The sequence below is a fragment of the Sylvia atricapilla genome, chromosome 11 (assembly GCF_009819655.1).
Source record: "Sylvia atricapilla isolate bSylAtr1 chromosome 11, bSylAtr1.pri, whole genome shotgun sequence".
Lineage (NCBI taxonomy): Eukaryota > Metazoa > Chordata > Aves > Passeriformes > Sylviidae > Sylvia > Sylvia atricapilla.
In genome coordinates this window covers 11350304-11586226 of record NC_089150.1, presented here as the reverse complement: position 1 = coordinate 11586226, position 235923 = coordinate 11350304, and the positions used below count along the sequence as shown (strand labels likewise).

Genomic DNA, 235923 nt, shown 5'->3' with positions numbered 1-235923 from the left:
TGAAATCCTGTATTTTGCCCCCAGCTGTGACTGTGAATCAGGCTGGGGAGTGGCTTTGATGCTCTCAGCTCCCAGGCAGTGCCCAGATGCTGTAAGAGCTCCTGGTCCATCCAGAGCTGGGGTTGGTGCTGTCAGTGCCTCACACTGCAGAAATGTCCCCCCTGCCCAGAGAGTGGGGCTGGGCCAAAGAGCAGCCACAAGGTCCTCTCCTGCTCTCCTCTCCATGCACATTTCAGGACAAGTCACTTGTTTGTAAGGGCTCCCCAGCCACTCACACTCCAAAACACATGACAACTGCTGCAGCAGGGGACAGACAGGACAGGATGCTCTTATGCCAGCCTCCTGGCCAGAGTCATTAGCAGCACCAGACCCAACCTGCAACCTTCATCAACTCATTTCATCTTCTTTATGCCTCAAGTTACTAAATCAAGAGAATATTTTCCTTCTGCAGCCCTGTGAAGGCTCTGTGTCTGATCACACCCCAGCTCACCAGGTCAGAAGCTCTGGCCAAGGGCTTTGATGCCTGTCAACACAGACAGCAGAGCTGGGGCTTTTCACCAAGCCAGCAGACACACCATGCCATTAAGGAACATCATTAGTAACAACATTTGCTTTAATGCTGGCAAATCCACAGCAGTTTCTTCTGCTATTTTGGTGGTTTATTAAGCTCATCACAGTTTTGAGGGTCACTGGAGGGTGCACCATGGTGCTGGGACAGGGATTGAGCACAGGAGGGAAGGGACAGTCCTTCACAAGGCTGGGAGCTGCACCAGCACAAAGGAGCTCTTTTGGAAATGCACTTCTCCCAGTGTCACCACCTGATGGCTGGTGAGCTGTCACAGCCACAGGTGGCCTTCCTGCTTCCTGTTTTTTAGCATGTGTTTCTACTCTGATCCTGCAAGTCTGCAGGAACCCTGAAGCTTTTGCCTTTTTCTCTTCCCTCAGCCTGTGCTGAGTCTTGTGTTATCCAAGGCTGGCTCTGGGGGTAGCTACAAGGGGGGGATCAGCCAAATAATGGTAAAGCAGGAGCCAGAGCAGTGTCAGGGTGAGGAGGAGAGCTCCTTAGGAGTCCTTTGCAGTCACCCTGGCAAGGACAGACAGCCTGCATCACCACGGGGACAGAAGAGAAGAGGTGTCACAGTCACAGTGCAGCAGGGACCTACGCCTCTGTGAGACTTCTGGCACCAGAGCCCAGCACCCAGGCCAGGCTCAGGCACCGAGAGCCGGCAAAGGCTGCAGCTCCTGTGAGTGGCAAAGAATTTTAATTCAGATCTGCTCAGTTCGTAACCCACAGTGCTTCACTTCCATTTGCTGCTGGTTAAGCATCAGAGGAGGGAGAAGAGGGGCTGCAACCCACTGCAGGGCTGCTGTGGAACGAGCAGGGACTTGCACCTCTCCACCTGCCACTGTCCCTGCTCAGCTTGAGGCAGAATTTCATCACAGGGAAAGGGAGATGGAGCTGAAGGGTTGTGCAGGGGCTGCCACACCACCAGAGACCCCCAGTGCCACACAGATGCTGCAGCCTGACTGCCTGCCAACACCACTCCTGCTCACCCAGCCTCTCAGAAGGGAGGGGTTATCAGTCATCTGCTCTTTTCTCCATAAATGAGCACAGGTCTCCTTTGCACACAGAAACAGGGTCATTCTCTCCCAGCTTATCTGCCTGGGATGCCCTCTTTCTCCCTCTGATGGGGAAGCTGCTGATGTGGAGCAGCCACTCACCTTCCTGCTGCTCTCCAAATAGCTGCCTTATTAAGCAAAACTGCCACAACCCATGAGCAAACACTGCAGAACCCACATCTCCCAACAGGCATAAGCCAAACAACCAGCCTTCCCATGGCCACCACTCCTCAGGAGGTAGTGACACACTATTAATTTCCCTTCCCTCTGGAGGAAACTCTTCAGTGTATGGAAACATTCCAGGAATTCAGACGAAAAACAATTCCTAAGAGATCAATTAAGAGTTTAGATAGATTGCACGATATGTGCTATCCAAAGGAAACTTGGCAAAGAAAGCTACTTGGCCTGGGGGGTGCTGATGGGAGGGCAAGATGTCAAGCACGGAGAACACTTGTCTTCTAAGAAAACACACAGAGACAAAAATGGCAGAGGAAAAGGAATGGCAGCTCAGCGGCAAAGGACAAGTGCTACCTTAGGAAGGTTCATGACCAAAGGCAAGCAAAAGGTTCATGGCAAAGGCACGACAGAGCACAATAAACCCTGGCATGAGACAGAGCCCCAGGAAAAGGTGGGCTTTCCAGCCCTCCCAAAGTCAGTAGGCCTTGTTGTCAGCATTTTGTCTTCATTTACATAGAAAAACATGCAGTGGCAACACCACCAAAGCTCTCTGCAGGCTGACACAGTGAACCCTGGACAGATTTTTTTAGCAAATAAACAACTCAGGCTCCCCATACAGAGGAAAACAAAAAAATCAGCTTTTCCCTCTGGCTGGATTGCAGGGTCAGCCTCATGCTGAAATGACAGCAGTGAGCCATTCTCCCTGTGGGCTGCACAGGGCAGCCCTTGTCTTTGTCACATCAAAAACCTACAGGCTTCACCCCGTGCACTTTTAACACCAAGTCCCCTCCTCGCTTGCTGAGCTTATATAAACCCCATGCTGAGGTTGGTCTGTGCCAAAACCCAGCCGTGAGGCACCGGTGAGTCCTGGATCCCCAGTAAAGGACTTTGCACACAAGCCTGATGTGCCCCCTCACTGCTGTACCGTGAGCATTGTGGTCAGCAGAGCAAACAGTGCTGGCCCTTTGTGTGCTTTCAGGCTGGGAAGACTGATGTTTAATTGCATGCCTGTTCCAAAAAGGTCACAAAATCAGGAAACAAGAAATACCATCTCCCCTGCCCCCAGCAAGAGAAGGAACAGTCACCCCAGCAGCAGCATGGCCAGAGCCAGCACCTTGAACAGCTTTGAAGATGCTGTGCCTGATTGGCACTCAGACCAGAGAAGCAGCACAGCAGGAAACAACTCACCTGAAGCATTTTCAGCTTCTCAAGAAGAGCCTTTGGAAAAGGGAAGGAGATTGAACTTGCCATCAGCAAACTTCTTTGGAAACTCCTGGGTTTTTAGTTTTAGATCCATGGCAAAAGGGGATAGAAGGAGCTCTAAAGAACAGATTGCTGGCTCCTGTTACAGAAGAAAGCTTAACAAAATTAATAGAAATATTAGTAGCTCTGCTATGCTGTGCCAAGAATGTGTTAGAATAAATCCTTATGAGCAGAAAGGAGACATACAATGTCAACCCCTTGTCTTGATAGGCAAGATCAGCCTTCATTGCTGAAAGCACGTCCCAAGGAGTAGTAACTAACTCACCAGCTTGCCTGCCCTCAGAGCAGGTCTCTGCACAGCCTGCATCATACAGTTCATCACTGCCACAGTACAAATAGTACTGGGATGAGCCTGGCTCACACAGAAGTTATCAAAGAATAAAGAGGGATGCATTTTTCCTTACTGGAGTTTTAATGACATCACAGTGCAAGACAGACCAGCTTGGTTTCCTCCATGGGAAAACTACATCAAGTTATTTTGGACCAAATCTACCCTTCTCTGAGCCCATGAACAGAAGCATCTGGCCACAACACAGCACTCCCTTCACCTCCTTTTCCTAACCCAAAATACCAAAGCAACAGCCTTGCCTTCTGCCATACCAGTAAACACAGCAGGCAGACTGCTGCTGTCATGAGCGAGCAAATCTCACTTTCTAATCCTGCTCTCTTTCCCCTTGAGCTTGCTCTGCTGGTAACAGGAGGAGGGAGAGGAAAGCTCTCACACTCATTTTCAGAGCTTATTTTGGGAACTGGCAGCCAGACCCTTGGGACCAGAGCTAGTTGTTTGCATGGTACTGATTCCCTTCCAAGGTTTTCTTTAATGCCCTTCAAAGCTCACCCTGCACTTTTATGCTTACAAAGTTAACCACAACCAGAAAAGCAAAGGGCATGTGAATGCTCATCCCCTTCTCCCCAGATGCTGACCACATATAACCTTGAAGTTAATAGCTTGACATTGGCTTAAGGGTCAGCATGCCCATAGCTGCACCCAAACGTGGCTGCTGTTCCCTAATTAACCACCCCTCTGCAGCCCTTGCCTTGGTTATTGCCAATAACCCACCTCCAATTCCCAACCTAAAACCCTTGAAACCATTTGCAGCCTACAAAAGGGTTCTCTGTCCTTCTCTCAGCACTTCCTCAAGGCAGGCAGCAACACCAGCAGAGCCAGCAACTTTGTTCAAAACAGGCTCTGACTGTAATAAATGGTTTGCTCATTTGACCTCTCAATAAATTTGTTTTGTCAAATCTATTTTAGCTTAGAAGGTAAAACAAAAACCTGCTCCTCAGCACACCCATCCCCTGTGAGCAGAGAACAAAGCCAAGCCATGATTTCCCATGGTCAGCTCCAGGTGGGATCACTCATCCCTGAGAGCTGAGCACTGACCCATTCCAGCTCCCAAACCTGTGATGGGCTTTGCCACACTGCCCACAGCAGAGGAAAACAGTGTAACCCTGAGCAGACGAATCTGTCAATGCAAACCGACTGCAAACTGCTACATGAGAAGTGCCATCTCCAGTTTGACCATGACTGTACAACATAAAGAGCTTAAGTCTCTTGCAGATGCTCATCCTTTACTCTCACAGCACAATGCTGCTCCTTGTGTGCACTGTTTGTTGAGTCCCCAAAACCTGGTTAAGCCTTGAACTTTTCCAAGCCCTCCCTTCAACAGCATTAGTCATTCAGATGTTATTAGTATTTCCTCTCCAAAAATTGCATGTTCCTACACAGAACAATAGGGACAAGGTGGATGCTTATTCCCTGAATGCCAGTCATGCTCTGAAGTCAGCAGGGCCTGCACAGATAGCTCAGCTATTGCCTACAAAAAACTGTAGCCCCGCAGGCATACAAGAAAGCAGACAAGAAAGCAGGTGCCTGTGTGGTCAGAGGGGAAGAACTGCCCAGACACTTCAGCAGTCATGGTTTTGGAGAAAACACGGGCCTCTGACTCCAGGAGTGCACATGAACAAGTCAGAATAGTTAAGCACAAAGGCTGAAAAATCTCCATCCCTGGATATAACAGACAGTCACCAATGACAGTGGCACAAGAAGAAAGGGAGACAACTTACCCACAAGCAACCGCCCACAGCAATTTTCTGAGACAAACATCACCTCCCTGACAAACAACCATGGCAGTGACCAAGCCTGTGCCATGGTGCTGCTAAAGAAAGGGAATAATCCTTGGAGAAAGGAGACAGTAAAAACGATTTAGTGCTTTACTCACCCGTTGCATCAGGACTATACACACTGCTTGGAAGCCACACATTGCAGAGCCAGTCCTTGGCCTGGGTAAGGGAAAATGAGGGAGCCCACAGAGCCCATTCAAAACTAAAGCCATGCTGATGCTGTCAGTAACAAAGAGACCAGAGCAGATATAGTGAAATAGACTATTTTATTGCTGCACACATGCTTACACATTTCTTCTTAAATATAATGTCGCTCTAGTAAATTTTACAATCTTCTTGATTCAGCAAGTGGCTAGTAGTAAATAAAAAGGACAGAGGCAACAAAACACAGAAAGGACACTGGCAACAGAAGAAAAATCAAAAGGTTTTATTTTTGTGATAAAATTATTGCAGCAAGAATGAAGTGAATTCAAATCTAAGTTTTGTCCTGGCTCATCTTAATTAGAGAGCTTGCCTGCATGCTGACCATCTGCTTATGCATGCATTTGGATAGCCCTATTTTGCCAAAAGGCATGGGGGGAGTTAAAGGATCTCAAGTAATTGGACAATCTGACAGACCTCACAGATGTGACCACTAGACAGATGAGGCATTTGCTTGGAAGCCCACGTGGACTTGCACTGCTGGGGAGCCAGATCAAAAGGCCACGCTGACCTTTTCTCCCACATGTACAACTGCAGCCTCACTTGCCCCACACTTAAGGATGCAGGAATGGAATTATTCAAGAGCAGCCATATGGAAAATGCTTCCTCACACTGCTGCTCCTCCTCTGCCTTTCTCTTGCTTTGCCCACTGCCAGTATCCATTTGCTTTAGCAGCTGAGGCATCTGCAGAGAAAAGCATTAGCACATTCCTTGGTAATCGCGCTTCTGCATCTCGCTCGGTACAAGCAGAAGGCAAGGGCCACGTCCTGTTCTCTGGTGGCTCTGTGCAAGCCTTGTGGGCTGTCACAACCACTGCTGTGGAAAGCCAACTGCTAAGATGTCAGAAGCGGAATTTCTGCTGGAGGAGGAGAAGAGATGTGATAAACTAAACATCCTGCTTATGTTCAGTGTTATCTTCAGCCATATACCAAGGAGAAACACAGAGGAACTGAACCAGCTGAGCTAAGCTGCTGGTTTCTGTAGCAGATTTTCAAGAGCCTGACATTCTACTCAGCAAGAAAGCAAGCAGTTCTCCTTTCACCCTTCTTTCTCCAAAATACATGGGACTTCATATTAAAGCCTCCTTGATAGCCCTTTACCCTCCCCAGGTTCATGCAGATACCTTCATCAGTTGTGCTGGGCTCTTTGGTGCTCCTGTCAAAGACACACGGAGCTTAGAGGTGGACATGGAGGTACATTCCACAAATCACACAAGAAATGCACAGCTCCTCTCCATGTCACTGTCCCAAACAGAAGCACACTCCTGCTGCTTCCTGCTTCCATGAAGCAACATACTTCTGTGGAGGGACACATCATCCACCCTAACCCTAACATGACTGTGGAAAACAAACCACAACAACTCCTTGTACTTCTTCATGAGGGTTTTCAAACAGAATTGAAGCACATCCTGCTTGAATAGCCCTGCCACATCATTTCCTGCCCCAGAGACTTGATCTGCAAGAGGTACCACTTAAACACAGATGACAAAGAGCACAAGCATCTGAGGTTCAATTGTATCAATGAACCTCATGCCTGCTCCCCCCAACCCCAGCTCTATTCCCAGCTTCTGTTAAGTGCAACTCAATCCTGACAAATGATTTTGCCAAAGTCTGGCTTTCCCCAAGCACAGTGGCTAAACCCAGAGTCCCCTCCTCACAAAGTGCAGTCTGCTTAGTGCAAGTGGTGCCCAGAGCCTGCCCATGCACCTGCCAACAGCTTCAGTGCAGGAGAGGTACAGGCAGTGAGGCTGCAGCTCTCATGTGCTGTGGGGTATCAGCCTCTCACCTGGTGAGATCAGCAAAGAAAAACCCATCCTCCCAATATATCCACACCTGAAGCAAGTCCCTGCCAAACCCCAGATCTCCAAACCCTTTAGCAATGAGAGGCACCACCACCACTACAGAAAACAACATCCTGAAGCTGCAGGGGATCCTTGCCCAGTTCCCACATCACATAATAAAAGCACACCTGGCACAGTATATTTCAAGCTCTTGCCTCAGGAAGTGACCACAATGATTGTAAAAGGTGGTCATGGCAGCCCAGTACCTGTGCAGGATCACCATGTGCTTCACTCAATGCCTCTCCTCTCTCCCAGAGCACAGCATGGGAAAGTATACCCAGCCTGCACCCTGGAGACCTGAGACTCCCCCAGCACACCATTCCAGAGAGGGACAGCTCCAAGGGCAGCCCATCTGGCAAGGAAAGCTTTATGCAGGGTTATCACTCGCTGATTAGTGCCAAGGAGAAGAACACTATTACCCTCATTAAGAATCCAGGCAGACATGAGATAACATGACTTACTGCAGAACACAGATTCAAAAACATTCATTATTACAAACAGTGAATTTCTTGGAGAACAATGAAGCTACAAGGCTCAAGGCTGAGCAGACAGAAGGTCATAGAGTGGGACAGCAGCCCTGTGGGAGACCCAAAAGGCCCCATTCCTTTTAGAAAAGATTTCCAGTGTCCCCTCTTCCCAGACCCACCAGCAAGTCAGCCTTGCCCTACCACAATGGATAAAAATAAAGGGAAAAGTGCTGTTTCCAAGAAGAAGGTGTTTAAGAACCTCTCAAAAAGGGCTGCTCTCCCTTCTTTTGTGCATTGAAAGCTGCCACTTTCTAAGAATGCAACGATTCTGGTCTCTACTATATTCCCAAAGATGCTTGTTCAGAAAGCAAAGCTTTTAAATTCTGAGCACTTCGAAGCAACGAAAAGCTAGGGAAGACCTGGAAATCACTTTTTCTATTTTTTTCCAATCTAAGTACTAAAATAGCAGGTGAAGACGGTGCCTTCCACATAGCCAAGTACCTCTCTGTCCCTGTTAGGGAAGCACTGCCCAGTTCTGCCAGTCTTATAAAGTTGACAGGGACAGTGCTGGCCTCCTTTCCCATATACTTATTAAGATTTTAATCCAGTTTTCTTCCTCTGTTGGTGGTAATTTATCAAAAACTGGCATAAGCCAGTTTAGGAAGTGTGTTACTGAACCAAAGAGCAGGATGGGTTCTAATCCCGGGCAGTAGGAAGTCCCCAGAACAGCTCCCTCACCATTCCCAACAGCTCAGAGTCTCCTCTCTGCAGTGTATTGTATAAAGGAGTAGCTACTGACTAAGGCTGAGCTTAGGGAGCTACTTCTGAAAGGAGAAACAAAGAAAACAAAGGAAAACCAAACACAAATCAGAAATGCAAATGTCCAGACACAAATAAATTAAAAGGAAACCATGTCTGAAGGTGGATGGGAAGGAGGACAAAGAACGGGAAGCATGACATTCAGACTCAGATGTTCTTGCACTCCAAGCCAACACAGTGAGGGCTGTGCAGGCTGCATATGACAGGCAGGGGTTGCACACATCAGCACTCGAGCCCTATACTGGCCAGGAGGTTTTCTAGAGCTTCAAGTTTCTGGTTGGCCTCCTCAATGGCACTGTAAGTCTGCACGTTGCTGGTGATGTGGAAGCGGATGTCATCAACCAGAGGGATGGAGTCAGTCTCCTGCCGCTCCTCCACAGCCTCCGCATTCTCCTTCACAGCGGCCGCAAACTCCTCCAACTCCACCAGCTGCACCAGCACAACGAGAGAACCATGAGGAAGACAACAAGACAGGTGAGGAGACACAAAGGGTCGGGATAATGGTCTTGGACACTGTTAAAGGATCCCACAGAAAAGAAAGGAAAGCTAGGGTACATAGGGACCCAAATCCTCCAACAAACCTTACCCAGTAACATCCTCTAACTAAGCATCCCTGGTTCTGGTATTGGGGCACGTGCACATACGCAATATTCCCTCCAAAAAGGCTCCCCAGCAGGAACCAGGAGATGTTGCCAGACACTTTTGGGCAATGTGTTCTAGCAGAGAAGCCTGTGGGTGCTTGTGCCTGTTTCAGAACTGGGAGCCACAAATTACCATCCTCCCTTGACTCAGCCCCACCACCATCAGCAAGGCATCTGGTCTGCTCTGCACTTAACCTGACAGAATTGGGTCACCCCTGAATGATTCTGCATCAGGTTCCCCAGGAACGTGTGGTGAGCTGAAGGGTGAGAGGCAGTTTCCATCTGTCTCTGTTACTGAGCTGTGCCTGGGCACAGCAGGTTGCTGAGCTCTGCTACCACACTGCCAAAATCTCTCCTTGCTGCCATCAGTGCATCTCCACTGGATGCTGGCAATCACTGATGTCTGAACACCAGCTGGGGTGGCTCTGTCTGTGCCAACACCCTTAAGAAGACACACTGCCAATGCTGGGTTCAAGGACTCCCACTCAAGCTAGAGAATGGGGAACACACAAGCAAAGCCCTGTCCTGATCACTACTTGGGATATTCAGCATCTTTTAAATAGTTCTTCAGAACCCAGAATCTGGGTTCATGCTGATGTGTCTGTCATTCCCAAGCTATGCACTGAACTAAGTATCAACCCCAAAACCATTTCCTTCATTGTTTTCTTATGCCAAAAACAATTTCACACCTTTCAAGCTGCAGGTGAAAATGTTACATTCCCATGTGAACTGCTCAAGTGGTTATAAAGATCTCAGCATAAAAATCCTTCATAGGTTCTAGTTTATCCTTCCTTATGGCAACTTTCTCCAAGAGTCCTGAGACTAAGCTATAATCACTCAATATAACACTTAAATTGAGCCCCATAAGGAAAACTTCAGTGTTAAATTCATTACTTCTTGCTGTTTGACAGCAAATTATCCACTGAGCAAATCCGTACTATTTGATTTGTCATCCTGAAGGAGACTAGAGGTCACATTGATTTCTTCTATCTAGAGCATTATGCCAGGAAGAATTTCCCCCAGAAAACACAGAAATGCACTTCTTGCACAGGGCTCCCCCCTACACACCCCTTTGGCTTCCCCAGGCTGCAGCTGTGTATTCAGGCAACGTGGCTACTTGGGCACAGTGGCTGAAAGTTCAGTGGAAATCACCTGCCCCTGGTACTTGCAAAGCTTTTTGGGAAACTTTTTCACCCTGACATTCCACAGGGATGTGCTAGCCAGGGACCAAACTCTGTCTTATTGTGATGACATTAGGTACTGCCACACTCCTCCTCCTCTGTCCTAACTCACCATGTGCTTTTCTACTTAACTGCTGCTCATTTTCTAATGAGAAGAGAAAATCCAGAGGACAACCATTAACTACAGACCAAAGTACAACCATTCAATCTGTTGTCTCTACGGCTCAGATATGGGGGCATATGTGGTCACTGCCACGGGGAGTGTTTTGGTACCTTCTCGATGATCTTGGCCATGTACTCTGTGCACTGGTCCTCCAGTCGGGTCAGCTGGAACAGCTTTGCAATCCTCCAGATGCTGATGATGTTGTCCTCATCGAGGATCTGCGCCAGGGTCCTGCCACAGAGGCGCTTGAGCCCAGGCAGCAGGTACATGTCTGCCACACACAGCACGTCATAGGCGTTCTCTGGAGACAGCTGGCAGTGCAGAGGGGAGTTACTGCCCAGTCATGAGCATGCTGCTTGTCACTGGCAAACTACTGTGCCATTTGGCCCCTTACTGGACAAGTGCTGACTATGGAGAGACAGCAGCTCTGTCTTTCAGGCTGTGTCTCCCGTTCAGTTACCACAGAGGAATTTAATGTGCAACAGGGGGTTTCTCATGCTGCAGGTAACTCCTCTAGCTAAGCACAGGGCAGAGCTGAAACACCCAAATGCACCTGGCTGCTAAAAAATGTTCAGTGTGACAGTGGCAGGTCGCTTTTACCAGACATACTTCCAAAAGACAACCAGAAGAGGCTGGCAGGACAGAGAACCTTGTCCCCACATTTTTCTCCCATTTTATACTGCTGGATTTACCCTCTGTGAAAAATATGCAAAATTCTCTTAAGTGCCAGCATAACCTCCCTGGCATGGGGGGTACACTCAAGGACAGAAAACTGAACACAAAATAAACTGTAGGTGAGGCCCAACTAGGTAAGAATGTATTTTTCAAATCAAATACTAGTGGAACGCCAACATGTGTTCAGAATGGACTAAATTAAGGGACCAGATGCTCATAGTGTTGTGAATGGCCTTTAACATTTTGAGGCTCTTGAGCAAGAGAACCATGTTCCCATTTACCTCTTGGGTACTTGCAAGTGATCTGAGGATAAAAAAACCCCCTGTATATAAAGTTGGAGACACCACCTCCAGCTTCACTCAGCCTCTTCCCCTTGGCCGGGCAAATCTTATTTTTGTCAGCCATCTGTGTCACTACCTGGAACTAGAGTCCCTCTGTTCCTGCTAATGCCAACTGCAAAGAGCTCAGTTATTCGTTGGAACAGTGGATTTGCAGGAGGAGGCTGTGGAGGAGGCAAGGGCCCTTGCATTTAGAGACAAAGTAGCTGATCTGGATGGAAAAATGGTAACTGGTGCAGCCTAGCCCACTCTCCTGATAACTAGTGAGCAGCAAACACACTGCTGGGCACATGTATATGTGTGGTTGCTCACTCTGACAACTGCAAACAGCTGAGTTTTTTCTTCCTCCACAGCTGTCTGCACCTGTGTTTGGAGAGAAGTTCCCAGCAAGAGACCCAGCTGTGTAACACCCAGCAGCAGCTGGGCAGAAGAATGCGAGATGTAGGAGAGCCATGCCACGAGGGCTATGTATGCATATGCGGTAACAAAGCTCTTGGGGTTATTAATCAAGTGCTGCTTTGTCCCTTCATAAGCTGTGAAAAACTCAGGAGTTGGAGGTGTTTGAGCCAGCAGTATTGATGGCTGCAAGCTCCCAACTGCTTTATCAAGAACAAACTGGCAAATGTTCCTCCAAGAACTGCCCTCGAGCCTACACAAGTATTCTGTCATTGTGCCTGGAACCCTTTATGTCCTCCACAGACACTCTTCCCTCTAATTGCAAACACTGTCACTACTGCATGGCAGAGACACCATAAATCCTTTGCAAAGAAAAACATGGAATTGAGAGTGCTGATAGTTGGCTGGAGAAACACAGGACAAGGAGAACACTCCACGTGTAAATGTGGAACCTGAACTATATGCCTGTCTTCCCAACCATTTTTTCTGGTAGTTTCTCATGACAGGTGAACTCTCTGCAGAAGCTCACATCTTGCCTGCTCGGTTTGAAACCCAAGCTATGCACTATTCTGTACATGAAACGTATGAGTAAGATCCTTTTAACTCCTACACATTGTTGTAGGTCTGTCCTCCTGACCCAAGCCCAGACAGAGCAGCTGAGGCATCCCTTGGAAAGAAATAGCTGCCTGGGAAACATCCTTCCTGTGAGTCATCATGAGGAGGGCAGATAGACTGGAGAAGTGCAAGGGAACAGGGTCAGCCTGCAGTGCAAGGGAACAAGGTCAGGAGGATCTTCAAGCAGCTTCTTTCCCTCACGGCCTGCCCTTTCAGCAAGTGGCTGAGGAAAAGTGCAGGCAAGTGAAGGATCAGCTCTCTGATATACCAGTAGCAATCCTGCCCTTGCTGCCTGCCAAACACATTTCTCCTCACTGCTACCTGGAGGTGAACAGATCAGCAGAAACAAGGTCATAGCTGTGTGCACTCTGTCTGTGGCACCTAACCCAGAGCACAAACACCACTTGGGGGAAGTGACGCTGTCAGGTGCAGCAGCATCTCCACCAGTCACCACCCTGATGCCAACACGTGTTCTGGGATCTTGCAGTGAGACCTGCTGAAAGCATTTGCCACAAAACCAAAGCAGGAAGCTAATTAAACACTGGGATTTGCTGCATCTTCCATTAGGCTGAAAACTAAAACTGGGTTAGGGCTATTTTGTTACTGCTTGTGATACTGAGCATAGCAAGACACTGGTCTCCCAGTGGAACCTTTGCCCACTCCAGTAATAAATAACAGTGGAAATAATGACTTGCTACAAATGGAAAAGTAGGCCATGATGCCAAGAGTAAATAAGCAGAATCTCTCAACCTGTCCAGATCTCCAAATGTGTTCAATCTGCCATCTACTGGCAGATGCTTCCCTTTTCTTTCCACAGAGCCCAAGAGGGAAAGCTACAAAAGCCACATATTTATCATGTCAACAAACAGCATGCAACCTGATTCCCAGATTTTTATTGTGGAATAAAAAATTACGGATTTTCTTCCTGAATATCATGCACACACATGAACTACAACCCTGCCTGGCTAACAGGACATCCCAGTATGTGGATAACTGAGACAAAAGTGAAGTAGCAGAGCAGGTCAGTGAAATTTACGCATATACACACACACACACACTCTGCTCCAGATTTAGAAAAATACTGCTGAAAACACCTCAGAGCTCAACAGCACTGAAGGAAGGACCAGCGGCTGGGCTCACCTCTGTATCATCACTGTAGATGTAGTAGAGGATCCGGATGAAGATGTCTTCTGAGATGTTGTGCAGAGTCACCACAGGGATGCTGGGCTGTGTCTGTAGCTCCTCACTCTCACTGAAATGATCTTCAAGAAGGGCTTTGAAATAATCACTGCGACCACAGAAAAATGCCTGGAGAGGAATGAAAAACCTAAACACTGACATCTTGGCTCGCTGCACCAAACCAAAGATCACTACCAACCAGCTGTCAGAGCAGCTCAAAGATATTTCAGAAGTTCAGACTCTGTAACTTTGATTTTCCCTACATTTTGAAGCTGTATCTCCAATATTTTTCTAGACTTTACTCTATCTCTGCCTACCTTCAGAACCACAAATGGTAAATGCAAGAGATTCAAAATTAGCATGGCACTAAGGCAGGACCTTGAGTCGAGGCTGGATGTCAAAATTCATCCTTACTGCTGTTCATCTGCAAATCAAACATTCCTCTCTCCAGACACTGAACTCATAAGCAGCAGATTTTGCAGCTGTGAATGCTGTAACTGAATTCATAAATTTATCTCCACACTTCTGCAAGAAAGGCAGGCTTTGCTGCTTTGGTAAATGCTTTAAAAGCAGTTTTGCAGCTTAGTCAATGCTGCTTCTGCAGAGTGTATACAGCATAGGAGGAATGGGGTACACAAGTAGACTATATCCATGGCAAAAAGGGAGGAGGAGGAAGTACAGCACAAGCAGATACCTTATGGCACAAGAAGTTGTAATCTTGCACCCGGAAACACACGTCAGGACAGCTGTTGAAGTTGTCGGTGCTGTCAAACGGCAACTCCCCAAAACCAACCTGAGAAGAGAAAACATACAACCCTTCCTTTAACATCCCTACTTTAAACATGCACAGGGTCCCAAGTTCAGACTCCTCTGTTTTCCCAGAAAATGCCATCCCTCTATTCCCTCAGCACAGTGCAGAGCACCAGAGATGCTCTGAACAGATTCCAATGTCAGGAAATGAAGAACTGGCACTTCTGATAAGAGATATTCCTGGTACAGCTGCCTCCTTTATCCACAGTAATTTCCTGACTCTCCATACACCACTGGAAAGCGTTTCTCTGCCATCTGACAAGGCAGATAACCAGGCAGAAGTGAAATTTACTTCATGCAGTAGGTATCACAAGCATACTGGAGCTTAGGACCAGCCTTTTACTGGGTACATGTAAAAACATATAGATTACCTCCATGTACAAACCAGCCTGAAATGGTTTGGCTACAATTATTGCCTCACTTGAATAATCCAACATTGCTAGAGCACATTTTTGATTTTTGATTTGATTTGCAGCCAAAGATAGTGTTGTTGCAGTATTAATACTCAAGAGAATTATTTTAACAACACACCTCCATGCAATCCCACATGCCAACAATGACAGCATACACCAAAAAAAACCCAAACCGTTTGCCTTATGTTATTTTAAAGTAACATTTCTAAATATTTTCCCTTTCACCTTATTCTATATACAGTGTAATTATAAAAACAAAAGTTTATATTCATAGACATGTAGCCAAGACAATTTCTGGAAACAAAAGTTTCCCCTGATTTTTGCCTTCTATAAACATGCCCCTGAGGTACCTAGGATAAGCAGTTTATTCCTGCTGTCTTTCATCCAGGAAAATTACATCCCAAATTTGCACCCAGGAAAACCCTGGGCTGACAATAAAGATCAGACTTACAATAGCAGACTGCCCATTTCCAGCCCACCTGCCTCCAGCTGGACTTCCAGCTCTACTGAGGGGCCAGATTCTTCCTCCCTGCTGAGCTAAACAAAGACACAGACTGGAACAACACTAGGTGGGAGCTCTCAGCCAGGATCAGTGAGTTTCTCACAAAACATGTTCTCGGATGTGGCAAGGCACCAAGCTGGCAAAAGTTCACATCGCCACTGACCATGGCAATCTGGACCCATCTACCATGCTCTTTGTCTGTCCACAGCAACACTTGGCAGTTTCTGATTCCTAATCACAGGAGAAGCCCAGTGATGTAAATCATGCACACGACTATTGCAGTGATGCTGGTTCTCCATAGCACTCCTCTCTTGCAGTCCTGCTCCACTGGGCAACTCCTGTTCCAGAAGAGACACAGCAATTCAAGGAATGGTGCCCATCCTGATCTATCACCTGCTTTTCATATAGCTTCAACACAAAGGGCAACAGCTGCAACACAAAGGGCACCACCTTATCAAACTGAGATGAAATTGTCCCATTCGTAGATTCCCTAGGCTGCTATTTTTCTGTTATCTGTGTCTCATATTTCAAGGTTTTGGTCCATGGTCTGGGCATCCGCAGCCTCACTATGTGGCAATGTGTTACAAACACTACTATCACGATGCAACTGCCCACTCTGTTTGCCTTGCTGCTCTCCCCACTCTATGCCCACAGCTTCCATGTTCTCTCCTACAAATTCTGACATAAACCTGAAGGCTACAGATATGCAGGCACATCACAGGTAAAACAAACCTAGAAACAAACTTGGTCAAGATGCCACCCTGTGACATAAATGTGTTGAGATAAATGCCACATCTCCTATGTGCATCCCCTCTTTGCTCTCCTTTTAATGTCCAAAGTTAAATCTCTAAAATGTATCCATCTCTCTGGAATGCATATGGGAGTTTTATTCGTCTGAGTTTGTCTCCTGAATTATAAATTCCTCTGGGCTCAGTTTCCTGCTTCTAGCCTTGTCTGGTCCCCACTCTGCTGCTCAGGTTTACAAGGTTATTTTCAATTACTACTACAAAAGCAGGTTCATGTCTTTGTTTCTCCTATTCAGCATATAGTGGCTGTGCAGAATTTTCCCTTTTACTCTCCTTTCAAGTCTCTACTATTTCTACTTTCCTCCCTTGTCATGTCTGAGGAATCTAATCTCCTTTTCAGGATCTTCCTGCAGAAAATTGGCTTATTCCTCCCACTACCCCTATTCATACAAACTCCTTCATGGGCCTATGCCCAGGAAAAGCACAGCTGCCAAAGTCAAGTATTCTGCCCAGGGAGCACAACACAGTCCAGCCTACAAGCTGCAAACACATTCACAATAACTCAATCACCATATAGAAACACTCTGAATACTCTCACTCTCCACCATCACATGTGGAAGACCACATCTTTGCTGCTACAAATGTCCTATTAGAGCTTAAATAGAAATGTTGTTGGAGGCAAAAACATACTAAACAAATCAATGGCAGCAAATTACACCTTGTCCAGATTATCTCAGCAAGAAAACTGTAAATAAATTACAACACAAAATACAGGGGTTGGTGATCCAAGAGAAGATTAACACCTCACAACCAGATGCAAGTGAATTGGATAGGAAAAAAAAAAACCTAAAATGGAAACGTGCTGTAAATATTTCAGTTAATCTGCCCCTGTCAAACAGGCAAAGCAAAGCACAGGAGTCAGTGCCATGGACAAGCACAGTACACAGCTGCACAGACAAGACAGAACCCATCTACTTGTTTCAAACTGTTCTTCCTATGCATTACAAGATCTAGGTTTACCCCCAAAGTGGCAAGCGGTCTCTTTTTAGCAGCCACAGCACATGTCAATATAGATGGAAAGAACAGTACTTCATGGTAAACTTTGATCCTTTTACGTCTGACTTCATCTTGGTTTGGAATGTAAGGTCTCAGTTAAAAGGTAACTGAAAAACAGCTACAAGGAAACCATGTACCTACAGTGGAATATACCGGAAGCCCTGGAGTAACTCAGAAGTCACCTGGCAGACATGAAATGAAGAATCAGGGAGACAGTGGGAAGCCACTTTTTTATTTTTACAGTCCTGGCTTTTCATGGTATTTTACTTAAATCTGTCACTACTAGATTTTATTGAAACAAACTGAGGAAGCAGCTGTTGTAGACAGAAAAATCTTGGCCATTACTACTTTAAAACAAAACAGAGACAACAACCACACTTATAAGACAATGGGGGGAAAAAGGCTTTCAAGCACAAACAGGAAAGAGAAACAAGGTACTAGAATTATAAATGTGTTTGAGATTTCAAAAAATAGATAGTTTTCAGTCTAGAAAATAATAATGAGCTGCAATTCGATATCAAACAGTCATTATCATTTTAGTCGTGTAAGATGCCACTAACCATGAAATTGGAATGCACAAAGTTTCATACATCATCCAAGTATCAAAGACATTACATGCAAATTAATATGGCATAACATGACACGCAGCAGCTCAAAATGTTTCTTGCCAAATTCTGGAAATTCTGGCTTTTATCCAGAAGCCAAATACCTGCCTTGTTCTGCATAGGCTGGAAAAAAAGAAGTAATGCATGTTTCCCTTCAGAACACAGATGTCTATGAGTGACTACTCAGCTGTTCCTGACATTTTAGGTCACGTAGTTTGTATCCTACTCCTTGCATGGTAGCAAACCCTGCAAGAATGAGGATATGCAATGCCTGTGTCCCAGAACAAAGATGCCAAATTCACAGAATTGAACAATTTGAAAACATTAGAATAAGAGATAAATGGTAAACAAACAAAAACAAACCAACAAGAAGTACTTACAAAGAGAAAAATGGGAATCTTTAAGAACCTATCAGGGTTAAACAAAGTACCCACACTTGTGCATGGCACACAAATTCTCTAGTGAGCAGGTGTGTGTGCCCATGCCCTCTTCACTTGTACAGCTGTAATAACTCTAAATGCTGCCTTCATTCCACTCTATGAACACAACAAGAAAACACCACAGCTCACAATTCACAGCACTGTCAAATGATTACATTATTCCAAGTCTCCTCCTTTCCCTCCAGCTCCTATTCTACATGAAAGAATTAAGAAGGAAGGTGTTTCTAGCTCTAGAAGAACAACTTAACAGGAGTATGCCATCAAGTCTGGAAACAAGCAATCAAACAGGAAGTATTCTTTTTATTTCTGAAGTGACTCAATATGTATGTAAATCTCACTAGTTTGGGGATCACGATTCTTTTGTTTTTAATTCTTGGGGAGATAATCTGAAGCTTACTTATAATATCATCTCCTTTTAAAGCCTGAAAACATACAGAAAGGCATATTGAAAGCCACAAAAAATGTAGAGTTATTTGCAGGAGGCAGGTTACATAGCAAAGATTTCTGAACTGGTAGTTGTAAACTTGAAGGAGAAAAAATCTCCCTCTATAGTGAAATATATCTGAAAAAAGCCAGCACAAAACACGTTGGCTAATTAAAGTAAGAAACCTTATCCATGTACACACACACACACACACACTTGGCATCAGGCAGGTCTTTTTGGCAGGGGACAGAAAGAAAAGGCAATAAAACTTTACTATATCACTCAGTCATACAACCTCTGGGCACAGCAGCCACTTAAAATGAGTCCACATTCTTAAATACAGAGGTTGGCATCAGAAAGAGGACAAAAAAAGGACATACATAAGACCAAAACGAAACTGCTGAGATTACAGAAAACACCAGATGCAGAAAGAATGAAGACAACTAATAGTTATCCTGTTCTGCAAATGGGAGAGAAGATCCACATACGTGATCCTAGCTAATAATATAATGGTATTTTAACACAGTCATGATCAACATGGGGGCTATTTCTGAGGGACAAGACATAGTTAGGAAAAGTACATCTATTGCCAGTCAAGTTAAATTCTCTTCAGAGGGACTTATATTTCTGCTGGAAATATTTTCAGAGTTTGGAAGCATCTCTCCATTGCAGTGTGTCAGTTCCTAGCAAGCCCAGCAAGCCATCTTTCACCTATATATCCCTTTGGGTACCAATGCCTGCTGCTACAACATTTCTAATTTTCAAGAAGAATGGCGAAGAGAAGAGCTGGGGGCCCTGTCCCATTGTATTCAAAGGGGAAATCCCCATCAACCACACGGAAAGGGTTTTACTTACCAAGATCCCTGCTGGGGGCAATACCCAAGGGGAAAGACCAGCACTGATGGCCTCATTACCCAATTTTACAGCATCTCCAAGCAATAAAAGCCTTTCAGCATTTGGAGCACCAGGAAACACGCAAGCACTAAAGTCTGTATAGCAATGATGTGACTGAACACGAGTGAGCAGGTATCCCAGCCCCAGAGAGCCCACAAGGAGAAGAAGTGCTCCCTACCCGCAGTTCAGCTGGCAGGGCGCAGTCTGCCAGGAGAGCCAGATCTTCCTGCAGCCGGCAGTTACCTGTGGGCTCAATCGTCAGCACTTTCACACAGGTCCCTGGCTTGGAAGAGACTGGAACAAGCAAAAAAAAAAAAAAAAAAAAAAAAGAGCAGAGATGCCTCAATTCCTCCACAAACATTCTCTCCCATTTAGATAAAAGACACGCCAGGGAAACTAGTATTATTGCTGTTCAGCTTTTACTGCAAAACACACATAATTCTTCTATGCACACACACATTCAGCACCCCTCAGTGCAGCCAGTGAGCAGGGCTAGAAGGGGACACATATATTGTTGTCTCTCCTCACACTTCCACTTAATTCCTTAAGCAGGAATATCAACTGTGGGAATCAAAGTTGGCACAAGCATATTTCAAGCCCAATTTGCTCTTTGGAATCCATGTCATCAATTACAGTTAAGGACCATGGATCAGGCCTGCCCTGATCCCTGCAGAAGCCACTCACACACTGCTTTCCCAAACCACCCCTACAGCTGACAGGGTCACCTAAGGTAAAGCCCATGCCAGGGAGTTTTTAAAATTAATCTGCTTCCATGCCTCTCTGCTCTATCACATGCTTTCATCGGCTCCCATTTCAGCTGTGTCATCCTGATTTCACTCCAGGGAACAAAGGGATTTGTTCTTGTTTAGTCAGTAAGTTCATCAGGTATGAATTTATTCTCTACTCTCCATCTACAGATACCTAAAGCACAAAGACCCCGAAGTACCCCAACTCCCACATGTGCCTGAACCATAAAAGAGCTCAAACAGACCATTCAGGCAATTTCATTTGCCTTTTTCAGACCTAGTGTGTTGTCTTCTCTTGTCTTATCAGCCAACACAATAAAACAGCCCATTAAAGGGAAAACGAAATACACGATCATACTTTAGTGGTCTGGCTATGACCAAAGTTGTGCAGCTTTATAGAAGCCAACCCCAACTTCAAACGTGTGGCAGCCCAAAGCAGACCCACTGCCAGCACAGCCTTTCTTGTTTCTGGTCACCCTGCTCCACCACCTCAGCTCACCACCTGAAGTTTGTTCCCAGGTCAGTGTGGTTTGGGGGAAGAACTGGAGCATGTAAGACATTCAAAAGTCCCTGGCATACAAGGAAGCATGTGAAAAAAGATAAAGCACCACCGGAAAAGGCAAAGCTGTGGTAAGGAAGCCTTAGGATACTGTTGGGAGACAGAGACACAGAGTTAACTCCGAAGCATTCAGAAGAATTTGACAGGTATGATTCACCACATTAAAACCCCTCACAGGTGAATCACGCCACCTTGAGACCTCATTTCTCCTGACATTTTGCACAGCATTACATGAGCTCCATCAGATGACTCCATTGGGTCGTGGGCGAAAGAAGACCACGATGTGCCACAAAACAAGATCTCCACCCCCTCCTCCACATCACTGCTGCACTCCTCAAATATGCCACCACTGTACTTCTCCATTGGCTGCATATCCCAGAAAGATTTCTGGAAAGGGAAGGATAATGTACCAGTACAGAATAGTCAGGTACCATGATTGCTACACACGAAGCTCACCAGCAAGGACACAGGCTGCCCTATGAGCATGAAATGCTGCCCTCAGATAAATGACTTCCAGGGTAAATAAGCTAAGAGGAGCCCTGGCACCAACACAAACCAGACTGAGTGCATTTTCTCAAAAAGCCCTGATAACTTACATATCAGCATGAAAGAAGGAAATTCCCTATTTTGCAATTAGTAATTCTTCATGGCATTTGTATTTCTGTAGTACTTATTGTAACAATCACCAGGTCAGGCTCTGTAAGTGCTAATGGACTCAGCAAGTTTTAAGTAGCAGTCAAGGCAAAGAGTTCTCCTCTTGGGATCCACAGAGCATCTGTGCACTTTCCCAGTGACACAAAAGAACAGTGATTTTTCTGAGATGTGAATCTATTCAGACACTGCATCTCTCAAATCCAAGGGCACAGCATTTGGTATCACTCAAAAATCTTTCCTAACAGAGACAACAAAAATCAAAGTTGTGGAATAGGAATAAGCTGCTGGCTGCCAGCAAGCATGAAAGAGAAACACAAGAAAGATGAATGGAGGGGTTTCTGAAAAAAGGAACATAAACAGTGCAAGGTGCTGAAGGGAATAACCAAACTGTGGTTAATGTTGAGTCTGGGTTTCTTCCCAGTCTAGCACAGCTGTATAATGTTGAACATCACCTACCAATGTATCAGCTACCTTGGTTTTCCTGCTCAATACTTCTTTGTCGTCTTCTGGTTAAATTGAGCCAATGTACCACAAAACGTAAGAGCCACAAATAAACCACACTAAACTCCCAAAACCTTCAACATGATGCCACACTCAGTTGCATGTTCTTCCCAATGGCATATAACCACAGATTCTGCACATCCAGCGTCTTTGCTACAAAGGTAAGCATCTCAAACCTTGCTCTCACCCTTTTAGCCCTAAAACTTGCTGTAGTAATTGCAGAACATTTATTTTCTAAGACATGCACTTCTAAAGGAAGGATTATGGCTTAATCTGGACAAATTGAGCGCTTCCAAACACTGCAATAATTTTTTCTTGTTATAGGCATGATATACACACAGGGGAAAACAGGCAAGCATTCACACTCAAATATATCTCAGGTGCAACAGAAGGCACTGGGTCATCCTCTTCCTGTACTACTGTCTGTGCAAGCCAAGATACTAAGTGCTTTTGAAATACTGATTAACTCTGGATAATGAGATTGCAGACACCGCAATTATCCAGCGGAGCTGCAGAGGCTCGAGTTCATCTTGTTTTCTTGTTTCATCTTCCTAATACAGATACAATACTTGACCCTGCTCGGCAGACCTGAATCAGATGTCTGTTGCTAAAACACTCAAAGAAACAGACATGCTTTGTCAAGTGCCAGACACAGTGTGATCTAAGATCTTTCCACTTTTTTAACTTCTATAACTCTTACATATATGCCTTTCTGCAGAATCAAGTTTTCCTGCTTCCACATGAGATTTAAGAAACAAACTTCTAACACTTGTTCTATTTGTTTGAATCCAACCTGTCATAAATAAAAATCAAGACTAGTATTTCCATCAGTGCTTTAAACCACCCATTGACAGTCTTCTGTCAGGCCTCAAAATTGCAGAACTGTTCCCCCCCCAAACTACACAGAAGTTAAATTATTTGTCCAGTGCCATTATATTTCCAAGTAGTGTTTTTATCAAAAACTTTCAACTAACCTGAAACTTTACTTAATTATTTTCCATTTGAAAACCCACCAAGAAGTCAGCTTTTCTGCAGTTCACAGATTTAAGTACCTTCTTTTCCTTCCAATATAATATGAGATTTCAACTAAATTAATTACGGTGAAATGTCTCAGCTAGACCCTGGGAAACAAAGATAAAAAGGAAAAAAATGGATCTCTGGCATCTCACTGAATGACTCAGAGACTGAAAGATGACACAAGATAATTTTGTTATCTGATTTTTGAGTAGCTTTTATTTTATATTCATTCACCACTTGCTTTTCCACCACTTATTTAATACAATCTGATACCTTACAGTTTTTGTAGATACCAAGAAATGCATTTCTAATCTCTTCAAGTCCACGTTTACATTTTTGTTTACGTAGAAGTAAGAGCTGTGACACAGCTGCCATAAGGACTTGCACCTTGGTCTACATGGGAATAGCTGTATCATGGTAAGCTTGTACACCCCCCACCACCAAACACCTGCACATGGCAATCTCTTCCATGTGATTTGCAGATGAGAAATCTCTTGAGCAAGAAGTATTCTATAAATTATGTCCTGCAACTTCAGGAGGCTGAATAATCACAACTCATATTTAAAAGGAAAAGGTGGAACAGTTACATCCCTGCCTCTTAGATCAGGGAAGAAGATGCTACTGACTTTAAACTACAGACTGGAGGCTCATCTCAAAACAAAATTAACTTGATTAAAGTAAAGGAGTTAACTCAGAGCAAAGAATGAGAATCAGAAGCTTTCAGCCTGCAGGTTTTGTTATCTGATAATTTTTTCTGCTTCGTGACTAACACACACCACTTGTGCTGCTCTGATTGTTCCTCACATGTCCATTAGCTTGAGCTAAGGAGATGAATGATAAACTCCAACTGCTGGTCCTCATGCAATAAGCTTATGTCATGATTAGATCACAAGTTATTTGGATAACAAGAAGTCCTTAAATAAAGGATTGCTTAATTTAAGGTTTGGCACATGCATGTGTTAATAATATACACATGCTTTCAGAAATAACTTCTCTGCTTTTAAAAAGTGTTGTATCTCCCTCTGCACCCATTTTGGTCCAGTTATCAGACATTTTACTTTGGTTAGGGGTCAGATAAATGCAGAAAATTACTTCTGACTGTATATATTTTATCTTTCTGGGGATTTAAACAACTTCCCAATATATACTCCACCATGCTCAGCTGAATGTCAGGCAACCACAGCAAAGTCTTGCTACCATGGCTGCTCTACTATAAAGAAAGCATTCAATATAAATTATAGACATGCATGTGTCAGAAACTTCTACAGCTGCCCTACAGAAAGGCCATGACTGAAAACTCTCATGCAAACATGGAATTTCCACAAAAGAATAGTTCTCTGGAAGCCCCAAGGACAGCATGAAACATCCACCATCATGTCCTGTTTCTCCCTGAAAGGGTACACAGGCACAGCACAGACAACAGCAAGTCAAATGCTTACCAAATTCATAGACTTTTTTACATTTGGTCTCCAAATCATCAATGAGGTCCTGCAGCCGACACTGCTTGGCCAACCTCTTGCAATCACTGACATACTCTACATCAATATCCAGACGACCTGCCAAGAAATGCAGTCAGCTCTCTTAATCCACAGGATTTAGGTATAAAAATGGCAAAAAAAATAAGGCCTGAAGATTTGACAGCACAGAAATTTAGTAATTAGATACACTGCCTCACTTTTCAGAGGGAGAAGTTCAGTCCCAGAAGCTGAGACATGGTATTCCATCACCACCCACCACTTAAATCAGTAACAGTTTGTCATTTTATTCACATTTCCACTTTCCAGGGTTTACCCCTAATAGCTTACCCTAAGAGTCCAAAAACCAAACAGGCTATACAAAGCATGTCAAACTCCCTCAGAAAATCAAAACAGCAGCACAACGGCAGCAGGCACAACTCCCACCACTGACTATCTGGCTTTGGGTAATGATAGACTTCAGGCACAAGTTTTCTTCCCAGGATCTTTTACAATCAGTGAAAATGTGGCAAGGGACATTTCTGAATACTGTATTGGAAAAGAAGAACCTTGAAGACAATGTTAATTTCTGGCACCACCTCCTGGCCTGAGATAGTTCAGCATTTAGCATGCCTACAATACAACACTGGACATTTTCACAGAAGGTTTAGTCAAAGCATTCAGCACACAGTGCTCAGATCTGCCAAACTGAAAATGTCCTATATGGGAAACTGGCTTTTCACCACCTTAGGAGGCTGTTACACCAGATGACAGATTTTCCTTCCTTAAGAAAAAAATACAGTGTCCAAATCCACCCAATCAATCAACCTAAGCTGATTTTGGTTTCAATTGACTGCATAATTACTGGCAAAAGGTACAAACATCTTGGAAGAGCTGGTGATTGGTCACATTCTCCCTTTCTGCCAGCAGAGAGCTTTTGTTGGCAACTCAAGCACCCAAACACTGCTAAGTACAAGCCTGTGCCACTCAGTGCAGAGCTACAGTCAGTTGCCCACCAGCCATGTAAACAAACAGCAGAGGGTAAGGTCATTTACCTGTGTATAGATACTGCAGAAGAGCACCAAAGGCTGCTGGGTTAATCTAAAACGAAACAAGAGAAAGTTACATTTGGAATCACCATGAATTTAACAGTAAGTTTGAAACATGATCCTGAACAAGCAAAAAAACAAAGCCTTAAGTAAGAACTCACATACTGCACGTGATTTCCTTGCTCCTCGCATAACTAATGCTGCCACTTCACCTGGCTTACACAGCCCCTTACTGTTTCAACTGATACTAATCCATCAGGCACCTCAGGGGACGGGACATGACTAATAGAGAAACTCAAGCAACACGGTTGTAATACAGGCTCTGCAAAATCCAGGTTTTTACTGATATAAACATTTCCACATCTTCCCAATTCCTGATGAAAGATGTTCTTCTACAAAGAGAAAGGAGAGCAGTGTTCTGAGAAACTGGAATTACGTTTGTCGCAAGAGGATTTGCACTGCCAGGGTCAAGTTACAGAAATGTGTGCTGGTGGTATTGGTGGTTAATGGATGGAATGCACTTATGGCCTATTTAGTCCTTGCTGCAAAAGCAATAAAAGGGACTCAGTGCCAATTATGGAGGTGATGGCTTCACCACAGACCACCTGTCCACCAGGAATTAGACAGACTCAACTCATTCTAGAGAGGGGTTGTGACACAGCTGGCAGATGGTAGCAGCTACATGCTACTGGAATTAATTAAGATATGTTTGAGTCCACGGCAGAGGGAACAAAGGGAAGGTATGCAATCTGCAGCCTTTTGTTATCTGAAAAAGATGCAATTTTCCTGCATAAAGTGCCTCCGCAAGCCCTTCTCCTCAACTAGGGTCATTCAGGAGCTATTCACTGTGGAAGTTAACCCTCAAACTCACTTTCTTCACACAGCTGGAACAGCAAAAGAAAGGAAAGAATGGAAGCACAGCCTTGCTCACCAGTGGGTGCTTCAACACTATCATGTTTTTCCCCTTCCATTTGGTCTCAAACATCTCTGCAAAGTAGGCGCTGCGAGCGCTGAGGATGCAGCGGTGGGCACAGAAGGATTTGCCATGAACGATGAAAACCATGTCACTCTGGTAACCCTGCTCCAGCAGCCTGCAAGGAACAGAGAGAAGGGAAACTCACTGCAGGATGAAAAAGGGAAGAATGGAGTAATGCTAGTGGGGAACATGGTACAATTAGGCCTAAATGAACAAATACCTGCAGGCGTTGCAGTCTCTCCCTGCTCAGCAGGAAGGCCAGCATGGGGCTGGTACTTCACATACTGGAGTGGGATGTCTCACTCCCTTCCATAACTCAAAGAAGTTTTGTTAGTGCAACAGAGGGGATGGAGAATGAAATCTTCCTGCCTTAGATGAACACTGGGAACAGCTTTTAGAGTGGAACTAGCTGCCCCCAAGCACATCTTCAGAAGTTAATACTGCTTTTAAATCCTCAGATGTCAAAAAAACTCCCTGCAAAATTACACACTTTCAAAAAGAACTACCCTGCTACAAAATAAGATGCAACTTTCCCACTCTCTGGGCACTGTCAGTGTGCGCACTTTAACCATGTAACAAATAGGAAAGGACTTGATGTCACCCACCCTCAGAAGAAGGAAGGATGTGACAGGCATGAAATACAGGCAATTACCACATCAAAGGTGAAGCCTTGTTTATGCCTGCATGCCCATACCTTCAGTCTTCAAAAGGAAAAAAACCCAAAACTGCTACTTCTAGAATTACAGCAACCATCAGCAGTGTTTTCTAATGCCCATCACTCCTTGCACATATATCCTCACAAACATCCTCAAGAGGTCAAATCAGGTGCATATCAAGCATCATACTCCTAGAGAGCTGGACTGGTGCATAGAAAGGTGTGGAGTCACACACGGAGATGTTGTCAGAGTCTGGAATGCTAATCTCAATTTCCTGCCCCTAGCACACCATTACTTCTAAGTGTCTTGCCCCAAACCAAACAGAAGCATTAGGTTTTCACATTTTGCCTCCCAACTGTTGCCCTTTGTTTCAACTTTAACACAAGGTCTTCTTGAATGAGAAGCAGAAACCAGCTAAAACCAATTTTAGCTTTCATGTATGATCACCATCTGAGCCACAGTCACCAGGGCAGTAATAAATCACCCTGCAAAATTCTACTTCCCCGGAACACAGAATCTGATTTTACTTAGATAAATGAGCTTCCTTCCTCCCCTCTCCCCCTACAGCTTCAGAAAATAGGACACTGTAGTACTGGGAAGATTGTCAGACTTTTCTAGGACTCCTGTTTCAAAGATTAAAAAAAGGCACACCAAGGTTTTAACATTTGTAATTCAATCCAATGGAAAATAAAAAGGAAAAAAAAAGCCAAAACAACCAACCAGCAAGTCTGTAACAGCATCAGTTACCGAGGCAGAGAAACAGCAAAAAGAAAAGCTTGAAACTGTTCCTCTACTCCCGAGCAAGTTAGGCTGCCACTCAAGCTCTAGTACAGTGTGGGACAGACAACTTTTAAAAGTATCTTAAAAAATTTTAATAACCAAAAATGAAGAACTGGGCAATGTCACTGTTGAGTCAGTTTGAGGCTTCTTAAAGTGCTCTGTTTCACAAAAGAAACATTTTATCAGCGTTGAAAATTTCATCTTGCAAGCTACAGCCCCTTCAGTCCTGAAACTGAATTTCAGTTGACGTACTATCCTAAATTGTTGATGTGGTTTTAGTGATCTGATTTTGGTCTGATAGTCAAGGATGACGGCTTAGTGGTTCTGCATTATAAAGACCAACTTTCTGTTGACTCTGGAGTCTGTGCACAACTCACTGGAGGCTATGCACACACATACACCTAGGGATCATCCCTTAGGTCACAGAGGAACACCCCTTAGGAAGCTCTACATGCCCAGGAAGGACAGAGGGTACTGATCAGCTGCCTTTCAAAGCTGCCCTGAACAGAGAGCTCAAACATGCAGAAGAGCTCAGGAAGGATGGTGGGATGCTCTGCACATGCCTCATGTCCTTACCGTTGGAGGAAGACATCATAGTAGTCCCTCTTCATGCACTTGGCTGTGATCTGTTTGTACTCCTTCAGCAGCCGTCGGATGGCATCACTCAGAGCTCCGTACAAACAACGTTCTCCATCAAAAGTGTTTGCCTCACACTTTGCTCCTGTTAAACAACCACAGGCACAGGCCAGCAGGCAGAGTGAGATCCTTCTGTCCCCAAATGGTCACTAAACAAGTGTGGCTTCTGGCTGCTGACACGTTTCACTGTGTCCCCTCTGCTGATGAGCATATTGACAAAAACTGAGCTTCCCTCACGTGTGTACAATCCAAAGCTGCTCTCCCACAGACAAATCCCTTTCTGAGGAAGTCATGACTTGTTTAAACTGACCCGTGTAAAAAGCCTCTCAGCACGGCTCCAGCAGTGTTCTGGGAAGACAAATCTCACTGTAGAAATAGTGCCATCATTTCTCGGACTGTTAAGAATTCCTCCTAAAAAGTATTTTTGCTTTGTATAAGACAGGAGATGCCTCTTCAGGTTAGAAACTGCTAGAAATTTGGAGGGCATTTGCATTTTCCTATTTAGAATTTTATTAAGATGCTGCAAATGCAGCAGAAAACCAGACCTTTTGAGATGTGACGCTGCACTCTGGTTCCTTTGGCAAAACGCTACCAGTATCTAGGAGAATTTGGGTGCTGACAACCAAATGGGCAGGCACTTGGTCTTGCTTTGTCTGAGATTAGCAAAATCCCTGGCATTTCACATTTAAGTCCTGCTTACAAAGCCAGGCTATCAGTAGAGTATAAGAAAGTTTTACACAGACAATTCTTCCTATGAAATACAACTCTTAGATCAGCAAATTCCCAACACCATTGCACCCTCACAAAAATATCAGCTGTGATTTCAGAAAGTCATGCTGCCTTGAGCCATCACAGACAGTTTCCCTTTCTGTGCATTTTCAAGATTTCAAGCAAACAGAGAAATTGCAAGCAACTTCAAGAAGCAAATTCAAGCAGCAAACGGCCTGCAAGAGAGACCATGAAGGTGTGTGCAGGGCTCCTTCTGTAGCCTGAGATCGCTGATCAGATAGTTGGTTGTAACAGAAGAAGTTTCCACAAAGGACAGCTAGAAGGACATACAATCCCATTGACCAGAGAGAGACCCACATCAGGACACTTTTGCTCACCATTGGCTAGAAGATAACGTACAAGCTCCTCATGTCCACACAGACAGGCGTAATACCTGACAATAATGAGAGAAAGAAAATTAGAGACGCAGTAGGAAGCAAAGTTCAGTGTTTTTGCACATCACCACACACAGATCACAGTACTGAGCATCCCTGAGAAGCTTAGGAGACGACTCCTCATCGGAGGAATTGCTACCAAACAGCACAGAGGGCAGAAACAGACTAAGCAGGATCTGTTCCCAGCAATCCTAGGCACTGCAAGGAGATCTCAAGGTCCCAGTCTGGGTTCAGCATCTTCTGGTGCACTACCAGCTGCCAAAGCCATCCTCATTTTAATGGAGATCATTTCATGGGCACTCAGCAGTCCACTGAATCCTCAAAAACACTCCATGCTCCTTCTGTTGTCAATCTGGCTGCCATGCACTGTGCCAAGGAGGGAACAGCACCCACACTGCATGTACAGAAAATCCACCCCTCACTGAAGTTTTACTTCAATGAGTTTTGTTTTCTCTTTCACAGTTTAAGCCTTTCATGATTCTCTTTCATAAGGACCTCAAATTGTCTTACAAACTAGGAGAATCCTGTAACATGCATTGCAGCAGCCAAATGTTACTCTACTGTTACTTTGGGAAGTTGTTCTGTATTCTAAACATATTGCAGATGTCTAAATGTACTTTGGAAATGTGGCAAGCTCACAGCACATCCCTCAGCACCTCCAGGGGGATTCCTCATTATCTACTGCCAGACAGACCGTGATCCCACATCCTCTTGGCATTTTATCAGGCCAAGCTTTCACCCAAAAAGACATGCTAGAACACCAAAGACTTTGGTGGGGGAAAAGCCTAATAGAGCCAAGAGCAGAGTGTTTAATCCAGGTAATTTAGTCACAAAACCATGCTTCTGAGCACCACTACAGCAAGCCCAAATCAAATATAGAGACAAAGACGCATTTAGCACAGCACGCCGAGGAAGAGAAGCAGAACTATGTAGCCAAAGCTCCAAAAAAGCAGAACCTGAGACATTCTGTAACAGTGCTCATGGCTGGGAATGCAGAGAGAGTAAAGGAGCTCTGAAGGCCCTACCCCCCGCCCAGCCAGTGCTCCAGGCTGCAGCACTCACAGGGGTGTACTGTCCCACTTATCACGGACATTAATTTCCACATCACGCTGTTCAAGAAGGTATCTGGAAGAAAAGGGAGAGAGCAAAGTTATAACTTCATGCAGCTACTCACTCAGTCACATTCTCCTCTTTCAGAAGATGTAACTTCAAGTTCATAGAGTAACTTCCAAAGGTATGACAGGATCTTGCATTGGACTTGGGGAACTCTCAGCTGTGGCTGAAGGGGCATCAGCCAAACCTTCACCCAAAGAATGGTGTTCTACAGCATGGCCTAGCAGCTCCCTTCAATTTTAATTGTGCACATGGGGAAACAGGGTAATCAAACACATCTCTAACAGGGCGGCAATCTCAAAACAATCCTGAGTACTTCTGCAGTACCTTCAGATTCCCCAACAATGCTCCCAGCCTGGACGCTTACAAGTAAGCAGCCAATTTTACAAGGCCAAGGCTGGACTCCCAATCTCCTTGTGGCTTTTCCTGACAAAAGCAACAACATCAGTGTCACTTCAGAGCATTCTTAAATCCTGCCACTTCCTTGTCTTGAGTATTTAGGCTAGATCCACTGCTGCCAACGTTCCCTCTTTGACACCTCTAGAAGCTGGGCTTTGCCTTGCAGACAAATCTCCTGCACAGCCTAGCTCAAGTTTTGGTTTTTTGTTACCCACCATGTGAGTAACATAGTGTAACATGAGTAACACTCCCTCCACCTTTGTTGTTTCAAACTTCAGGTTCCTCTGACCACATTCAACACACCAAGCAACTCAGCTCCTTTCTACGCAGTCCCATGTGGTCAGTTTGTCCCCCCTGCTCCAACAGCACTCTCAGACTCTCATTTCTCCACCATTACTTCTATATGGGTCATCCTAAACCTCTGTAAGGCCATCCCCTCAGACTCCTATGTAAACCTGCAATTTACTGTTTGCAATGATTTAATCTAACACAATCACAACAGCTAACAATGTTCCCCAGACCTTACCTATCTGCACATTTCCCCTTCACTAGCAAGCACCTTGAAACAGAGGTTGCTTTGATTATCTGGCAAATCACACACCAAGAGATGGAAGAATCAAGTAGGATAAAAGGGTGAAAAACAGTTTTAGATTAAAACCATGAGTTGCAGGAAAAGAGCCTGTTGTAAACCCTGGACCTTGCATTCACCCTGCAGACAACAAGCCCATTTGCCTCACTGCAGTTAAGCCGTGCTGCTTTGAGATGAGCAAGGAAACTTAACCTGAAATTTTGGCATCCCCATATTTCTCAGAGATACTCCCACAGTCCACAGCACAAGGTGTCTTAAGCATTTCCATGACGATTGCGTCCCAGGGATCCAGCTTCTTATCAAGGCAAATATCATTTCCACCAGTAAAGAAAGAGCAGCGGGAGAAGAGCCTTGCGCAAGGACATTTGCCACAGGCAGCATCCACACCCCCGAGTATGCAGTGACCGTCTGACACTCAGACACTGCCGGAACCAGGCACACGTCACCCGAACCTAAGCAGCCCGGCAAAGACCAGGTACACACCCAGCTCCTGGGGCCGCAAACAAGCTGCATTTATGTACGAGAAACAAACTGCCCTTTCCGCACCCCGGCCGCCCTGGGGAGCCCCAAAGCTGCGAGAGCCGCCCTCGGAGGCCGGGACGAGCTCCAGGTGAACACGGGCCGGCGAGGCGCCGACAGGCCCGGCCCGCTCGCCCCGGAGACCAGGGCGGTTAAAGGGCAGAGGTGGGCGCTAGGGACCTGCTCCTGGCCCGGCCCAGCTCACCGCACGCGGCTCACGTCGCCCTTCTTGCAGCTGGTGAACAGGTCGCTGGTGTCCATGGCCGGGCCAGGCCGCGGGGCGGCGGCGCCGCATTTACGCGGAGAGCGGAGGAGCGGCCGCCGGGCCGGGCCGGGCCGAGGGGAAGCGGCGGCGGGGCGGCAGCGGCGGCGGCTGTAAACACGGCGGCGGCACCGCCCGCCCGGAGCACACCGCCCCGCCCCGCAGCGCCCCCTGCGGCCCGGAGGAACAACTGCCGGCCGCGCCGCACGGGGACACGCCGGGCCGGGCCTCGGGAAAGGGGACCTGCTCTGGAACAACCCAGGGGACTGATCCGGAACCGGGCCTCGGGAAAAGGGACCTGCTCTGGAACAACCCGGGGGACTGATCCGGAACCGGGCCTCGGGAAAGGGGACCTGCTCTGGAACAACCCGGGGGACTGATCCGGAACCGGGCCTCGGGAAAAGGGGACCTGCTCTGGAACAACCCCGGGGGACTGATCCGGAACCGGGCCTCGGGAAAAGGGACCTGCTCTGGAACAACCCGGGGGACTGATCCGGAACCGGGCCTCGGGAAAAGGGGACCTGCTCTGGAACAACCCGGGGGACTGATCCGGAACACACCTGAGGAGGGGAGCTGTCCCAGAACACGGTTGGGATGGAGCTTGGAATGTGTGGCAGGGCTCTCTCTGGACTATGTGCCGTGGCGATGAGAGGGGGTCTCATGAATCCATTCAAAGGCAGGTGCCAAGAGGATGGTGCCAGACTCTTTTTTGGTGGTGCCCAGCGACAGGACGAGGAGCAAAGGCCATAAACAAAACACAAGAAGCTCCACCTCAACATGAGGAAGAGTTTCTTTATGTTAAGGGTGGCAGAGCCCTGGAACAGCTGCCCAGGCAGGGCATGGAGTCTATAAGAAGACATTCAAGCATTATCTGGATGTGTTCTGGTCACCTGCTCTGGGTGACGCTGTCTTGGCAGGGGGCTTGGCTGGATGATCTCCAGAGGTCCCTTCCAACCCTAATAATTCTGTGATTCCGTATGGGGTCCAGGTCTGGAGCAGGTGTGGGATGGTGGAGAGCTGTGTGGGACATATGTGGCACAGGGCACACAGGCAGGGCCTCTGCTGTGGAACAGAGGCTTCTGCTAAGCCACTCTAGCAGGAAAGGTGTCCTGGACTGCTCCTGTGCATGCTGGAGGGGTGGAATATTCCTATGGGGGAAGCCTGTTTCCACAGCCTGGGCACCTGGCATGGCTCAGGGCTTCCACAGAAATCATTGATGGGAGAATTAAGGAGTGCACTGTGTGGAAGGGGGACGAGGCTGACGACCCCCATCCTGGCAGAGAAACCCTGGCCAGCACTGCGTTGTGAGATGCAGCAGACATGAAATTTAGGCAGATCTAATCAAGCAAAGCACTGCACTCAAGTCAGTGTTCAGACACCCAGGAGGTGTGTTTTATTGCAAAGAAAACAAAACCACAACCCTGTTATTTCCAGGGCCAAACACAAGTGTTCCTAAGTGTTCTCCGGCAGCGATCCCGAGCAGTGGCCAAGGCTTGCAGTTTGTGTCCAGCAGGAATGAAGGTGTTGAGAACAGCTCAAAGCCTCACTGTCAGCTTATGTGAGCGCATGAGGCTCTCATGAGCCAGCACGGATGAAGGTGCTTGTGTCTGACTGTTTGACCTTTCCCAAACCTGCTGTGAAGGATAGATGGGCTCCTGCATGGCTGCCAAGGCAGATGGGAACAGACGAGTTGCTGACGGCAGTGGCTGCAGTGGGACCCTGCTGCAATGCTCTAAGGTCATGCTGCAATAGTCCTTAGGATAATGTACCTTCATTTCATACCACATCCTCTGCCAGAGGGACCCTTAAAGTGTATCTTGAACTGTATTCTCAAGCTGCATTACATCCTTCACAGCACAATTACTAGGTCACTCCTCATTGTTTCTTTCCACACCACATACCCCAAGGCAGTGTGCAGGATGCAGAGTCCTAGAACACGTTAGACTCCATGTTACAGGCACAGTTCCAGATATCTGGGTGACACCTCGGAGTAATCTGCAGCTTGGCCATCCAAGATCACATCTGGCCACAACCCCACAGAGATGGAGAGCCGCTCTGATCTTGGCCATGCATCCAGACGATGCTATCGCCAGCGTTCCTTGAGGCACTGCGCTCACAACAGCACCTGATGCTCTCTCTGAAGAACCACCTCCATTTCAAGGCAGAGTCCCTGCATTCCAGCTGCGGTTCCAAGGAGCAGAGGGAGCAAGTGGCAGACAAAGCAGGAAGATGGAGGGATGGAGGTGAGACCCTGTGTTGCTACTCAGGGCCTCTATACTGGTGACTCCAGGGAATGTCCCATCTCATTACTTGACAGACAAGGATGTCCTCACACAAACCATTCTTGACAAGCTTGGTACAAGCCCCTCTGCTCCCAGTCGAGTCCTGCAGCCCCTCGTGAATAAAGCAGGTTATCCGAGGCAAGTCACAGGAAACAAATATCCAAAGCTAAGAGAAAAACTCTTTCCCGACCCCCCCCTTTTTTTTTTTTTTTTTTTTTTTTTTTTTTTTTAATTTTTCGTTTCCAACTCCCAACCGCCACCAGGTGTCAGTGCGACCAAACATCTGGCAGATGGAATTACGGTGATGTCCGAGTAGGTGGCAAAGTTTTCCAGGAATTGTTTTGTCTCCTGTATCTGCTCTGTCGTCTGGCACACTGCTCTGAGAAGTCCAGCTTTCACAGTTTTTATTAAAAAGAAGTTTAACTACATTAGGGTGATAGAAAAGCTTCCTGTTACAAATGCTAAGACAAAAGTTTTCTTCCTCTTTACATCCTCCCTGTGCAGAGCTGGAAATGCAAGCACTGGACAGAGTAAAGTGGGCTACCAACAGCCTCTCTACAGTGCTTCCCAGCCCGCAGGTCCCCGGACATGACCCGTCTCTGCAGGGCTGGCAGGAGAGGGACAACAGTGCAATCGACAAGATCAGCCTAGTGCAAAAAAATGATACAGAGAAAAAACAAACTGTAAAAGGATAAAAAGTATCACCAGACTAAAGTGAAATTCTATCAACCAGTAGATTTCTGAAGCTAAACTGGGATCATACAGCCAGGTGCACCCTGTCAGAGACAGTAGAAAAGTGTCATCAGCCTCACAACAGCCACCTTTAAAGTGTCTCTCAAATCACCTCGATGCTCCAGACAGAGAAGAGCATCTCTGGAAAATCCTCCAGGCCATGAGAGACCAGAAGAGCAAATTAGGAGAACTTGCTAGCTGATTATTGAGCCCCCTTTGTTTCTTTAAAGTTTGAATACTTTACACAAGATTGGGAGGTGCTGAGCCCAGCCAGGAGCATTGCTTTATCAGTGCCTTGTTGTTTCTCTGAGTTAGGGTAGTGAAGAGAAAACAGAGCAGCAAAGCAGCTCTTAGCAGGGACATGCACCAAGAAAGCAATTTGTGGGTGAAATGATTCACATCTGATTGGTGGCATTATCTTTTTAACAGCCACTGGGCATTAAAAACGTATTTGATGAGGATTATTTGACTTGGAAAGGTTTACACAGTGCAGCTGCCTAAAAAACACAGGCATGCCGGCCCCGTTATGCTAAATCCTATAAGAACTCAAATTTTAACTCCATGCTTTAATTTGCTCACCATAACAACAATTTGCATTTAATCCTGTGAGCTCCAAAGTGCCTTCAACACAGCCAGTGGCCTTGTGCAGTTTTACTGTACAAATCCCATCAAACTCAGCAGGAGCCATCAGTGAGCAGTGGTCAGAGAGGCCCATGTAGTCCACATACATGGACTGTCCCCCACCACCAACTGCTGGGGCAGGAGAAGGAACTCTGAGCATCTCTGCAACCCCACCAAGGTAAAAAAGGAGCTAATGATCACTGTCTCCGACATAACACCAGGGAAGATATGGAGGCAGGCTAAAACCACTAAAAACTAGAATCTGGATAGGAAAACCAAAGGTTATCACCTTTCTTGAATCCCTAATAAACTGGTATCAGAGCGGTCCTACATCGAGGTGATCTGTGATTCAGTTTGTATGCAAAGCACGACACAAACTGCAGCAACAGACTCTTGCACCTTGACTTGAGGCACACGGACCAGGGAGGAACATGCTAGAGGTCTCTATACACACAGTGATAGATTTACAGGCTCAGCATCAGGCTGCACATCCGGGGCCTCTGTTTACAAAGGTTCCCTTCAAGACCAAGTGTGAAGCTGCATCTCACAGGAAGAAAGCACGCAGATCACCACTAGGGAGAGAAGTACTCATCGAACACTTTGGTGCCTCTGACCAAAGAAAGTTGCTCAATCCCTCAATGACAGAAGAAACAAATATTCTGGGATTTCAGGCCTGACAGTAGTTTAGGCAGGGCTCAGGGAACAATTACACATATTCACATGCCTTCAGCACACATCTTCAGGGAGCTGGAGCCTCAAAGTTGCCTGAGGCATGCCTGAGAAACATTCATTGGGGAGCTCTTAGATCTGATTCTCATCTCATCAGAACTGGCTCTTAGATTGTTTAAGTGCAGTAATTTTAAAGATGCTACCCTGATTTATACCTGTGGGATATTAAACACTTCCACCCTTCCCTCAGGGCAGGATGCTGATACTGAAACGAAAGGATGAGAATATTACTTGTTCCCCTATTAAAAAAGTTCCACATAGTGTTTATATTTAACGCAAAATGACCAACTGAAACCAAAATATCCTGAAAAATAGAACTGGAGTGGAAAAGGCCAGCCAGTTTAAAACTTACACTCAGACAAGGGATATTTTCCTGCTGATTTCCCAGGCTATTGTGAAAGAGGCATGTAAACATAATTTTCAAGCAACGCTCCAACCTAAAGCGTGTTTCCATCTAAAATGCTGCACCATGGCACTGAATTCTCTGTAATCAGTCAAGCAAAGGTAAAGTGCTCAAACTTTGCAAGCTCAGCTTGGAGTTGTGGAGTTGAAAAAAGGAGTGGGGCTGTTCATAGTACCAGGGGTGAAATGAGATGACAGCATGGAGTGGGTGGGGGGGGGGTGTTTTCCCCAAATGTAAACAACAGCTCTCATACAATTAGTAGCTGAGTGCTAGAGCACTAGAAAACCTGTTTTCACATGGGGAATGAAAACTGTGCCCAGAACATCGATGGAATCTTGGCTCCCCTCCCTCCAGAATGCACAAGTTTTACTGCACCTGCATGGACTGAATGTGATCTCTAGGGCAGAATCTGGAAAGTGAATTTACTCCCCAAATCTGGACCCTTGGTGGCAGGCAGCCCCACCATCTGTTTCTCCATTCCAGATGCTCTCCAGCCACTACCATACAGCAACAATAAGTGCATTTAAAGGTGATGAAAGCATTGGTGCTACTGATAGGAACACACACGGAGATCTATAAACCCACCCCTCCTGCTTCCCTGTTCCATGATCCTCCTGGCTCCTAGCCTCAGATGCAGGCTCAGGACTTCCATAGGGAAAACTTGCCCAAACACCTGTTCAAAGGTTTTAAGAAGTTCCTGAGAAGCCACCCGATCCCATGGTCCATCAGTCAAGATAGGAGAGAAACAAGTGCGTTTACGAGGGTGGTTCCCTCCTTTCTTTTCCTAAAGATGCGTGTCTTCCTCAAACACATCCACATCCTCGCTCGCCTGCTTATTGATCAGGACATCCCAGCTGTCGGGCCCATTGATGGTGTTTCCACCATTCACGCTCGGCTTCTTCTCCTGCATTTCCGACTGGCTGTCACTGGCCACATCCAAGGTAGGGTTGTCATGGCAGCCATTCTCAACAAAGCGCAGCTCCTCGCCGTGTGACTGCCAGGGACGAGAGGACACAAACGGAGACAAAGGGGGACAGAAATTAATGCTGCTGAGAAGCACAATCAGACCAGGCTATGAGGGTCACCGAGAACTTTGCGGCGTCAGTGGGAAGAGGTAGATTTATTCCCAGCCCAACCCCCACAGTGGAAATGCACTGCCCTAAGCACATTTGCATCTCTTACACCTGAATGAACTCCACTGCTGCTCCAGCAGTGTATCCAGTAATGTCTCACAATTGGACAGGGGAAAACAATTGCCCTCTTAACTTTCCAATCTCCACCATCCCAAGGGCTAAGAGTCTGACCACCTTCTCCACCCATCCAGTGCTCACCATGTTCTTCATCTTGGGCAGGCGTCTCTGCCAGCAGTTGTAGATGAGCCCCAACACAATGATGATGGCACAGATGGAGCCGATGATCACCAACACCACAAAGAGCTTCCCATAATCACTGCGGGTCTGGTTAGAGTGCGAATGGCAGCTTGTGGTGGTCGAGTAGTTCTGGATACCAATCTGAAACGAAGGAAGGAATACACTAGTAGTCCTGATCTGCAGGCAGATAAAATCCTGTTCAGACTTTCCAGGGTGCAAGTACAGGACCACAAATGTGGGCAGAGGAACTAAAACCCAGGGTTGGAGACTCGGATTGTACACTGTCTTACACTACTAGAAAGCTCATAACTATACATAACACCATTTTCCATGAAAGTTGACACATCAGCAAATGACAGTAGGCACAATTTTATTTTGCTCACTTGCACAAGCATATCACACCTTTGTGTACAACAAGGAGGCTTTCATGCAGGAAACTGTCCAAGACTGAGAGTTCCCAAGACAAACTACAGACCACTGACAGGTGCTGAGACTTGGTAACTCCTTGGCAGAGAATGTAACCCTAATAAATTGGTTTCCATTAAAGTTTAGGTCCTAAGAGGACATAGTGGTCTTTACAAGTTCTTGAAAGTGGACAGCTGCCTGGCGAGCCCAAAAGCTTAGGAATAGCTGCCCTAGAAACTGGCTCCCTGTGGCTGTCAGAAAACAGCCCAGCTTTGGTTCTACTTGGCAGATTTGAAACAGGTTATGTATCAATTCAATAGTAAGTGTGACAGCTGTAAGCCAATATCCTCCCTCCTCTTTGCAATCTCATGTTTGGGCAAGGGAAGCCCTGTGAGCAGAGTTTCATTACTGACAGAGCCAGAGAGTCAGAGGCATGGGGCAAGGAAGCTCTGATAGGAGTCACATTAACATGGGGCCACAGTCACAAAGTCAAACCTTGCAACCACACAAACCTTCTTACTGAACAGTTCTAGGTGCTGATACTTCAGTCACACAATTTTTACAAGGTGGCTTTTTGCACTTTCTCTGGTGTAAGCCAATCAATACACCACCGAGCACTTAATTTGCTTTGTCTAACTGCACCAGTTTGTTAGGTCAGGGAAAAAACCCGCAAGCAGACAGCCAGCAAGGCAGTGATGCAACCCTGCTGCTAAAATCAGCAAAATCACTCCAGGGTTGGCACAAAAACTCAAGCAGAATCAGGTCTTCAGTGCCTACATACCCTGTAGGACAAAGGGGCAAAGCCAGAGATCATGGGACTGACTTGTCCTCCTCTCTATCCTCTTCCAAGCTGCCCAGGGTTAGAAGGGAATATGTGAGGCCTAGAGGCAGCTAGGAGAGAAGTCTGGCATCCATTGACCCAGGTCCTCTGCCTGCCCTTGTGGAGGCAGCTGTTTAAGGAGTGAAATGCAGACCCTGGAATTGCAGAAGGTGTGCAAACGTGTCAAGAGAAGCCAATGTATGTAACACAGCTGCAGGGCGAGCAGGGCCAAATGTGGGGCACCACCCACACTGCTTTTGACAACAGTATGGAAGGGGTGACACTGAGAATCCCAACGAAATGAATGTGTGAAAAGCAGTCTCACAACCAAGCCAGAAAAGCAGGGAGGGAATAACCCAGTTACTCTCTTAAAAAGGAGCAGACATTTGATGGCCTGGCTACTACCAGTCAGGGGAGAAGGGAGTTTGCCAAGTGTCTGACTGATGTGTTTGCCTGCTGTGGGTTCAGCACTTGGTTAGACTGAGATATGCAGTTTTCAAGTTGCTTATTTTAATTGTATAACCGGTCTTAACAAAAGGATGCAGGCAGACAGGCTCTTACCTCAGCTAAGCTCCTCTTAACATCCCCCAGTGCCATAAGAACATCTTTTGTAGGGATAACACCTGTAAAGTAGAGGAGGAGATCAGTGCTGCTCTCAGCTCAGGTGACTCAGTCATATGTATTCATCAGTCTAAAATCCCCAACAGGATGGAGGCAGGGAAACACACATTTTTGTTCATTGGTATTTTATGTCAGGAGGCTGAAAGAACACAGGATCACAGACAAGGGTACCTACAAATACTCTTTAAAGAAGTAAAAAAATCCAGGGATGAACTGATATCAGAGCAACCTAGGTACCCTCCCCACTACCACAGAAGCTCTCAGGATCTGTGTCTGCTCTGGGAGCAAGCAGCAGCGCTCATAAAGTCATGGAGACAGGTTCATGAAGGTCATAGAGGCCATAATGTCAACATTAGAAACCTCTGTCACTAAGCAGGAAAATGACCCCTGTACCAAAACAGGAATAGAGAGATGGCAAAATGTTCCAGTCCAGCCCATATTCACTGTCAGCTTTTGTTTCTTTGGGGATGAGGGTAGGCACAATGGGGACCATCCTAGTTTGGGCAGAATTGATAGGTTAGGAAGTGAACCAAGAGCAGGCTGTCATATTCTACCATGGAGGGGAGTACATAAGTATAAGGAGAAAGCTGACAGATGCTCAGGGAAAGGCAATCCAGGGAGGCAGCAAAGCTGAAGCAAAGTGCAGAAGATAGAGCTTTGTGCAAACAGTGAAGGACAACCCAGAAGGCAGATGTGAAGAAAGATATCCTCAGTCCTTCTCCATCCCTCAAGTCCAGTGAATACTGAGAACTGCTGGGATTGAAATGGATTGGAAAGCAAAAGCTCCTTCCAACAGGGCTGTGTACCTCCACTTGGGAGCCTCTTAAATACACTCCCCATCACAGGAAGGCTCCTTCTGCCAGCACTTACCCTGTTCCCCTGCCAGCGTCATTAGCAAGTGCTTGTCATTCTCATTGGGTTTGCTCAGAGAGATGAGCCAGCGGTCCTGCAGCCCCTCTGCCTGCCTGGAGAAGGCGTCCTCCACCAGTGCCAACAGCTGGGGACCCCTCTCCAACCGAAATTCCTCCTGCCACAGGAAAGGAACCTTGGTGAGTGCACGGTAGGGACAAGGCAGCTGTAGTACCACAGGGCTGGTACAGCTGAGACCTCACATGTGCCCAAAAGCCAGCAGTGCTAAACCTGATGCAACAATCTGCTTCACAGTGCCGCAGGCTGGACCCACAAACATCCCCTGATGCACCAACCTTCTTCCTCAGCTCCTGTGGCTGCCATACACCCTACACCAAGCCCAGCTCTCCTGGCACACAGGGATCCTGCAGCAACATTATGGTGTAAGGTGAGAAGGAAGCAGCCAGGCTCTTCCCCACAGCGAGCGCTGGGTCAGCAGGTGCCGCTCAGCCTGATGTAGTCCAGCCATCCCTCAGCAGGCTCCTTTGCTGCTTTCTCACTCCTGTGTTTCTATTCTCATCCCCAGTTGCCATGCCAACCTGACGGCCACACAGATGATTAATAAAATGGAGACTTCTTGTTGCCATGGCAATTTGAAGCGCTCAGGGCAGGCACAGGTCTGTGCCAAAAATGGCCTAATTGGAGAAGACATCGATGACTGGAGCCTGAATCACAAGAGCCTGGCAGTGCCTCCTCTCATCAAATTATGGGTTTTGGTATGGAGAGGCAGGAGGAGCTGTGTGAGGAAGCAGCACTGTGATGCAGCACCACAATGCTCAGCTGCAGCTCCAAATCATGGTTCCACTGCCAGTCTGAGGCTCTCTTTTGGGGGATGCAGAGGAAAGGGGAGAAGCTGAGCCAGGAGCAGGAGGACAGAAGCAAGATGTTTCTGGTGATGGGGAAAGCAGAGGTTGCAGAGCACTGATCAATTCTCCATGGTGGAGAGGAGGAAGCAGTGAAGGAGCCTGAATGCACCTGTGCCAAGGTGGAGGTCGCCTCCTGAGCATAGCCAGGTACCACTGCTGGGTCAGATCCTGCAGTTCTCACTTGGGCAAACTTTCCAGGTAAGCTGAGTGGGAGGCTTGCCCAGAGAGAGACTGAAGTGATTCCCTTGCCTGGAGAAGACAAGGGAAGATTTTCCCTTCCCACTGGGAAGACAAATGGGCTTCCAGTTTAACCCAGAAATACAGACATGGGACCCACAGGAGGTAAAAGCCTGGTGCCATGAAGTGTATTGAAGGTCAAAGTGCAACCCTCTGGAAGGAACTAAGCACCCTCCTTGTCCCTCACTTTTTCAGTGGGACTCGATACACACCAGATCATGGCAACAAAACATTGAAATACATGAGGAAATACCCATTGAAATACCCATTCACACTAATTTAAACTACAGCACTGGCGACACAGGTTCTCCCTCAAAATCCCAGAAACCCAAACACCACAGAGTTCCAATACAGAAACCAAAAAACAAAAGAGATAGGCAGACAATAGGTGAGGTGCCCAAACTGAGCAAATTACCAAGGGTAGGAAAAAAAACTGCATCAACATCAGTGGAAAGAAGAGCTTGATTCCAGCTTCACTCATGCAAAATGGTAATGAGAGGCAGGGAACGATGAGATGCTCATGTTAAATATGTATGTAGACAAATGTCCCTTTGAATAAGGGGTAGTACAGCACAAATCATTCACTAGGAAATGTGTTTTGAAACATGAAATCAAGTAGAAAAACAGTTCAGCCCTGCCTATCCCAGGGCATCATCTTCCTCTAGCAAGGCAGAACCGAGGATTCAACAGTGAAGACATAATTTGATCAAGAGACATCTGCACATCTGCTTTACAGTCCTTCTCCTTGCAGAGGTTTAAACAACACAAGTACAAGTGACCAAAGAAAGGAAATTACTACATATTACAAAATTAACTGGTATTTAAAGTCCACAAAGCTGGGAGAGAGAGAGCAATGAGGGCATGAAGGAAACAGGGCAGAAGGACTCTGGTTTTCAAGGACTCCTTTTCTGAATTACAATTGTGAACCGTAGCAGAGATACTTAAACCCCTCCATGCTGGTTTGCCTAAATTAGGAGGAAAAAGACTGACTTTTCATCTATTCTTAGAGCAGTCGGCATGCCTTACTGTGTACAGGAATTTCCCCATCTGTCCCCAAAAAAGTCACCTTTCAGAAAAAAAAAACACCAAAACAAACCAACCTAGAACTCACCTGTAGTGGCAAGACGTCAGTGCCACAGAGGAACCCTGCAGTAACAGAACCAGCTGGCTCTGCCCATAGCAGGAGCCCCACAAAGCAGGGGTGCAAATGCACAAGGCCAGAACACAATTCCTCAATGGAACATTTTGGTCTCAGGTTGTCAGGCTCAAAATAATTTCTTAGAATTATGAAAGGCACCTTGACCCCAGACTTTCCACAACTGGTTGTTAAGTGCCTGATAAAAGGGCCAGCAGAAGTGAACAAGCCCTTTTATCAGGGATCCACAACAGACTCAGGAATTAACTGCAGCTTTATGAGGATGGATGGACAGGCATTGGATTAGCAGAGCATGGCTGGTTAACAGACACAGATAACACACAATATAATAGGGTGGAGAGAAGAGACCCTTAAGGAAGATTTAGTGATACCTGCTTGATACTTATCTATGCACAGTGCAAATGGGAGCCCCTATTCCTCTGAGCCATCAGAGGATTGTTACAATATGCTGGAAGGAATGGAAGGAAAAGGAAGAGAAGGAAGGAGAACTGCATTCAGTGTTGTAAGAGGTGCAATGTTAAAAGCTCTCATGACAATCCAGGTACTGACTGGCACAGACTAGCAGCCAGAAGTTGGTAAAAAATCCAGTATGGAACTGACATGTGCTAGACTTGGGAGCATAATCATCTCTCTCCACCCACTCTTTTTCCCTTCTAGGGAACAGATATATTTCTGTCCTCCTTCCCTTCTCTTCACAGCCTCTGCAGGTTAAGATTTAGTGCTTTTAAAATGTTTTGTGGTGAAAGCAAACAGCAAGAGCTGTGCCTGCCTTCACTTTCCTAAACACCATTGCCCCAGTGCCATCAAATCTCTTTGGACTGACTTACACAGTCAATGTTATCTGACATATTCAGGATGATATAGTTCTTTCCCGCAAGGTTGCTCCAGTCTTTGCAGATCACCTGAAGAGACAAGACAAAGACAGTTGGGTTCAGGTGTGAATTTAGCTGCTGCTGAAAGCACAGGGTACACAAGCGACAGGAGCAAGGCGCTGTGCCATACTCCCAAAACACTCCTCAAAGGATGTGACTGTCCTTTAACTCTCCGTTCTAAGGAGGAATGAATCACCATTCCAGTGCTAACATAGAACAGGGACAAAGTTACTCTGCCAGCTTGCCACAGCTCAGCTTGACCTTCCACCTCTATCTAGACTCAAGGAGAACACAGGCTCTCAGTGGAAAGCTCTCTAGCCTGCAGCCTTATCAGCACTTCACACAAAACCTAACCAGAAGCCTCTGTGGTCCTTAAACAAACTGGTGAGACAAGGCAGCACTTTGCAGGCAGGATAGGATGAATAGAGGGACAAAGTTACTTGCTAAGGCTCCTGAGTAACATGGGGCGGAAAGCAAAACTAAAAGCCTTGCTTGGTACTTCCTCACCAGTCATCCCCTGCTACATATCTTCTCTTAAGCAGCTGCCTGTTTGATGGATTCAGGAACTACAGTTCACCTCTCCTCTCCCACAGGCTCTCCTAGACCCAATATCCTCACACATAACTGTACTCTGCTGTATCTGCTCCCTGCAGGCAGCAGCAGCAAAAAGAACACTTTCTTTTCACTCCCTTTCCAGAAATCCTTGGGGCCATGTTTGTCCTGACACTTCCAATAATGCAGGCTGAGGAAACAAGGAGCTTTCTCTGCTGTGCTTGCCCCAGAGGAAAGGTGTTCAGCTTCTGATAAACAGAAGCAGGATTTTGTGCAACTGGGAAGATATGAGGGGCCAGAGCTTTCATCAAGGATGATGGATACCCTTAAGAACTGCTATGAACAACTCTCCCTGAAAATTCAGTTTTGAGTGGGTAAACAGAAAAAACTACTTCCAGCAGTCAGACTTAGGTAAAACACTCCCCAGGAGCAAAGTACCCAAATATTCCCACTGCAACCTCCCACCCCTGCTCCCAGTGCAACCTGTGCTGAGTCCCAGGGCAGCTCAGTTGGCAGCATGGCCATGTGAGCATCCCCAGGCTGTGGTGACAAGCTCCTCTCTGCTGCCACAGTCTCAGTGGCTGACTCAGTGTCATTCCAAACAGGATCCAGCGCAGGCTCATCAGCTCTGTCCCACGGAGACACAGAAGGGGGATGCTGCTCACCACCAGGAAGAGTCTGGGTGCCTGGGGAGCTGCTTGCAGGAGAGGGTGTCCCCACAGGTGTTTCCACTGTCTGCTCCATTTCAGTCAACGCCGTGGGCTCCAGCATTTCCCACCCCACCGTGGGCTCTGAGACCTCCTCCCTGGCTGAATGCTCTTCCCCACCAGCCTCCACTGTGGTCTCTGCAAGCTCTGCTCCTGTTGTAGCCACAGTCAGCTCTGAATCTGTTCCCTCAACAGCCCAAGTGACTCCGGTTGTCACCTCAAAAAGTTCTTCTGAATCACTGGGAGATCTTGCAGCAACAGTAGTAGAAAAAGTAGAGGGCACAGGCTGAAGACCTGGTCCCATGCTGCTCCCAAGGTCTAAGCCTGGAGAAAAAGAGTCCTCTTCTTGCCCTCCTATGGCTGCCTCAGTCACAACACCTGGCCTGGCAGAGGCTGTGGAAAACAGAAGGGAGAAGGAGTCCTCTTGGTCCACTGGTTCAGAAGATGTAACCTCTGGTCCAGAGGTCTGAAGGCTCTCCATTCCTCCTCTCGAGTGGTCTATAGGGAGCAGCCCCTCCTCTTCCTCTAGTGTGGAGAAAGGTGTGTGTATGTCAGGCTCCACAAATTCTGCTGGTGGCTGGACAGTGGCCATTTCCCAGCTGTCTACTTGTGTCCCATTTTGTTTCAGCAATGCCTTCTGAGATGAAGCAGGAAAGGTATAATCTAAAAAGAGATTCAAAAGATTTCATGTTACATCTGAACCAAGAACTCCGAGAGGCACAGAATACCCCATTACATTTGTCCAGCCACAGGTGGGGGTCAAATGGCAAAGACCTTCTAAGAGAAGGAAGCCTGCCACAGCAAAGAACGACCCCATCCAATATGTGCACTTCTCAATCTACCCATCCCATCCCAGTGAACCCATATCCCCAAGGAATAATTTCCATGTTTGTTCTCTCCACATCTGTCTGTCCATAGGCACTTTCACAGACAATAATAAATAACAGTTTTGACACCTGGCATCTTTAAGTTGAGGTTATGAGTGTTAGGAATCAGCAGGAACCCAGAGATTCATTTCAGATGGGACTGAGAAAGATATGGGGTGGTAGCAGTCAGCTACAAGCTAAATAGGAAATACTACAGAAGAGAAGCTAAAGCACAGAAAACCAAATCCTCCTTCCTGGCACATCCAATTAATACCACCAAACTCTGAATCGACCTGGGCATATTTGAAATGCAGAATTTTAGCTTGTACAGCACTTCAGAGCAGAAAAGTCATCCCACAAATATCTGTATTCATTTTGCTTTGCTACAGCAGCTGAATCTAACTCCCCTGCCTCCAACTACAGCTCCTGCTGTTCTGTGGCTCTGACCACGTATGGAAGTGTTGTTGCTAGACAAACATAGCTGCTGAAGGAGATGCAGCTCACAAATGGAAGGTCAGAGCAGGCTGGGGTTTCTTCTGGAAGCTAACAAGGAGCTGGGGACCCAGGAAAAGGAAAGTATCTGTAAGATCAGATGTTTAGCTCAGGGTGGCAGGCACAAATCCAGCAAGCATAAATCAACTTCCATCTTTCTTGAGAAACTGCTCATACCCACAGAGTTCTGTTTCAGGAGTCTGCATCCCAATTAACTCCCTTTCTCCCCAAGCCAAGCACAGCACATTCTCACTGAGAAGGGAAGGAAGACGATCCCTTCACAGCCAGAAATGAACCCCCTGCCTTGTCTATGGTTATTAAGTAAATGACTGTCTGAAATACCCAAGGCTCCCATTCCTCTCCTGCCTGCCAGAGCAGATGCTCCACTGAGCACAGTGGGCAGCAGCTGTCTGAATGTGTTACAGAGATCTACACAAAAAAACTCCACACATCCCTGACTCCAATCCATTGCTCACTGCTGCCAGAATGGGTGCAAGCTCCCAGGCAGAGAGGGCCATGTCAGCAAACACACCCACTGCCCTGGCAATCAGGACTGCCCATGCTACTCCTGCCCAACCCTCCTGAGCAGAAAACACATTGTCCCATCTACCCCAAGCAGGAGGTGCAGATTACTCCTGTTCAGCTGGCAAGTGGATTCCCTAAAACACAGCTCATTCCCTTTACAGTGCCAGCAGCTCCTCCCAGATGTTGCCCAAAGGTGAGTGTTACCCAGCTGCTGACCTTCAGGGCCGTGGTGTGGAGACTGGCTCCCAGTTCTGTCTGCAAAGAGGCCACTGGGATTCACTGCCCAGGGCAGGCAGAAGTCATGCTGCTTTGCTGCTGCATCTCACTAGAGAGCATCCCCAACTGATACCCTACCCAAAGACCCTGAGGATTCAAAGACCTTTGCTTCCCAACAGCCAGCTGATGATGCTTCCTCATAGGCCAAGGAGGCTGGTAAGAGCAATCAGCAGCAGCACAGACCAAAGAAAATCCATCTCTCCTTCACTATCTGGCACTGGTCTTCCCAAAGGACCATACCAACAGGTAACATCCCAGTGTCTGCAGACACGGTCACTGCCTTGCTGGATGGATGGCAGGAACAGCCACAGGCCATGGGATTGAGGAGGTTTGGGCAGGACTGTCTTCAGACAGATAGTAAAGCTTAGTGCATCTCCCAGGGCCCTGCTACTCCTCCTGCTGCAGGGGTAACTCAGGGATAACTTGGTTCTTACACCAAGAACTCCCTCTGCCCTGACATGCTGTGGGGGAAAAGTGAGGGTTTCACCCCTTAAAACAAGGCCCTGTCAGATGAGATGTTATTTTCAAGGATCAGTAATCCAATCTGCCACCTCCTCTGCCTAAATACATACTAAAATATTCTCAAGTCCTTTGCACCTTCCTCTCTTTCATACTCCTCTTTCCACCTGGAGCAGAGCACGAACTGGCAGGCAGCTGGGCACAGCAAAAAAACAAACTACAAAAAAGCAGCATGAGGTTTGTCCCATGGGACCAGAAATCCTCTCAGACTGTCAGCTCTCCTTTGAAGTCACACGCCCAATCTTTCCTTAAAGTGCTCTGTCACAGATTAGTTGGCTCCTGTGGGGGAAAGCCCTGCATGGTGCAGCTGTGCTGCCTTCCCACCAACAAGATCTAAAGATCTCGGAGGAACTGATGCCTCTGCCATCTCTTCTGGGTAAAAAAAATTTAGGACCCATCCTACTCTCTCCCAGCAGAGTTGTATCTTACAAGGCAGCCAAACACTGAAACCTGAGCTGCTTCCCTATGCCAACAAATCAACAGGGTTGAAGCAGACACAGGAATCCTCACACTTGCTACTAATTGAGTTAACATTCCCACATGTCATCAGTTTCCCCATTACTCTGCATGTTAAGCTGGGAACATCCTTCTGTCTGGTTCATAAGACCTCACTGATTAGAAACTCAATTCCTCTCAAATCAGGAGAGGGCTATTACTCAGATTCAAATAGGGAACAGTGAAACTTGAGGCATAGGAGTGCTGTATTGTGCTCCTTAAAACAAGGATCTCTCCATATAACCGTTACCAAAGGTGTTCAATCCCTTCCCAGGTTCAGGAAGGATCACCAAAACATCAGGGTTGGAAGAGACCTTCAAGATCTAGTCCAACCATCCAGCAGCACTATAATCATCCCTAAACCATATCACCAAGTGCCACATCCAGATGCCAACAGTGATGAGTCAATCCTTCCTTCCAGACTCTTCAGCTAGACTGTTCCCATCTGGAATCAGCTCCTCCTGTCTCACTAACAAGAGCATCTGCCAACTTCACAAGATCAGGTGTCTTTTAAGGCACTCATATTTTCTTTTAGTTTACAACCCTCTTCTATGATTTGAAGGAATTTTTGCACCCTCTCCATCTCCCTGGTATGATCTCAGACCCTAAGCTGGTCCCAGCATATTCTTCCCAAGCCTCCATCCAGACAAGCTGTCCTGTCACTCATCTGTGCAATGCAGAGCTAACCATTTGAAGAGTCTTCTCAGCATTTCCCTTGATTCCTCTTCCCTCCAACCCTAAGGGAATTCAAAGGGCATCTCCTATTTTTAGCATCTCTTCCAGCATTCAGATAACAGTTCCCTTCTGCAAGTGATTTACAACCCCCTTGGCTCACCTGTTGTCCTCTACCTTCAGCAGACCCCATACACCCAGTTCCCATGCTCCAGGCATATGGCAGTGCACCCACAGACCTTCCCACGCCAGTGCCATCCACTTCCCTCCTCACCACTTCTGTGGGGAGAAACAGCAACCAGAGAACAGGGAGGCAGAGAGACACAGCAGCCTGTGCTCCTGCTGCAGAAATGGGACAGAGCCTTCTGCTAAAAGAGACAGGTATGGAACTGGCTGCAATGCAAGATTTGCCTGACTCGTTTATCAGCTCATCCAAGTTCAGGGAGGAAGCAGAGCTCTGCCAAGCCCAAGGATGCCCAAGGAGGGAGGAGGTAGTAACTGCACACATCATCAGCTCCTTCCCTACCAGGGTCTGCTGTCTCCCACCGAGATCAGCAGTAGGCTGGAGCACAAGAGGAGCTTGTGGCAACACACAGACATGGCATGTGCCCCTTCCCCACCACAAAGAAGAGCAGCCGAGCCACAGTGGAGCCAGTATGATCACAGTAGGGGACAGCTCAGGAGAACTAACCACTGGAACAATGAAACTGTCCCAGCACCTCTGGCAAACAGTCTAGCAGGGATGGACCAGAGGAGTGCAGCAGGCAGACAGCTCTACATCATGTACCCTCCCAGAGCTTCTCAGCCACAACATCCCCTTGGGAGTCTGGTTCACTGATATGAAATTACACACCTCTATCTCACCTCTTTGCCACCACATCCTTAGCTTCACCCCTTAATGCTTTCCATCACTGGTGATATTACACATAATGCAGCATCCAGCTGCCTCCCACAATCCCCCAGCTTTTCCCTTCCAAGCTCTCTTACAAAAACCCTCAGGCAGTATTTTTTTAAGAAATCATCTTTCACAGCCTTTCCAAGTCTTGCCCTTTGCCTCTCCCAGGAGACCCAGGTCTGGGTCACAGAGATCCATCTTCTTTGCCTGGGGAGACGATTTTCCCTGGGAGAGGTGAACATGAGCTTCAAACTTCTGCAAAAGCCCCCATTCAGGCCATGTCCTGCTTCCTCCAAAATCAATACCAAAACTTCCCTGACACCAGATGGGCCAAGACATGGCACTGTGCCAAAGCACGGTTCCTCAGCCAATCATTTAATTCATTACATTTCTGCTTCTCTGTCATTCAGAAGAGCTGGTCTCAGTTACTGCCCTACAAGGTTCCCTATCCTGTATTTGCTATTGACTGTTTAAAGCAACTGTGACAACTCAGGAAGACGGTGATCATCATTGTTTTTAAAACACATAACCTGACCATAAGGTGTTTATTGGATTAAACTGGAAGATCATGTTAACCAGTGATTGAATTACTGATAACTAGAAGGTACTGTAACAAAGACAAGACCATTCCTGGGCTCCAATCACAACACATAACATCATTCACACTAAAACATCTGCCAACTTTGGGAATCACAAGGTGCACTCTACTGAAAATGCAGCCAGGTCTGAAACGGTATCTGCCCTCTTTTTTGCAGTACAGAACAGTAAGGCTTACTGCAAAAAAGTCATACTCCAGCTGATTGAAACCACAGGGGGACTTTAAAGAGGCAAAATACCATTATTGGTGCTGTAATTGAGCCAGCTGGGGCTAATACACTAATCTTCCAGAAGAGCTAGGAGAGGTTATTATCTGCAAGTCCAAGACAAGTCCACACACACAAAAGAGACCACAGTCAAAAGAGAGACCCAAAGAAGCAAAGTGATTAGGTCTCATTGTGGTTGAATTTGCTTGAGGTACAGACCAGGCACCAAGGACTACAGCTGTTCCCAAACAGCCTCATACCTTATCCCAGCTCAGCACACAGACTGCAATAAAGGCAGAATAAGCCATCCTCATCCAACACAGCCAGTCAGGGAGAGCAGCACCAGAGTAACACCCTGCCCAGAGAAATCCTCTGCCACGGGTCAGCCTTTGGCAGCACTGTCTTGGCAGAGCTGGCTTGTCCCAAGACAGATGACCCGTGTCCCTGCACACTAAACCAGGGCATGAACGAGAGGCACCCTGGGAGCTGAGCTAGGGCAGGTGGCTGCTCAGCATAAGCTGCTTATGGAGACAGTCTTTACCAGGTGTTTCATTTCATTAATGCTTGGCTTGAAGATGGTATTAAGAACTGCAGATCTGCTGTCAGTCTGGATGAAGAGGAAGTAGATTTCAGCAAGGCTGAGAGATATCAGGATCTCTCTGGCCAGAGGCAAGTAATTCACCATGGAAGGAAGTGAATCTCACTATCAGAGAAGATGGAAGGTATTTTATTCCATTAGCTGGTCAGAAAACTTACTTTTCCTTGAATATAGTCTTTTCTCACTTGTCTGTCCCACTATCCCTCATCCTAACTCTCCTGGGAATCCCTTCTGTTAATTATTATGAATAATTAAAAGATTACAGTTTCCTCCCCCATCCCACAAAGCACCACATGCTGTCCTAGGAAATCACCAATCTATAAGACTAGGTTTGATAGCTCCCAGAACCGTCATCCCTTGGTCTTCAAGCACCTTGGAGCCAAAAGAGCAGTTCCTGACTGTAATGAAGTGAGCTTTGTGCCAGCCCACTGTAACAAAGGAAAATGGGATGATGCACTCCTTGAGTACTCAGCTGATGGGCAGGGAGGAGAGGGACTAAGTGCCCTCATGCACTAGACATTCACAAACCTTGTGCCCATTTTCAAGAGCCCACACTTCCCAGCAATTACTGATTAGGCTGCCTCAGACCCAAGCCTTCACTGGAAGAGAGGAACATGTAGGGCAGTGCATCCTGACCAAGCCAAAGGAGAACACTGAGAGCTGCAAACAGGGAGCACTTCAGGGTGGATACACCACCACATAACTCACCAAAAACAAGGGATGCAAAGAAACCAACAATCCTACTGATTCCCATCTTCTAGCCCTAAAGCTGGGTGAAATGTTTTATCTGTTGTCAAGGACAGCTGTGTAACAGCAGGAAACACTGGAGACTGGAAGCCTCCAAGCAAAATAAGAGGGAGAAATAGGAAGAAAGGAAAGGAGGATAGGAAGGGCCAGATGCAAGACCCTGCAGGTTCACTGTCTTTGGAGTTGATTTGTGGCTCAGGCCAATTTGCTACCCAAAGGTGAAACAAAGCTGCCAAACCCAAACTACAACCAGGAGTTCTGGGTTCCCTGGAAGCCTGAAGGGATGCAGAAGTGACAGGTTCACAGCTCCACCGACTTGCCTTTTGGCTGCAGTACAAATCACACACTGCATCTTTCCATAAGGATATAGCATCCAAATTCCCACCAGACCTAATCCATCTCCTCCACATGTAGCTCCACTGGGTAGCAGCAGTGCATGGGGTGACACAATGCAAGTGCACATTTCTGTGCACCCTCAGACAGAATGAGAAAAATGTCAGGGCCCTTCCAAAGGTTGGTGCTCACTGGTGTCAACATAGAATCACTGTTTCGTGGTGTAAATCAGCAAAAGCACATTATTCAGAAGAACCAGAGCCCCAGGCTGAGCTGTGCTCTGCCACTGCGGGTTTGTTCTCACTTTCTAATGGACCAACAGGTGGCCCTAGAAATGTTTTTTAGAAATATTTTTAAAGGATGTTTTTTGTGCACTTAATGAAAAAAAAAAAAAGCAGCAGCTGCAGATTGTTATTGCTTTTTAGCTCTTGCAGCCTTGAAGTCACACAAAGCCAGGGCAGTCTCCCCACACAAGAGTTCACATGGCCCTAAAAAAAGGAGAGATGGAGATAACATACAGCTTTTGAATAGCAGGAGATCTGGCCTATCTGCAAGACCCCCACCAGTTCAGACCAAGTATCTTTATACAAGACAAAAAGAAGCCAGCACAAGTCTCCTTTCAGGTAATTTTCTCTCTCTAGGAGTACAACAATCCTGTTCTGTGCCTTGATTGATGCAGTGTTTCCAGTGTGTGCCTGGGACAGAGCTACCAACTATGCTGGGCTACACTTCACTGAATGAAATCTCACATAAGGAAAACTTACACCATAAACTTTTTTTTCCTTAAACAGCAGCTGTTTAAAACTGTTTAATGGGTTTATACATTGAAAATAACCTAACAGATGTCATCACACAGTTTCAAAACGTATCACATGGCATCTGTCACACATGCAGCATGTAAGTTCCATCGGTTGGGTGCATCTCTCATACAGAAGCTATGCATGACAGGAAAAGACTGCCCAATTTAGGGATGCTATTACAATATCCTTTATTGTAAAATGACACACTGCAGGTTTCTAATTAAATTTTAAGTAGAAATGTGCTCCCAGCTCTTGAATAATTCAAACTGTTCTATTAACCAAGGTTCTGAAATGCCATTGAGACATGAGCTCTGGACACAGCAACTGTCAGGGGAAGAAACAGCACTTGGAAGCAGAGCAGTGGTTAGCCGGGCAGCGGATAGGGCAGGGCATGCATAAAGGACAGCTGAAAGAGCACATCTGCTCCTGGAGGAAAGAACTGCAGGCGAGAACGGAAGGAGAGAGCCGCGTGTTCTGCATGCAAATAGGGCGAGGCACGTGCAAGAGGCAAGGCTGGGTTCAGTCCCCAGTCATCTCGCTCTCAATGCACAAGCACATGCTGTTCTCCAAGTCACGTCCAGATCTGTGAGGACATGCAGGTGCCTGCTGGCACACCAAGAAAAGCGTCGCTGAGCGCTGGCGGCGCGTGAGAGCGGCGGAGGCCGAGCGTGTCCCGGGGATGCGCCGGCAGGAACGGCACCATCCGCCCCCGGCAGCCCTGCACGGCACAGCTGCCCCACAGCCAGAGTGCCCCAGAGCACAGCCACACAGCTTTAGCAGCACTGTCGGCGAGCAAAGGGCTCTGGAGACACAAGGTGGGACGGCCCTTGCCCAACACAGTGTGCGCTGTGCCCCAGTGGGCAGCCCAAGCCACAGCTCTGCGGCAGCTCTCAGCACTGTGTGACCACAGGTGTTTTAACGTCACAGAAACAGGAGTGGAGATAAAGCAATACTTGTGCTTTCTAATTGCAGGCCTCAGTCAGATCTGCTGAGAGCAATGCTGCATAAGGGAGGACGGATAAGGTTGAAGCCTGGCCCTTGGGTAGCGCTTAATACATGCCCCACATGACACTTAAGAGCAGGAGCGTGTGAAATAATCTCCTAAGCTACTGGAAACCCAGCAATGCACCTTCTCCTTCCTCCCATCCCTCTCCCTGAGAGCATCTGAAAGCCGGTGAGGGGCTTGGGGAGAGACTATTGAGGGGACTCAGTGGTCTCAGAAAAACAGTTCACAGAGGAAAGTGAACTCAAATGCCAATGAACCCATTTTGGTCATGACCTCTCAGGAAGTGGCAGAATGGGGTAGGCAACAGGACAGCAACCCAAGGGACAAAACCTGCTGTTTTCTCTTGGACCAGTCACAGAGTGAGGAATCCAGAATTTGATTCAAAATTCTCAGCTCTGACTCAAATGCTAAGATGGCCTTGATCTCAGCTGGCCTCTTGAGACCTTAAAGTTGTGCTTAATAGACAGCAACAGAAAAAAGCAAGAGAGAAGAGAGCATAAAGGGGAGAAGGTGAAAGGAGGGTGTGAGGCAATAGGAGACTAGATGGAGGCAATGCTTTTCCCAGCTCATAGCAGCTCAGGAATAAAAGCTCAGCTGTAACTTGGCTTCTAAAGCCTGTGCTTGCTCAGGGTTCACTGGGGACACATCAGGCACTGAGGTGAGAAAACAGAGCTGACATTTAATCTCAGGCCCTCTTAGCAAGAGTTGTGTCAAAGTAAGAAGATAGATCCCTGCATACTTCCACTTCTCCAGAGTCCCTACAGAGTGGGAGGAAGAACAGATGAAAACAACTTACCTGTTGCTGGTCCCAAGTCCAGGCTGGAGTCATTGAGCTCTCCCCCATCTTCCCAGAAGTACTGTGGGGGCTGCAAGATCTTGGACTCCTCATTCTCCTCGCTGGCAAAGCCTGACCCTGGAGCAGCATGCAGAGAGCCAGGGGCAAGATCTGGCTCTGCAGCCTCTGGACTGGTTTGCTCATTGGAATTCATGGCCTCCAGGTGGGACATCATAGCAAATTCCAGCAGGGAAGTTGATGTGAGGCCATCAGCAGTGGGGTCCTCCGAGGAGGCGAGGCAGAGGCACCAGGTCCCTGTATAATGACAGTAAACACACATCAGAGAGAGGAATGACACCCACTGGGCTTGTCTTCCCCTTGAAGCCTATTCCTGCCAAACCAACCTGCCCTGAAGATGGGCTCTGCTCTCAGCTGATGAGGAAAACTAGGGTATTCTGGGAAACATCCACAAGCATGCAGAGTAGCATTCATATCCATGAGGAGTCAGTGCCAAGCAATCATCCAGCCTGGGGCACCTCCTTCTGGGGCGATGATTCACCCTCTCTGAGGTGTTTTTGCCTCTGTTAAAGGATGAGGTGCCTTGTTAATCATCACCCAGCCCGGAGAGGAGGTGGAATGTCTTATACTTCAGCCATGAAATTCTGGCCTTTTGAAAACAACGACAGTTTCTATCACACTGTCCTGATCTACAGCTATAATACATGCAGGAAGACTGATTCAAGCCAATATTATTTACAGCCAGTATTAATCATGCTTTAAATCTGTAGAGGGAAAATCTATTTTTTGGTTTGAACTTCAATGCACTCACATTGCTGGTTTTCATAAGGAAGGACTGACCATTACAGGTAACAACTATATTGTGACAACAGCAAACATCTACCTAACACCAAGCAGGGAAGCAAGCTGTATTCTGCACTTCTCTTTCAACATTATACTCTTATTATTTCTATTTTAACTATTAGAAGGATTGAATGACACTTCTTGATTCCTAGATGAGACTTTAATTGTGATTTGTGTCAAGGTACATTCACATGCATATTGAACTTCAATCAAAATGCAAGAAAACGGCACCTGGGACTTGGCTTTATTCAGCTGCTAAATACCATTATAAATATGGAGGCATAAGGAAAAAATAAAATTACCAAAAGCTGTTTTACATTTAAAACAGTTTTGTTAAGCAAGCGAAGTAACTACTTTGGGTGAGCTGAACCATTTGCTTTGCAGCCCTCTATTATTCAGCACATCAAAACTAGAAGATCTCATCCTCTCACAGCTGAATTTTATTCATAGATTAGAAGAAAAAAGGACATGTTTTCTTGCCTTCTCAGCTCAGACTCAGTTTCTCAATTGTTAATGAACTAGTCACTGAACTGAACCAATTGAATAAGCTGAAATGAAGACTAAATTGGTTTTTTTCTTTGATAACTGATTTTCTAGACAATAGAAATGCAGCAGCTCTAATCCATCTGGACTTCAGCAAAATATCTGATACAGTGCCTCATGAAGAATTACAAGAGACACAAGAAAAGACACCTATTAGCAGGAAAACTGTAAGGCATTGGCTGTATAAAAATAATTACAGGGAGGCTACTAGTGGAATTCCTCAAGGTTTGTACTTGAATCTGCTGTTCTATCCCATTTTCCTAAGTGACCTTGGAACAAAAAGTAGAAATATGATAATGAAATTAGCCAAGGACACAAAGTAAGGAGACATCCTCGCTGCACAGGAAAACCGTAGGTATAGCTAGGTGATCTTGAGAATGGGAATAACAGAAATATTATGAAAAGAAACAGCATAAAGTGATAAACCACCCCCTTGAGAACTAGCACAAAACATTTCTAATACAAGATGGGAAAACATCCATTAGAAATGTCTTAAGAGGAGAAACTCCTGTATTAGGAACAGCTCTGAGATATCACTGGAATGCAGATGTGAAAATCCTTGCTGAGTTGTGAAGTATTAGAAACAGAGATTTTACAAAGCACTACTGAGACATCACCTGGGTGCTGCACACAGATCTGGATACACGTGGCCTGAAATGATTTAAGCAGAGCTGAACTGCCTTCAGGCAAGGGCACAGACTAGGCAACCGCCTGATGTTGCTACCCACCACTGTGCCCTACAACTCCACATCCCAGAAGCACAAATCCAAATCAGAGCAAGTGCTAAGATGAGCTATGGGCCAATGGCAGCTGAGTTGGCCCCGGTGTGTTCATTGAAAACATTGGCAAGCTGGAACAGAAAGTTTGGGAGCTGCTGCTTGCCTGACAGACTGATTACCAATCCTGTCCTGGGAATACTAGAAGCCAGAAATGCGTTTCTTAAATCTTCTGCCGGCCCTGACCCTCCTTCCACCTTCCTTCAGTATTCTCTGAACTCAGCAAAATCCAATATTGGTTACCCTTTCCCATACACACTTGGGCCAGGCTTCAGCACTTCTCAATCTTGTTTGTTTTGCCCTATTGATCCAAGGCAAGATCAGCTGAGGCCTGAGCAGCAACAAAAAGGGAACAGCAAAAGAGGCAGTGTATCAAAGGGGAAGGAAGCTACTGCAGCATCATGGAGCCAACCAGAACACCTCAGGACATCTCTAGGGATGCGCCAGCTCCTGAGCCATGCACGAACAGAAAAGTGCACAGCTGGAATCAGGAGCTCACACATCCCTTGTGCGTGAGCATGGACCTGGGAAGATCTGGCCAGGACACCTCGTGCTGACTCAGGCGTGCTCAGCAGGCTCCAATGTGAACTTCCCCAGCTGACAGACAACACCTGCATCACTGATGGAGCAGCCCACCAGAGAGAGCACTTGTCTTGAGGGGCTTACAGCTTAAGCAAACATGACAGAAAGCAGCAAGGAGAAAAGAAACATTATTCTCAAAGTTATCCAGTAAAGGAGAGCAGAAGGATAGGAAGAGACCAAGGCAGGTTCAAAGCCACCTGGAATATTTGGTTTATATGTGACTGCAACCAACTGCTTGGATTCTGAGCAAGCTCTTTATCCACCCCAATGCCTCAGTTTCCCCTGACTCCCATTAGCAGAGACATGGCTGATAAGGCACCTCAGCTTTCCAGACACACTACAAAGCACATCCTGGGGCTCCCAGCAACAAGGCAAAGCCTGAAAATGTACCTCTGTGCCAGCATCTACATTGCCTCAAACCTCTCTTCCATCAGCTACATTCTGTTTGGGCTGCCTACAGAGTTCAGCCAGAGCCCATCCCACCCCTTCCACAACACACATCTCATGGCAGGTGAACCAGGTAATCAAGGGAGCTATTTCCATCCATGTGGGAAGCTCAGATGCTGGGAGTTTGTTTACCCTCCTTTAACTCTGAAGTGTTTACCCAGTTTAAACCCCCTAAGCTGCATTATCTGGTTTACCGGGATGCTGCGCTTTCCTCAGCCCAAGATAAAACTACACCACCTCATCCCTAAGGATGAGTCATGCACAGCCTGAGCAAGACAGATGTCTCCTGGGGCGGATGTGAGCTACACCTTGGGGTCTGATCTACAGGGACAGGATGCAGAGACTGATCTGGGGGAACCCTCTGTGCCAGCACCAGCCTGAATGCCCCAGAGCTTAAAGAACCACCACACCAGGGTACAAATCAGTACCTCTCCAGACACCATCCTGACACCACTTCATTCATGCCTTCTGCACCGGCAGCAAAAACCCAAAGGCTTGGGGTGCCAAAAAACAGCCCCAAGATTTGCCATCTTCCCCCTCTCTTTCAAGCTTCTCATAAAGGAGCTCCATGCAGCTGTCAACTCCAAGGCAAAGAAAGAATCAAAGCATGAGCTGAGCTGCGAGACAGGGGAGCACAGCTGAGAGAGGAAATCTAATGCCCAAGACCTCAGTTGCAGGCCATTTTCCTCCTAGGATGGGTAACGGGGATTAAACAACTTCTACCAGCCATCAGTCTCTTGATTTTGTATTCTAAAACGCAGATCAAGTGATAGGAATAAAGAAACAAATGAATAAAGACCTGCAACTGTAGATGGGAGGGAGCAGGGAACGGAGCCAGAGCTCACCAGCTGCTTCAATGGGGCGTTTGTCTCTCATTTCTATTTTTGCGGCACCTCTGCGTAACCTGGAGGAGATGAGGCTCTGCATGCTAAAAAGGGCAGCCAGCCTTCGGGGAAACAGCAGGGCTTCGAGCACGGGAGGAAAAACCCTCCCAGAACAGACAGAGGCGGGGCAAGAAAGGAGAGAAAAGTGGGAGAGGTAGATTGAGAGGGGAGAGGGAACAAAGGCGGAGAGCACCAAAAGCAGGATGGGAGCTCCTGTGCTGGCGCTGTCCTGCTGCCAGCATCCACAAAGGTGACATGTGGAGGCACTGCAGAAGAGGTTTCACCTCTCCAAGGAGTAGAACGGGGCGATTCCAACAGCAGGGAATAATGCTGCGGCATTCCCTTTCTGAGGCCACTGAAAACAAGCCAGCCAGGAAGATACAGATGAAATGAGTTCGCTAGTGCTGATCCCACTGACCCCTCAGAAAACAGTTCTAAATCAAAGTGGGGAAGCTCACCCTGTTCAGCTCAGCAGAGGATCCAACACAAGAGCCCCAGACAAGGAGATGAGGGAGTTTTGCTCAGCAACAGAAAAAAAATCTGAAGAAAGACTATCTGCCATCTTTCTCACAAAGTACTGTGAATAAGAACAATTTCAAAATTCTAAATAATTCTAAAATAGCCCCAAAGTGTTTTCTGTATTGGCTGACCAAGAAACATTTCACCCCTTTGCCACAAAGCAAGTCACCTCTCCATGGGACAGGGCAGCTATTTAAAAGCTCCCAACTGAACTATTGAACAGGACTAGAAATGAAAGACTAAATAAGCCATTTTTGTGTCCAGCTGAAATGAGAAGAGGGATTTGGGGAGCTGAAATGGAATCTGGCTGTGACAGAGTCAAACAGCCTATAAAAATTTTTTGCTTTTTAATTAGTAACAAGCAAACCTCAATTTCTCTCCAAGGAAACACACAATCATCTCTTAATATGTCATCACATTGGCTTGATCTGTAGAGGGGCTGGAGTGCCCTTCAGTTTACCCAACAGAAGGTTGGTTTTACCTCTCCTTCCTGAGCGTTGTGGCTACACCACAGTGCCGTGGAGGCAGGATCAACGTGCTGAAGAGAACATTTGCCTGGGGCACACTCTGATTTACCTGTCACCACCACTGAGCAGAGCCTGCACACTCCACCCAAGCACAATGGGTACCAGGGAGAGAGGTCAGAGCATGGTGGTATTGCCAACGAAGCAGCTGCAAGAATGTGTTTGGTCCTGCTACTGCTGACCTCCCTCTCAAGCCCACCCCACATCCAGGAGCTACCCAACGATGTTATTTCCTAGGAGAGCTGGGTCAGGAGTGGGTCATTTACTGATAATCGGTTAGGACAGAAACACAATGAGGGGATGAGGGAAGCATCTGCCAGGGATATTCCCTCCCCCAGACCACTGCGCCTGGAAAGGCCAGGGAGCAAGGTCCAAGGGCAGAGAGGAAAGAGGCCCCAGGGCAGAACGGTCAACGGCACAAACCACTTTCAGAACACAACAAAATGCAGGGTAATTTAAATAACAAAAAAGGAACCCAGCCATGGCCAGTGGAGGAAGAGATGGAAATGTTTGACTGAGGGATGTCCAAGCTGATTCCCACACAGTCAGCTGGAGCCTCTGCACTCCAAACCCGCGACAGCTTGCACAGGGAAGCATATGGGATGCCTGTGTATCAAATCAAGTTCTTTTGGTGCTCATTGAGAGTTACAGACCATACCTGCTCTGGGACACACCACCTAAGAGAACTCTCCCAACTCCAGCTCTCACACAGCCTTATTGCTGCTCTCCCACACTGCACTAGACTACTTACACATCCAGCCATGGCCCTAATCGCAGAGATCATTTCCAATTAGGGCTTCAGAAAACACGATCAGACTGCCATCCTCCTCCAGTACTGCCAGCAAACAGGTCCCTTACTGAGTGTCCCTCTAAACCATCCACCTTCCTATGTCTCCAGCATATTTTAGAAAGCAACAAGAAAAGCAGGTGGCCTGCAGGGAGCATATACCAACCTACACCAAGAGCGACAAGGCACAACAGAAGAAGCCCTTGCAATGGGACAGCTCTTTAGAGGGATGTGCCAGCATCTTTAAGCTTTTACAGCTCCTTCCAGCAAGCATAATGAGAGCTCCAACGCCCAGCTGCAGGGAATGCGTGTCTGCATGTACTGGGTGGGCACCACCTCACAAAGAACTGCCACCATCTGCTCCCTTTGTATTTCAGCAGAGAACATCCACGGCATGCAGGCCCAGGTATATCCATGGGAAACAGCAAGGCACTGCCAGGGGATGCACCTGCTTTTGCAGATAATTTCAGATGTGCCCTTTGTCAGCACTGGGGGACAAAGGGGTGTCCAAGGGTCCTGGGCATCCTCATCCCAGCGCCAAGATGTGTCAGGTGTCCTGTCCTTAGGATCTGTAACATCTGGACTGCTCTAAATACCTCCACCCATCTGCACACAAGAGACTCCATGCAACCAGGTCAAAGACACCTCGACACGCCTGCCTGTCCTCCCCCCTGCTCAACCATTCATGCTGGGAGTCACAGTCTCACTTGGTTTCAGTCTCCCAGACTGTTTCCCTTCACTCCCTCCCCAGATTGTCTCGTAGCCTTCACACCTCCCTCCTCTCCGCCGCAACGTCTGTTCTCCTCCATGGTTCTTGCTATCAACAATGGCAGCTCCCAGCTCAGGGACAGGGGAGATGCAGCCCCAGGGAAAACAGCATCGGGTAGACAGTTCTACACAGTAGAAGTGAATTTTCTTTTCTCAGTTATCTTTCATAGGCCTCTTCAAACAGCCCACAGACCCCCAGGGGTTAACAGACCATGGGATGAAAGCCACTGATCTAAGAGGAAAACCACAGCCTGCAGACTTCTTTGCCCTCTCACAGGCCCGGAGTAATTCATCTGTCTTGCCAGGCCTGTGCTTCCTCTTCTCACTCTGCTCCAGCCTGGACTACAGACAGTTCTCACTCTGACTTCCAGCACACCAAATAAAGCCTCATGCCTGCTTCTTCTGAAAGCCTCCTGCCCAGGCAGAGCAAGGAATATGTCAGGTGCTTGAGGGACTTCCCTTGAGATGTGGTCGGCTGTCAAAATGTAACTGAAAGCTTTTACACCCAAAAAGGTCTTTAAATCCCCTGGCACAACACTGAGCACAAAATGGTTACACTCCACTCCATCCCCTGCAGCAGAGCAATGACAACCACCCTGCCTCGCACTGCACCCCCAAGAGGCTCCACTCTCCAAACAGCCTCATGTATCCTAGGCAAAAAAAAAAAGCTCATGCAAAGGATTGGTGGTCCCAGGGCACATACATGGTTCTGACTACCTTCACAACCCCAGGCAGGATGAGAAGAGCCATGGTTGCAGCTGGCATATAGAGGGAGGGCTGCAAAGCTAGTTTCCCAGTGCTAATAAATTGACCCCAACCAAGAATGTACATACAACAGGGCTTCACCAGGCACAGGAACAGTCAGGGACTGATCTGAGCCCCAACAGGGTGTACCTTCCTTGCCAGCATCCTGTTGGTCTGAACAAACCAACACGCATGTTTTCTTGGCCTCGGTGCAGGCTGTGCTCGTGTGGCTGACAAATAGCCTCTCTCCATTCTTTTGGGATTACGTGTTTCATTAGTGCCCTGGTTTCGACAAACAGCCTGCAAGAATGAGAAGCTAGCTCACCCAAGCACCAGCTACGAGCCTTGATGCATCTTCCTCCAGCCCCTCTGCCCCAGCCCTACAGCACGGCTGTCAGGGCTGCTGCTGCTCCCCCAGGTACCCACAAAATGCCACAGCTTCTTCCCATGCAGAGTGAGTGGAAAAACTTCTGTGCGCTATGATCTGCAGCTCATCACCAGCAGCTTCCCCTTGAGGGCTTAATGTGGTTATTTCTACCCCTGACGCCTGTAATTAAATGAACATTTCCTTATGGTAGTGAGGTGGCCAAGGAAAAACTGACTACAGGGAATTTTCATTCATCCTGATCTATACTCCCTCATCTCTGGGTTGTTCACACAATGCTAACAAGGCATCTTCTAAGCAGGCAGAAAGAAAAAAAAAAAGAAAAAGCTCTTAAACAGCCCACATGCAGACAGCCACCTGGGGAGACAAAAACAGGGAGGAGCCCAATTCCTTTCTTCTCCCCCCTGCATCATTTTTCTACTTGCAAAACCAAGGGGGGTCAGATACCCCTAGAGGCTGGAGAGACCTTTCCACACTCTGCCAAAAGACAGGCTCCCCAGCAGTCTGATGGGACCCTGATGAGGCACATGTCCCACTTCAGCATATCCTGCAGGTCTATGGAGGCTCCCAGCCCAGGGAAACATGTGGGGAACCATACACAGTCAATACAGCACTCTCTCAGGTATTAAATGTTCCTGTCCTGTGGGACTGGAGAAGTAAGGCCAGAGTGCACTGAATTATTTCGGACTGAAACTGATCTTGAACCACCAAGCAGAACTACTAACCAGAACAAAACTTGTTATACAAACTCCTAGCAGCTTGCATCTCCACTTCTGACCTCCCATCTAGGTAGGAGCCCAGTTGTCTGGAGACACCTGGCCAATCGAGTCCAGTCCTACAGTTTCAGTCCACCAGGATTACAAATTTCACTAGATTAGGAATTGAGCTGTCCCTGGAAAATGCTCCTCAACTCCCACCCCTATGCTTCTCCCTGCTAGGACAGCAGAGAGGATCACAGGGAAAGCCAAGGACCCAAATCCTCAGTATCACCACCAGCTGGACAACACTAGAAAGTTTCTAGCAGCCTCAGCAGAATAGGAAGCAGATCCTCCCCTCAGCACAGCAGTACCAGCGGTGGCCCTTTTGGCTGCCACATTTTAAAACCCCCATGAGGTCCATCTCCTTCCCGTGCAGAGCAAACATAGCTTTCAAGCTATGGGTCAACCCTTGCTGGCAGATTGGCAGGGTGGGATTGTGGCAGTCCCCTCTCTCACATCTTACACTCTTCTCTGGAAGAGGCAGAGGTTTGGCTAAATTTTGGGGGACGGGGGTTTTCTGCTGAGACACGGCTGAAGAGCCTTTGCCAGCTGTGCCCATGGACAACCTGCCTGGAGGAAGCTGCAGAATTGGTTCCCTTCTCAGCTCTGGAAAGACTTATTGCTTCTGTGCCAGAGAGTATTGGCACAAAACCCCAACAGGTTTTCAGATCCATTTTGCTCTTTAAGCTCACTATTGTTTGCAAACCTAAAAGGCTTTATCTCTTCTCTTTAGGGAGCCCCAGACAAGATAGACTCACAGCCCATGGACAGAGAGGCTCTACAGATGACACATTTCCCCACGAACATTTTCAGGAGGTTGGGGTAATAAGAGAGATGTGCTAGGGGACTGGATGTCATTGTATCACAGCTTGGTCGTGCTGGAAGACAGTGACTGGTTGGTAAGTCAGCCCTTCCCTCCCTGTCAGAATGACTCAAGACAAAGACTCCTCCACACTTCAAATGTCCCTGTTCAGAACTCCTGTTCCACACTAACCAGATTTCTGTACAAAGAGATGAATTAGGGAGAAGGAGGACATTCTCAGCCTCACGGGTCTTTGGGGGATCCCTTTGTTGGGAAATTTCCCCAGACTATTGAAAAACAGAAGCAGAGCCTTCGTAACTATTCCGAGTATAATTATTCCTGCACTTAATTGCCTTTCCCTGGCACCCTACCTCTCCTCCAAATTTCAAGAGAAGGCTCTTGGGGAATCGTGTAGCGATTTGCGGTGGCCCGTCCTTTGTATCAGTTTCGCGGTAGTTCGCAAAGCCACCGCGACGCGCCGGACGAAGCCAGCGATAGCCAAGCGGGCGGTGCGGGGCAGCGCTGCCGCAGCCGAGGCCGGGCCGGCCCCCCGCCCCGCTGCCGGTGCCCCGCGGGTGCCGTGCCGGGCGCCCCATCTCCGGGCAGGAGAGCCGGGAGAGCAGCACACGTGCAGGCAGCCCGCCATGCCGGGAACGCGGGGACTGTCACCCCCCGGGGGCCGGGGCAGACACCGGCTGTCCCACGGGGCTCCGATGCCAGGGCGGGGGCAGTGCCCGGCAGGCAGCGAGAGCTCCGCGGTGGGAAACCGGGAGCCGGCGCAAGTCGTGGTACCGCGGGTCCGCGGTGCCCGCGGGGAGCAGCGGGGTGATGGAGACCCGCCTGCTGCAGAGGTCCCGGCGCCCCGGGCTATCGGGCCCCTGGTGCGCCGCTGTTCCCCAGGCTGGGGTTGAGCAGACCCGCCTCCCACCCGCCGGTGCCCGCGGAGGGGATCGCCACCCACCCGCCGCCCAGCCCGCAGGGACGGCAGCCTCACTTACCGACCGCCAGAAGCAGTAGCAACGCGGGGGCCCGGTGCGAGGGCTGCATGGCGGCGGCCGCTGCCCTGCCGCACCGCCTCTTCACGGGGAGCGGGGCCGCCCCGCCGCCCGCCGGGCTCTGCCCCTCGCCACCGCGCCCGCCCGCCGCCCGGCCCCGCACCGCATCCCGGCCGCCCGGCGCCGCCTCCTCCCGCCGCCGCCGCCGCCGCTCCGGGGGCGGGGAAGCGGCAGGGGGGTCCGCACTGCCCGCCGGCTGCGCGCCCCGAGCCGCGGGGCGGGGGCGGAGCGCAGCCCTGGCTTCGCTCCTAATTTCTGGCCGCCGAGCCACCGCCCCCCCCACCCCGGGCCGGCGCCCCCCGGCCGCACGTCCCCGCACGCCGCCCCCGGTGCCCACAACGAGCGCCGGCGGCGCGGCTGCTTGCGCCGGCAGCGGGTGATCAGCCGCGGGCAGCGGGGATGCGCTGGCGGCAGGGCAGAGCCCCCGGGAGAGCGCCTCCGTGTCAGCATCAACGCCGGGGCCGGCAGCGGCGGCCCCCAAAGCAGACACCCCCCGCATCCGCCAGCTGGCCTTTCTCTAGCTGTCCACGGCTGCCGGAGCTACCGCTTCTCCCTCACCCCTCAGCTCCCGCCTCGCTTCATTACCTGGAAAAACTTCTCCCGCTGGGCAAATTCGTTTCCCCACCTCTAGAGACCATCTGGTCTACGCCCCTGCTCAGGTGGGACACCTACAGCCAGTTTCCTAGGACCAGGACCGGATGGCTTTTAAATATCCCCGAGGCTGGAGACCCCACACCTTTTCTGGGCAACCTGTGTCACTGCTCAGTCACCCTCGCCGGAAAACCCCCGTTTTCTGATGTACAGAAGGAACCTGCAGGTGTTTTGGTTGGTGCCCATTGGCTCTGGCCCTGTCACTGGGCACCACTGGAAAGAAATGCAGCCCTGGATACCATCAGCACCTTTTTGGTAAAGGCGTATCACTGGTTCACATTTTATTTGGTGTTACCACGACTTCAGGTCCTTTCCTACCAAGCCGGCTCCCAGCTGGGTGGCCCCAGCATATACTGGTGCACGACATTGTTCCTCCCCAGGTGTAGCCCTTTGAAAGCCTTGATGAACTGCAGGACATTCCTGCCAGTCCACTTCTCCAGCCTGCCTAGATCCCTCTGGATGGACTCTCTGGTTTATCAGCCAGATAAAGATATGCAGATATGCAGCCCAGTTTTGCGTTGGGATCCTGAATTCCACCATCTCGTGGTCACTGCAGCCAAGGCTGCCTTTGACCTTCACAGCCCCAATGAGCTGCCCCATTGCTGCTTAGTATGAGATCAGACAGAGCATCTCTTCTTGTTGGTTCCCTTATCACTCACTGCACCCTGAGGCTTGGAGTGTTGCATGTTTTCTGAAGCTGGGTCCATGTTGGAGCTTCTGCCATAGCAGGGACAGCTGCTTCAACACCTGTTGAGAAAACCATTCCATGGTGTGTCACCACTATATCCAAGACTGTCATATTGATACCAATTCAGCTGATATCCCCTTTTTCATGCTCTTCTGTGCAAACTGCTGTGTCTATTAAAAAAAAATAATAAAAATCTGTATTCCAGCAGTTCTTGGGTTTACACGCTGAATATCCTACCGAAAATCATTATTACAGCAACAAGATCAACTGCTCCAATTACACTAAATTTGAAATTAAACACATCTTTAGTGGCCTTAGGGCACAACATTACAGCAAATGACTCGATCAAAGGCTTTGTCAGGCAGGTGCCCAAGAAATAAGGCTCAACAGGTCCTGTAATACCACAGCAGTTGTGAGGGAACACAGGGCTGTATTCAACCCCTCTTGCCAGCTGGGTGAGCTACAGCTGTCCCACTCCCCTCCTGCAGGCCTAGAGCGTGTGGCCCCTCAGAAAAGCTGTGCAACTCCTGGTTCAAGGCCACAAATGTAATATGACTCCAAAGGAGCCAAAGACACATTGGTCCATTCTCACTGGGCACTCAGCTCATGTTTCCAAGTTTTCCTCAGCAGTGGCTAGGAACCTTTCTCTTTGGTTTCCAAACAACTTTCTCATCACGATTTCTAGAAGGACAGGAGATGCTAAAATCCAACACTGCAAGTTCCAGCTGAGGAAACAGCTGTACTGTCACAGCCTCACCAAATGTGTTCATGCCTGTAGTGCTTGTACCATGTGCCCAGTACTCTGCCTCTCCCACACAGCATGTCACTGAGACATCAGGACATAGGTCTGAAGGTGACCAGGATTTTAAATTCAAGCATTCTTATTCCTCAAGTAAGTGTTCATTAAAAACACTCCAGAGTCCTTATTTCCCTGTAATAAATTGATTTTTTTGTTGTTGTTTGAAGAGTGAATCTCCTGCAGGAAAAATTGATGTTATTATTTTTCTGGCATGAACTTGCTGTTTTTCAACAACTAGAGAAAGGTGTCAGTGCACCATAACCTGCTGAACTCTGATGAATCAGCCATCTGAATCAGCCACCTGAGGGTACTTGGTATTATTGATACCGACCTTCACAGCTCCTACCAGGCTGGCACTGGCACATGTCACCCCTTTGTGCAATTGCCAGCCTCTTTTTGCCAGCTCTTTCTTTCCATCTTCTGCTCTAGTGCTGCAACTTCCCCTGGCATAACCAGGGCAGGTAAGGGACTGGCTGCACCCTTTTCCCAGCCTGGCAAGGCAAAGCTGACAGGCTTGGACCAAAGAACTTGCTTTTGGCTTCTTTTATACCACATCCATCCAGGGCTCTGAAAGTCCTTTTTATCCCAGAATTAATGCAGCCCCTAGCCCCCACCAAGCAGGAAATGCAGCAGGAACTACTGAGCTGTCGCTTACCCATGAGATGAGATAAAAACACTTTAGTACACTCAGATTCTAGCCCAGGCATGGCATTTAATGAATGCTCTTGTCATTTTTCACTTTGTTGCTGGTAATTTGGCTGTCTTCACATGCAGGTGGCTTACTACAAGTGGGTAACTAAAAGCCTTTCAGATCTCCTGACCCTGCCACATCCAGCTCCCAAATCTCAGAAGCTCATGGCGCTCCCTGGATTTATTTTGACATTATACATCAATCTCAGACTGAGCAACAAAGGGGGAGTATGAAAGGAGAAGATACATCTTAGGCAAGAAAATGAAATAAAATTAGTGGCAACATCGATCAGCCAGGTCAGCGCTGCCAGTGGAGCAGAAAACAGCTGGCAGAGATGGGCAGCACCAGTTCTCTTTAAAAAGCAGCACCAACCTCAACCCAGCACAGCCTGTGCATCTCCATTTCACACTCCCTGGAATAGGTGCAGCTGGCTTGGCTCTCTTCTGAGGCATTGACAGCTTTATAGTCAAAGGCTTGTCATTTCTCATTTGATCTCCCTCCAGCCTCCCTACCTGGTGTATATTCTCCTACAGAGCACTGGTAAAAGAGGCTTTACAATTGCACTAAATGCTTTTTTTATAGCTGCTTCAAAGCTGTTCAGAATTTTTTCTTGGTATTACCATTATCTGTGATTTTCCGTTCTTCCCCAGAATTGTTCAATTTCACAGTTACGTCTGTTAGGCAGAATCAGAAAGCAAGTGTGTATTTTAGGCTGGCAAAACTGAAAATCCTTCTGCTGTCTCCCCCTGTGAGTTACTGTAACAGCTTTTGCCTTCAGGAAATTCAGCCAGCTTTCCCATTTCAGTGTATGGGTCACATTTTGTTCCAAGATGCCTGCAAACAAATACTACCGAGGTAGAGGAATGAGGTGATAGCTAAGGGAAAGAATTTGGTGCCTAAGACTTGTAAATTAAAAATAAACTAACCACAAAGTCTAATCTCAAGAGAAATTTAACTTATTTTGAAACTCCACTTGAAAAAAAAAAGCAGCAACTCATTAACTTGAAATATGCTGGTGAGATATTTTATTCTCTTAAATACATCAAAACTGAGTTCACCTACAAAAGTGAAAGTGATGTATTGCCTGTGCTCAGCAGAGCAAGAAAATAAATAATAAGGAAAACAAATAAACAGTCAGGAGCTAAGTTCTGGCAGTGTTAGAAAAAGCAAGATGTCACTAGTACCAGAAAAAGGATTTCACCCTTCTTTCTTTGCCTACTGACACTTGTCAGGGCAACAAAAGATGATCTGTGCCCATTCTTAGATCAGAAGGAAAAAATGGGCTGTTCCCATTACCTTGGTTGCCTGCTCTTTGGGACAGAGGCTGGGTGATACAGCAGGCTTGTGGCATACCGTGCAATTTAACACAATCACCTATCAAACTCTACATCCTTCTGGCATCTCATCCCTCCAGAAGAGGAAAATTTCCTGCCTGTCCAGCCCTTAATTAGACACAAGGAAAGATTTAACCTCTCCCTTTTTCCAGAATATGTGAATTTACTTCAGAGCCTCCGACAAGCTTTATATAAGCTCATTTGCTGACTTAGCCTTTTTAATTCTGGGACATAGTGAAACATTTTGACTGTACCAAGCAGGGATGGGTACCTGCTCTGTTCCTGCAGAGCCCAGGAATGTAGCCATTCTCTGGGCAAAATACGCAGTTCCTGCTCCCATCCAAAATCCTGCTGGGGAAGATCTATAATAAACACTTAAAGAGGAGTGACCTGGAGTAACTAATGCCTTCCAGGACAGACTGTAATTAGAAGGGAAGAGATTCTGCTCTGTTTAGACCCCCAGCAAGATTTTCTATATCAGTTTGAGCCTTTCTTCATCTCTGCATCAGCTTGTTCCCCTTAAGGGACAGCACACTGCCCACCTGGGACACAGTGCTGCTACCAGCCCTGCTTCTTTCTCATCCCCTGTTGTGAAGTGCAGGGGAAGAACAAGCACAGCTTGTGCTTTTCTTTCCCTGTTTCCACATGCCCCTGCTGCCTCCCATCCCTAAAGGTGTGTGTTTCTTTCCTCACCAAAGTGGAGCTGATTGAGCATTAATAGCCACTCTGACAGTGAACCTCAGAGGATTCCTAGAGGGCAGAGCAAAACAGAGCTGTATTGAATTTGATTTAGGGGCCAGAATAACCTTTAACAGAGTCACCTAGGGCAAGGAGGCAGACAGCTCTCCAGCTGAAACCTCACACAGGTTTCTTCACAGCCCAGGGGACAGGGCTCCTCACTCGAGGGGAATGGCAATCAGGTCACATTGCTCTGTTGCAGCTGGCATAGAGAGGGATGGTCACAGCCCTCCATTTACACAAGTGGTGACTTCTGAGCCCCCAGCCAGAAAGGAGAAAAGAGTACATCAGTTAGGGGCCATTCACATCATTTAATCTGGGCCTCTGTACAGCTTAGAGAACCCCTTTATCTCTGTTGAGCTTATCAACTCAGGCACTAAGAAAATTACTTTCTGGAAGGGATGAAAAATCTGCAGAAGTGAAGATGTCATGAGGGCAGCAAGCCTCAGATCTTCTAAAATTTTTGACTGGGGCAGAAGGACAACCAAGATAAAGCCCAGTAAAGTCAAGGGGTTGATGCCAAGGCACAGGAAGTTTAGTCTTAGGTCTGCCTGTTTTAGAGATACGACCAGAGCTTGAAGAAGTTACTGTCAAATGCTCATTGTACCAGGTTTGAGGAGCACACATCAAGAAGCTGAGCACAGCAGCCAGCAGGACAGGCCCCCCAGTACCCAAGACAGAACAGCAGCTCAGAGATGACACCCAGATTCAACCAGAACTCCAGATCCTCAGAGAAGCTCACAGTGATGGAGCCAGACCAACACCAAATCAGTCAGTCCCTAGGTCAGAGTCAAGGTCTACTGATGGCAGCCGTCACCAAGGAATCACTTGGCAGTTCCAGAGTAGTAGAAGATGACCAAGATTAGGAAGGCAGTCCATGGATCACAGCCCAAAGCAATAGGTACTTTGAGCAGGCACAGGGAGACATAAACCTGTATTCCCCCCTCAAAGCTCACAGAGGCCCCAGGCTAGAGCACTGACCCGTAGGTGTGCATAGAGGCCCAGGGGAGCCTAATAAAGGCTTATTAGTACCCTCAGAGCCCAGACACCTCCCTCCTTGAACAGGGACTTAAGAAGGTGAGGGGGAGTTCCTATCTTTTGGTGTCTTCACTGGGTAGAACCCAGAGGTGGTTTATAGCTTTTCATATTAAACTGAAAAGGCTAATGTCATCTTCAGAAAAGCTCTTGCTATTTTAATAGCTGACGGAGATGGAATGTGGGTATTTATTTTCAGAGTGGAGGGATCAGCCTGTACCTGAAGAGGGCTGGTAACTCTTGACTCTGAGGAGAGCCAGTCACTGATTCATAGGCTCTATTACTACTCCTAAATATGTATTTCTTTGGGATTTGGTGGGACTGAAGCTCTTCAGCATCTTTTAGACAGGACAGTTATTGTCAGATCACCCTGAGCACTACATCACCCAGAGAAGAAACTTGGCATTTCCTCTGGGTTCCCAGAACAGCCTTACCTCTCCTTTACAGAGAAGTGACTTGCAAAATGAGCAGAAAGGAGCACAAGCCCTTCCAAGGTGCTTTTGCTGTTAAAAAACGCAGAGCTCAGCAGCCCCTTAAGGCTGCTCAAAAATGTTTAGTAGAGGCTGAGGGGCATGCTGGATGCCTGGAATCCTTGGCAGACCAGTGCTCCATGATAATGGAGACATTAAATCAGTGATGGCAGCAAGAACTGCATAATAGATGCAAAATCCAGAAGCCTGATCCAATTTTGGCTCTGTCTTGTTAAGCAGAAAAGTATTTTAGATGGAAAAATACTGGGAAGTTCAGAGTGCATCCTCACTGCAGCACAGTAGGAAATGTAGCTGTCTGCAGTGACTCACCTATATCTGTGGATACACATCTGCTGTGAACATATTCCCATACTGTCTTCACATGCTGGAATTCAGGTGAGTTGAGGTCAACAGGGCAGAGCTGTAAGCACCTGAAAAAGCCCTCCTGGCTGAACTGCAGCTGACTGGACTGCACTAGGATGAGAAGATGCCACTATCCAACACGACTGCTGCATCCTGAGCACTGTTACACTGGGGAAGTTCTTGTCAACCAGCTTCCAGACACAAGCTTTAGTAAACACAGTGGAGATGGACATAAAAGATTCCAGCCAAGGTCTAGCATGAGAGAAAGTGAAAGACTGCTGGTCCAGAAATGCTAAATATGCTATTTTTCCAAGAGACTCTGGCATTAATTTGGGGAAAAACACACATTACTGAATGTAGAACCTTACCTATTCAAGAGGCACCCGCCATTTGACAGGCAAACTCAGAAACAACCTCCAGCACACTAGATAAGCCCATGACTTGCAGTTGTAGTGTGTTGGTTCATGATCACAATAAAGGCATAAGCTAAATTCTGCTAGTACGAATGAAAAGCCCTTTCCTGAAAAGCTCTGTCTCTCCCTTTTCCCCAACTCACACAGGCTGATTGGTTAGCTGGAACCTGCCAACACTTGCTTATACACCCCAAGCAGGTGCACTGTTTGTGTGTGCTGTGTCTTTGCTCCATGCTGAGCTGAAGTCAAACAGCTTATTGAGATGCAGAGAGCCCTGCTGCTCTTTCAGGAGTTTGCACACAGCATGTTCAGATTAAACTGGGATCAGTTTGCACGCAGCATGTTCAGATTAAACTGGATCAGGATCTGGCCCATCATGGCCTTTTCAAATCCAGATGCTCTTCGAAGCCAGACTGACCCAGCCTTTGCCAACAACCACAGTCCCAAGGGGAAGATGACCACAAGAAGGGACACCACTTGTCTCCATAAAGCCCTGTCTCCTTTACAAGGAGCACCTTTATTATTTTCCACATGAGCCCAGGCATAGCCTGCTGTCAACAGACCTCTCCTCCCCCAAACTCTTGCCTTTGCCCCTGGCTGCCAGAGGAACTGTGCAGTTTGAATCACAGCAGCAAGAAGCCAAGTGCACAAGCTTGGCTAAACTCAAGGTTGTCAGGGGAGCAACTCCTCACTCCATGAGTGTGGTTTGGTTAGCCGAGCTCCAGACCTCTGCAGCAAAATCCTTGCTCTGTTCAGTGGGAACACGGCTCCTGGTAAGGCAGTCCCTGCTCAGAGCAGCATGTTTTCACCTGCCTGCCCCCCTGTCCAGACCAGACACCTGATGCTGTCAACAGCCAAAGCTTGCTGCAGGGAACCTGAAAAGCTCAGTGGCCATGAGAGGAGGAACATGCCTTCAGACTGGCATTAACACTCCAGTGAGCAGCTGATGCCAGCATTAGCGAGGCCGCAGCTGCAAGAATTCATTGCGCTGCTGGATGCTGGCAACACAATGGTGGGAGGGCACAAATGCCTTTGTGTTGAAAATTTGGGAGGCAGCAAGCAAAATGACAAGTGGCTCCAATAATGGCATCTCTTTGCTGCCACTGCTCACTTCATGTGCCAAGTGAGGTGGGACCAGAGCACAGGAGGCAGGAGAAAGCTGTAAAACTGAATGGTACCTATCAACAGCCCTGTCCAGCAGCAGGGCAAGGAGTTGGGAAAATCAAGAGTCCCGCCCCATTCCTGTGTATCTCTCGTGGTTTGGCCACCTATTTAACTGCGGGTCACTAGAGGCATAGCAGAGCCCTCACAAGGCTCCAAGGGTTTAGGAAGCATTTTCTACTTCTCCAGTATGACACAAAGCCTCTTTTCCTGAGGCAACATTCATTGACACAAACACACCAGTTTGCAAGCTCGTTTCATCCCTTGTAATTTCTGGTTTTGCTCTCTCAGGGCCAGGACCTTCCCCAGCAAGGTATGTGGGTTCCCACAGAGCTGGGCACAGTGTGCAAATGCTTGCAGTTGCTGTCCCCAGGGACAGTCTCTGCGGCCTCTGGCAGTAGGAGGTAGGGTGCTAACAGCTGTGTCCTTGAGGAACCACACTGGACCTCAGCAGGCAGTTGCAGGCACACAGCAGTTTGGCCATCCCCAACACAGACCAAGCCCACATTCAGGGACAAAGGCTTGCTCAGGCAGGGAAGGAATACCAGGAAGTGTCTGTATGGGCTGCCTGCAAAAAGTCCTGGTAGGCAGAGACCCAGTGGGAAGGGAAAAAACCAGCCAAAACAGTTAAACAAATACACAGGAGGGAGCTGGCAGACAGAGGCAACACGCAGAGCCAGCTTCAGGCTGAGAGTCATGTGCTCAGCCCCCAGCAGGGCTCAAGCGCTGCTGGCTCCAGGCTGGGAGGGCACACACGCACACACATCACCACGACAAAACCACAGTGTTGACAGCCAGGGACACCTCTGCTTGGCCAGCACACAACTGCAGCAGCCAGCTCACAAATCCTCCTGAGCTCAGGTGGGAGGCTGGAGATGCTGTAAGGTCCTGCAGCACATTCACTGCAGAGGGGTTACTGCTTCTCCCAGACTGGGATCTAAGTGGCAGCCAAGGCATGAGATCAAGGCTGTCTGACCCAAGTGTGCTTAAGGAAGGCAGGTGGGAAATACTGTGATGGGACAGTTGCAATGGGGTACAAACATAAACAGGGAAGGAACCACTGCAGGCAGGTCCTTGGTGGGAAAAGAAGCATTCATGGTATGGTGCAGAGCAACTGTGTCCTGCTATCAGTTCACAGATGTCCCAACTAGAGCTGAGAGCCAGCACTGGCTGTTCCTACTAACCTGAAGAGCAAATATGAGATGTGATTGTACCCAAACCTAACCCTACAAATCACTGGGCAGCTCATGCAGCATCCAGGATGCTCACTTAAGTTCTTACTTCCACTCTTGGAGGCAGGAGTTACCAAAAAAGGAAACGCTGAAGTATTGAAAAACAAATATATTTAAAACACACATATTAAGAAGATTGCATGTGAACACTAAGCCCATCTTGTCCTCCCTGAACACGTCCAGCTTAGGCCTCCTCCAACTACCATGCCCAAAACCAGCATCGGGTCCTTCACCCTCAACAAATGGATGTGAGAAAGGGTGTTCAGTTTAGGTGTCAAAGATGTCACTTGGATTCAGCTGTAAATTCACACCTGCTGACAGCTACACAGAGATAGCCTCTCCACTCCTGCTTTTGGAGATTCCCCAGCAGGTACTGAAGGAGTTTTCAGTGCCCATACAGATCACCTTTAAGATCAGAAAGAGTTGTTTCAGTTCTTGTCTTCCTCAGCTTCCCCCCTCCTTCCCTGCAGAAACTAAGCACAAGGTCAGTCCATGTGGGCACCTGGGGAAATGTCAAGTGTCAGGCACAAAGGCCTGGAGCAGACAGACTGGCTGGTTCATGGGGAGTTGAAAGCAGTTTCAATTATCACCCATGAGGCGTCACCAGAGATGGGAACAGAGAATCCCTGAGGGTGCTTGCAATCCAAGGGGGATGGATAATGCTTTCCAAATGCTCCCACTTGGTCCCTCCTGCAGAGGAGCCTGTAACAACTAGTGACAAACAAACAGAAAACATGCCATGTATATGGCCAGCAATTCTCTCCCTGCTGTGCTTAGCTACAAGGCAAAATAGTGAAAGAAGTTGCTAAACAGATTTGACAGGGCATTTAACTACTTAATTCTGTTCTGTTTACAAGGTCTTCAGCAGCTCAGCACTCCCTTAATCCATTAGGCACAAAGCAAGCAAGAGGATGTGCAGCCGAGCCCCTCTGGCTCAGGATCCCTGTAGCATTCCTGGAGGGCTGGAAGATGGAGGTCTCATCTCATAGAAGCATGTGGCAGACTCTGCTGCCAGCCTCAGAACTGCTGGACAATCAGCTTGCGCTTCACGTCCCGGCTGAACCTGTTCATCTTGAACACTTCACTGTCATAAAAGGCTGAGAGGTTGTGGATGTTGATCTGCCGAGCCTGGGAGGAGGAAGACGGGAGATAAATGTTTATTTAATCAAAGTAAGAATCATGTGCTTTTCCATAGCAGAGGCTGCATAAAATTTCACAGTCAGCAATCTCTGCTCTGCTCAGCAGGAGCCAGAGCTGCAGTAGCAGGGGAAGACTGCAGGTCAGGAGGAAGGAGCATTGGCAGTGCTGAGCTGAGCCAAGAGAGGATGCTGGCTCAGCATCTGTCTGTTCTCAGCTCATCCTTTTACTTCCACCAGAGCTAGAATGTAACTCCAACCCAAAAGCCCCCAAAACCTCAACCAGTGGGAGAGTTCTGCAAGGGAGACACATCTGACTGGAGGTGGTCACCCTGGCAACATCAAGCTTTGGCTCTGGAAGTAATTACTCTACACATCTGATGCAAAGAGTAGAAAAGCACTAATGCAGGACTCAAACAGTGCTTTAGTGCCAAGCAAGGTCAATATTTTGCACAGAAAGGCCAAGTCAGAAGTGCAACCTTTAGATGAGCAAGGAGAAGGCAAGTGAGCCTCAGGAGGGACTGGAAAAGTTCATACACAGATTTTTCTGCTTTTTGCTTCTTCAAATGCAGATGCCAGGGAACTTGAGTTCTCATTCACCTGCATAAGCACCATACCACAGGATTTACCATTCCAACCCTGAAGCTTTAAAGGGGGGGGGGGGGCGGGATATGAGAACAGAGATGGATGAATACAACACTTCCAAGGAAGAGAAGACAATCCTGATGTTGGGTTATATTGATTAACACCAGTGTTTTTTACAGTATCATAATGCAGGAAGAGAAGTTAGAAGTCTCAGAATGCCTCTGGTTCTGAGGCTGCAGAGAGAGCATGAATGAGTCCCAGAGGCAGCTGATTATAAGCCCATACCTTGTCCACCAGGTCCTTCTCCGGGACTTCTATGGTGTCCTGCTGGGCCCCATAGCGGTTTCTCTGGTACATCACCTGCTCTGCAACCAGCTGCTTCAGGATGAACAGCAGCAGCTCGTTGTTGTCTCGCTTGAATGACAGGTAGCGGGAGAATGTCTAGGAGGGATGAGATGAGCCATGAGGATCGAAACAGTGACACACTGCAGTGCCCAACATCAACCAACCCTCTCCTCCCACAGAGCACACAGGGAACCAAATGACACTGCTGTCACCTGTGCCCTTAGTGTATCTCAAGTGACTACGGCCTTGCCAAGCTGCCACCTGCACATGCAGTGGCAGCCCTCTGACAGCCACAAATCCTCTGCTAACTGCTTTCATTCCCATGTTGAATCTCCTTAGGGGTGCTGGTGCCTCTGGGGGGCTAGCAGTGCACTGCTGGGGGGTTGTGCTGCTCACAGGGACACAGCCATGGAGGGGCTGGCCCTGGGCAAGGAACAGAACAGTTTCTTTTAACCCAGACTGCCCTGTGCCTCCCCAGCAGACGCTCATACTTGGCTGGCTGTTTGAGGCCAAAGAGAGAGGCCACGAGTCGTCCAGACAGAGGGCAGACACTCAACAGTGGATAAATGCCAGCGTATGGTCAGCCAAGAGCTGTTTGGAGCCAGCCCCTGCTTCTCAGAGAACAGGGCAGACTGCACACTAACCCACAGTGACTGCTACCCTGTGGTTAACTGTACCCTGAGAGCCCAATAAAAACATGAAGAAATGAACTGCCTGCTTGGCTTGATCACCTGGCAGCCGCAGCAGCAGGTGCCCTGTGCCAAAATAGCAAGGAAAGTGTCAAAAAAGAATATACATAGCAGTTCTTCTGACTCAGAGGCTTGAGGTACACTCCCTTCTCAGATCCAACAAAGACATTGCCTCATCACAGACTATCAAGGGGCAGTCATTCATAGAACAGTGCCTTGTTTGGGGTCCCTTCTCTAAAGCACCCAGCTTGAGCTGTTGTTATTGCACAATGATTAAATTATTCTAAGTATCCAGATGTTTGAGACTCTGCTATGGAAAAACCTGGGGTCAAGTAGGTAAGGAAGTGAGTGTGGTGTGTGTAGCTGTGAAGTGGCCCTGGTCCCAGCTCAGGTGGTGCTAGTGTGACTGCCAGATGGCTCCTGGATGGTCAGACAAGGAACCTCTTTGACACTTCAGACCTACAGTACTCCACTTACACAGGCTCGGCGCCTGTCTCCACAGGACAGACCCCCGCAGAGCAGGAAGCCTCTTCCCACAGCCAGGGCAGTGCAAGGAGGCTGCACTGGAACCCCTGGGGCCTGGGGTGCAGCCCCAGCCCCCGGCTCAGGTGCCCACCTTGCGCATGCTCCGCATGACACTGAACTTCTGCGTGTCGATGAAGCTCTCCAGCATCACCCTGATGGCCATGTTGACATCATCCTCCACCACGTAATCACGCAGGTGCATCCGGGCGTGTGCCTCAGCCATGCGGATCATGGACTCGATGTGCCGCACCGTGATCGGGATGCTGCCTGTGGCCTGAGGGCAGGGGGCAACACCTTACTGAAGGGTACAAGACACAGGGCAAGACAGGTGCCTTCCGGCCCACGATCCAGCTCCTTTCACCCTGCAGGGAGCTCTCTGCACCTCTGAGGGTGACTCAGGCTAAGGAGGCTCTGCCACCTGCTGGCACGGCCACACAGCCTGTCACAGCTTCCCTGCGCATCTGAATTCAGTACAGTGCAAGGGGATGCTGTGGGGTCACTGTGACACTTTAGGGTCTTTCCGAGATTAACAATCCCGTTCCCTCCAGCAAATTTTAGGAGTTAAAGAAACAAAAAGCAAATCAAAAGAAGGTAGTTTTCCCAAGCTCAAAAAATCTCCCTCACACCTCAACAAATTCCTTTTTCTCGTGGAGAGTACGACATGAGCCTGAGACATCCCACAGACAAAACAGAACGGCATTTCTTACAGATAATAGCTCTCTGTAATGTACCAGGAGCACTTAGATCTGGGTGAATGCAAACATCTTCTGTGCGCCTTCCAGACTGGGTGACAACAAAAGGACTTTGCTATCACAGACACTGCACATGTGTCCAGTCCATCAGTCCACACATCATCAACAGGCAAGACTCTCCACTTAGATGAAGAATCATCTGTTCAGCAGACACTGCAGAATCTGCCAGTCTCTCACAAAACAATGGCACAGATTTTTGTGATGGGAATGGCAAGAATGTGTCAACATATGCTGGTGCAGCCTCAGACTGATTTGCAATCTACCTACAGTTCTTTTGCCCATACCTACAGTTCTTCCCTCCTTTCCTCAGCATTCTCACCATAGACTCCTTCCTGAGGTCACTGTACATCCTGGCCACCTTGTCCTGGTCCATTTGGTTGAGTTTGGGGTGGACCTTCTCTTTGGCGTAGATGATGTATTTCCTCAGGATCTCTTGAGGAATGGGGTCAACCCCATAGGTGTTGGGAAGGATGACCTCGTTAGTGTCCCCATTCACTGCCTCCTTGCTGCCTGGGTGGTGCTTGACATGGCTGCCAACAACAAACCGGGCAAGCATTTCATCCTGCAACAGAGCAGTGCACCAACAGACCCTGAGCACACTCGCTGGACAGAAAAAAACCTCAATGGGCAGCTGCAGCTGAGCATCCCAACAGCAGCACTGAAGCCCAGCACACACTCAGATTCCTGGCACAGCCCTTACCTGCACCGAGTCTACCGTGTCTCTCACCACACACAGGATATCAAATCGAGAGATGATGGGCTCTGTCAGGTCTACGTTGTCTGAGAACGTCAGCGACGGGTCATATCGCCCACCTGGGTCACAGAGAAAATCCAGATCTAACAGGCTCCAAGGCTGGAGCTCTGGAGGAAGACAGACCTCCAGTATGTCACTGAAGACTTTTCTGCTCACTTGATCTGTGCTCCAGACTTGAAGAACCAGGCAGAGGGAAGCTGTGCCACAGTTCTCATGACCATGGACTTATGCTGAGACCCTGAGATAGTCCTGTAGCCTCTCAGCACTTACCTATGGGATTGGCAGCAGCAATGATGGTGCAGCGAGCTTGCAAGGATGTGACAATGCCTGCTTTGGAGATGGAAATGCTTTGCTGTTCCATGGCTTCATGGATGCTGGTCCTATCCTGATCATTCATCTACAGAAAAGCAAGAATGATTCAGAGTGAAACTATGTTTATACCCCACTGCCAAACACACCAAAGGGAATCTGCTCCAGATGCTCTCAAAAGGCACCAAACTGCACTATGGAACAGCAAGGACCTAAGCAAACTGCAGGCACTTTGGTCATCTGGGAGATGTCACCATGAGTTACAGTGTGCCCTCAGTGGACAGAGCTTACAGCTGGTCGTTTCACAGCTAATACTTCCCGGAGAGATGAAACTGTGGGCTCACCTTGTCAAATTCATCAATCAGACAGACACCTCTGTCAGCCAGCACGAGGGCTCCTGCCTCCAAAGTCCACTCCTTGCTGACGGGGTGCCTCTGCACATAGGCTGTGAGGCCCACAGCAGAAGCACCCTGGCCAGTGGTGAAAATTGCCCTGCTTGACGCCTTCTCTACGTATTTAAGAAACTGTGATTTTGCAGTACCAGGGTCTCCACACAGAAGCACATTGATGTCACCACGGACTTTGTGTTTGCCACCTACGGAAGCAATGGGAAAACCATGAAGCAGCTGAGTGCATGGCTTGGCAGCAACCCTGCCCTGAGCACCACAAAGCTGAAGGGAAGGCAACCAGCAGGCATGGCAACCAGTTTACAGGAAAGTTGAGGGGGAAGGAAAGTCAGTTTTGGAGGCAGTCATCTTTGTAAAACAGACCTTCTAACCTTGCTGACACATCCTAACACATCCTTCTAAGAAGATGTTAACAAATCAGGGTGCCATAAGGTCAAACCCTCTGAAGGAGTATTAAACATGACCTTCTGGAGGAGGGATAAAAACTTGCCTGGGTTTGCAGCAGGAGCTGTTTTCAGTCGTAGCATTTTCTACTGTCACACCAGAGTTTTCAGTGTGATAAAACAGCCAGCTCAATCACAGATATCCCTCAGTCTGCTAAACCTTGTCTGTTACCGAGCCACAGAGACAACTCTAACTGCTCTTATTGCAATGGCACAGACAAACCCCAGGCCCTTTGCCCTCCCTTGACTGAGGCAGGACCAAAGGACACAAGTGACACTCACCTGGGTTTTTGGGCTCTCCACCAAAGAGAGCTAAAGCCAAGCCCCTTTTGATATCTTCATGTCCATAAATAGATGGAGCAATGCTGGCAAAAATCTGAAAGGGAAACCAGAGTTGTCCAGGGAATACCAGTTCCCATTCTGAACAGAATCTTGCATGAACATCAGCAAGATGCCATATCCAAAGCTACTCTGAAGATACTGCTGTCTCCAAAGAGTATTTGATTATCCAGGGTGTGAGGGCTTTTTCAGAAGTAATGACCCACCCACTGCTGCCTGAAGGAGCTTCACAAACATGGTGCTGTTGGGGCATGGCACATTATTTAGTCGGGTGCTGGAAGCTGCTGCCACTGCCATGCTGTACAGAAGGGACATCACAAACGCCTGCTATCAGCTCTTGTGAAGCTGGGGACCTTGATCAGAGGCTTACTCACTGCATATGACAGTACTTGAATGGGCTATGTCGCACATGAGTTGTCTTCATAGTCAAATATTAAGAACAACTGTCTTATTTTCTCAAGGGTATTCTGAAAATAACCTGATGCTGGAGACTAATACACTCCTGACTCAACTGAAGCTGCTGCATCCACTACAGCAACAGCACAGCCAAGCCAATGGAGTGAAGTCCCCCAGCACAGAAATTAAATCTGACCCAAGTGAGGTTGAACATGCACTAGTCCAGGAGCTTTGCTCTTCCAAATATTGGATTCAGGTCATAGCATATAGAGGAAGCAAAGATAAAATCTCTACCACAATTTAAGTTAAGCAATCATATCCCCTTTAGGGGACTAGAGATGCAGTCACTGGCCTCAGAACATTTCTGCCACTTGGCTTTTAAGACACAGGGAGAGGAAACTGATCAGATATAAGCAGTGTCTGAGTGTCTCTCACCTGTCTTCTAGTCCTGGTTGTGATGTAGAAGGCTCAGAGAAGGAATGGGAGAAACAGAAAACTTGACCTCCTGAAGTACAAGGGAGGTTTCTTATTTACTTCCCTCCTATAACTGACTCTCAGCAACAGCTGTCTGAGAGCTACAGAAGACCATTCAGAGAGAATTCGGATTTCTGAGCTCCCTTATCCACTGTTTGGCCAGCTGACCCATTTCATTACTTTCTGATCCAGCTACCAGGTGACAGCAAGCTATCAACAGGAAAAGAAGGGATATCTGAAGCTAACTCACCTTCTCCCCAATTTGCTCATCCTTGGACAGACGCACAATCACTTTCACATCTTCATCAGTCAGTTCCCCAACAGCCAGCTTGTTGTCCTTCTTGGCGATGTGGTTGGCCAGGATCACAGTTGCAAACACGGGGAACCCATTGGCAGTGTTCAAGGAGCCATCATAGTTGTTGTGGTAGATCCCTGTCAGCTCCTGGGAAGCCAGAAATGCTGTATCAGTGCCTGGACAGTACCAAACAGCCCCCTCTCCATTTTCAGGAAAGGTTCAAATACATTTGAGGACAACCCCTCCCCATATTCCCACAGATGTTCCCATGATGTCGCTGTCAGTATTCAAAAAATACCCCGTGCTCTCCTGATACTTGAACAACACAACTCACAATCTCATCTCCTGGCTTGCAGCTGTCCACCAGATCAGCGAGGAGAATGGCATCCTTGGAGCGCGGCAGCCTGCCTGCAGCCACCTTCCCAGGGCTCTCCTGGATCTTGATGCGCTGGTAGTTCTGATAGACTGTCTGCAGCAGCAAAATCAAAGTTACCCAGCAAGTCCAGCAGGCGCCAGCATGGCTTTTCACAGGCACCTCAGAGAGAAGGGCCCTTCCAAGATTTACTGTACTTCAGTCAGAAAACTATGGACATGGGAGGATGGAGATGAGGAACAATTCCAGGGTGTGATAGACAACAATGGGGACAGGAATGCACTTTGCTGCATCTCTACCAGTGTGTTTCAGCCTCCACACTGTTTGTCCACCCAAATACCAGACCAGTTCCTGGGAGAAGAATGCTCCACTTGTGATGGTTAAAGGTATCAAACCAAAGAATGAAAGTCAGAAGCTTCACATCAACGATTTTGTCCTCTAGTTTCTTAGCTGACAGATCAGGACAGACTGACCTAACCTGGGAAGGAGATCTGGACAGAGGGTGTCTGCATTTCTAAAATAAGAATAAGTAACTGTACCACAAAGATGATTGTGGCAAAAGATTCAATCCAAGCACCTACAGTGAGGCAGCAAATTACTTCTGGTTGATAAACTGAGTCATTCAGGCCAAGAGCTCAAACAGACCTATCTTCACAGCCCCCTGAATACAGCAGAAGACCCCTCTCCCCACAGGCAAGCTGTTCCAAGGCTGAGAATCAAAGCAGGGCTGTGAGGAACAGGCAGTGGAGCAGGATGAGCAGCCACTCTCATCCAGGCAAGCACACAATCTCTTACCTCCTCCATGTTGATTTCAAACGGGCCAAGAGACTGACACTCTGGACAGGAACCAGGTTTCACCTCCTGGTTCTGTGACTGGAAAAAGGGTCCTAGGATGAAGTTGCACTTGCTGCAGTTGTATTTGACCATGCTGAGCTGAGGCAGGACCCCTGTGCAACTTGTCACCACTCCACTGGTCCGGATCAACTGATTTAAGTGCAGTTGCCTGAGGAAAGACAGAGGTATGCTGGATGCCTGCAGGGCACACAAGGCAAAACACCCTCCAGAAATGCACCACTTGCACCACTCTTGCTGCAAGGCACAAGTTTACCTTAGGGATGGTGAAAGTTCATCCTTAGTGTGATTGTTTTTTTTCTTGTGCTAAGCTCAGCTATCCTGTTAAGACTTATGCAGAGGTTTAGCTCACAGGTGAGTCCTGAGCACCCCAAAGCCTAACTGAAGCCCCATAGCCACTGCTGGTAGTTCTGCTCTTACCTGAGTGACCGCAGCTCCTCCACCAGAGGGAGGTGGGAGATACGGACATGGATCTCCTGAGCAATTCGATCATACTTGGGGTACATGGCCAGCACCACTTCCTTGGCTGCTTCATCAAAGATCTTCAGCATCTCTGCTGGGGCCTCAGGCAGAAAGTAAGCAAGGACATGCTCCTGGGCTGCCAGATCCTCATAGTTCACCACCAGACTCTCTCTGTTCTCTTAAGAAAAAGATAGGGCGAATTTTAATTTCAGTCTGTTCACTCCTCAAGGAGTTTGCAAAAGATAGCCAGAACAGACAAGCCTGTATCCTGCAGGCTGCAGTTAGTAGATCTCTGCACCTTCTCTGAAGTTGAGAGGTTAACAATTTGAAAATGGGTGGAAAACCCTTTTAAATTTATTTCTCTAACAAATTCTTCATCAGTACCAAGCTTGTGATTGTTCCTCTCCAGTTCTGCACAGATATTTCCCAGGCTCAGTGTTCCTGAAATTCAAAAGCTTCAGCCCAATACACAACTCTCTCAGAGACCTCCAGGAAACAGAAGTTAATAGGAGAGACATTATGTGTGCTGAATGGCTGGCCAAAAACCTCCTATGTCCTATGTTCATGGAAATGGATGAGACAAATGCCTTTTATTTCCCAGCTCTATAAAACTGATCTTGTTCCACTGCTCAAGATTCTGCTCAATATAAAAAATACAACAAGTACAGCTACATGAGCTGTTCCTAGATGTGACAGTTTCTGCTTTTAAAACTCATCAATGACAGCCTTAATGACCATTTCTTCTGGCAGTGCCTACACAGAATACAAGGCTGCAACACTGACACAGTTTCCAAAGTCACAAGGTCTATTTGTGTCCCCTTGCTGGATAATCCAGTTTCCAGTGTGAGAAAGTAACTGGTGCAGACAGCAAGCAATTGTTGTCTCTTTCAGATCACAAACTTGCAGACTAATGTCTGCTGCCCCACACATTCTTCTGCTAGCATTTCTATGAAATGAATATTAATGAAGAGCAGACGCCAGGGGCCTTCTAATTAGTCAGCCAGAATCAAAGAAAACAGTAGACATGTTTCCATTATTCATTTATCTCCATCAGCATCAGGCTTTCTTAAAGTGCTGATTCAATGCCTGGAACAAAGAGGGCAGGCAGCAAAATATCCACCTCTGTACTGGATCACCACAAAGTACTGTAGCCCACATAAAGAAAGAGAGAGCCTCCAATGACCCAGCCCTACCTTTGCACATGTCACTGATCCTCTCCTTGAAGACATTGTGCCCATGTTCATCCACGTGGGTCTTCAGGAAGTTCTTGAAGCGGTGATAGATCTCAAGCCGGGGAGCTGCCATGGAAACCCACTCCCTCACTGAGTGCCCTTTCATGTCTTCCAGGTTCTCAATGCTCTCAATCATGTCTTCATCCTCGTCTTCCATGCCTTCAGCAGCTCGCTCTGCCAGCCGCCTCTTCCGTGCAGGACGGTCTTCGTCTTCATCGTCACTGTCTAAGGGGTGGGAGGAAAAACTGTTCAAGATCTGGGATTCCCATTCCCACTCTGTGGATTAGTCACAGTGGGACTGCATAGGCTGTGGAAGTAAAGAGGTCACAGCCTGGGATACAAACCAAGAGACATCCCAGGGCCGGCCTAAATCCAGTTCTAGACTTGTCCTATATCTTCCACAGCATAGCTAGGACTTTCAGAGTGTGAATTTGAAGATTTGTATGCAACAGCACACATTCAAATCCATTACTGCACTGGCAAAGGAACAAGCTGAAAGTGCATCGAAGGCTGTTCCATCCAGCCCACAAAGCCTGTAGAGGAGCACCAACACCAACAACTCTACAGCATACACTTGGTAGACTCCCAACCCTTTGATACAGGCCCAGGATCCTAACTTGGTTTCAGCAGTAACCAGAAGGTCACCAAATGAGCTCCTAGGAAACCCAAAGGAAAGGGATCCTGCACTGGGGAATCCAGCCAAGCCCACAGCCAATGATTTCTTTACGAGCCCAGACACAATCAAGCTCTAGAGACCCCCCTATTAACCTGAGACCAAAGAGCCCAGCTCCCCCCGAAGGGCTAGGCTGTTACCAAGCACACAGGGTGGGCACACCTGTACAGCCCATTGCACCTACCGTAGAGCAGCCCCCTCCTCATGCGGCCCATGCCCTGCTCCAGCTCGCGGTCCCGCTGCCTCATCACGCGCTCGGCGGCTTCCCGCTGGCTGGCAGTCAGCTCCTCCACGTCCTCATCATCCAGGGCCAGGCCCTCTGCTTCATACACATCCAGCTCCGGGATGGGGCGGTAGTCCCTAGCACACACACACAGAGCAGGGAATCAGGCCAGGAAAGCGATTCAGCAGCCCTTCTTCAGCTACTGCTGGGTAGACACCAGGGCAGTTATTCTGCAGCAGGACAGAATGGTGTTGAGCAGACAGGCACTTCCCAGTGGAAAATGTCCTGGAGTAAAGGGCTCCAGCAGCATGGCTAGGAATGCAAAGGGCTCCAGAACCATGGTTAGGAATGCCAGCATTCCAGCCTTTGTGTTGCCAAGTTCAGCTTGCTGGGAGGCCGTGCTGAGCAAAACAACATCAAAATTTGTGCCTACAGAATTAAAGAGCTGGGCTGAATCCACATCACACATCCAGGCAGATCCTGGTTTACTCTACCTGGACCATACTTGGCTCAGTTCTCCCAGAAGTCAAAAGACACCATACAAATGACACCATACTCTGACCTTTGTCAGCCCAGCAGTTCTTCAGGCCCCGCACCCCAGCCACCAGCACAGCAGAGGGACAGACAGATCCCACAAGGCCAGAGAGCTCCTCCCACGTCTCTGGCTGCACTGACATCCCCAGCACCCCATCGCCTGGCACAATCCCCCCCGAACGACTTTCTTACCTTTCCATCCCTTCCCCAATGAGCTCTTCCCCTTCTCCCTCCTCTTCGGGGAGCCCCTCGGTCCCCAGGAGCCCCTCGGACTCATCCTCGAAGGGAGGCAGGTCCCGACCGGGGCTGGACGTGAAGGCATCGCCGCGGCGGGAGCTGCGCGCGGGGCTGGTCACCGCTGACTGCGACTCGGAGTCCTGCAAGGACAGAAGGGAGGGTGAGGGCAGGGGGCCGCAGGGAGAGAGAGGGCTAGTGCCTCCAGTGGCCTCTGCCATGCGGGCCGCGGTCAGGAGGGGCGTATACGGATCGCCGATAAGTTATAATAATTTGCCCCCCTCCCGAATGACAATCGAAACACACGGAAGGGGGAGACACGGGTAAATCCATCCTCCGAGCGCAGCGCAGCCGGAGCGGAGGGAAAGGGTCCGACCCTGCACCGGCCCGGCGCTCTCCTTTGCGGCGCCGGACGCGCGGGAAAATTCCTTCGGCGTTTCGGGAGCACCGCCGGGCGCACCCACAACACCCTCCCCACCCCGAAATCCCCTCTGGACCCCGCAGGGCCGCAGCGCCAAGTGTCCCGCAGCGGGGAGGACCCGCGGGGGTGGCACCCCAAATGAAAGGCTCCCCCAGCCCGGCCCGGCCGCTCACCGCCATCACCGCCGCTTCCTGCCCCGCCGCGACCCGCGCGAAAACCAGCCCACGTGGTCACAAAAGCGCGCGAAACCTCATGAATAACAAACACCGAGGGCCCCGCCTCTCGTGAATATGCATGAAGGGGCGGGAGCCTGGAGCGGGCGGGACACGGGACACGGGACACGGGACACAGGAGCCAGGGCCACCCCGGCCGAGGGGCCTCGGGCGGCTGGTGGGCGGCGCTTGCAAACTTTGGCAAACATGTCCCTCTGGGCTCGAGGGGTCTCCTCCTCCCGGGAACCCGAGTCACGGCACAGATCCCGCTGCTCCCGTGCTTACGGCTGCCTCTTCGGCAGCAGAAATCAAGCCTGGGTTGACCGGGTTTGCCACTGACCCAATTAAATCATCTATCTGATTCTCGCTGAAACTACAAGAGTGGGAAGGAGGTTCTGGCATTTTGTGATTTTTTTTTTCTTGCTGTTTGGGAGGGTTTTGTGGGTTTTTTGGGGGGAAGCTTTTGTTTGGTTTTTTGTTTGTTTGTTTGGTTTGTTTGGTTTGGGTTTTTTTTTTTTTTTAATGTGAAAAAATGTATGTGCTGAAAGCATCAGGGGGCTGATCAGAGCCGTTCTGGAGAACAGACTCATCTGTTTCTCCAGCTGTTCAGTGCAGCAAGCAAACGCCATTTGTGAGAGGAACTGAAGAAGAGCACCTGTCCCATAGAGACTGGAAGAAGAATTAAGAGATACAAGCAATCAATGGGCTGATGTTTGGCAAGGAAGTGGCCTTCCAGGCCACAGGGTCTTGCATAACAGCACGTGATTTAGATTTTGGAGATCTGCATTCACTGAAGGGTTTCTGACCACTAGGTAGTATCAGGCTATTTCTGCTCTTGGCAGGACTCAGGTGTGAGACAATGACCCTAAAACATGAGACACCAGAAGCAAAAGTGACTGAAGAGGCAGCTGACAATCTGAAATGGATCTTCCAGGAGACCAGCTGGATGATTCAGGCTGGTACTAATATAGCAAAGCAGGAGCATCATGATAAAAATAGGAGAGTGGCTCAGCCTCTTCTCTGTGACACATGACAGGGAGCTGGCTGGTGCTCGGAGTGAAACAGACACAGGGACACCTACAAGATGCTCCCACTTCAAAGTTTCTAGAGACCACCGTGGGCTTGATGATCTTAGAGGCTGCAGAATCACAAAGGTTGGAACCATGGGAAGGTTCAGAACCACAAAGGTTGGAAAAGATGCTCAAGGCCATGGACTCCAACTATTAGTCCAGCCCTACCAAGTCCACTACCAAAGCATGTCTCTAAGCACCACATCACCGTGGTTTTGGAACACTTCAGAGATGGTGAATCCCCCACCTCCTCGGGAAGCCTGTTCAATTCTTGAGCACCCTTCCAATGAAGAATTCTTTCCAAATGTCCAGTCTTTTCCAGCCCAAATTATTCAATAGCTTAAGGGAAGGCAGCCCAGGACCTGGCTAAGGTGGTGCTGTCTGACAAGGCCCAGATGACACACTGTGATAAGCCAATGTCACCACAGGGTGCCACTGTCTCTCCAGGCACTGGAGAGCTGGATGGACAGACAGATTTTCTATTTGTCCTTCTTGGAAGACCACACACCATGTCCATATTTTCACTGCTAACTTTGGGTGCCACGTACAAATATTCCTATGTTTGCGCTGGGATGCTCTGTCTCTTTGACAAGAGCTGAGCTTGGACAGCTAAAACCCCCCTAAAATCAGGCTGCTGCCATGCATGGAACAGGGCTCCTACTACACCAGAGACGTGGACTGGGTATCTGAGAGGGCTGAGATGCAGATGGGGCCCAGGCTGCTTGCTGGGGTGACCTCACCTGAGCACCAAACTCCTGAATATCCAACCGTACCTCTAGGATTTTGCAGACTCGTGGCTTCTTGCTGCACAGAAAGAGCTCTAGGGACTGAATTCCCCTTGGAAAAAAAGGGCAGAGAAAGAGGACTGCAGTCCGGGTGATATCCTGTGCTGCAAATTTATGCCCAAATCTAGAAATCAGTAGGTTGGTAGAACAGTTCTGAAGCAAGACAGTCACATCTGTCCCTGCAGTTGTTCAGCACCTGATCAGCAATTTCAGATGAGAAGTAATATCCTGTTCAGTAGACTGATCTAATAAAAGCTGAGAGAGTATTTGAGAGAGACAAAATGTCCCAGAAGAGTGGAATTTGGTGATGATATGAAGGTGTAATGCTGTCCTGGACACCATGTCTGCATCTTCCACCTCTGACACCTGCAAGACAGGTGAGATTGCTACAGCCTGGCAGGTACAGCAACAAGTGCCAGGTTTCCTTGGGGCTCTCAATGTTGGATCAAGGCTGCTGAACATCACATCTTGTTCTGCTTCAGCCCAGTAACATCAAGTGACACGGCAAGAACAAAGGGAGTGAGCCCTGCCATCTTTAAGCCCTGGCTGGAGGAGATGATGCACAGAGCAGTGGTGCTCAGCTGAACTGGAAGGATGTGTGCAGTTAAGGGCATGGAGCAGTCCTTGGAAGTGGGAAGAGGAGAGATACGTTTGCACACACCATTTGGGAGCTGATAGGCAAGGCTGGTTAATTCAAAGGAACCTTAAATGTGAATGCCCCACCTCCTGTTTCACACAAGCAGCAAGGAAGGCAGGAGCTAAAGTGTCACAGTCCTCGCAGTGGCACCCAGCAGTCTCCTGACCATTAAACAGCTTTTGGATCTGGTGCCCCAAATACTGGGCTCTAGCCTCAAACTGAATCAGATGGGAAGAGCAGGTGGATTGGAAAGCAAAATCTCTCCTGACCCAGTTATGTGGGAGGTAACACATTCAACTAGTTAGAGCCTGAGGCTACAAGTGAGAAGACATGGATTTTACTTGTCTGTTACCAAGGCACTTTTTAGGCAGAAACACTCCACCTCTCTTTAAACAGAAGTGTCCCTTCTGTAACTCAGAGATCTTGGTGTCAGCCAAGCCTTTGAGCTTGGATCCATAAATGGAACGTGTCAAAATATTGCAACATATCATTAACCTGAACGACTGTGTGAAATGAGACAAGCTAAGGACTGGCTTCTCCAGATGTCATTCCAAACGCATGACACCAGGATGAAAACCTGTTTCAGCCCAGTGGAAAATCAGAGGACCAGGGCTGAGGCACACAAGTCTCCTGGTACAACCTCGGCATGAAATGTGCTGAGGTGTAGCTGGAAATTTTGACTTGAAAAGAGGATCAGGCAGATTTAAGCCGAGGCAGATCTGTGTGAGGAGGGCCTGGAACTCTCTGTGTATGGTGTTTGCTAGAGCAGAACGTCCAAACGTGACCAATGTAGGGATTTCTAAAGAGGCATACGCTCTGTACAGCAAACTTCAGCTTAGCAAAAGCCCTGCATTCCTACAAAAGCAAACCCTGCAGCCATCGGTGAACCACAGGTAGAAAACCGTGCCAGAATGTGTCCTCCAGTCCTTGCAATGACTCAGATAGCAAACATTCGCCTTGAGACTTCCCTGTCAGTCAGCTCGTACTGCCGAGAACAACGTGCTGGTGTTCAGCTGTTTATTTCCTTTGATTTCCTAAATAAATCTTGGCTCATTTGTCACACTTACTTCCTCGTTTACTATACTGAGGGTGTCTTTTGTCTGTCTGGTATTCGCTACCTCCAAATCCTGCTAATGATTGATCGTCTTTCCCTTTAGCAGCTGTTTTCCAAGCTACCCCGAGTTTCTTTAGTCAGCATTAAACTCTCCTTAAAAGCCAAAGTCACAGATTGTTAATAATTCTCCCCTGCAGGAAGTTATTACCGGATCTCCCTCAATTATTAACTGCCCTGCCCCGCATCCACAGGCTGTACAGAATTCTTGCGGAGGCGTATCCCGTTTATCCCCGGAGGTGTGTGACGGTGGGTGCAGGATGGCAGAGCGCTCCTTGTTGGGTGGGATGTTCGGCTGTGCGGGCCGGCCCGGGGGTTGGGGTCGGGCTGTGAAGGACAAACCCTGCCCTGGACGGGCAGACCCGAGACTGCCGGACCCGCCCGGCGCCAGGGTCACCTCCCTGGCCTTGCGCCCCGGCCGTGCCCCACGCCGCGCTGGCCACCCACAGGTGGGTAGGGGAACGAGGTTCCTTTAAACCGCGGCGGACCCGCCCCTTTAGTCCCGCCTCCCGGCCCTTTCTATTGGCTCGCTCGGCTGCTTTTTTTGGGCCCTTTGACAGAACCCACTCTCTGATTGGTCCAGCCGCGGACCTCTCGGGGACCGTCTCTCAATAGCGCCCTTGGAGTTGGCCGACAAGCCGTGGCTGTGGCGGCCGCGTCTCCGATTGACTGCGCGGCGCTGCGCTCTGGCCTCTCTTCAGCGACGCTCCCCGGCTGAGGGGAACGGCAGGGCCGGGGCTGGGATGGCGGGGCTGGGACCCCGGCACTGAGCGGCGGCGGCGGGAGCGGGGCCGGGTACGAGCGGGGCCCGGGGGTTCCGAGCGGAGCGGGGCCGGCGGGAGGGGGATAATGGGGAGGGAGGGAAACTGCGGCGCCTCAGAGCGGGGCGGCGGGGCCGTGCTGCGCGGGAGCCGCGGGCCTCCGAGGGCCTCCTAGTGCAGCCCGGGAGCCCACGGCCAGAGCCTGCGGGGCCCCTCTGGGCGGCTGAAGGGTGGGTTGGGACTGCCGCGGGGCTCCCGCTGTGCGGCTTCAGCAGCCTGTGAGACGGGCGGCGCGTCCTCGCCAGTCCAGAAACAAGTGACCACGTACTCCTACTTTTCTGGCGTGTTGTGCACCCGCCTTCCACAGGAATCAAAACCAAAACAGAAAAAACCCCGGGATATGCATTTCTGAACTCCACCTCTGGGCCATGGTTTTCTGTTTCTGTGGGTTGGGGCTTATTGTCGTTACTTCTGCTTTCGGTATTTTTCATCCTCTTTTTTTTTTTTTTTTTTTTTTTTTTTTTTTTTTTTTTTGGTTTGTTTGTTTTGTTTTGTTTTCCCTCGTTGCAGTTCCTTTCTTTTTAAACTTAGTTCAGAAGGAGATGTGAGAGTGAAGCTGGAAGGGAGCACCTCAATCACTGAATCACTGAGAGAAAGTCCCTGTCTTAAATTCTAGGAGTGAAATGAAAAAAATGTTACTGTTGTGACCAAAACAGAGGGTTGAAGAGACTTATAAAGGAAGAGAACAACAAAAAAAGCTCTTTTTTTCCTGTTTTTTGCCTTGGTGGGGCTTTTTTGGTTTTGTTTTGGGTTTTTGTTTGTTTGTTTTTTTTACTTTTAGTGTTATGGGGTACTTTTAAGCATTTGAGTTACTGAAGCAAGAGTTAAATGTGAGCAGGGATGTGGTCAGTGCAGTTTTTATTGCACAGAGTTTTGTAAGAATCAGTCTTAATCGTATAATGATATGTACTTAAGAGACTTTCTGATGCTATTTTGCAGAAAGACAGAAAAGTTTCAGGGTTTTTTTACAGCTACACCTTGTGCAGTGTGTAATTCACCTTTTCGTAGATGGGCTTTGAAAGAACAGAGAATTGCTAGTATGTGAACTCTGAATTTCACTGAGCTCTGATAATGTTACAGTGTCATGATTCAAAGACCAGTATGCATTGGTGAGATAATGCTTCCCTAAAGATGCAGCAGAGTCTTTCCCAGTGCTCTGTCACTGCAGCCCAGGAGTCATGCCCGTGTTCTTAGTCCAAATGCAGCTTGTCCAGGGCCTGGACTGAGGAATTGGCCCTGACCATGTCAGCCTGACTTCATCTGGAGTGTAGAAAAACATGCTATTTTGTTTGCTGGTGTACAGAGCTGCCTGCTGGATGAGAAGGGGAGATCACTACAGCAGCACTGGTTTCTTTTCATGCAGCTCTGGGGTGATTTTACTCCCCATGGGCTGGACTGGCTGAAGCAGGTAGTCCTATGGAAGGCAGGGTGTGGCAAGTGAGCTCTTGGATATGCTTAGCTGACTGGACTTATTTTTAGGACTAGACAGGGCAAGGAAGTATGCTGAAAGTAGCAGTGTTACTGAGGATGACAATCCCCACTTGGATCCTTTCCATCAGTTCCTGGTCCTGTTGCTGTGGGATTTTTGCTGTTGATTAGGACAGGAGTGGGCCAGTTCTCCACATCCTTGCTGCAGGCCTTAGCAATTAGAAAAGCATGACTGTTGTGCTGTCTGTCTGATGGCCTTGGCTGCCCTCTCTTATCACGTTGGATGTTCTGTTGCTCTGCTTTGTGTACATTTTATCTGGGGAGGAAGAATACAAGTACCAGGCTGTAGTGAGCAGCCAGACTGAGAGGTGAGCTTCATTCTGCTTTGCCCTTTGAAACCTCGTGACTGGAGTTCTGTTACGTGTGGCCAACTCCTCTCCTTATCAGCAGCTGCTATTGCATGATACTGGTGGCTTCTAGCAAAAAATAATGGAGCCTGTTTGCTCTTTTCATAAGTTGTTTTTCTATTGTAAATCTCTCACAGCTTTATACTTGAGTTCTTTTCAGTGTGATAGGCAGATGGAATTATTTATCCTAGAAGAGCTACTAGGAAGTTGTGATGGTTCACAGTTACAAACGTTATTCTGCCCATGGTGTGTGAGGTTCTTCTCCACTTTTCCCCAGCTTTTTCAAAAATCATGTAGAAGTTCTTCCGTGTAGGCAAATGTGGCCTTTCTTGGCCTCACCTCCACTGAGATGTAGTGGTGTTATGGAGGAGGAGAATGGAGCAAAATTGTTAAGAGAAAATTCTGTCTTAACAATTCTCAGAAGTGAGTAGCTGGAGGGAGGAGAGGACGCTTCCAGAGATAAGTTTGGAATGTGAAGGTTGTTTGCAGAAACCTCTACTTAGAGGTAGGATTTTTTGGCCCAGGCTTTTCTGTCTTGGTGCAAAGCTGCTCCTCACAGGTCTGTGTGATTATTTACTGTGATGCCTCTTGTGCAGCACAGCATATGGCAGTCACAAAAGAAAATCCCAGCTAAGGGACTATCTGTCAGCAAGGACGAATACTTCCCTCCTCAAAGGGAGGGTTTCTTGGCTCAGGGTAGGATGATTCCCTTGCCCCATAAAGAACCTGGGAAGAGTCTCAGCCTCTGAAGAGAAAGAAGAGCTTGTGGCAGTCTCAAGTAATTTGTGAAGAAGGTCCTGCTGAACTCTAAAAGCTCAGCAGATGACACAGGGCTGTGCTGATGCTTTCCAGTTTGTGACTCACCCAGAACCTCTAAGGGAAAATACCTTCTGTGCCCTGTCATGGGGGCTGTCAGTTTTCACCACACAAGTCAGGGCTGGAGTCAAACAGGGAGAATTTTTTTTTGAGCTAAATCCTGGATTAGCTGTAACACACAGACTGCTCAAGTGCTGTCCCTGGCAATCTTTAAGATGCTGGCTGACAGATTTATAATTTTTGCATCTGTGAGTTATCTATAATCTCTCTTTTGGGGATTGTCAGGAGGGGTGATTGGACCTTGTGTTTGTATTCAGCTTCTAGCTACTGCAGTACCTTAACAGTCAGGGTTCTACTTTAGGGTGGGAAGGGATTTGCTCAAAAATAGAATTGTTCTGGTGTCTTGCAGAGGGTTAGAAAAAGAATGCTGAATCTTGGTTTTTGCCAGTGTTGGGTTTGAAAGATAAAGACTGTACAGTCCTTTGAGGTGGGTGTATGTGAGTCTCTCCCTGCTCTCAGACTTCAGAGTTGGTAACAGCAGTGGGTTTTTGGGAGAGACCCTCATCTTTTCTTTGCAGTAGTTGAAATCAAATTATTGACTGTCATTTCTTGATCTTGGGACTTAGAGTGAGTGTCCTGGTAAAGGTAGGGTTTTTGTCTCTATTTGATGATGCCATGTATTGCTGTTGAGTCTTGATTTCTTCTAGAAATCTGCCAAAGCTCAAAGAACCACAAAATATAATCCCAAATACTACCATTTGAAGGTGCTTGTTACTCTGATATAAAAGCGTGGTTTTGTACTGACCACTCTAATGGCTGTGTGCAGACTTAAGGCAGGTGGCACTTCCTTGTGTAATACAGTCTTTGACATGATGATAATTGGCTGTACCAAGCAGGAAGCAGTTGTGCAGTGGCTTAATGTCAATGATGTGGTTTTTTAGCTGTGACTCACAACTGATTTAATACTGCTTTTTCCTCTGCTGTGGTTGTCTTGCTCTGTTTGACCTGGACCAGGAGGAAGACAGGATGTTCCAGTCCATGATGTCGGTGATGACACTCTCCGTGTCTGACAACAGCACACATTCCACTGCGCTGGTGACAGCGCTGGATAATGTGACAACTCTCTCTCCGATGACAACACACGTGATCAACGACACCAACATCACAGTGCCACACAAGTGCCTGTTGCTGCTCTATGAGGACATCGGGAAGTCCAGGTGAGTTGGAGGAAATGGTGCCACAGCCTGACCCTGGATCAGGGAAAGAGCTTTGTGTGATTCTCAGTTTAGTTCAGAAGGGACCTGGGTTGGTGCCTTCCCTTCTAAAGGCTGAAGATCAGGTAAGAACAGGGATAAAACCTGTTTTATTTACTTTTTGCAGAGTCCGCTACTGGGATCTTCTGCTCCTCGTTCCCAATGTGCTTTTCTTTATATTTCTTCTCTGGAAGCTGCCCTCTGCCAGGGCCAAAATCCGGGTCACTTCCAGCCCAATCTTCACTACATTCTACATACTAGTGAGTACCACCCTGTGCCTTTGAACTGATGAGTGTTATTTTTATTACCACTCATTAGCAATAACACTGAACTAGTGGAGATAGCCTAGACCAGCTCTTGCAGGGATAAAATCTATTTTCTGTTGAAGGTGTATTACAATAAGTAGACTTATTTTTACGGTTTGAATTCAGGTTTTAATAGGTTCTGGGGCCAGATCTGCTGAATTTTTTTCTCATGTGGTGATTTAGTTTTTTTCCTTTCCTTTTTACTTCTTTTGTTGCTTTGATGTCTTGGAATCTAGTACCTTATACTTTCTTTGCTCCTTGCAGTAAGTAGTGTGGGACTCAAGCCCAGCTTTTCACTGAGGTAGTGACAGGAGAATAATTTAGTAGTTTGTCTGAAGCTATTGAAAAGCTTGGTCATCTGCTGGAGAAAATGGTGATGTGACAGGGTTCTGGTTAGTCTGGGAATGCAGAAACCCAACCCTGTTAGTTTCTTTCACATCATGTCAAAGTGGCCCTGACTTGATGATGTTCTTGGTAGTTTTTAAGGTGGGAAGAGAATATGCAGTACAGTTACAGTTAACAGACATCTAAGATCTTGCTGTTCTCCTCTCACCAGTCCTGTGATGCCCTGTAATACTGCTTAGGGGACATAATAAATGCAGCTAAGCACATACCTGAATTTGTTTAAAAATATAATTCAGAAGCTTTTTGATATCTTGGTTTGCCTCAGTGTGTAACATAATAAAAATATTACCATCACTTTCCAGTCTGGATTTAGATCTTCATACATGTTTCCAGAATGCACGTGGTCAGTAGAGAGTTGTGCTAGAGGCTTTGATAAACCAAAGGGAGGAAAGTGAACTGACTTTATGCTCTGGGTGGCAACTGAACCCCACACTGCTGCTCTCTCACTGCCTCTCGCTAGAACAGGGGAGAGAATCAGAAGAATAAAGTGAGAAGACTTGTGGGTTGAGATAAAGACAGTTTAATAAGCCGAAGCAAAAGCTGTGCCCACAGAGAAAGCAAAGCAAGGCGTTCATTTACCACTTTCCATGGGCAGGCAGGTGTTCAGCTGTTTCCATGAAAGCAGGGTTCCATTACGTGTAATGGTTATTGGGGAAGACAGATAGCATTACTCTGAAAATCTTTTCCTTCCTGCTTCTTCCTGGCTTTATGTGCTGAGCATGATGCCATATGGGATATTCCTTGGGCCAGCTGGGGTCAACTGTCCCAAGGCAAAAAATGCCTTACATTCTGTGTAAGTGCAGTGCAGCAGTAATGAAAACATCCGTGTTATCAACAGTTTTCAGCACAAAAATCCCAAACACAGCCCCATACCAGTTACTGTGAAGGAAATTTCCTCCATCCCAGCCAAATTCAGCACAGAGTCTTAGAGGGAAAATGCTTTAACTCAGTTTCATACTTATTTCTTGAGTATGTTATTGGGAAATGAGGATGGAAGTGTGTTCTGTGAAGACTTTCTTTAAATTGGCTGTTTGTCATGTCCTAAAGGAATGCTTTCCTGTGGAGTTGGTGATTAATGTGGAGTTAAAAGATAGAGACTCTTCCCAATCTGCTTAGAGAGGAAACAAAAAGATGTGTGCTCCTCTCAAGTGAGGTGTTGCAGCTCTAGAACACCAATATATTCAGGGACCCTTCTTCTTTGTCAGTGTTTTGTTATGCAGTTTTCTACCCCAGTTGTGTTCTTCTTTTATGCCGTTGGTGTTCCTTCTGCCTCTAAGAAAGAGATACTCATCTGTGGGTCACTTACTGTCATTTCCATTCTGCAACCACCTTAGAATCAGCTTGGACTCTTGGTTCTCTGATAGGTTTAGCTGTTTCCTACCTTCATCATTAGGATCAGCCTGGCAATTAGAGAATTTTATCTGGAAAAATCCACTTTCTTAGAGTGTAACTCTGCACAGTGGAGTGTAGATACATCCAGCTGAGCTCTTAATTGCATCGTATGGCTGTGACAGCACAGAGTAACTGAGCCTTGCTGAGGTGTCATGCTTCAATGGTATATGAAGTGAGTTGGGGATCTGGGTGTTGCACTGTGCAGGAGGGTAAGATGTTTTAAATCTGGTGGCTGCAGGTGACTTATCCTCTGCATTGTTGAGCATTGTCAGCATGGGATGCGAGAACTGCAGGTTTAGTTTTGTCACAGTTGTGTAGTGTGGTAGTTGGTATTGAGTGGTTTCTGTTATCTGATGTGGTTGGTTTAGCCAGACATACCAACCATTTGGTTTTGTAATTCAGAGAAATAGGGTTTTTTTCCTCCTCCCCTGTCCCAGCATGATGAGGGGAGGAAAGACTGTAAAGACACGATTGTAAAGACTGGGTGAAGAACTCTTCAGAGCTTAATGTGACAGCTGAGGCAACTGTTCCTTCCTAAATTCTAAGGCACTGCTCCTATCCAACAAGTCTGAGGAATCTTTTTCAAGAAATTAACTCTAGTTTGCCACAGGAATTGCTTAGTACACATTATCAGGCTTGAAAGCTGACCTGAAAATGGTATTCCAAAAGTGTTTCTGGTCACTACTGCATTTTGACATGAGCTCCCTTTTGCTCTGTTTTTGCAGGTATTTGTGGTGGCTTTAGTTGGCATTGCCCGAGCTGTTGTCTCCATGACTGTGAGTGCCTCTGATGCTGCCATGGTTGCTGACAAGGTAGGTGAAGCGCTGATGTTAGAGTTAGCACACACTGGCTGTGTGTGCTTCTGGTCACAGCAATCTGCTCTGGCTTCCCTCTTACATGTGTACAAGAAGAATGTGCTTTTTCTGCAGTACTCTTATCTATGTTTACTATGGAATCCTGTTTTGATAGCTGAATCTAAATCATCACAACATCCAGGATGGCAAAACAATGGATTTCCTAAAACAGATACATGAATAGTGGCAGCAGAAGTTTCCTGTTACAGGGATGAAATGATTTTTTTTTTTTTTTGCAAGAGGTAAACATTCAGATACCTTTAGTGGATAGGCAGGACCTGGCCTTTGTTACTTTTGCAGTGTTCAAGTGGCTCTTTGAAAATGTTGAAGTTTTTATATTGAGTACAAATAAAACTAGCATCTCTTTCGAGACTGACACCTGAATGTCCTTGCAACCACTCTGAGCACAGGGTGAACCTTTAGCAAACAGGAAATATGTTTGTACATGCTGTTCCTCTGTAGTAATTTGACTTGTAGCAAAACATTACTTAAAGCAAAAAGCTCTGCAGTTCTTGAGCTCTTAGAGAAAGAGGAGCCACGTACAGAGTACAGATCTTTGGGCTTTATTATTTTGGATCAGTGTGGTTTACTTGCTTTTTTCCTTTAATGTTACCATTTAAACATTGTGATGGGCTGCTGTTGTGAGCAGCTGGATGTTTATAGCATTTTTCATTCACCTCTGTCCAACAGATGTACGTCCAGGACTTGAATAATGAAAAAGAGGTGGAAAGGTGTTTTTCTTCAGCTCTGGTGTTGCTGCTGAGTGCAGTAACTGGGAAGTAATGTAGCAAGACAGATACTCTTGATAATTTTTTTCTGTAAACATATCCTATCCTGTCTATTATGTTTCTTTTGTGTTCTTTTATATATATGCAGACACACACACTGTGTATTTGCTGCGATTAGAAGTATCTTATCCAATGCCTCTTAAAATATTACAAATCTTTAAGAGAGTACCATTCAGTGTTCAGAGGTAAAGGGTTAACAAGCCAGAATCTGGGTGCTTGTTCTAGGTTTGACACTGATTTATTGCATGACTCCCTGAAAAATTGCCTCACCTGCTTTTTATTGTTTCACCAAATAAAACATGAGATTGCAAATGATAGGCTGGAACAAAGGGGGGAGGTGCTTTTTACACGAATATGCTTTAGATTTAAGGACCAGTAACTTTGGAAGAGGGAAGAATACAGAGTTTGTTCAGGCATATCTACTGCTTTAAGAACTTGTCTTGTTTAATATTTTGCTTTTGAAGCTATCATGGCCTTGTGCTCTTTGGGAGCACAGCAGCAAGAACATATCTGAAACAAATGACAGATCGTCTACTGGGACAAACCATGGCCGCTTCCTCTCTGTAGAGCTGCTATTTGCTCGTTTCCACACAACTGTTCTATTCCACCGTCATGAACAGGGCTTTGAACAAGCATGGGATAAGTATCCCTACAAAGCATGAGAAGGGCTTGTGGAAATGACCAGCCGTTCAGAGGTTGCCATCCCCTGGAGTTTTGCTTTATTAACTTCAAACTGCTTCTTGGCTCCTCCTAATCATGTTTGTCTGGTCTCTGTTATCCCTCAGATCCTGTGGGAGATCACGAGATTCTTCCTTCTGGCAATTGAACTGAGTGTGGTGATTCTAGGCCTTGCCTTTGGTATGTGTCTGGAGGTTTTTGAGTGCTTTGAATGTTTCCTATTTCCTTTCCTTCCACAGAGGTTGCATTTGTAAGTTTAGAGTGACACTGATTCTATAAAATGAAGAGACTATGGCATAAATACAAAGGGCAAATTGTGAAGATTTAGTTAGAAGTGGCTGAGGGCCTGATCTATGGTTTGTCTGATTTAAGGAATTGTATGTGCTTGGTTTGTTCTGCACTCATATGATGGAGCGTACAGCTTAGGTAAGGTTTTTATGCCAAGATCAACAGTCTGATCTTTGCTTGAACCTCATTTTATTTAAGATGATCCCTTTTGGGGCGCTTCTGTCCCATTTATCCCATCCTTAATTGGTTTGATCCATCCTGGCTGCATTCAAATGCTTTATCTGTACCTGCAATTGTTATTCTACTTCTATCAGTTATGCAACTGAAAATGCCTCTCCCTGTGGGTCAGAGGTAGAAGAGAGGGTGGATGGCACTGTTGCACATGTCAGTGGGACATGGGAGCAGTATATTTTTTGTCTTTTGAGGGCTCATAAAAAATTTTGATTGGTCAGAGCTTCTGGAATTTGCCACTTCAGTATATTCCATTACAGATTTCACTACCCCAGCCTCCCATCAACTCTTCTCCCTGAGAAGCAGCTTTTATAACATCTCAGTGTACTTGATGCTAGAGTCATTCCTTTTTTTTTCTTTCCTGTAACCCCAGCAGAAGGACTTAGTTGCTTTCTCTTAGTGTGGACAGAAGGAAAGCAAGTTAAAATCTGTTGTTTTGTGAGCAGGGTTTTGGCCTGTGAAAGCTCAACTCTCCAGATGGGGTTCAGTGAGCTTTAATGTTCCCTTGAAGGCCTCTGGAAATACAAGTGTTTTCCCTTAATGGTTCTGAAAAGAACTGATTTTAACCAGTGCTGGGATTACATCCTGAGTCACTTCCATACCCCATAATTGCAGGTCACCTGGAGAGCAAGTCGAGTGTGAAACGTGTGCTGGCAATTACCACTGTGCTGTCTCTGGCATATTCTGTCACCCAGGTGAGTATGTTGAAGCAGAAGAATTTGCAAAAGAAGGAACTTTGCCTGAAGTTAAGCAATTAAATGTGTAATTCCTATCTGAAAGTGGCAGCTTTTCTCTTTGGATGAGGTTTTGGAGGAAGATTGAATGCTTGTGGCAGTGTAAAATCAGATAGTATCTGCTTGTTTTCTTTACTGCATAAATAGCTCAGATAAGGTGAAGAAATAAGATGAGGTTTGGATGGATTGTCTTGTCCAGTGAATCTTGGAACAAGAGTGAGGTTTTCCACACCTGAGCCACAAGTTCTGGATCTGGCCTCAAGGGCCATGAAAATCGTGTTTGCCAAGTAAGGGCACTGCAGTTCCCTTGTCTGCTGAGTCTTTCAGAGCTGAGAGCTCTTGCTTCTCTTCAGACTAGCAGCTGGCTTCCTGGCTCAGTTTATTAGGCATGTCTGCATGTCCCTGAACAATGCAATCTGTGTCTGGGTTTATTCTCCTCCTCAGCATTTCAGTGGTCTGCCCATGTTTCTTTACTCAGGGCAGTGCCAGAATAACACACAGAGCTTTGTTCTGGGACCAGGCTATTGGCTGCAGAGGCAGTGAGCTGATAATTACCCCATGATAAAGCTGGAGGAGCCTCATAAAATCAGGTGTTGGAGGTACAGCCGGGTTCAGTAGTGCTTACAAGCACTTTTTCTCCACTGTCTCTGTGGGTAACTCCTAAGCAAGACAGTGTCCTTCCCCAGCTGACTATATTCTGGATGTTTCAGCAGAAGGGTCTAATTTAAAGATTGAAAAGGAGTTCTTGGTCTAGTCATATAAATGCATGTATTCTGTGTCCACCTCAGTCTCTCTTCTGTAATGCCACTGATGCCAGTTTCCTTCAGATGCAGATTCCTGACACTCCTGTTCTCACTCTTGTCTTCAGTTTCTTCCTGTTCTGTGTGAGTGTAACTTGGTCTAAGCAGAACAGGGCTTGGTTGGGTTGTGGGGGAGCAGGCCAGCTGCTTTCTGAACTCCTTTAAGCATAGTGTCTCTTGTCCAGATATGCATTTCAGTGAGGATGCTGCTTGTAACAGAAACAAGTTGGTGCCACTTCTCTCCTAGGGTACCCTGGAAATCCTGTACCCTGATGCTCACCTCTCAGCAGAGGACTTCAATATCTATGGCCATGGAGGAAGACACTTTTGGCTTGCCAGCTCCTGTTTCTTCTTCCTAGTGAGTACTGAGAATGTGTTATGCACTCTGATAGCTTCTTTGTATTTTCTAAATGGAGCAAGGATTTGAGTACAATAATGCCCTAATCCCCCTCCTGCCTCCTACAGTGTGGCATTGATGCTTCTCATGTGGTGGAGAAGCTGGACAATAAAGGTGCAGTGGGAGTGGTATAAGCTGGGGCAGCTGTACTCCAGCTGAGCTCAGGTGTTCTTCCCTCCCGTGTGTCTCAGCTGTTTTATGCTGATGGAGGTGAGTTGTGGGGCTTTTTCACATCTGTACTGTGTTTAATGTTAAGTGTTTGTGCCTCTGCCCTGAGACATGTAGAGAGAGCTTAATACCTCACACCATCTCTGCAAAGATTGTTGAGTTCACTTGCTGAGCAGCCATGGAACTGTTAATTCTTTGTCTCAACAGGTCTATTCCTTGGTGGTGATTCTTCCAAAAACTCCTCTGAAAGACCGGATTTCTTTGCCCTGTAGGTAACTGTAGTGTTTTCCATACATAGTATAGATGAGTACAGCATCAGGATAAAGCATAGGTGGGAATAAAAGGTTCCTGTATTTGTTTGTGCTGCAGATGCTTTCCACATCTCAGAGTTTGGATAACATGACAAAGAACTGATAACTTATCCCTAGAAAAATTAGTATGTTGTGTTTTTTGGAGAGCAGAGTAAGAGCGCTGCTACTTTAGTAGCTAAACAATTAAGAAAATAAGACCTTCTGCTCAGTTAATGATACAGGTATAATGTAAATGTACAATTTTCAGAGAGCCTTAAGGAATGGCTTCTTAGTAACAGCTTCCTTTGAAATGCACACATGATGTAAGTGTGCATGCTAGTCGTGCCCTGGGAAGGCTAAGTGGGAGCTGCTCAACAGTTTTTATCTGGGCTTTTACTTTATCAAGATGCTTCTGTTTGTTTGGTTTTGGTTTTTATCTGAAGGTCTTGAATAGAGAGAAGCTGTTATTAAGGTGTTTGTACTGAGCTCTTCTCTCTCCAACTAGCTGACATCCCTGTGTGGGTATCCTGAGGGGGAGGATATGTATGTCAGGTCCTGGGCCTGATCTGCCTGGTGTCCAGCATACCCTGCTGCACCTTTCGGGGTCTCCTGAGCAATTTTTTTTATTAGTGCTGTTGGAAGAGCACAGCTTCTGGTTTGGCTAGGTTGTCTTTGTTTTTCTTGCATTCATTTATGTGACTGACACTGATTTCAGATGCTTGCAGATTTAATCTTTGCATATGTTGCTGTAACCTTGTTTTCAAAACCTATCTTGTGTGTGCATATACACATGGTTTAGTCCATTACACCACCATTAATCCTGCCAACATAGGACAGGGAGACACAGTCTCAATTATTCAGCAGTTCTTAGAGACAAGGTTGTGAGAAGTTTCTGTTGGATTTGGCATTTCCATGTGTTTGAGGTTGAGCTTCATGTGTGTCTGTGTCTTTCCCACAGCCAGGAAGAGTTTTTATATTTATGCTGGCATCCTGGCACTGCTGAACCTGTTGCAGGGCTTGGGCAGTGCCCTCCTCTGTGTGGATATCATAGAAGGACTGTGGTATGTACCCTGGGGGAGGAGGTCTGCAGCCCTGGATTTTGTGTTGTTGTATTTGAGTGTCCTTCAACACTACCTCTCCCAAGAAGAAAAACCTATGCTGTGTTCCTAAGAAGGAATAAACCTGTTGGTTCTGTTTTGTGCCAAAAGACCTCTAAGTAATCAGGAAACTCCCCAGTGGAGAAGTTGTGGAACTGTGTGTGCTGCAGTTGTCTTGAGGGGGTGAGTGAGATTAATAATGTGAATCCACTGATGTCTGGCCATTAGTGGGTAATACGAGAGGAAATAGTCTGTTTGATAGAAATATGGAGATGCCCTTATTCCTGGAATCTCATTCTGCAGGGATGTGTCACATCTCTGAGTCAAAATTGGGAGCGCCGAGAGGCTCTGCTCTTGGTCAGACCTTGGGTTTTGGTTCCCCCGAGTGTCTAGAAGCAGTGACACATGTTGATGACAATTGCTGTTACTACTTTGCATCAGTTTAAATTTGTTTAGCATGATTTTTCTTGATCTCTGGAGACTTTGGAGGGAAATATGATCATTTGGGAGAGTGTGAGTGGTGTTATCCAGCTGTATTGTGCTGAGTGCTAAATCCCTTCATGTTCCCTTTTGCTGTTGACAGCTGTGTTGATGCTACCACGTTCCTTTACTTCAGCTTCTTTGCACCTCTCATCTATGTGGCATTCCTGAAAGGTTTCTTTGGGTGAGTAGCCAGGAACAGGAGTTTAGATGGGTATATATATTGTATATATATTTATATGTTTTGCACTCAGGTTCTCTCAACCTGTACAGTAAAGACGGCAACTAGAACACTAGTTAGAGAACCATCTTAAATTCTTTCCTTGAAGAATTCCTGTGACCCGAGCTGCTCACTTGTATGCAGGGCTCCTTTGTATGCAGAGCAGAGCTGATAGCTCCATTCCTCACACATTTCAGAGGAATCACTTCTTCAGTGTCAGTGTCCTGTGTAGTACCAAGATTTTCTGCTGAAGTTGATAGCTGAGTGCTTAATGAGGAATTGAGTCCTGGGAGCTTAAACGGTCTTCTGGGTGGGTTTTGGGGTAATTTTGTAAAAAGGATGTGGGGGTTTAGTAACTCTTTGGCCGAGGACTCTACCATGGGCCCAAAAATCACGATTGAAAGCCCTGGGAAGGTTGATTCTCAGGCCGGGGTCGCCGCCGTGTGGCCACTTGCCGGAAATGCACCTTGGTGGGAAAGCGAGTGCTTTACTGTAGGCCTTAGTATTTGTAGGTCATTAGCAAGAAACAGCAGGCTTTAAAATAACTGGCTTTAAAATAACTAAGAAGATAAATGCTTTTAAAATATAAAAATGGACCTCTGCATCCCTTTGAAATTAGAAGAGAACATTGTCTGGAGTTAAAGATTAAAACTGCTGTTCCATAAGTATTTGTATTTTGGTTTTCATGATGCGCACAGGTAGAACTTGAAGTGCACTCCTGCTCTGAATCATTTTGGTGTCAGTAGCCAGGCTGCTGTGGAGTTCACTAGTGATTGGGTGCTGTTCCTCTCAGTAATTCAAACCTCCCAAAGATGAGAACTCTTTTCCCACAGTAAAGTCAGGATTCTGCCATTTGTATTTCTCTTAAGTGACTTCATCCAAAGCTTCATTTGGCATTACTTTATGGCAGTTACTCTGCCACAAAATTCTAGATTAAAAGCTCATTCAAAGAGTGTTTAGGATCTGAATGGACAATTTCTTAATGCTGATGAGTTTCAATTAAGAATAAGTGGCTGTGATACCATATTGGTTAAACATGCATTTTAAATCTTTCATCACCCCAGGTCTGAACCGAAGATCCTTTTCTCCTACAAATGTCAGGTGGATGAACCTGAGGATGTGGATGTGCACCTACCCCACCCTTACGCTGTTGCCAAGAAGGAAGGAATGGATTCTGGGTTCTACTCAAACACACAGATTGACACCACAGCCTACCTGGACGACGTGGCCTCTATGCCATACCACGTGGGCAGCATCAACAGCATAGACAGTGACCGCTGGAAATCCATCAATGCCTGAGGCAGGGCACCTGAATCACATGATGCCTCATTCCTTTCTTTCCAAACTCCGTGATACCACAGCTTTTAGGATGTCCACTGGAAATCTGCCCTTGGCTACCTGCCATGGCTTTCCTCTTATCCTTAGGATTTCCAAAACCTATCATGGAACTCAGTCAGCAGCCCAGACCCTTTTGGGAAGGACACTTTCTGTTTCTGAGAACAATATAGAGCCATTCCATTCGTAAACCTTTAAACACTGAACTTCTTGATCCTCCACGTTCCGGATGTGAATATGACCCAGAAGATAGCCCTGACTGGCACCTTTTCCTCTTCAATGACTCAAAGCACTTGTCTTCCACTTAGAAGAATGGTGTTTAGGGATGAGGGTGCTGACTTGACTGCTGTATTGTACATATATAGAAGGATTTTGGTGGTTGAAACCAAAGATGGTCTTCCTGGGGTTTTTCAAGCAGCATGGCTGCCTGCATTTTGCCATAATGCAATAGCACAGGTGGTGATAGTGTTTGATGAGGGAAACTGGTCACTGGGGCTGAGCCCTGGTTTCAGCTAACACTGCTAAAAATTGTGAAGTTGCTAGTGGTTAAAAGGAATGTTCTCAGTGTATGAGGAAAAAGAGGTATGAAGAGGAATGAACTGTTCTCTGTGCCCAGGGAATATTTGGGAAGGCTGGTAGTTCAGAAGATGGGTGTGAAGTGAGTGGACAGTAGAGAGATAGAAGGACAGACAGTTCTGCTGTCTAGCTGAGCTGAAAACTGTGAACCAGTCTTTGGAGGCTGTAGTGCTGTGTGTTTAAGCTCACAGGAAAATCTAAGTAACAACAGTGAATCGGGGCTGAGTTTCAAGAGTAAAACGTGTGAGGTAGGTGTGTTTTCCATCTGCACCCTGCTTCATGGTTTTGGCAGGGGCTTGGAAAGTGCTGCGAAAGAGGAAGGCGACTCTGCAGATGAAGGCTCCAGAGGCATTCAGGTGCTTGAGGCAGAGCAGAAGCCTATGATGAGTCTGAGCTGTCAGAATTTAGTTACTGGAAACTCAGACACCTTAGGTGTGCTAGAATGAAGCTGGCTGGTGTGCTGCAGTAGGAGAAGAGTGTATTTCTGGCTGTGTCCTTCCCTTACATTGCAGTTCAGATCCCCAGACTGCTGCTGGTCTCAGTAAGTTTTATGGCTCGATATGTTGAAAATACTTACGTGCATGTGGGGAGCGGTCCTTTTAGAGACTTTCTGGAACTTCTTATTAACCTCTTCCATGCTGGAAGAGTGACTATTGTTGTCTGAGCTGTCTGGCATGCAGTTTCTAGACATGGTGGTCTAATCCAGCGACTGTTGATATAAAGGCTGCATCAGTCTGGCTTCTGGGATATCCTGTGCTTTCCAAGGATGAAGATGCGTATTCCTCTACATTTGGGGGTGCTTTCCTACCTGAGTCCTCCAGGTAGGTGGAGATCTGCTATAAGCAGCTTTCCACTTGGGATGGTAGAAAGAGGGAATTTGTAATGTTGGGGGGCTGTGTGAATCTCTTGCTCCAGCTTACTGCTGTTCCTGAAGAATACTGAGGTAACACTTAGCAAGGGGCAGTGTGGAGGTGTTGGTTTGGATCATTAGCAGGTATTCTCACCACAGGGAAAGAAAACATGGGTAAGAACATGAAGTTCATATTGATTGCCAAAACTATGCAGGCCTTTGCTTATCTTTTTTTGTTAATGAGCAATGCAGCTTCTCTGTCTGTCTGGGGACTTTGCCCTGCAGGCCTCTGAGTAGCACTGGCACCTTGAAAACAAACAGTGCTCCTACTACCCCACTCCCCCCACCCCCCTTATTTTTATTTTATTTACTTTTTGGGGAAAAGGCTTCCATCTGTCTGTGTGCTAGAGCTGAGTAGTTTCTTGTAGGTCACAGCCTTTCACATTTCCATTTCATGCAATGACTGCAAGGGCTGGACAGGGAGCTGGCCAAGTCAGCCTTTGCCAGTTTAGAGAAATGTTCCATGCTCCTCTGTCACTGCTGTGCGTTGGCCTGAGCCATGCTGGACTGCTTGCTGTAAAAGGGATGGATGATGTGATGCCTGAATTGTTGTGCTGCTCCTCCTAGTGCTGCTTACAACACTGATCCCGACCTGCTGTTGGTTAGTAAGGGTGGGGGAACCTGCGAACCTTCCCTGGGCCTTGGACTGAGTTAAGATAGATGAAGATTTCAAAACAGTTGAGAACTAAAGGAGCAATGGCTTTTCCATCCCAAGGAGTATTTGTTAACTTTCAAAACCCTGACTGAAAGGACTTGCCTGCCTTCCTTGGTGATGTTAAGAGCCTGTTATGAATTTGCCTTTTTTACCATCTGAATTCAGTGCTAAAGGATCACCTGTGTAGGTTGTCAGCACATCCATCCTGTCCTTTGCTGGCAGGACTCCAGTATTTCTGGAATGTCCCATGTTCTGCTGCTGAGGAGCTTCTGCACTAGGTCATGGACTGACCTTCCTCCTTTTGTGTATTTATGTATATATAGTGCTTTGTTTCTTGAGCAAAGTGTGTTACGTGTGAGGGGTGGTGTAAAGAGAAAATATAGAATAAATGTATATTTTTGTTTGTAAAGTAAATAAAATTAAGTTTGGCATAAATGGTCATGCTGTATTTCACAAATGAGACATATTGGGGAGGAAAAATAACTTGAATACTTAAAAAAAAAAAAAAAAAGATTACACAAAGGCATGGGCACAGGTGTGGTGAGGTTTTGTTTGCCTTTGCCTGCTCTCCTTCCTGGATCTTTGCAGGCAATGCCTGCCACCTGGCTGGGATGTGTACACGTGGAAAAGGCCTAGGGAAGGATGACAGGAATAATCACAGTTATGGAAAGACTTCTTCTGGAGGAGTAATTATGTGTCTGAGAACTCGCCAGCCTGGAAGAGCAATGGTGCAGGCGTCTGAAACCCTTAGGACAGAAAAGGTGAATAAAGAATATCTGTTCATGGACCCTTTCAGTACAAAAATTGGGTACTGTAAAATGAGCAGGTGGCAGTAAGAAACGAGCAGGAGGCAGGTGAGTGTGTTTGGGGAGGGAGCTTCAGCCACCCCTGTGCTCTTGCCTGGCTGGGTGCAGTGTTTCTAGGTGAGACAGCTCATGGTGCAGGATCCAGTGCCCTTGAGTGCTCAAGCAATGGAGCAATTCTGCAGCATAATACAAGGTACTGCACAATCAACAAAAATATTCCCTGCTTCCAGGAATGTGCTCTAGAAGAGGCCTGGATATCCCGGGAAGGTTTGAGAGGTGCAGAGTCCCAGATACTCCCTTAATGCTGGCCCAGGCCCCACTCTGAGGTAAAGCTCTGGTTGCCACATTACCTGCAGTGAGGAATAAGCAGCATCAAACAGTAACAACTGCTGCCATGCACTACTGAGGAGTAGTGTGCTGAGTAGATAAGTAGCACATTGATACCAACTGGCCTATATTTCTGGGAATGCAGAAAGCTTATTTGAGAAAGATTGTTCAAAGCTGTTATTTCTTGGTCCATTGGCCTCTGCGTTGCATCATCTCATTGCTTTGGTCTAGGCTGTACATTAGCCATGCGTGGCAACGGGGACTGTATCAGCCATGGCCTGACCCGCGCAGGACCCACCCGTGTGTATCGGGGCAGGTGACGGCAGCGTCTGGCTGGAGCAGAGATGAATTCTGCCCTCAGCGCAGCTGCTCTATCTGACGAGAGGTTATCCTTCCTCAACTTGAGAAAACCTCGTGAGCTTGACGTCTAGCAGTGGAAGTTGCACGGGCAACTTCGATGCCGCCAACACTGCCAGGGCGCTGTGGAGGGCTCACCGGGACAGGAGTGCAACTCTCCGCTGTCCCGGAGGCGCGTTGGCGCCCTGAGCGTCTCCGGCGCCGGGCGGGCCGCCGGCTCCGGGCACTGACTACAGCCCCCAGCGTGCACCGCGCCCTGCCGCTAGCACCGCGCCGCGCTATTGGCCGCCGCCCGGCCGCCGCCAATGGTGAGCGGGTATGTTGGCAGGCGCGGCGAGGGCAGAGGCTCTGCCGGTAGCCGGTGCGAGAGAGGGGCGCGGCGAGGACGGGCGACCCCGGCCGGTATGGGCGGCAGCGAGAGCAGCCACGGCGGCAGGAAGGTGTCCTTCGGGCTGGATGAGCGGGAGCAAGTCCGGGTGCTGCAGGGCATCAGGGTGAGGCGGCACGGGAGTGTGGTGGGGCCGGGTGATGGAGGCGGGGAGGCTGCGAGGGCCGGGGGCGGAGGGAGCTGGCTTGGGGAAGGGTCTGGACGGGATGTCAGGGGAACCCAGGTACAGGGCTGGAAGGGACGAGTGGGGGAAACAACAAGGAGGAGGGGAGGGAAACGTGGAAGGCTGAAGGAATAGGGGGTCGGAGAAGCGATGGGGCGACTGGTGAGTGGTGGCGAAGAGGGCTGGGGGTCTGGGCATGGCTGTTGTCGAGTGAGGAGGCACCGGCTCTTTACTTTCACTTCCAAACCCTGTTCTCAACCCTCTTTCCCACCTCGTTGCTTAATGACCTCGTTTTGCCCCTGCCTTGTGCTTTGCGAGCAGTTTGATGCTAAGGGCGCTGCGCGGCTCTGAGGGCATCCAAGAGGAGACAGCTCTGCCCTTGTTCACGGTGCCAAGAGCCCGGGCAGAACACCGCTGTGCCAACAGCCGGGGAGATAAGAGCCTGTGGAAACAGGGAGGTGTTTCTGGGAGGGACAGTGGGAAACTGCTTCTTGACCTTCGGTCGGAAATTGGCAAGTGTGTGCTGTGGAAACGAGCCCTAGAGAGTGCTGCTAACATTAAGGAATTTTTTTCCCCCGTTAATATATTTTTTTTCTTTTTTTTTTTTTTTTTCACAGGTTAGGTGTTGGGTTTTTTATGTGATTTCCCCCTAAAATCTACCAGAAATGAACTTGCAGAGGGCGTTTTGTTGTGGCTACTTATTCTTATCCCGTTTTGACTAATTATTTGACCAAAGTTAGCTAAGATTGTGCCTATCTCTTTGTTAAAGTGTTTGATGGAGGTAAAATTGTCTTTGCCCAATTTCTCTTTACAGAATATAGACAAGGATTTGTGTCTTTAAAATCAGGAATTGGGCATGATAACAATGTAAAATAAGGGTATTGAAAATGCTGTAAAGTTGGGTAGAGGTGGTATAATTGAAAATATGTCTTCTACTGCGAGAAGTCTAGTGGGGGGAACAGCCTCATTTTGTTTTGTTCTGCAGCCTCTGACCTTGGCAGGAGAAAGGGATCAATTTTAACAGTGCTGTGAGAGGCCTTTTGGACTGAATTGCCAGAAAACTTCTGGTTAACTTTTCTTTCTTTTTCATGGGTTTGAACCCAAGTCAGGGAGTGAAAATGAAGTTGAGATTGCAAAAATGTTTGCAGCCTTATGTGAGTGGGAGGTCTGCATGGCTCTTCTGTTGTGTATCTTGCGGCATGTCTGCCATGCTGAGCTGAGTTAGCAAGCATGGACCAAGAAGAGGAAAAGATGGACTTAAAACCTGCTTAATTACTTTCCTTCAATTTCTGGTAAATTTATCAACCTATACGAAGGGTTGACTTGTTTATGGGTGCTCTCCACCTTTGTTAGTGTTTAGGAGAGATTGTCTAGTGAAGTTTTTAGGGTCAGGTAGGAGATTGGAGGTTTTGTCACTTGCTGATAGGGTTTTAAAAATGTGAAGTCAACATACAAGGGCTGACTGCCTGGATTGGAGGGACATTGACATTGCAATATAACTGGCTATACTTCTGTAGTATCATGGGAATTAACAAATGGGGAAGTTCACAGTGAAATACACAGCAGAAACTGACTTGGCTGATGTCTTCCCTGGTTCTGTGTTTCAGCTCACTGAAGATTTAGTGAACCGAATGAAAGAATCCTCTCAAAGTAAAAGGGACTACCAGAGATCTCCCCGTGCATCCAATGGCACAGCTCCATCTTCACTGGCTGCAGGGGGGAAACCCAGATCTACAGGTACTGTCAGGGTGGTGCTGCTACTGCATGTTACACAGGATGCTGGTATTTTTCAGTGCTACCTCCTTGGTTAGCCTCTATCACTCTGTGAACATTTCTAGCATTTCAGATGAATGTGCAATAAATAAAGCAGAAATATTTTGCCTTTCATTTCTGGCAGGCTGCCTTGTTGTCTGCTTTACACACGCAGGGCATATAATGTGCATGGGTGAGGGAAGTACTGCTTTTTATTCTTCAGAAAGAACCTTATAGGGAAGGGTAACATGTCTATGCACAGCTGGCTAAGTGGATGATGGAAACTTGGTTTCTGAACTTGTCTTTCTTTACAGGTCAGAAAACTACTTGATTTCTATTGGTTCTCAAATAGGTTTCTTGATACACGTCAGCAGTGTGGGTTTGTTTGAGGCATCCAGACTAAAATGAAGTTAGGGAACTAGGCCTTTATTTTGAGGGATTTTTTTTTTCTCTCAGCCTGTGTCTTTCCTGAATGTAGATTTAGCTTTATGGATGCCCTGAACTCCATCAAATAATTTCATCTTCACTTGTGGAATTCCTTGTAAGTACAAGGAGAGAAGGAGGTCAAGATGAAGATTTACTAGAATTAGAGGAAGAAAATGGAAAGTAGGTCTACATCCATGCTCATGTTTCAGTATATATAAGGGTTTGAGGAGTTAGTATCCTCATGTAGAAGTTTTCTGTAGTGTGGTTTATTCAGTGTGCCTGGTTGAAAATGATGTTGGTGTCTCTGTTTCATAAATTCCAACTCTGTCCATCAAACTTAAATTTTCTTGACTTTTTTTCTCTTCATGAATAATAATGTGAAATTCTCCTAAAATATTTTATTTCTGTGATGGTTTGAAAGCAAAACTAGTGAGACACTCCATGTCAGAAATACAATTTAATGGGGGGGGGGAGAAAGTAAAATAAAATAAATGCAATAATACAAAAGACCACTGACAGAGTCAGAAATACAACCTGACACCCTGTTGGTCAGGGTGCTGGAAACAGTCCAAAAGCAAGCCCTCTTGGAGTGGCAGATGTGGTCCTGTTGGAAGTAGAGATGGTCCTGTAGAGAAAAGGGTCCAGAGATGGGTCTAGTCTGCCTTTGGGAGTCCCGTGGGAACACTGGATGCCTGGTGACACTTGTTGCTCTTTTTTATCTAGGTAGAGATGGTTTGGGCTCCTCCTCCCTGGGTAGAGCATCTCACAATGGGATGATGTAATGTGTCATGTCATTGGTGAGCTTTAATGGCCCATTAACAGAGGATATCCCCATGGAGGTAATGGGAGGGTGAACAGAGATAAGAAACAATGCCTCACCTGGTTTTAACAGCTGGCTTGTTGTCAGAAAGGCAGTTGCACCCTCCCTCCTGGAGTTACAACAGATAAAGAAAAAACACCTCCCCAACTGGGTTTCAACAGATGGAATAGAATAAACGTTTTTTTGGTTACAAAACCCAAGACAATGACATGATGAAGGACTACCTTTGTAGTACTGTTAGTTGTCACAGGTTTCTCTTCTCCTTTCTAGGAATTCAGCCACCAAAGGCAAGTGACTCTGCTGCCGAGCATGAACTCTACCAGAGGTGAGGTGAAGCTCTTGAAAAAGATGATTGTTTAGCTCATTTGGGAATATATCTTTGTATGCATATGTCTGTGTTTTACATCAGTCTGAGCATAATGAGTGTGTTTGACAGTGGCTGAACATGAGCCCAGGTGTCCCCGGGTGGCCAAGAAGGCCAGTGGCATCCTGGCTGTATCAGCAATAGTGTGGCCAGCAGGAGCAGGGCAGTGACTGTCCCCTGTACTGGGCACTGTTGAGGCCACAGCTCAGATCCTGGGTTCAGTTTTGGGCCCCTCACTACACAAAAGACATTGAGGTGCTGGAGTGTGTCCAGGGAAGGGCAGTGGAGCTGGGGAAGGGGATGGAGCACAAGTCTCCTTGGGAATAGCTGGGGGTGTTTAGCCTGGAGAAGGGGGACGTTATGGCTCTGCATTACCTGAAAAGGAGATACAGCCAGGTGGGGGTCAGTCTCTTCTCCCAGGTTACAAGTGACAAGGAAAAGAGGAAATGGCCTCAAGTTGTACCAGAGGAGGTTTAGGTTGTGTACGAGGGAAAAATTCTTCACAGAAAGGGTGGTCAGGCATTGGAACAGACTGCCCAGGGAGGTGGTGGAATCACCCTTCCTGGAAGCATTCTGAAGGCTTGTGAGTGTGCCACCTGGGGACATGGTTTAGTGGTGAACATGGTGGTGTTAGGTTAATCGTTGGACTTGATCTTTTCCAACATTAACAATTCTGTGATTTTATTCTATGATTATGTTTTAATGCCTGAGAATCCCCTTTGAAGCCTTTTTCAGTTCAGGACAGCTTCTTTTAGTGATGTTGCTGCATGCGTTTTGTGATTTTTCTTTCTTGTGTAAAAGCCATAGAGCAGCAGTGTTAGCTAGGCTGACTTCTTCTATTGTTCTATGTCCCTTGATCTTTTCCAAAGCAGCTTCTATCTGTCTGGCTAACTGCTTCCTATTTTCACTGTTTTCAGGTGATAATTAAGTACTTAATAGAGCTAAATATAACTGAAGTATAAGCTTATGTGGTGTTATGTTTGCTGTTGTTGCCAGAGTTGTACCTCACTGGAATTGCAGGTCATATTTAAAGTTTGTAGGGCTTTTGAATCCTGCTGATAATGGAATTGTGAGCAGATTTTGTGTCAAATGGATTCTGGATTTGTGTTTTGGGTCTAAGCAAGGGTGGTCCATGACAAGCCATGACCCGCTTGCCAGAAATCTCTCTCTGCTTTTGATGCTTATACAGGTATGAGCAAGAACAGGCACTGGTCCAAGAGGAGTTGCTCCGGCTGGCCAAAAGAGAAAGGGAAGCAGCCAATGAGGCCAAGGAAAGGAGCAGCATTAATGAGGAGAGGCAGAGAGCAGCCCAGCTGGTAAGTAACAGACCCCCCCGCTATGTTTCCAACCTGGACTGGCTAAAATGGCTCTGCTTGAGGGGATTCATTTAATGTCACTTGTGTAATGAACTTAAAAACTTGGATTTAGGCTGAAACACTCCTCACCCGACATCACTTAACATTTGGCTCGCAGTGATGCTGCAAGCTTCACTTGCAGCATGTCACTGCATGCTGCCAAGGCATGAACAATGGCTGTGCTGGGGAAGCTTTACCAGTGGCAGGGAGTATGGTATGTGTGTATATGTAGCCCTTGTCTAGCTACAGAGAACTCTTTTGAGCTCTCAAGTGTGTAAAATACATGTTTCAATATATACAGGATCACATTCTGCTGCCGTAATGTATCCTGAGACTTTGCTCTGTTTTCTTCTAGGGTATAATTGTGTATGTACACAAATTAATAAAAAGTTATAATGTCTTCCTTTGTTTGAGTCTTTTATAGATCTGATAACAGAAGAACTGTTATAAAACTGTCAAGTATTGTGACCTTTTGAAGAAGGTCTAGGATTGATTTTTAGGGACCAGGAAGCATAAACTCTTTTTTGGACACATCTCTGACTCCCAAAACAATTAGTTCTTGCCCAGCAGGCAGACTTACTTTTGGGGAATTCTTGCTGCAGTTTTTACTATTAGTCAGGCACCTTGGTGTTGTCAAGACTTAGAGGCTTTGAAAGCAAGAGGCTGTATTTTCACTTTGGTGGTTAACAGTCTTTAAGGAAATTCTCTTCTGTGAATTGGTCTGTTTGTGGTTTTAGACCCAACTGTACTTTGTCTCCATGCTAAAATTTGTATATGATTGGATTGGTAGATATCTGAGATTGCTTTCCTAGATAGATATAACTTGTGAACGGCTGCTGTCACTGGAAATTTGAAATTTCCTCTTGGCAGATTGTATCCTGACCATGGAGTGTTGGATTGTTGCTGAGCTTCACAGCAGTGATGTCTGAGGCAGGTGACTTGCTCCTCTGCAAAGGAGATCTGGGTCAGAAGGGGCAGTATTAACTCTCTTTTCACTAGAAAGAGGGTATTCTCTTTATGAATGCAATTAACTGGCTTCTTTAAGAGCAAGGGGAAGGAGCTGGTGGATTTGTTTTCCAGCCTCAAGATGTAACTTTGCTCAAAGTAGAGCCCTGCCCTCCTGCAATGGCATGTGGAGTGTAATCCTGGAGAAATGTGACTAGCAGTTGTGCAATATTTGTGAAATGCAAAGGGGACACCTCTAAAATTAATTGGGACCTGACTGCTCACATAAAAAAGCTGTTCTATTATCTGAATTAGCTTTTAATCCTGTAGTGTTGCATACCCAGATATTATGTGCTTGATGCTCTGTGAAAATCTGATTCGGGTTCCCTTGTGGTAAATAGTGGCCATGGTGTGTTAGCCCATAATGTGGTGCAAGAATGAGAGACTGTTAAATTTCATTGCTCTTTAACTGTCTCTTGATCAGTCATAAATTTAGGATCCTTAAAAAATGGGATAGTCTAGTCTGTCCTTGCAAAGATGAAGGCAGAGGTATTGTTTGTCAGCTTCTAGATATCTTCCTAAACAGGAACTGTTTTGGTCAGACTTAAATTATTGGGATCCCTATCAGACTTGCTTTATCTCAGCTACAGTTTCCTTTTGGGCATGGTTACCTTATTGTTTTGACTCAGTCCTACTCAAACCATGTCTGTCCTTTGTCTTCTAGTGTTATCCTCCTTTTTTATGCATAGGGCTTGAGTATTTTTTGCTCTTTTGTTTTTTTAGCCCCAGCTAATAGGGAAAATACTGGATATGAGCAGCTCATTCATGTCTTGTGTTGATCTTCTCTTTCAGGTAGAAGATAGTTGTGGAACTCAAGGTACCTTAGTGGTAACTCAGGTGCAGAGAAATGTAATGGAAATTATCTGCTTACATTTATAAGGGAGAAATTTCAAGGGTTGTTTTTGTTGTTGTGACTTTTTAGGGAAGTGAGATTAAAGAGGTGGCGACTCCCATGAAAGAAATAACAAGTGAATCCTTAGCTTCTTAAGCAGCACTTTATTTGGTAATGATTGAAAACCATATAATTAGAAAGTTTTATTATTTTTTTTAGTATTTACATGAAGATCTTGAGCTGCCCTGTGCCCTTAACATATCAATAGCTCAGTGATTAGTAGCCCTCTCTTGTACTGTTGTCTGCAGCCGTGCTGGGACATTCTGCTGTAACCATACCTCTTGTATAATTCCAAGTACCATAGCTGTATTTCGAAGTGATTTCATTGTGATTGTGCTGAACGTTGCTTGTCATTTAATCTGTTCTTTATGGCTTTCACTCACTGACTTTTATTATTGGAAATATTGCTATAAGCACTTCAGTGTTGTTATGTAGTGCACACAAAGAGAGTGTGGACTAGAATTAACCTTTGATATGGAATTTGCTGTTGGCTTCTGGGGCCAGTTATTTGATTGTTTATGGGATAGGGTGCTGATTTAAACTTACCATTATTTTATTGTGGTTTGTATGTTTTGTTTTCCTAATTTTTTATCCTTGAAGTATACTGGTTTCAAGAGGGATTTAGATTTAAGTACCTGGGTCCTGTTCTGCTTTTTTGTCTTGATCTTTCTTTTTCCTTTAATGACTTGGAAGAAGGTACTTTAGCTTCTAGATACCTGAGGTTTTGAGTAGAACTCCTTACAGCTTTAGTTTAAGAAGCAAAACAGCTCTGTAAGTAATAGTGCAGCATTCACTTTCCTCTTTGAGTGAATATGGCTTTTTGATTAACCCTGGGGACTGGCTCAAATGGAAGTCATCTGCTAAGCTGCTGTAGAAGAACTCTCCCCAATTTGTATTAGAGATAAAATGTTTTGTTTGTTTGTGCAGCACTGCAGGATCATGGTGCTGAGTAGACTTTTTGAATAATTTACTGCTGTGGGTCCTTACAACACAACAAGGATTATATGTACAGTATTTCAGAGCAGGGCCTAGGGTGTTTAACTAATGCTGGTGCCGTGCCTTAAGTCTCATGTGAAATACCCAAGAATTAACACAGCTATCTTTAAATCCTTTTCTATTTCTAGCATGAGGAACTTGCGGAGTTGTCAGTCAAGTTATTTAATTGCTTGACTATGTTGTGAATAGTCTCACCATTCCCCAATGTGAGAAGTCACTCCTTTTTCATTTCCAGTTAATCAAAATGTCTTCTCTCAACTTCTCAATTCTTTTGGGTTTCTTTTTTTTTTTTTTTTTTTTTTTTCTCCTTCCTACCAATAAAGGAAACTTTGCAAACAAACTGCTCTTTTTTCCTCCTTTTTGCTTTGGTAATCTCTGAAGGTTGAGCAGCATGTGCAGCATATGTATTGTGAGCCTCTTGGAGCCAGTGACTCTCTGCCTGATGGTTTTCACTGAAACCTTTAAGACAAATTAATGTGAAATGGGAATGGATAAAAGCAGTAGTGGGGGAGAATAAACGCGATTAGGCAAAGACATCTCATTACTACTCTAGAAAGGGAAGATTATAACTTATAAAATAGGAGGATCTCATTTAGAGGCCATGTGCACTTATGTTATCAGGACAGAGGGAGAGCAAATAGAATAAATGAAATTAATACTTTGAAAAGAAGCATTACCCAGATTTGAGCATTGAACTAATATGATTTGTGCAAAGCCCTGAAGTTCTTATCTCCCCATTTAATACCCAAACGATAATGGCTTCGTCAGAGTTATTGACCAAAAGTCATTGTCGTCTTCCTTCTCACTTTGAAAGAATGAGTTCAGAAATGGGGTGATGGTAGGACAGACTCTGCACTAGGACAGGCTGTTTCAGGCAAGACTGACAGACACTGACTGCCGCATGAAAACAGACTGGGCAATTCATAATTGCTGGAAAGTTTATCCAGCTGTCCATGATGGATGGCTTGCTATTCCCAGTGTTTCTGATCATGCCTTCTCACTGCCTTGCTGGATGCCAGCCTTCGCTTTCTGGTGGTTCCAGCATTGGACTGTTGTGACTCAGATGGGCATGAAAGGAAATACAAGGATATGGGTTTGTTTCAGGTTGCTCCAGTAGCTGATTATAATAGGTCATAGGCTGTTGAATTCTTTCAGATGATTTCTTGCCTGGATATAATTTCTCAGTTTTTCAGAGCCTCTCATCTCTTCTTGATTCAAGAAAGATGGGATGAAGGAAGAATGCATGACTGGGAATGCCTTTGATCAAGCAGTGGGTTTTGATAATGGTATCACCTTGTGAATGGGGCATTCTGAACTCTTGGGCTTTGCTGTGGACTTTGGACATACTTTGGACACTTCCACCCTTGATTTAGTGTATATTGGGCTGCTGACATTTTAACTGATATGTTTTATTCTCCATTTCAAAGAATGTGGAGGTAAAACTGCTCAAAATTGCGGAAAACAGCATAAATAGCAATAGATTTGTACAATGGAGGAGAATTTTGGTGTTAGGGAGTGATCACATATTTTTTTTCCCTTTATAGGGGTGGAGGAATGGTCCCATCAACCCATTTGTGGAAAGTTTCCTTTGTATTTCTGGTAACTGATGAAGCTTTAAGTGAATCTTGTGGGTTTTTTTGCTGTGAATTGCCCACTGTTGCTGATCAGTGTCAGCTGTAGATGCAGCTGAGCTGGTACTGAAGATTGTTTTAGAAATTCAGCTGAACATGATTTAGTTTGTTAAAGCTTTCATTTACTTTGTGATAAGCTGGGGATCAGCTTCATCCTGGCTGATTAGCCATAGGTAAGCATTCCTAGATTAACTGAGGTTTTGTTGTGCATAATCTCCTACCGTCGAGACAAGCTGTAGTGACCGGATGAGGCCCAGCAGTGGCCTGGTGTTTGTTGGAACTGTGACAGTGTGGAGCCATCAGTGAAGTGACACTGCTGGTTTCGAGGTCAGGTCTCTATTGTCAAAACTTGTCTTTTTTTCCTTCCCTGTTTATTTGAGCTGATGTAATGAAAGGTATTGGTTGTCTCTGTGAGCTTTGCATTATGGTTTGGAAACTGCTCACCTCAGGGACAGTTTATTTAGTCCTGTTGGCTCTACAGATAAAACATAGCACACTGAGTTGAACCGTTCCCTTTCTAAAGTTGTAAATCTGTGTGTAGAAAATAGGTTGGTTCTGGGAGGCAACATGGCTAACACATGAAGTTTTTATTTTCTGTAAATACTTTTTGACTGAAGTTCTTTCTGGGTGAGGCAGAAAACATTGATTGAAATATGAAAGTATGGAGGCTTGTTTTAAATAATAGTGGAAAATGAAGAAAAAGCCCATTCAGTTTGATTTTCATTGATGTTGCAGTTAGCAACAGGTATCTATGTGTGTTTATGGAAGATACTTTTATTTTTAGATGATTTATGTTTTCTTTAGAGAATAAGTGGTGCATTTAGTTATTAGAATCTTCATTCCTACCTACAGTGTGGGTGACAACAGTTGTGGGGGCAGCACCTCCTCATGAGCATAGTTTGCTGTGGTTTGGCTCTTTGTGAAGCATTTACAGGCTGTATGTCAAACACCCAGACCTGCCCTCAGTGCCTGCAGAACCAGGTAGGGTCCTAACTAGGTTAGCAAGAGTGGCAGTGTCTTGGGCTGGAAGTTGCAATGCAGTTGTTTTTGAATGCTCTCACTAATGAAGCTAATTCTTTCACTAATTGAATAAAGCTGACTTTTAAAGATGTTGATACAAATGCAAAGATGTATTTTTAGGTTTGAGACTTAATGATTTATTACCAAATGTTGCAAACTATTGACTGGGATTTAAATAGCTTTAGTCCTTGTGCCTTATGTCACCTCTCATTCTTGCCATGTGAGCTTGAAACACTCTTCCAGACTTTTTTCTGAAGAGAATGTATGAGTATGTAGAGACTTTAAAATTAGTGATGTGTTATTCTGTAGTCTTAGGCCAGAACATCCCTCTTTTTCCCTACAATTGGGCTCCTCTTTGTCTGCTACCCTCTACTGTGAAAGTGGGTATATTTCTTCAGTGAAAGAATAACTTTGTGAAGCCATTAAAACATTAAACATTTCAGGGATCACTATAGAAAATAATCTTGAAGTGTTAAATGATGGATTTGGGAAGGTTTGCATTAAATTTAAGCTTGGCATGGCGAAGATCTATCTACATGTCTTCTACCTCCAGCAAGCTAATAACTTCTGTTCTCTGGAGCATCAGTGAGGTCTAAATTTAACTAAAGCAATTTTGGAGAACATGCACTACAATAATGGCAGAAAGTGAAAACACAGCCAACGTGAAAGAGAACTTCCTCTTGAGAGAAGGAGAAGGTGTTCCCTGGCTAAGGGTAAGATTCTGCCTATGTACTGCTTATTTTCCTGCTACTGCTGCTCTGATTAGTCAGACATAGCATTTTTTAACAACTTCCACTTTCTGCAGCTAGTCTTTTATCTCCTGACTGAAGGTTAATTTGTGTTTGGAGAGTTTTTGCAGATTTCAGTAGCTGATGGTTGTTTGAGCTTCTAATTTTTGTAGTCTCTTGAGCTGAGAGACCTTATCACAAGGTTGGCCTTTTTAAAAATCCAGCATCTGCAAAAAAATTGAAGTTTTCTGTGGTGCTGCCTACTTCCTCGATCTTGCCTTCAGTTTTCCATGCCCATATTTCACACTTTTTTTGTTTGTCTACCAAGTTTACATACTCCATAGAAACTTCTTCAAGATTCATTGACCTAGAGATATTGTAAAGTCATTTAGTCATTTAAGAAGTAAAAGATAAGTTTAGCCTTCATTTCCCCCTATGTATAACTACAAAATATTCAATTCATAAAGAAACAGGAGAATGATATGTTGGTACTTTTCTGTGACTGGTCCAGCAAAACTAGTACTGAGTCTTCTTATTCCACTGTCAAACTACTGTGGAGTAGTAGAATTCTGCTCTAATTTACATCTTGTTGATGGGGGGCAAACAGCACAAAACAGAACCAAAGGCCATTCTGTATCTTACCATGTATCTTATCCTCTTCCATGCACTGTGGTGTCCCAGTTGGAATCACTACATTCCACCCCTTCATCCACATACAGTTTTCCTTTCTCAAGCATAGGTAAGTTAGAGATTAAACTTGCAAACTGTTCAGCTAATAGGAAGGTTCCTGATGGGCTGGAATGTATCTGTGTGATAGCACCTGTCAGTGCACAGTACAACTGGCAGGGGTATTCCAGTGGGTTTGAATAAACCAGCTGCTTGTGGTAACACATGGGATGCTCAAGCTGCAAGAGCCAGGCCCAACAGAGCAGGTGTGTCCTGGTCAAGATTGTGTTTCCTCAAATACCATGTCTTCCACAAGTCCCAGTAAAAATAGCTTTGTTGGATGATACTAATAGATCAAACTGAGTCTAAGTGGTATGGTCTGAGGAATCAAAATCAACACTGATTTAACTTTTTATTTCTCACCTTAAAGAACAGTTAAAGTGAGCTGATACAAAGACTAAGTTTTGCTGAGGTATTTTCCAGTTTGTTTATTCTGTCTGCTACAGTTGGGCATCCTCAAACCTGCCCCAATTTGCTGATGTTTATTTTAATCCTTGCTTGCTTCCTTCTTTCTCTCTCTAGCTTTTTACTTTCCCAAAGCTGCAGGACGGTTTGCCCCTGCTGCCCCTCCTCATTGTTGGTGTTATCAGGCACGTGTGCAGCGGGTGAGATTGCAAACGCCGCTGTTCTCCGGGATTCTAAGCATCAGACAATGTTTTACACGGCGTCCCATTCTCTAGCTGGCTGGTTGGACATGATGTTGGTACCTTATCTTCACGCTGACACACACTGGACATTAATAGAAATACATTGCTGAGGCACATGTGTGGAATTTCAAGCAGCCTTTCTAGCTGTGCTTTAGATAGTCTATTGTGTGCTTAACCTCTTGGAAGAGGTTTTGATGAGAAATGTGTGATGTTAACTCTTGGGTGGCTGGGTGGACTCTCTGAGTTCCTTATTGTAGTCAGCATAATATTCTCCTAGTTGAATGCTGCTTATCTGTTTTGGAGTATCAGCAGGTTTAAACCTATATTTCTATGACCAATGTTCCTCCTTCCTAATGCAGATTTTTAGGGAAGAAGTAGCTGTGGTTTGCACATGAGGATGAGGTAGGAAATGTGTTGCTGCAGAGGGAACTGAGTTGCCAGCACCCTTATGCAGCTTTGTCTAAAGTCTGTCCCTGTATTATTTTTGGCTCTCTGATTGCTGTACATAACTAAAAAAAATGACTTGGATGCAGCTGCTTCTATTTGCCAGGAATTCTTTCTGCCTTTGGAGCACGTCAGAATTTTTATTGTTTCCCTTGTACTGTATCTGTATACTTTCTCTGCTTGTTTGCTCTGACCATCTGCAATTATCTATATTATTTATGAGTTCTGAGTAAAAAAAAGATGGAAGGTACCTTCTTAAAAGGGACTGTACCAAGGGAAAGGAAATGAGCTGATGACTTTGATTTTTAGACAATGAAAATAGAACACCTGCAAGCTTGTGAGGAAGGGAAGGAATTAGAGTTAACTGTATTTCTTTTTCCTGTCTGTGCATTACATAGGGGGTTTAGAACCCTTTTAGCCTTGAAGACTTTGTGATAATGGGCAAACTTGAAGGATGATACAGTAGGAATCGAGTAAAAATTGATCAAACAGATGAGCAGGACTGTGTATAATTACTGTCCAAAAGAAAAAAAAAAGCTTTAAAAAAGTATTATATTTATTTGAACATTAGACTAAGGATACATTTGTTAAATAACCTGTGCTCTTCTAATTAGGACTGAGAGCTTGCCATTTACATTCACTGCATCTTCAGCCTAGTGCTTTGCTTTTGCTATGGAAAAAGTGGTTCAGTGTCTGGTAGATGATTTCAAGCCCCTTTATTTTTTTAAAAGATACAGGTTCATATCTCTTCTTTTCTCTCCATCCTCTGAGCAGAATGGATTTGTACCTTGGTTTGTCTTGCTGTAGCTGTAATTGGCACTGTCAAGCTGAGACTCTGGCAGCTCCCCACCCCAGCTTCCAAACTTCCAATACACAAAAGATTCCTTACAAAAGCTCAGCTGAAGACCTGAGTAATCACTCGTTTTTGTATTTCATATGGTATTCTCTCCTAGTTTAACAGCTAAATGTGGAGAAAGGGAGATTGGAAATAAAGATATGTTATAAAATGCTAAACCAAAACAACGGAACCATCAAAAACAATGAACTACACAAAGCAGCACCCTGAAAAAAAAACCCCAAAATCAGAAAAATTCCCCCCAAAGCAACAACAATAACAACAATAATTATATTAGCAGAAAATAAGCTTGCATGTTTCTTAAGCGCTTTTTCCTAATTTTTCAGTACAAAAGAATTCTGTTTCAAGTACAAAACTTGAAAAAGCATGAGAACTTTAAACTGCAAAGCCAGCTACAATTTTAAAGATAATGAACATCGGTCCAGCCTATAGCTTTCTGTCATTTAAAAAGTTGTCTCCCTAGCTGCTGGGCTGTTTCCTATTCAAGACTCAGCATTTTGCAATGTAATTTTTTAAAGCTTTGGGTTACTGAAGGTTATCATAGAGTTCTGTTAAAACCCTGCTTCTCTGTGATTTCCTATTAAACAATGATCTGCAGAAAGAGGTGGTTCCATGGTCAAGTAAGATTTTGATTCTGTTCCTTTCCTGGGAACAGAAGTGGGATGCATCGATATGCTTTCCCATCTGATGGCTGTTCAGAAGCTGCCTCTCAGGTCACTGCCCTTATTCCAAATCGTGCTGAATGTCTAAATGCAACCTTGGAGCTGTTGCAAACCACTTCCATTTTCTTTTTTTTTTTTAAACTAGTTTAGAAGTAGTCCATCAAATTTCATGCACCTGGTACAAAAATAAGAGTTTTCATTGTAATTAATCTGGGTGGAATGTCAGTTTTGTGCCCGGATTAAGTGGGGACCATTACCTATGCTTATGCTTCAATGTCAACCTGCCATAGTAAGCTTTTTTTCTGAGTTTAATAAGGAATATCGTAAGGTACCTGGAAGGAGAGGAATACTAATGGTCTTAGCTGCCATTCTCCTCTGTGCGGGTGAGACTAATGTGGTTGCTAAATACTTCCCTGCCTCAGGTCTTGCAAGTGCAGGCTGCTCCCTTAGGAAATAAAGCAGCTCAAGGTTACCATGGGTGTTTTCAGGTGTAGCTGAACAGACAGAAGAGATTTTCTCCAGCATAGAGGAATTTTAATCCCACTTAATTTCAGTATTTTACTGTGAAGTATCTTGGTGAGCAGGCAGTGGTAGATAATTGGTTTTTCTGACCACATGCACATGCAAGCATAGGAAAAAATTTACCTTGTTGTTTGTGTATCTGTTTAGAAGTTACATTTCTTGTACAAAAAGCAGATGTATCTTACTGGCCATTTTAAAACTGTAGCAGTTGACGAGTTTATAAGAAGGAGTAACAAACTTTTGTGTAATCAGAGTAATTTCCTCTAGGTGCTTGTTGCCCAGCAGATGTTGCTGTTGAGCTTGGTTAGGCCTCATTGTGCAGGTGATCGAGTCATCTGCCTATTTTAAGAGCTATGATGCAGAGTGATTGGGAGCTAAGTTTCCTCCTTGAAAATTCATGTCATCTACTGCTAAGTCAATATACTGTCCAGAAGCTTAAGGTACATCTTGTGCAGGTGTGTGTGTAAATAAATAAATGATATTAGAATGTCTTTTTTGACCCATGCATTATGTTTTTCACTTCATTACTGACTCTGAATTCCTATGAAACTTTCTGCTTTCATTGCCAAAACAGTTTTGATAGCTTGGTTTTTATAATTATTTTTGAGGGAGAATGTTTTTTGGCTGTCCAAATGAGCCTTTTAGATGTGGTGATGGCAAAGATTGATAAACCATAAGCAGCATATCCTCATCAATATCCCTTTGAGTGTAGGATCTGGGAAAATCTATCACCTGCCCCATGCAGAATCTGGGAGATGAATTATGTTTTTTATTTGGGGTCAAACCCACTGCTCAGTCCAGCAGCTGCTCTGTGTATTGGTCTTGCAACAACAAGCACATCTGTGCTCCAAAGAACTTCACAGTTCTTTGGGATATGATTTGTTGTAATACCCTTATTTTGGAACTAAAATATTTTTAATGTGCCTCTCAGTTGCCTGCCAGCGATGACGCCTTTGCTGAGTTCATACAATTTTCCAGCAGTCTAGAGAGCACTTGGAAAGCAGCTGTGAGTATTTCCTGAAGGTGGCACTGAAGGGACACCCATGAAGTCTCCTTTCCAGAGGTGGAGTGGGAACTGCTGAGCCCTCAAATTGCTTGCATACCAATGAAATGTCTCTAAGTTTTTGCTTATTTCTTTTCATTCTCACTCTAGGTTCTTCAGGAGTCACCACAACATTTTTCAGGATGAGTTTACACTAAATTTTTGAAGTTCTTTGCTTCCTACAGGAATTGTAGAATCACGGAATGGTTTAGACTGGAAAGACCCTAAGGACTATCTAATTCCAACTATCCTGCCGTGGATAGAGATGTAATTCTCTAGATCAGGTTGCTCAGGGCCCCATCCAACCTGGACTTGACACTACCAAGGATGGAGCATCCATAGCTTCTCTGGACAGCCTGTTGCAGTGCTTCATCACCCTTTGAGTAATGAATTTCTCCCTGACATCTACTCTAAACCAGCCCTCTTTCAGTTTAAAAACGTCCCTTGTCTGTCATCATTTGGAGTAGTGAGGCCACTGTGTACTGACCTAATTTACAAACTGCTTCTGTCTTTTATTTTCTGACCATGCTGCCTGGGGTTCTCTTTCCTGCTTAATGTGCAGATCTAGAACTTGTGATATTGCTCCTGTTGGGGCTGCAGAGAGGAGGACAAGCTTGTTGTGGATGTGATTCGTTGTTTATGTGATTCTTTCACATAAATGGTGTGGTATGTTCTCAGCCACCTCTGATTTCTCTTTATTCTTCAGCTCTCCAGTTGGTTTCTAGCAGTGTTTCTTGGAGGGGTAGATTACAGCTGTTGAGAGCAAGTTAGGTTTTGGAAGTCGTGGTAGAGAGTGGCAGATGCTGTCCCAATGACATCTCATGTTTGCTGTCAAAACAGAGATTGCTGCCTCCATTCTTCAGATCCCCTTCAGGATTTCCTGATTTGATCTATATGCTGGCCTTGTAATGAGATACTCACCAAAGCCTGCTCTGTAAAAATTTTTCTTATTGCATCTGTGTCTCTTTGGCTCTGACTATCTGCAGTCAGGCTGTGTAGATTGAGATGACCAGTAGTGAATAAAAATGGAGTTTCTCTCAGCAGAAGTTTGAAATGTATCTGCAGTGCTTTGTAAAGGTAGTATTTCAGGTTCACTGAAATACCACACTGATATGGTAAGTTTCTGACTGATTTGAGTAATTTGTAGCTTAAAAACATAAAGATGATCTAGCTGGCCTTGGCTGAAATGAATTATTTCTTTTAGCACAGAATTTTCATTTGAGAGAGAAGCTGGTGGTTGACTGAAATTCCTGCAGATTCTTAGGCAGGAGATTTGTATCTTTTTATCTGTTTTCAAGAAGGAGAAACAAGTTATAGAAACCACTTAAAGGTTCAGTTAAGATTTATTCTGGCTGCATAACTGCCTCCCATAATAACTTTAATATGCATCATCCTGAAGCTCGTAATTGGCCCTGGTTCTGGCAGGGCTTTCAGACCAGCAGAATCTCCAGTGTTCAGCATCTTTTAGGAAGGAATGTAGCCAGGGAAGCACAAAAGATGAAATGGCTGCCTTATAAATTCTGACTGACCTTGAAAGTCCTTGTCCTGGCAAGCAGGAGGATGCTGTTGAAGCCGTCCAGATGAGACCAGTGGTGGGAGTTGTGTGTAGGTGGGCCATTGGTGAGGCAAGAGGAGAGGATGGGGAAAGGCCTTGTAGGTTTGGTGGGAGGAAGTGGTTTCACTGTGGGCCATGTACCTACTTATCCTGTTGTTTCTGTTGTTGGTTGGAGTCCTGGCTGTACTGACACTGATTAATTTTTTTTTTTTCACATTGGTGCTTGTGGGGTTGGGCTGTGGTTTGAACTAACCTATTTTGTCAGAACTGGTTTCTTTTTTCAGGAAATTACCCCAGTCAGTTGTTCCTCTCTGCTTAGTGACTGCCTGGTACCTGTGTGGGTGCTCATCAGACAGATCAGAGCCTGACTGACTGGCAAGGATGAAATTTTCTTTAGCTTCTCCTCTGCTTTCCTTTTACTTGGTGTGGAGGTAGAAGCCTGCCGGGCTGTGCTGGGGTTGTGTGGTTTCTGTGAATGATGGAGAACTGTCGTTCTTGCTCTCCTGGGCTGTCAGTTGAACACCTTTTGCAGACCCTAAATTCCCTTTAAAACAAAGCATTTGGCTTAGTTTATTTAATTCCATTAAGTAATTTCACTGCTAATGCATAATTATCTACAGCAGTGACACTCATCTATGCTTTAATTATCACAAAGCTGCACAACTTCCCCTCCCCCCTGCCTAGAAGTTGTCACTTGTGCAGGGTGGTTTTGCAGAGATAAGTGTGTAATACATGGCAGTGCTTTGGGTCTCACAATACTCAGACAGTTGCTGATTGCTAAATGTAGGCAATAGAAGAGACAAGGGTTTTGGTCTCAGTCTTCTATTAGTGGTTTTTATCCGTGTGGAGTGAGAGACGTTGGAAAGGAAAAAGCTTATCAAAACTTCATAATACTGGCTTGAAGATAAAGATGTGAGCAAGTGCTGTTTGGAGGCATTAAGCTTACAGGTGTTGCGAAGATTTGGAAGCATAAGTATTTGTTTTTCTTTTGAAGAAATGCAAGAAATGAAGCATCAGTGATCCTGGGCAGCAGCCCAAGAACCCTGGTTGTGTTTAAGGAAGATTCTTTGTATTTATATATATTTTTTTTCTCCCTGCTTTGTTACTGTCTCTTTTTGGTAAACACCCTCTCAGAGAGCAGAAGAGCCCAGTAAAAATTATTGATCCAGCTAGTCATTGTGAGGAAACAGAGATTTGGGGTATTTACTCCGGAATTTGGAGAAGATGCATACTTGAGTGAAATACCTGCTGTTTCTTAACATCACACACTTGTTTGTTAAGGAGTGATTTTGTTAAAGTAGAGGACAGGGTCAGCCTGATCTGAGTAGAGGTTATGTGGAGAGTATGGTACTTGTGTCATTGAAAGGTAAAGATCTATTTGGGCATAAAGTGGTCTACAAAAGATTTCTAAACCCTTGCAAAATGAAGGCAGAAGAAGCTGGAGGGAGCTTCTAATTGTGCTTCTCTAGTTTCACAAAGCTGAGGACTGGGTTGGAGACACTTCATTTAACTTGCAATGATGTGCCAAGGTTTGTGGATGAAGAACACCTGGAGCCTGCATCAAAAAGAGAGCAAATCTTGAGAGGGACCTGATAGAAATGAGGAGGTATAAGGAAGCAAAACCTATATGTTATCTTATAATAGATGGAAATGAGGCCATTTGTTGATGTTATCTGCTGGCAGAGATGTTTTGCCAACTACCTTTGTTTGGAACTCGGGCCAAGATGTGCAGTATGTAATTGTGTTCCAACTTCTATCCTGACTGAATTCTTAGGATTGAAATTACATTTTTTCACGTACAAAAGCACTGAATTTTTTTCCTTTGTATTGTTATGATTAAGGCAATTTTTTGTTGCTGACTGTCAGGAATGAGGAAGGGAGGACCGTACAGCTTGTGTTACAACATGCATTCTCAGTGTCTACGGCACCTGGCTGGCAGCAGTGGCACCTGTTTGAGCAAGATTCCTTTGGCTTACAAGTATGTTATATCTTTTTTTTAGCCCAGGGACACAGTGTTAAGTATGTCACTTGAAGACCTTGCAGCTTGCTAGGCTCTAAATTTTACCATCAATCTGATACTTGTTTTCTGTGGTGCTTACCATTATAGTGGTTTATGTACTTCCCAGATAAGTAGAGTGGCATAATATGGTGGTCAGTTTGGCTTTCTTCCTCTCAGGAAGAACTATACTTCCTAATGAGGTTATATACTCCCCTACAGTAATTTAGCCTTGCACCTTTCTTTCTGGGAACCTGAACATGATTGACGAATTTCCGAATGTCTCTTCTCTAAACGCAAGTTGGTTGAAATACCTTTCACATTAGGCAATGGGTGCTCACATAGAAAGAATTTAAAGTGATAGAACTGATACCCAGAACAGTTTTTGGGTTCTTGGTTTTGTTTACAAGTTGTCTGAAAACATTTCCATCAGAGCACAGAAGTAAATACTGACTTAGTGGCTTTTCTGACTCATCTGGTAAAATCCACTTGCCATGTCTGATGTTTCCATCATCTGCCTATGTTATCTGATTCTCTGGAGCTGTGCTCTCACCTTCGTAATTCACTTTCCAAGTAAGACTGGGACTGAGATGTCACTCTTAAAAAAAGAAATTTATTTTATGCAAAGATACAGAGGAAAACAGGGAGATGAGGAGTACTTCATATGGAGGTGATGGGGTTCCATTGCCTCACTCTTGGCTCCCAGGAGTGAGATGCAATGGGGAAAAAGTTTTCCTTATCCACATGGCAAGGGAGTTTAGTTAATCATTTTAAGGGGTCTGCTGCACAAAAGGGTGGGTGACTTATCCCAATGGGGCAGGCATAGGAGAAAAAATAGTAACAAACCCCATAAACCTGGGGTTGGGGTCAGAGGGAGAAGGGCACTTCCTGGCTTTGTGCACCTGTGATGCTTTTGCCTCCTGTGAGTTTGTTGGCAGGTGGAGAGAAAAGATCCCAGCCTGGCAAGTCAGCCACCAGTGTGGCTGATGATTAATTGCCCTTTTTAAATTGCAATTATGTCAGTCACAGAACCCGTGAATATTAATTCTGGATTTGCTGCTTGAAATAGTGAGTGCTGATGAGATGGGTCCATTTTACTGATGTCTCAAAAGTGGGATAAGTGCTGCAGCCAGTAGTTATTGCTGAAAAGAAAGGCTGCTATGACTTTTAGCTTTGTCTCTGTCTTGTATCTTCTTTTCCAGTGTTTCTGTTCCCTTCTTTGGAATCCTCTCAGTGCTTACACTGGATTTTCCACACTGACTGTAGAAGGTGGCAGGCTGATGCCCTGAGTTAATCACTGCAAGCAGTATGAATTACATGGGTTTGGTGGATGGCTTTGCACCATTCCTGCTGCTTTCTGAATCCCTTAGAGACTTAGAATGAAATAGGGATTGCTTTTTTTGCTGCTCCACCTCTTTGCCTTCATCTCAAATGAGCATAACCATTCATTCCATTATACTTGGATCTTTTGAGATGATTTTCTGATTGTGCCCTGTTGGAAAGATATTAACAGGCAGGCATCAATACACCATAACTGTTTTCCTTTTGGTAATCTGCTTGAATACATGCATGATGAAATTCTTGGTTTCTTCTGTGGTTTGGGTCTCTTATCAGTCCTGATCCAGTCTCGTATTTCCTGCATGAATCAAGACAAATTGTTGCATCTTGCTTGTACTTTAGTTCTCTTGGAATAGTAGTTATCTCAAAAAGTCATGTCATGTGTTGATATTCACTGAGATCTTTGAAGGTGAATAATATGGTATGTTTTTAGTAAACAAAAATAAAGCCCCTCAGAACTCTTTGGTGTTTTTTGATGCTTTTTTGTTTTTTAAAGATTTGTCTTTCATTTAAGCCTTTTCCAAGTTTTCAGTTGTAAGTGACTTTAAATACCTAGTTATTTAATTGTTTGCTTGTGGGGCTGGTATATGCCGCGTTATCAAAATGACTAATGATTTGTAAGAAACAGAATTAGATGGTGGAAGTTGCACAAGTTATCTCCCATTTGTTCTTTTAGTTCTACATTTTGTGTGGCTTGTATAAGTTGATTGTTTCCTGAAAATTTTTCAGAATAGAGGCATTAAAGATCTGAAAGTGCTTGGCATGTGAATGTCAACTAATTACTTTAGTTGATGTCTGTAGTTACTGTCCTACTGAATTAAAGGCACTATGTGATAACCCCTTCATATGCAAGGGATGTGACTTGCAGGCAACAGGAAAACTCTTGTAGTTCTGTGTCAGACTGCAGATGAAAGGCTAGAGGAGAATTAGATGCAGCAGACAACAGAAAGAAATATTTTCAATTTTTGCTTGATATGGTCCTTTCCTGGAAGGCCACTAGCAGACAGGTGAGTATATTTTGGTAAAAGCTTTTTGCTGGCCTAGGTCGGCATCAAGAGCTGTCCTAGGACAGCAGGTTCAGTGCATCCATTCTAGGTTTTTTCTCTCATTTTTCAGCTTTTATAATTGAACGGTAAATCGCTTGTTTTCCTCTGACCCTTTCATTTTGGAAGGCTCCAAGCAGTGTTGTATGGCTACTGTTGCCCTTTGAAATGAAAATGGAGCATTTTGTTTTACGAAACAATGATGTCTAATAGAGCTTTAACAACCAAGTTAGCTTTTTGTCACTAGTTCTTGTGAGCGTTATTTTTATTCTCCTTCTTGCTGTTTGTTTCCCTGGTGCACTTGTCTTTACCCTGGTGTAGTAACTGCTTTGTCTAGTGCTTAGCTGGTGGCATGTGAGCATGGTTGTCACATGACATTTTCATGACCACTCTGAAGAGGTATCGGAATTGCCAGCACCTCTGGCTTCCCAAACTCCCATTGATTGGTAGAGTCTGTGCTTAGAAAGCTGTTGACAAAATGCAGGGTTTTCAGTAATTTCTGGCTGATACAGAAGTTTCGATTGCATTGTAGGACGAGAGAAATCAAAAGCTTCAGCCTCCATTTCTGTTTGGGTAGTGTCTGTTTTCCCCAAAAATGCTTTGAAAGCTTTGTTTTGTTATCAGAAACTGAGCTTTAGTTTCACGTTGCTTGTCCTTAGGATAATATTCCCTAACTAAATGAGGGCTCTGATTTTAATTAATTGAAGTAGTTTTGAAATATGTATTTTTGTTCTTAAATTGCTTCAGTAGGATTTGTTTCTGTAGGACTGTAGCAGCACACATTGCAAACCCTCACTACAGGACGCTGCCAAGACACTCCCTGTTTTCAGGTGGCATCTGACAAGTCCATAGCCTGCTGCTCAATGATGTGAGGTGTGTACACGCCTTCTGTTGACACAAGGGGCAAATATCAACTCTTCATCAGGAAATGCCCAGGAAAAGTCGTGTTTAAAGACTATGCAGTATTAGAGATGATTTCTGTCTGTAACAACATATCTAATTGTCCCTCACAGGGGAGTGATTGATACTCCAGTGATTTATCTTGAAAAAGGGTTTAAGGGTATCGGGTCAGCAACTAGAGGTTTGCATTCAGAAAGTTGAGGTGTTTTGGAACAGAATATGCTGATCATCACCATCATGTCAGTAGTTCTGATTTTTTGGGGACTGCAAATGGAAACTAAAACTTGCAATGGCTCTTTGTCTTGTTGTAAGAAAGGAAGATTTGGCTGTAACTTGTAACGTGACTTGAGAGAACAGTCGGTGTTGTGGAAAGCTTGGAAGGAGAAGGGAGTCTGCCTTTGTGTGTTGGTACCCTATTTGGTGTGTGCATGTTTCTTCCCCACCATTATGTTAGTAGACCTTGTCCTTTTTACTTGGCAGTTTCAATGCCGGTGAGTTCAAGACAGGCTTTTCTTCCCTGGGGGCTCTGGTATGAAAAGGATCCTGCATTTACAGCTTGAGCTCTGTGACCAGTGTGAGGAGGAAGGTGGGGGTGGAGGAAGGTCACTTCATCTGTTGCCTGTCTCATTTCTGTCCGTGGAAAGAGCTTTACAGAGACAAGTAATATTTTGCAATTGAGTTTCTCTTTTAAAGACACTCTGATGCTAATGTTGATTTAATAAGGTTCTCTAGTTCTCTCTCTTTGCTTAATTTGAAACGTCTAATTTTGTGCTTCACAGTTCTGAACACAGAATTAGTGAGGGAAGAGGAGCCGGAGGCAGGAGGAGCAGAGTGCCACACCAGAAGTTGCCAGGGGAGATTGATTCAATAGAGTGAAAAGGTGCAAAAGGTTATATGTCCACAGTTCAGAACAACGTGATGATGGTACTAATGAGAAGGAGAGCTTGATCCTTTAAAATGTTTTAAGATCTCAGTGGGTGTATAACAAACATTAAATGAAAAGGAAGCATTAGAGTGTTGGTTTCTTTGAGTGGATTTTTCTTTTGATTTTATATGTATGTAATATATAATATATGACAGGAAGGATAATATTCTGAGATAAACAGACATTTTAAGGTTTTTATTTTAAAGGTTGTTTTGTTAAGTGTGACATTTATTTTCAGAAATGTTGAGAGGTTATGAGAGATTGTGAATTGGAACTGGCTAATTTATTTTAGCTGAACCTGAATGTGTGTTTTTCCTGCTAGAATTTTATGCTTGTGGAAGAAGCTATTGACATCCATGGACATTTAATTCCTTTGTCCTGAGGATAAATGTAAACTCTCCAAAACCACAGTGCCAAAAGATTATCTAAAATATTGTACAAATAATAGTGCTAGTAAAAGCTTTTTCTTTGCCTCCTGCTTTGTTAGTGTGCCTTTCCTCTTCCTCATAGGAAACCACTCCTATGCAATGGAGTTAAAGCCTAATTTGCCTCTTGCTTGAGTTGGCTGACAGTTCTTCACACAACTGAGCGGACAGTGTAAAAGGAGTACAAGATGTGTTCAGCTTAGTTTTATGATAAGATGCCAACATGTTTCTTTGAAAACCTCATTAAATCGCAATTAAATCCACAGGAAAAAAAAATGGGCCATCTCAGTGAATTCTTGATAGATGAGTTTGTGGTTTTCAGTGCTGGCCAGGGGCATGATCTGCTTCTTGCAGTTGGAGCTCAGTGAAAGCTTTGGTGAAGTCTGACCACAGAATCACCAAAAAACAGCTGCCAGCACTGGAAGCTGTGAATGATGATCCTCTGCCTGCATGTTTTTTATGCACTTGGGCAGAGAGAAGTATCTCCTTCCTGATTAAAACTATGTGTAAGACCCCCACCCCCCATTTCTTCTCAAGTTGTTTCTGGTAATAGGACCTGTGCTTTTACCAATTGCTTCTGCTGAATTTGATAGCTAACACTGGATTCTGTAGCGTTATCTCAAACATTTGGATGGGGAGTGCACTTGACCAAGCAGGCCTGCATAAGGAATGAAGCTTTAGGCCCAGCTGTTAATATAGATTCTAAAAGAAGCCTGAACCTGCCTTTGAAGGTTTCTTCTCTGCTGAATTCCATTGCCTGTAGTGTCTAGTCTCCAGGAATATTTATCAGATCACTTGCCTGTCTGGTTATTTCCAGTCTATTGCACTGGCCAACTTATTTGATCAATAAATCAATCAATCAACAGGTTCTTAAAATTACTTTCATTGACTTTGGAGGTGTAACATACAAAAGGAGTCTACAGAAAATAAATGATTGTATGTATCTCAACTATAATTATAGAGCAAACAGAGTGGAGATGTGTTTGTAACTAGTATCTACTACAATAAATATAGTAATCTGTCTTTAGGGTTCTGTGATGCTATGTGATATTGACTCTTTAAATTTGCAAACTCATGGAGTGTGAATCTTAGCTCTCTCTCAGGTCATCTGACTGCTATATTTAGAGCATACCTTATTTCAGAGCTAAATTTCAAGGTTCTTGCTTTTGATTAAAAGGTCCAGAAATAAATAAATACTTTTCTGGTTCCTTAGCATGTGACATAATTTTTGAGCTTCAGGAGCTTCAGTGACAGCAAGATGTTTTCTTTTCCCAAGGAAAGTTTCTCACACTGTGTAACTCTTCCCACTGCACCTGGTCTATGCTGCCTTCTTCTGGACCAACAGCAAGACCTGGTTTGTCATCCTTGTTGATACACTTCCAGGTACTGCTCCTTCTCTGGAAGACAAAATGCCCTCCTCCTACCCTGAGTTTTCCAAGCTGTCTGCCTTAAGCAAGTGTTGCATTGCCCAGTAAATGGTCATTGAATCAGCTTTGAATTCTTGTAGTTTTTAGAAACATTTAGAAACTTGCACAATGGGAAAGCTGCTCTGTACAAGTTGTCCTATCAAATGGAAATCAAAATTTTGCTGGCAGTGACATAGATTTATGAGTTGCTCTTGATACAATCATGCCCTGGAGATTGCAATGTAGAAATAAGAAATGCAGTTTTACAATACCCTCAAATCCTTGTTGTTGCTGGCTCTACACTCTTCTTTTTGCATATGTTATGATATACTCAGACTTCATTAAAAGATGCAACCTTGCAGCGTTTTCTCTTATTGCAGCCTTGAGAGGAGATGAGAGTGCATGTATGTCAGAGCTAGTATATTCTCTTCCTAAAACACACAGTGGGTTGCAAGTGCTTTGGAAGAAAGCATCAGAGTCTCTAGTGGACATTTTGTCTGTAGCTCAAAACCACAACTTAATTGGCAGCCTTTTCATAACACTGACTGTGGCCTAGGATGTAGGGGGAATGCTGCAGGTGAAGATGGAAGTGTCTTTTCAGAACTTGTTGTAGGGAAATTTAGTGCTGACTGCCTGTGTGTCTTAGGTGATTGGAGAAAGAAGGGAGATTGAAATCAAGTTCCTCACTTCTATGCTTTTAATTTCCTGGGTAGTCTCTGATTATTCTTTCCATGTGTTTTTACTTCATAGGTAACACCTTCCTACAAGTGTGATTATGTATGTGGACTACCCCAGACCATTTATTTTGAGTCCCCTATGCTTTATGTGGTCCTTCCATTAAGGCTTTGGATTCCACATGATTTGTATTTAATGTTAATTACTGTACGTCTTTCCCACGTGCACCTTGGCAAGTTGGTAGCTTGCAATCTGCACCCAGAATGACACTGACCCTGTAATGCTGAGTAAAGTGTGCTTTGTGTATGTCTGGGATGAAAGAGCAGGGAAAAGAGGAAAATTTACAAGGCTGTCAAAGGGGTAAAAACAAGCTGTGTTGTTTGAAAGTGCACCTGATTCTCCACCTACTGCAGAATTCATAGACAGACAGAGGATGTGTGACCACGGCTGAAGGCTTTGAAGAATTTCTTACTCAAGTATGTAATTATGACAGTCTCTCCGTATTAAAAAGCAGCCCCAAAGTCAACTGCATTTCTTTTAAACTAAGTATTTGAGATAATAACTTTTAAATTAAAAAAAGCAAACAAACAAACCCCAGAAACCAAAAACAGTTTCTATTGGTGGCAGGAAATTTGTCCTTGTTTTACTATGCTAGTCTGTAGCCATTGGCTGGTGCCTCTAAATATCTGCTTTGTTCAGGGACAGGTAAAAATTGTGTGTTAGTGTCTGAGAGCAAATGTGGAAAGGGAATTCTTGCTGAATACACAGGGTTCATAATTTTTACTGCTTGGAGCCCCATGGGTTGATTATGAATGCCATCTTGATTTTTTTCAAAACAGTGGTTGTGTGTGAGGTACTATGTTTGACTCAGAAGCTAATATATTTGGTATTTAGGAATCTGGCAAGAGAGAGCTCTGTCCCCATATGCAGGCACAGCAATGAGATTGGGATATAGGCATGCATAACTGTTATTTTCCCCCGTCTGTCCTATCCCTAGAAAGCCATATGCCACCCTTGGGCTAGTGTAATGGGAGTCTGCATTAATGATTATGAGCTAGAAATAATCCAAGAAGAGTTGAGTGGCCTTTGTTTCTAGCTTTACAAGAAATACCTCATTGACTCAGTCTGAAATACATTCTGAGATAGAAAGTCATAATACAGAATTTCACGATGCCCTTTCTTGAAGTTTTGCTTGTTGGTTAGTTTTTCTTGTTCTAAATTGGTCGGTGACTTGGAGATTCTTAACTCTAATAGGCAGAGTAGGAATTTAAGCAAGAAGGTAAAAATTTAGAGCGAGTTGTTGTCTTGCCTACTATCAGAAATAAGCATCTTGAGCATACATTTCTAGAGAACCTATGCTCTGCAAGATTTATAAAACCATTGAATGCCTTGTATGTTGGCAGCCTACAAAATGAAAACTGTATCTATGCATGTATAGAAGTTGTTGATGGGAAAAGGAGAATGTGGAAATCGGCTGGAGTATTAAAGCAAGCAGTGAAAGCAGATGGTTTACTTTGGATTTTATAAAATAGGTTTCTCTTAATTTTGTTTTAAATGAAAACCATGAATGGTCACCATTGCAAACCTATTTGTAGCTGTGCTATAAGTATTAGAGTGTAGCTGTCCCTGAATGATAAAAGGACAAAGTTTTTTTTGGCTGCTTCCCATCTTCATGTTCATAGAATTGCATATGGTCTGTATGCATTAGAGTTAAGCAGTTTCATCACAGCCTTCCCTCAAAATTGATTGCTGCTCAGTGGCTCTTCCTTCTCCCTCTCCATTGTCAGTTGGTTACGTCTCAGACTCTCATTACATTTAATATTGATACTGCTTCAGTTTTTCACTAAACTGGAAGAGTTGAAGAGTCTGGAGTGGATACTTAATGTCTAGATATTTTCTTTAAATTTTTGAATTCCTGTCATTGTGGACCATGATAAATTTAGAGCTGGATTATTGCTTTAAGAAGAAATGCCTGTTTGCTCATTCAGTGATGAAGTCTGGTCATCAAGATGTTGGAATATGTGCTGCAGAGTTCTTCAGATACTGACATAAGTGAAAAAGTTGTTGCCAACAGCTGTCTTGGGTTTTGGGGCACCTGCTGCCTCTCATTTCTCACATCTCCCACTCCGTCTTCAGCTCCTGAAGCTGGCAGTGCCCCTAAAAATACTTTTGAGTTCTTAAGTAGGAGATCTCTACCAAGCTGGTAGTCTGGATCCCCGAGTCATTGGTCACACTGCAGTGAAATCTGTTCTGTGACAGAGTTACTGACTATGACAAGGAAATGGACTTTAGGAGGAAGCTGTTTCCAGTCAGGTAATGAAGGCATTGTCCTTCCAAAGGTCACTGCCCTCTGCTGATCCTTCCTCCCTCGTCGCCAGTCACAGAACTGTGTTTTGATTGCTTGCTGCCATTTTTAATTTCCCCAGAATGTGACAGGTGAGCATGGTGTGTGAGGGTGATGTAGTGTAGTGAGGCTGGGAAAAGCTGCTGGGAATTGCCCTTATGAGTGAAATACAATTTTGGCGCTGTTTTCTTGATTCCATTGGAAGTATGTGGGAAGGCATCCCCTGCCTGAATAATCAATGTTCCAATGTGAAATCTTCAGACGCATGGATGTATTACTCGTGTAGTTCCCATATCCAGCGAGAGTCTTCCCCAAGTGTATGTATGGATCCCTAGGACAGAGGCTGCTGGTTTGGCCTGAGATCATATTTCAGTATCCTTTTGCTTCTGATACAGTTAGGAGGAATATCTTGACTGGGTTTTGACCTCAAATAATTAAGTCCAGTAGTTATTCTGGTTCCTGTGGTTGCTTTTCAGTGGGTGACCTGTGAGAGAAGAAAAACCTTTTCAGCAGAAGAGTTCAGAAGTATTGATCAAGGGTGTTGAAAGATCACTTGTACCCCAGGGCTGGAATTACAGAACTCGTAAGCTGCCATCTGAGAGCTGGAAGTGAAGCTCACTGAGGGAGCAAGGAAACCAGATACTGCTCATTTCTTAAATGGATTGCTTAAGCTTCAAAAATATTAGTGGACAGGCCGTGTCTCTTGTTATCAAAACTGGTAAATGCAGGTCTGCAAAGAGATCTTGGCACATGCTTAGAAGTTAGCAAAACTTAAGCCAGTAGCCCTCTTGAGTTTTCCTTTTTGTATTATTTTATTAGTGAATTATTTTTTTTTAGTGTATTTAATTTAATCAGGTTTCTTTTTTTTTTTTTTTTTTTTTTTTTTTTTTTTTTTTTTTTTTTTCCAAGCAGCAATATATACTACTACATGCTCTAATTTTCCTGTTTCCATTTAGTGGAGTGTATCTATTCCTATTCTTGGAGTAATAATTTTTCCCTCTCCTGAAGGTTGACAGGATTAGTAGCCTTGGCAGTACCTGCAGAAGATATGCTCTGTGATTAGTGATTAGTGTTATAGTCTCTAAAACCCTAATTCTGCTGTGCATTGTATCTTACGGGGCACATATTGGTGATAGGGCTGGTTCCTTCTCCTTGCTCTCTTCTCAGCCCCTGTCCAGTGCCACTGAGTTAGTAACTTTTGTTTATTTTGTCATGCGATCCTTTGTCCACCAGGAATGTGTCAGTTCATGGCTCAGGCACCCAGGGATGACAGATGTATATCCAGTAAAGAGTTAGTGGTGTGCATGACCTACCTGCTGAAATAATAGGAGGCACCATGAAGAGTGCTGCGTTCCTCCTCTCCATCTGCTGAGGATGGACAGACTTGCAATTCCTAAAATGTAAAAACAAAATTAAGCACATCTGTCCTGACTGTAAAAGCCATCAGGAAGAAAAATGTTATTCAAATCAGGCTTATGTCAAGATTGGTCAGTGATTACCAGTAAGCACCTGTTGTGTATTGTTTGTTTGGCCAAGGACTTGATGCTGCTATATCAAACCTGTCTGCAGAAAGGGGGAATTGGCTTCCCTCAGTTGAAATGTAGATGTTCAGTTCCAATCCTCTGTGTTGGTGCAAAGGATGATGATGGATGATACGTATATCTGGTAACACATCATTCCTCAGTTACCTGAAGCAGTCACTCTCTGCCATTAAAATGATGTCAGATCCCATAAAAATATTACCCTCCGCCGTCTGCTCCCTCTGGCAGTGAACTACGGCCAAGAGGGAAGTTCCTTGTGCCCTGTCAACTCCCCTCAAATAAATAATCATAATGAAAAAAGGCCAGCCATTCTGAAGTTTCTGCTTAGCCTATGTGCTGCTGATTGAAGGTAGTAGCCCTGAGAGGCAGGGAAGGCTTGCAGCCCTTGACAGCAAATGAGAGTTGTGTCTACCCCATAAATGCCTTGGCTTCAAAAGGAGGTGGTTATGGGCATGAAATGTTTATCATCTTGTACTTACTTTGCTGCTGCTGGGTTACTGTGTGAGTAAAAAGTAGTAACAAGTAAAGAAGGGGGAATATTGCAGCCTGCTTTATCTGCTTGTCTGCACACTTCAATAGGCTTGTGGATAAAAGAAGGAACAGGTGGAGGCAGCTTGGCTTTGACAGAGGTTTGGACTGTGCACTCAAATTGCGTATGAAGGGGAATCTGGTTTGGAACCTGATCAGTCAACTGGCTTTCTGTTAGGAATCACTCTTTGAAATTGTCCATGGAAGAGGAAGACTTGCTACGTAGGTCAGCTTGTGCATTCAAAAGTTGCCTTTAAAAGATGACTTGTTCTTGGCAAGCTGCACAGTTGTTGACCATGTCCTTGTAAAGTCTGCCCAGAGCTGCTACGTTCACTGGTGCATGTTGTGTATCAGCATCTCTAACACTGTGCAGTGCCTTGCATGGCTCCCTGGAACTAGCTGTTTCCCAACTGCCTTTGCTTAACTCCCACCCTAAATGGGGGTCCTGCAGCAGGCTGTGGAGATTTTGCTCTGGTTTTGGGTTTAGGGGTTGCATGTGCTTTTGTTTTGCTTTAACAGCACAGTTCCCAACAGGGGACAGCACTGCATTGCTTAAGATGCTTGTCATTTTGAAGGAACTTTTCTAAACTTGTCATTCTAAAAGCTATATTGCACAGCAGCCAGCAGCCTCCAAAAATCACTGATTTCTCTTTTTCTTCTTTCCCTTCCTTTCTGTCTTGTGCTCTCTTTATTCCAAGCCTGTGGATTTGGATGCCTGGGTAAGCTCTCTTTTTTGTCTGGATCTTGCTTATTCCAAGTGTCATGTTGTTACTGCGTGTGTACAGATTGTTATTGCTGAGCACAGATGCAGGATTTTATTTTCTGTCATTACATTTTAAAAGGTGTTCAGCTAGAAAATTGCATATTATTTCCTCCATAAAGATTTTCACTGTTTCCTTTTGTGTAGCTTATAGCTGCTGAAACCAAACTTGATCTGGTGATGTGTATTGTTGGCTAAGAGAGTAGCAGAAACAGGAGGAAATGAAGGTTATACCAGTACTGCTTTTTAAGGCCATGAATTGCATCTGGTTTCTAAAATAGAATCTGGTCACCTGCCTTCAACAGAATTAAAGGTAGGACAAAAAGCCAGTGATTTTGTAGGCCTTATGTCTGGAATAGTAATTGCAGACAGGTCCATGGTAATGGTGGTATTTCTGCTGATACCAGTGGAGGTTGAGTCAAGGCTCCCTCATGGCTACTTACTTGGTACAAACCTTCCTGTAAAGTTCTGCTGTTCAGTCTTGGGCATGAAGCACACAATTTGCCTCTTACTATTTCTTTGTTGCCCTTTCGGCTCTGCCATTCCTATTAGACTTGGCCAGGAATATGCCAGCTAGCTAATTTTGGAGTTAGCTCTGTTCTAACAGTGAATTGCTGTCAATTCCTTCTTCTCATCTTGGAGTCCTTAATAGCATTTGTTTTTCTATCCTGCCACCTGAACTGCTACCAGGGCTGGAAGAGACTTAGGAAAGCATGAGGTATTAGGATTTGCAGTGGTGAAGTGTGGCAAGCTGAGGTGCCCAGCCAAAACATCTCTGCTGTGCTGCTGCAGAGATGTAACTGTGTACCTTTGGGGGAAGCTGATAACTCCTCTCAGCAAAGACAGGATGATGTAGAAACTAGACATTTGATAAACTTGAGATACTTTCCTTTTTCCTTGTAGCTTATTTCCTTGGATTGCCTCTGACTGATTATCTAGGCATCATCTTGCTAGTTTGTCTGAGTGGTGGAAGTGCTTTGCCAAGAAGATAAATATTTTTGCAGTAATCTTGCCAAGTGCTGTGACTTGTCTTTTAGGAAGTACTTTATAGGCTGAGGTTTGGACCTTTCCTTCTAGCTTGGGTTGCCCTTTGCAGAGAGAGCTTTTGGGTTTTTTGTCCTCAAGTAGAGTCTTCTCCATACCCTTTTCCCAAATCCCAGAACCCAAACAGTATTGAGGAGAGAGACAGCCCGATGGTAGCTGTTAGCTGTGTGCTGTGCTAACTCTGCACTTCATTCCTGGGTGCCACATTTATTACTATCATCTGACCCTGCCAATAAGCCTTTTTTTTTTCCCCAAACAGATTTCTGCCCTAGTTTTCATGTTTAACAAGGTGATGAGGTGGGACTGTGATTAAAAATAATAAAAAATCTGGTGATATTTAGGGGGGCAACAAAGCCAAAGCTAATCTGGGAATGGTTATAGCTAGAGCTATAGATCAGCTGCACAATCTGATGTGTGGCATGTTAGTGTCAGTTCAGGACAAGGCTAAGAGTGTCTGGTTTTGTTCATAGGGAATGAACCAATAATATTTCATTACCTCAATTAGGAGCTTGTAAAATATTTCTTTTGGCCTGTCTGTCTTCTAGCAGGCCAGTGCTTGAATCCTTTAGTTGAGCCAATATATAATGTATAGCTTTAGAAATGTGCTTGCACTGTTTGTTTCTAAATGGGTTACTTGATAAAGGGAGGGAAGGAAGCAGAGAATCACATAACTCTGCCCTGGCTCTTTGTCACTGTTCAAGGCAGCACTGAGATAACCTGAAAAACCTTGGGCTGCAGGAAAAATGGGAAGATAAAGCAGAGGAAAAATTCGAAAGAACACCCAACCAGTCCATGGATCCATGCCCATGGAAGCTGTAGCATGTCAGTAGTATGCCTTCCCTGTCCTTTTGTAAAGATGTAATCCTTGTAAATTCTGACACCATCATGGGATTCTTGAAAACATCTTATACCTAGCTTTTGTACAGCGGGCAATGGCTACATGTACATGTTCTTTTATAAATACATCCCGTTTTCTAAGTTTTGGGTGCGTTCCTGTGTTCTATAGCTGAGTATGCTCTCTTCCCTGTCTCTGTTCTGTTTCTGTGTTCATACTTTTTGGACATCACACTGTCTGTGTTTTACACATCTTAGGTGTCATCTCTGGGCTTTGGTCAGCTCTTGCACAATATGTTCAAGCTCCAGTGTAGTTGTGCAGCTTGGAAGTGAAATGCAGCTTTCTGATTTTCAAATCAGTGTGTTATCATGCATGTTTTCCCTTCTCCTTCCTTTTTTTAGTTCTAAAGGCCTTTTTTTTTTTCAAAAAGTGTATTGATGCTTTGTTTGGCACTTGCAATCTCAATCCCCTGTGAAATTGTAATCATCTCCATAGCAGCCAGTTCTGTCTGGGACATCACAAGCTTCTGACTTCAGGTAGGGAATAAGCAGCAGGACTAGAGGAGCTCTTAATAAATATCCTGTATTAATTCAAAATGTCCCTAGTTGCCTAACCCAGTTTGGAACAGTGAATCTTTCAGATGACACATGCTCTGCTATACCGTTTGTACTTCAAACATCATCATAAAGTATACTAAAGTTTTTTGTAATAACAGCTGGGGATAGAGGGAAACAGCAACTTTGAAGCAGATCTGTCACAAATAGTGTTTCTCTGTGTACTTCAATGCACTGAAATAGCAGCAGCTCTTGAAAACAAGCAAGGCATTGAAAATATGTTTGTGTTGCAAGTACAAGGTTTCTCTGTAACCCCTATTTCTTCATACATTATGGGTGATAAGTGGGACAATGGAGGATACTATGGGAGAAATTACTTAGAGGGAAGAATGGGGAGTACTCTGAGGTTATAGTCTGCAGTTGGGAGATCCAGTTTTGGTTCTTTGACCACAGTTTTGCAAGACCCTGTGGAAGTAACTAACAGAATGTCTATCTGCTGCAGGGTGCATGGATGTTGGAGGCATCATCCACTGCCAGCTCCAGTGAGGTTAGCTTGGCAGTCCATGGGTCTTCATTGTGCAGAGCAGGACACCCCTAACGTACCTGCATCTCAGCACCCCACTTGAGAGATTAGGTATTCGGCTTGTGTTCTCCAGAGGGAATAAGGATAAATGTGCTGGATTTCTTGTTGAATGATGTCAGGCAAACGCACAGGTTGGAAAGTTGAGTGAGTGTGTGGGTTTGTGATCCATGTCTTGCCAGAAACGGAATAAAGCCTCTTGCACACCAGTAGTGTTATATGTATTGATTTTGTGCTTCCAGAATATCCACTATCTCAGGAGACTAGCACTGATACATAATTATTTAAATTAAACAGAAACTTCCTTGAGTTTATAAGAATTCATTATTTGACTCCCTTTTTTTTTTCTTTTTTTTTTTTCTTCCATCATGCACCTTCTATCTGAATCATGCAGAGGGGTCAGTACTGTCTTACTCTTTTTTCTTTTCCTTACTTATTTTCCCCTTAAGGAAATGCCAGTCACTTGTGGAGTAACCTTATATTATAGGTGTTATGGAGAAAACATGCAGGAGAATCAGGGTCCCTTAGTCATCCACTAGATCACCCCACTATCTTACCTCTGTTTCATTTCATTTGAAATTGCTTAGTTCTTTTCTGTGTAGAAGATTGGTTCAGAGGAACAGCTATGGTTCTCTTACCACAAAATGGTTATAGTTCTGGCACTTATGAAGTACCCATCAGTGCCCCTATTGTTGCTGTGATGTCTCTTATCAGGCTGCATGTGTGGGGCAGCTCATTCTCACCCCTCTCCCCATCCTGTTCCAGCTGGTTAGCAGGTGGGAAGTGGTATAGCAGCTATAGGTTAAAGCAAAGCCAGAGATTTTGCTTTTAATTGAGTGCCTTTGAGAGAGAGAAGATTCAGATATGAATCTTTACTGCTTGTGCTTTATCCTGGTCCTGTTTTCTGGGATAACAAACATGGAAACCAAAATATTTCTTTTTCTTTAAAAACAAACAAAGAAACCCACATCACCACCACACCCCTACAATCTTCCTATTTCATATAATCCTTTTCCTGCTTGCTTATCAGCCACCCTCACTGCCTAGATTAAAATCTCTTCTAAGCCCTATTATACCACTGTAGTTCCATCAGCAGGGGAGCAGAAAGAAGGACATGCACAGCAACTTGCTTTCAAATGTAATTTTTCTTGTTAGCAATGGCTTTTGGCTGAAAAATGACAGGTCTGAGCCCATGGGGATATTTCTGTCCCAGCTGCTTAATCATGTTGGACCAGCATTTTCTGAGGTTGTACCATCATTAGAAGTTAGGAGAATGTTGCTGGGATGCTATGGACTGGCAGGGTTTGTGTCCATTTTAAGCAGGCTAATCATTCTGGTTTTGAAAGGTCTTCTGCCTGCTGTTAACTTCTGTGGCCCCAGAGATTTTGAGGTGGGATGCGGGTTGAAGAACTGCCATCTTTTCTTGCTATTCTTGTTTGTTATTTTTAAGCTTCAAAAGTTTGATTCAGTTCCATCAATGTCATGTTTTCTTAATGCTAGTTCAGTTTAGGGGTGGGAATATAATGAGGTGGTGGTGGCTGTAAGGAGCTAGAAGGCTACAGCTGTTGCTGTGCCTACACAGGCTTTTTAATTGAGCACTGTTTAGCTGATGAATACCAGATTTAGTGTTTCGAAAGTGTCATGCTTATAATTTGGAAGATAGAAGAGAAATTCTCTGACAGCCATCTCCCCTCTGAGTCTGCAGCACCAGCCAGAGGAAGTCCAAGGGTGCTGATGGGGAATGCATCGACAGCATGTGGAGAGAGTACTTAATTATCTGGATAGTCCTGTGTATGTCTGTTGTAGGGAAGTATTTAATCCTTAGAAGCTTTTGGACCCTCCAAGGGACAAGCATTTATAAAGAGGAGGATTTGAGGGGATTTGTTTTGGCTTTTTTTAAGGTAAGGTAAAGAGCATTTGAGTGATGACTGTCGTGATTCATGGAAAAACAGACATGGATAAGATGGAGTTCTGAAAAAGGGAATGGGAAAGTGTCACCTTTCTTTGATTATGTGTTTTCATTTAATAAGAAGTGTAAAAGCAAGGGTTTGAGTTTGAGTATGATGCTAATACGAGCATTTCAAACATTGGGGGATAACCCAAAATGAGCTGCAATTCTTAAGGTTTGTAGTTCCACTGAGGGGGATCGCATACAGGAGTCCTGAGCAGTGATTTTTTTTTTTTAATTTTTTTTTTTTCCTTTTTTAAGTTCCTTCCAGTCTGCATCTCATGTGTCTTCTGTGCACTACATTGGCTTTTTTAAAATGTCTTCTACTGATGCTGTTTTGTTGTCCTTCCCAGGCAGTGGAGCTGCAAGGCAGGGAGGCAGAGTTGAAGCGACAAGAGGTCTTCTATAAAGAGCAGTTGGCCCGCATTGAGAAGAAGGTAAGGCTGAGTTGTCTTTATTTCTGGCCCCTGCAGGGGTAGGACACGGATCTGTGGGGATCCAAAAGGTGGAGAGCCAAGATGTGTTGTGCTGCAACCTGGAACTATCAGCTGACAGTATCTTTTCTGCCCCCTACCCTTTAAGTGATGAAAAAGCTGTACAAATCTTCTGAGCAATTTCTGTTTGAAATATAAAGGTTTTTTTTAACTGGATGATTTTTAAAAAAAGATTTCTGGTAGTTCAAACTCTATTTTCTTTTTCACTCTGGGATTTAAGTGGAAGCTAAATTGAAAAAAAGCACGTGCACTGTTTTTTATTCCTTTTGTTAAAAATCCTTTCCTCAATAAAAAAAAGCCAACACCACAACATAAATTTTGTTATAAATATGAATTAAAGTTGTATTATTAATTTTTCTCTTGGGAGCCAAACAGTTCAGAGAGTGGTGCTGCTGTAAACTGCCTGCTTCTTGCTGGATAAACCTTTGAAATAAACATGATTTAAAGAGGCACTGTCAAGCATCTTTTAAGCCTGAAATGACCTTTGAAAATCCATTTAGGGATTTGGATCTCTCCCCTAAATGTGGGATTTGCTTCTCTGTTTAATTGTTTACCATGATGAGTTTTTAAAAATTGATGCCATAAAAATAGGAGCAGCCATGCTGTTCCTTATGAACTAATGTGTTCTTCACTTCCTGGCAAAATGAAATAATGTTATAAGTAGTCTTTATTTTTTAATAAATATAGAGAATAATCTTCTCCCATTTGAAGCAATTAGACCTCCTGAGAGGGAGTTGCATACATTCAGCTTGTAGTTGTGTTATGTGACTAAAAAGAAGTGCAAACAATGAAAAAGGTGGGTTGTAAAGAGACAGAGAAATCAATCAGTTTTACTGCCAAGATGTAGCAGGATGGTGAATATGGAACATGGGAAAATTGTAGATTATAGAAATGGTAGGAAGCTGTTGGCATATCTATTCCTCTTTTCATTCCCTCCTACTGTATGACTGTCCATGCTGCATTTTTTTGAGCCATCAGTGGTAACACATGCCTGTGAGCAAATTCACTTGATACAATTTTGCAACACTTTAATCCGTACAATTCATTAAAAATAAACTATTAAAACTACCACTCAGTGTTGTATTTGTATTTTAAATTCTATTTCTAGATAATGGGGAGTGTTCAGTGAAATTGCAAACAATCTAGCAGCTATCGTTCTAATTATCACAGTTGTCCATATGTTCATACGCAAAGGGAATTTTTGCAATTTCTTGGTCCCATGCTGTTTGCTTCTATTATGTTCTTCTCTCCAGTTCTGGTTTCATGAAGTGGAAATTACAGGGAAAGACTGTGTGTCTGTCCTTTATGGACAGTGGAGTGGGGGGAGGTTTGTGTCCAGGCTCCATTGTCCTCTTTTTGAAATCTTTTGTTGTAGTTTGTGTTTTCAAGTCCATGTCCCTTGCTGCAGGGACACCTTTATAAACAATGTGCTGGATATTTTAGTGTGGGATCTTCTTGGGGGAGTAAGGTGGGCTGCCCATAGTGCTATTCAAACTGCAGAGCTACAGAGAAACTGTCTTCTAGTTGTTATGTGTACAAAAGCAAATGAATAAACAGAACAGGTTTTCTTTCCTCTCCTGAAAGACTGGATAGTTTCTGACCCTTAAAGACTAGCATTTTGCTGGTAATAAAATACAAGAATACCTCCAGCCGTTAGTCTGGATTGGAATGGGAGGTGGTGGGGGCTAGAAGGGAAAGGAGAGAAATGTACTTGAAACAGTGTAATAAAGCTTAATTGTATTAGTTTTGAAAAAGGTTTTTGATCTTCTCTGAGGATAATTTTATTCCTGTAATGGTTGGAAAGATGGAAAATGCAGCACAGAACAATCTTTTTTATTAGCTGTTGCTTTTATATAATTCTGCTTTTATTTGTTGAATGCACGCAGACCTTGACATTTATTTATTTATTTTCCTTCCACTGTGCTAAAGCTTTCCAACTCAGGCTTAGATATATTTTTATATATCTGTGTATGTGTGTGTCAGTATTAGAAAAAAGCTCTCAGTAAGGGGAGAGGTGGTGGGGGAGAGCTCTGAAATAGAATTTTGCTTTCTCTGTTGTTTTAAGAGGGGATGGCCACTTGAATTGTGGTCACTGGTAGTTCAGAGGTGTTTGGCTGTGAGTGAATGAATATGGTTCGGTGTGGAGTTACCAAGCTGAAATTTCTCCTTCTAAGGATCAGGCTGTCAGGAATTCCCCTCTCTCCTCCCCTGCTGTGCCCAGGTTGGTTTTGTGTCCACTTCTACGTGATAACAGAATTCAGCAGTTGGAGATTTAGGGACTTGTTTTTGAAGGATGTTTTGAACTATTGATGTTAAAAACCCAGTACCTTCCCAGTAGGATGCTAAGAGTAATTGTGTTACATACTCCTTACAACATAAGAGCTGCTCACTGAATCAAACACAGAGACTGTCCTGTTTTCCTCTGACAGTGGTCAGTTTGCAAAGGGTTTGAAGGAAGAAAAAAAAAAAATCACCAAAACAAAGCCACAAAGACAACTTTTGGAGAGCAGCTTTGAGAAGCTCTCCAAATGTTGTCATTTGGAGGCAGACACATGCCCTGCTGCGCAAGAGTTTATTTTCATTCAGTATTTTTATTCACTGAAAGTTGGATTGCTGCCATTTTTCTTCTATGCATCTCAAGGCATTTTTCCTGTAGCCCTGTTTAGCTCTGTGCCTCCAACATCATGTGACAGTGTGTGCCACAGCTTAACTTATATACTCAATAAATTCTGTTATCAATTTCAAATATTTTTGCATTTAATTTCCTTTATGTGAACGAGATAAAAGAAATTCTCCTCATTAATCATTAGCTGTAAACTTTAGTTCCCTCTTTTACCTTCCCATCAAACTAAGCACTCCTTACCTTTTCAGCCTCTGCTTGTGTGAATGATTTTTTCCAGGTTTCTCATTCTACTTGATTGTCTTTTGGCACTTTCCCCTTAGCAGCTCTGTCTTTGAGATGTATTGACCAGAATTGAACTCAGTAGCTCCCTTGAATGCAGCAGATTGTGGAATACATTATCCTTTTATTTTGTAATCTCTGAAAGAGTACTGTAATCTACTGGACAGGGCACAGAATTGGAAGGAAAAACCTGCTCATTTTCTAATAGCCGTTTCTCTTTTGGGAGTTTGAAACAATTATTTAGTCCATCTATCTCAGTTATTCCATCTATATGATGGAATAGCTTATAATGGGAGGGCAAAGTGTTGTGAAACAGTAAAGCTATAAAAATGCTAAAAAGGCTGTGCCTTTAGTTTTGCATGAGGTGAACCATGGGTGTACCTTATTTCAAACAGATCTTGAGAAACTCAGTTTCTCCACACAATCCTATTAAAATTTTCACAGGAAAAGGCATGTATGAAAAAATAATTGCAGTATTTCAGCTTTTGAGGTTTATCCTGCATCTTCTACTAAAGCACTGGAAGAAATGAGACAATGAGTGCAGCAGTTCTGTGCCACAGTAAGGACCCACGTAGTTCAGTATGCTGGTTCTGGCTGTGACAGAAAATGAATGTCCAGGGATAACTGGAAGAACTGAACTGATGGGAAAAGAGGTTGTGGAGTCTCCTTCACTGGAGACAGTCAAGGAGCATCTGGACGCAATCCTGTGCCATGTTCTCTGGGATGATCTGGCTTGGACCGGGAGGTGGGACCAGATGACCCGCTGTGGTCCCCTCCAACCTGGCCCATTCTGTGATCAGAGCAAGGTTATGGGGTACTTGCCCGAATCGCTTTGACAATCCTGGCTAGTCATTTTTGGAACTTCTCCTCACGTATTTAATCCTCGGAGGGTTGTGAACCAGGACTGTGTGCACAGTGCTCGGGATCCAGGGAACATGTGTGACAGCTGTGTCAGAATCACTGTTTGGTTCTCTGTTTCTTTGTAGTGCCTGACACTTGATTTGCACTTCTGACTTGTGTTAAGTGAATGCCACACACTGCTGCTACTGGCAGCATTCCGCTGTTTTGAGTGCAGACTTGAATATATACAGTGAGTGCACTGGGATTAAACCGATGCTGGGATTAGATGCTGGGAATAGTCTTCCCACTGCACCCTTCACTGTCAGTTTGTCGGGGCTGTGTGTGTGGGAAGGGATGGTGGGCTTTGTTCTGCCTGCAGCGTGGTGCATGCTTCTTAGATATTTTTTAATCAGATTTTATTGAACAAATTCCTTGCAGAGGATCATTACACTGGTAAAACCCTTCATCTTCCTCACTTTAACTCTGGTAGTTGTATGTTTCTGTCTCTTGGGTCACTTGTATATTTTTGTTTTGGAGTGGCTGAAATATTTTGGTAATGAGGAAAATGAGAGGGAGAAGCCCCTTTGAACTGTTTCTTATATGACTGTGTGTGATTGCAGGGTTGGAACTGGTGATGCAGACTTTCCATTCCACACCTGTGTTTCCAGTGTGACTGTCTAATCTCCAATGAGTAATCCAGTAATGAGACCTGACTAATTTGTTATAAGTGGTTAAACTTCTAACTCTGACTTGTTTCAGTAATTTTACATCTCATCCATGTAATTTGAGTTATTCCATAAAATATGTGTCTTCTCTCAACTGTTTTGAACGAGGTTTTGTGCTGTAGTGTTCCTCTGGGTAGAAAGAATGAGAGACTTTAGGGAGAACCTTAGACACACTCAACTTGAGAACCTCAAGATGATGTTTTATCATGCATTTAGTTGTTACTGAGAAGGAGGGAGGGAGATGGAGGGAGCTTGTTGTAAATAGTTCACATATATACTGCTCAGAGCTGGGATTTTTTTTAGGGATTCTGTGTATGCTTTGTCCTGCTTTCTCCAAGTAGCAGAAACGTCCTTTAAAAAGTATCATAAAAAAGAAATGGTCTTTCCTGGAACCCTTCAGATGCCAGGAGATTTCACTTAGCATATTGGCTGTATACTTTCTCCAAAGTAAATATTTGTTTGACTCCTTTGGCTGTTTGGACTCTTGCTGAGTTTAACTTGACAAAAGCTAAGGGCAGTGCTACACTACAACAAAAACACGGGCAGCGCTTTGGACTAGTGTAAAACAGCAGAGAAAGGCTGAAGGTAATCTTGGAAGATAAAGTGAAACTCCTTGCTGTAGATGATGCCGCTTCTTTGTTTGGATTTTCCTAAGCTCCGGCTCCCACGTTATCTCTTGTTAGGCGGCTGTGGACTACTGTGAGCAGTGGGTGCATTAATATGCAACGTTTTTCTGCTTGTAGTTTTTCAGAGCACTAAGTAGCACAAGAGGTATTCATAAGCTGTGGAGTACTTGTGCAAAAGGGAAAGGAATGCATTGAATACATACCTTTTTTATTAATAAGGTTGACTGCACCTTTTTCTCTGCTTGACTTCACAAATCTTGTTATTTTGTGTGTGGCATTCATCTTGTTTGGTTTGTTTAAATTAATCTCTTTTTGCCCTTGTACTTCCCATTTAATTCATGTTTGTAAAGCATTTAGGATGTGTAAAGAATGGGAGGCTAAGTTATTTTTGTTTGTTATTCTTATTGGCCTTGATCTTTCTTCTTGGAACTGTCTCCCACTTTGGTGTGCCAAGGTCACCCCTACATGCAAGTCCACTGTTATTTCTGGTTTGTGGCCATTAACTTGTCTCAATAAAAATTTCTGCAGAAAAAAAGTGATAGAAGCCTGAAAAAAAAGCCTTCCAGAACAATATGTTCATGTTGGGTCTTCATCATCAATTTAAAGCAGACTCTGTGGGGCTGCACAAAGTAATGTCACCTGGTAAAGGTGGGAAGGGATTTCTGTTGAAAGGGATGAGCAATCCATTCCTGAGTTGGGACGCCAGACTTGTCTGTATCCATGAGACCTAAGGATCACTTTCCTGTCTTTGAAAAAACAAGCTGTGTTCAGGTGTTATCTCCAGTCAAACCCTCTGCCCTCTCAGTGGGAGTCAAGGATTCAGTGCCCTTTGATAAATGAGGTGATATGTCCTGGCAGGTGTCAGTGACACCATTTGCTTTCTTCTGTAATGTCTTGGGGCTGTGTGTGAGCTATTGCCATGTGTGTAAGGCCTGCTTTGTTTGCCTTTAGTCACAGTCTTGCCAGCCACCACCTTACTGCTCTAGCCAGTGCTGTGGGTACCTGGAGGAAAAACAGCTAATATGAAATGAACTTTTGGTCTCAAAAAATCTGTTTCCCTTTCAGAAGAATTTCTGGCCCCCATCCCTATAACTGAACATTTACAATTTCATTTTCATTTCTTAGCTAATTTGTTCGGCTCTCTATTCATTCCCAGCCCTTCCTGCAGACCCTTCCTCTCACAAATGCACCAATGCCTTCTTTGAACTTACAACATCTATGATCCAAAAAAGCAGTTTACCTTTCAAGCCAGTACCCAGTTCACCAAATGGTTGATTTAATCTTCTGAACACAATAACAATCCCCAGTGTAGTTTTCTGAAGTAGGTTGACAAGATCCATGTTAATCATTCAGATCACTTCCAGTTGCCCAGGTTGCCTGTCTAGGGCAGTGTGGATGCTGCTCTCAGGTGGCAGTGGCTCTGTCAGTCTCCCAGGGCACGGCCTTTGATGTTTGGAGAATGGAAGATCCTGTCCTGTGCGTGAATTAAATTTCTGAATGGGAACAAACTGAAGAGGGAAAGAATCTGAAATCATCATTTGAACCAGTTCCAACCTTCCATCCTCTTTTCCTTTTTAGTTTTTCTCAGACATTAAGTGTCATGCTGGGGTAAGAGCATGACAGGGAGGGCCACATACCTACTTTCTCCTTTCTGTGGGCATCCATTAGGGCTGAACAGCATCTTTAGAGGAGGCTAATGCTCTTCATAGTATCTGTGTCTGCAGTGAGAGGTTCCTTCCTTGTTGCTGGTGGTGAACACACAAATGGACTTCCAGTGCCTTGTGCTCAGTTCACCCACTTAATGGCTTCTTTTGCTGAAAGCTTGTGAAGTTTGGTAGTTAATATACCTCAGTACACAGCTTTTAGAGATCAGATAAATTGATTGGTAATTTGATGAACTCGAAGAACATCTATAATAGGGTAACTAAAACGTGTTAGATGTCAGCACAGCCTCTCTGCCTTCTCTGCAATGTATATGTTCTCTCTTCAATACGTGTTGACTGCTGTACAGTACATTACATCAAATTACAAGCAGCCTCTATGCAAACAGCAGCTAAGTGTTTGCTTCCTCTTCAGCCTGCACGATTAGTACAGTGATGGGTTTGCATTCTGTGCGCTGAAGGGTGAACTGTCAGAGCCTTACGGTGATTTTGTTTCCCTGGCATTTAGAGTATATTTGCAGAGAGAGAGAATGATGCTTATGGGCTGCTTCGTCTTGGAGGAATCCATCCTCAGACTCGACTTGTGAAATAAATGTGGCAACGTGTGGTTTGAACTTAGTGTCTTAACACTGAATTTAGCAGCTGAATTTAGATAACAATCTGGTATCTGGTCTCATCAGTGTATCACTATGAAGACTTGTTAAAGGCAGAACAAAAAGACCTAGAATGTGATCTTGTCTCTTTGTTAGAACTCAACACTGGAGCATTTGTCAAGTCTAGTCCAAAAGGAGCAAAGCAAGAGGTTCTTTTGTCTTACTTGTGAGAGCTTTCCCCATTATCTAATCTTTCTGATACCCTCTATTGGCATTTTTTATTCGACCCAATTTTCCCTTAATTTCATTCATTTTCTCATTGCCTAATAGTATAAATTTCTGTTTCCCCCCTCTTTGTGCTGTTTACATGCTTATTTATAAGCAAGATTGATATTTATAAATGTGTGTTTGTATATTTGTATAGATAACACTGTTACCAGTAAAACCAGTGTTACTTTTCTAATGGAAAGCAGCACTTGCATGCACACCTTCGCCCTTTCTCCCTCCCGGGTGTGGATGCACACACACTGTCTGTCTCCCTGCTGTTGTTACTGAGGTGCAGTTGTATCTCAGCAGCAGCTACATCACCCAGCTGCAGTAAGTACCAGTGCTGCCTGTTATTTCTGTGTAATTCACCAACCAGTGTACAATTAATTTCTGGCCCAGTTATTGCACTATTGGCTATTTTATGAAGCTGTAGAGAGTTAGCACAGTGAATTGATTAAATATGTTCCAGACCTTAGGCTGGATTCTCTGTGTCTGCTGGGATTTTGATGATTGAAGCTTGTGTTTCTCTTGGGATATTCCAGATTTAGACTTAGTCTTGGAAATTGGTTCAGGTAGACAAAACTTCCCTTGCATAAGAGCCTGACTTTGGGGAATCTGAGATTTCTATTTCAGCTCACAGTGGTCCTTCCACATGTGGCAGGAAAAAGGCATTACTATTGTGACTTAAAAATAAAACCATCACTGGGATTCGCTTTGAAAAGGTCCTTAAAATTATAGCTCTGCCCATACAGAATATGCTGCCATCATGTTAATGGAAAATGTGCCTAATAATTACTCTATAAATTGACTCCCCAGAACATCTCACATTTTTGCTGAATTAAGTAGTCCTAAGATCAGACTTTAAAAAGGAACTACTCCGTATTTACAGTGGTTGTACCTTCTGAAGTGTTTAGTAGTTTACTGTGGGTGTGTTAAATACATGTTTCATGACAGCCTGGGGCCACTTCTCTGAAGGTTTTTTCCCCATCTGCCAGTCGTTTTAAAGCAAATAAAAGAGCTACTCCAATTTCTTGGAGTATATATGCACGTTCACCAGAGACCAGGGTGACTCAGAAGTAGCTTGTAAATAACATGTTCAATGTTTTTAAATAGATGTGTACCATCAGGCTTGCAGTGAGGTCTTCAGCCACAGCAAACTTGCTTTGCCTGTCGCAGAATCTCCGGATTCCATGATGATGAGGGGTGGGTTTTTGTTTGGTTGGTTTTGGGGTTAATTGGTGGTTTGCTCACACATTCTGCTGCCCCAAGGATGGTCCCAGCTCTAGTTTCCCATTAAACACCTTGGCTCAAATGAAGATTTCCTGGCTCACCTATTTACATTTTAATAAATGTAAATAAATATGAAATAATGGCTAATTTTGTTTTGTTTTAATTAAAAATTGTAAATATACATCTCATATGCAATAGAACCACCAGGGAGTTGAACCCTGACAAATGTGTAGAGGAGGTTGCCCTGGCAGGTGTTCAGCAGTGGAGTGGCCTCCAGGTAAAAGGTGTTGCCCTGCACAGGGGAAAGCAACAGTGAGGAATGGCCACAGAGCCAGGACACGCTGAGAGTCTGCTGAATCTGTGCCCATCTCCAAGGGGCCACAGAGGAGCAAGAGATGGGAGAAGAGATAAAGAATTGGGAGCTGAGATCAAGCTCTAGGCCTCTGGTTTGAGAAGATCTTTAATAACTAGGTTATTTTATGAGAAGAGCTGGTTTTTCTTTTCCTTCTCAATTACTGCATTTCTAGTCTTTTAATAGGAAAACCAACTTAATTCCTTCTCCTTTCATGTCCCTCCCCATTCTTCTGAACAGAAGCTGAATTTTTTTCTTTCAGTATTCCAAGCTGCAAGGTTACTTTGAGCTTGCATGCCTGGGTCAATTGAGGAGTGCCTGGGTTGTGGAATTATTTTTTTTTTTTCCACTAGAGATGGCTCATGATGTACTGGACACTACACAGAAATCATCTAATTTACCCTGACATGCAGCAAGCTTTGAGCTGGCTGGACTGTGCTTCTTGATCAGAGAAGGCGACTCATATGGGCGTGTAAAAATGCTGCACTGTGTGTCTGTCTGAGCACGTATATGCATTTTTTAACCTCATTTTTCATAAGAGTTAAGTATACCACAGAATTTCCTTTGGCTGTTTAGGGAATTCAATGTAGTATATGAGACCTTTCACCTTTAGGTCATTTGTTGAGATGCAGCTTCTGTTTGCAGCAGTAGAAAGCCATTACTGCCTGATGGCTAATCACTCATTCGTGTGTCACTGAGAGAGCTCTTCCTTCAGTTAGAGACAAAGGTTTGTTGCAGGAAGAACAAAACAAATGTCCCATAATAGTGTCCTGAATGTTGATGTCTGTGGTAGGCACAGGGCATCTCAGGGAGGAACACAGAATTTGTCCTTGCTGGCTGAAAAGAAAACTGTGCTGGGTTTTAAGTTTGTGTTTCATTTTTTTTTCTGTGGAGAGAGGATTTACCTCCAGGTCTGAAGTGTTCATGGTGTTTACTTCTATTCCCTCCTCTTGTACTCCAGCAAAAGCATAGTTCTGTCCCTTCTTTGTGTTCCTGTTGTCTGAGCTCAAGCTGTCTCCAGTTGAAGAGCTTGAATTTTTTGCTTGGTCTTCCAGATATAGGTGAAATACTGATAGTTTTTGGTTTTTTTTTTCACGACCCTGAAAAAAATATCCATTTATAAAAAAAACACTGTTTCCCAAGCCTCTTTTTCTTACAGAGTTTATCAGCTACAACAGCAAACTCCTGATAATTAGGATGCTTACACCAAAAAGTTTCTTCTGGAACTTTAAGTCTACCTATTAAAGTTTTCCTTTTCGTTTAAAGCCAACTTCATCATCTGTTGTTGCTTGTATGCAATAATCCTTACTGTCAAACTGTGTTTAGAGATTACATTCTGTATAGGTGTAGCTTGCATCTGTGGGCATGTGATGCACTGCACATGTGACATGCTTCTATATAGGTTCCTGAGAAGACTTGGCTACAAGATGTTGTGAGATTTTTGAGGTTTAATGTTAGTAAGTAATTATTCCTATTATTGTTTAATGGGCTAAAAGTGAGACCTGCCTTGTTGCCTTTTCTCTGCTTGGATTCTGTAATGAAAGTACCATGAACTAAGCTGGTGGTGCCCAAAAGTCATGTAAGGCCACGGGTGACATCCTGCCCCAGGGTTGTGTTCAGAGTGGTCTCTGCCAAAATACAGGGAATGAAGGAGTTGTGTGGCTGCTCCTGCTCTCTGTGGGTGTTTGATTTTCATCTGAATATTTACAGCTTAATAGTCCTGCTGTGAAAATGCCTCTCTCCTTTAATTGGAGGTCTCTGGTCCTTCTGGGCTTCTCTTTGAAGTCTTCCGTCTTTGCCAGCTGCAGAGGTGTCTCTTCAGTGCCTCTTTAGGGGAGGCAGAACAGGTGCATTAAAAAACAGGTGAAAGAGAAGATTGCTAAAAGCAGAGACAATGACACTGTCAAATGATGGAAAGGAAATTGCTTACAAATATTTTCTGGTTTCTTTCTTATCCCTTCTGCCATCCTTTCTCCCTTTCTTCCTTGTGGTTTATTTTTATCTTAGGATAAACATTGTATTTATTTTCTGTTTGATGTGTGACAAATTTCAATCTTTTGAATAGCAAAACACAAATAAAAAATACTAGTATTCCTTTCTCTGCAATAACTGATGCCTTGCGGGGCAAACTAGAGGTTATGTCACAGTGGTATTGTAAAGGCAGGCCAAAGGAATCTGTGTTAATCCATTTTCTTTTTCTTGTTATCAATGTTTTGTTTTATGTTTTATTTTCCTTTCTAAATAGTAATCAATATTTCTTTGTAGAAATAGCTTAATGACTTTTTTTTTGCCACCTGTAAAATACATTATTGCTTTATAATTTTTGTCCAGCTATCACAAATAAGGGAGAATGACATAAAGTTATCCTTTGTAATACTCTTTTTGAACTGTGGAGCTGGGAACTTTTTCCAGGTATTCATTAACTGACGTTTCTAGCTCAGTGGAAGATAAGTGAACATTGTCCCCATTTTAAAAGTGAGACCTTAATGCTTAAGGTTAGTATTTTCTATAATAGCTTTTGTCTCTTCACTTTTTGGTTATCTGGGTATGGTGTATTTCTTCAGATGTGCTGATTACCTGTAAGTTGAGCTTGAAGTTTTGAATAATGAGCTCCTGAGCATCTCCAGACAGAGCCATGAGCCAGCAGGCACTTCTGAAAGTGTGGATTTGTCTGTGTCATTAACCGTGTACAGTGACCTGTGAAGTCCTAGCGGTCTTTTTGGCTGTAATCATTAAACCAGCCTCTTCTACTGGATAAAATGGGAAGAGAGCCTGCAAGCACAGTGAGAGAACCTTGACTGAAAATACAAATATCTTCAGAAAATGCTCTGGGAGTAATAGTAATAAAGAAAAAGTACAGTGGCAAAATAAATCGCTGCTGATACAATTTTTCTTCCTCTCTCAAGTTTGCCTCTAGTATGGCAGTTTGTCTCCCTTCGATAAATAAATGCAAAGATGGGAATTGCTGCCAAAAACTGTCACATTTCTGGAACTTTCAGCCCCTGATTATTCACATTAAGCCTCTCCCCCCCCTCCCCTCAGTAGTACAGTATTCTGAATATGTACACCCACCATTCTGTCAGATCTGTGCAGTCTGTGTCTGGTTCATCTTCTGTGTCTTTGATGTGCTCCATAACGTAGGCAAAGAGAGGTCTGATAGTCTCTCTAAAAACCTGACAGTTTGTGTGACAATCTGTCCACGAATCCACAGGCTCCTTGTCAACCAAATGAGCCTTTGAATATCAGAGGTTTCAGAACAGCGCTTGCAGCATTGCATATGCACCAAGGGGAGAGTACAACAGGCTTTCTTGTAACCTGAGAGATGTCTGTATTTTCCTTAATCATTCCAGGGACATCTCATCATTGCTTGTTGGCTGGTTCTCAGCCCCACACATGTCGGGGTTATTTAGCAAAACATGATTTACTGGAAACTGCGCATGGAGAATAATTTGTAGTTGAGGGTAGAGGAAAAACCCTGGGAGGGGGTGGAACTTCCAGGCTTTGACTTACTTCTGTTTTTCAGTGGTTTTTTTGTTTGTTTCTTATAGTGACTCTCTTCCCTGCAGTTCCTTTACCCATTCAAGTGTATGAATGTGATGCATTTTCCTCAGTATTCTCCAGTTCTCTTGTGTCTTGGGTTGCCTTGGGTTCCTCTATTCTGCCTTCCTCTGGGAACCCAGTGTATTGCATTCCTTAGCTCTCTGTTGTGTAAAAGGATATGGTCATGAATTTAAGTTACCTTTTTTTTTTTTTTTAATTGGAACAGGAACTGTTAACTGGGCCAGCTACTGCAGTTATAAATGGGACTTAGGGATATTCTCAGCAGTGAAAGATGGAAGTTTTAGCTGCAGCATGACTGTCCGAGGTGGTGGGAGTTTTGTTGGAGCCTCTGTCAAATACCAGCTTTGGCATGACAGCATTAAACCTTAGTTAAAATGTTCCTTCCTTCCCAAAATAGGCTCCTGTGACAGGCCTGACAGGGGAATGTGCTTCATATCTTTTTTATTGTATGACAAGTATTTGATGGCTGCCAATTTTGTTTGATGGGTTTTTTTTCCCTCTTTATTTCCCCTTGAAAGTGCTGGTCAGCCTTTGAGTGAAACTTCCACCTGCATTTCTAAGCGTTCTCGATACTCTGGCAATTTTCTTTTTTCTTCTCTGCTTCCCTTACCATTGATTCTCTGCATTCCTGTCACTCTCTCATGGACAAAGCGCAGTTGTTTGTAGGCAGCATCGTTGTGATCTCGGAGTTCATCCTGACTTGTGTAGTGGGTCTGCTGGTAGGACCCAAGTACCCCTGCAGGATGAGTGGTGCAGCTGCCCAGCACAGTTGCTGGGATTTGGCAGGTGGTGCTGTGCCCTTAATGCCATGGGCACCACGTTATCTGTGCAGGTCAGCCATGTGCAGGACTTCTCTGAAGCAGATGCTGAAAACTCTTGATGTTTAATCAATGCCTGGGAAGCCTGTTTACCTGCACTTGTCAGGTGTAATTGATTCAGGCATTTACTGTGAATTTCTCACCTTAGCTAAACTTCCAGCTGGGAGGAGAGCAGGGTGATACTCCCCTACAGCAGTACTGGCATTAATCTGGGCCTTTCACGATGCTGTCACTGTCCTCGTCAGAAAGCCTGAGTTACCTTCTGGAATTTTATGGCCTTTCTCTTTGAAGCTGCTTTTACTTTCCAGAGTTTGTTTAAAGAATTGGCAATGCTTTGTTTTAGTCTTTCAGAAGGGTGTGCTTTAAAGCAACTTCTCATAAATGCAGTGTTTCTTTCTCTTTTTTCCTTCTTCCCCTTTGAATTGCCTCTGTAGTAATAATTTCTTTTTTGCTGGTTGCCTTTCTGACTTGAAGATAACATTAGGCTTTTCTGCATGTTTCCAGTGAGGCACTTGAAGCTTTTGGAAGTACCTAATACCATTCTGCTGTGGGGTCCCTGTTTTTAATTAGGGTCTTCCCAGGGTACCTTCACAGACAGTGTGATTCTGGTGTGGGATTGCAGCCTGGGCCTGTAAACCGATTTTCACTCGGATGGAGGATCTCGGTGTGGGACCCTGGTTCTGGGAAGTCCTGGATGTGTATTTTTATTTGGGTCACCATGTGCTTTAGGGACTGCGGCTTAACCTTTTTGTACCTACTTTGTTATCCGCAGGATAAACCAAATCATGTTCCTTCTCCCCAGCTCTGCTTCCCTCAAGCTTTGTGGAGATAGGTATTCTTTGGGATTTTATCTTTGAGAAGCTTTCTAGATATGCTACAGAATTAATATTTTGCTTTCAACTCAGGATAATATTGCAGACATGAGAAAATCTGTTCAAAGAGGAATGTACTTCTGCTCCTGACTAGTTTAACTTGCCTCTGTTCTTACTGTGGACACTACTCTCTTTATGCTTTCTCTGAATCTTAATCCAAAATTTATGATCTCACAGTTTATTGCCGAAGGAAAGAATAGAATGACACAAATTCAATGCTCTCATTTCATTATTGGCCTCAGCGGGAGGAGTGGATGAACCCACACATGAACAGCAAACAACAGAGCTGTGTTCAGAAGTTGGCTTTGGCTGAAAAAAACCCTTTTTTTCCCTATCAGCAAGCTGTTTGTAGTTCCTTGCATCTTTTCTCTGTTACCTTTTAAGAAAAAAGAGCATATGAATTTTCAAAAAAGCCATTTAACCCTTAACTTCTGTGCTCTAGTGATATGCTCTATAGGCATGTTTCTCTTCCTTGTTAATTGTCTTTTATATTTATGCGCACTTGATGGGAAGGAGGAAATGTGAATGATCTCTTTGAGCTAACTGCTTGCTGATACCAGCAAATGGGCTGAGCAGAAACGCCAGAAGAGTGAGCTCAGGAGGTGAAGAGATTGTTTCTTGCAGCATATTTTGAAATTCCCAAACTCCCTGTTTTGGACCAAAGCTGATAGCAGTGATTGATTGTGTGGGTTGATTTTAACGCATCCATCGGGTCATCCAGTGAACAGATTGGTTCGGCTCATCTACCTCTGTACCTGTGGGAGGGATGCAGGTATATGGGGTAATTTTTCAAATCTGCTAGGAGCTGCTTGTGTGAGGCTTCTGAGTGGTGAGAATGAGCAGCCTGATCTACAGTGTGTGTGAACCAGCGACCCACTGAGGTGTGGAGAACCTGGGTGTACCTTGGCTTCCCTGAGGCACTGCTGGGAGCAGAGGTGGCTCCTGAAGCTGGCACTGACCGATGTTTCTTTGTAGCATCCCAGAGCTGCTCATGGCAGCAGCTGCATCCAGGGCACGTGTGTGTTGCCTGTCCTCGGGAATGTGCAGGCAGGCCACAGTTGTGCTGCTTCTCAGGATGCTGTGAGGTCTTATTTCTGGCTTCAGAAGCAGCTGGAAGCAGGAGTTTGAATGTCTTCCAGCTTACATTTGATATGAAAGGAGTAATCTTAGCTTTCCTTACCTGTTTCTCTCAGAAATTTGAGGCACCCTTGCGGGGCACACTGCATATTGCCCCGCTCACAGCACTGCCTCTTGTGCTCTTTCGGGTTTGAAAGAGGCTTGTAAAGGGCATTTTGCTGCAAGCTGGTGAGCGCGGATGTGAGAAGAAGGGATCGAAGCAACATGTCTGTCAGGTATGAGGCAGATTGTACCATCTAATCTCCCGACTGTCATCTGCAGCATTTGTCAAGGCCTCCACTGCCCTGCTCTGTTTCATCAGAGCTATCACTGGCATTCATCTAGGCTGGCAGCATTTCAACAGCTGTTAATCCGCTTTGTATCTCTAAACACTGTGACCACTGACAAGCTTCTGTACTCTGAGGTGTCAAAATACCTCAGGATACCTGTGGTGATGGTGGTCGGGTTTGTTGGTTTTAAATCAAGACACTTTCCAATCCATTGACCCAGACTGAACCTGATGGAGAAATCTTTGTCCCAATGTCAAGTTTTTAATGCTGCTGCTTGATGTTCACAAATAACTTCACCTAAAATCTGATGAATTTAAATTTCCTCATGCTTGTTTTGCTCAGTTTTCTGTTTTACATGTTACTGCAAGTAGCACATGTTTCACTGAAGTTGTAAGGAATGTGGTTTAATGTCAGTGTGAGAATGAGCTGGCAGGGTTTTCTCTTTATGTTTCAATTACTTTCCCTCCTGAAATAACCCTGAGAACTCAGTCTTCTGCTAAAATGTTTTCTTGCTTTCTTTGCTCAATGTTCTGGAAGGGGCCTGGGCAGTGTGGTGAGGTGTAGTAGTCAGTGCTGGAGTTTCTTTGCATGCTTGCAGCCAAGGAGAAATGCTGAATTAAAATTACTCCAAATTTAGCTCTAGGTTTTAAAATTGATTCCCTTTGGAAGGGAATTTTTAGCACAAGGGTGTTTTGGAAGAGTGGAGAGCAAGGGTATAGCAGCAAATCTGTTGTAGAAAAACAGCAGGGTAAAGGAAAATGGTTCTGTTGCACTTTAGGCTCTGGTTATGTATTTTTACTACTTCTTGGTGTTTTTATTATTTGCTACAAACCATCATTTAATAGCAGGGAAAAATCTTTCAAACTAACATTTCTTTGCTTAGTTTGTTTGTCCTCTCTGGAGAGCTCTCTCCCCATATGACAAAGCTCAAATGTTCTGAAGTTGACTCCCCTAAGGCTCAGCTTTATTGAGAGAAGTGAAACATTTTAGGTGGTTCATTCATTCTTTCTGTGTCTTTTGTTATTTGAGCCTTTACGGTGTCCTTTGGTCATGTTTTTAAACTTATTTCTGCAACTAAGACTGCCAGGAGCTTTATTTAATAATAGTTGAGGTCTCATGTTCAACTTTTTCTTTGTGAGCTGCCATTTTATCTCAAGCATCAAATACTGTGAAAGTAAATTAAAAGCAGTGTTCGTGTCTTGTAATTTCGTGTGGAATGTTCTCTCTTTTACTGTACCACTGAATATAGTTTTATGAAGATAAAGGACTTCACTAAGACTACAGGAAGCTCAGACTTTGTTTCAAGTGTAAATACCACACCTTGATCCTGCTGAGTAGCCCTTGTGTGGAGGTGACCCTGCTGAAGTTGGGGGAAGTGCTCAGGTGGTTCCTGGTTTAGCTCCTCATTTGCTAAGCTCCATTATAAAGTCCTCTAGGGGTTCTAGGTCCTCTAGGTTTAGGAAAGTTCTACGTCATTGGAATGTTCTCTCCTGCCATAGCGTGGTGGGTAAACTGCTGAAAATGAAACAGACCTTGTGTCTGAAGTAGAATAGATGAGAATCTTTGGAAAATTATTTTGTTAGTAGAAGACCCAGATCACAGAACCTGCTGTGCCTGTGCCCATGCTGAAAGGCCCTTCTCTTGCCCATTTAGCCCATTTGATGCTCAATTAATGTTCAGGACAAAAGGGAATGTGACTTTCCCATGGTTGGAAAGGGTCTAAAGGTCAAGGAAAATGTATTTAAAAAGTCTACTTGTTGAACAAACTCCAGCTTAAGTGGTAGTCCCCCGCTTTTATTACTTGGGGAAGCATTTAAAGGTGCTGATTCATAGTTTAGAAATACTGTTTTATTGGGGTTTAGAGTATTTGAAGGGGAGAGGTATGAACCAACAGCAAGAGGGCCCAGTTGGATCACGTGGAAAGATGTTTTCTTTTAATTTTTAGAACTCAGCAGCTTTATCTGTGGGTTGAAGGTGTTCTATGCCCCTCCTCAATCTTTGCATGATGCCTCGTGGCTGCTTTGAGACCAAGTATTTCCTCCTTTCCCTCACTGAGATTCTTGCCTCTCTGTTCAGGCTCTCATTTGCCTACTTTTAGCAGCTTCAGAATTCAGGACTAAAGCCTGTGTTCTTTTCCCAGCTATTTTTGTCCATGTCTGTAGTTGATGTTGAAGATGAGCCTGACCAAAGCACTGGGCAGTTGAACTCTCTCTAATAAACTAGGTGAGGCTGTGCTGCAACCACTTTAATCGACAGTACATCCAGCAAATTATTCTGTTGGCTATCATTATTTTCCTTTGGTGGGTTAAATGGGACCTCATGCTGGGTCTCACATACAACATATTTGTTCCTGTTTTCCTCTCCCACTGCTGTTTCACTGCTGAGTGGTGCAGGCTAATAGTATCTGATGGGACTACTTCCTATTGCCTGAAAAATGTTTAAACTTGCTACCATTGCTTTCTCTTTTTCCCCGTTTCTCTCATTCTGATCTCTCAGATCCAGTCCCTTTGAGAAATCAGACAGTATGAAATATGAAAATTGCTTGGGTAGTAATTGGAGAAACTATGAGACCTTTGAAGCCCAATGGAGATAACGCTTACATCTACTTATTCACATTATTTAATTTTTAATGGCAAATTTAATTAATGAAGCACAGGTCTTGTGGTTTCATGTGTGAATAAGTAACAGCAGGGAGCTGTAAGTCATGAGGTCTGTTTACAGGCCAAAGGAAAAGGCACCATTAGAAGCTGAACTTTCCAATATAGGAAGGAGAAAAATGGATTTAATAGCATTGAAGTTTGACTACTCTGTAACAAGTAAGTAAACAAAAATATTAATGATAATTTGCCAGTGAAATGCATTTTGAAATAGTTAGCTATCCATGATTTCTCAGTTTAAATCTGTCTCCTAGGTCAAAGTTTGAAAAAGCAAATTCTCTTCTGTTTCTTTTGGTATGTAACATAAATCCAGGAACCAGACATAAAATGCTTAAATATAGCACCTTCAAGCCCAGGCTCTGAAAACCTTTACAAACCTTCCAATTAGGTGAGCTTCACACAACTTCAGAGATACAGGCAGCTGTTATCCCTCACTTGCAGATGGAAAATGGTGACTTGCCCAAGATTGCACAAGTGGCAGAACCACTAATAGAACTTGAGTTATATCTGTCCTTTCCTTTTTCCAACCACTGAACAGAATGTGTCAGCTCATCATGTGCAGGACCACAGCTGCATTTATGGGAAAATAAATGAAGAAGAGCAAGAATAGTCTTCTATATAAAATGACCAAATTTGGGGAGAGACGAGATAGCAGCTCGAACTAGCCCTAAATGAATAGCTGTCCTTGCTTTCAATACCATTTTGTCCCTTTTTTTGATTGATTATTGCATATTTTCTGCTTGTGCCTTTTCAGAGTAAGAACCTTGCAGATGAGCTTTGAGCGAGGCAGTTGCCAGTGGAGTCCAGCAGCTTTTCCTAAAGCAGCTTTTTCAGCGGTTTAGTGACATGACACCTTGTAGTGCAGTCACTGGGGGAGTGCAGCCATTGCCTCCTGCTGATTGTGCTGGGAGGCTCCTCACTGCAGCCCAGAGGAGGAATTCATCCTCCACATTTAGTGACTGAGCAGTTGTGAACTAAAACTCTTTCTGTGCAAGTTCAGGAGAATTTAATGCAAACCTCTTAAGCCCTGCAGCAAGACACTCCAGACTCTGTTTGGCAGTGCCTTAACTGAGACCTGATACGCCTCCCTATGTTGTTAAAAGGGAAACAGGCTGCATAATTTTCTTTTAAAGAATAAGTAACATAAGTAGAAGTACTGAAATGTAAAATGGATTTTTCCAGTGCTAGCAGCCAATTTTGATACTTGCGTGTTAGTAACTTACAAGAGCCTTCACAGCAATTAATGAAAGAAGAGAACAGAACATGACCAAACTCAAAATAACTCTGTGCTGGAAACACCTTGTTTTTTGTGGTTATGTGGAATAACCAAAGCTCATGTTTGGTTGGTAGCAGCCTTTCTCCCTCTTTCCCTTCACAAAGGTGAACCTTGGGATGAAGGCTGTGTTGTGGCCTCGATGGATTTTGCGGAAAAGAAAATCAACTCTTAAGTATTTCTGGTGTTCTTTTAACTGCATCTTGTGTTTGTTGTTGGAAATTGTTGTTAATTATAGAAGATGACTTTGTGACAAATAAGATCTGTAATGCCTTTAATTTTTAGAGCTGAGCATTCTATTCTTTGTTTCAGAATGCAGAGATCTACAAGCTGACATCCGAGCAGTATCAGGAGGCAGCCACCAAGGCAGAGGAGCGGATAAAGTGAGGAGCCATGTTTGTTCTTTTCAGCAGTTCCACTTGCAGTTCATAACATTTTGTGTGTAGCTTCTGGATGTTCCTGTAAACAGACTGTGAAGTTACCTCCTGTCAGGTACTGAGGGGGCTGAGGAGGTGTAAGCTGGCATGCTCTCTTTCTGTGCCAAGCTTGAGAGAGATTAGTGTAAAGTTGATAGATCTTGCAAGGAAGGATGAGGGAGATGAGAGGGACTTTAAAAATTAATATTAAATAGGAACATTTACTAGGGTTTTCAAAATAGGAATGGAACATGTTTAATCTATTCCAACTTTGACCCATTGTATTTAACCTACACACTGCAGCATGGGGGTAAGGAAGAATGGCACTGCTTCTGAAGTTTTCATTGTCCAGGCAAAAAGGAGGTAAATAGTCTAAATCTCATCCCTGTTAGTTTCAAATTAGAGTTGTAATTTTCATGAATGCTTTCTTAGAATGGGTACAGTGATTTTTCTGGTCTTTTTTATTTGCCTTAGCACAATAAGTGGACCTTTAATGTTGCCTTTTTAGCATAAGCATATATAGTGTTAAAATTATATTTGTATTTGCCAGTAGTGTTATATTCCTTATTGTTCCACATGCACTAACAGCTGCCCAAGAAAAAATATTTTCTATAATTCTTTAATATTAATGAGGCTACAGCAATTATGCTGTCAAGAGCAGCACTCGAATCTCAGTTGGGTAAACAGTTGGCCAACATGCAATAAACTGGAGTAGCAGCATATGTAGTCCGGTTGGGTCCAATCCAGACTCTACAATATTTAATTGCATAAATAGATAATATAGTAGTGATGAATATGTTAGTGGGGTGTGCAGTATATTGTGCTGTCTTTATTTTAAATTAAGTTTGATTGCCAAAGCATCATATAACCTGTGGTAATTTCACGTTTTTGTTTGGACAGTCAAGCAATAAGTTGCTAAAGAAGCCAAAACAAGGCAGCTAACACATTTCTTGCATTTCCATCCTGTTTTCCGTAGCAGAATTCTAAATTCTCTTTTAAAATAAAATTTTAAAAATTCATGGGACATAATGTTCTTATAGTCTTTGATCAATTGAATCTTTTCTTGGATTTCCTTCTGCAAATGTGTGATCAATTGTCGTGAAATTGTGTAGTTGTGATTTATCCTTGTGACTTGGTAAAGGAAGCAACAGGGACCTGGGATTATGTTCTTCACTTACTATTACAGACTGTAACTACCTTAGTTTTTATAAGTAGTCTGGAGGTTGGTTCCTGATGTTTCCGTTTCCTGTTCTGTTTCTTGTGGAAATGAAGACTAGTAATGTAGGAAACTCAGGAATACAACCATTTCTTACAAAGGTTAGTGGTAGAGACCAACACAAATGCTAATGAATTCTTTCTTTCAAGATTCAGAGTGTGTGTTTGTGATCTGTGAAGGATTTCTTCCCCTTTTCTTTGAGCCTTTGTCATCTAACAGTCCCTGGACTCTGGCCTTGTTGTCTAGTGCTCTACTATTTGATGGCAATATGAACTTGAGCTATTATAAAGGGACAGATTCCTTGGGCTGTCTTCTATGCAGCAAAAAGAGACACCTGCCATAATGTGAATTTTGTCTGGGGCTGTCTTGAAAAGGGACAAGACGAGTGGCATGAGTGAAACTGAGGGTGAAGTTGAATATCATGCAATCTAGTTCTTTACAGTAGAAATTGCCAGCAGTAACCAGGATTGTACTGAGCTGAGCACTGGAGTTCATGATCTGGGACTGATAATGCCCTTTGATAATTGGACATGCAGAAAGAATCATTGCTTTTCGCCCATCAGCCTGCAGTGTGTTACTTCCATCAGCATGCAGTGACCTTTTTCAGATTGCTGCTTTGTGTACAGCACACTGTACAAACACTCCTAAAGTGTTCTTGTGCCTCACACCTGGGTCATGATACAGCTGAGACAGGGCCAGGGAAAGGTTCATTCCTACACTGGCATCCATTCTCAATTGGTAGGACTTGAAGTCTGTGTGTTCTGAGGTTCTCTTGTTAGGGCATCCTACATTCAAGTCTTTCTACAGCCTGTTTATGGTAATAACCTACAAGATCCTGTGGCTTCAGTGGAAAGAATAGTTTGCTCATCCTGTTTTCCTCTTTCATATTGGACATACAAGCACAGTAGGTGCTAAGATAGGTTAGACTGATTTATGCAGGTCTAGTTCTTTGGTTCGCAGGAATAAACTGGCACTCCTACAAAATTATGTGAAATGGAATATTAGCTGAAGTATGAATGAAGTATAGGTCTGCCTGTTTCCAGTGCTGGACTATGATATCTCCTTAAGGAAAGAAAACCATGAGTGGTACTTTCTCCATCTGCAGAGATCCATGTCCTTCACCATAGTGTCTCTTCCCGAGCTTCTGTTATCCCTGTCACGCTGTGAAGACCTGTCCCTGGCACTTGTTCGTTGTGAGAGCAAGTGTTTGTTCTCCTCTGCCACTGTGTACCAGCAGAACTGATGGAGGAAAAGGGAAATAAGGCTTGGGGCTCTTTCCACAGTGAGTACCCTGTTTTTCAGAGTTGGTGTTGAAGCAAAGAGAAAAAATATCTGAAACAAAACCCCAGTGTTGTCTTGGCATTTAATGACTTTTGTAATTCTTTTATCAACACTTACAGCTCTGCACAAGTGTTCAAGTGTTCCACAGACTGTTTCCACTCCTTAGTGATTGTCAAGTGTTGCAGGATTTAGGAATATTGTGCACTTTTCCACCAGTGACCCTTCACAGCATGCCTGTGAGGTAGGCAAGTAAACCTTCCCATCTCTTTTTGTATAAAAACAGAAGTGAAGTACTTAGTGCTGAGCTTCATATTAAATCACTGACACAGTCATTAGCTCTTGGTTTCCACTTCAAGGCTTGATGTCTGCATGGCCTGAATTGTGCAATAGAATTTGTTCCTCACCTCTTCACCTAAAGCCAGCCTGCTCTCATCTCCACATACCCTATCAGAGTTCCTGCTTCTCTTTTGTTCTAGGCTCTGTCCAACCTGTTATATTTCCTCCCAGAAAAAAGATCCTAGCAACAAGATACCATTGAGCACAGCTTTCTGCACCTTAAGCAACTTGCTGCTTGCATACTGTGGTGAATTGGACAGTTGCCATGGACATATTGTCTCAACTATGTTGTTATAATTGGTGCATTATTATTTTTCTCTTTTGTTAAGCAACAGAATTAAAGTCAGGGGACCTAGAACTTCCCCCTGCCTTCTTTCCCTGTTTAGCAAACTGCGCACATCAGTAACCACCCACAAAGGAAGCAGTGTGTAAATAAAAAGCCAATGCTCCCCACCCTTCCCTTCGTTCCACATCCTTTTCTCAGTGTTCATAGAGCCATGACTCAGACTGGGTTTAGAGAAGACAACTTGCTAATCCCCTCCCTGCTACAGAGAATAAAATGACATTTCATTCCAAGCTCTATTAATGCACTCGCTCTAGGGATAAAGCAGCACTCCCAAAATGCAGTGGCCAAATTTTCTTTCTGTTGCATTGTCTTTGTCTTCTTTTGAGTGTTACATTTACATTAGCTTCTGAGGATTAAATGTTATTACAGTCCCTGGATCTGTTAAGAGGAAGGAAAAAAACATCAGTAAAGAGGTGATAGCTTAGTGCAGCACTCTGGATTTATCCTCAAAATGCTGGTGTGGTGGTGGTGGTGGTTTGTTTTGTTTTGTTTTTGTTTTGGAGGGTGGGTTTTTTTGTTTTTTTTTTTGTTTTTTTTTGTTTTTTTTTTTTTTTTTTACTTTTTTCTTTTGTGAAGGTTGTCTTATCACTTTTTTTAAAAATTATTTAGTTTTGTAGTTGTTACTTTTGGATGCAAGAATTGGCCTGGGTGGGGGTGTGACTCTAAAAGGTAAAGCTGCAGGAGTCGTGTGAGGGGATTAGGAAGCTGTTAAAAGATAAAATTGTTCTGAAGCTGAATTTCTGTCTGAGATCTCCCTATAGGTTTCAGAACAGTTTCCAAAGCTGCTTAGTGATGACTCTGTTGCTTTGCATGTTGTCCTGAGAGGACTGCATGTGATTTGTGCTGTTATCAAAGAGTGCATAAAGAATGTCAGTATCTTATCCTGGTGGAGATCAGCTGTGAATCCAAGGCAGCTTTCCAGTGGAGAAACTACCAAAGATATTTACTCCATATAGGACTTACCGTGTAAGAGTTTCATTTAATGGTCCTAAGATATTTAAAGTTAATGGAAATGAGTATTTAAGGGGATTATGTTAGAGAAGCCAGCAAGTAGTAAATATCCTCCAGGCTGAACATGAAATAGGAAACCACATTGACTCACTGAGGGTTGAAGAAAAAAGTTTGTAGATGAATTGTCTGCTGGCAACAGGGAATATATGGCTTGCTTTTGGTACTCATGGAAATGAAGGTTTGATTAAATTGCACAAGATTTTATGAGGCTGATGGCCCCTTAGTTTCTCTAGGTGCAGTCAATCTAGTCATTCTAACTAACTTTTTTGTTTCTTTATGTAGATCTGTTTATAAAGTTTATAAAATTGTTATGTAGTGATAGTTGAGTTTGTTAATCTTGAAGTCTAGTTATGAGGCCTTGGGTATTTCTACAGAGGACTCTGTCCAGGAGACAAGGTCTGAAACAGTTATTATATGGACAGTTGTGAAGCCAAAGGAGAAGGGTAAAGACATCACAGTTTTCAAACAAAATTGCTCTGGGATTTCTCCTATCATTAGATTAGATAAATGATTAATTTAGTGTTGAAATTAAGAGCCTCCCCAACAGGGATTTAAAAGATTTCAGGAATAAGAGATTGATTATTGCTGGAAGCTCATCCATAGTCTTACCTCAACAAAGTGCTTTTGTGCCCTGCAATGATGATACCTTCACCAAAATTATTTGACTTCATCCCAGTCCTGTTCTTCCCTTGGTGCTTGGTTTGTGCTAGTTGTTTCTTCTTCTGTCTGCAAAGAGTCTGTTTCATAATCTTTAAATAAAGAGATGGGTTATTAGTTAAAGCTTTTCTGTTTCTTACTTTTATAAAGTTCCTCTTAGTAGGAAATTAAAATATTCTCTAAGAGATTATGATGCATGAGTTTCCTCGAAGTTATTTCAGGAGATGGTAAAAGTATATGGGTGAATTTTGAGTTTGTGTCATTTTACATGGTGTGCATTTTACTGAAAGAAAGTTTTGATCATTTTCAGTTGTGCTTCACAAAGTTTTTCAATCATTACCTTACCACGTTAACATTTTCCTTATGAATTCTGGAAGACCTATTATTAAGCAACTACTTTTACCAGTGCATTGATTTCACAGAATCACAAGGTTGGAAGAGATCTCCAAGATCATCGAGTCCAAGCCAGCCCTAACACCTCAACTAAACCATGGCCCCCTAGTGCCACATCCAGTTTTTCTTTAAATACATCCAGGGATGCTGATTCCATCACCTCCCCAGGCAGACCATTCCAGTACTGTATCATCCTTTCTGTAAAAAATCTCTTTCCTAGCAACGTATATTCTCCTACTGCTTTAGGAATATGGCATGTGGAAATAGAAGTTGAATATGTGCTGTGGATTTGCATAAATTTGCTAATTGGGCCAGATTATTCTTTTTTTTGAACCAAATTTTAAATCTTGAAAATTTATTAGACTGTGAACTTTATCCAAGCTGTTGAATCTCCTTTCTGAAGTTCAGTTCTTGGGGATTACTAAGATGCTGTTTCTAAATAAGATTTTTGTTCTGCCCAGTTAGTAAAATGAGTAACATTCAATCTAATGTTCACAGTATTGTGTTTCCTCTCATGCATGAGGAGAGATGAGTCCAATGAACTGAGATTGCAATTCTGTTAGCGCTGAAAAACTGGTATCTCTTCAAAATTGCAGGAGCATTTCTTCACCGCTACCTTGGTAGAACTTGGGCATTTAAAAAATAAGATCTGAATGGCAAGGACTTGAATAGCAAAGGCAGAGGTGCCAAAAACTCCATGTAGTCTGTTAGAGATGTTTCTGTTGCTATCGATTTTTACATGAAAAGCACTTGTTTTCTGTAGTAATGTTGCCTTTGTAAAGCCCTTAGATCAGTTTGTTGGCAGGCCAAATCCAGATTGTTTTCAAAAGCGTGGATATTTGTGCAGCTGTTAAAACAAACCCCAGTCATACTTTGTGCATCAGAGGACATGAAATATTTCAGTTCGCAGCTCTTTATTGTGGAGAATACATTGAAAATAAAAGCAGATCTCTGCCCTCACATTGGGAATTGCATATTCCAACATGTACCGTGGTGAAAGCAAAGTTTCTCCAGGTTTCATAATATCTTATTGTGTATTTACAAATAATGGCAGAACCACACCAAAATCTAGAACTTTTTGTGCCTTTGGCCTTCCCCTCCCCTTGGCTTGAGTTGGGAATGGCATCATGAATATTAATTAATGACCCAGCTTAGCCTATTCCTGCTGTGTTTTTCTCCCTTTGTCTTCAGTGTGTGTGTGGTGTGGTGTGCTGGTGGTAATGGTGTGGGGCCGATCTGTAAAGGACTGAGGTTAAAGTTGTCTGGGGAAGCTCTCCAGGAAGAGTGGTGAATTAAAGATGTCAGAAGCAATAATGCCTGAGAAACCACTTGTTACCAGCAAATTAATGACTTGTTTGCTAATTAGCAGCCTGAGGCAAAGTTGAGGTAACACTCTAACAATCTGGTCATTAATTCAGTTGCAACTGTTTTCAAGGGCAATGTTGCTATTTTGAACAGTAATTGTATTCCTGATTCTGGATTACACACGCTGTGTCCTTACTGTTGAGTCAGTCTCCTCCTGATGTCTTTGGAGGGATGGTAGAAGACACCAAAGGCAAGTACCAGCAGGGGAAATTTGAGGAAATAGTTTGTCATGTAGGTCAGAGCTTCTATAGTTTTGTCTTCTGTGAAAAAAGGACTGTGACAGGACTGCAGTGGGCACCTTGCATCATGGTGATTCATCTTCACATAGGAAGTTGGTGATGTTTAATGCTGAGCTGATGAGAGATTGAAGTCCTTTGCTCCCTTATAGAAGAGAAAAATCATCTCTGCCATCAAATGAGACTTCAATAACTTCAATTTATTTTTAATTTATTTGTGTGATTTTGATCATTCATGAAGTTAATCTGATAAAATGGGTTTCTAGGCTATGGGATACTCAGCCTATTGTGAGAGAATCCTCCTGGGTTTGGTTCTCTCTATACTTGTATTTTTCTTGTTAGTCCTGGCAATGTCTCTTGCTTGCATGTCTGGGCCATATACATACCATACCAACTACAGTTCAAACTAATTTGACCCAAAAACCTGCCATTTGGAAGGAAAGAACACATGTTCAGGGATGAATTTTCTCTCTGTCCTTGGAGAGAGCTGGTCAGTGTTGTGCTGACTGCAAGGGCCACCAGCAGCACACTGGAGCAGCATCAGGAGGCAAGGCTCACTTCACTGAGACACTTCATGTGCTGTTCTCCAGACTCAGAACCATCTTACCCAAATTGTTTTCTTTTAGTTTTTTTCTGGTTTTTGAGTACTTCTTGAGCTTACAATATTTACTTAAAAACAAAAACAAACAAACATCCCCCAACCATTTTTGGGAGGCCAAAAATGGACTTTTAAGACTTTTTGTGTGTGCTTGCTTTGGAAGTACTATTATTGATGTTCTCTGAGGGATGAGTAGCTGCTTAATGGGGATCTTTGCTGAGTCAGTGTTCAGAATTGCATAGCTTGGTAAAAGGGGGCACTGTGGTTTTGAAGATTAGAGAATGTGGGCAGAAGCAAGGGGATTTTTTTAATAAGGTGAATGTTTAGCTTCAGATCCGACCTGAACTTTAGCACCATCAGTTTCAATCTCCTCTTAAGATTTGCTTTGGCATCTTTAGCAGGATATGCTACTCTGTCAGTGCAGAATATACTCATGGACTCACATTTTTGTCCATCCTTTTGTGTAACATGAAGTAAACTGTAGGAACCTAGTGCGGTGCTCAGTGGCATTTTGGAAAAGTAACGGCTGTTCAAATGGGTAGTCAGGTTTTTTCTTTTAAAAAAAGAACATTTCATTTGCAGTGCGACATTATTATAAGATGATCTCACACGGAAGTTTACTGATCCTGCTGTCTCTTATGTCTTGTGGTTATATGAAATCAGCATATCCTATCTTCAGTTACTTTATTTAGAAAACTTTCTGGGAAGGTATTTAATAGACCAACAGTTCCCCTACTAATTCCCAGACATTATAGCACTGTCACAACCCATATATTCTTAGGGCTTGTGCTACGTATCTTCTACAGACTTCATGCCTTCCCTTCCTGACCTGAGATCTTAACCAGTTTCTAGATGGTGTTTTTTATCTGAAGAAAGAAAATCCCTATTCGGATCACTTGTTGGGCTCTGTGTTGTTTTCAGATTCAGTTATTGCTTGCTATATTGCTTTTCTGCCTTGTGGGAGCTGAGCCAGCTTCCTTTCTGATTCAGAGAACTCCTTCCAGCAACAAGATTCTGACTCATTCCTGCTTGGCTTCCAGAGACTGTTTTGCTGCTAACTTTAGGCTCTTCATCTTTGCTAGTCAACTTTTAGTAGCTTGGCATCTTTAGGAAAAAATGGTGCATGGCTTTGTGGGCAGGAGATCCAGTTTTGTTAACTTCTGTATCTCTTGGCAAGTGAAGGAAGAGGCAGTAGTTTTCATCTTCTGAACTGGCAGTTTCTCATAGCTCAGTATTCTAACTTCAGAATCAGTAAAAATTTTACATCCAAATGTACATTGGAATTTTCCACTTGTGGGAAAAAGTCACCCATTATTCTAAACCACTTTCCATCTGCCGTGCAGAATGCTAATAGGGGTGATTAGTTATTGCATTTGCAGGTTCAGTAGGATAAGGAGAATTTTATTTTATGTGGTTTAGTACAGTTTTTTGCTTATTGCTACCCTTCTGCACCCCCAGAGACCCACAGCCCACCACCACAACCCTAGTGCCTGCAGCTTATGAGGTCTAAGGAAGCCAGTTAAATTTGATTGAAACTTTACTTGGCAAAACACAATGAAGTATAAGTCAAAGTCTTTCAGGATGACCCATTGATCAAATGGGAAATGACCACTTGTGTGTGAGGATAAACCATGTAGGAAGACAGGGGAGTTTGTGATACACTGGAGGAAGTCCAGATGGAGAGCTGGAACCAGCATTACATGGGTCATGCAATCTCTGCATCAATTTCATGACTGAAATGAAGAAGTTGTTGATTTCTGAAATTAGAGGTTGTTACAGAAAACTGCTAGATTTTAGTCACTTTTGACATCAATCTGTGTGTTTTAGCGTGTTTGTTTTGGTTTGATTTGTTTGGTTGTTGTTTGTTTGTTGGTTGGTTTTTGGATTTGTTTGGGGTTTTTTTTGGTGAATGAAATGTAGTTGGGGCAGGCTGTTTCTGCTAAATGCAGTACAGTGACACAGTAAGTGGCTGACACTTGAGACTTGGACTTTTGTGGTAACTTCTGTTCTCAGTGATAAAATCTAATTACTTACACACAAGATTTCAGAACAGCTTCTGCATATCTGTGATCAGAAGGAAAGGAGATGTCTGTCCTGGGAAGAGCAAGGGTGCAGTGAGTGTATGAACTCCAGTGGGGAATTGGGTGGCAGTTTCAAACAAGCTGTCAAAACAGGAATTGAGATTGGGAAGTACTTGAGTGACAAATTTTGTAGGATCACAGAGTCACCCAGAAACTCACAGTACTTTAAAATATTCATTCATTAGGCACTCCATGAACAATGTATAGAAAAATAGAGTTGGATGACCTGTTATTGAAATGCAGCTGTCAAGAAAGAGGAGAAATCCTGCAGGTGTGCCGGAGTGTGCTGCTGACAGTGTGACAAGGCATGTGAGAAGGCTTCAGCTGAAATTTGGAGGTAGCACTCCTGTTCTTGTGAAAGTTGTCATGAGGTTTCAGCTTTTCTTTTAGTCTGTCCCCTCTTGCTCTAAACAGTATGTTACTTCTGCAAACTTTTTATTCCACCTGGATCAGTGGCAAAGCCCGATGAGCAACGTTTTGAATACTTGAGGCTGATCAGAAATACTTCCTTCCTGATGACATTAGTTTAGCCTCACAAGACATGCAGTTTGTTTACACTGTGCTAGGTAATGTAGCTTAAACATTACTGATTTTTTACTAGATATTTGGATAATCTATTAAGATCCTTCCATCTCTTATTTCCCTTGCCATGCAGCTGCAACACAGCTCCTACCTCTTCCATTCAAACCACGTTATGAAGCTGCTGTGCAGGATCAGGGAATCCCATAGCTTGTAGTGAAGGCACGGTGTTTATTTTGTGATAGTGCAACGTCCTGCAGCCTGTGCTGAAAGTTAGCTTGCCTGGCTGTTTGTTCTGTGCTGATGAGTTTGTTATATGTGAATGAAATGCTTCAATTGTGTTTAATTTTCTGCTGTAAATGTCAAGGATGCAATAATGAGAGAGAATGAAACCTTTCTATGTGCTGTGTATTGCATCTGTCTGGAGTCATTTTTCTGACATGTTAGAGGAGCCATCAGAGCCAACTGCTACCCAAGGGAGGATGCAGTTTTACAGGTCAGTTAACCACCTATTGGGTTTTATATATATGTGCAGTGCAGCCTGGCAGCACGCCACGTTTATGTGACCAAAGCATCACTGAGCTTAGTCTGAAATGTGTGTAATGGACCCTGGATATATAAACATACTAAACAGCTATATGGCATGTCTGATTCCTTCCCAACATGCAGAAGCTGCTGCTGTATGCCCTGGGATTTGCTGGCAGTGCTGCCCATGCATCTCATTGCTGGTGTCTCGGGCTGTCTGTGCTGTAGTGACAGTGATGACTAATGTGGTTTGCTCAGGTTGGTTCAGACACCGGTCTTAGTCAAATAATGCAGCAGAAAGCAGCTCATCCAGTCATTGGATTTTGTAGCCCAGAAGAAATTCCAGGTTGCTGGCCCATATAGGTTGTGTGCTGGAGTCACCTACTTTTATGAGGGACCCTGCATGTCTCTGTTTATCAGTTTCTGAGCAGAGGTATCAAAGTGTCTGAGTTTAGAAACCACCAGCCTCTGTCTTGAGCTTTTTGTTCAGCTTGAATGGTTTCCCAGAGTAAAATGTAAAAAGAAGATCTTGCTCTTAACTCCATCTGGAATTGCTGTTCTTCCCAGTAAAACCAAGTGATGGTGTGTTAGTCACTGTGGAGTTACTGATTTTGCGCTAGGCTAAAGAGCTGCCAATTCCTAAAGCACTTAGGTTGTATATCTGCTTGGCAAGTGTGATCTTCAGCTTAATGGAAGGACGAGCAAATACACAGACCTCTTCCAGCTTTCCCTTGCTTTCCAATATTGAGTCTACAATTCTTTCAAAAAGGGAACCTGTCAGCAGCACCTAAATAGTAGCCATACTGCGGTTTTTGAAGCTGTCTGTCTTCGGGTCTCTATCCTGATGATACAGCCTTAATTGCTTTCTGCAGTGGGTTTGGGTGTTTGTCTTTGGAAACTGTTGCTTCTTGATCAATTGATGGACATTTAGACTGGCAGTTTTCCTGCTAGTGTAGTGCTTATGATAGAAATTCTTGAAGAACCTTGCTTTAAGTTCCCAGACACTTTGTACTTCTTCATGGGGTTTATATCCATGTAGGAATGGATTTGCCAAGACAGATGAATGCAGTCATTGACTGAAGCAGCTGTTACCTGCTGCTATTGAACAGTTAGGAGAGGGTTAAGGAGAAAACCTCTTCTGAGCCACTAGATTGGCCCTGACTAAGATGAATGTCTAATTCACTCCCAGTGTCCTTACTGCTGCCAGTAATAAAAAGCTTGCTTCACATATTCACCCCACTGCAGACGTTTCTCTTAAATTAAATATCAAGAGGACATATAATAGCATGATTCCACGCCAAGCCAATATTATCAGATTGATGTCAGCAGTGATAATAGAAGAAGGATAAGTTGATGAGATTTCATTTATTAAATAAAGTAATGGGAATATGCAGTGATAGAAAGGATTTGGTAACTCTCGGTGTCAAAATGCAGCAAGATTGTGCTCATTCTGTCTTAACTCAAGGGATAGTAGAGAGAAGGATGCCCTTTGTTTCATTTTAAGAAAACCTCTCTCTACTTTTCCAGGCAGAGAACTGATTTAAAGCTCTCCATGGGAGGTAGAGAGGAAGTTCTGGAATCATGGATTTCATGTGTATGTAGCTTTCCTGCCCAGTGTACAGTGGCAAGGCAAAGGTTTCTTTCCTCTCTGTGATGGGGAGGCACAGCTATTGAATTTTATTTGTGAATCCATCTTTTCCTTTTTCCAACCTGTCATCCTTTCGCCTTTCCTCCTCCTTTAAACAGATGAGAGCTATTGATTTAATCTTTGATATTCTGCATGTTCCGCGTGTGTTTATTTCCAAGGTGTTGTCAGAGCTTGTCTTCAATGCTTCCATCTGCAGATATTGTGCTATCACTTCCCAGCCCAGCCTTTCTCTCCTGCCTTTTTCCTAGCTGCTCTAAATGAGCTTCTTACACCTGTTTGGATAATAGTTGTAGCAGTTGCAACATATTTTGTTTTAGACAGAGGCCAACTGTCTACTTCATTTGGTGGTGACTTATGCTTAAAACTTTGACCTACTTAAGAAGAAAGGTCAAAGCATACAAGTCTTCTGCTAGTTGTATATGCAAACCTCATCCCTTTCCCACAATTTTCCTTGTCTCTCGTTTGAGAAATAATAGTAAAAACCCTCAGTGACATATCAGGAGCACTGTGGTCACATGTCCAGAAGATGAATTTTTTTAAAGATTAGCTATTGCTAACAGCCTTGAGCTAGGCTGAGGGTGAAGGGAGATAGTTGATGAAAGTCCACATCCTTTGGAACTCAACCCACAATGTTATTGCATTCTACAGATATGCTTGTCGTTGAATGCTGCTGGTTTAATTCCTTTTTGTCTCAGATTTGTATGAGGAGACCCAGACACCTGTAAGGTGCAGCTGTTGTATGTGTATAGGGCTGCAGTTCTCCCTGTGTGGAAATGTTGCAACCTGAAGCTGAGACTTAATATGAGCAGGAGAATGGCATCCCCTTGATTCAGACTGGACAGGCATTGTGATTGCTGTGCAGGGAGGAAAGCATCTCAGGCAACTGTTCACCAGTCCACTTCAAGTACCTCTTTCCAGTCCAGATGGGTACCAGAACTAATCTGCTGGACGTGGATAACTTGTGTACTCCCAAATTCTGCACTAACTTGTATTGATAATTATCTAAACCAACTTGGCTCTTTGTTGATTAGCGTCTCTAAATCTGTTTTGAGGAGCTGGTGCAATTGATGCATAACCACAGGTTGAGAATTTATTTTGAAGACATAAAGGAGAATAATCTCGTTATGATTTTGGATACATGGTGCCAAATAAATCCTCCCTGTGTTGTGGTAAGTGGTGTGTAGGAATGCTGGTTTAAATACTTGCTGGGCAATGCATACTGGTCTGTGCTGATTGATCCCCTGCCTCTGATAGGCTTTAGGCAACAATACTCTTTTTTGTGGCTTCTTGCTCACCTCTGTGTGGCTTTTAAATAGCCCTGTGGGCTGACCACCAAGGGGTCTGTTAAAGACCAGGGCAACAGACTTTTCAGCACTGTCCGAGCTCACAGATGGGTCCTAACTTTATATTTATTCTAGGCAGTGAAAACTGATACCATAGGAAGGACAATGATCTAAAGCAAAACACAATTCCTGTAGCTCTCCCTGCTGACAATGACAACCCCTAAATATTTCTGAGATGTTTGTGCAATGTTGTTCAGTTTAGATGAATACAAACTGGTTTGTGGTATGCTGTACCTTTTAGCTCTTCCAGGTTTCTATATGAAAATTACAAAATGCCCTTCAGTTTAACATCACTGAGTTTAAAAAAACTAATTTTAAAAGTCTTAACTTTTTCAATGAATTGAGGGATTTGGTGGTATTTCCTGACCTGGTACTGTTTGGTATCATTTCCACAGTCTCACTGATTTGATTAGAGTGATATTAAAGTTAGTGACAAAGCAAAATGCCAACATTATGAGTTTCTGAAGCTCTCTCTGGGTTCTTTTCTATCCCAAAATTTGAAGATATTTTTTTTAGAATATGAATTTTCAAGGTTTTAAAGGTGATTTGCTATATAACATAGAAATTAGAAATGAACACTAGCCCTTAGGGACTCTGCATGGAATAAGTTTCTTCTAAAAGCCGTAAGATTAGTGAGGAGGTAGAAAAAGAAGTCTGTGTAGTATCTTTGTTGGTTTCTGATCCAAATCTGTGTTGCAGAGTGTGGCTGTCATAATTTCCTACTCTGTTCAAGTATGTTGGCAGTAAGACTGAGGACTGAAGAAGTACCAGTTAGACTATATCTCAACCAAATTATTGTGAGAGTGCACCCAGGTTACTGATATGGAAAAGACAAAATTGTTCTTCTTTTGGCCCTTCCACTTCTTTCCTGAGCACCTTACACAGATGTGCATGATTTGGAAACTTGTATCTGAGCTCTCCAAAAGCTTTTATAAGATCTTGGTTTAAGATTTCCTATTTCTTAGAAATCTGTTCCACCTGAGGGACTGTGACATGCCCAGGGATAGGTCATATTTTCCCTCTCTCTGCCTTACTGTGAAGCCCTTTTGCTGAATTCTTGTTGTTACTGTGGAAATTAATACATCATAGCATGGCATTAATACCTGCCGGTAGCATCAGGTGCTTTGGAAGGAAGAGGAGTGTTTGATATTTGGGCACAAATCTCTAAACATATTGGGGTGGGAAATGCAAGGAATTAAATGGATTTATGGTTTAGGAGATGACATCTGAGGATTGCTACACCTAAGCATATGCTCTCTTATTCTGAGGTAAAATATACCGGGGCCATGGTGCTGCGAATGCCTGCAATTTGTGTCTGCCTGTCTGTGCAGCTGATGTCACTGTCATTACTGTGTTTGTGCCATTGTTGCTGGGATTGTTTTACAACGACCTTCCCCTTTATTGATACTGTTACTGATGATGTTCCATATGTACACATGCACATTAGAGTAAAAGAACATAATCCTTAATTGTTCTTGGGTAGCTGTCAATGCCATTTACAGAGTATGAGTACTGATTTCTGCAGAAATACAAAGAAACAGTTATCTGGTCTTGCTATTATTCTGTTTTTTTTCTAGTCACTAGGAAAATTACAGTGCTTCCAACCATGCTTGATTTCTTGTATTGTTTAAATAGATGAGAATTCAATAGATTGAGGTGGCTTATTCAACAAGTCTGTTGAATTCCTTGTCAGACTGTTACAGATCTAGTGCACACTCAGCCAGGATTCTTGAGTTCTGCCAAAGATTTCCAGTGTGAGTTGAGAAAATCATCGAAATTCTTGGACTTGGGGATTTTTTTTCCTCCTGACTGCAGAGGAGAGATGATGTTTTATCTAAGGGTGAAACAGCCTTCTACACCAGCTAGGAAAGATCATGTTCCTTTTTCTGTTAAGGAACAGATTTTTCAGCTGAAAGACACTGTTGGTCATTTGACCCACTTTGGTGATTGCTGCTCCCACCAGCTTCTCTATTAGGACTACATGACTCCAGCATAAAATTAGTATGTGTATTGCTGGGAAAGTGGTAGTAAGTACTTGAAAACTCCTCTTCACACATCATTTTGTGCTTGTTTTCCCTGCAGGAGGAGGAATGCTGATCCTGTCTGTGCAAACCTGCAGTCTGAAATTCTGAAGTGCTACCGAGAAAACAAACGTCAAGTGCTCAATTGCTCGGAGCTGGCGAAGGAGTATCAGCGCTGTGTTAGTGCAGCTCAGAAGGTAACAAAAGCTTCTATGTTGTACTGACTGGCTTTGTTGTCTTGTTTTGTATGGTGCTTTCTTCTGAAGAATGTTTTTGAGAGCTGTGGTATCTGTTAGTTAAATTGCAAACTTCACAGGAGACAAATCTTGGGATCTATTTTCCCACATTCATTCCATGTTTCCCAGTCAAACTATGTTATGTCCCAGTCTCATTCCTGTCAGTGGGTCCTGCTGTACTGAGCTGCCACCAAAACAGTAGAACCAATGCTCCCAGGTTTCCAAGTCAATCAGTGATTTTCCCTAGTCTTACCTTCTTGGATGTTGTATACTGCAAACAGTAAGTAAATCCATTTTGGGGATGTCTGCAATGTTTTCAACAGGCTCTAAACATCTCCTGTTATGGGACTTTGCAGTTGGAGGTCTTGCTTCATTTCATTGCTGCATGGGGAAAGGTTCTGTACTGGGCAAAGGTGCTGTCTGTTAAGAAAATTCCACACTCCTAAAAACTCTTTATCTTGTGTGGGAGGCCAGGAAGCCTTATGGCTCTTCCTTCTGAGATGCAGAGTCCCAGCAGATTCTGTTGATGCCTTAGGACAGTGGCTGCTCAGTACCTTGGAAGAATTTCTGGCTATTGAAACTAGTGAAGGGGAAAAGAAAATGAAGTATTTGGACATTACAACTAGGGTATGGTCCTGGACCATGTGAGAATTCAGTGGGTCAGGTGTCCCTCAAGGGCAAAATTTTCCTTTTTGTTTTTTGGGATTTTTTTTTTTTTTGACAGTGGAAAATTCTACAAGAGGTGCTGAGAATATAGTAAAGTGGATGTAGGGAAAAGGATGGTAATAGAAAATTGAGACTTCTCTCATGGGGTTAGTAAAGCAAAGGGTGGGGGAGACGTGGGTATTTCATGGAAGCAGTCTTTCTCTGCATTAGCATAGTGAGGGGAAGCTGTATGCCTGATTTAAGTATAACATGAAACAAGCTGCCAGCCAGCTCCCAGAAGAAGCCCGACAGAAGGAGATGGGAAAATTGTCAGGATATATTAGACCAAATGTTGTTGCTAGTCCTAGTGGAATTTTTTTCCTTCCTGTTTACAGAGAAGGTCTTTGTATGTCTGCAAATCAGCAAGGTTAAAGCTGCCAGGGAAAGGGCTTTTCTCTGATATCTCTAAAGTCCCCAGCTCCCAAAACATGTGGTTTCTTTTTCTTTCTCAGCTTTAAAGTAAAGTGGTGCCTGTGCTGCTGCTGCACAATCCGTGCCCCTGGTTACTGTGTGCAGAGCATTGGTGCATCTCTTGCCAGCCTCTGTTATCCTCCTTGCCTCCTCTAAATCAGGCTTGTAGATTTTTCAGTGGTGTATATCTTTAGCAAATGCATTTACCAATACATCTTTATTGCATGCGGTGCAGGTGGAATGTGATTACCAAAGAAGACAGATTGCATTAAACTTCAGCATATTTGCAAGCTGTGGCTCCAACCTGCCTGAAAAAGGGGCTGGGATGCTGCCAGCCCCGAGCCCCAGCCCAACATTATTAAAGAGTAAATTGGAAGCTAAATGACTGGTAACAGCAGAGGGCAGTGAAAGATCCCGGATCTTTTTTGGATTTGGTGGTGGTTTTGGTAGGTTTTCTTTATAAACCAAAAACTGGGGGTTGTCTGGTTGTCTTTTTTCCCAGAGTCTTCAATAAACTTCAGATTTTTTCCCCCCACTATTATTTGAAACTACCGGGAAGGAGAAGTACATAGGACATTAATTTGTTAAGAATGATGACAGTTTGACAGAAAATATTGCTATGTTTTAAGAAGGGGCTTGAGAGACTAAGGAATAGGTAACTTAACACCTTGCAGCTAGAGATAGTCACCAGAGGATTCTGCAAGTACAAATTCAAATGCAACTTTTGTAAGGTAATATGTCTTTCGTAGTTTTGTTTTGTCCCAGGACAGCTCAAGCCCTGTCAATTTGCCTCACTGCTCTTACTGACTCCTCTGGCTCCTGAGATACACGTAGCAATCTCAAGCTATTGTTTTATCACATAGGATTAAAACTCCCTCCTCCCTTCCCCTTTCTAAGCTGTTTTTTTTTTCTTTAAGTTTAAATTAGCATCTTATACCAAATGGCTTTGTCTCACACATTCCTCTTTCAGGAAATTCAGGTTGGAGGAATGTGGGAAAGAAAGGCCCAAAATCTCTTAATTTCTGGGGTACTTTTTATATTATCTTTTTTAAACACAATTTGTTTTCCAGTGCAGGAGGAAATGTAATCAAAGTTGGATGTGTGACTTCAGCTCACTTGCAAGCTGGTGATTTGTTCTTCTGCTTTTTACTAAAGATTTTATAAGGCTTGCTGAATATTCTTTAATGAAGCATCTGGTTCTCTGCAAGTTTCTTTTGATGGCTGGTAAAAATGACTCCAGGGCATGGTATACATTAGACACAGAAGAAACCAAGCTCTAGATTTCTAGACTGAAAATTACAGCAGATGAGAATAATTCTTTGCCTCTTCCCCCTTACTGTGTTTGTTTGAGACCGTTCCTTTGGACACCCATTTCGCTTTGCCTGTTGTTGTGCACATTTCTGAGCCAGGAGCTGAGATACACCCTCAGTTATTTCTTCCCCATGAGCAAGTATATCAGTATATCATTCAATGAGTTTTAAAATTTATTTTCTACTGGTTTCCTGTACAACCCCTCTTCCTGAAACAGGTTACTTTATTGTGGTGCATGATAGGGATATGGCTATCGTTAGGTGTTTTGTATATTTTCTGTCTATTGCGCCATCTCTTGTAGTCAACAGAGAGAAATGCGCCTATGTGGAGTATGATGTGTCTGATTCTAAAAAGGCATCTGAAACAGGGAGCTGAATTGCCAGCCAGGGATGAGTATTTCCCTCTGCTTCTTGGTAGGCACATAGACTGCAAAGTTGGTGCCTGTTCTGAGATGCTCATGGTTATGGGAGCAGGATCCTGCTCTAGTTGTCTGCCTTTGTAGGCCATGTGCTTTCAACTTACCTTGCCTAACCTGCTCATGAGCTTTTCCATTTGTACCATCCTGAATGTTGAGTTTTGGTCCTGTCACCATTGAATCAGTGCAGCAGCATCAGCCCCTTTAGGTACTGGGTTCCTTGCTGCGTCCCATGCTTTGCTTATGTGGAAGTTCTCTGACTTTTAGAGGGTGTTACTGTGATAGCTCCTATTTAATTTTGGAGTGTTTTATCTTTTCTGGTGGTGTGTTTCCATGGCTCTGCAGAACTTGAGCTACAGCATAAAAATCGCTGGCTTTAAATCTAATAAAAGCTGGGATAATGGGACAGCTGTAGGAGGGGCAGTTCCCATTGTGTCTTTCAAAATTGCCTGTAGTTTATTGACTGCAAGTTTCACCAAGAACTACTGCTGCTGTTAGATAATGAGAATTGAAAATTGCTGCTGCTGTTTCCCCAAGGTTTTACCTCGTGCCAGTGAGAAGGGGGGGTGGAAGGAAAAAGAGAGTGGACAATGGTAATTTCTTAGTTTGGATCTAGATGGAAGGGGAAAAGAAATTATTTTGTTTTAAAGTCTGAGTCGTGTTAGTGAATTGCTTCCCTCCTCCATGCAAGCATGTACTCGCGAGCTTTTCAGAGTGTTTGTGACCCATTCTGCTGCCCTTGAGTTCTGTTCACACCAATAGGCAAATCTGAATTGAAGGCGAGTTTTAGTTGGTTACTTTGTTACATAATTGGTGATTATACCAGGGAATCTCCAAGGAGCTGCCACTTGGAAAATGAGGCCTCCGGTGACCATATATTCATGTGATTTGAGATTTCAAACAGAACCTGCTTCCTGCAACTGTGTGCAGAAAAATAACTGTCAGTGAAGAGCATGGATTCCTTCTTTTCAGGGGTTTCCTTACTGTCTCTAGGTGTCTGTCTTTCACAGAAGGACCAAGGTAAAATTTTTGTGCACCAACTCCTGGCCAAAGCAAGCTGTCAGTAGCTGTGTGCTCAGACGTGTATTCCCTTGTCTATAGGAGCTGTATACATTGAGCTAGGAGCCATTCATAATCCTGCACTCTTCCTCCCTGTTCTGTGTCCAGCTTCTCACAAATCTACTATTCATAACAGACAAAGGTAAACCTACTTCCCTCAGGGCTTTAGGGCTTGTCTGTGTAAGGAAATGATGATGCAATAAACCAGTGAGTTTCTCTGTATATGAACATTCAGGGTTTGTAATGAAAGTGCAGGGAAAATTCACACGCATTTGCTGTGAGTCACTCTGCTGTGTGCAAATAAGCCCTTGCTAAATACTGATTGACTGAATTCCAGTGAAGGGAGACTTTTAACATAACCTTGAGTCGTCTGTATTCTGCTTTGCCCTTGACTATAATAAAAAGGAATGTGGTCAATTTATTGCGTTTACATATCCAAGTGATCTCTGTGAAAGCCCGGTTCCCTTTTGGCGCACAAAGCAAAGCATTACAACTCTGCTAGAGGTTTGTCTCTAATCTGTGGGCAGCAATTTAGATTGCTGAGAGGATGCTGCAGGTGTTTCTACCCTGTCCCACCCTGATGGAGCAGTTTTGCTCAAGCACTCTTGATCCTGCTGCAGCGTGGCCTGATTTGAGCTTTCATTTCTGCAATTTGGATCTCTCTCTTCTTAAGAGAAACAGAGTTGGATGTCATGGGCTGCACTGCAGGTATCTGATCATTCTGGATCATCGGGCTTTTGCTAAAGTGTTGTTTCCATTCTGGTGGATTTCAGAGGGCTTTATGGAATGGTTGTGTACTTACTGGGATAGAGAGGAGCAGTCATTGTGTGTGACTGGAGAAAGAAAGTGTAGAACAGGTATAGCAAGGTCTGTATCTGTACTCAAGAAATGCCAAGATTTCTTCTCCTTCTGGGATTCTGCAGAGGTAGATCTTGGCTGTTGAAGCCTCCTTGAGGAGATCTAACACATGGTGTGCTGCTTGAAATACGATATATCTAACTTGAAAGGCTTTAGGGCTGTTTGAGCTTTCTGGAATTCAGGTTTGTAGTTTCAGATAAATCTGTGTTTCCTGTCTGAAGGATGCTGTGCCCAGCCATGCTCAGCCAGGTAGATAGACAGCTGTCCTGCCGACCTGTCAGTCGGTCCTTGCTCAAAGCAAACATATCTGTAAAGGGGTTTATCTTGCCTTCTCTATAAAGGAAATTCTATTTTTAAAAAAATCTTTCTCTCTTTCAACCTTTATTTGTGCAAATGCTGTGGTGGTAACGCTATCAGAGGAGTTTATTACTCAATAAATGTCGCCCACAAGGGAGTTGGGGGAGACCTGGAAGCTGCAGGCAGCTGCTGTTTGTTTAATCATAAACAAAGAGGAGCAGTGGATTAACTGTACCCAGGCATACCCTGACCTGGTATTTGCAAAGGTGAAGAGGATCCATATTTTGCTTCCAATTATGAAGGCTGGAAACAGTTATTGTTTTGATTTTCAAGGCAGCATTGGTAGGTTCTGGCGAGTCTTTGGTCTATACATAACACTTCATAACCTCAAGAGTTCACTGGTGGATAAACTAAAAATATAGAGCTTCCTGAAAGGACATAAACCACCATCTTAATATATGAGGCATGCTCCAGAGTAAATGCTGGCCTACTTAAAATGGAAATGTCTGTGCCTGTACCTTTTTATTATTTTTTATTTATTTATTTTATTTTATTTTATTTTATTTTATTTATTTATTTATTTATTTATTTATTTATTTTTTTATTTTATTTATTTATTTATTATTTTTTATTTATTTATTTATTTTATTTATTTTATTATTTTTATTTATGAAACTGGAGGCATAGTTCTTTATTTACTCTGTGTCTCAGCACTTCATGAAGCTCCGATGTTCTCCACAGCCTGGTGTGTTGTAAGCACTTATTAACCCACACAAAAAAATTCTTCTCTCTGTCTGCTCCTTGTAGTCCCTGAAAAGCCCAAATCTCCTCAAGTTCTTTCTTCTGAAGAAAATGAGCAGAAATAAGTTTAAAACTCGCATGGCTGTGCTTCAGGGGCCCTCTTTCAGTGATACTTAGTCCATATTCTGCATCATCTTTACCTCTGAAGTTCTTGTACTCGTTGCCTGATCTGGAAGGAGGACTTCTGACTGCATTTCTCTTCTCATAAACAGTCTGTTTTCCGACAGTTCAACACCCTGTGCATTTACTTTTTGTTTCCTACTTTTTGTTTGTTTGGGGGTTTTGACATTGTTACAGTGAGGTATAATTGCTTTTGAGTCCAATGTCTTGCTTGATGGTTCTGATTTCAGATATATTTACAGGTAAAGTTAATCTAAATATGTATGTTTTACAGATGATTTTGAAAGCAACTTCTGTAAAAGTGGGAAAGAAGTCAGTATGACATTACAATTTCTGAAGTTGAATTATTTGTCATTTTGTTACTTCTAAAATGTGGTCTTGCTACAGTTTTAGGATTTTTTTAATCTTGTTTACCTGAAAGTGTTTAAAAACAGTCTCAAATTTTTTTGCAATAAAATACTATAAGAGTGAGCTGGTCAGAAATGAGATCTTAGCTGACCTGATGCTCTAATGAGGTCTTTGAGTGGGTGTATCTGAAAAGTCTCATTAGACTTTGGTATCAAAATTTCACTCTTGGTACTCTCTCTTTTTTTTCAAAAATTATTTCTCTTTAGGCTTAAATTAGTGGGACTGCATGGATCAAATGTTTTCTTAGCTTTGTGCTCTCTATATGGTGTGTTAGGCAGCATTTCCCTGAGAACTGTAGCCTGTATTCAGTCAGGCTTATCTAGTATGGAAAATAGTTGCTTGGGGGTGAGAGACTATTGTAATACATCTGGCTGTTTTAATGCCAGATTCTTTCACAAAAGATTTGTAGCACTCTTGGCAAGTGGGAAGTCGAAATTCTTACTCAGATTAATTCCAGGAGACTGATGACCAAGCAGTCTTGGACAGAGAGAAGTTTATTTCCAATTTTTAAACTATGTGTTTTGCTGCTGAAGTTAGATTGAAACAGATCCACAAAAATTGCTGTCGATAGCAACTGCTGGTTAGAAGCTTAAGGTCAGTGGTCAAGTGCTTTCAGGCTCCCAGGAAGTTCCAAAGTAGCCCTGACTTCCATAACTTCTGTACTTATGTTAGATCCATTCTCTGATGACTTGTCTATAACTTGGGAGATTTTATTGGTGGTGCCAAAGCCTTCATGACAAACTGGGGAAACCAAAGATTTGTTATGCTCTTTGTTGATCATAGTCTGCACAGGATGGTTTCCTGCTGTGTGCAGTTTGCAGTCTCCACACACCATCTATCAGGTATTTTTGTCGCAGGTTTTGGGGCTGAATACTGTGAGGACTAGTGGGATTTAAAGCCTTCACCACTCAGCTGAATGTATCTGTGTGGACAGCGTGCAGGGTAGTGGTTATTGTGGTAGCAGTGGTCCCATTCCACTGGAAGAGTTGCTCCCAAGCAAGCAAGACTGCTCCAAGCAGCCCTTCTTTGGAAGGTAGTGAATGATGGATGAGCCCTCCTATTAGTGGGAAGCCAGTCCTTTTCTCTTCAGAACTGGCACACTGGAGAAGGAGATTTGCAGAAGTTGCCCTGCTGCTGCTTGCTAGTGTTTGTTCTCTCCACAGAGCCTCCTTATCCAAGGCTGTGAAGCGTTCATCTGTTACAAAATCCAAACTTCGAGGGAAAGTTTCTTTCTGTATCATGCCTGCAGTAATTGTTTGTGATTTTCACCCCTCTGTGACACTGTCTGTCTGCCCAACAGGCTTGCTTGTCTGGAGATATTTCCTGACATACTTGTGATACTTCCAAAACAATTTAAAGCTTTCAGTCCTAGGTAAACCTTTGCAAGCCAAGTGAAAAAACCTTTCTGGACACCAGTGCATCAAATACAGGAATAAGACATGTTGAAGATGGTGTGTTACAGTGTCTGAATGCAGTGTTAGAGTTAGCTCTGCTGCTCTTACTTCCATCTCTGGGAAGAAACATTCTTCCGGTTATAACACCTTTTTTGGTTAGAGGCCTTTAAACATTGGTGAAAGGCTCTTAAAGACCTCACAGAAGCTGTTCAGAAAGACAACAATTGTTATAATTAAAGTTTGTTACCTTTGTAATGCAAGGGAAGCAACAAGAGAAGCCTTGAGTTAGGATGGTGCTGCAGTGTCTGTTGTGCCTTGTTTCTGAAGCTGGAGATGTGCTGCTCTACTGTGTTGAGCCTGAGTGTGCATGCAGAAATGCAGACAAAATTATTTTGACAATGTGTTCACTCCTTGTCCCTGCTGAATGCCTGTTTGTCCTGTATAAGTGGATTTCAGGATCAGCCAACCTCCAGCTCTGAATTAGTCTAATAAGGCATGTTACGTAGGGTTTAAAGGTCATTTTGCAAGCAGCTGGCTTCCTGCATATATTAAGGGGAATGATTTTTTAAATAATAGTATTGAAAAGCTGTTGATTTAACATTTAAAATTCCTGTATGCTATAAAATTTCAACTCCTCTACCTCTGTCCTTCAGGCATTCTTTTGCCCTCTTCCTGCTCATCTTTCTGTCATTTCTGATTACCTCTGCCCATCTGCCTCCACATTCTCTCCCCTTAGGTTTATCAGTCCATGTTTGCTGCCCACAAGGACTTGGCTTCTATTTCTGAGGAGCTCATCTGTTGGGTTACTTCTCTGAGCTGTGGAACAGAAAGCTCAGGGTTCCTTGGTTTGGACTGTTAATAAAGCACTATTACACTGTTCTTTTATTGGGGGACTGGGAGCTCTCAACAATCACCACTACACTGGCAGCATTTTTGTCCCCCAGAAGGTATGTAGTTCCCTCCTTAGGATTAAACGTTGGTGAAAGAAGATAATAATTTATTTCTTTTTAGCTCCTGAACTGGTTGAATCGTGCACATCGATTATTCCAGCTTCTCTGTGGAGTGTGTATTTCAACCCCAACCTCATCCAAGTGTTTAATATGAAAATGGAGGATGCTTTTATTCATTTGCTTGTCCCCTGGATTCCTATTTGAGTTGGCTGATGAGGGTGATTTTAAATGTTCTCATGACTTGTAAAGTATGCACACTGTCTTAAAAACTGAAGGGAACATCCAGGTCATGTAAGCCTTTGTCAGGTGGCAGTGTCCTTCTGCCAGGTGTGAGATGGTACCTTCCCATTACAGTTACTTGTACGTGTACAGACTCCTGGACCTTCAAATGTTCTTTCTACTTGTTTGAAGTTTTGTTCACAATATATATATCCTCAGGAAATCAGATAATTGGACAAAAAGCAAGCTTAAAATTTAGGGAGACGATAGCAGCTGCAACATTTTTTTTTCTTCTTGCATTCAGATCAAACTGCTGTGAAACTTTTACATTTGTCTTATTTTCTGAAGGATGTTTCCTACTTATGACTTGCAGTTGTTCTGAGTTTATTTTCTTTTTAGTACCATGCAGTGCCCTGACACAGCTACTGAAGCAATTCAGTTTTTGTCTAGGACACACCTTTAGATGTTATAATAAAAGCGCCTCCTTTCTGTTCTTGAAGTTTTTCCTCTGTAGCACTCTCCTGACTGTTGTGGAAATAGGAGAGTAATCCAGGACTGAACTGATTTGTGGGTTTTCTCTGGCTGCCTGTAAGGGCTCAGACAAAAAAATGCCCAGGTATGTGATGGGTCCCTGCTCACTGCAGTTTAAAAAATACTCTTACATTGGAGTCCTTTTACTGATAGAACTAAGTCTTGCAATTTAGAATAGTATATTGGCATAAGATTTAAAAACATCCCCAAGTTTCTAAATATCAAAAAATTGAAGTTTTTGTTTTCTATGTGAGACAGTAGGGCAAGTTACATACTTGATAGCTTTATAAAATTAGTTCTTTGACAGAACAGGAGAGTTTCTGGTTACAGATATGATATAGAGACTTGTTGATCTCGCCAAAGGACTTGAAAAGGACGCTGAATTACTGTTTGTTTGTTTATCCCATCTCAATGCCATCTTAATTCCATGTTTGAGAATTTCTGCTGAATCCTTTTCATGGGTGGAAGAAGGGAGGAAATGTATCTTTCTTTTGAGACACTGCCTGCAGCTGAACATAGTGTGCTGAGAAGTTATATGGATACTTCTAATGATCCTCTGGGCTCTCTCACACTGTCTCTTCATGGATTCAGGTGTATACCAGTTGGTGACTTTGAACACAAGAGTTTCCCTTAGGCCATATCAGCAGGAACTATTGAAAACTTTTGTCTTCAGTAGTGCTAAATGCGGCCTACTTAGGATTACCATCATTTAACAAGCTCTGTAGTATTTCTGGGCCCTTGGGGTGTTGTCAGTATTCTTTAACTTCCTGTGGCACATCAAGGTTGTATTTTATCTTTTGGTACCAAGCCTAAGTGCATTTAGGAGTATTCTGAGGATCAGGAAATCTTCTCAAATCTTGTAAAAGTCGACAGCCTCTGAAAAATGTATTGGATACTGTGTTCCAGGTAGGAGTGTTCCTTGCTGTGTGTGCCTTGAGCTGACATGATGAAGGCACTGTGATAGAGTTGCAGTGCAGTAGAGAAATTTTTGTAGAGAGCTTGTACGGCACCAGTGATCACTGTATTGTTCTGCAAAAGCCAACCTTGAAGCTCTAAAGCTTGTATAGACTCCAGATTGACCTCTGGAGCCAGAAGCAGGTTCATTGCTGAAGGTAGACTTGGGTGTAATGTTCTAATGCATTTCCCTTTTTGCAGTCTTTATCAAATGTCTTGAGGCACATGAGCTGCCGCTTGGTTCAAAAACAACAAGTGTTTTTTAAGCCATTACAAATGAAAGTCATACTTTGTTCTTGCAGCTGCTGATGGGTGGCTTGTGTGCGCACAAAGTTATGTTGTGAACTTGAGACAACAGAATACTCTCAAGTTCCTTATTTAATCCAGTATCAGATGAGTTCTGGTTGGGAAAGAGCCCAGGCTGTGTGAGACACTTCTTAACACCTTCTTATTTTGCCGAGCCTTGACATTTGCTATAATAGAACCCCCTAAAATGCAGGAAAGTCTCTCAAATCAGGTGAGTGTATTAGCAGGCTTCTTGCACTTGATGGATTAGAGCCAGGCTGTGTTCGGTAAATGTGGCTAAATAATAAAAGGTGAGATTGTGTGCAGTGATCCCAGGCCTCCTTTCTCCCTCTGCTGCCTCCTGTCTCTTTGCTGGGAACCTTTGCACAGGCAAATGGTTTTGCTTGAGAGAACAGGCTATGCACTATTTTCTGACACAGCCAAAGGTGACTGACACAAAGCCAAAGGAGAGTTTCTCTCTGAGGGATTGAAATGTCAACAAAGATGTTGTACTGCCTTGCAGAGCCCTGGTTTGCATTGTATAAAAACTGAACAGATGTTGGTAGGTCAGGAGCTTTGCCATATACAGAGCAGAATCTGGAGACCAGGGCAGAGCCTGCTCAGGTGACGTGAGTGACACTGTCCTAGATTCAGTGGGCCAGCACTCCCCTTGAATGTGGGGCTCCCCCAAAGTCATGTCTGGAGCTTAAGGAAGTGGGACTCGCATAACCATTTTGTGCATCCATGAGCCTGGTTTATGTCCCACTCTCTGCAACTCACTCTGCTGGTGAGTTGCAGTGATGTTCCTCAGAAGCACAAAGGCTCTGAAGTAATAAGTTCCTGTATACCTTGTGAAAACAGGCAGTTAGGTGGGGGGAAGGGACCCCAGTGGTGCCTGTGCAGGGGGGAAGGATATTGACTCATTCTTTATTAGATGTAGGTTTGGTCACAGAAAAACTTAACTTTGAGACATGAATCTGGAGGAATCCAAATGGCTGCTGATGAATAACCTATTTCCACTTGAAGAGTGTGGCTTGCCTGAATGTTTGAGGGGCTGACTTCTGCCTACCATTGTGATCACCTTCATTGGAGAGACTCAACAAGGATGGCGCTGCAGCAACTAAGGTGATTGTCCTTTGGAATATGCCTTCTCTGTCTTAGTACTGATTTCCTTCTTTGCTTTTAAGAAATAGAAACAAACTCCCTGTTGCAAGAGAGGGCTTTCGCTTTCAAAAGTTTATAGCTTGATCCTCTAAGGCCTGTTGTTTTATTTTAGGGTGAGATAAAAGAGAGTATTAAGTGTGAGCAGCCTGGAAAAAGAAATGCTCCTGCACCTCTTTTGTGTTGTTCAGGCAAATGCTTCATGCTTGGAAAATTTGAGCTCTGGGGATCAGAGCAACTGCAGATCCTTGCTGGCCTCAGCACTTCCTGTGCTGCTGAGCAGGCGGTTGTCAACTCCTCAGTAGCTTGCTTTTGCTGCTGTGTGTTGAGGCAGGACAGCAACTGAGATGAGGGAAGAGGAAACTTTGCAGTGTTGTGGTCTGATGTCCAAGGACCCATGTGACAGACAACCATGTGTGAATGAAACAGCCTAAGGTCTGCCGGCTCACTGATGGGTGCTCAGTGTGGTTGGTTGTTGTGGTGTAGCTGTCACAAGCTTGTTCAGAGGTTGGTCACTGAGTCAGTGACCAGTCAGTCAGTCCCCAGTGGTCATCCTTGTCCGTGTGTTATTAAGCCCACTTTGGCATGGCTGGCAAGAGTTTATTCCAAAGCCTGATGGAAGCGAGGTGTAGTAGTTGTGCGGCGTGGCCATTGAGGACTTGGTTGTGTCAGCGGATCTGCAGATGCGCTTTGGACAGGATTGCAGGGGTTCGTATTTATAAAGTTTTCATAGGCCCCTTGAGTACAGTGATAGGCTTTGAAGCATGGTTTCCTCTGAGCTCTGCTTCCCCAAAAAATCTTTAAGCATGATCCATGAAGGAGTGTGAAATCTATTCACAATCCCACTGCTGCTTTTTTCTCAGTTGGCAGAGTTGTGCTTTCTTCTCTGGTCTGGAGTTGTTTGCTGTTGAGAATAAGCAGTCTCTTTTCTTGTGATTCCTTACCTCTCTTTGGAGCATGATGGTATCAAGAAAACCAGCTGTTCCAGTCTGAAAGTTGCCTCTGCCTTCATGCTCTCTTGTTGATTGTGTTGAATTAATGAAGTGCTGCAATACTGTAGAGAAAATATGAGTGTGAAGAAACAAAGAGGGAGATCACACAGAAGGAATATACAGAAGAGGATTCATATTCTGTCACATGATTCACAGTGGCTGTGTCTGGAACTAGATACTAATAACAGAAATTCTCTCACAAAAACTTGAATCCCAGGTCCAAATCTTTGCCTCACTAAGTTGTGGGATCTAAGAGTTCCACGTGGAGAAAAGAGCTAGCTAATCTCAGCATCTGAGGAGACCTGACAAGTCCTAACTGTTCCTGCTCAGAAGGTGGTGGCTTTGATAAGTATTATGGGGAAAAATATTTAAAGGAGAGGAGTAAGAGAGATAATTGCTGGATGCCAGCTGTAGCAGAAGGATAAGGTTCAAAATATTCCTCTTGAAAATCCTGCAAATTACAGTTCTGACTCCCTTCAACTCTTGAACCACTGTCTCAAACTTTGTCAACACAGACTTTTTTCCTGTGAAGCTCAACTTCAATGGCATCCTTGTTCAGCCAAGAAACCTGCCAGGTTGTGCTTTGACTTTGGTTCCAGCTGTTCAGTGCAAAAAGCTTTCATTGCTGCTATGAAAAGCTATTCTTAAGGGACAACATAAAGCAGGAATGTTGTGGTGCTTGAAGGCTGAAGTAGGCATCTTCCCTTGAGAAGAGTCTTCTAATGCACAGATGTCTGGTACAGTCATGTGGATAAAAGGTTATAAAGATTGTGTTAATGTGCAGCTATTTATCTTAGCAGGTTTGGGTCCAACTGATGTTTGGACCCACCAGCCAGGTATGCAAGAGAATTTCTTCAGTGGTTCTGAGGTGCTGCACAAGCCTCTAGCCTGCAGCTGTTCATTTGGGTCCTGCCTGCTCTTCCTTGTTATCCTTGGTTCTTGCTTTGCTCTCTCTGCTGGTGCTTTCCTTCATCAATTTTGATTTTGCATACCATGGTACCTGGTCCATCCTGACAGCAGGATGGTAAGTTTACACTATACTGGTGTGTTTTACCTCAGGCAAATCTCTGTTCTTCCAGATAATTGCTTCAGAATCAACAGTTGGAAGAGTTTCTTGGTCTTGGCAAAAATTTCTCAAGTACCACTGATGTTCCAATGAGTTTCTGGGAGTGCACGTTGTAGAGCTGTAAGAACTTGCCCTCCTGATTCCTGACTTGGCATTTCTTATTTGCAAGTTTACATCTACATATGCACTTGATTGTTTGGGGTTTTTTTTTCCCAATAGACCAACTATATCTTTTTATGTTTTTTAAACCTGTTTCCCTCAGGTTGCTGCTTGGAATCCTTCTCTTAAGCTTAAAAATACTAGCAATTGCCAACCCTCTTGGACAGGATGTGGAAACATGAAGGTTCAGGAATCCCTATTTTATTTCACTGGTACCAGAATCAAATGCTGTATAGCACTGCCAAGTTTTTTTTCTCCATTATATTTTTGGTTTGGTTGATTTTTTTGTGGTGTGCTGAATTCCAGATTGTTGCAGTGCTACACTAGCACTGGAGTTGGTCCCCATGAGTTCAGGAGAGCGGATAGCAAATGTTTGAGCTATAAAAGCAAGGTGAATTGTTCTAAAACTCTTCTGTGGTGTTCTGTGATTAAAACTCAGACTGTGGGTATTTTACATTTATTTCATGTGTGGCTCACTGATCTCCTCCTCACCACTTAGCCTGAACAGTTCTGGTCATGTGTAGGATTTTTCTTGTAGTATGAACAAGCAAGCTAGAGATATGCTATTGCCTAGATTTGCTACTGTCTTGGGTTTTGTAATAAAAAAAAAAAAAAAAAAAAAAAAAAAAAAAAAAAAAAAAAAAAAAAAAAAAATTCTATTCCATCTGTTGAAACCCGGATAGGGAGATTTTCTTTATCTGTTGTAACTCCAGAAGGGAGGCAGTAACTGCCTTCTCTGATAACAAGCCAGCTGTTAAAACTGGGTGAGGCATTGTTTCTTATCTCTATTCAGTCTTCCACTACCCCCTTGGGGATATCTCCTGTTAATGGGCCATTAAAGCTCACCAATGACATGACACATTACATCATACAATTGTAAGATGCTCTACCCAGGGAGGAGGAGCCCAAACCATCTCCACCAAAATAAAAAAGAGCCACAAGAGTCACCAGACAGTGTTCCCACGGGACTCCCAAAGGAAGACCAGACCCATCTGTGGACCCTTGGCTCCGTAGGGTCATCACTGCTTCCAACAGGACCACATCTGCCACTCCAGGAGGGCTTACTTTTGGACTGTTTCCAACACCCTGACCAGCAGGGTGTCAGGTTGTATTTCTGACTCTGTCAGGGTTTTCTAGGATTTCTCATTTGTTTGCTTCCTTATAAAAAATTACAAATGTTGTAGTACAGAAGAATATCCTTAGTTAAGAACTGCTATACCTATTCCCAAAATCTTTGCCTAACAGCCTTTTAATTGCAAATTTATAATAATTTGGAAAGGGGGAGTGGGGAGGGCTTACATTCCAAGGGACACTTCAGTCTTTTCTGGCAGATACTGGTCTGTGTAAATCAAGACAGCTCCCTCCTCTTCCTCCTTCTCCTTCCATCTCTTTCACTCACCTATTTCTAGTCCGGGCTCCGATTTTTTCTTTCCTCACTGTGTTCATTTTTTCACCTGCTTCCTTCCTGTGTTTCTGTACCTTCTCCCTTCCTCCTCTCCTCTCTTCTGTCCCCTTCGTTTGCATTCCTTTCATTTCAAAACCTATATTGGAGCTGACACCAGGCTGCCTGTTCCCTGCAGCACTGAACTGGCAGTTTGGAAAGAGGAGGCTGCAATTCCCTCAAGGGGCAAGACAGAGTTCAGTGTCTGTCTTATTTTTAAATATGCATCTGAACATGGCTGATCAGAGGAGCAAAAGAAATCCTTGGGTTCTGAGTGCTGGAAGCTCATAAGGACATAGTGTAATCCTCTGCATGTCCTTGCTCCTCCTGCACTCCTGACTGAACATGAAAGCTGCTTGGCACAGGGGACTTTGACTGCAGGAAAGATGGGTAAGAATCAGAGACCCCCATGGAAGGAGGGTAGAAGGCGGTGGATGCTTTGCAAGCCTGACACCTTTTTCTGCTTCAAGTTTTTTTTCATTCTGTCAGGTTTATGCCCTCTTTTGAACCCTCAAGGATCCCAGAGTACATTACCCAGTTATACACCAGCTTTGCAGGATGCTGTTTAACCCTGGGCAAGTAAAAGACTGATTACTGGTCATCATGCTGGTGCAGTGAGGGGACAAGCTGAGATATTCCAGTTCTATGTTCTTAGCACAACCAGTACCATGACAAGGTACCAGAAATGGATCTGCAGGTTTCCCAGTAGGAGTAGAAGCTCTGCTAAGGCAGGTTTTGTACCCAGCTGGTGAATTTCATAAATGATTTTGCTGTGTAGTTCTAGCTGCTGGCATCTGTTCATGCAGCACAGTGGCAAAGTCACCTAAAGGGCAAAAAAAAGGCAGGTGTCACTGGTCCAACAGCTCCTGCCAGCAGATTAGGATCAGAAGTGAAGGAGAGCATATTGGATTAAAGCTTTAATCTTAATTTCAGTTTAGACAAAATATCTGTAGCTTGGCAGAATACCAGGGCCCCGACTCTTGTAAAAATGTGTCACAGGGTCCTTTGGGATTTTAGGAAGATCAAGACCTTTACTGAAAACCTTCTGTCTGCTGTGTTACTTTCTGTGGCACAGGCTACTTTGGTTTGGCCTTAGACACAACTACTCCTTTCTGCAACATGTTGGACACTTCTAATCCTGAAAGTGGTCAGACCTGGTGAAAGTACCTAAGAGTTCAAGGTGATTGCAGCAAGTAGTATGGGGGAGGCTGCAGGTTCTTCTTCTTCATGTTTTCTTTTAGTTGCCTCACCTAGTGAGCAGACTAACCCATCAGAGGACATACCTGACAGCATCAGGACTAAATACTAGATGATTGTCAGCTGAAGTCTGTTGTCTGTGTAGGCTCTACTCTGAAGAAAAAAGGCTGAGGAGGAATGCAGTATTACATCTGTATCTTAGACTTACAGAAATGCCCAAATCGTTCTGGAAAAACGAACAGTTTTGATTGGAGAAAAAGTCTTGCAGGAGGATCCCAGTGTTCATGCTGTCTAATTCCTTTCTTTAGAAAAAGAAGATAGAAAAAACCTAAGAATTAAGACTTCTGAGTTGCAGACTGATGAAATTCTATCTGTGAATGATAGAAGAGTTGACTGCTGGGGTGGATAGATTTGGCCTTCTGTTCTGATTCTGCCTTTTTTTGCCAAAGGATCCATGTTTTTGGACTCTGATGAGGTGTGTTCAGTTGCTGTCCTTTTAACAGTTTGCACAGTGTTTATGTGGAAGAGGTTGTGCATTTGTAGTGGGTCAGGAATGGCAACAAGAGCTGGCACACTACAGCTGATTTCTTCTCTATTCAGTTGTCAATTTTTCTCTACTTGCTGAAAATTTTTGGTTTCTTGTTTTAAAATAGCTAGTAGAGAGAGAGAATCCATTGCCTACAGGGATAGCTGGAGCCAAGTGGCATATAAACCTTCCCTGGCTGTGTTCTTTCAGCTCCTCCCTGCCCTGGCAATGGCTCTGCTGGAGTTGTGGGTCCCCTGGATATGTGTCTCTGTGTACCCAGTCCTGATGAGCAGCATTGTGTACACTGTGGTTTGCACACTGCAGTCCCAACTGACATTATTCTTCCAGTTAGACCTTTCTTGAATAGCAAAACTACTTTTTACAGACTATCTTTTTTTCCTGAGAAATCACATATACTGCGTTCTTGCCAGTGCAAGGTTATGGATATGGGAGAGCCCTAGATAACAGCAGTTAAACTACCTGAACTGGCTGCTCTGCACTGTTTCCTGGGGTCATTGGTGCTGGAAGAATTCCTTGGGAAAGGAAACAAACTGCTACAGCAATTCCAGCATGCTCCTGTGACCTTGCTTTTGCTATGGTGGGGAACAGTTTCCAAAAAAACAATAGAAAGAATATGGCCAAAGTCACTTTCACATGTGACTTAAAGTATTCAGGATTTTACCCTACGTCCCTCAAGGTAAAAAGCTGCTGTGTTAACCCCAGCTCTTCATCTCTTGCCAAGTCTGGAAATCCGGGTTCTTAAGAGGAGCTGTTACTTGTATGACCTTCATGCGTGAAACAGTTTCTCTTTCACAAGTGTTTTCCCCTTTATCAGTTATTCATTGAGGAGTCTCTTTGCATCTGTAGAATTTTGAAGGGTAGCTATTATTTTACCATTTTAATTTTCCCAGCTGTTCAAATAATTGTTTTAACCTCTCAGTGCCTGGAAGTGCTTTTCACATCCTGATAGCTTTGCACTGTATTTCTTTGGTTTCATGGTTTTAATTACCAACTGTTTTCTCCCTATTCCAAATGGTTACTCTGCGACTTTCTTCTCTATAGCTTTAAAGTCTTCACTGTTCTGAACACTGCTGACAACAAGACGCTTGTGAACTTCCACGCTGGGATACCGAACTCTCACATCCTGTTTTGGGGTTTGGGCTTTTTTGTTGTTGCCCTCCACATAGACACACACACACATGCACACAAGCACTCTGCAAAAAAAGAATGTCAGTACTTAAAGATCCCATTAAAACCAGAACAAACTGGTTATTCTGAAAGGTCTTGCCAGTGGCTTCTCTGGAGGTGCATTTCACTGTATACGGGGAAGGGGCTCTGACAGAGACAATGAAGCCAGCACAGAATACATTGTCTTCATCCAGTTTTATAGGGAGTAAAGTCAAAGCATTTAATTTGACAGTGGTTTCTCTAGCCCTGACATGAGGCTGTGACAGCTGAGGACAAGGCAAAGCTTCTTGCTGCTCTGGTGGAGGCTGGGGCTGATTGAGCTGAGCGCTCAGTTCCAGGGCAGTGTTCCCGGTCCAGGGTGATGTTTGATGAGAGAGGGATGCATCTTCTGTCCCACCTGGGGCAAAACACTTCTATATGGGAGCACCTTCAGACCAGCAGTGTCTCATCTCATAGCTTCACTTTTCTTTTTGATATTGATATTATATTTATGTTTATTTTCAGTGAGCATTGCTTCTCTTGAGTATGTCTTTAATGGCCTTGCCATAGGGACAAAGGTAATATTTGAAAACAAGTAATTACATTGTGATATTCTGGACATATTGCTGTAGTTTCTCTTACGTGTTCTTCTCACGTGTTCTGAAAGTTGCAAAAGGTGATTTATAATTCATCAAACTGAGCATAAAACATCTGACTGCAAAGCCTATCAATCTGATCCCATCTCTTTCCAGCCCTTTAATTAGGGAAGCCTTGCTGAAAAATGTACCCATCAGCTGCTGAGAAATAGTGCATTCCTGGACCCTCAGTATAGATCTTGAGTTATCCAGGTGCCAAAATGCTGTCAGAACTGACAGATCTTAGAAAATACACCCACAAGCAGAACATTATCCATTATACCAGCACTGAGCAGTGGGCAGTAAGGAAAAATCAGCAGAGAATATGTCTTTATCAACTTAAATTGGCTTTTCCTGTTGCTAAAAATCAGTGTATCTGGCAAGGAAGAGAACCTATCTAGCAGTTTGATTTTTCCATCCCAGAGCTGAAGGGTGCAGTCCATCTTCACTGATGTGTGATGTGGACTTGTCTGAGCACAGCTCCTGGCAGTGCAGTGGAATCCACAGCCCACAGAAAAGGCTGCCCATCTGTCCTCAGTGAGTGACCATGCTTAAACAAGTGTAAAGAATGAATTACTCTGGATATGCTGGATTTCATCTGTGCTCCTGTTGCTCAAAATTTGCTCCAGACAGAGCCAAACTTAGCTAAAGTTTTCTTTAGTTGCTGACTGCTAAGTGCTCCTGGAATACAACTGGCTGGGGTGTGGAATCAAAGATCTGGGCAATGGATATGCTGACCAGAAAGGAGACAACAGCCAAAGGGAGTGGGAACTTTGCCAGAGCTACAGGAAATGCAGAAATCTGGGCGACAGAACAAGCTTCTTTTGAGTTGTTTGGCACTGCAGATTTATATGTAGCTTTACATCAAAAGGCAAAGGAAACTGCGACTGTGTGGATTTCTCCTGGGAAAGCTGTTTTGACACCTTGTTGCAGCATCTTACATTTACTGAACAATGTAAAATGCTTCAGTTCTTCTTTGGTGCTTGTGTCTGTTGCCATTGGATTTATGACAGTTTTATTAAATAATCTATTCAGGATCATTGCGAATCTATTATTATACTGGTTTTTTTCCTAATGAGTAATGAAAACGACTGATTTCTTTATTTGTGATGTATCGCTTTTCTTGCTAAATTCCACAGGATTTCTGAGAGCGCCTTTATTTTTTAACTTTCCATTCAGCTAAGTAAGCTCCTCTCTCTCATTTCTATAAATACTAGAAAAGAGAAATATGTTCACTCACAAAAGGCAATTTAGTAAGTGAACTTCATTAGAAAAGTTTGTTTTTCACAGTCCTTGGTGGTCTTAAAAGCAAGCTCTTAGACTGTCACAGGATTGCAATCATATAAATAACAGTTTAACTCTTCTGTTTAATAAAACTTAAGAAACCAAATTGTCAAGGTTTGTTGCTACAACAAATGAAGGAGCAGTCCTTTATCCAAAGCCTGCTCTGCAGGGAACCGTACTGTCCTTGGCACAGATCACTGTGATCCTTTGGAATGGATCTGCTGAGCTGCGGCAGGCGGGATCAGTGTTCTGGAAACTCTTGTCACCTTACTGAGTGGGCAGTGTTGAGAAGCGAGGTGCAGCAGCAGGGCAGGGAGTGCACTGGGGCTCTTGGCTCTGGCTGCAGTGTGAGCCTCCTGGTCACGAGCAGCCTCTGCCCTTGCTGGGGTTGGTGCAAGGCCTGGCACAGTAAGTTCCCTGTCAGGATAAACTCTGGAGCCTGCACTGTACAAGCTGTAAGAATATCATGGACCTTATGGAAAATAAGTGTTGATTGTGTGTTTTTTAATTTTTTATTTCTGCTTATCATATGGCTGTGAGAAACACAGCAACTTCTTGTGTTTGGAAAGTTTCTTTAGAAATTTGAAGCAAGTGGGAGGAAGGGATAACAAAGTCTATTCTGTTTCTCTAATTCAGTCTCCGTATTTACAAGCCCAACTCGTCAAGTATGTTGTCACTGTTCTTTGCAGCAAGAGGAAGACTGAAGCCTTAGAACACTTCTGGAGAATATCTACAAATCCATGTGAATAGTCTAAAACATAATAATTCATCTGGTTTCCATGGATGCTCACCATGCTGCAATTACGGCAGTTCTGGTGTGTTGCTCCAAATGCCACAGCAATTTTACCAGGATGCAGTGTTCTTGCCTGCTGGCCCTAGACTCTGGTGGTGTTGCTGTTTGCTGTTAAACAGCTGTCTTGTGCCTGTGTGAAAGAAGAGATTCCTGCATGTGCAGCTTGAGGAGGTGGTCAAGAGTTGTGAGTTTTATTATGTACTATAAAATATTAATTCCTGATTAAATGAAATTGCATTAAGAGATCAGGATTTTGACATCTTGTTTTGAGATGGTAAAATGCTTCTTTGGTGGCCTGGAGTTACTAAAGGTGTTTGCCAATGCACAGTGTAAATGTGGATGGACAGTGCCTGGCTCTGGCTCTATGTCAATCATTCCCTGAATGCCTGTTGGCACCTGAGTAACCAGCTCCTCCTGTTTAAAAGCAAGGCTGCATGATTCTTCTATTTTTCTAAACCATTTGCTCTCTTTAATTGAGCACTGGGAGCCACTGTGTGTGTGCTGCTGCAGGATCCTTGTCGTGTAAGGGCATTGATAAATATGTATTGTGTTGTCAAGTGTTTGTAACTACTCTGCAGGTAGTGGTGGTGGAGTGAGCTGCATACAGTTAAGAATCCTTGTGTCTCCGGGGTCAATAAAAACAAGATGGCTTAGGGAATTATGGGAAATGGAGCCAGGATAGCTGCCTTCAGCATCACCTGCTAATAAACCAGCTATTTATAGATCAGCTGAGGCTTTGCCAACTAGATTGTTAAATTAGTATTTACATACTGGCCTCATTGTCTTTCACAGAAAATGTCATTTGCATTAGTGCTTGGACGTAAGTGCAGCTTCCTGTGCTCCAGATACAGGAATGTGTTTGGTCACAGTCCATGGCTTGCAGTGTGTGTGAAACCATTCCTGATAGATTCTTGCCTTGCAAATAAATCCTCTTCTCCCTGTAGCATCATTTTCCCATCTTTCTGTGCCTCTCATTTCTTGCAGAAAATCTCACCTTTGTTCCCAAATGTCCGCAACTCATCATGAGGCTGATCTCGCTAGAGAGATGAGCAGCATTTCTGCATAGCAATTCCTAGTTAATCTCTGCCTCTCAGAGAGACTTGAATTGTTGATGGCTTGTGGGTAATTTAATAACTAGCAAACAAATAAGATGTGTAGATTGTAGCAACTTAGCCCAGATGCAAAATCCTCACACCTATTTGCAGCTGTTTGGAAGAATTTTGTTATAAAGGTTTGCTTTTTTAGGTTTTAGCACCAGTGAAACAGCATTGAGAAGAGTTGCTGCTCAGTGAAGCTGTGTTGATCACAGCAGGCTCCACACCTGGCTAAGCAGTTTCAATCCCCTGTGCGTGTCTGTGTGCCTTTAAAAGGGAAGAATAATCTACTTGCTAGACTTGTAGTCCTTGGACGACCTTGAACAGTCATTTAACTTGTGTTTATTTGCCCATCTCTACCTGGGCAGATATTACTTCTGTGGTTTGGAGTGTGGAGGTTGAATGGATGTCTTGGATTCGTTATGGATGAAAAGCATTACTGAGATGTAAGGTATTCATACTGTCTCTTCAGACAGCTGATCAGAGTTCAGATTCACCTTCCTGTCTTGCTGCTTCTTGCTTCAAAGCCGTTTGGACATTTGGATTGTGCGAGAAGTCGGAAGGCAGTAATAGCAGGGCTGATGCAGACAGGTGTCACAGCCTTCGCTCAGATTCACTTCTTAGCACTCGCAGGGCTGTTGATAAGGTGCTGTTATGCTGGTATTGTGTTATTTTTAATCTGTCTTTGGCCTGCAAAAGGTCCATCGGCATCAGTTTCTCTGACACCTCAGCAGGCTCTCTGGGCACCTCATTACTCTTTTCAGGAAGAGAGCATTGCCATGCTGTTACTGTGTCCGCAGAGCGCGGGGCTCACCTGCCTGTGCCAGCCCAGGTACCGTAAGGTGAGGGTTGTGGTTTCACTCACCAGGTACATGAAGCACGTAATACCACAACAATAATACAATATTTTGTGAAATCATTCACCTTTTATTTATTCTGTTTAAGACAGCAAAGCTTTGATTTCCCCCTCTTCAAATTCTCTCTTCTCTTTGCCCACAGGAGAGGGAGTGGGACAGACCAGCTGTGGCCGTGGGCTTGGGAAACCTGGAAATTGGTTCCTTGGTGGATCAATTCCAGTGACTTGGCTGTGCTCCCTCCACCACTATCTCTTCCATTTTAACTTTAATCCTTGCTGAAGGCAGCACTTGATTCTTACATTTTCAGATCCAGCAGTTTTTTTCTGCCTTCTGCTGCTGTTAAGGGGAGATGGGGGTTGTGATGTGGTATTCTGCAAAATGTCAAGGTCTCTTCCTGGAGAGCTGACAGTATAGGTGTTTTATATGTACATGGGCTATCAGGATGAGACATTCCTACTCAGAAACATTGGCTGAGACAGACAGACATTCCTCCTGCCACAGAGAGAAAGGCAGGCTCACTGTTGCCAAGCCTTGAAATATTTGGCATGTTTTCTATTGCCCTAGTTTTGTGGAGTTGTACCTGAAGTTTTACAAGTACATGAAAATTTTAGTTCTTGGTTTTTACTGAAAAAATGAAAAAGGAAGGAGTAATTAAAATACAATAAAGTAACCCTCCTGCCTATACAGAATTGGTGTGAGAATGTGACTCAATTGCTTAAAACCAGAAGACAAATGAAATAAACCTAGTGTATTTCTAAACAGTTTCACAAGTAAACCTTGTGGTTTTGTGGGAGTTTTTGACTTTCCTCTTAGGTTTTCAATACATGAGGAGTCTGCAGCAGGACTTGTTTTCTTGAGTGAAGGGATATTTGCAACTCTCTAAGAGTTTGTGCATCTGCAGTGTCCCCTGCAAGCAATAATGAGCTGACCAAAACAATCAGTCTCCCTGAATTAGAAGAGCCTCACATTTTTCAAATTTTCTTTGCATTCTAATTTGTGCTTTTTCAGTTGTTCCAGCTTTCCAGCCTTTCTTGCAAGCAGCAGGATCTTTAATTTCAACTGGAAGCCAAGATTTCTTGTAAGAATGTGGTTCAGGGTAGCGGTGTTTTGACATTTTCACAGTTATGTCATATATCATCACACCTCCGTATGAGCTGGCAACACCGTTTACACGGAGACGAACGTAGTTATTCACAGAGGGGCCCTGTTGGAGCTTCGGACTCCCTGGCTGATCTAGAGGAGATCGACTGGCTCTGCAGGTCTGTGTCTGCCTTTCATGGGCTCACAGAAACATGCAGCTGCCTGTGCACTTTCACGTTGGTTCCGCAGACCGGTGCCAAGGCACGTGCTCCTGAAATCACCGATGAATTCACAGATATCCACTCACGCTTCTGTGTCGCCTGAGCAGAGGGACACATGCAGCCAGGCTCCCACAACAGAAAGGTTTCCAATAAAGCTGAAACACAGAGTTATTGTTTGTTCAACCAGTGGCAAATGCACAGAGCCATTGTGTGGGTCCTGAAAGCCTGGGCGCTTTATTCTCTGCAGACTGAATGGCAGCCGCGGGTAATAATAACACAAGATTAAAAAAGCCAACATTATAGGGGCATTTACAACCTGCTGAGAGAATGAAATCTCAGCAAGGCTGAGCTATGTCTCTAGTGATCCTACGTTTTTACTGCTTGATAAGGAAATGATGGGCAGCTCTGGAGAAATGGCCACCACAGAGCAGATAAAGGGGGAGCAAGTTGGCTGTTTGAACGCCGCAGCAAGCAATGGAAAGGCTGTCTGCAAATCAAGTGACCAGCCTGTCCTTCCCTGTGCTGGCTGAGCTGGGGAGGCTGTGTGTTTGCAAGCACACCGTTTCCTTCCCAGGTAGGCATCAGTGAGACCAGGATTGGTTTGCATAGTTCAGAGCCTTGTGTTTGGAGTTCTTTGGTCAGCATAATCCAGGTGCTTTGGTAGCTGTTAGCAGGTCCACTCAGGAGAATTTGCATGTGAGGATAAGACTGTGGAAAAGAGATAGTGGAATTAGCTTTCTGCCTGTGGGATCCGACACTCCTTTTGTCAACTTAAATTTAGGGAGACAATAAATATTGAGCTTCCTGAATGCAAGTTCCAGTTCTAAGTCACAGTAATGATGACTACCTGACACAGTTTGAGCTCATCTGACACCATCTTACATGTGGAATTTTATTATTTTCAAAAAAAAAGAAACCCTACTCCACAAAAACACCACCAACAACAGCAAAACAAAAAACACCATCAACAAAAAAAAGATTATTTTGGAAGAGCAGCTCCTTCTCTTAAAAATCCAGTCTTTAATTCAGTGCTGGTCTTTTAACACGCATGTCTTATAAAGTTCTTTGTGTCCATGTAACTGCCTAAACAGCTTTGTAAGACCCACTTTCCCCATGCACTCATGGAAACTGTACTCGGTAAGTCAGAGTACCAGCCTGTAGGAAGATCCTCTCAGGATGTACCCAGACTGCAGAATAATGATGGCAGATCAAACCAGCCTTAACCTTGCTAGCCTTGAGTATTACCAGCAGGCTAACCCTGACAGTGCTGAGCCACAGGAATTTGTACCCACCTGTTCAGACAGGTTGTGCAGCTCTCTGCTACTCAGCAGGTTTCTGAAGCAGCATCTTACACATGTGACCTTGGTCTTTGGCATTAATTATGCAGTGAGTGAAATTAGGGGATGTATTTTAAAGTAAAAAAAAACATGGGTTTTGCTGCGTGGCATGGGCAGGTGCGGTTTAATAACTGTACTTTTCCTTTCTAAGAACATTCTCATCTGTTCAAGTATCTTGCTTTGCTTGTGCCAGGCAACATGACAGGGAAATTGCTGGGCCCTGGGTGCTGTTTCTAGTGTGGGATATTAGGGGAATTTAGAAATTCAGACTACTTCATGGATTCATTTACTTGGACTAATGAATCTGTCTGTGCCTCTGTTTCCCCAAGAGTAATGTGAAGTTACTTACGTCAGAGGGATTTATGAGCTTTTTTCTATATTGGCCATTTTGCAGGGAGTGCAATTCAGCTCAGAGGGCTCTGCAGAAGGATGAAGTATTTGAGTTTATTCTCTTATAATCCTCATTACAGAAAATTGGCAAGTTCCTGTTTAAAATCTCTTTAAACACAAAGTATAACTACTCTTTGATAAATTTTTGTCCTCTTTCTTTCTTCCTTTTTTTTTTTCTTTGCTCTTTCTTTTATATATTTTGGTTTTTATTTTAGATGTTCCCTTAAACTGCAAACTTTTCAGGTTGCGACCTGAAGGCCCCTCTGTACTGGCACAGATTTGCAGAAGGCAGCTGAGGGCTTGCTTTATTTCCACAGGTTGCAATTGTGAAATTAAATGTATTTTAGTAGTAAGGTCTTTGGGAAGAGAGTGTAAAGAGGTGTTGAGTGACAGTAGAAAAGAATGGTCTAGAAGGAGGGAAGAGAGAATGTAGCTAAAACTAAACATGATGCTTGCTTTTTTCTTGAATCTTTACAGGAGAAGCATGAATGTGTTCTCAGTCCACAAGTCGCTTGTCTCTTCCTCCCCCACCCCCCTCCCTTTTTTTCACTCTCACCCTCTGGAGCTGCTGTTTTAGGATGAGTTGGTTCCAAATAGACAGTACTTTCCAAGCAGATCAATGGACACCTAAGCAGCTGCACTGGTATCTATCATGAACAGACATGCTGCACAGTGAGGAAAATTGCGAGATGGGACTGGCATCATTTGTCATATTATAAAAAAATACAAAGCTCCCCTTCCACTTGAGAAGTGTCCACAAGGCTATTGAATAGCATACCTAAAACCTGTCACTTTCTTTTCCAGTCTCTGAATACATTTTCAAATGCTAACGTTAAACATTCCACCTTCAGGTCCTCTGTAAAGAATGTGTTTTACACAAATGGAAGCAGGTCTCTGTCTTGACACAGATGCAGGACTATAAATTAGTAGAAGAGGCAATAGTAGATAATTATTTAGAAGGCATGTGTGGCTTATTCCAGCATCTGGTACTCTACCAGGGTGTTCTCTGAAGAGGGATAGGGAAAGGGTGGAGTTAGAGAAATGCTGAGCATGTTTTTCACTTGGTAGAGGTTTTTAATCCTGAAAGAAAGGTTTGGAGTTTACTCAGGAGTAGACACTGAGAAATCAAGATGCATCTCCCAGTGTTCAGCATTTTCCGTTTGTTTGCTCAGATCCATGGTTCAGGTTGTAGGGCATTTTATCATTTTATCAGTGGGCAGGTACTCAGAGCAGATCCCTGTTGCCCAGGGACTGACTGTGACAGTGCCACGTTGAGGGCAGCTGAGCTTGCAGCTTCCCACAGGTGCTGCCCGGCTGTGCCTGTGGTTGGGCAGCTCCATCTAATCTCATAACCGAAGGTCTCTGTGGCCTCCCAATCTGTTACAGCCTCTCTGTTCCGATCCGTGTGTCATGCCCGGAGGGAACACCCAGTGCTCTCCAGCCCCGACTGCAGATTCCCTACCCAGTGCTTCCCTATTCTGGCTCCTCGATCTCCTCAAAGGGGAGTGGCACAGTGAAATGTTTAGTGTTCCTTGACTTCTGAAACCTCTGTCCAAGGGGTGTGGCTCAGTCATTTGACTGTCTCGTTCAAGTCATTAATGTTTCAAAAGGGCTGTTAATTCTCTGTCTGGTTGCCTGAACTTGATAGAAGATTGTCTAATTGTGGTTTGGTGAGGGCCAGCCAACCAGACATTTCTTCCTTGAGATCTAATCAGATCTTACAGCTCCTGGGACCAGATATTTCAAGATACTTGAAGTTTGGCAAGAGTTAGACATATAATTAATTCTTTACAATCTGATACTCAAATACTGTAAGTGCTCAGTCAGCAATAAGCTTCTGGAGCAAGAGAGTTCAGTGGTGAGTCAAACGGGCTGATTCTGCCAAAATAATTTCAGTTTCTGGTTTGTACATGGGTAGGGGAGGGTAGTCTTCCAAAATATTTTTTTTTCATCTTTTTAATTTTACCTGTAGGTGCCCCTAGTCTTTGGGAGGTGTTTCACAAAAACAGGTAGAAGTCATATCTCTCATCTATCTGCAAACTGACCTGAGAATTCCTAGTTTTCTCTTGACTTTATAATAGCTGATTTTTGCCTCTTCAGCCAGAAGAAAAGGAGAGCGACATCTACACCCATGTGGGTGAGATGAATACAGCTATCACACAAATAAAATTACTGGCTGTCGAGTAGCAACAGCTTAATGAAAATGTGAAGTGTTAAACAAATAAAGCCAGTCAAGCTCATAATACTTCTGTGTGGAATTTCACTGTATCACTGAACAAAAATAGAATTAGGATAGAAAAAGGATATCTGGAGAAGTCTCTGCCTGCCTCTGTTCTTGGTGTTCTTGAAGCTGGACTAGACAGGATTAAGCCATACTTTAAATGTGGACATGATACCCTGACCCAAAAAGGAGTTTTCTTTATCCAGAGCAGGAGCTTGCTAAAGCAAGACAGAAAGGAACAAGATAAAGCACCAGATTTCCTCTGAAGGCTAAATGCAAATTGTACAGAGGAATGGATCCCTTGGGAACTGAATTTTTGCATTTCTTTAGCATCTTCTCTTGGTGAATAATTATCATACCTCTGTATGGCTGGTAAGTGGCATTACTCTTAGGTGCAGAAAAGGAAACTGAGAAAGGGATTTATTTTAGCTGCTGGAAGAAGTTGGGAGGTGACTTGACAGTAGAGCCTAGGACTGGTTTATGCACCCCAGGCGGTGCTCACCCCCCTAGAGTGCACCAGAAGACTGCAGGGTTTAGTGAAACTGGCAAGCACCTGGTGAAATCGCCAGTATGAAGATGTAACTACTACCGTTGAGGTCCCACGTCTCAGAGGCACAGTGCCACACCTGAGGTGAAGTGTTTTCAGCTGTTGTTTGCACTCTACCCAAGGACTGGACTTTTCCTGTGCTTCCATCTTCATGAAAAATTCTGGAGTTAAAGATATGCTCCTTAGAGCTAGTGCAGGTTAGTAATACCTCCTGGGATGAGTTCTGGAGAGGCAAGCTGATATGGGATCAGCTTGTGAAGAAGCCCTGCAGCCAAGGAGCTGCTGTATTTGCTTCCAAACAAAATTACATCCCCTTTCCCTGGTTTCTCCCATCTGTCTGTGTGGGGCTGTGAACAGTCAGTGAATGGAATGATCCCTAGAATTTGGGAGGACAGCTGGGGTTGCTCCTTCTATTTCCTGTCTCTCTCTTCCTCCACCTGCTCCCTGATGGCATTTCTTCACAAATGAAGCATGTCTCAGCTAGGCTTGGTCTCAGGTTGTGTGGAATCACTGGTGTATTGAAGGTTTTGAGTCTGGGTCACATGGAGCTTTAATGCACTGGGGAATTAGAAATGTTCTAGGAGTTGAAATTCTAAGCACCTTTATTTTTCTGGGTGACCTTGTGAAATTTCCTTGCACCAGACCTGTATCTTGCTGTTCTGCTGCCTTTATCTAATTTGTTTTTTGTGTATGTAACTGACATCCAGTGAAGTGTAATTTGTTTGAGAAGTGGCACTCATAACAAGGATCCTGCTAGTAATCCCTGCATTGAATCCCTATATACACAATGTACTAGGAATAATTAAAGTCACAATCTTCAATCTTGAGGGATGCACAGGGGAGACCTATCCTGAAATGAGGCTTACCATACCTGACTTTTCTACTTCCAGTGCTGTTGAGCACTGTAGGATTTGCTATTTTCGTTCCAGGACTGAAGCAGATTTAAGAGGAAGTTCTGACATCCTGAATTTACGTGTCCTAATAACGGTGTTCATCAGTCAGTCTTCTTACCATGTCCTTTCTCTACCCCTTCTCTCTATTAATTTTCCTCAATAGTCTGCAGGGATCATTTGCCAGCCTGATTCAAATTCCTGCACTTCCCTAGCATCTTGTTTTATAACATCTTGCATCATGTACTTTCTATTTCTGTAATCCATTTAATCCAAGATACTGAGATGGCTTTGCAGGTATTTATTGCATTTCTTTCTTCCTTGTGTAAGGAGGTAACAGGTCATTTATACAACTTAATCCAAAGTCTCTTGGTTTCTAGGGTTATTTTTTCCTTTTATTTTCCCACTGATTATCCTGGAGGCTGGTAGCCAGAGCAGGAAAGATAGTATAGAGAAGTTGCTAATATTTGTGTCTATTGTTTCATTATGTTGTGCCCAGAGCATGGCTTGGCAGTTCAGCAGTTAACCCCTGCAGCCAATGTCCCCCAGCAAATAATGTTACTGTTGCCTTTCTTTAATTTTTGCAAGTATTTGGCTTAGGGTTTGAAATAATGAAATACTGTTGCATCAGTAAGCGGTTTTCCATTCCTTTTGGCTCTGGAAGTGTATATTCACAGTTGGGTGAAATTCATTTTAATCCACACAAAACCAGAGCTGGATTTGTGCAAGTTGTCATTGTTCTGGTTTAGAAACACTCTGTGCCTTCTGGATCCCTTTATCCCTCCCACGGGCTAATCCACAACCTTGCAAAACTCTCAGGGTGACTCTAGTTGCAGAATGGAGGGGTGTCCAGTGTTATCTCCTTTCTCTCCAGCATTGCCTTCTACCACGCAGTCCAGAAAGGCACAGTAGTGTTTGGAGCATGCTGCTGTGATGTGTACAGATAGTGGGATGTAATTACCTTCCTCTGAGATACAGTCACTACACTGGCTGTAAAGGGAGAGGGCCACAGTCTTAATGGGAAATGATTTTAAAGCAATCTTGACCAAGTCTAGTGGAGCCATTTCAGAGCACTTAAAACTCAGCCAGTCCTTCATGGCACTTGTGATATGTCCACTTCATGCAGCGAGAGGCATTGGGATTAACACTTGTTGAGGGATAAAGAAAATCCATGATAAACTGTAGCATTGGCTTTGGGCAAGCGTTGTGTGCTGCCATAGGGGAAAGGCGCCGACAGAGCCTGGCCTTGATTATTATTGTTCCTGATAGTGATTTGGAAAAATGTAAGGCTCTCACAGAAGCAATAAGCTAGTAGTCATGAAATCTGCCACCTTGGGCTTCCTGTGCTGTAAGAGCTGCTTCTCTGTTCCCAGGCATGATTCCTGCAGAGGCAAGAGGATTGTTCCCGCTTCCCAAGCAGGCAACTGGGCAGATAGAGACACAGTCTCCAGATCAGAGCTAGATCACTGGTGCATGCACTGTCGGTTTACTTGGAAAGTTCAGGCTTCAAAAATGTTCTGTCTTACAAGGCAAATTTGGTCAGAGGTTGTTTAATAGCAAATACTAGTTTGTGTTATGTTAGAGAAAGACAGGCTTCAGTGTGCTTTGGTGCCTGCTGGGGTTGTGCTCAGTAGCAAGGTGAGGAGAAAGATTTCAGCAGAGTTGATGGATGGTGGCAGTTAGCAGTTGTAGGTCATATTAAGGGGCTCTGGCAGGCCTGTTGGGATCAGCCCAGGACTAAAAAGCAAACACCACTTCACATAAGTGATTTTCTGTATTTCAGTCCTTTATGGAAGCACAATAGCCCAAGCTGTGCAGGTTAGCAAAGCTCTAAGCTGGTACCTGGGAGAGCAAGAATAACTAGTAGTGAAATGCTCTATGTCTGATTTTCATCCTTTGAGCTCTTCTGTAATGTTACTGGAAAACAAAAGTTGTTTAAATAATGGAACAGACCCGATTAAATTGTGCAGTGAAGCAGAAGGGGTTGAGGAAGGGTTATTCCTTTCTTTCCATTACTTTTCTCCTCCTGCCTTGCCTCCCAAACGTGGGTGGAATCTACATGTCAGGCACTAGTGACATCAGCCTGGCCCAGTGGCTTTTCTTAATGGCAAGAACGAGATTAAATGCAATTAACATCGATTGAGCAAAAAACTGCCCTCAGTTTGTATGTGGATTAATTAACAGTCATCCTTTCAGCAGCAGCCCTTTGCAGAGCTGTGTTTGTTCCTCCTGGCCCCGCTCTTTTCTAGCACACGTCCAAAACCAAAAGCACTGAGCTTGTTCCCTATTGCTACGTCTGGGGTTACTGGCTCAGCAGGGAGATGCAGCCCCCCAACCAGGATGATCTTTTGTGCAGTCTGCTGACTGCAGAGCTGCTCAGTCAGTGGCAAAATATTTCCTGTTAAGCAAGGCTAATGACGAGAGCTCTCTGCGAGTTAGAACAATGATCAGAACAATTGTCTGGAGGAAATCAATGTTATAATGCATGAACAAACAGGTGAGTCTCAGAACAGCTGGAGATTAGTTGTGCTGGTAAATAACTTCAGGTTTGGGTGATGCAGAGCAATGGGGAGGTGTAAAGGCAGAACAAAGCAAGCAGTGTGTAGGCTCTTGTGAGCTGAAGGAGAGGGAGGAGGAAACCAGAAAGACTGTTCCTGTTCCTAGCACTCCGATAGTGGGATTTGTAGACCAGGAGCCTTCCATGTGAAAGCACTTTCTGGGATATTCTGACAATGCATCTGATGAGTTTTTTGAAAAGCATCTTTTCCGCTGTCAAACCAACTTTGAAGACACCATCTGGGGAAGCTGCCAAGAAGTCATTGGGTGAACTTCCCTGCTTTGCAGAACTATTAACACTAGCACAGAGAAGAGGGAAGACAAAACTCTCTTCACAGCTTTTTGAATTAATGTTTTCTGTTGCTGCTGGGCATGCTCCTAGCCCTCCTTATTCCAGTCCCAAGGACAGCAACTGTTGGACTCCTGTAGGTTGAGAGAGACAGAGAGGCTCTTCTGTGCAATAACTATATGGCACAGAAGTGCTGTGATCCATTAGTCAGCACAGCTGCTCCACAAAATAGCCAATACTCTGAATGTAACAGAATAAATTGCACATAACCAAAAAATACCTACAGCATACATCAAACCAAAGTGACTCAAATGTCTCTTGCAGTGCTTTGGGGTGCTAATAGCCTTGCAACAAATGCCTCATCCAATGTAAAGGCCTTGAATACCCATCTTAGGGCAGGTCGGGATTTTTGTATTTTGTTTGTGCCTCTTTCCACTGAGAAAGAGGAAGGAGGCACAAACTGAGATGAAAAAGTTGTGCAGTCATGTTGCTGAGGTCTGCTGTCTGCCAGCAGGTATTCTGATGTTGAGAGCTGCCTGCACGTGGCAGGGAACTAGGAACTATGGAGATTAATTTCTACTTTGTCACTGACACTCCAAATGCACCAAGTCATTTATCGTGGGGATCTGCTTTCTGATTTCTTCATAGCTTCACAGTGCCCATATGTGCGAGTGCTGTGATGTGACTGCTTAAAGGGATGTTAAAACAAAGGCAAGGCACATGGTGGAGGAAACTTGCAGGGTTTGCCCTGTGAGACTAAACGGCTGGTTAAATAAGTATGTCTTAACTCAGCTGAGGCTTGGCAAACAGCGTCTCTGGCAAACACTGAGGGAGGAAGTGCTTCATGGTCTGGCTTTTCAAGGAGGCAGGTTCCTCTGCTGGCTGAGAGCCTCCAGCAAGGCCGAGAGCTGAGGCACAGAGCTGGCCAGTGACTGAGGGAGGTGGGGAGATGTTACAGATCCACCAGGCAGCCCTGAGCTTCTGCGCTGGGATGCAGACTAAGAAAGAAGAAACGGGGCAGAGGAATAGGTGCATTAGAAAATCTTGCTGAAACTTGCTCACCCAAGTGCTGGCTACTAAGGCCTCAGCTCTGTTTGAGGACAAAGACTGTGTTGGGCATTGACTAGACTCCCTTCTCAGCAGAGGTGAGATTTGTGGAGCAGACCTACTTGCAGAGCTCAGCCCTTTCTCCTCACTCAACTGGAACCAGAACTGGAAAGCAACTGGCTTTCCCACAGGGGCTGCAAAGTGGCAGGCTGTGTCAGCTAAGCGGACCATTTTGACTGCAGTTAGCTCCTGAGCAGGGTGCCACAGTAGTGGAAGAACATGAATTAGTGGCTCAAAGGTCCCATTTGCTGTGAGAGGCATGAAAGAAAACAAGTGCCGTATGCCCTCCAGCTGGACTTGCTGTCAGGACTGAACACATTGCCATTCCTGTTTGTGCTGGTGAGGAATTTGCCTTTTTATGGATACTATTTTCATATGTGGAGGTGCTGGGCTGGAGCTCATCAAGACTGGAGCCTGGTCTCTACCTGGATTGTGTTGGCAATGGCATTAAAAATAACCTGCCCTCCAATGCAAGAAGGGCACTGTTCCCTCTCATCAGACTGTGGCTGTGGTGCACTCTCCCAAAGCTGCTCATCTCCTGACTTCTTGTTCTGCTAAGACTGCAGCAGAGACCAGCTAATGCCAACTGTGGGGCAGTCATTTTATGAGGAGGCATCAAAACTTTTCAGTCTGAGCCTCGGCTCCATTAATTGGGCCTATCCTGTCATGTGAGAACAGCGATTGCAAACTGCCTGGACTTGTTGCATATTCGCCTTGCCTGGTGCATATGAAATGATAAGGGTATGGAGAAGAGGTAAAGCTTCTTCTTCCCTTCACTGGCTCCTTCTGCTCAAGGTAAGTGCTGTAGCAACCTGATAGCATCTTGCAGAGAGGATTCCAGGGTAGAAGAAAATGAAGGGGTCCCAAGTCTGCACTGGCACTGTGCAATGCTAGGTGGAGTTCAAACGTGGACAGAGGTTGGGTTTAGTCTCAGAGATATGGTCTCAGCCAATCAGTTCTGGATCCAGGCTCACTGTGCAAAAGGTTTTGAGGATGTTTAGAGATCCAGAGTGAGATGGAACCTTTTGTTTTTGCACAAGGAATGTCCGTGAGCCTCTGGCTCAATGCATACCTGGTGGGTAGGTTAGGCTGGAAAGAATTCATTGAGGTTAAGAACCGTCTGTTTTCATTTTCTCCTGAAATAAGTGAAAATATCACAGAATCATACAATGGTTTGGTCTGGAAGGGACCTTAAAGATCATCTAGTTCCAGCCCCTCTGCCATGGATAGAAACATCTGCAACTAGATGAGGTTGAAATATGCAATTATGATTTTGAACATGAAATTGTGTACATGAAACTGTGATATTCTTTTAAAGTGTTTAAAAAAAGAGGAATAGGTGTTTGCTGTCTTCCAGAAGGGTTAAGCACTGAGTAGCCACAGAAGTGATTTTGTTTTTATTTTTTTCTTTCTTTTTCTACTTTCCTTTTTTTTTTTTTTTTTTTCCCCCACAAAATGTAGCATTCCTGGACGCTTTATTGAAGTGTTACAACGTGAATACAGCAATTTACTTCATTGCAAAATTGATTGTGAGTTGTTACTGCTTCATTCATTGCAATTTCCTTGAGTGCTATTGGAGTTTTTAAAAGATACTGCTTTGTACATAACTTTTAAGTCAGTAATGGTGAGAAAAATTACCTGGAAAATTAGAGTCAGTGGAGTATTATTGATGGTTCATTTGTCAGATTTCTGCATAACCTTTGTCTAAATAATTTGGTGAACAATTTTCTCTTTATTCTTGAATCCTTTGAAACTTTTCCAATTCATTGTTGTCAGAGATGAGGCTGTCTTTGGAGATTCAAGGCCAGCATATTCAGTCTACATTGGCCATGTGTCATATTAGCCTGCTGTGCAGAACCAGCCCAAATGACATCCTCACCTTCTGACAGACAGTGCCAAGTGTGCTAGCATCATTATTTTCTGATGTTTTCTGTTCTGATTCACACTGAATTCACACAGCTCCTCTCCTCAGAAAGGCAAATATCTGGAGACTAGAACTGAGCTCAAATACAGCCCTAATAAATATGGGCAATGAGACTGTATGCAGTGAAGTGTTTGGTTGTCTTTCTCTGGTTGGCTTTAGCTGGATCTTTCTTAACGTGGATCAGTACTCTCTGCTCTGGAAAAGGGACCTGCACGTATCCAGAGGAGGAGAAAAGGAGGAAAATGTAGCCTGTTGATGGACTTACCCTCTGTGATTGTGCTGTTCCTGTAGCACTGACACAATGGTGGCATTGCTGCTGCAGGAGAGCTGGTTGCCCACATTGTGAAGTGGGATCCAACACTGATTTTTCAGGTCCTCAGAGGGAGAGGTGTTACACTGGTGTCATGTGTGTTCTTATCCACTGCTGATGGCACTTGATTTCTTTGACATTATAGATGCAATAAGGTAAAAATAGGAAGAGACCACAGCAGACTTTACAATCTCTATCCTATAAATGTTGGAAACTTTCTGTCCTATAATAACCCTCAGAAATTCACAGCTCATATGCAGATACCTGCAGGATCTGAGGAGGTAACTCTTAGTAGGTTTCTTTGGGTACAAAGTGTCATGATTTTGCTTTGATAAAGGCTGTCAGATATGTCAGGAGTTAGGGTGGTCTCTGAGTCCCTATCCTCCTTCTCACTTCTCTGGTGCTCCTATATTGATCTTGATCCAGGATGAGAGAGTGGAGAGAGGGAGTGTGGTGTGTGTGGGGGGGTGTGTGTGTGTGTATGTTTGATGGCAGCTAATCAAAATGCTCCTGTGTCCTGCTGAGGCAGGGCTTAGTGTGGCACTGCACTTACTCTTGTGACCTCACTGCCTCAAGGCTTACCTGGAGCCACAGCTGTTCTCTCCCACTGTAGGCCAATGGATTCACATTCCTGATTGTTGCAACCATGTGTTCTTGATCACTGAATCAGCCTTACCTTTGCTACCATGAGCTGCTTTGCTTCCACAGTTCTGTCACCTTGAATATCTTGTGTTTTACAATAGGTGAAACCTGATGATTTTTCTGTGGGATTTTCACCCTGCCAATGCTACTCTTTCATTTCTGATGGCAACATTCCCATGTCAAGAGCTCCATAACTAGCTTGCTGCCTTTTCTTTTGTCTCCTTTTTTCTCCAGGAGCTGTTAGTTAATTCTGGATAAACATCATCCGCCAAAGAGCAGAGGACAGGGACCACAGACATCCTTGGAAGCCCCAGCATCCTTCTGGACAGACACTGACCAAAACCAGTGCCTTCTGCCCTCCATGACCAAGACAATACAACATGATTCCTCCTCTAACTGCCTGCATGTATCAGTCTCGATGGACGTTCCTGGAGTCGGAAGAAGGGTCCCGGGGGTGGGAGGATGCTATCGTTTCTTTTCATTGTTTTGCAATGTAAAGAATTGTGTTGATGCCAGGTGCTTCCAGCACAGCTTGTAGCTTGGGGTCTTGCCCCAATATAAGCCTGGTTCACTCAGTTCTAATTTTGGTTTCACCAACTTACATCTGAGTTTCAAGAGCTGTTGCCTTGGTTTGTTTGCTCTGGAGAAAGGGGTCTGAAGTATTTGGAAGTAACCCTGAGTAGCTTGTTAGGATTAACTGTTCCTAGCATGCTCCCATTGGTTACACCAGCAGGCACATTCCTTCCCTTCCAGGTTCCCTCCTAAACAATAAAGTGTTTAATGGTTGCTGTGTGCTGTGAGATACTTTCAGTCCCACAAGTTTGTGACTTGCTGTTGTCTGCCTATTGCCGATGCCAACAAAAGCTCCAAATGAGTGTGAGAAATAGCAGTATTTCAAGTCACAGTTTATAAATCACAAAACTTGTTTGTATTGGTCCCAGAATGACTGGCTTATTTGAAAGTACTTGGTTGCAAAGTCCTGGCTGAAGGGAACTGGTGTTAGGGAATCATACTGGAAAAACCTTTGCCTGCTGGCTGCAGCGCCCAAGTTATCTTTACACGAGCTCTTGTGTGCAATTCCTGCTGTGTCTGCTGTAAACCACCATCCCTTTCATCCTTGTGCTCTATGTTAGGCCTTGCTGCTTGAGGAATGGCGGAAGCTGGGTGCCTCTGGAATCTTATTCTCCTAGAGGTAGGTATGGCAGAATTGCAAAAGGCCTGTCAGCAAACCAGGAGAGCAGGTCTGGTTTGGTAACCTGATTCCTTTTCTCTGGATAGAGCTTCTCTGGCAGCATTAGCTTCCTCTGTCCTCTCTGTCTGTATCTGACAGGTTTTGAAGGATGTGAACATGGATTTTTGGAGGTCGTGTCAGAGTTTAATACAGTGTTTATGAAAATGGATGAGGGGGACTGAGAATTGTTTTCTGTGTTATATTCTGCTTTGTCTCTTTTTTTCTTTAGACAGCAACTTAGTGCTTTACATCTTCATTAAAGCAACAAAATGCCTTTCCTTCTTATTGAGAGCTGATGCCACAACACTTTTCATCCTCAGAAGTGATGTTTGCTTACGCATGGCTTATCTCTGTTAGTCTCAAATTGTGCAAAAATTCCAGCTCTGCATCTTTGTGTAGGTCAAACTTGCTGTCCCCAGTGAGGAAGAGCAAATCTTCCGAAACCCGGTAGCAATTACTGTCCTCAGATCTGTTGGAGCAGGACTGGGTGGACTTTTTGCTGCTGCCATGCCAGCTTTTGGATCTGCTTGGACAGCCACAGAACTTCTGACTCTGCAGGCAGAGATTTAGAGCACCAAGGTCTGTCCCTGATTAGGTTTGAAATTATTGTTGGTCTGAAGAGAAAAGTATGTATTTTGTCTCTTCCTCATTTTCCTCTTACCCCTATCCAGCACTGCCTTGGCATGAGTAATTTGCATGTTATTATTTCAGCTGCCCTAAATTGGGGGGGACTGTGATGCCAGGGCTGATTATTTGGTGGTGCTGGGCAATTTTCTCTGTTAGGCAACTGTAATACATTTTCATGTTCTTTTATAATGAGCTTTATTTACCAAATTGGCAATTCCTCTGTTGAGAAATAACTGATTACAGCATTCAGGGAGTTGCTGTCATCTCAAGATACGCAGGTGTCTGGAACATAAACAGATGTGATCATTCAGACAGTGAACTTGATAGAGGATGGGGGGGGAAATCAGCCATAAAATCATAAATGTAACAGCTACAGCTAATGTTGGCCAGGTGCATTGCGGCTGTTTGCAGCCCAACAAGGACAAAGTGGCACTCGAAGGCCATCCACTACCTCCAGATGAGGGACTGCTTGATTGTTAGCTCAAAATACACCTCTTATCTGTCACTGCATTTCGGTACTGGCTTGCCTAACTCTGACTCCAAAAGTCTGAGTCTGAGGACAGACATTCATTTGTGGAGCAGCCTTGAAGTGAGAAACTCCTCTGTCCTGTTGTGTTGGGTTTGATTTTAGCTTGCTCTGTGTTGAATATCTACAAACTCCTTGGTGGTCATGTCCATGGGGGCTGTAGTCCCATTTGCCTTTCAGGCAGTCCTTTTCCTTTGGTGTTTCCTGGTGCCCAGGAGCAGTTTTGTTGCTGCTGTTGCCCTAATCATCAGCTCAGACACCTGAGCCTGGGGAAAAATACAATCACCAGGGATGTCAATAGGAAACTGCTGAAGATCAAGTTCAGTTGCAGAGTCTCAGCTGCTATCCAAGTAAAAAGCTGTGCAGGTGTCAGAGCTTCTTGAGTTAAAGTTTTCTCTTCCCTCTCATCTTTGCTGCTTCTGTAGTACCAAGGCCCTTGCAAAGAAGGAAGAAGCCCTGCACCTTCTCCTAGGCTCCCTCTCCTTACCTTTCTCCTTGACTGCTTGTTGGATATTCAGAGCCATTTTTTTTCTGTGCAAGATTGTGACAGCAGGTGTCAGTTATGCTCCAGAGTTGCTGAGATCATTATTCCTGGAGCCTGGTGTCCAGTGTTGAATAGATGTCCTTTCCACACCACTACCACCACAGCTGGCATTAATGGACAACTAGGACAGCAGGATAAACAAGGTCTGAATCTATTGTCAAAGCTGAATTAGAGGCAGTTTCCTCCAAAGGCAACTTTGAGGTGGGGTAGAGGCAGCCAATCACATTGCTGTCTGTGCTGCATGTGCTGGATAAAAAGCAGCCCTTTTGTGACCAGGAATATCTGTGACTTGTTTCACCAACTAAAACCAAACCTGCCCATGGCCAGGTGCAGCTTGGGCACAGTGCTCCATTCAGCTGAGCAGTGCATCTCCATTTTGCTTGCCTGGTTATTGCAGTTCTCTGCAAACTGGGTAATTTTGTGTACAAATGCATCCAGTGATTTGGATGCAATGCACACAATTGTGGTAATTTCATGTGAAAATACAGCTTGCAGAGTGCCTGCTTTAAGAGTATGAATTGTTTTAAAACTTGCCAGATGAATGGAAAGAACAACCTTTTTATTCATGCATAATTTCTTAGCGTTACAGGAAGGGAAAAGAACAAAACCAGAGAAGTTAGAGAAGATACAGGAAATAACAGAACTGATAGAAATTTTCCAGTAGGTTTCAATAGCTTTGTAAATGAAACATTCAACAAGCAGCACTTTGAGATTCCAGTGTGTGAGAACATCACTGGCGCTCTAAGCACCAAATTTGTGATCTTGCATAAAAACTCAACCCTTTGCCTCCTGTTGTTAGTATTTCACACTTGACTTTGCAAGATGCTTTATCTAATATCCTCTCTGCATTTAGGCAGCTACCTTCTCTGCCTTGTCCATAACAGGAGAGGCGGGAGGAAGAAGGCAATTGCCAAGTGTGTCTGTAATCTGTGTAGGAGGGTTTTGTGTAGCTGTAGGGGGAGAAGAGTAAGTCTCATTTCCTATTTTATAGTCTGCTGAGTCCTGTGATCTCATGCTGTGTGCTCCTTTTCCAAGCAGAATTTTTCAATTTGTCTTTCCAGTTGTTATTTTTTATTTCTAAACTGGTTAAAAGTGTTTGTCTGTAACTTGTTGATAAATTGCGTGTGTCTGACTGCCTCAGGTGCTTCACTGCCAGTCTTGTATGTGTCTCCAGACCACCTTTTTCTTCTCTTGTCTTGTGCCCCCACAGTGGGCTGTTGCATCCAGCACTGAAGCGTTATTAGCCCTTTTTTGGAACCCCCGAGAGCCTGAAGGGCTGTTCAGTGTCCTGCAACATGTAACCCCACACCTGCTGCCATTCATGTGGGTTTTATCCTTGTCCAAATCTGAGTGTGATCACCTGCCCTGTCGGCCCTATCACATTGCTCTTGGTGTGTTGGATTCTCCTCACTCCCCCTGTTCTCGATTCCTCGGGGGAGTGAAGGCTGATGTGGGCTGAAGTGATAGGGCTGTATCACCTTTGAGCTGAGGCTGTTCAGGTTGGTAATGCTGCCCCTCCATCTCCCACTCTGGTGTGTAATTGTGCTGGCAGAGTGGTAGTTTTGCAGCCTGGGGCAAAGCCAGAGGAAGCAAATGGAGCAGCCACTGGTCTCAGGAGAGCTCCCTGTCAAAAATGTGTCTTGGATTTAATGACACGTGTGCTCTTTCCGACTTTTTATAGAGGTCAGAGCTTGGCAGGAAACTTTCCTCTGTTGTCTTCCTAGGGAGAGCAGCACACAAACTTTTCTTTCCAAGTTGAAATCAATTGTTCCCTCAGGGCTAAGTAACAAACTGCTCCTGTAGCTGATTTCCCCCTGTGAGTGGCTTAAATTAGATGCTCTCCCTGGTTGCCCTCATTGAATGGCTTGTGCTTTATCCAGCCATTTCGCTCGTGCCATTTCCTACAAGATGTTGATAGCACTTGTCTGGTTCCTGCTGCCCTGTGTTGTTCTGTATGGGAGCTATTGCATGGCAGGCCTGCTATGCAATGGAGTGCCAGGGAGTGTGGAAGAGGCAGCAGGGACCTGGAATCTCATTTTGATTCCTACATCGCACCCTCCTTTGTTTTCAGAAAATGTGTTTAAAAATAATTTCTGGTATCTTTGGAGCAGGTTTGCTAATTGACATGAGTTGAAACAAAGCCCTTTGGCTCACTTGGATCTTTTTGAGGAGTTAGAATCTGTTTGCCTCCTTATGGATCCCTGAAAGCTTAGTTTCAAAATCCTTTTTGATTGCTGAGTTGATATTGGGGTGACAGCTGCGGGGTAAATTGTCTTCATTCCCATCTAGTGCTAAAATTTTTGGCAAATGGTATGTGCACTTCAGTCCTATACACTTGCTACTGTCTGCTCTACAGAATTAAAAAAAAAAAAAAAAAAAAAAAAAGTTACCTTCAGTGTTTAAGACCAGAAAACAGTTTGGAGAGACCCAGACACTCCAGCTGTGCCTTCTGCATCATCTATACATGAGCAGCTCTGCTGGAGTCTCTGGGTGGGCATCTCTTCCTTGCCAATGGGGCAGAGCATTTGTGTTACTTAGTCCTTGAACTGTCTTGAGTTAATCTCTCTAATGGCCAATAGTGGAGAACATGAGTGACACTCCCTCAGGAGGAATGAAAAAGATGTTATTTTTTCCCTCCTGTGACCTCTTGAACATCCCGCCGTACCCATTTTCTTGGTGGTGAGTCCATCATCATAGTGAGTTTGATTTTTATTTTCAGTGAGTGGGGAGTGCCACTGTAAGTCAGGATTAGCTAAACATAACATTAAAAATAAAGCACGGCTATTAATTTAATGGGTTCCTCGTTACAACCATCATAAAACAAGTAAACAGGAACTCTGCCAGTGCTGCCTGTAGTCCTCCTCCAAGTGGCTGAACCAAGGGAGAGATTTGAACTCTTGCCATTTGATAAAGCCATGTGTGAACATGGCATTTTAAAAATTAATTCTTTGCTTTTCCTTTAGTAGCCTTTTAACTGCTGAAGAAGCCTGGCCAGTGACTGCAGTGGAGCTTTGTGGCTCTTAATGAGACAGAGGGGAAATGCCGGTTCAGGACTTAGCTTAAATCATATCAGCCAAAATAAAAGATTACAAAAGGCAGAGAAATTGCTCTTTGTGGACTGCCTCAGTGAAACAGCTTTTGTAGTCCCTTTAATCCTTATTTACTTATTTTTCTTTTGCAAAGGAAAATAAGTAAGTTTTGTGTTGGGACTTTTTCCCCTCTGCTCTTTACCTTCCAGAGTGCTCTTGCCTTGGATTGGAATTTACTGGATTAAGTGGATCACACTATGGATCTCTGGTGGCCACATAGACTGGGTGTCTGCTCCCAAGTACAGTTCTGTCACTGCATCTCAGTGGGAAGTGTGCAGTGGGAAGGCACACAGCAGTGTCCAAACAGAGTGTAAGCTGAAAGCAGTAGAATTATCTGTGTGCTGGGTTCTTCCAGACTTAAATCAGGTGCTTGTGCAGTGCTGTGAGTTCTTTAAGTTAAAGAGGTTACAAAAAGAGAAAATACTCATCCATTTGTTTGAAGATTCGGTTCTAGTTATTTTTATCTAGTGCCTTCTGGTATCCTGGAGTTTATATTTCCAAACTGGAAGGTGGTTTACAAAAAGGAATATCCCCAGTAATGTCTTTAATATCCAGCTGTGAAACCTCAGTGCCAGTTGTTGGTTCCACCCAGCCACTGGTTCCACCCATTCACCAGTGCTGGGAAAAAGGAACCTCATTGTCTGAAGGAAAGGATTGCCATTTAGTCTGTGGCCAAACAGATAAGGAAGACGGTTCATGCTTCAGAGTCTAAGCTGATAATCTTCGTGAAAGAACCCTCAGCCAGCAGGGTCTGGCTCCTCACCTTCTCAGAAAACAAAGCACATGTCCTCTTCTGAGGCTGCAGGTGGTCCTGTATGGCTCACTGCTGATCTAAAGCTCAAGGAGTTCTATTTGGGGCTACTTTGAGGCAATGAATGTGATTAGATCTCTCTAGGTTATAGGAATCCAATGCTGAGGTGACAGTATCCAATATGGTATGAGGAGAAAGATATATTTGCTTCTTTGTGACTAATGGGCTGATGTTTCAAAGTGTGGTTCTGCTGGTCAAAGAAACTTAATTTAACACTGCAAGGAATTGCACAGAAATATGATACCCATGTGCACACCATAAATTTAAGGTGATCTATATCATTCTTCTGTCTGTGAACTTGGTCACTGCCTACCAGTGCTTACCTCGTGGGATTGGAGGTCCAAAGTCAGCTCTCTGGAACAACCAAGCAAACCCATTACAGGGAGGTTTTATTAAGTTGTACTCAAGAGAACTATGCTCCAGATCTCCTTGCAGTCACCCCTGAGACTGGGAGCTCTTACACTGCTACAGACCTTGTAGTACCTCTGAGCATGCAGATGACAACACAGTCACAGCTGTTCTAAGGAGGGCAGAATTCTGCCATTCTCAACTTGAAACAAAATTGGATTTTAATGTGGAGTACAAGGTGAAAACTTCTGAAACTTGGAACCCTTTCACCATCCTTTGAGAACATGGACCGTGTTGCAAAAAGCATGAAAGGTGGCTCAGCCCTGCTCCTGCCCACGGGGCTACTGTGTGAACAAGGTTCCTTGGGGAAAGCTCCTGGCTCTCCATGCTCTCCTTTGCTCCATCTGGTCCACAAGAATTAGATTGCTTCCATCCAGCCTTAGATTTTAGGGTTAAGTAATTTATGAAGCACTCTGCAATATTTCTTCTTGTTGCTGTATATCTCCTGAAAGTTCTTTCCAGGTTTGTAAACTTATATCAAATCTACTTGCTGACTGCAGGAGAAGCATGTTCCTTCTCATGGTGTTTGTATGTCCAAAGAGGCTGTGCTTGCCCCGGGGTTTTCCCTCCTGTGTTGAAGCCTGGGGACTGAGTAATTTATGGGAGTGAAGAGGAAATGCTCAGGGAAAAGGGGTGGCTGAAGAATGTACCTTTGATTCTTAACTTGGAAACTTAACTAATGGCCTTGGTTCAGGTTTCCTAAGGATTCTCCAAGGCCTGAAGATCTGGGTTAGTGAGTATGGCAGGTGAATCTCAGAACTGTACAATAAATGGACTTTTCCCTGGACCTGTGCACAGTGTATCAAATAGTGTAATGGTGCCCTTAGTCCAAACTTCTTAATGCAAAGTGATCAGTGATTTTATAGCCCCTTACTGTTAAAAGAGATACTCCCTACCCAAGAAGTGAGACAGGGACTTCTGGAGAAGCCTTAGGTACTTTCTGCCTTCCCTAAAGCAGGGCACTGACTTGTGGCCACATCTGTGCAAACTGAAAAGCAAACTGATCCTGCTGACTCTGCCTCATTTTACTTCCCCTGACAAATAATTGAGTGGTTGCACTTTATTAATGCTAATGACTTTCTAGTTTGAGCTGTTAGTGTACAGTTTGATATTTATATATATTTATTTGTAACATCCAGACTTTGTACTGTCTGGATTAATCCTTGAGCTAATCTGATGCTGAGCCATTATTGTGACAATTGAGTCACAATACAATTTGACATTCATGCTGTACCTGGTGTAGCTAATTTATGTAACTCAATTTATAAATTACATAAATAGGTTACATAATTTACCACATACCTTGTACACTTCACAGTAATATTCCCAGCTTGCAATTGAAACAGTCTTTATACTCAGAATAATTTACGCTGAAGACTCTTGAATAATTTTGCAATCTATTCCTGGACAGATAAGGAGTTGTGTTTGTTAAATAAACACTTGCTAGTGTTGATTTTAACTTGTTAATCACCCTGTCCTGCTTCCCAGATAATCTGTAGTCTGTTCTGGGTGAAGCTCTGCTGGCAAGGCCAGATCTCTGCAGAGGTCCATGTCTTCAGCTTCTGCCTTTCAAGAGTTGCTTGCCTGGGAATGATGAATTTTTCCCTCTGTTATCCAACTGAAATTTCAATGCAGCTGATCCTTGCTGGAAAACCAGCTCTGCTGCCTTCAGCCTTGTGTCCAGGAGTGCAGAGCCCCAGCTTCTCCATCACCCACCCAAGCATATATGTGATGGGTGGTGGTGTGACCACGGTGAGGTGGGGCTGGAGATGAGGAGGGGACTTTGCACTGATCTGGGAGAGACTGTGGTGCAGGGGTAGAGGAACACCTCTGTGGGCAGTGGCCCATGTCACAAGTCCTTGGGAAGTTTCTGCCTCACCCAGCTGGTGTTAGAGTCAGAGAGGTCCTACTCCAGACTTTGTGGCACCAAGATGTCAAAAGGAAGTAGTGAAAAGCATCGTGCAGCCTGTTCGTGACAGCACCTCCAGGCATCTTACAGAAAGCACCTTGGCCCCAAAGCTCTGTGCTTTCCTGCAGGAGCAAGTCCTGGTAAGCAGCCCCAGCACTGGGACCCAGAGGAGGAGAATGGTGCTGTTCATCACCCCTTGTTTGAGAGGCCTGCGGGCCCATTTGCTCCTGGTCCCTGGGGTTGTGGGAGTGGCCATCAATGTCATTGTGTGGCTGGCAGCACCCAGAGGCAATGCTGCTCCTTACAGGTGGGCACAGTGTTGACCTGCTGGTAATGTTTCCAGAGGTCCTGCTCTCCAAATCTGTCATTTCCCATCTTTTGGAGTCCAGGCTGTGGCCAAACAGCTCCTACATGGGCGTCAGTAGAGAAGAGAGGCACTGGGGCAAGGACCTGGAGGCAGGTGCTCATGCAAATATTAGCATCACCTTCCTTTCCTTGTCGTGTCACTTCATCCTGCTACCACTGCCTGGATCCTCCGCTTTCCCCAGGAGGGGCCAGTGGTGACAAAGACCATTAATTTTGCAACAGCTGCTTCAAAACCCCATCAGACCCCCAAGCTGTCACCTGTGACTGATGCCTCTGAGCACCACAGATATCAAACCTGCAAACAAAATATTTAGGAGTGTGGAGATGGAGATTGTCTCACAGCCCTGGCAGCCACCACCCCTCCCACTGATGCTCAACACTCTCCCCTTCCCCATGGCCCTGCTGGGAGGAGATGTCCCCTCCTTCAGCTCCCTGGTCTGATGGGGACCACGACTCTCCTCAGCTCTGCCTTTGCCCCTCCCAATCTGTGTCCCAATCAGAGCCAACAAATGAGCTATTATGTGCACACAATCCCAGGACATGCATGAGCCAGACCCACGCACCCCAAACTCGTGTGGGCAGACCCCGACCTGGCCGGCTCCTGTAATTATCTCCTGCAAGGCAAAGCAATTAGGAGTTTCTGCTCTCCTCTCCCTCCCTTCCCCCTTCCTCTTCATTGTTCTTGGCAAAAAAAGGTTAATTAAACTCAGAAAATATCCCTTTTCTCCCCCCTCCTAAGCATGAGACTTAATTTTCTCTTTATATTTGTATTTAATTAATTCCTGCAAAGGCTCTGACTATATTTTTTGGTATAATTTCTTTCTTTGTCTCTCTCATTGTTAATCCTTGCATATTCAGTTTTTCTCCTCCCTTTTCCCCTAGATTTGAAATTCTATTACCATTTCAGAAGGCAGGCGTGTGAAGAGAAAATTGAATACCCGTCCAGTCTTGATAAGAAGGGACATTTGGTACTAACGGTAATTTGCGGAGCAGATTTCCCCACACACCGTGGTCGGTCCCCACCTTTCTCTCCATGTTCGCTGTGGTTGATGTGCGTGTGCCATAGGGGTGTGGGGATGTCGCAGCATTTTGCGGCTTTTATATCCCTGGATGACTGCGTCAGGGCCATAAATGCCCTAGCAGCTGTGTGTGGGGATGGGGTGACACGGTGACACGCTCTGTCTGACACCTCCCATGTGCCTTCACACCGCTCAGAAGCCGACCCTGCTCCCCCCACTATGCTCTTTTTGCTCAGGGGTGATGTCCTATTGTATTGTCCCCGTGGTTTTAGGGGAAGCTGTGTTGTTTTCAGGAGCGCTCCTGTTCAAAGCTCCAGGAATATCCTCGGTGCAGTGGAAGCAGCTGCCCTCAGACGGCCGTGCGGAGCACGAAGGGTCATTCTCAGCCTCTGGCTGCTGGAATGCGCTGCCCTGGGGAACGCATCCACAGCGGGATGTCGCATCCCACCGCGGGGTGTCGGGGCTGTGGAACCGGGGTCCTGCAGCTCCTCGGTCCCAGACATGGCCCTGGGCACAAACCGTGCCCCGTGTGCCCTTCCCCACCTTGTCCTCGCACTCAGCGTGGGGTGCATGGTGCTGAGGTTCGGCCATCTGCGGACGGTGGGAAAACAGGTCCGGGGATTTACGGTGGCTTTTCCCCCTGCTCTGGGCTCGCTGTCACCTCCTGTCGCCTCCCCCGCGCCGGTGCCAGCACCCCGCGCAGCCGAGGGGTGCGGAGCTCCCTGAGCCCGGGCCCGCAGCGTCCCCCGGTCCGTCCCTCTCTCCGTCCGTCCGTCCGTCCCTCAGTCCGTCCCTCCGTCCCTCCATCCGTCCCTCGGTGCCGGCAGCAGCAGCAGGTGGCACTGTCGGCCCGTGCTGCCGCCGCTCCATCCGCCCGGGGCCGGGCCGAGGCCGGGCGTGTCCCCCGCTGCCCGGGGCTGCGCTGCCCGAAGCGTCCCTCGGTGAGGGTCCCGGCCGAGCCGGGCGCTGCCTGTCTGGTGCAGGACAAGCAGCGGCCCCCCGAGTGGATGGAACGGGCTCCCGATATTGTCTGGGTGATGCCCACGACGGCTTGGACTGAGCTGAAGTGAAATATTGCCTGTTTGCTTGCCCGAGAGAGAGACTCCCTGGGCAGCCTATTCCAATGCTTGACAGCCCTTTCAGTGAAAAATTTTTCCTTCCCATCCAATCTAAACCTCCTCTGGCACAACTTGAGGCTGTTTCCTCTTGTTCTGTCTCTTGTTACCTGGGAGAAGAGGCTGATCCCCACCTGGCCACAACCTCCTTTCAGGTAGATGGAGACAGAGGAAAAGGTCCTGGCATTGCTGCCCCAGAAGTGCCCAGGCTGGGCTGGACAGCCACCACTGTGGCCACTGGCATGTCTGTGACTCCAGAGAACACAGGGCTGCGAGTTGGGTTGTGTTTGGAGTCATGCTGGGGCTGGAGAGTCCTGGATCCCAGCAGGGCAGGACCGTGATGTCCATTGATCTAGAATTTCCAACAGGAGCCCCAGGGAGAACTCCCTACCGTGGCACAGCCATGCCCCTGAAGTGGAGTGGGTGGGACATGATGGGGAGCTGAGGCAGGATGTGAGAGTTTGGAGAAACCTTTCAAGTCCAGGGGCAGCAGCCTGGGGGTGGAGAGCACGGGGATGACTGCTGAAGCTGCAGAGCCCTCAGGGAGCAGCATTCTCCCCACCTCCCTCACTGCTGGGTAAATCATGACGGCTTGGACTGAGCTGAAGTGAAATACTCTCTGTTTCCTTGCCCAAATCTGTAGTTTCCTTCTGGCTCTGAGGCTCTGGGCCATATTGCACATTTGAATTTAAAAGCAGACTTGTACTTGGGCTTGTTATTTATTTATTTATTCTAGAATTGTTATTTTCTTTAAAATCAGGGCCCTTTTTTTCCGGCAGCTTTGTGGTTTCTCTTGGAGCAATGACTGATGGCCCTGGGTGCAGTGGGTTGGGGACACAAGTCAGAAGTTGGTCCCTGGTTGTGTGGGGTGTCCTTGGGGAGCTCTGGAGCTGTCAGGAAGAGAGTGGTGGAGGGGGAGAGCCTGGTGCTGGCTCCCAGCCCTGAAAAGGGAGATGCAGAGTTAAGGCGATAGCTGGGGGTGCTAATGGGCACCCCTCTTCCCCTCCCTGCTGTGGGATTTGCCATCTGCTGTGTGAGAAGCGGCATTTGCTTGCTTCAGGGATGTCACGTCCCTTCTCAGCATTGCCGGGCTGTCCTGGCTGGGCTGCACTCTGCCCGTGCCCAGTGAGCCTCATGTCCCTGAGGGCTGGCTGCAGCACTGGGGGTCTAGGCCCTGAGCGTGGCCTTGTGGTTTGTCACGGTTTTATCTTACTCCCTGGAAAGCCAGAAGGTAGGTCCCTGTGACTGTGGCACAGGATGCCCAAGTCGCAGTGGTCACTGAAGAGGCTCTGCTGGGAGCCGAGTGTGACAGGCAGGACCAGCCTCACCCCGGCTTTGGGGATGGGACAGGGCCACGGAGCCGCTTTGGGCTGCAGTGCTGTCGAGGCGGGTGGAAGGAAAGGGTGGAGAGGGACAAGAGGAAACAAGGATGACTAGAAGAGGCAGGAGAGGGGAGGAGGTGGGACAGGCAAAGGAGGAGTTGTGCAGAGAAGAGGACATTGGGGAAGGAGGGGCACAAAGAGGGGAGAGAGCCCTGCTGCAGGAGCAGCCACCCTGTGCCGCAAGCCCAGCGAGCCCGTGTCCCCGTCAAGCTGCTAACGAGGATTAATTGCCTGTTCCGGGCTCCCGTGCGGGGCTGCAGCCGCTCTGCCTGCCCTGTGCCGCGGGTCCCCAATGGCTCCGTGGGTAATTTATGGCCACATCGGTGCACGCAGCTGTTCACAGGTTGGCAGCTGCGCCGATGGGAGCCCGTGCCTGGTTTGAGGCTCTAAATAACCCCATCGGCTCTGCAAACCATCCTGGCCAGGCTATCCAGCCAAGCCGGGAGGAGAGGGTGGGACTCAGAAATCGCCGCTCTGTCCCCCACAGGCATCAGGGTCCCCAGGCCAGGGGAGCAGATGGCTGCAGCCAGTTCACGGCAGCCTTGTCACAATGGGGTCCCTTAAATACCGATACCACAATTAATTGGGATTCACTGATCACTGCTGACTCTTGCTGCCTGCACTGCACATGGGGCAGGCAAGCGCCAGCAGCCGGTGCGTTGCCCAGTGGAGGCTGGAAGTGCTGCTGGCATCTCTCTCCATGCTCTGGGATATGTGTGGAGACATATGCTTCCCCAATCTGCTTGAGCCTTGGTGTGTTTTGACCATTGCTTGCAAATGGCCTTAGAGGGTTTTAGCGGGGGAAGGAGATGCCAGGGACAGTGAGGCAATGAGATGGTGGCTGCCCCACAGCCCCTGCCATGTCCTGATGGAAAAGGCTGGAAGGGGCAGGAATAATTTGGGGGTGCAAGAAAAGCCCCTGGGCCATGTGCTGGGTATTTCTGGGGACATTGACTCTTCTAGAGCTGGATCTGTGTCCTGGGGTCATCAACTCACCCTGAGGCTAGGCCAGCACAGTCAGAGGTATAGCCCAATCTATAATCTTTTGCCTTCAAGAATTCAGTGTCTCTTAAGCCTTGTCCTAGCTCAAAAAAAAAAAAAAATGGAGAAGAAAAGTAGAGCTTGCAACCACCTCCTCTGAATCTTCTGGCTGCTGTGAGCACTTCCAACATCATCTCACTGGTTTGCAAGTCAGGAGGATGTGACCTGATAGCTTGGCTGGCATCACTTCCCCAGGTGAGGTGGCCACTGGGGCTCACGGAAGCACAAGGGTTCCCCCAGCTAACCCAGAGCAAGCCAAGAGGCTGCGCTGGCTGCTGGCCTTGGCCATGGGCATTTTGGGGTCCCTGGGGAGCACCTCACTTGGAGCCTGCTCTGCAACTGGCTGCCGTGGCTCTGTACTCCAGCACCTTTGACAGAGCACAGAGGCGATGTGTTTCTGGTGTGCTGCTTTGCACAAGCAGAGATTTTGCTTTCCAAGGGCTTACCTCTGTGTTCCTGAGTTTGTTTCCACATTTGCCACATGTGGCAACACATGCTCTTCCCTGCTCTATTCCTCAGCTGCTTCTGCCATCAGACAAATGTGGGCTGAGGTTCATGGGAAGAGCAGGGGTCCAAAGGATGGGCAAGAGGCATCTGGGGGTCCTGCCAGGGTTGAGGGAGGAGGGAGAGCTCATGGGAATGCAGGGATCTTGGGAGGTGACAGCAAAGCCCCTGCCAAGGGCCAGGGAGGTGCAGGGGCTCTAGAGGTGGTTCATGTCTGCAGGATGGGGCTTTCCTTGCTAATTGGGTGGGGTTCTATAGCCTGGAGCCCAGTGGGATGGCAGCAGGCATAGTGTCCTGCTGGGGTTTATTAGGAGCCAGTTAATAACTCTGTGCTGGATGGTTCGTTAAAGGAGTTAATTTACCCTGGGCTGTTCTCTACTGTGGGTTACAAGGCTCAGCTGTGGTTGTGTCAGGCTGAGCTTCTGCTGCCTCAGTGCCCCAAGACAGTGCCCTCCAGCCTCACTCCCAGCAGCAGGGTGTGTGGGGTGAGAAGGCTCTGGCAAGGATGGGCTGGGTCCCCACGGGGTTTCTGCTGGCATCCCCCTCTCTGTGACACCCAAGCCC

At 44.7% G+C, this 235923-nt stretch overlaps 5 protein-coding genes across 9 annotated transcripts; 2 read left to right on the top strand and 3 right to left on the bottom strand.

Annotated features, from left to right (window-relative positions):
* Positions 1-5431: 5431 nt before the first annotated feature.
* Positions 5432-32798, bottom strand: ABTB1 (ankyrin repeat and BTB domain containing 1). Of its 3 annotated transcripts, none has more exons than XM_066326664.1 (12): positions 32606-32798; positions 30843-30905; positions 29724-29779; positions 28558-28702; positions 26501-26660; positions 25576-25621; positions 24506-24622; positions 19768-19883; positions 14394-14492; positions 13661-13828; positions 10607-10807; positions 5432-8940 (listed from the first exon to the last, which is right to left on the bottom strand). In XM_066326664.1, the coding sequence occupies exons 1-12, from the start codon at positions 32659-32661 to the stop codon at positions 8734-8736; spliced, it is 1434 nt and encodes a 477-aa protein (XP_066182761.1). In that variant the 5' UTR covers positions 32662-32798; the 3' UTR covers positions 5432-8733. The 3 variants fall into 3 exon arrangements, with proteins under 3 accessions (XP_066182761.1, XP_066182762.1, XP_066182760.1); XM_066326665.1 differs by having other exon boundaries at positions 30806-30905; positions 32606-32763; XM_066326663.1 differs by lacking the exon at positions 32606-32798 and adding an exon at positions 32074-32270 and having other exon boundaries at positions 30806-30905.
* Positions 32799-34026: 1228 nt separating this feature from the next.
* PODXL2 (podocalyxin like 2) lies at positions 34027-66247 on the bottom strand. Its single transcript, XM_066326671.1, has 8 exons — positions 66125-66247; positions 55768-56061; positions 45721-46607; positions 44641-44715; positions 41516-41672; positions 40586-40647; positions 38761-38940; positions 34027-38423 (listed from the first exon to the last, which is right to left on the bottom strand). The coding sequence occupies exons 1-8, from the start codon at positions 66171-66173 to the stop codon at positions 38214-38216; spliced, it is 1914 nt and encodes a 637-aa protein (XP_066182768.1). The 5' UTR covers positions 66174-66247; the 3' UTR covers positions 34027-38213.
* Positions 66248-75850: 9603 nt separating this feature from the next.
* On the bottom strand, positions 75851-88388 carry MCM2 (minichromosome maintenance complex component 2). The gene is made up of 16 exons (XM_066327081.1): positions 88383-88388; positions 87747-87931; positions 86982-87157; positions 86086-86349; positions 84851-85070; positions 84374-84581; positions 83540-83674; positions 83161-83352; positions 81984-82077; positions 81196-81446; positions 80813-80939; positions 80489-80601; positions 80108-80350; positions 79128-79310; positions 77763-77918; positions 75851-76884 (listed from the first exon to the last, which is right to left on the bottom strand). The coding sequence occupies exons 1-16, from the start codon at positions 88386-88388 to the stop codon at positions 76774-76776; spliced, it is 2664 nt and encodes an 887-aa protein (XP_066183178.1). The 3' UTR covers positions 75851-76773.
* Positions 88389-92628: 4240 nt separating this feature from the next.
* TPRA1 (transmembrane protein adipocyte associated 1) lies at positions 92629-109787 on the top strand. Of its 2 annotated transcripts, none has more exons than XM_066326673.1 (11): positions 92629-92819; positions 96511-96713; positions 96877-97009; positions 99577-99663; positions 101279-101351; positions 102306-102385; positions 103472-103582; positions 103997-104057; positions 105038-105140; positions 105760-105840; positions 106941-109787. In XM_066326673.1, exons 2-11 carry the CDS (start codon positions 96523-96525, stop codon positions 107173-107175), a joined length of 1155 nt encoding a protein of 384 aa, XP_066182770.1. In that variant the 5' UTR covers positions 92629-92819; positions 96511-96522; the 3' UTR covers positions 107176-109787. The 2 variants fall into 2 exon arrangements, with proteins under 2 accessions (XP_066182770.1, XP_066182771.1); XM_066326674.1 differs by lacking the exon at positions 92629-92819 and adding an exon at positions 94622-94641.
* A 1027-nt stretch (positions 109788-110814) lies between these two features.
* Positions 110815-221573, top strand: CHCHD6 (coiled-coil-helix-coiled-coil-helix domain containing 6). Of its 2 annotated transcripts, XM_066326676.1 has the most exons (9): positions 110815-111336; positions 113001-113130; positions 114662-114716; positions 115945-116071; positions 142656-142676; positions 148032-148115; positions 168268-168338; positions 184009-184144; positions 221022-221573. In XM_066326676.1, the coding sequence occupies exons 1-9, from the start codon at positions 111148-111150 to the stop codon at positions 221043-221045; spliced, it is 837 nt and encodes a 278-aa protein (XP_066182773.1). In that variant the 5' UTR covers positions 110815-111147; the 3' UTR covers positions 221046-221573. The 2 variants fall into 2 exon arrangements, with proteins under 2 accessions (XP_066182773.1, XP_066182774.1); XM_066326677.1 differs by lacking the exon at positions 142656-142676.
* The last annotated feature ends 14350 nt before the right edge of the window (positions 221574-235923 follow it).

Bases quoted from the DNA above. Each gene is read 5' to 3' on its own strand.
- TPRA1 (XM_066326673.1), top strand. From the start codon at position 96,523: ATGTTCCAGTCCATGATGTCGGTGATGACACTCTCCGTGTCTGACAAC. The intron at 96,714-96,876 runs GTGAGTTGGAGG...TACTTTTTGCAG, and splicing joins GAGGACATCGGGAAGTCCAG to AGTCCGCTACTGGGATCTTC. The intron at 104,058-105,037 runs GTAGGTAACTGT...TCTTTCCCACAG, and splicing joins AGACCGGATTTCTTTGCCCT to CCAGGAAGAGTTTTTATATT.
- ABTB1 (XM_066326663.1), bottom strand. From the start codon at position 32,149: ATGGAAATGCTTAAGACACCTTGTGCTGTGGACTGTGGGAGTATCTCT. The intron at 25,622-26,500 runs GTGAGCAAGGCT...GTTTCGTTTTAG, and splicing joins TAGTGTTGAAGCACCCACTG to ATTAACCCAGCAGCCTTTGG. The intron at 13,829-14,393 runs GTATCTGCTTGT...ATTCCTCTCCAG, and splicing joins ACAACTTCTTGTGCCATAAG to GCATTTTTCTGTGGTCGCAG.
- PODXL2 (XM_066326671.1), bottom strand. From the start codon at position 66,173: ATGCAGCCCTCGCACCGGGCCCCCGCGTTGCTACTGCTTCTGGCGGTC. The intron at 56,062-66,124 runs GTAAGTGAGGCT...GTCATTATACAG, and splicing joins GCTACTGCTTCTGGCGGTCG to GGACCTGGTGCCTCTGCCTC. The intron at 41,673-44,640 runs GTAAGTCAGTCC...TTCCTGTGGCAG, and splicing joins TGTCAGATAACATTGACTGT to GAGGAATTTCGGTTGGAGAG.
- CHCHD6 (XM_066326676.1), top strand. From the start codon at position 111,148: ATGGTGAGCGGGTATGTTGGCAGGCGCGGCGAGGGCAGAGGCTCTGCC. The intron at 111,337-113,000 runs GTGAGGCGGCAC...TCTGTGTTTCAG, and splicing joins GGGTGCTGCAGGGCATCAGG to CTCACTGAAGATTTAGTGAA. The intron at 113,131-114,661 runs GTACTGTCAGGG...TCTCCTTTCTAG, and splicing joins GGGGAAACCCAGATCTACAG to GAATTCAGCCACCAAAGGCA.
- MCM2 (XM_066327081.1), bottom strand. The intron at 87,158-87,746 runs GTAAGAAAGTCG...TGTGTGTGCTAG, and splicing joins ATTGGGGAAGGGATGGAAAG to GGACTACCGCCCCATCCCGG. The intron at 83,353-83,539 runs GTGAGTTGTGTT...CTGGCTTCCCAG, and splicing joins GCAAGCCAGGAGATGAGATT to GAGCTGACAGGGATCTACCA.